This window comes from Podarcis muralis, chromosome 5 (genome assembly GCF_964188315.1).
Source record: "Podarcis muralis chromosome 5, rPodMur119.hap1.1, whole genome shotgun sequence".
Classification (NCBI taxonomy): Eukaryota; Metazoa; Chordata; class Lepidosauria; order Squamata; family Lacertidae; genus Podarcis; species Podarcis muralis.
The window spans coordinates 30,778,535-31,066,892 of NC_135659.1; the positions used below are offsets into that span (position 1 = coordinate 30,778,535).

General features: G+C 43.1%; 5 protein-coding genes and 1 long non-coding RNA gene across 19 annotated transcripts; 2 read left to right on the forward strand and 4 right to left on the reverse strand.

Annotated features, from left to right (window-relative positions):
- Positions 1-4,416: 4,416 nt before the first annotated feature.
- Positions 4,417-42,024, reverse strand: LRRC8C (leucine rich repeat containing 8 VRAC subunit C). 3 transcript variants are annotated; one of them, XM_028732850.2, is made up of 4 exons: positions 41,839-42,024; positions 17,001-17,092; positions 16,023-16,164; positions 4,417-11,350 (listed from the first exon to the last, which is right to left on the reverse strand). In XM_028732850.2, the coding sequence occupies exons 3-4, from the start codon at positions 16,158-16,160 to the stop codon at positions 9,080-9,082; spliced, it is 2,409 nt and encodes an 802-aa protein (XP_028588683.1). In that variant the 5' UTR covers positions 16,161-16,164; positions 17,001-17,092; positions 41,839-42,024; the 3' UTR covers positions 4,417-9,079. The 3 variants fall into 3 exon arrangements, with proteins under 3 accessions (XP_028588683.1, XP_028588682.1, XP_028588684.1); XM_028732849.2 differs by lacking the exon at positions 41,839-42,024 and adding an exon at positions 17,941-18,565; XM_028732851.2 differs by lacking the exon at positions 17,001-17,092.
- A 9,903-nt stretch (positions 42,025-51,927) lies between these two features.
- LRRC8B (leucine rich repeat containing 8 VRAC subunit B) lies at positions 51,928-76,841 on the reverse strand. 4 transcript variants are annotated; one of them, XM_028732852.2, is made up of 5 exons: positions 76,314-76,841; positions 65,798-65,844; positions 61,735-61,837; positions 57,672-59,831; positions 51,928-56,532 (listed from the first exon to the last, which is right to left on the reverse strand). In XM_028732852.2, the coding sequence occupies exons 4-5, from the start codon at positions 59,805-59,807 to the stop codon at positions 56,260-56,262; spliced, it is 2,409 nt and encodes an 802-aa protein (XP_028588685.1). In that variant the 5' UTR covers positions 59,808-59,831; positions 61,735-61,837; positions 65,798-65,844; positions 76,314-76,841; the 3' UTR covers positions 51,928-56,259. The 4 variants fall into 4 exon arrangements, with proteins under 4 accessions (XP_028588685.1, XP_028588687.1, XP_028588688.1 ...); XM_028732854.2 differs by lacking the exon at positions 76,314-76,841 and adding an exon at positions 76,093-76,180; XM_028732855.2 differs by lacking the exon at positions 65,798-65,844.
- Positions 76,842-77,327: 486 nt separating this feature from the next.
- Positions 77,328-100,037, forward strand: KYAT3 (kynurenine aminotransferase 3). 6 transcript variants are annotated; one of them, XM_028732858.2, is made up of 14 exons: positions 77,328-77,552; positions 85,056-85,156; positions 86,728-86,786; positions 87,685-87,829; positions 88,981-89,130; positions 90,155-90,241; positions 90,961-91,086; positions 91,186-91,306; positions 93,377-93,453; positions 94,453-94,542; positions 95,981-96,167; positions 97,085-97,158; positions 97,802-97,888; positions 98,763-100,037. In XM_028732858.2, the coding sequence occupies exons 1-14, from the start codon at positions 77,477-77,479 to the stop codon at positions 98,817-98,819; spliced, it is 1,437 nt and encodes a 478-aa protein (XP_028588691.2). In that variant the 5' UTR covers positions 77,328-77,476; the 3' UTR covers positions 98,820-100,037. The 6 variants fall into 6 exon arrangements, with proteins under 6 accessions (XP_028588691.2, XP_028588692.2, XP_028588694.2 ...); XM_028732859.2 differs by lacking the exon at positions 77,328-77,552 and adding an exon at positions 82,064-82,196; XM_028732860.2 differs by lacking the exon at positions 77,328-77,552 and adding an exon at positions 82,159-82,196 and having other exon boundaries at positions 86,602-86,786.
- LOC144327770 (uncharacterized) lies at positions 80,457-82,027 on the reverse strand. Its single transcript, XR_013392871.1, has 2 exons — positions 81,943-82,027; positions 80,457-81,695 (listed from the first exon to the last, which is right to left on the reverse strand). It is a non-coding gene; the product is annotated as an uncharacterized LOC144327770 (long non-coding RNA).
- A 2,026-nt stretch (positions 100,038-102,063) lies between the features above and the next one.
- GTF2B (general transcription factor IIB) lies at positions 102,064-129,520 on the forward strand. Its single transcript, XM_028732864.2, has 7 exons — positions 102,064-102,184; positions 107,765-107,871; positions 119,717-119,850; positions 124,685-124,831; positions 124,968-125,097; positions 126,621-126,902; positions 129,060-129,520. Exons 1-7 carry the CDS (start codon positions 102,168-102,170, stop codon positions 129,191-129,193), a joined length of 951 nt encoding a protein of 316 aa, XP_028588697.2. The 5' UTR covers positions 102,064-102,167; the 3' UTR covers positions 129,194-129,520.
- Positions 129,521-132,600: 3,080 nt separating this feature from the next.
- Positions 132,601-178,981, reverse strand: PKN2 (protein kinase N2). Of its 4 annotated transcripts, none has more exons than XM_028732865.2 (22): positions 178,576-178,981; positions 161,908-162,208; positions 157,163-157,314; positions 155,421-155,538; positions 153,582-153,727; positions 153,274-153,487; positions 151,122-151,307; positions 150,302-150,411; positions 147,043-147,186; positions 146,870-146,945; positions 146,385-146,556; positions 146,060-146,189; positions 144,617-144,774; positions 144,450-144,525; positions 144,122-144,213; positions 142,762-142,938; positions 141,465-141,527; positions 141,107-141,183; positions 136,853-136,995; positions 136,533-136,640; positions 135,180-135,260; positions 132,601-135,099 (listed from the first exon to the last, which is right to left on the reverse strand). In XM_028732865.2, the coding sequence occupies exons 1-22, from the start codon at positions 178,624-178,626 to the stop codon at positions 134,896-134,898; spliced, it is 2,979 nt and encodes a 992-aa protein (XP_028588698.2). In that variant the 5' UTR covers positions 178,627-178,981; the 3' UTR covers positions 132,601-134,895. The 4 variants fall into 4 exon arrangements, with proteins under 4 accessions (XP_028588698.2, XP_077784619.1, XP_077784618.1 ...); XM_077928493.1 differs by lacking the exon at positions 178,576-178,981 and adding an exon at positions 177,919-177,940; XM_077928492.1 differs by lacking the exon at positions 178,576-178,981 and having other exon boundaries at positions 144,617-144,695; positions 146,065-146,189.
- Between the last annotated feature and the right edge of the window lie 109,377 nt (positions 178,982-288,358).

Genomic DNA, 288,358 nt, shown 5'->3' on the forward strand with positions numbered 1-288,358 from the left:
GGACCCGTTGAAGTTTCTGAGTCGTCTCCAAGGGCCGTCTCATTTAGAACACAATAATCCAATCTGAAAACTACCAGATCATGGTGTAGGTCATCTCTGTCTAACATAGCTGGAAATAGCCAGTCATGGCCACCTGAACCTCCAGTGATAGTGTTAGATCCAGGAGGAGGAGGAGGAGGAGGAGGAGGAGGAGGAGAAGTAGTTTGGATTTGATATCCTGCTTTATCACTACCCTAAGGAGTCTCAAAGCGGCTAACATTCTCCTTTCCCTTCCTCCCCCACAACAAACACTCTGTGAGGTGAGTGGGGCTGAGAGACTTCAGAGAAGTGTGACTGGCCCAAGGTCACCCAGCAGCTGCATGTGGAGGAGCGGGGACGCGAACCCGGTTCACCAGATTACGAGTCCACCGCTCCTAACCACTGCACCACACTGGCTCTCCCAGGACCCCCAAGGTATGGATCTGCTCTTTCCAGGGGAGTAGAACATCTTCCAGGACAGGCTGCATGCCCACCCCTTGGGCCCCAAAACCGGGAACACATAACACTTCTCTTTTTTCAGGATTCAGCTTCAGTCTATTGGCCCATATCCAGCTCATCAGCACTTCAAGGCACCAGTCTAGCACCTGAACCATCTCTGTTGATTCAGTTGGAACAGAGAGAATGATTGGTCATCTACTATGCCAGAATGTAATTGCTGTTTTCTTTTTGTGTGTATTTAATTGTTGTATAATTCACTGCATTGTATTGTATGGTTTTATTCTTTGCAAATGGCTTTGTCGCTGATCAGGTTTATTGTTGTGCAAACAGCCCCGAGAGCCTCGGCTGAAGAGCAGGTAATAAATGCCCTGCATAAATAAATAAATGCTATTGCCAAGTTGCTTCAAAAGAGGTTGAACGATGGTATAATAAAAGTGGATTGCATTGCAAATTAATCTAGTTTCACTGGAAGCCTACCAAAATTGCGTCATTAAAGCAAATTGTCTAAAAATTCTACTGTAATAAGCTGTATTGGGCCCCTGTTGTGTAATCGGATTTATAAAAGAACATCTTGCAGGAATTATTAGGAATTCTGAATTGCCTGTAAAAGCAGGCTTGGCAAGCATTAGGAGTTAATATGTCAAGTATTCCATGTCAAGCACTGTCTCAAGGGGTCTTTTAGCAACTAAACAGCACCCAACAGTATAATAACAAGGCAGAGCGAGTATTACATGTTGTCTATGTTATTCTGACGGATGTTCCACAGAAACAACTTAATCTTATGCAAGCTATATATGGATGAAAGACACTAAATGATACAATTTTAAAGACAAACGTAGTGGAATGTATGGAAACTTGGCTTAGAAGAATGGACAAGAATCTAGCACTGGCTTTGTGAAGACCAAATAATACAGCCATTGTGAAGCTATAAAGTTAACTTCTGGGCTGATGTGTGCCTCAGACATTGTGCCTGGGCTAAACATCAGAAGCATTGACCTAGTGAACTATGCTCTGGAGCATGGGTAGGCAAACTAAGGCCTGGGGGCCGGATCTGGCCCAATTGCCTTCTAAATCCAGCCCGTGGGTGGTCCGGGGATCAGCGTGTTTTTACATGAGTAGAATGTAAATGCATCTCTAGGTTATTTGTGGGGCCTGCCTGGTGTTTTTACATGAGTAGAATGTAAATGCATCTCTAGGTTATTTGTGGGGCCTGCCTGGTGTTTTTACTTGAGTAGAATGTGTGCTTTTATTTAAAATGCATCTCTGGGTTATTTGTGGGGCATAGGAATTCGTTCACCCCCCCAAAAAAATATATAGATAGATGATGATAGATAGATAGATGATAGATAGTCTGGCCTCCCACAAGGTCTGAGGGACAGTGGACCGGCCCCCTGCTGAAAACGTTTGCTGACCCCTGCTCTGGAGTACAACTGGGCCAATGCGAGCTTGCTTGAAATGTGGCATGTTAAAATAAGAAGGGGGGAGTCTGTTGGAGGGTAGAAGATTGGGGAGAGGGCAACTGGGGTATGTTAAAGTATTCAGTGGGTCAGGGACCATAGACCATGGGGAGTGGTTGGGTCTCCTGTGTCAGGAACAGGTTTGGGAGGTGAGAGCTTCTTATGAAGGTTTCTGTGGTAAAAAACAAACAAACCTGCATATGGAATACACTCCCACAAGAAGTAGCGATGGCCACCAATTTTTATGCACACTTGTGCATAAGTTTCTCGTACACATTACTTGGCTGGAGGACTGCGGTGCAAAATTTGAGACAGTGCAACTCTTGAAGCTGTGATCCGGAACACCAGTCCTGAAAGATCTACATTGGATCAAGGTATGTTTCCCAGCACAATTCAAGGTGCTTTTGCTGACCTTTAAAGCGCTAAACGGCCTCAGTCCTTTATACCTGAAGGAGCATCTCCACCTCCATCATACAGCCCCGAAACTGAGATCCAGCACTGAGGGCCTTCTCACTGCGAGAAGTGAAGTTACAGGGAACCAGGCAGAGGGCCTACTCGGTAATGGCGCCCACCCTGTGGAATACCCTCCCATCAGATGTCAAGGGGATGAGTAACTATATATAACCTTTAGAAGACCTCTGAAGGCAGCCCTGTATAAAGAAGCTTTTGAATGTTTGTTTTATTATGATTTTATATATGTTAGAAGCTGCCCAGAGTGGCTGGGGCAACCCAGTCCAATGGGTGGTGTACAATTATTATTATTATTATTATTATTATTATTATTATGGTCTGCTTTGAATGCAAACTGGATTATTGCATTTGTCCCTCAATCCTATGACTAAACAGCTTTCCACTTCATTCCTTGCTCTACATTTTATGCATCCTCCCAGCATTGCAAAGCTTCTCCCCTTGCACGGAACAAGAAGTTGCTATTTTTGGCTGGAAGAATGAACTTACTGTCCTGAGTCAATTTCCCTAGCAAACGACAGCAGGCTAAGCAGCAGGGACCATTTCCTGGTATAATATACAGGGTGAGAGGAGGGACTGGAAAGGCGATCTCAAGATACAGCTCCCGTAGCTGCTTTGGAGGACTGGCAGCCACCACAGTCACTGGGAGGCTTCTTAATGCATGCTGCCTCGTTAAGAGGTAAACGAAGGAACTGGAGCTTATACTTTGGTCACAGTGAAAGGCCCAAACTGATAAATGGGCACATACCCTTTTGGAAGCCCATTTACCAAGCTGAGTAAGGGAGGATCACTGCAAAACGCAAGAAGCTTTTCACCCCAGTTGTTTTTTAAGGTCAGCGAGGGACAGGAATGCATGAACACGCAAGCTATCCAGGAAATCTGTCTAAATGCTTACTGCTATTCTTAGTGGAAGAACAACAGATTCGGCCTGGAAGCATCTCCATGATGTCAGAGCATTGTTTCATTACAATGCACTGTCAACCGGATGCAGGACTTGTTCAGAAGGTCAGAGGGACGCAACTTAAATCCTGGTAGAAAACAGCGTTCAATTACATTTGCCCCTCTCCATGAAAATCAGTAACCACATAACCCGCACTGTGTTTACTTGAATCTAATGCTCACCGTTTTGGGGCCAGATTATGTTGAGAAAACTAAGGTTGAAAGTGATGTTTCGGTTTGTGGGTTTTCCCCCATTCTTATTTTTATTATGTGTTTTGTGTTTTTATATTCTGAACTGCCCTGAGATCTACGGGTGGAGGGCCGTATACAAATCTAATAAATAAGTAACAATTAAAATGTTCAAATATTTACCGTACCTAGTTTTTGGAGGAGGAAAACAAGAAAAAAAATTCTGAATCTCAGAAGCCAGAACAGCAACAGGGATCGCTGCGCAGTGAAAGAAGCAATCCCTCTTGCTGTTCTCGCTTCTGTGATAGCTGTGCAGCCTGCATTTGCTCCATAAGATGCACACACATTTCCCTTTACTTTTTAGGAGGGAAAAAGTGAGTCTTATAGAGCAAAAAATACGGTAATATTTGTGCATGCCAACACACACACACAGGCCCTACTCCCGCTCAAGATCCACTGAAAGTGATGGGCAATTTGTCTCATTCATTAGAGCTTTTAGTAAGACTTTCATCCCCCCCCCATTTGATTTGGGAACACTTTGCATTAACAAAAAAGGAGGCTGCTTCTGTCGTGTCCATTTTCATCCTCTTGTCTCTCACCACTTGCTTTAGAAGATCCATGGTCAATGCATTTTAGTTCCCAGGCATTTGGCCATGGGGCTCTCCTTTTGGTTAAAGAACCAAAGCAAGAATGGGTAACTTTTTTCCCTACTGAGGGTCACCTGTCAGTGGGTGCCAGAGGCTAGAGGAGGATGGAGGCACCCTTTCCCTTTTGTGCCACACACACGAATTTAAACAAAGCTCTGCAGGAGACGCTACTCACTTTTGAAATAAAGGCATGCGGAAGAAACAGTTTGGTGAAATGAACACTGTTTGCCTCAAAATGCTACATTTGGAACAAACTTTATTTCATCTCCCTGCCCCACTGTGCCTTCTGTAGCATGACAGAACACAAGCTGATGGTATAATGACTCCGGTTCGGTTTTGAAAACAGCATCAAGATCAAATTCCAGACTGTTTCAATGCACTTATTTCAACACACTGTTTTCATTACGTTGCCCCAGTTTTTCAAAACCACTACATTTTGCATTCCCTCAGGACGAAACACCCCTTACAACAATTACACCACCACAAATTAAAAATTGATTCAGACTAGATGACCATGATTTGCTGTAATGTTTTATGTGGTTGACTATGGGCAGATATACGTTTGTAATATATGAAGCAAAATGACGGAATACATATGGCATTTCTCTGTTGACATAACTTCCTGACCTTGGAAAGAATTAGGAAAATGGCTTTTTCTTAGCAAGAACTTTTCAAATATATCCCGATAACATGATTTTGCACACGATTTGCACAAACACCAAAAGAGTAAATATAAATAAGAAGTCGAACATTCATTTACCTGAGCTTATTTCATGACATTACACGACAATGTATTTTTTATTTAAAAAAATCCCCAATAATTTTAAACAATTATAAAACATTAAAAACTAGCGCTAACAGGAGCACCTGCAACTTCTGTTTAGAAAAAGAATGTGCTGTAAAATACATGCAAGACACTCTTAACCATAATAAATGTTTTCAATACATGAGGAAGAGGCCTTTTAAAGAAAGCTCACTCCTTAAATCATTTGTTTTGAAGAAACTCCAGAGAAGTTAATGGAAGTTCTCCAAAGTCAGTGACTAGAGAACTGTAGTCTGGAATGAATGCTTTCACTGACTGCAGCAGTTTTGGGGACTGGTTCACACAACTGCAAGACCAAGATTCTGGGCTGTATCCAAAGCCAGCCCCACTCAGAGTTGGCCCATTGAAGTTAATGAAAATGCCTACTCTGAGCAGGACTAGTATTGGCTACAAACCACTCTCTGCACAATGAACTCATGCATTTACCTCCCAGCATGTGAAGAACATGGCAGGCCCAAATCTCAAAACAAAATACTAATGAAAACGTCGTAGAAATTGTGGTTATTCCAATGTCCCTCCATGTAGGGGTGCATGTGGGTGCAATTGAAATTATTCAACCCCCAACTGCAAATTGGGTTTATTATCAAGGTTTACAGACTTTGCAATAAGCAAATCAAACGAAAGCGGAAATAGCTCAACACAACGGATGCTTCAAGTGGTTCCCCCAAAGTCAGGTGAAAACGCAACTTATACTGGCTTCTCCAGTCTCACATCTGCAATGGGGGTTGAATAATTTCAATTGCAACTCTGTGTGTGTGTGTGTGTGTGTGTTTATCCAACTAAAGTTTGTGTGAACCAGCCCTTATTCACAGGTAGATACAGTGCACATTACCTACATCGCAAACACTGGTGCAACTTGTGTTTGTTCTGGTTAAGAAACAGGTCACATCTATGTCATACATTCAAATCACTCTTGTGTCACTTGCAGTGTTAGAAACTGAGATATGAAAGCTAGGAGCTAAATGGCACCTTAAACCAAGGTTGTGGGCACAACAACGGGATGTCCAGGTGCGCTTTTTTTGTAACAAGAATACAAAGCTGAAAATGAATGAACAGTGGCTAAAATATTATGTTCATTTCCCACACGGTCTAGTCCTTCCGCTGCCCACACCCCTAATATTCTTAAGAGGGTCTCTTCTCCGGTCGTCAGAGAGGGGCTGGAAGTGGGGAGGCAGAAAAGGGTCCTCCTTTCCTTCCACTCTGCAGTTTTAATCGGAAATCTTAGGAGCAGCACTGCGCCCAGAGCTCAGAAACTGCTGGCGCTAATGAAATTCCCGGTCTCATAATACGACTAGAACAATGGGAGTTTTCAACACTGGTCACTTGAACAGTCATGGCATCCCCCAAAGAATTCTGGGAATGATGGTTTGTTAAGGAGGGCTACAGTTCCCAGGATTCTTTGGGGGAAGCCATGACAGTTCAAGTGGTATAAGAGTGTTGTGTTTGTATGGTGCGGATGTGAATATAAGCAGCACCCTTCAGCTTTACCACTGTTAGATTTTATTGGCGATATGCAGCCATTGGAAGCCAGCCCTTGCGGTAGGAGCAAACCACAGTTTAGGGCCACAGCCTCTTCTCCCAATGCTCCCAGCCTTACCATAGTCTCAGATTTCTAATCTACAGCAGGTGACCACAGAAAGTCACTGGTGGAGCAGGCACATTAAAGGGGCTTACATTAATTAGTAATGACAGTGCTTTGGTTTACATTAGATTTGTACTTTTAGCAATGAATGCTTTCTTCCTCACAATCTGCCGAACCTCAGAACCGTAGAGCGTGCGGTGTTTCGCTTCAACCTCTGACTTGTTTACAGATAAGGATGAAATGAGTTGAATGAAAATCAAAGAGGAGGAGAATGTTGGCTGGATCAGAGCCTCATCCTGGATTGGGCAGCAGTGATTGTGTATTACGGATAATTGTTCTTATACTTATTTAAAAATAGGCCTCCAGTTTTATGATCTAATTGAGAGCTAACTTCAACAAAAAAACCACATTGAATCTTGCGTTCTCCACTCACCCACCCCTCTATAATGCCAATAAAGTTTAAGCAGAAATAATCAGACTTTCTCTGTAGCATGACATCTTCTGGTGAAAGTGAGTTCTACTGAGTTCAGTGGTTTCCTCCCAGGCAAACATGAATACAATCACAACCTTCATTTGGAGAGGTTACAACTTTTCTAATGAGGGCATTTCTAGCCAGACATTGTCTCACAGTTTGACGGGTAATGTCATAATAATCAATTTACGTATTTGCCTCCTTTCTATGGTAGGCAGTTCACAATAACACCATCATTCCCTCTCCTCAGGGACCCCCTAGATACTGTCGTTCCATGAAAGAAGCAAGGGAAATCCCTAATACAGTTCTCAACATCTCCACTAACAATAATTTGCAGGATTCTTTGAGGGGTAAGCCACGGCAATTAAGTGGGCATCAATTTGACATCTATATTCTACGTAGTACATCCGTCCTTAGAGAATTGCAAACAGCATTCACAATAGGAAATTCACAAGCGTTCTTCGGCTGATTCATTGGCTACATGATTGTGACTTGCAAAGATCTTCGGATGTACATTGGGGAGAACCAACACTTTTTTAAAAAAAAGTTAGGGTGGGAGAGAAAATTTACATAGTACAGTGGGACCTTGGTTGTCAAATGAAATCTTTTCTGGAAGACTGTTCGTCTTCCAAAAACATTCAACAGCAAAGGGCTATTGGCAACTTTCATTGAGAAAATTGAAAAACACGCCTCGGAATCCGTTCGACTTCTGAGACACATTCAAAAACGGAAGCAATTACTTCTGGGTTTTCGGTGTTCAGCTTCTGAAATGTTCGGCTTCCGAGATGCTTGAAAACCGAAGTTCCACTATACACAGTACAACCTTTCGTTGGAACACAACCTCTAGCAGAGGGTTCTGACCATGGCTGAAAATCCCAAAGATGTTAAAGGTGACTCAAAGATTTGGCACCACTACAGAGAGCAGAATCCTAGCCAAAAGCATTATTTTAATAAATTAGAATCTTCAAGGGAACAAGGCTCCTGTTTGCCAGCCACAGGTTCGATCCACAACCACAAAACAGGATTGACTTACTTTATTGTCAAAATGAAGCCTCTGGGACAGGGAATGACAGTTACCCACAACTAGGATAAAAAAGAAGAAGATAGAGGGTACTTGGTGCTTTAAGAGATGGGGAACCTGTGATCCTCTAGATGATGCTTGACTCCAAACTCCCATCAATCCCGGACAACATAGTCATCAGTCAGGGATGATGAGAGATGTCGTTCAGCAACACCTGGAGGGCAACAGGTTCCCCAACCTTGGATAAGCTGGTACACAAAACTGAATCAAATGGCTTAGAATTGCTATGGCAACTGTACATTCATCTACATTCATATAGGTAACCTTCATTCAATGCCTTGAAACATACTGACCGTATTTCTGGAGAGTGCCCCCCCCCCTTTTTTTAAGGCAGACAAGCAACTTGATTTCACTGATACAAAATAAGAACTACGCAGACCCATTCATATCAAGGCAAAATAAAAATTTGAACAGTTACAAACACCGTTGGGTGAGGAAAACCAAGTAAAATTTTTATATATAAAATATATATATATATACATATACAACCTAGTCCAAAAGTGTCCATACAAAGGGACCACTAAAATAATAAAAAATAGACTTTAAAGGCATATTCAGGCTAGCTCGTGATGTACAAGGCATTTGACAGAGACGAGTTTCTGTAAAACAGGGGTGAAAAACCTGTGGCCCTCCAGATGCTGCTGAACCACAAAATCCATCATTCCTGGCCTGGCCACTTGCCATGCTGACTGGGCATGATGGGAGTTGGAGTCCAAAGGGTCCAGAAGGCTGTTGTAGCCTGGGCATCATTTTGTAAAGCACATTCAAGTGGGGTTGGAGACCCCAGACTATGTGATTTTAAGGCCCTTCCAGACATGCTTTTTTGTGTATTCATAACGATTTGTGCCCATGCTGGCTAGGGCTGATGGGAGTTGGAATCCTGTAACACCTGGAGGGCCAAAGGTTTCCCCACCCCTGCTGTAAAAGATCTAAGAGGGTTGAGCTTATTCTGCCTTCATCTGCTCCCTGACATCTAAGGGCAAGGTTTCAAACAAGGTGTCTTCGACCACCAGGCCGCTCCTTTTCAGTGCTCTGCATTCACCGAGTTCATGGGGGAGAAATTCCAGGTGATTTCCTTTGATGTCCAAGTAGGTCAGCAATACCAGATTCCCAATCTTAGGCGAGAGAACGGACAAGTTGTTCTTCCCAATCTTCAGCGTCTTGAGTTTTTTGCAGAAGTAGAGCTCGTCTGGCACACTCTCCACCTTGTTGCAAGTGATTGAGAAATACTGTAAACTTTGCAGCACCCCAATTTCCGGGGGAATGAACCGGATGTCATTGTAAGACAAGTCTAAGTATCTAATTTTGTTGCAGAGGAAGAGGTGGGATGGGAGGACCTCTATCTTGTTGTGGCTGAAAGAAAGCCGTTCCAGACTGGAGAGCTTCTTTATGTGCTCAGGGATGTAGGTTATACTGTTGTGCCACAGCTTGAGGACGGTGAGTTTCCTAAGGTGTTGAAAGCTAACAATTTCCTCTATCGATTTGAGGTTGTTTTCCTTCAGGTCTAATTCCTGGAGGCTGGCAAGACTGAACACAGCATGGGGAATGCGCTCCAAGTCGCAGTGCACCAACTCTAGTTCCGTCAAGTTGGCCATTTTCTTCAAGTTGTTGAGCATCACCAGCTTAGTGCCGTCGTTGTGGATGCACATTTTCAGAAGGTGACTCGAAACATCAACCACAGACTGTGGGATTTTGGACATGTTGCTTTTAATGTACAGAACTTTCAGGTTCTTGAGTTCCCGAAAGGACTCCAAAGTTATATTTTTAGAAATGTCATGGCACAAAGAACCAATCAAGTTCAACTCTTCCAAATTTCTGAGCCCATACATCCAAGGTGGCAGCTCTCGGAAGTCATCAAATTTGACATTCAAGACTTTCAGATTTTCTTTCAGGAATGCCAAGGCTGCACTGTGGATCTTTGCCGAACATTGGTACAATGAGAGCTCCTGGAGATTATCCAACTGCACAATGGTGGCTGGTATCATGACATTGTTAATTATTTCAAATTTCAGTGCTTGAACCTCTGTTATTTCAAAAACCGTGTCGGGAAGTCCGGACAGCATAAAGAGCTGTAGTTCCAAACGGTTGTGGGCATTCATCTGCAGTCTTTGCCTCAACTTCTCCGGAGTCCACTCGTTGTTCAGATTAAGCTGTTTCAGTTTGTTTTCGCTGACCTCGGAAAGGAACACAGCAAACCTCTTGGAGTAAAGGGGGTCATATTGGTCTATCATGTGTAGCATAAACGCAAAGTCATTGCGGACATCTGGGATGTCGTCGATGCCAGTCTCTTGCCGGACATACTCAAAAGAATATTCTTTGAGCGAGCGGTAAAACAGCCAATACAAAGTGTAAAGGCATGTAAATCCATAGATGCTTACAAAGCACAAATAGCAGAAGGAAAGCTTAGAAAACAGATGCGCCATCGTATGGTTGCAAGAAAAGTTCTTATAACCGGTCATGTCCTGGATGTCAACATCACAGTCTACAGTGAACTGAACCTTTGAAACAAGGGCGCTGTTGTAGGCAATGATGATAAGAAATTTAATCACCTTCAGCACCGTTTGACGAACGTACATCGCGTAGAGCAGGTCCCCTTCTTCAACATGAAGCCGGAACTTCTTCACTTTCTCAAACAATGCTTTGGCCTGTTCTCCTTCCTTTTTATCCAGAGCTCCCGGGGTCCCTTTATCCACAATGAACTTCTCAGGTATGGATCTCAGAGACTGAGCCTGGACCAAAGTCCCCTCTGCGCTAGGTTGGACTGTGTTTGACCTGCTGATGTTGTTCTTCCTGTTGTCCTTCTCTTCCGAGTCTTCTCCAGAGACCTCCGACAAAGCCCTCGTGGTCCAAGGAGAGTCAAAGCACTTCCCCAGGATGGAGATGAAATGTTCGATTTTGGAGCTCGACCCGGGGAATTTGAACCAGAAGTTGCTACACAGCATGAACACCAGAGTGTGGATGAGGACGAGGTAAGGGAAGTATTTTGCGTACCAATGCAGGGCACGCTCGTAGCACATTTGGTTGATGAAGCTGTACTGCTGGAGGTCCAAGTCAGTCTTGAGGCCCTTCATTTCAACAGTAGCAGGAGGTGTGGATGGCTTGGGTGGAAGAAATGGAGTCGCGTCAGAGTCTAGATTTGACACATTGGGAAGGTGAGAATTGGTCTGCGGAGGCTGCACCCTTTTTGGAAGGCATATGATCTTATCCTGCATAACCTGCAATGCACACAAACAAACAAAAGTATTTTAAAAATTGTACCATTTTTCTTTAAAGTAAAAGCACTCAATCGGCTTGATCTCAAAGAATAACGGAATGGTCTACATCATACATTTATGGCCTGTAATGCTATCATAATATTTTGACCAGTGACATGTCCCTTACTTGTTGGTACTAGAATCAAGCTGCCATGGGAATGAACACAGAAACTCACAGTACTGTGCTTCTTTTAATTGCATATTTACAAATAATATATTTTCAGTCTACTCCACCTCAAGATTTTTGTAGTAGATTAGATGATCCCCACTTCTTTCAGGTTATATGAGAGCCAGTGTGGTGCTGTGGTCAAGAGTAGTGTTTCTCATGCATGGGTCCCCAGCTGTTGTTGGACTACAACTCCCATCATCCCCAGCTAGCAGGACCAGTGGTCAGGGATGATAGGAGTTGTAGTCCAACAACAGCCAGGGACCCACGCTTGAGAAACACTGGATTACAGTGTTGCACTAAGACCTGGGAGGTTGTGGTTCTGGCCCCCACTCAGCCATGAAGCTCACAGGGTGACCATGGACCAGTCACTGTCTCTCAGCCTAACCTACTTCACATGGTGGTTGTGAGGATAAAATGGGGAGGGGGAGGACCATGTACCTGAGCTGCTTGGAGGTCTGGTGGGAGATAAATGCATCAAATAAATAAATCAGCACCCAAAGCCACCTTGGCTGGCACTGATGGAATCACAAAACAGTAGAGTTGGAAGAGACCACAAGGATCATCTAGTTCAATCCCTGGCAACCCAGAAATCTTTTTGCCCAACATGGGGCTGGAACTCACAGCCCTGAGATTAAGAGTCTCATGCTCTACCAACTGAGCTATCTAGGAAGCCATAGTCCAAAACAAACAGAGGGCCCCAAGTTGGAGCAGGCTGCTCTAAGTCAAACAGCTATTAGGAACCGCTACAATCTACCACCTCTCAGTGGTGTAACACGGGAGACCCCACAGAGGTGATTGCCCCAGGTACAAAATTGTTAGGGGGTGCAAAATGTCAACACCTGGTGCTGCCTCAATACAGCTGCGCTCTTCCGTTGCTTGGCTCCACTGAAAATGCAAACCAGAAAGTGACAACAGAATGCCTCTTCTTTTCTTTTCTCTGCGGCTGTGATCTCCTGGGTGATGCCAACGCTGTTAGGCAGTTGAATGCACATGCATACTCTATCCATTTCCCTCCCATTGCCACACCCTCCGCACAGCCCCGGGAGCTGGCAACCCACGTTATGCCACTGCCACTACTGTGCTGCTGGTGGTAATTGTTCTGTCCGCTGCCACACAGAGTGGATGCTCGCAGCCCTTTCAAGGCGAATATGCGCAAGACAGATGAGAAGGCTTTGCCAAGGAAAAAGTCCACACATGTGGAGGAGCATCTACTTCCCTTCAGAACACAGTGGAGCGATGACTCACCGCATCAGTGCTTATATACGACCACAGTTCTGCGGATGACAAATTTCTTTTTCCATCCCCTGTACAATTAGTCTGGCGCTGTTTCCGAGGACGGCGCAACCCGAAAATGCGGCTGTAATGTACCATTACAAAGTGCTCAAGGCTCCTCGGGTGCTTTCAACTGTCATGTGTCTGACAGGGAACCAGACACCTTGCAGGATTCTACCCTCTAAATTAAATATTTAGCACTGTTATCAATAACAGTGACACCGCAGATGATGGATTGGTCTCGGCTACTGGCATTACTTGAGCGATCACAGATTCATGCCAGGAGGGGAAAATCCTCATTGGCTTCGGTTGAAGGCACAGCTTGCTATCTAGAAAGAGCATTTATAAAATAGCAATATGCAGGAATGCAAATATTTGCATTCTCACATGCCATTTCCCGGAGCTGCGCTCGCTTTGCACATTCTGAGTGTGCTTACTTCAGCAAAAAAGAACTGGCTGGTGGCTTCTATAGCCAAACCAGATCCATTTTCAGTATATTCATGCAATAGTTTAAGGATTTGGTAGTGCACAAAATACATTTAAAGCACATTCGGTCCACATTCACAGCACATAGCTTCCCCCAAAGAAACTGGGAACTGTAGTTTGTTAAGGTTGCTGGGAATTGCAGCGCTGTGAGGGTGAAACCACCATTCCCATTATTATTTTTTTGGGGGGAGTCATGTGCTAATATTTACAGGACCGCCTCTCCTGGTATGCCCCGCAGATGACCTTAAGGTCTATGAATAACCATAGTTTAGAGGTTCCGGGCCCTAAGGGAGTCAGACTATCCTCCACCAGGGCCAGGGCCTTTTCAGTGATGGGTCTGACCTGGTGGAATGCTCTGTCCCATGAGACTAGAGCCCTTCAGGATTTAACCTCCTTCCATCGGGCCTGTAAGACAGAGATATTCCGCCTGGCCTTTAATTCGAATTCAGCCTGATCTTTTATTTCCTTTCTCTTCCCTCCCCCTCCCTTTTTATGAAGATTACCCACTCTGAGACCCAACAGCTAATTCTCCGCTGGCCTCTTCGCTGGCCCAAGTAGGACCAATTCAGCCAGCTAGCCCTGGTGATTATCTAATGCTTATTTCCCCTAAACTGATTTCTGAATTTTGAAATTTATTGTTATTCGTGTTTTTATACTGTATTTTATGCTGCTTTTACAATTGTTTTAAATTTGTTGTTAGCCACCCTGAGCCCAGTTTTTGATACCGAGCGTGTGGTATAAATAATTTTGATACCAAGCGTGTGGTATAAATAATTTATTATTATTATTATTATTATTATTATTATTATTATTATTATGTGCTAATATTAAGCACAGTCTCTAATTTAATTAACTGTAAGATAACCACGGGCACTACAGGGCTGGATCCAGACTTAGTAATACTTACCGGTATATCAGATCAGACCCATTGAAATCACTGACTTTTGAGTCCCCTTCTGCACTACACATTTAAAGTAGCTTCATACCACTTTGAACATGGCTCCCCGCCCCACCCATTATCCTTTAACTGTAATTTGTTAAGGGTCAATGGCCATCTGCCATGGATGCTTTAGCTGAGATTCCTGCATTGCTGGGGATTGGACTAGATGACCATTGAGTCCCTTCCAACTCTAAGGTTCTAAGTTGCTAGGAGAGCCCTATTACCCTCACAGAGCTGCAATTACCAGAGTGGTTTAACAGCCAGTCACTCTTCCCAAGGAACCCTGGGAATTGTAGCTCCTTGAGGGGCAATAGGGGTCTAACAACTCTCAAGATCAATAAAAACTACAGTTCCCAAGATTCTTTGGAAGAAGCAATGACTGCTGAAGGTGGTATGATGGGCAGTGCAGATGGGACCTTGAAATCCCATTTAACTAGGATTAAGCCTTTTTGAATTCAATAGGACTTCTCTGAGCAGACATGGTTAGGATTGTGCTGTCCGTGTAGATCCAACCCAGAAAAGACCGAGAGATGCAAAAAGAAATATAAACCTCAAGCTGTTGCCCCAAGGGGAATGGATTGGTCTTGTAATGCCTAATATGGTTCAGAAGAACATCTCCCAACTCCCTGAGGTTCAGTTTTCCTGGTTCAAGGGGGGCTTCCTCATAATTCTAGTCCAACAGAATGTTACAAAACTTTTGACACTGTTGTAGTGACCACCCTAAACAAGTCCGGACAATCTGAGGTTGTTTAAACTTTCAGCTAAACCTTGTGGAATTAATATGAGTTATTAGTTAACAGGCAAGCCATTAAGACTTTCCATTATTTTGCCTTTCGGGAACATTTATTAATTAGGGGGCATGAAATAAAACAAACACTTCCATGTCATCTCTAAGCAGAACCAAAGGAGAAAAATAAGACCAGAGATTGCGAAACGGGGGAAAGAAGAGGGAGAGAGGCAGAAATGGGTGCTGCTTTTCCCTTCAAAGAATTCAAGCTATTTAAGAAAGTATCACACACAAAAGTGGAGGGAGGGGAGGAAAAACTTGGTTTCGCCAAGCAAGGAAATGGATCAGGCTCAAAGCTTCTTAATTGTTTGTGTTTTGACTTGATGGGGAAACGACAACTTCTGAGGTTTTGTTTTGCAACTTTCAGGTGCACTTTGAGAACTTTTAAGTGGAGTGAATTTTAGCAGCAGGGAGCCAAAAGAACTGTGGGCAGGTGTTTTTTTTAAAGAATGTTCATGTGGATTCTGTTCATTGATTAGATTCCAACCTATAAGCACTTAAAAAAAATATGGAAAGGGTTCCATTTAGTAGTTTCTCTCCTGTATTATTTAACCAAGGATTAGTAGTACAGTCGTACCTCGGAAGTTGAACGGAATCCATTCCGGAAGTCCGTTCGACTTTCAAAACATTCGGAAATCAAGGTGCTGCTTCTGATTGGCTGCAGGAAGCTCCTGCAGCCAATCGGAAGCCACAGAAGCCCTGTCAGATGTTCTGGTTCCAAATAACGTTCACAAACCAGAACACTCACTTTCGGGTTTGCGGCGTTCGGGAGCCAAAACATTCGAGTCGCAAGGTGTTCGTCAACCAAGGTACGACTGTAGTAGTAGGAGTAGTGGTAGTAGTAGTAGTAATAATAATAATAATAATAATAATAGAAATTGTGACTATCTGTCTTCCACTCTGACCAACTCTGCTAGCACTTGGGAACAGTTTTCCAGCCCTACCTTGGCAGCATCAGATTGCATTCCTGTTTGTTTACCTGCAGCGTGCAACCAAAGACGCCAATCATCAACATGGCAACGGAAAGGTAGTCTGTAAAGACATCCCACCACGGCTTCAGCACCCGGAAGGCTGGCTGCTGCTCAGAGAACTGGCGGAATTCAGTGATAGGAATCATCGTCCTGAAAGACAGCGAAGGGTGGCGGGGTGAAATGGTTATTTTGTTCCACGTAACTTAAAAAGTGAAAAGACCCGTTTTCCTCCTCTGTTCAAGGAGGTCACAGAAATTCGCACTGATGTGACGGGCTGGCCCATGAAACCTAGAAGCAGTTGTTGCTAAGTCATCAAATCAGGAGGTCCTTGGTAGCATCAGCTCTTCCGAAATCTCTCCACTGAACTTCCCAAGGCAGTGATTGGTTTCCAAGGCTGGCTCTCTGATTTGTTGGGAACCTCACAAGGCAACCCAGTGCCCTATATATTGCTGGAATACAACTCCCCTCATTCCTGACCGAGGCAGGCTGATGGGAGTTGAAGTTCAACACTGACCACTCTTGTTATAAGCGAGCACATCAAGTGTTCTTTCCAACCGTGGAAATTCTGTTGGGGACTTAAGAATTATCAGGCCAGGGCTTCCCAAGTCTGACCTGTCCTAATAGGAGAATTGCTCCTTAGAATTCAAAGCCTTGCTTTCCAGACCTGTCTGAATGGGACCTGCCTCATTCTAAAATGGGCTGGTTATGGACCCCAGCTACCCAACCTACCTGTCAGTCCCAACTGAGGAGACTCCTGTCTGTCTTTTCCAGCAGCTCTTGGGGGCCCAATTTATATTAGCTCCATGATGGAGTGGATGCTTTTCATACAAGAGTTCCCAGATTCCATATCTGCTATCTCCAGTTACAGCTGGGAAAATCTCCCATCAAAACCCCTGGAGAGCTTATGCCAGCCTGTGTAGACAACTTTGATCTAGATGAGCCAATTATCTGACTCAGATTAAGGCAACTTCACATCTACTGCTCACCTGTGGTTTCTTCCCAAGCCATTATGGTAGTGCCTCAATCCAGTAGCCCTGAGGAACGTACATATAAATTATCTCCAGTCTGGTACTATGCCCTAGAAAAGCAGAGAATTAGTCACTGCCCTTCCAAGGCCCCAACAGGTTTTTTTTTTGGGGGGGGGGGGTTGTTTGGACACCTTGTATCACATCATCAGTAGCATAAGGAGGATGCTAAATGAATATTACAGAGATCCGCACTCGGCTTACGTACGAAGCATTTTTTAAAGCTGCAGCATTGCATTCCTTTGCTCGTGGAATTCAACTGAGTTACGAATACCTCTTATGTTCATATTCACAATTTCAAAAGTCTGATACTCTGATGATTCCAGGACTAGTTTTTGAAATCCAAACTCCAAACACCATTAGCAGCAATGTGGATGATCCCCCCCCCTCTGTTTCACAAGCTCATTAGCAAATATGAATGGATGCCAATTGCAAATACAGTATTCGGCAAGAACAGCAGATTTGAGTTTCTAGCTTTGCTTGCTAAGCAAGGCTAAAGCGAACATTAGATCACTCTCTAGGAGGGCATCAGAAAAATTCCTGAAGCAAAGTGCTCAGATAAGCATAGGGGGGAACCCAGTTCGACATTTTCCTGAAAATCCCCATTGCAGAACATTAGCCGGTCAAGGACACCACTTGAAAAGGCAGATGCACCAGAAGCTATTATCATGTGCAAAAATCTGCGCTCGGTGCACATGTAAGCAAAGTGCTTGAATTGAAAGGTCACAACTGCCCACCTGCACTGCAATTCAATGGGAAACAAACTGCCAGACACAGCAGAAAGAGCCGTCTAACCTTTTTTCAAAGGGCAACAATCCTATTCCATGCTATCGTTCAAAAAACCGCGAAGTGAACTGCACAGAAAATGGAGGATGATTTATTTCTCCCCCTCCCCTCTTACTTTTGCTTTCCTCTTTGAAGAATGGTTTGGTAAAGCTCTGCCAAAAGTTACGGGAAAGCACGAGGTCTCTTGCTTCTGCAGTTCCTGTACTCCCCTGGGAGAACAGAATCAATTCATTAGAGGATTCAGCAGCACAGGCTACACAAACCTACCGGTAATTGTTCTCTGCACTTCTGTCTCTGTGAATCCACGGGTACCTTTGCTGCACTGTATCTGTTCTCAAAACTGTGGTCTGGGTCTGTGTGAACTGGGCCAGGGAATATGGGGGTGGATGGTCCAAGACTCTTGTTTTCAGATCTGTTCCAACCCTATGATTCCACGACATCCCATTTGGATTTCTGAAAATCTCTACTTGCTTTCAATTTCTTTTCTATAAACAAGTTATTCCTTGCTAAGGGTGGTGTTTCAAACCAAGCAAACAGGGTCTTTCAAAGCCCCTTTCAAATTGTTGTTTCCATATCCTGGTATCAATAATGTTGGGGGAAGCCTAAATCAACTTTCTGTTTGATACAGGAAGTCTAGAGCTAGGACTTCCCCCATCAGATACTACGAGAGCTTCAGCAAGTGTTGTTCTCCCCTGAATGAATCAGGGTCCTCAGATTCTCAGCTTTCTTTAAAAAGAGAGAGTACATTTCCAGCATTTGTAGGACTTGAGACATGAGGCAAAATGTACAAGAATTTGGCTTGTTAGAAGTTAGTTGTTTATTTATTTAAATATGTGCGTACAACTGTGTCACAACAACAGCAATTTATCAAAGCAGCTGTCAGCAATAAAACCATACAGTAAGGCCATAAAAGAGTTAAAAACAGGAAGGAAGGGTCCTTAATTGCCTGCACCTGCCCGAAAGAATGTGAAAGTTTCCAGCAGGCATTTAAAAGTTGGCACAGAAGTTGCCTGCTGAAACTCTGTTGGCAGAGTATTCTACAGGACTGAGCTGATGACACCAAAGACTGTGCTTCTCGTTGTTGTCAAACAAGCCTCACCAACTCAGGGAATGACCAGTGACACATCTGCAGATGATCTCAGTGATCGAGCTGGGATTTAAGGGTTCAGGACATCCCTGAGGTACCCTGGTCCTAAGTTGTGCAGGGACACATTGTTCAGGCCTGCAGGAAGACACAATCCAGCGATACAGACGTCAGAGACTTCTACATACGCAGGAACTTTGGAGATGCCTCCTTGCTGACTCCCCTGACTTCAGGAACTTACACAAAAAGAGATCAATGCTCTCCCCCACTGGCCAAACAGAAGCACCAGCAAACCTAACATTTCCTAAACAAATTAAGGGGGAAATAAGATAATGAGCTTGAGGCAGGGAATTGGGAGGGAAGCAATTTAGCTGCAGATTCTAAAATGGTCTCTTTGAATTCTGTGTTTTTCTAATTAGCTTTCATCAGTGGAAATAAAGAAAAGCTGTCCAGACAGCAAGGAAGTATTAAGTATTTTTGCCTTTGGAGATGCAAGTATACGTCAGACTTCAGGAGGTCCATATGGCCTGCGTTCCTGGATAAGAAGAAAATTAATTCATTCATCTTCTGCCCACTGGCATCCCAAGGGAATAGCACTTGGGTGAGTCTTCAGGATGAAAACAGCCTTGGTTGCAGAATTATTCTCAGAAGAGAGACAGGCAAGGGATGAGGATGGTAGCCAGATCAAAATGAAACAAAATTCTGGGGTTTTGAAGCTCGGGCTACAAGCTTATACACATCTAATTTGTTTGAAGAAGTAGCTGCAAGGTTAGCCATTTCTCCCAAAGTATTTTGGCACTGTGCTGATAAGCTGCAAATGATCTGCAAAGCCATCACCTCTTAAGGGTCTGGCCCAATGCCCAAAATGACATCAGGACGGCTCTTTGGGAACAGATCCTGGCTCGGTGAAGCAAGTGGAAATTTTTTGGTCTTGAACTAGATGGGCAGAGGATCAAGCACGACCCAAAATTATGACTCCACACAATATGGTACAAAGGAGGCACAATTAAAGTCTTTGTCTCACAAGTAGCAGATGAGGTGATAGGCCTTTCTAGACTGTACTCATTCAGACCAGAGGTGGAGGCTTCAATTATAGCAGGAATGGGAAGCATGCAGCCCCCTAGATTTTGTGGTACCCTCAGCCCTCATCATCCCTGACCATTGGCCATTCTGGCTAGGGCTAATGGGTGTTAGAGGTCCACAGATTCTCCATCCCTACATTATGGAAACCTTCTATAATAAACATTCCTATAGAAAATTAGCCCCCAAGGGAGAATGTTAGAGTAGAACTATTCTTTTCATCACCTATTTTTCTGTGTGGGGGGATCTTTTTATTTTTGATAAGGAGAAGCATTCAATAGTTTGAACCCCCACCTGCTGTCTCAGATGGTACAGTCCAGACACAGGTTTCCCTACTGTTTTGGAGAGCTGGGCCAAGGATTGTTTTTGTTCTGATCCATGGGGATGCCTACCACCACAAAGAGGTTATGACCCCCAAAAGGGGGAAAGGTCAGTATTCATATGGTTGCAAGCAGACAGGAAGGTGAGGTGAAGCAGGATCAGCCCCTTGGGAGAAGAGCCTAGATGTGGATTTCAGGACCACAGTTAGCAATCCTGCAGCTAAGGCTAAGCATACAAGTGTCTCATCAGTGTCCTGGAATAGTGGCAGGTCCTTATTGCCTGTGTTACGTATTCATTAACTAGAGACCCAGCCCCCTGAATCTGACTGGTTAAAAGTCCCACCGCCTTCCTCTGCAGCCATTGGCTTCTTCTAGGTCCCGAGTTTCAAGTTGTGGGGACATCTCGGGGTTCTCCTGCTCCTCTAAGTCATCTGTGGGTCAACCTCAGAGCCTGATGACAGAGGGGTCTCTTGAAGGTTTAGGGGAGGAGGTGTGGGCTCTGGTGACAGCAGCTCTGCATGACATGGACCAAGGAATGGATCCATCTCCTTGAGGCTCACATCATTGGAGGACTCTGCTTCCGTAGATTCCAGGTCTGGGGCCATGGCAACTCTGTGTTTTTGAAAGACAGCTGAAAAACGGCAGCCAACTGCTTCTAGGACAGCCTTTCTCAACCTGTGGGTCCCCAGATGTTGTTGAACTACAACTCCCATCACCCCTAGCTAGCAAGGCCAGAGCTCAGGGATGATGGGAGTTGTAGTCCAACAACATCTGGGGACCCACAGGTTGAGATCCGCTGTTCAAGGAGAACTGTACTGAATGTTTTTGTGCACCTAAAACTTAAAAGTATGCATGTGCAACAACACAGAGAAATTAAACTTGCTACACAGCCTGAACAAGAATAAAGTGCAACGGATGTTTCTGCTGATACTACATGCTTTAGTGCTGGTATTGACGGCCCTTTTCCTGCGTTCTCAACACTTCTGTCCATTATCTTATAGTTCTAAAGTTCCAACATAGGCTGAAATCCTATGCACATTTACCTGGAAATAAGCACCATAGAGGAAATACATCTGAGTAGACATCTGCTGAAGGGAACAGCTAGTTAACTTATTGTTTCTTAGAAATTTGTGTCTCATCATTTAGCAAAAGCCACATGGCTGAATTACAGTTTGAACACTGAGACTTCTTCTTGCGATGAAGCATTCTTTCTACTCTCACCTTGTGTATGTATATCCCTCTTTCGGCTTATTTCTAGCACAAGAAAGGATCACCTAAAAAGGAAGGCGAGGCATGAAAGAAATCACACACAGAACTTCAAATCCAAAACTCCCTTTAGCTAATCCTAGGGTCTATTTCTCAGAGGATACAGAACCACCACATCACACACCCAACTTTTTTGGTCGGATGCTTGCAGGTGACGCTGTCCTGCCAATTGCCAATGCTACACAGTGGCCCTGGACTACAAATTCCATCAACCCTGACTATTGGCTATGCTGGATGGAGCTGATGGGCACTGGAGTCCAGACCTGAAGAGCCATTGGTTCCCCACTTCCTGCTATGCAAAAGCATCTTGAACCAAACTGGTAACTCTGCAATAATCCATCCTGGCATAATTGTACTCTGATTTCACAGTACTACTTTTTGCTCAGTGCCAAAGCAGCTACCTCTGAGTATTAGATGCACATGGGTGTTTCTATGTGTGATTTATAGTGTCATCTGGAGAAGTCACTGAGAGCAGCACTCAGAGCTGATTCCCATATTAATCTCGAAAGCATTTAACTTCATTAAAGAATTAGAGAGCTTGCAATCTTAATTTATAGACCTGGCCTATAATAAACTTGATGCCTTATTGCCCAGGATTTAAACGCTCCAAATGCATTTCAGTTGCTTTCACTCAATGCCCAGTAGTTGAACAGTTAAGAAGGCTTTGTAGTGCTGTGGGCTCTTCAGAGGTTGCAATGCTTTTTATATAATGTTGTAGGATAATTTTCAATCACAGGTGCAGAAGGGGCACTTTTACCTTACCTATGCTAGGGTAAATGAAAGGGAAACAGACAAGGCATAAACATAGGGTAATAATCCTGACGTGCTAGAAATCTGCATCTAATAATATCTGCTTGCCAAGTTGATTTGAATGGGACTTTTGCAGAAATGAAAATGCTTAGGATTGTAATCTATATAACCTGCTGTCCATGAAACCTGATCCTTCCTGCAGATTTTGCAAAGCAAGCATTCTAGATCCTCTGATCAACGATTTGGCTCTTCGTTGACTGAATAACTGTCAGAACATAGGTGGGAGACATGCCATTTTCCGGTCCCCTGAAGGATACACCCTTAGTTGCACCAAGAGCTGTCTGAATCAGCTCCAGGCTCTTCTGATTTGATCATTTGCACTAATCCTGTAGCCACTTTTGAAACTTGCACAGAGGAGCAAGCAGATGATGGTGTTCCTTGTGTTACTGTACCACACCTTGAAATGTTAGCGGGGATTCATCCAGGGAAAAGCCTGCACTGCTGCAACATAGCTCCTGCTTCTCAAATATTGGGAGAAAGAAAATAGGCAGACCCAGGATTCCTACGTTCCATTTGCAGGGCCAGGTTAGAAGCATCAGAAGCTGAGTCAGACCACTGGTCCCTTTTGCTCAGTATTGTATCCACTGGCAATGGCTCTCCAGAGTGTCAGACGGGGAGGGAGGTCTTTCTCTAACTGGAGATCCTGGGGACAGAACCAAGCCATTTAAGAAACTCAGATAAATAAGCTAGGTGCCAAATGACTCCTTAAACCAAAATGGAACATCTAGTTGCCATTTGGGAGCAATACTGCTCCCAAGTCTGATTTTGGATTGATTATTTGGCTAGTTCAGATGACAACCTTGAGCTAGGTTAAGAACTCTGAGAACTTAAAGAAGAAAAGTCACTTGATCCAGGGACAGTCCACATATATATTGGCCTGTTCAGACCTGCCAACCTAGAGTTCGAAAGCATGCAGTGCAAGTAGATAAATAGGTACTGCTCTGGCGGGAAGGTAAACGGTGTTTCTGTGCGCTGCTCTGGTTCACCAGAAGCGGCCTAGTCATGCTGTACACCGGCTCCCTCGGCCAGTAAAGCGAGATGAGAGCCGCAACCCCAGAGCCGGTCACGACTGGACCTAATGGTCAGGGGTCCCTTTACCTTTATTCAGACCTCATTTTCTTAATGGCGACATGGACCATTCATAACGTAAGAATATTATTCACAACTGCGATCAGGGCAGTAGGGTAGGGCAAGCAAAGGCAAGAGCCAACAATTCGCTTTACTGTTGTTCGCTGCTCCTGCTTAGGCTGCGCAGAAAAAGCATTTTGCTTCCTGAAATTGATTCAGTTCGTGCAGATGAAATATACCGTATTTTTTGCTCTATAAGACTCACTTTTTCCCTCCTAAAAAGTAAGGGGAAATGTGTGTGCGTCTTATGGAGCGAATGCAGGCTGCACAGCTATCTCAGAAGCCACAACAGCAAGAGGGATTGCTGCTTTCACTGCACAGTGATCCCTCTTGCTGTTCTGGCTTCTGAGATTCAGAATATTTTTTTTCTTGTTTTCCTCCTCCAAAAACTAGGTGCGTCTTGTGGTCTGGTGCGTCTTATAGAGTGAAAAATACGGTAACTGATAGAATCTACAGGATGCCATATTAGTGCACAAAAACAGTCAAGATCCAATGATCCCCAGATGGTGGAGAGGTCAAGCACCATCCTGGCACCTGGGCATCTCCACCTGGTTGCAAGTGGCCCATAACCAGGTGCAAAACGCGCCTGGCACCTGGCTAATTTCAAACACTGGAACCAAGGACCTTTTACTTGCAAATCATCTACTCTCCCACTGAGCTGTGGCCTGAGGTTATTTTTTCCTTTTTGCTTCAGCACACTTTATACTGACAGCTAAAACCAATGTAGCACACCACAGCAAGCCACGGCGCTTTCTGTCTTCTTGCACCCATACAGCTACCACACTTAGCTTTCTGGAACTACCTAGCTTGGCAGAGACGTTACTGTTTCTTATCTCTTTGGGATTTTGAGTTCCTTCTATAGTAGCAACCAAGAGAACTTCCTACTGGAGCCGTTTGGAGTTCCTGCATGTAGGGAGATGGATGCAGGCCAGGACAAAACGCCCTTTGTCAAGTTCTGTGAGGACTTTCTGTTCGGAGTGGGATGGGAAACGCTGACTAATGCATCTCCTCTTTTGAAACTCCTGCACTTTTTGCCAACTCGACTCTTATCTTTGGTGAGCGACTTTTCGTTTTGTTGATCATAACTGAAAAATTTCACAGTTTCAAAAATATCAACATTCAGGGACATGGAATCTAAACTCTGAAATCATACAACGAGCTGGAAGGAACTGGAAACTTTTCAAGAATGTGTTTAAGGATCAGATTACTTGACCCATTTAAAGCCCAAATTCTCATTCTGTAGTGCCAAATAAGCACCGTTCCTAATCCCATTCTAACAACAGGATACTGCAGAACTGTACAATACCATCTCACTTTATCAACACAGCTTATCAAAGCATCACCAACCTGGTGCCCTCCACATGTTTAGGACTACCACTCCCATCATTCATGACCACTGGCCATGCTCATGGGAGTTGTAGTCTGAGATCCCGAGAGCTCCAGGTTGGGAAAGGTTTCAGTGATGCTGTGTGTTCTTTTCACATTCTCTGTCTTGAGTAACCTTTTAACCGGATTCAAATATTATTGTGATTTGCGGGTTAGGATGTTTTCCTCCATGCGTGATGCCCTGAGTTGCAATTATCTGTAATCTTGAACAGGAATTGAGTTAACAGGCCAGTAACAGTCACACAGCTGGCAATGCCTACTTTATAATGTGGGGTGATTATTTGCACAGCAGCAGAGGAACCTTAATTTTATCACCTCATACTATTGGTCCACGTAGTTTTCCATGAAGAGGGCTGCAGAACAAGTGGGTCTGTCAATTGCACACCCCCACACCACAGTGGCTCATGATGACTGAAATGAGCTCCACATAAGGATGGTGGGTAAAAGGATTAATTGTTGTTGTTCTAGAAAATCAGATAATTGTCTGCCTCTCTGAATCTTGGAAAGATGCCTAATTGGCTCTCCCTTCGTGGTCTGGAGACGCCCTCCCTTTCCTGTTGTTAGGGAGGGAAGGGACCAGGAATGCTTGCATGCATGCCTCTTAATTTGTTCAGTTTTTAGGGGTTTTTTAGATGCACACAGGAGACCACAAGCGAATCTTCCAAATGCCACAAGGCCTGTTTTCAAATACAGTGGTGCCCCGCAAGACGAATGCCCCGCAAGACGAATGCCCCGCTAGACGAAAGGGTTTTCCGTTTTTCGATGCGCTTCGCAAGACGATTTTCCCTATGGGCTTGCTTCGCAAGACGGAAACGTCTTGCGAGTCTTGCGATTTTTTCGCTCCCCCCCCCTTTTTATAAGCCAGCTAAGCCGCTAATAGCCTTTTAGCCACTAAGCCGCTAAGCCACTAATAGCCGCTAAGCCTTTAATAGCCACTAAGCCGCTAAACCGCTAATAGCGCTAATCCGCTAAGCCGCTAATAGGGTTGCTTCGCAAGACAAAAAAAACCGCTAGACGAAGAGACTCACGGAACGGATTATTTTCGTCTTGCAAGGCACCACTGTACTGGTTCAGCTGGGGAGCAGGGACCACGCCATCTTTCTCAAGGTCTACAAGCATATTCAAGCCACATTTAAGCAATACCATCGTTGCTGTCCTGTAACACAATGGCGTTGTTCTACTTCACCTGGTTCGAAGGGTTGTTGTGCGGATAAAATGGTTTGGGAGGAAACAACAGGTGGTACCTTGTTGCCTATGTATAGGTAAAATGAGAGAAAGAGAAAGAGAAAGCGCACAACCATACCAAGGGAAGAACAGGAGAGAGTACAGTGCTGACAAAACAAAAGTCAGGATCCCTCACAGGTATTGGCTGAACTTCTCTGACATCACAGAGTGTTCTGGGCAGAGTCTTATGACATAGCAGAGTATAGTGGACCCTCCAGATACAAACTTAATGCATTCCGGGGGTACGTACGTACCCTGAAAAGTCTGCAACATGGGGTGCCGCTTCTGCGCACGCACGCAGCATGATAGAGCGCTTCTGAGCACACGCGTGGTATTATTTGTGCCTGCAAAAGTTTCTGTTTTGTTTCCAGTCAGTGCAAAAACTTCCTGCTTTTTATACCGCAAACGTTTCTGGGGTGGAGGAGATGTCCTGCTTTTATTGTGCTATAGTGCAAGACTGCCTCTCCAGACAGCAATAATGCATTAATACTGGGGAAACATCATGGAACAACTAATAAAGCAGAATAGTGTATGGATAAAGGCTCCGAACCCCTAGTCCAGACTCAAGCTCAGGCAAACACAGACCCCTGAATACATAACCGATAACTTCACTACTCCTGTGTTAATGACATGCTGTAGAATACACCTACCACACCCCCCAAAAGAAGTCTGAATAGGCTACAAAATCGTCTAGTTCAGTGGTTTTCAACCAGTGGGCCATGGCACCCTGGGGTGCCTTGAATGAGGGTCAGGGGTGCCACAGGCAACATGGGCCTCTGTCCCTCTTTCCTTCCCTCCCTCCCTCTTCTGATGCCCTCTCGCATCTCTGCCACCCAAAGGCTTACACAGCAGTTTGTTGCAGCAGCCTTGGCTACAAGGTCCCCAGGTAAACTGGCCTGGGACTGGCCTGGGGTTGTTTCCCAGGCCCCTGTAGGGCAGTGTGAGGAGGCACCTCTCTTTGGGGTAGGGGCTCAGAGACCAGGGGCAGCAGCAGTGGCTGCCCGGAGGACTCCCAAGGAGAGGGGAGAAGAGAGGAGGGTGTTTGAAAAAGGGTGAGAGGCTGCCGGCTCTGCAGGCAAGGGGTGACACATCTGGGCTCCTGAGCCCCACAGAGGTGCCGCAAAAAGAATGGTCAAGGAAGCTGTGGACTCAGAAAGGTTGAGCACCTCTGATCTAGTTGCACCACTGCATGAAGCTTGTGCATATCCCAGTTTATTAAGTCAGGATTTGCATGTGCAAACCAGGTCAACATATTATCAGCCAATGGAACTAAACTTCTAAAGCCAGAGACTTGGGAGTAGTTCCGTTCAAAACTGAGTCAGCAATTACAAGCATTATTGCAACGATTTATTATTATTATTAGAAAGAGAGGACAGTTCTAAATTTCCTCATGACACTGGCTGCACCGGATCATATTGCTGTATCATTTTCAGACTGAATACACATTTTGTGCATGGGCAGTATCCAATTTTTGTATTTCAAGCTGCAGAAAAACCTATCATGGGAATGATGTCTGGTTGCATAACGCATGCAGGTATATCATAGTCCAAAGCAGGTAATTTCAAACTTCAGCAATGTCACTACTTGAAAGAGGATTTACAAAGGGCGCACACATTATTTCTTTTGTCTGACTGTCACCTCGAAACAAATGAAAAACCTACAAATCCTGTTCACTAAAGGCAAAAGGGGGAGGTGTACTCCCACCATAAGTCACAATCTCTTTCAAAGCACTTTCAGCTCTTTGAAGAACAAATTAAGATTTCTTTCTAGCATAAGTTAAATGGCCAGGAGAAAGGCTAGAAAGAAGGAAGAAGCACACACAGGATGGAGGAGGAGCCAGAGGGAGCGTATGGGAATTTCCAGACTGTCACTATTTCTGGATGAGAGTCAATCACATACTGGAAAATTAGAACTGCTGAGCTATAGGTTATTGGGAGGTGTTGTGCAACAAATGTGCTTCCCCAAAGATCTGACTTTTGCAGTATATAAAATAATGGGGAGACACACACTGGAAACACACCATATGTTTAAAGCAAGTGGATTGCCCCCAAAAGAATCCTGGGAACTGTAGCTCATTAAGGGTGCTGGGAATTGTAGCTCTGCAAAGGGTAAAACTGCAGCTGCCAGGGTTCTTTGGTGCTTTAATTGTATGGCATGGATGTGACTGTCACCTAAGCTCCCCACATACAAATCAGAATGAATACAGTGGTACCTCAGGTTACATATGCTTTAGGTTACATACGCTTCAGATTACAGACTCCGCTAACCCAGAAATATTACCTCAGGTTAAGAACTTTGCTTCAGGATGAGAACAGAAATCGTGTTCTGGAGGCCCGGCAGCAGCAGGAGGCCCCATTAGCTAAAGTGGTGCTTTAGGTTAAGAACAGTTTCAGGTTAAGAACGGACCTCTGGAACGAATTAAGTACTTAACCTGAGGTACCACTGTACTCATTAAATAGGCAACATCAACCTCACAATGCAGAAGTTCCTCCACAGTGCCTGGAGACAGTCAGGTCATGTATCCACAGCAGCGACTAGAGGAGGAATGACCGCTGGGAGGAGTGCAGAGAGAAGAAATGCCATGGTGCACCTGCAGCAACACAACCAGACGTCTTCACCTGCCCCAGCTGCAACAGAACATGTCCCTCCTGTATAGGTCTCTACAGCCACAGCAGACGCTGTAACCTTCCAACGGTTTGATTTCACCCACAAAGGTGCACTCTGCCATTGCCTCCCGAGACAGATGGATGCCAACCATTTCCCCTCCTATCCATGCCATCAACCAGAGTTCCCTTTCACAAGCTGGAGGCAAAGGGGAAATACCATAATTTTTTGGAAGGTCGATCTTTGCAACAAACAAGTGGCAACCTGTTTCAAAGCTTTTGCAAAACTAATCTACTTTCTACCCCAAACTTCCTCCAAGGAGACCAGGGTACACAGCTTTCCCCCACCCTTTTACCCTGACAGCAATCCTGCAAAGCAGGTTAGGCTGAGAGCCAAGGAATGGCTCAAGGTCACTCAATACGCCCAGTTTACGCCCACCAGGCTACCCATCACAGCTTGCAGGTTTGCATTAACTGACAGCTGAGTGTACAGTAATTGCTGACTTTCTCTAAACAGGAAATCAAGCAAGCTGCTCGTGTGTCTTGCTTCATACAGACTTTACCAAGGGCTGGTGCAGTTCCACATTTTGAGCAAACAGAAAGTAGCATACCTATAAAAGGGTTCCTTCTGAGCCTCGTCAGAAACGTCCGTTGAAGATCACACCATGGCGGAGCCAAAGAAAGTCAGAGGAGTGGCTGTTTCCTCATGATTTGTGGCTTCTTTATATAAAGGATTTATTCTACCTTACTTTTGAATGTCAAACAAGGAGGCTTTTAACAACTTGCAGCGTTTCCGAGCGAAAGCAGCCTCAGCACATCTGGATAAGCAGAGCGATACTTCTGGCCCCCAAATGCGTCTCAGGCACTGCTTTCCAGACAGAGTTAAGACAGATGGCAAAATAAATCCATAGGGTATAGGAAAGTATCACTTATCATGACCTCTATCATTTGGTTCTGCTAAGTTTTCAGTTTCACTTTATCAGGAAATTCACTACTGCTAATCGTACAAGGTTCCCCAGATCCCATGCTCAGTTACTCTGTAGTGCTCCTCCACTTCCTAAGGCAGGGATCTGTAGACCCTCCAGATGTGCTTGGACCTCAGCTCCCATGATCTCTGTCCTCTGGTGATGCTGGCTGGAGTTGGGAGTTCAACACAGCCTCCAGAGGATCCACAAGTTCCCCAGAAGTCTTATATCCTTCCTCTTCCTGGCTTTTCCTTCTGTCCACTGCACGGTTGGATCACGCATTGGGTCTGCCTCTGTGTTCAAAACGCCCATTGTTCTAGGTGCATTTTGCAACAAGGAATTTCATTAGGGCGAGCAGTTTCTGAGCTCTGGGCGCAGTACTGCACTTAAGATTTTCAATTAAAACTGCAGTGTGAAAGGTAAAGGTAAAGGTAAAGGGAGCCCTGACAGTTAAGTCCAGTCGCAAACAACTCTGAGGTTGTGGCGCTCATCTCGCTTTACAGGCCGAGGGAGCTGGCGTTTGTCCGCTTCCGCAGGCAGTTTTTCTGGGTCATGTGGCCAGCATGACTAAGCCGCTTCTGGTGAAACCAGAGCAGCACACGGAAACGACATTTACCTTCCCACTGGAGTGGTACCTATTTATCTACTTGCAGTGCGTGCTTTCGAACTGCTAGGTTGGCAGGAGCTTGGACCGAACAATGGGAGCTCACCCCATCGTGGGGCCTCAAACCGCCGACCTTCTGATTGGCAACTCCAAGTGGCACAGTGGTTTAAACCACAGCGCCACCCGCGTCCCTAGGAGGACCTTTTTCTGCCTCCCCAGTTCCAGCTACTCTCCAAAGACTGGAGAAGAGACCTTGTGGAAAATGAACACAATATTTTAGCTGCAGTTCATTCATTTCCAGCTTTGTATTCTTGTTATAAAAAAGCGTGCCTAGACATTCCATTGTTGCGCCCATAACCACGGTTTAAGGTGCCATTTAGCTCCTAGCTTTCATATCTCAGCTTCTAACACTGGTCTGTCTAGCCTACCTCAGCTATAAGGCCACATTACATTTCTGCGCAGAGTACCCTTCTGCAGCAGGTTGTTGTTTGAGAACCAAAGATCCAGCGAGTGAAAATCCCACTGGATGCACAGAGCTGGTTGCACAATTCTCTGAACTGCAGCCTCAGATATAGCAAAATCTCACAGCAAGCAAATGCACTGACATCAGTGTTTAGAATGTGGCACTAGAAAACCCTCACATCTTTTTTTTTTTTAAATAATTTTTATTAATTTTCCAAACATGTAATAAAAACAAACAATAAAACAAAACAAAACATACAAACAAATAAACAAATATAATTTCTTAAACTTATTTTCCTTCACCTTACTTCCCGGACTTCCCCATACCTCCCTTTTTCTGCATCCTTATATTTACCCTTTCTCAGCAACCCTTTATTTAATTAATTGACTCATTTTCGTTATGATTTCCTTAGACTTATGATTTACAGCTGCAATTCTCTGTTTCTTAACACCATAACATCTCAGCACTCCTCAATTTTACAACCAAAGATCCAGCGAGTGAAAATCCCACTGGATGCACAGAGCTGGTTGCACAATTCTCTGAACTGCAGCCTCAGATATAGCAAAATCTCACAGCAAGCAAATGCACTGACATCAGTGTTTAGAATGTGGCACTAGAAAACCCTCACATCTGTTCCCGCTTGGAATGCTTTAATCTTACCATTTTAATAGAACTCGGTGCATGCTATCTCAGAAAGATGACTTAAATAACCACCATCGTTTGTTTTGCACTTGTATTTATGTGTTGTTTACAATGGAGTTAGAGGCTGCCCCCTTTCTTTCTTTTGTTTTAGACATTTTAAAAAAGGAGAAATGAAGAAGAGAGAATAGAAAGAGAAGGGAAATAGAAAGAGACGTTTTGTTTGAGAAGAAATACAGTCGTACCTTGGTTCTTGAACAGAATGTGTTTCGGGAGTCCGTTCGACTCATGAAACCATTCAAAAATCAAGGTGTGGCTTCCAATTGGCTACAGGAATGTCCTACAGTCAATCAGAAGCTGCGGAAGCCGCACTGGATGTTTGGCTTCAAAAAATCGTTCGAAAACCAGAACACTCACTTCCGAGTTTTGATCGTTCGGGAGCCAAGGCGTTTGAGATTTAAGGTACGACTATAAATGGAAGTTTTAGAGGGTTTTCCATGGGCAACATAAAGTTCTGAAGCTGCTCTAGCTAAGGAACAAGCTAGGACTGAGCCTTTATATCAGTGTTTCCCAATACTGGGTCTCCAGCTGTTTCCAGACTACAATTCCCATCATCCCTGCTAGCTAGGGATGATGGGAGCTGTAGTCCCAAGTTTGGGAAACACTGCTTTATATAGCAGTCGCGACAGCATCAGCAGGTGCAGCCTAAATGTTAAGACCAGCTGTGCTTCAAGATGCTGTGCTTCTTAAAGGGCCCGACCTTCTTGAATAATCCCCTACTGTGACAGAGCAAGGGAACCTCTGCCCTTCCTGGGTCTTCTGCAGTGGAGTCCTCCATGTCTGAGGACAACAGTGCCATATCCTCAGTGCTTCCTCTGTGAACGCTTCTGTGGCTGGCCCTGGATGCCCTGCCTCTCCTGCCCACGTCCCTTGAAGATAAGGACTCCTACTTGGGGATGTGACGTATCTGATTCAGTTAAATCCTCAGGCCCTGCTGAACTTCCTCAAAATGTCACTTAGGCAGCTGAAGTTTTCATCCTCCTCACCCCATATGAGCAGAGTGCCTTGGGTGAGTTTAAATGCCTTTTGTGACCTCTGGTCAACTCAAGCATGTGTTCATTCCAGGCATCTCTTTGGATTCAAACTAATATAAAAACCCCCACAATCAAGATTATTCCTGCAAGGAGGAGGATGAAAACACTACCGGAAAAACAATTTAATTAAACAGATCTGTTTCTCCAGGAAGACAGTCCTAAGATTTATTCTTTATGCTCCTTAAAATGCCTTGACTGAGCAACAAGTACTGGAAATGGCAGTTGAGAAATTAACACAATACAGTAGCTCTGTCCATGCGCAATATATCATAGAATCATAGAGCTGGAAGAGCTGGAAGAGTCATCTACCTTGGTTCTCGAACAGAATTCATCCCGGGAGTCCATTCGACTCCCGTTCAATAACCAAGGTGTGGCTTCCGATTGGCTGCAGGAACATCCTAGCCCAGAAATAGTGCTTCAGGTTAAGATGTTTGGCTTCTGAAAATAGTTCGAAAACTGATTTGAAAAAAATCCGATTCGAAAAAATTTGATTTGAAAAAATTTGGGGGGAAAATCCGATTCGGGAAAAAACCATTCGAAAACACTCACTTCCAGGTTTTGATCGTTTGGGAGCTGATTTGTTTGGGAGCCAAGGTGTTTGAGGTCCAAGGTATGACTGTATTCCAACCCTCTGCAATGCAGTTCTGTGTTGCTCAAACCCACAACCCTGAGATTAAGAGTCTCATGCTCTTCAGAGAAGCATACGCAGCTGATTTCAAGTTAGGGCTACTTCCAGCTAAATATTCTTAGTAGCACCACAATCCTATACAGTGGTACCTCAGGTTACATACGCTTCAGGTTACAGACTCCACTAACCCAGAAATAGTGCTTCAGGTTAAGAACTTTGCTTCAGGATGAGAACAGAAATCGTGCTCGGGCGGCGTGGCGGCAGCAGGAGGCCCCATTAGCTAAAATGGTGCTTCAGGTTAAGAACAGTTTCAGGTTAAGTACGGACCTCCGGAACGAATTAAGTACTTAACCTGAGGTACCTCTGTACATGTCACGCTCAAAAAGGCTTACTCGAGCTGCAGCCTGTGTATGGTTTACTCAGAAGTCAGTCCCACCATGTTCTATAAGGCTTATTCCCAGGTAAAGATTGCAGCTACAATCCTCTGGGTATTACAGTCATACCTCGAGTTACAGATGCTTCAGGTTGCATTTTTTCGGGTTACGGACGCATCGAAACCCGGAAGTACCAGAATGGGTTACTTCCAGGTTTTGGCAGTCGCGCATGCGCAGAAGTGCTAAATCACACTTTGCGCATGTGCAGAAGCGCCGAATCGCAACCTGCGCATGTGCAGACGTGCTGCTGCGGGTTGCGAATGTGCCTCCTGCAGGGATCATGTTCGCAACCTGAGCGTCCACTGTACTTCCAAGTAACTATTTTTTAGGCTCAGCGCTGTAAGCGTGGAATAATTTAAGGATTATTCCCAGAAAGAAGATGGATCAATCCCTGTTTCCCCATCCTGGAACGAACGTTCCCTTTTGGCAGAACCTAATTACTGTCAGCACAACAAAGTATCCTCTCGCCTTCTCTCTCCCCCCCCCCCCCCCGTGGATTCTGGCAGTGATCCTGCCATGCAGCTTAAAACGTGACTTCGGCGAGATTTTAAGCCAGCTAACTATGTGCAGCAGCTCCCTGGAAGTCACAAAAAGCAGCGACATAATGCTCTTCCATAATATTGCGTTACGAGAAGCCGTGACACAAAAGCTAAAGATAAGCTGCGGAAAGAAGCATTTTGGTATATCATTTTTCATGGAAGCAGATAGCTTGTACTGATCTGCGGAAAGCCAATGTGATTCCCTGTCTGCTCAGCAAAACACCTCATGCTTGCCATTCAAGTGGAATAAATACTCTGAAGTATTAAACAACTGCTGGGGACTGGTTCAGGTTGTCCAAAGCACTTCCATGCCTTGTGGACTGATCAACTGGCCTGGCTTCAGCTGCATGTGTCTCTGCAGCCTAGTGGGTTAGTTTGGATGTAATGTTCATGATTCCACAAACAATGGAATGCTGGACTAGATAATCCTCATGGTCCCTTTCCCCTCTATGATTCTATTACTCTTATGTCTGCCATGAACTCACTAAGTGTCCTTAGTGTCTCAGCCTCAGTCCCTCACCTGCAGTATGATAATACAGTGGTACCTCGGAAGTCAAACGGAATCCATTCCGGAAGTCCGTTCGACTTCCAAAACATTCAGAAACCAAGGCATGGTTTCCGATTGGCTGCAGGAAACTCCTGCAGCCAACAGGAAGCTACATCAGACGTTTGGGTTCCAAGGAACATTCACAAACTAAAACACTCACTTCTGAGTTTGCGGCATTCAGGAGCCAAAAGGTTCGACTCACAAGGCGTTTGGGATCTGAGGTACGACTGTACTGATTTATCGGAAAGAGTTGCTGTAAGGATTATAGTTTGGATAATCTACATGAAGGACAAATACTTGAACACTTGCGAACACTATACAAATTACTTAAAGAGATCCTTTAAGTAAGCCTGCACTGTTTGCAAAAAAAAAATTTGCTAATCAGCCTGGGAGACATCAACATGCCACAGACTCCTACAACGATGCTTTTGTAAAATTGCGATGCTGTGAATGAACACACTGAGAAAATTTACAGAGGTTTTCCTCGCCACTCCCTTTTCCTTCTGGGACGTAATACTATGCACGATCCCACTCATATGAGATTTGTCAGAGCCAACCAAATCCAGCCTAACTTTCCCACAAATAAGCATGCATGGGATGACTCGAAAGGGTTGTTTCTGTATTTGTTTGATTATTTTTAGCCCACCCGCCCTGCAACATTAGATCCCACAAGAATTAAAAGAACAACAAGTCATAGCAGAAAGAGAAGATAAAAACAAAAACAAAACGTAATATAAAATAACAGCCATGGAGCCCAGGGAGACAGATCTTTACCAAAAGCATCCGTGTCTGGCATGCTCCCAGGGTGAGGGCATTCCACAGTCAGAGAAAGCCTGCAAAAGGCAGATATTACCCCAGAGTGAGATCCACACATCACTTTTCTGGCTGTTTCAAGAACGAAAAGGAGTATGTTGCTGAGACAGGTTGGTTATTATTTTTGTGTGCCTGTGTGGGTGAACACAAAAGGTGCTATTTTTTTTCTTTTGACAGGCGTGAGGACACTGAGGGCAGCACAGACATGAAATATGTACATTGTGTAGTACAGGCACCTTCAGGGAAGTGCTGTAGCTCTGCGGTAAAACGCATGCTTGGGATGCAAAGGGATGCATGTTCAGTTCCTGACATCCCTGGTGGGAGTCGTGGGACTGCAAAAGATCCCCGACTGAAAATGCAAAAAGTCATCACAAGTCACAGATAACCCTGGCCTGGGAGATCATACATGGACGGCCCCTAAAATCATTTTATGTAGCCCCTGAAATGGCCCCCTTCTTCTGTCCCATCAGACTTCTTCCCCTCCTGTTTATCTTTTTTGCGTCTCCAAGTTGCCTCTTCCACAGTATCAATCACTTCAACATTTGTGCATGTGAGTGAAAGACGCATGTTGGTCTTTATTCCAGATTACCGTATTTTTCACTCTATAAGACGCACTTTTCCCTCCTAAAAAGTGAGGGGAAATGTGTGCGCGTCTTATGGAGCGAATACAGGCTGCACGGCTAAGCCAGAACAGGGAGAGGGAGCGCTGTGCAGCACTCCATCTTGCTGTTCTAGCTTCGGGCTTAGCTGCGCACCCCGCTGCCCTGCAGAGACTTTGCGGACTGTCCCAGAAGCCTCCGCAGGACACAGGGATGAAGGCTCCCCGTGCCCTGCGGAGGTTTCGCACGAAGCTAGACCAGCTAGAGGGACCACTGCGCAGCACTCCCTCTAGCTATTCTGGCTTTTGGATAGCCCCCGCGAAGCCTCCGTAGGGCAGCAGGATGAAGGCTCCCCGCTGCCCTGGGAGGCTTTGCGCGGCTTTTGTGGGAAGTGTGTGGCTCTGTCCCTTCCCCCACCTCCCAGAAAAGCCCCCAAGAGCGCACAGTTCTTGCGGGAGATGGGGGAAGGTACAGAGGGCAGCTTATCCACATGCAGCCTCTTTCAGGCAGGGGGAGCCTTCTTCCCGCTGCCCGGGAGAGGCTTCAGCGGCTATCCCAGAAGCCAGAACAGCAAGAGGCTATCCCAGAAACCAGATCCCTCTTGCTGTTCTGGCTTCTGGGATTTAGATTTTTTTTTCTTGTTTCCAACCCCCCACCCCCCAAAAAACTAGGTGCGTCTTATCGTCTGGTGCGTCCTATAGAGCGAAAAAGATGGAAGTTAATCCAGAGCATTTGTGTTTCTGGGTCGCCTCCAACACATTATTATTACCCCTGTGAGAATGCGGCCCTTAGCCAAAATATTGTAGTCCACCCCCAATGTAGGTAACACGCAATTTGATGGACCAATGGTTCAATTACACAGCAGGCAGCTTTTTGTGTTCCACTTGGATTGGGAAAACAACACATTGGCATCTAGCACTGCCCAAGAGCCAGCTATGGGATGGCTGTAAATGGACAGACATGCAAGGAGTACCAGGAAGAATGGACGCAATTTAATGATTATTTAGTTAAATATGTTAAGTTAAATTAAATAGGAAAAGCTTGCAAATACCAGATAGGCTTAGGATTTAAATATGTAATGTGATGAATCAATATGTTTAATGAGGAATTGGAAAGAAAGAAAGATGTTAAGTGATTAAGTTAATTTTATAAGAATATTGACTTGGAAAACCGTTATAATGAGATGCACTGAAATCTAACCAGGGGGATACAAGGAAGTCACTTAACAATGTTATTTAGATTAGTTTTAATAAGGTTATGATTTATGTTTGTTTGACTATTTGTCTCTGTGTTTAAATTTTTGTGGAAAAAACCAATAATTTTTTTTGGGGGGGAGTAAATGGACAGACATGCAGGAAGTACTGTGCAGAATTAGAAGCATGCATCAGCAGCTTAAAAACAGAGGGAAAAGGAAATGACTCAAAAAAATAAAAATAAAATAAAAAATAAACCACAGGTGCTAAGCAAAAGGGTCTTTATGTCTGACTTCACTAGGAAACTAGTCATTTTTCCCAGTTCTACGTAAACTTAACAGGTTGTTCCTGGACAAAATACTGCACCATCCTCCAGAACTAGGTATTTTGGACATTGTTTTGAGACAGCCGGAATATAACCCCAGTCCACCTTCTGCTTTGTAGTGATCAGAGAAATGGAATGCCCGCCGTCACTTTCACTGAGCTCCAACCACTTGTATTCCTTTGTTGATCATTTAAAGGATTTCCCCATGAGTTCGCGGGGCACGTTACAGCAATATAATGTGCAAGAATCAAATGAGGCAGTTCTAAAGCAAAGTCCAAAGAAGGCAAGTCACAAACCACGCAAAAAAACAACCCCTTTAATTGTCAAAGGTGCATCTTCACATACGATGGAAGCTGTGCAACAGAGATGCTAGACTATAGGAAGGTACTTCCACAATTCAGGGGCTGCCACCATGGGCATCTGCAGGAAATTTATGGGAACGGGAGGACGGATAAATACATCAAATGAATAAAATATACATACAGAACTGAAAAGTGGGAGCAGGCAAGTTTCTCACTCAACAAATGACAAGAATTGTGCCTGCGCATTTTGCCTTGTATCTTGGGTTCCACACATGCTAGAAACTGACTCTTTAAAAAACAAAAGGATCTAGGGGTTAGGTGAAGGGGACAAATGCCCCCTCCCTTCATGGACAGCTGCCCCAGAGAATGCCCTCTCCTGGGTCACCAGGGCAGTGGAACGACCAAGAGGGTCCCTTTCTTTCACAAGAAGTACCTTTCAAATTGCATGACGCAAAGGCAGCCCAGCCCAGCACTGGCAGGTTCAACTGCACACAGCTAACTACTGCAAGACCCTGCTTACAAGTCAGCATTACTCTCAGGAAGTCAGCATTACTCTCAGGAAGAAACCACTAAAGCCCACTATGGGCAGGTCACATCTTCTAGGCTAGGGATGGAGAACCTTTTCCAGCCTGAGTGCTATATTTAATTATCCGCAACCTCCCAAGGGCTACATTCCAGCAGTGGACAGGAGCCGAAGGGAAAGTGGACAGAACAATTTATGCCAACTTTACTTTTGTACAGTCGTACCTCAGGTTACATACGCTTCAGATTACAGACTCTGCTAACCCAGAAATAGTACCTCGGGTTAAGAACTTTGCTTCAGGATGAGAACAGAAATCGCCCGCAGCGGCGGGAGGCCCCATTAGCTAAAGTGGTACCTCAGGATAAGAACAGTTTCAGGTTAAGAACGGACCTCCAGAACAAATTAAGTTCTTAACCCGAGGTACCACTGTACAATAAATGCCTCTCTCTTCCCTATCCAGACAAGCCAGGGTCATTATCAGAGTTGAAGGACACATTCCAGAAGAGCAAAAACACCTGAGGTGTAAGGCAAGTCAGAGTGTGGCTGAGGGAGTGTTCCAAGGGCCAGATAAGGAAGGCTTGAGGGCCGCATTCAGTCCCTGGGGCTGCAGATTGCCACTCCTGCACTAGGCAGTCCAATCCATCCTCTTATGTCTTTTGTCATCCCACTATGAGAAGGTCTTGTAGGCCACCTAGCCTAGTTTCTAGAAAGCTTTAGGATCCATTCAGGGGTTTAGGAAAGCCTTGAAGGCCTGCTTGTTTTTGACTTCTTTTCTTGAATTGCGCTCTGGCTGATGTTCTGTTCATACTCAGTGCAGGAAATCTGGAGTGGGAGCATCAGCAGCCCTGCTAGATCTCCAGAGGAGAGTCTACCACCCTCTAAAATAAGAAGATCCCGGCTGCATTGGACCAAAGTCCATCATCCTATTCTCAAATTCCCAAGCGAATGCCTATGGTAAGCCCACAGTCAAGGCACAAGCACAACAGCATTCTCTAGCTGACTGCTTCCATACAGAGAGGGAACAGCCAATTAGGTCCATAGGTAAATATCTCAAGAATGGACAAAGGCAGTTCTACACCCCCATCTTATGCCTTTTATTACAAGGAAGAAGCTTGGCTTCAGACAAAGACAAACCTTTAGCACTTATTTGGGATATTCTAAAGCTTCCTCCATTTCCTTCTTAATGGAATGAGATGTGATACAGCAAAATTGGCAGGCCAAAGTTTTTCATATTACCAAGAATGCAAAAACAGAAAGAAAGAAAAATAACATCCATTAGGCAGCACAGTAAAACTTTATTTTTTTGTTAAGAGAGACTAATTTTTAAATGTGGGTAAAAAGTAGAGCTATGTGCATCAAGGCTTTTGACTCAATCATGTTCCACTATTCATTACGGTTGCCTCTTCTCACTAATTGGGCAACCACATAAACAAAGCAGTCTCTTGAAAGATGAGGACGTCTTTCAGATATTGCAGTATGTAATCAAGATGGCTAAAATCAAGAGTTTCAGGACTGCAGAGGAAATCTGCCAGTACACTCTTGTAAACGACTACTCAGAAGTATGATCAAATAAGTCCAACAGGCCTTACTCCCAAGTATTCAAGTTTAGAACCACAGAGTGTGGGGTGTTTAAGCAGAATTTAGCTGCCAGGATGTGACCCTTGCAAATACGTCTGGAACAATTACAGGTCTACAAAACAAGAGGAACACACACACCCCAGACACATATAACTTACAACAGCTGGCTATGGCACATGAATAGCCAGACAGAGAAGAATCACCACTTTTGCAAAAGAAAAGAAGCTCTGGTCACCTGGAAGAGTTTCTTAGCCATTAAATTGCCTCTAGAGCAGTAGCGCTCCATACGTTCTCAGACTGCAACTTCCATCATCCATGACCACTGCTCATATTGGCTGGGGCTGATGGAACCAGTGTTAGAAACTGAGATATGAAAGCTAGGAGCTAAATGGCACCTTAAACTGAGGTTATGGGCGCAACAACGGAATGTCTGGGCACACTTTTTTATAGCAAGAATACAAAGCTAAAAATGAATGAACTGCAGCTAAAATCTTGTGTTCATTTTTCACAGGGTCCAGTCCTTCCTGTGCCCCTAATATTCTTAGAGGGTGTCTTCTCCAGTCTTCAGAGAGTAGCTGGAAGTGGGGAGGCAGAAAAATGTCCTCCTTTCCTTCCACTCTGCAGTTTTAATCTGAAATCTTAGGCGTGGTAATGTGCTCAGAGCTCAGAAACTGCTTGCATTAACGAAATTCCCTGTCGCAAAACATGCCTAGAACAATGGGAGTTTCGAACGCTGGATGGAAGTTGGAGTCCATCAATCTCTGGAGGACCACAACTTCTCCATCCCTTATTGGCAGTAACGCAAAACTGACTGCATATCACAACCTTGGTGAGTCCCCTCCACCTTCACTAAACTGTCTAAATTCTTCAGCCAGCCAGTCCTGAAACTGCCGCTGGTTTCCTTTGCGCGCTCCGCCTTCGCCCTCTAAGAGGCTGCCTAGGAAGAGGCAATGCGAAGCTGGCTCCCCAAACGACGGCAGGGTCCCGTCTGAGAAAGGGAGGGAGGCGCTTCCCGTTGTCAACTTTTCCACACGTCCTCAAGCCGTGCGGGAACAAACAAAGGGAGTCCGGCTCGAGTTGAGACGCGGCGGGGATTTGTTTTGGAGGAAGCCACAACTTTCCCCAGAGAGAGAAAGAGATGCAGGCGGTGGCTCCACGCAGGAAGCCGGCGAGGACAGAGTGCGGCGGGGAAGTCGACTAACGGCTCGCTCCTGGTCTCCTGCGGAGGCGCATAAGCACCAGGCTCCTGGCTTGGCGCGTCCGGAGCAGCCAGACGGAGCGGGAGGGCGAGCCCGCTTGGGGCCATATAGCAACTCTCCGGAGCCGCGTTTTTCCCTCCGTCTTCCTTCCTAGTCCGGTTCTGGCCCCAAAGGGGGCAGGAGCCTACTCTGGGGACGGAAAGACTAGGGTGTGGGCAGGAGGCGAGTACTGGACGGCGCCCCAAATCCACCCCGAGGTATGAAACCCTGATCCACCACCCTCCCATAGGTGCCAACTCCCTGGGGCCCTGGGTGCCCGGGCACCCACAAAATTCCCCATGAAGGGGCAGAGCACCCACAAATTTCGGTGCCACGCTGCATGGCCACACAGCAACTCCTCGGAGCCACGTTTCCTCCGCAGGATCCTACTCTGGGGAAGGAAAGAGCTCAAATCCACCCCGAGGTATTCCAGCGCGCGCTTGGACGGACCCCGATCCACACACCCCTCCCCACTGCTTGGAGAATCTCCCCGCTATTTCCCCATCGCCGCCTGGAGGCGGCTCTGCCCTCCATCCCCAAATCCCAATTTCATTTCCAAAGGCTGAAGGAAGAAGAGAGGGCGCTCCATGGGAAAGGGGCGCGCCGTAGCGGCTCCATCCTCGCTCACCTCGGTGGGGACAGAGATCGTGGCGGGGACGGATCACGGGCGGAGGGCGGTGGCGTCCTCTTCCTCCATTGCCGAGCGCGGCGGCGGCGGCGGTGGCGCTGCCGATGCTCCCCACCAGGATCCGCGCCGAGAGTGCCGAGGCCGCTGTCCCCGCGCGTCCCTCCTCCGTCTCCTCCTCCTCCTCCAACAGCCGCTCTCTCCGCCCACTGCTGCTGCTGCCGCGGGCCGCCACCTCCGGGCCGCGCCCTGCTCCGACGCCGGCGCGCGCACGTGGCTCCCCCCGGCCAGCGGGCTGGCGCGCAAGGAGGGAGAGGGGTAGGCAGCGAGGGTACGCCGAGACACCTCCTGGCTTAGCCCCATGTCTTCTGCTTTGGCGATCACTTGTACCTGAGTAAGATTGTCTTCCATGGACACGGTCTTAACAGTGAGTCCTAAGTGATTGTGGAGGCCAATTCTGGATCCTCACGTCCTTCCACAGTGGGGACATAGGTTTCTGGGCAGGAGTTGATCACGGTGTGGATTTGCCAAACGTGCCTTCCTCTTAGCACGTTTCTCCCTATCGTCCTGAGTTTGTGCTTCTTCAAAGTCCATGACACCTTTGGCTGTCCTCCAACTGGAGCATTCTCAGGCCAGTGTTTCCCAATTGTCCTGTTTATACTACTTTTTTTTTACATTTACCTTGAGAGAGTCTTTAAACCTCTTTTGTTGACCACCAGCATTACACTCTCCATTTTCGAGTTCGGAATAGAATAGTTGCTTTGGAAGACGATAATCAGGCATCCGCACAACATGACCAGTCCAACAAAGTTTATGTTGAAGAATCAGTGCTTTGACACTGGTGATCTTTGCTTCTTCCGGTACACTGGCATTAGTTCGCCTGCCTTCCGAAGTGATGTGTACATTTTTTCGGAGACACTGTTGATGGAATCTTTTGAGGAGTCAAAAACAGGACTGGAGTTGAAGTGCTGATTGGATCATTACTGCTAAGCCATGGTTTAGTGTGACATGGTTTTTGTTATATATATTTTTTAAAAAACCAAAACCCAGAATGCTACAATCTGAAAAAGTAGGACTAGGAGCATGGAAAGTACTCAATTAACTGAGGTTCTGGTGGGTATTTTTTACTCGTGGTTTTCCCAAAAAAGATCAACAACTTTAGGGGGCGATCTAAAAAAAGCTAAGCAATTTTTTGCCCCCCTCAAAGAAATCCTGGCTACGCCCATGACTAGGACAGACTCCCAGTGGCACAGAAGTGTTCTTGCCCTCTTCTTGCCTGTGATACTCACTTTTTTAATGGTTTCAATAGCACTTCAGATCATACCTCTCTTAAAATCTCCACCCACCCATACACAAACCAAAAGCTTAACTGGGACATATTTTAAAAAGGCCATTGACTTAAACATACTTCAGATTGGAGCCTATTTCTCCATATTATATAAAATGAATTTATGGAATAGTCCAAATGCCCACCAATGCTGGTTCTCTAGGTCTTGGTTGATTTCAAAATTGAATAAATAAAATCCAATTTTCCCCAAGGTTATCTGAGATTTCTTCCTCCCTATAAATGTTTATAGATGGTGATGTTATTCATTCAACCTAACATGCCACACTTTCCTTCTCCATAAACTAACAGATGGCAAGAACAGTTTTCCATGCTGTTAAGTAGTGAACATACATGTGATCGTCACAATTTGTTCTCTTTTTACTTGTCCTTTTCTTTCCACCCAAAGCATGGAGTCCACTTCATCAGATACATAAAGTGGCTATCCTTAGTTGGTGGGTATATATTCATTTGGGGTGGGTGGGGAGTATGAGCAGCCAGGCCAAATGGTGATGGAACTACAGAAATTACATTCTGTTACAAATCAGTTAAGTCACTCTTCACAGGAATAGCCTTAGCAGTCACCCTAATACTGCTAAGTAATTTAACACCTGCAGTGTGACAAGAAGCCTTAATATCTTTATTCATGCCCCAGAGACAAATATAATCCCTTGATACATTTTAACTCGGCAGTTTCACACTGGAATATCCTTTTGAAATTCCACAGTAAGAGAAGGGCAACTTTAGGTCAGCTCCAGAGTATCTTGGGAGAGGGAAATGTTCCAATGTCAATGTTCTGGGAAGAGGGGAAATCTGTGCATGCCTTTCCCGTGTTCTGAAAATATATATAATCTGTGTGAGTCTTTCATTTATAGCCCTTTCATCGCTGCTTCTGCAATTCATCAAGCAAAAGATTTTGTTTGTGCTTTGATAAATGGGGAGATTCGGCATTAAACTGAAAAAAGTTAATCCCCATAATCTTAAAAAGATCTTAAGCTTTGAAATAAGTAATCTCCTTTTAGAGAACAAATCCCGTATTTCAAAGTCACATGTAAATATTGCCTTAGGATTGCATATTTGCTACAACGCTCCATGTATTTCCACCATTTTCCAGTGTTTCTAGATCACGGCCAAATGAACAATATTATTTTGTTGTTCTTTATTATATGTATAATTTACCTGTGTTGCAAATCAATGCAAAGAAAACATATCCAGTTATTTGGACCTATAATTCATTGAATTATTTTGGTCATTTGCTGAGTCTTCGTAACACAGATATCTGGCAACAGGCCTGGTGCCTGAAGTCAGCTCCCTGTACAGCACGTCCTTGGGGATCCTGCCATCTTTCATTCTGTGGGCGTGAGCAAGCCAGTGTAGACATCGTTGAGACAGGAGTGCACACAAGCTGGGAATGTGGGCCTGGAAGAGCACATCTTTGTTTGAGACTGTCCTGTCATGTGATGCCCAAAATCTTCCTGATGCAGTTCATGTAGAAGGCATGGAGGCATTGCTCCTGGTGGTTGTAAGTTGCCCATGACTCACTTCCATAAAGCAGCATGCTCATCACCCAAGCCTGGTAGACCTTCATCTTGGTATTGGATGCTACCATCACATTCTCCCATACCCTTTCGAGAGGTGAGCCATTGCCCTGGCAGCCTTGCCAATACGCTTGGCCAGCTCAGTGTCAATGGAGAGGTTGCTGGTTATGGTGGAAACCAGGTAGACAAAATTGTCTGACATGAACACACTTCAGTGTCAATCACCTGCTGACAGTAAAGTCCAGCAGGTGCCAGTGGCCTGACCTTAGATGCCTCCAGGACAGTCGGTGTTTTGCCTTGATAGAGAAGAACGTGCTCATGATGCAAAGTCTGCAATACAAGCACAGGTCAAGCAGCCTTTGTGCATATGAGCATTCATAAAACCCAGACAAATTCTGAAAACTCAGGGAGAAACTGGATGTGATGTGGAAGATCTGGGATAGGCTTGCTTGATGCAGCTATTCTAGGCTGCATCAACAGAAGTATAGTATCCAGATGAATGGAAGTAATAGTACCACTCTATTCTGCCTTGGTCAGACCACACCTGGAATACTCTGTCCAATTCTGACCACCACAATTTAAGAAGGATGTTGACAAGCTGGAACATGTGCAGAGGGGGGCAACCAAGATGATCAAGGGGTCTGGAAACTAAGCCTTATGGGGAGCCCTTGAAGGAACTGGGTATGTTTAGCCTGGAAAAGAGGAGTCTGAGAGGAGATACGATAGCCATCTGTGGTGTAGTGGTTAAGAGCAGTTGACTCGTAACCTGGTGAACCGGGTTTGCGTCCCTGCTCCTTCACATGCAGCTGCTGGGTGACCTTGGGCTAGTCACACTTCTCTGAAGTCTCTCAGCCTCACTCACCTCACAGAGTGTTTGTTGTGGGGGAGGAAGGGAAAAGGAGATTGCTAGCCTCTTTGAGACTCCTTCGGGTAGTGATAAAGCGGGATATGAAATCCAAACTCTTCTTCTTCTTCTTAAGGGATGTCACATGGAAGAGGGAGCATGGTTGTTTTCTCCTGCTCTTGAGGGTAGGACTTGAGGCAGTGGCTTCAAGTTACAAGAAAGGAGATTCTGACTAAACATTTGGAAAAACTTTCTGACAGAACTGTTTGGCAGTGGAACAGATTCCCACGAGAAGTGGTGGACTGTCCTTCCTTGGAGGTTTTTAAGCAGAAGTTGGATGGTCATCTGTCGTGGATGCTTTAGCTGAGATTCCTGCATTGCAGGGGGGTAGGACTGGATGATTCTGTGATTCTATGATGCATATTTTGTGTGTTTTTAAAAGAATATTGGGGGGAGGGTGTAATTTGATTGTGGACATTGTGCTGAGGAGAGGATTAATCCTTCCCCTATTTCTCTGATCAAAACCACTCATCCCACCCCACCCCCCACTGCCATTAGCAGTGCTGGGGGGGGGGGAGATACCCACAGTGTACCAGTCTTTTGCCCTCCACTTCCCAATTATCCCTCTATATTTGCCTTACTTCCTCTCTTCTCACACATGCACACATATCCCTGTTCTCTGTGGCATGCATTTCACAGCATGGCTATTCCAAGTAGCCTTATGACGTGATATTCCTTCATCTCAACTCCATGCCCTCAAGAGACTGCTTTGATCAGTCCCTGTGCTGAAGAATGAAAGACACTGTATTTATTCAGCTGCTCAATTAAAGCAACAACACCACACAAAATTCTCAGGATAAACTGAGGAGCTTTAATGATCTCGTCTGGTACACAAGAAGGAACATGAGAAGACCAGTTCAGCCAAAGTTCAGGAGAATGGGAACTTCTTCCCCCAATCTTCCACACACAATAGTTCTTTCCTGTTGGGTAAGGGTATTTACAAATGCCATTGGGGCAATGCTCTTGTTTTTATGTGTGCCGAAGCAAACCAGGTCAGAGTCAGGGAGCATGTCAAGGGACTCAGCTATACAGCTGCAAATATAATATTTTAAGTGCATTATACAAATGGAGCTGGTGAGCTAATGGCAAATTCCATATATTTTTTAAAAGTTTTTTTTTATAAATATATGCACTTTCACAGCGTTTTTTTTATATATGTGTAGATTCAGCCAAGGATAGGGAACTGGTGAGCCTTCCAGATGTTCTTGGACTCTGAACGCCTATCAGCTCCAGCCAGCACTGCTAGTATTAGTGACAGACATGCTAAGACACTGGTTCTGAGACTGTTTGCAACATTTTGTATATGTATGCTTGACTGCAAAATTCTGTGGGGATACTCGTAGGATGCAAGTTCTTTTCTGAGGGCGGTTGGAGAATATAAACTTTAAAAGCCTTGTTTCCCCTCAACGTTCAGATAAACTTGCCTGCATCAATAATTCTGGAACATGGACAGTGTTTCAAATATAAACTTCTATCATTTAAAGTAAATTTCGGAAGTGCCATTCCTCCTCCCCGCTCTCATGCCATTTGAAATCAGTTAGATTTCCCATTAAACAAAACAATGTTTACAAATCATGCAGAGTTTTTTTTTTAGCTTGCTTACGAATATAGGGGAATGGCAGTTCATCAGACATCTGGTAGAATGGTTATCCGAGAAACTGAAGCAAGCTTTTAAAAACAGGAGTATGCCTTGAGATGGTGTGTTTTATTTCTAAAGCCCCAGAAGTATGCTTGGCAGGGTACATATAAGTACATTTGGATATGTTTTGCTACAGATGGAAAGTTAGTGTGCCAGCGATCCCATCATCCCTGACTTTTGGCCCTGTTGGCTGAAGTTGATGGAAGCTACATCCAAAAACATCCGGAGGGCAGCAGTTACCATGTGGAAAGTTTTTGGTGTAATAGTGCGTTCAGTAATGTAAAAGGTAAAGGATCACTGGACAGTTAAGCCCAGTCAAAGGAGACTATGGGGTTGCAGCACTCATCTCGCTTTCAGGCTGAGGGAGCCGACATTTATCCGCAGACAGCTTTCCAGGTCATGGGGCCAGCATGACTAAACCGCTTCTGGTACAACGGGACACTGTGACGGAAATCAGTGCGCACAGAAACACCATTTACCTTCCCGCCAGAGCGGTACCTATTTATCTACTTGCACTGGTGTACTTTCGAACTGCTAGGTTGGCAGGCGCTGGGATGGAACTGTACCCTGTTGCAGGGGTTCAAACTGCCAACCTTCTGATTGGCAAGCCCAAGAGGCTCAGTGGTTTAGACCACAGCAGCACTTGTAATCAGTAATGTAACCCCCTGGTTGCCACCTGTATTCCAAACTGGTCAGTCCAAAAGAATTGCACTACTGCAGGCTTTCCTTAAATGTAAACCCCACTGTTGGTACTTTGAAAGCAGACTTTGTGCTTCTGCTGTTGTATTTTGGTGTGATGGGGAAAAAAGGAAGAAAACATATGGTGATGTTTTTTATTTAGGCTGTGTCAATTTTATCAGGAATGTGAAATGAGAATTACTCCCCCCTCCCTCAGATTTGCAGAATCTCAGCTAGACCATAGACAAACAAGTCGTTTAATTTCTGATTCCTTTCTGACACCAGGGTGGAAGGATAGTTCAGTTTGACCTAACCAATTGCATTGAAGGCCCTTAGACAATCAACACAGATGTGAACTATGAAAACCAGGACCGATGGTGGATTAAATTAAAATTCGTATTTCAAACTACATTAAATGTGATGTAAATTTCAGGAAAAGACTGCATTTTGCAAAAGAAAGTTGGCAAGGAGGGGATCTTAACATTATTGCTAAGATGATCACACTGTACTAGTTAGTAAGAGTTTTCAAAAATTCTAAGCTACTATGTGTGTGTGTGTATATATATGTGTGTGTGTGTGAAAATGTGATTATATGTATATTCTTCTAGAAAAAAGGGTGCCGCTACTCACCATGAAGTTGCTATAGTAAGTGCCAAACTTTTAATCAGTGCTTTTATTCTAGAAAAAAAGGTGCCGGCACTGTATACTCCCAGAAAAAAGCACTGTATGTAACCTTAAGAGATAATCATAATCTGGAATGGTGCTGGACTTGGATGAAGTGTGGGAACTCAGTCCAACTGGATTGATTTCATATTCATCTAGAATTAGTCATATCTTGTAAAATTGTGTAGTGTTTTTAGCAGAAGGGACCTTGAAATGAGAAAGCTGTCGCCTCACACACGCCCAATACAAAAAAAAAAAGTCAAGTATTACAAAACAGAGTATGTTCATTTAGGTCTTTGAGCACAGCAGCATGACTTTACCATATTCTGCTAGTGTGTCAATAGATGGAACCAGAGAGCAATAGATGGAACCAGAAATTTTCCCTCAAGCCCTTGAATAAAAAACTATAGCTTGAAGCAAGTATTAGGAACTGAGCATCAGTAAAATTCATATTTTCAGTTCAGATTCAAAGTTCTCTTCATTTCAAAGACCCTGATTTACAGTGAAAACTTTTAGCAGAGCAATTTTGACAAAACCCTGCTGACTGAAACAAGTGAAGCTTTGGTATCCAGAAAAAAGAAGAAACAGAAGTATACCTTTCAAATGATTTAAACATGGTGCTGTTTGCATGTAATGCTAAGCTAAACCATGGTTTATACAAACTGGAGTCCTGGAGCAAAGATCATGGCCACGGTGCCTCTACCCCAGTGTTTCCCAACCTTTTTTGGGCAAAGGCACACTTGTTTCATGAAAAAAATCTCGAGGCACACCACCATGCCAGATGGGGAAAGGTCACTTTTTACTTATGTAAAAAAAAAAAAAAAAAATAGTAACAGCATAGAAGGTAATGGTTAGGCTAGCATCCCTCTTCCAAATATGCTAGGTTTTTATTTGCAGGGACTGTTCTACATGGGAAAGCATTCAGCACTGTCATTCTCCCATCTGCCATCTGAATTGGTACTATTCTGGGTCAACTTACTCTGCTGCATGTGTAGATGAAAATGGCACCAAGTGTGGGGGAGGGGGCAGAACAGGTTTCAGATACAGGATATTAAGCATACACGTACTTCAGATTGAACTGGTTGCTTGCTTTGCAAGTTTTCATTTCCCAAATGACTGCCTTGGCAAGCGCAATACCTACCAGGCTCAACGCCGGTCTCGCGCTGCCGCTTCCCGCGCTCTCAAGGACCCGGGAGGAGGAAGGCGTGAAGGGAATCCCGAAGGCGCGAAAACCTCGCGCATGCGCAGGCCTTCCGCCTGTGACAGCCCAGTAGGCCGGCCGAAGCGAGCGGCGATGGGATGTGGGAGGGAGCTCGCTCGCCGCCCCGCGTGTGCCTATGTGGGGCACGTTACAGCCCCGTGACGTCAGTGCCACGCAGGCAGCCAGGCAGGCAGACGGCGAGAGCCCCGCGCTGGGCGGCCTCTCCTCGCCGCCGCCGCCCCGCCTCTCGCTGCCCGACTCGCCCGCCTCCCTCCAGGCAACATCTCGCGGCACACCAGGCAACGTCTCGCGGCACACTAGTGTGCCGCGGAACACCGGTTGGGAAACACTGCTCTACCCTACTGCTCTCATGCTAGCCAGGGCCAAGCCATGGTTTAGCTTAGTGTTACGTCTTAACCAGAGCTTAATGTTAGTCTCACTCTAGACAAACTATGAGCTGTAGAAAAGGTTTTCTCTTCATTTTCTCTAGCACTATGTGCAAACAGAGCCTTAAGAATAAAAGTTATCTGTCAAGTTTTTAAACAAATTATAAGAATATCTAGAACGCTGCACATACCTTTGAAAGATTATCAGTTTGTGGGAAGGGGGAGGAGGAAAAAGAGAGATTAGCGGGCTGTTGTAAAAGTGCAAATAGGCTAAATTACAGAATAAGAGATCTACACCATTATTGGGAATTTAAGAAGTGTCTTTCTGGATGAGGCCGAAGGCCCGTCTAATCCAGCCTCCTGTTTCCCAGTGGCCAACCAGATTCCAATGGGATTCTTATCAACTGCCATTCTGAGGCATCCTGCCTCCGATTCTTAGATCTTGATGGTGTTTTTGATTGACATAAGCGTTCCTCAAGAAAAGATTGGTCTGTCCATGCTGGTGGCATCTTGCCTGGGCTTTCTTATCAAAAGCAACGAAGATCAGACTATGCTAAAGTAATCACCTCTAGTTATATTTTGTCAAATGCAAAAGCTCCAGTATCAAATCACAACTCAAGGTTTCTAGCCCACTGAAAAGCTTGGGGAAAGTAGCAGTTGTGGCTTCTAAAAATGGATAATATAGAACGTGTTAAAATTTGATATTTCTGCACAGGGAATCTGCCAAACACCGAGGGAGAAGAGTTTTAACGCATGCCTGCACCAGAGACCATTTTGTTCTCTGCACACACTCCCCTCCTCCTCAAGTAGGTTGTGGAAGTTTGGTCCCTATTTCTACACTTTTTTCAGAAAACATATGATAGCAAATACATGCTGAGCACTGATTTGTTTGGCTGTGAGTGGGGAATCGCTTCCCCTCAAATTTGGAAGTCATTCTCTGCCAGCCACTGGACATTATGTAATATTATTGTGGGAAAACTTTGTTAAGAGTTTATTCAAGAGTGCACTCTCAGTAGCTGCTGAAGATTATAATATGGCACAAGAGAGCTTATTATGCCCCAATCATTGAATGCTTTATGGTAGTCAAAGCCACCATGCAGAATTCACCTTAACATAAAGTTGGTCCAGACTGCTAACTTACGTTTTGATGCTGAAAATTTTAAGATCTTGCACAGAGCTGGATTTATTTATACATGCCTTTTTAAAAGCTTCTGCAGGACTGGTAAAATTTGTTTTTTTAAATGTAGTTTTCTATTGCACTGGTATACTTCCACATTCTGCATTAAGACAAGCCTTCCAAGGCATTAGAGCCCGAGGCCTGAGAGGACAGTTGCTATACCAAGTAACCAAATATTTTTTCCATGTTTTGGACAGCAGCTATAAAAAGCAGTTGGCAGTAGCTATATAGAATGTTTGGATTTTTTCCCATGGGAAAGTAAATAAAAATTAAAATCTAAGCATTTAATATTTTAAAAATGTGAGTATATATTTTAAAATTGTATCAGACTGGTGTTTAGCTATTAAAAGCTGCTAATATTTTAATTTCTTCATACTAGATAAGTAGCTTACTAAGTCAGCACTTACATCTTATAGGTGAGTTAATACATATGTATAATTTCCTTCCATTTAAATTAAAGGGAACAAAAGAAAAATGACTACCTTTGGGTTAAGTGGGGCTCAGTTTTTAATGCTAGCCAGGCGTCACTAAATCCTGACCCATTTTTAATGAAGAAAAAATTAAGATGACACAAATACAGGATTGAGCATAGACAACTTAATAGAATTTTATTCAAATATTTTTTTCAACAGAAATTGCCAGTATATGCAAGACCATATTTAAACATTCCCTCTACCCCCCAGCAGCATTACAGTGAAACAAACTGAAAAGCCATTGTGTATAAAATAAATGCTATATACAAATATGGGTTGTGGTTAACATAGCTTGTCCTATAATTAGGAAGGTGATTTAGCTTGCTAAAATTCTCTTCAATGCAATATATTAAGTATGAAGATGGGAAACAAAGCAGTTTTCAAAAATACTCACAGTTCAGCTCTGCCATCTGAAGTGTGAGGTCAGAATACAGAAAGGAAACAAAAGGCACACTGTGGCATGCAATAAGGCCAGAATTACCAGCCTTTAGATTTCTTGCTCTTTGTGAAAAATGCTTTGCAAAAAGATTAAAATAAGACATTAATCAAACGGACTTTTTAAATTCTTATGCTCGTGTTATTTAATTCTGAGTTAGTCCGTATTTAGGCAAATGATCATGCCCTCATACCTGTGTGTTACGGCCATAGCCTTTTTAAAGAGATCTTCACCTTTCCGAGTCAATGTTATCTATGCTTTCTTTAATAGTCCTTTCCTGGTCTCACTGGTTTTTTAGAAATACAGCACAGAAGACCTTTTTTGATGTTACTACTACGCATTTCAAAATGCCCCAAAATGGGGTGCCAACATGGTACCTTCCAGCCGCAGCCAGCTTAACTGTCAGTGATGATAGGAGTGGTAGTCACGAGCAGCTGGAGGGAACTATATCAGCTACCCCTGTGTTGAATGATAAAATAATCCGAGTGGAGGGAATGTTCAAGAAATCAAGGCCATTCTTAAGTCCATGCACTACTAAAAAGGTGGACCAACACATGATATAGTTAAAATGAAGAGTGTCAGTAATCTCTACAAGTGTGTTCTCAGCAATGCCCAGTTGGTTTTTTGTTTGATTTTTGTTGTTGTTCAAAAAGCAGGTCTTTAAAGTGGAAACAACCAACTTCCTTTTAAAAATAAACAAAGGTGTCCATCAATTTCTGAAACTTTAAAAGTTTTAATATTTTTGTGAATGTTTTATAACTCTTAACACAGTTATAACACATACACAACACATATACAACAATGTCAAGACTTTAAAAGTTTCAGAACAGAGTTCTGGCCACAGTGATTTAAACCATTCCGGTGCCACCGTACACCAACATTAATGACATCTATTTGTGAGATGACTGTTGGCAAGCACAAGTCAGAAGCTGAGTAGGACCAGAACAGAGCTGGAAAGAAGTAAAAGATGACAGAGGCAAAAATGAGTACACTGCAGCTGATTTTGAGATGGGTGAACAAGGTAACATGAAGGCCAAAAAGCTAATTATGTCCACAATTTTTTCCTAGTACAAATTCCTCAACAGCAGCCACTCTCTCATTGCCATGTTGTTCCAGGTTTGTATCTTTTACATGACAGGAAAGAGCCCCATCTGGGTAGATTCTGAAACATCTAGACTTTGTTGCCCAATGTAGTCCTATGCATTAAGCATATTTGTGTTCAGTTATGTAACAAAACTTAATTTGAATATTAGAAACTAAATGTGAAACATGTTTCTTGGCATGTAGATGTGAAAAATACCCCAAAATATTAATAAATCGCACCTTGGGGGGAAAACAATCCGGGAGAATTGGACCTGTATCAGACCTGTATCGGATCCATGAAAAACACAAAGCTTATTTTTTTTGTTCCCTGAGAGCTATTTAAAAAGGTCTTTGGAATGTAATTATTGTGATGGACTGATGTCAACATGGTAAGATTCTACTGGAGAGATTAACTTAGTTTTGTGGCATTAAGATAAAGTAAGCTATTTTTTAAAAGGAGCAAAGTGAAAAAAATAGTCAATATAAAATAGTTACACAAGCAATTTTCTGATATCATGCAACCTGATCTACAAAATCAGCATATGGAATGCTACATTATATGGCAGAATAAGATACATTTTCTCTGAATGCATGCTAACAAGTTCACACCATAAACAGGGGAGGCAAAAAAAGGTGAAGATGATGTCTCAGCAGCATTGAAGTAGATGCCATACCCAAATGCAGTTGGAGCCAGTCATGAAGGGTGTGGCCTGAGGAGGCCATTGCCCTGGGTCAGTTTTTTGGGAGGGCACATTTAGGCACTCTTCCACCTGGAGGGCAGCTGAGAAAGAGACAACATACCATACCATTTGGGTATGGTATCTACTTCAATGCTGCTGAGACATCATCATATTTTTCCCCCTCCCCTGTTTATGGTGTAAACTTGTTAGCATGCATTCAGAGAAAATGTACCTTATTCTGCCACATAATGTAGCGTTCCATATGCTGATTTTGTGAGATCAGGTTGAATGATATCAGAAAGCTCCACCACTGCAGTCATGCTTAGAATACTGAAATCAGTGAGATTTCAGTTAATCTGATTAATTTATCCCTTATTCATACACAAAGAATGGTATGTTACAGCAGTTTTCCAAAGCACATGACAGGCTGATTCCAACCTACGATAGTTGTACATCTTTCATCTTCTTTAGTGACTTACATAAATAATTATCTTACTCTCAGATTATCTGGGAGTGTTCATATTACTGTATTTTTTGCTCTATATGGCACACCTAGGTTTTTTTTTGGGGGGGGGGAATAAAGAAAAAAAAAATTATCCATCCCGCTCGCTGCCTTGGCTTCCTTTTTAGCCACAGGGCTGGGGCTGGGGAAGCCCGAGCTTGCCCCGACCCCAGCCTCCAGAACGGGTCTGGGAGTGAGGTTGCATGCAAGGCTTGTGGATAGCTGCCCAAAGCCCAGGCTGCGCAGCACTGCACTCCCCGGGATTCGGGCTGCTGCCTGCTATCCACAAGCCTTGGGAGCCCGGCGGGAACTCCTGCCAGGCTCCGAAGGCTTGCGGATAGCTTCCTGAAGCCTGGAGAGCGGGAGGGGTTGGTGCGCACCGACCCCTCGCTCTCCAGGCTTCAGCGAAAGCCTGCATTCGCTCCATAGGACGCACACACATTTCCCCTTCATTTTTGGAGGGGGAAAAGTGCGTCCTATAGAGCGAAAAATACGGTATACCTTTCTTTATGTAAGTCACTAAAGAAGATGAAAGATGTACAACTATACAATCAATAAGACTTAAATTAGTCATGTGCTTTGGAAAACTGCTGTAACATACCATCCTTTGTGTATAAGGGATAAATTGATGTTGCCCAAATATTTTTAAGGTTAGAGTTGAATTATTGTTTTTTTGTAAAAAAAACCCTCTACATTATCCATTAATACTTAAAAACAGTGGTGTTCTCCTTATTTGCTTGTAACTTGACATACATATTTGAAATCTCCTCCCAGTAGTGCATCAGAACTCCAATTGGGGAGATGCAAGAAAATACCAAAAGACAAAAGAAAAAAAAAGCCAGATATTGAAAATGACCTCCTACATCATATATTAAGGTTCTATTGCTGCCTCAGGATTAGAGACAAGCACTAGAAAACTGTACTTGTGTACGCAGTAATTTCTTACTTACTTATAAACAAAAATATCATCTCCTGTTGCAAAACACAACTTTGAAATCATTTCCCCAGTATAATAAAATGAGTGGTGCGGTGACAGAGGGAGGGTCTTTGTGAAAACTATCCTATAGTCTTCACAATGATCCTCCCACTGTCACCAACACCCAATCATGGCAAATGTGTGAAAAGCTATGGGTGAGATCCAGAGTTGTCTCCTGCTGCAGTGGATTACACTTCCCCCTCCCCTCCTCCTGCAGTCAACATCCAATCTGATGTAGAGGATCCCCCAACCCTCCAATGCAGATTATGAGGGCTGATGGGGAGCTGCAGAGTGGGAGAAATGGTACGTCCTGTTTGCAAATATAGAAGTCCAGTTTGCAAGAAGGATAAAACAATTGGATATCACCCTTTGTTTGTTGGTCTTTACAGTCATTTGTTGAAAACTACACAATAAAATGTTATGGGGAAACAACCCTTACTAGACTCGGACAAACTATATATTCACCTTTCCCAGTCATTCAAAACCACGATTACACTATCCACTTAACTTTCACTCTTTAATTCCAGTTTCAAATTATTCATGGTATATATGTATGCATATACTTGCCTAATATTTATTTTTGTTTGCTTAAGACTTAAATGTGTGTGGGGTTTTTTATCAGCAGAAACTTGGGTCAATGCACAGAGCTGCGGGAAAATCAACAACACCCTTGCATTTCCCTTCTTGCCAGCTATACTTTCCTTTAGAGCTATTATTTAAAGCTCTCAAGAGGAATTTGTTGCTCTGCACAGAGAATCTCAAGCTCAGACTTTGTCCAAGCACATTTGCATATGCTCTGTTACCCTAAGGGGGAGAGTTTTTAGCAAGTGTTCTTCTACAATTAAGCAGCTCCGTTTCAAAGAGTTACATTCCTCCAGTTCGGCAGGCAGCAACTCCAGGTAGTTTCCTGTAAGCTCTAGCTGAACAAGGTTGGAGAGTTCCCCAACTTTAGGGGACAAATGCATCAGGCTGTTATGTCCCAGTAGGAGATACTGTAGCTTTCTGCACTGAAATAATTCATTTGGAAGTGCCTCAATCTAAAGAGAAAAAAATAAAAAAGACATAATATTGTAAGGTCATTAATTTACACACACAAACACACAAAATCAGTTAATTTATGTATTCCTAAATCATGCTGATCTAGAGCCTAGGATACATGCATTCAGTGAGGGCTATCTCTCTGTATCCTTCCCCAGCCCTCTGCAATATTCTTTTTAAAATGTAGATGGTTGAGAAAATGCCTATTTCATTGTGGAAATCCCTGGCTGATTCACATGACCTGTTTTATGCCTAATGTTCAAATAAACAAAAGAACGATAAGCAAAGAATTAATAATCTGAGCAACTTGCTATAAGCCCTGTGAAACAATCCTTCATGGGGGCACATCAAAAGTTAGATGTTGAGCTCCCTGCTTAACACTTACATTTGAAGCAGGCTAATGGGGCAGGGGGAGGAGACAAATAGGTTTGAAACCAATGATGTATGAAGAGATTGAAGTAAGCTACCTTTGTGAATGCTGTATGTTACTGTTCTAGCTGAAATAAGTCAGGAAAATGGTTTTGACTAGATAGGATTTCCTATAGTCTACAGATACAACAAGAACTCATAATAAAGATAAAATACTTCCCCACTCAAGTACTGAAAATTGGATTTTCTTTCCAGAGCAAGAACACAGAACAGGTTTTTCGCTCACTGCCTGCAGCAGGACTACTGCTACTACATTGGAAAGCATTTTATTGCAGCGAATATAACTGGTTGAGGTGTGCGGTACCCACGTTTTCTGGTTGGCAAATATGCCCATGGGATTAAAAAAGCTTGGCAACCACTGCTGTGATATATTGCAGGACTGGGCTTCTACCACGCCTTCAATCTCAATAAACTTTTTTTCTTAGCTTTTATTTTTCATTCACTTTAAAGCAAAAGGGTGGGATTCACCTAACCAGTCCTGGTAGCAGAAGCCCTGCACAAGGACTTCTGCTTGTGCAATGAGGCTTCCTCCTACCAGCCATGCACTTCCCAAGATCAGCTTGGAGCAGGGGTGGGGAATGGGAATTCCCAGGACAGTGTAGGGGGACGGGAAGGGGTACTGTTCCATCTGGCAAGCTGGACTGCTTGCACAAACGGAATGATTGCAAGATGCAATGCTGAATTCCGCCAATAGTTTGCTTCTACTTACGTGATTCTTTGTCACGGCAAGGTACTGCAGATTTGTTAAATACTGGATTTCATGTGGAATGGATGTTAGCTTGTTATAACTGAGGTCCAAATAATGTAGCTTTAGGCAAAGAAAAAGTTGTGGTGGGATTTTTTTTATGTTGTTATGATTTAAATAGAGCTGCTCCAGGTTTGCTAAAGCTCCAATCTGCACTGGGATGTAGGAGATGGTGTTGTGCCACAATTTCAGGCAAGAAAGGTTCTCAAGGTGTTGAAAACTAATGATTTCTTCTACTGTTCGTATATTATTGTCTTTTAAGTCTATTTCATGCAAATAGTTCAGGCTAAAGATAGAATGTGGAATGCGCTCCAAGTCACAGCTGATCAATTCCAAAGTTCTCAGGTTAAGCAATTTCTTCAAGTTGGTCAACACTAGAAGTTTTTTCCCCTCATTGTCAATAGATAATTTTTGTAGTGAAGGCAACTGGTCTGTAACCACCTGAGGTATGCGGGAAAGGCTATTCTTTAAGTGAATTGTTTTCAGATTCATAAGATCCTGAAAGCCCTCATTGTAGAGACCATTCTGGTTTTCTAGCATATAACATCCAGTCAAATACAATTCCTGCAAGTTACTTAGATAGAAGATCCAGCGTGGAATCTTTCCCATATCAGCCAACTTTAGACGCAGGATTTTTAAATTCTCTTCCAAGAAGTGCAGTGCTGGAAATTCCACAGTTAATGATGAATGATAAATGTTCAGTTCCTTGAGATTGGGTAGCTGGTTTACAGATGCAGGAAGCTTAACCTCAGGAATAAGTTCTAGGGTTAGAACTTCTATCTCTGTGAGTTCAAAGATGTCATCTGGAAGACCACTAAGCATAAAAAGGTGAAGTTCCATCTTATCCTGGGAATTTCGTACCAGTTTGCTTTTCAATCTCTCTAAAGACCACTCGTTATTTAGACTGATCTGCTTCAACTTGTTTTCACTCACCTCAGAGAGGAATATTGAGAACCGTTTTGAATACAGAGGATCATACTGGTCTGCTAGGTGAAGAATGAAGGCAAAGTCATTTTTTACATCAGGAATATCACTGTAATTACTTTGCTCCCTCAGCTTCTCAAAAGAATATTGTTTGAGTGAACTTCTCAGCATCCATAACAAACTGTAAGTGCACGTCAGGCCATACAAGATCACCACGACAACATAAAACGAAGCTAGCACTTTAAAAATTTCTGCTAGTGAATAAACACACTGGTATCTCTTGTAACCAGTAAAGACTTGAATATCAGCCACACAGTCAATTTCTAGTGTAATAAAGGTTAAATAATAGGGAACATAAATCATTATTAATATAAATACAATGACCTTGATCACAATCTGTTTTAGGTATACACGATAGATGATATCCTTCTGTTCAACATGCAGCCTGAATCTTTTGACTTTTTCAAATATTGATTTTGCTTGCTCCCCTTCTTTTCTGTCTAGAACATTTGAAGAGCTCTCTCTTCCAGCTGTTTCCAGCCCAGTCTGCGAGTAGGAGACAGACTGCCGCTTGTTCTCCAATTCTGCTATGTTGCTTGGAGAGGAAAGAAAGGTCTTAGATTTGGAGAATGGCTGAGGCCTCACAGACTGTTCAGCAACTGTTTCCGACAGGGCACGTGTTGTCCAGGGAGAATCAAAACATTTGTGTAGTATGGCTACAAAGTGTTCCAGCCTTGAACTTGTGCTGGGATAGTAAAGCCAAAAATTACTGCAAGCAGCAAAAATGAAAGTATGAAGAAGCACTAAGTATGGGAAAAATTTGGCAAACCAGTGAAGCTCTCTCTCGTAACACACAGCATCAATGTAAGAATACTGCTGTCGATGAAGGTAATTCTGGATTCTAAGAGGGAGCACTATCGGCGCTGCAGAGCTGGAGGATACATTAAGGTTGTTTTTCACCAGATCCCAAGGCACTGCACAATGATTGTCAAACTCAAGCTTGCAAGGAAGACAACATAACAATCTAGTTTGAGTGAGTTGGAGAGCTCCAGCAAGGACAGCAACAAGCAGCATTATCATGGTGAGGTAATAGCAGAAGACATCCCACCATGGTTTCAGGATGTGGTACGATGATTGGGCATCTGCTAAACATCTGAGTTCAGTTAACGTAATCATGACTTGCTTATGGAACAGTGGCAACTGGAAATGAAAAACAAGTGATAAATTCTTAGCTGAGAATACAGATACAATTTTATTTAATTAATGAAAATATCAAAACATTTGTTAAGACTTCAAACCTAACAAATATTGTTCTTACAGTTGCTATTCTTCTAGTCATGCAGTGTGTACACTGCACAACAAACCAACAATAGCATTCAGCAGACACTAAATATTTTGATTCAAGTTAAGCTGAAGTCCATGCATTGGTAACCTGGATTACTGCAATTTGCTCTATGTGGGGCTGCCCTTGGGCCTGGTCTAGAAGCTGCAGCTGGTGCAGAAAGTGTCCACCATACTGTTGATGGGAGCACATGGCCAACATATGCCACTATTGCTAATGTATTTGCAATGGTTGCCCATCTATCGAGGTCCTTGTATACATTTACAAAGCCCTGAACAACTTAGGTCCGGGTTACCTTAGGGACTGCCTGAACCCTTATATCTCAGCTCTGTCACTGAGATCATCTGCAGAAGCATCGTTGGTCATCCTGAGTTAGTAAGGCCCATCTGACAGCAACAACAACAACAAAAAAAACCCAAGCCTTTAGTCCAATACTGTCAAATGTTGTGCCAATAGGGACTCAGCACACACCTTTTACTTTAAATGGCATCTGAACACTTTTGTATACCACCAAGCTTATGCAGGACATCAAGAAAGCTTCATTCTGTAACAGTTTGGTGGGTGATCTCAGATTTTAAATTTTTACATGGTTTTTAGTGCGTGTGTGTATATAAACCATTTTGATTTTAAAAATATACAGTTATGCAGATATAACAAAAATGTAAGCAATAGAAAAGCAAGTATGCAAATTCCACCCACACCTGTTGTGCTATTTATTCTAAACTGCATTGAAAGGGAACTTCCAAGACCCCAATTTGAATAGCACACCTATGCTTCTTGACAACACCACACTTTCCACTTAGATGGTCCTTCCAAACTTATCTCCACTGCAGAAATGAAGCAGCTACCTCCAAAGAGAAGTGAGAAGCCATGCAGCATAAGCCTATATTTCAGCATAGAAGAGCACTCAAATTATTGCCACCGTCCACTTCCTTGTTGAAACTTCTGGTGTTGGAGTTCTGAAGAACTGCTATTGTTTTTGTTTACTTATCATCTGTTATATATAGCTTAAACATTTATCTTTGCTAAGTACCATATTTTTCGCCCCATAGGACGCACTTTTTCCCCTCCAAAAATGAAGGGGAAATCTGGGTGCGTCCTATGGGGTGAATGTATGCTTTCGCTGAAGCTTGGAGAGCGAAAGAGGTCGGTGCGCACCGACCCCTCTCGCTCTCCAGGCTTCAGGAAGACATCCGCAGCCTAGGCAGCCCTGTGGGAGTTCCCGCAGGGCTGTCTAGGCTGCGGATAGCAGCCTGCTTCCCGGAGCGGCGGGCGCCCCGAAAACAGAGCGCCCGGCACTTCGGGAACACATCCGCAGCCTAGGCAGCCCTGCAGGAGTTCCCGCAGGGCTCCCCACGCTGCGGATAGCAGCCTGCCGCCCGGGGCGCCCTGAAGCAGAGCACCCCTCGCGCCGGGCAGACACCCGCAGCCTGCCGCCCAGCGCGCCCTGAAGCAGAGCACCCCTCGCGCCGGGCAGACATCGGCCAGCCCCACAAGCTCGGGGGACGGCGGGGAGGCGCAGCGCCGCCATCCCGCTGTTCCCCGACCTGGTTTTGGGGGAGAAATAAAGGAAAACACTTTTTCCTTTATTCCCCCCCCCAAAAAAAACTAGGTGCATCCTATGGGACGGAGCGTCCTATGGGACGAAAAATACGGTAAATCTGCTTACAATTATTTCTGAATCCCTTAAATTCTGGCTTTATTAGAAGATCTCTGCTGTAATCATGCAACTTAAATACTGGATATAATCATTCCACTTACTTTACTTATCAAATGGGATAAGACACAGAACCACCATCTTCAATCAGGTGGTCTGCACCTTTTAAAATTCCTTAGGCAAGCCATCTTCACAATCGTCTTCATCCTAGGACAAAAACAAAGATTCAAGTTGAGGCTGCATATATTACACAAAGTGGCTAAGTAATATCATCTATTAGAATTTCAATAATGTGGGGCAAAGAGTTTCTTAGTAAGCCATCCATTTCTAAAAATGCATGTTTTCATGAAATTCTTTAGTAGCACAATGAATAAATGCAGTACCATTCAAATTGGGCAGTTACAAGCAACTATCCTTAGGAAGCATATTATTAGCTTAACAATCATGCTCATCTTCCTGGTTTCCAAACTGACCTGTATTGTCAATTGTGCTATATTAAATGACTTTAAAATACCACAATTTCTTGTTTACTCCTTGCTTAGACGCCAGTCTCCGTTGCAAACAAAAACAAAAAAAATTGACTTGTGGGGCGGCTGGGACTCCCCCCCCCCCTTGTCTTCAAATAAAGAAAGATATTCCAAAACATACATAAATTCTGACAGATTTTAGTTAGGAGGCCGTGGATCAAAATGTATTTATTCTTAGGATTACTAGTAGTCTCACTTTTCCATACTACTGCTAGTTTCCTGAATGTTTCCTGAGGCTGTAAGTCCTATCCATGTGCTGGAATGAATCAAGGGAGAAGCTGGAGAGAAATTAGTATTATTAAACAACATCCATACTGTTGTATTATAGCCCAGAAACAGTCATGGAGCTATTGTTGGCGAAAAGCCTACATCTCCAGTCAGTCTCCATGTACCTTTACTTTTCCTAGAGAAACATCTTTGCTTCAAGATCAAACTTAGCTTATAAAATAATGTCCTCTTGAAGATTTTGGTCCAAAAATGTCAACCTTCTGGTTTTGTTCAGCTCCAGAGTTTTATCTTAACACACTGAATAATCAAATTTAATGTATTACGTTGCTCAGATCCTCCAAATAGGTTTTAGTTCATGAAAGCCATAAAAGCTTTTCAAAGTAGTCTAACTCAATTTTCAACATGTGCTAAAATTAGGCTTTACAGTAACCAAGATGATCCCAGCTTAGTTATACTGAGGTTTTTTAATGGAATCCTTAGGCTTCAAATCTACACCCCCTTGTCTAGTAGTATGCTCCATTGAACTCAATGGAACAAACCTCTGAGTAGAGACATGTATAGGATTGTACCGTTAGCCTCTAAGACCACTGAATTACTACCCACTGAAGTTATTAATTAAGAACTAGTGCCTACCAATCCCTTTTCCTTTTGTGCTCCGTCTCATATATTGTTAGCCTGAGGCAAGGACTGCAGCATTTCTGGTCATTGCAAGTAGCGCTGGCACCTTTTTCAGCTGAAGAGCAGGGTATAAATGCTTTTTAAGCAAGTGAATAAAATGTGCTCTTTTGTTATTTTTATTTTACTATTCTTACTGCATTGTGCATTTTATATTGCTGTAAGCCACGTTGGATGCTAACAAGGAAATGCAGCGTAGAAATTTCATAAGTAAATGTAATTGGATTCTTGGAAACATCAATAAGAATCTAGTTAAGTTCAAGCTTATATTTTTTTCTTCTATGAACACTTGGAATTCAAGTAAATTGAGCTCTCTGTATAAACTTCTGTTCAAGGTAGGTATCCCCCCCCCCCCGCCACTTTGAATAGCTCCTAGGCAGTTAAATAAAGCAGAAACTTCTTAATCTCTCAGCTGCCGCATCCTGTCTCTCGAAAGAGGCATATGCATTTTGTGACCAGAAGCCTTGGATTATCATTAGCCTATTGTTTTGTGAGAGGGAGAGGTGCTAAGCAACATGACTGGATGACGACAAAAAACAGAGCTGAATAGATAATCAGTGACCACGGTTCAATCACATCCAAAATAAGGTTATGCTGCAAGTCTAAATTTCCAGAAGTACTATAGACAGTGGTGTTTGCAAACACATTACAAGCATGCCCACAAAAAGTTCAAGTTACAATATACAGCTGAAAGGCAACTCCCCATTTTACGTGATTTCACCAACTCAAGTGGGGATTCGGAATGAACCCCCTTGTAAATGGGGAGTCACCTGTCCGTTCAACTGTTCCTCTGGCTCATGTTTGCAATCTGTTTAAATGGATTTTAACCAGTGCTCCATTATCAGGATGTTGATACATACAACAGGGTAACCATAACTTATACATGTACGGGTATTTTGTTTAAATGAGAATTTATATTCACTTTTATATGGAACTGGGATTTGTTAGTGGTTGAATTGTGTTTTGGGAACCCTCGTTGTGCTTAGAATTGCTTCCAATTAATAAAAAATTAGACCAGAGGTTGGCAAGGTTTACCTCGCCTGGGCCGGTTCACTCCAGTGGAGATCCCTCCGTGGGCTGGATTGCACCCACGCCCACGATTTCCAGTGTCTGCATCTGCGCAGATGCAATTTCCAGCGCCAGTTTAGTGCAGCACATGGGGACTCGCCGAGTGGGTGACTAAGTTCGGGGGCGGCTCCTGGGCCGGTTAAACGACCCCCGTGGGCTGCTTGTGGCCCATGGGCCTTAGGTTGCCAACCCCTGATTAGAATTTTCAAACATTTTCTCTAGTCTATTTACATCAGCAGCTTTGCAACCATGGTTCTTACCATCAAACCATTTCCTGACAGTGTAAAGTAAGGACCCACCTTCCTATTCATCCTTCCTTAAGCCCTGGTTTGAGGGCATCAGAGCATGAAACTACATTCTGTTAATGAAATAACCATAAAAGGTGCAATTATATATTTCAATGTCTTGAAATCCTTAAGGCAACTAAAAGGAGCAATTAATACTTCTGGGAATATTTGTTTTCCTAAATAGTGTAATTAAGATCTTACTTTCTAAGCTCTCTAAATTTGCAACTCTGCAGTTGAGATATGATGCTCATTCTCTTGAGTATTCAACAGCTTCACTTTTTTTTAGAAAGCAGCCAACATCTCACCCAGCCTTATTTAAAATGCTTTGGCAACCATTAGCTGATCTACGGCTGGATCTCCATCAATAACACATTTCACAAGGCCAGAACATCTTGGCCATATTTTTATACCCATTACAGAAATCAGTAGTGTTGCGCAAGTACATCTGGTTTTGATAGCATGAATACAGTGAACAGATACTGACATGTGGCTTTCTGTTCTAGGAAGATCAAATCAAAAATAACATGGATAATTGTTTCTGCCACACAGTACAGACTTTTCAGTCTAACAGTTTGCTTACCATCTTTAGGAAATTTGCCATAAGGTTGCTTGCAGCAAACTTTATAACAAATTGTATTTTAAACGGTTTATTATCTTTATTATTTACATATTAATTCTGATCCCTAATTTGCATTTTTCAATTAGACAACCAGTTAATCAGACTAGTATTTACCATTTGCCGCGTTAAAGTATCTTCATTCATTGTATAATGATTTTAGTTTTCATCCTAATGCAAGAACAGTCAGTTTTATCTCTGAATATATATTCCAGTCCCATTTTTAAGTTAGTCTTTAAAAACCAGCAGAGAAAAATAAGCTTTAGATTTTGCTAAAGCAGTGGTTCTCAAGTTTTTTCTCTGGGCCACACTTTCAGAATACAAATTTGTTTGCACCACATCAATTTTTTTACTGATAAGAAATACATTGGAAAACAAAACTAAACAACTCCTGGCAGAACACAACTACTTTATAATATGATCATGGGACATCCAGAAAGTATAAAACAATGCAGCTATATAAGAAAATGAATCATTCCCAAAATATAATTATAAACAAGTTTTATCCAGCACTCTGTTCTAAACGCGATTCTGGGTCTCACCTAGGATTGTCTACAGTATCCTATGGTGTTCTTGCTCTCATTTTGAAAATACATCTATCCATATTCTGCAATTAAAAATTACTATTTTGATGCTACCATACTGAAATAATTGATTGTCCTTGAATCTTCCCGCCACAGTTCACAGTTGCTATCCTCTCCTGCCACACCCTTTGAGAACCACTGTGCTAAGACAACAGAAGTTTTAAAAGCAGGTATATTCTTACCTTTTAAAGGCCAGTCAGTCGTAATCTCTTCTAGAACTTGACAGTTCCTGCAGAGACATTGCTGAATTAGCTACTGCAAATTTACAATACAGAGTCACAGAATGTACTCTAATAGTAGGCACATAACCCCAAATCTCCTAATTATACTATATCTAAAGTGTCAGTTCCTACATTTGCTGAAAAATAATTAAACCTAAGGCACCGCCTAGTGGCATCCTTTATGCATAACATTTATGCATTTATGGAGTGAAGGAATTGTCCTGCTTCAGAATAAGGCACAAAACACTAGCAAGTAGGTGTTTTTTTTACTGAAACTTAATGCAATTCTAATAAAGTTAACCTTGTAAATAATGGAAATATAGAGGGATGTTTTCTATTGGTGAGATTTCATGATACTGTACATCTAAAAACCATATACATTTGTTTCATATCTATACAAAATACAACAACCCTGTATCCAAGATATACCGTATTTTTCGCCCTATATGGCGCACTGGCCCATAGGGCGCACCTCGTTTTTTTGGGGGGGAAATGAATAAAAAAAAATTCTCCCCCCCCCCAGCCCGAGCTTCCCCCGACCCCAGCCCCCAGAACAGGCTGCTATCTGCAAGCCTTGCCGGGCTAGCAAGGCTTGCGGATAGCTTCCTGAAGCCTGGAGAGCGAGTGGGGTCGGTGCGCACCGACCCCTCTCGCTCTCCAGGCTTCAGTGAAAGCCTGCATTCGCCCCATAGGACGCACACACATTTCCTCTTCATTTTTGGAGGGGGAAAAGTGCGTCCTATAGGGCGAAAAATACGGTAGGTAAATCACTATGTACAGAAATAAGTTCATGGTGACTTTCTGGACAAAACTTGGCCCATCCGAAAACATCAGTAGACTAACTGCAGGGGTTGGATTAGGTATTTGTTGAGGACTTCCTCAAGCTCTAAGATAATGGCTACCCAACAGAGTTACAAAACACACAGTGTAGTGACTAAAAAGGGGGAAAGTGACACCAGAATGAATATGGGAACTGGAAGAATGTTAAGCCTCTTGCTATTAGCAGATATTCTATGGGAAATAATACTCTAAGACGAAATTGCTATCACTATGGATGGATTCAGACCGGGCCGGGAAAATTTAAGACTTGCAGAATCTACTTCCTTTCTTTTCATTTGAGTGTTGACATTCATTTGAACCCTGAGGGTTCACTAAACTCAGGTTCGCTAAATTTAGGTGCAAAGTAGTGGCCCAAAGAGGCCAGATGTCATGTGGTAAGTTAAAGGGTACAGCCAATTATTTATTGAACTCCATAAACTAAACACCAAGATAACTAACTTATATAAGTACAGATATATATATCTGTGTTGTCACAAATCAGAGATTCCAACACAAAACTTGCCTAATGATCCACACAAGGATCTGACCAAAGGCAACCAATATATACACAAATGTTTAACCATTAATTAGCATGAAGGTTCAGAGATGAGGACGGCCACAAAACAATATTTTTACATTTGCCATTTTAAATATCTTTACACTAGCTTATGTATTTTATTTTTATTTAGAAAAATGTATAGACTGATTCAACAGATGGTTGTCTAGGTAGTGTACATAATAAAATTATCCATAAAACATGGGTAAAATCAGCAAAACTGTTAAAGGCTATATAAAAAAGAATTATCAAAGAGCAGAAAAAGCCAGTAAAACATTTTAAAACAAATACAGATAACTAAAATATAGGTCTTAGTAGGCTTGCTGAAATAAAAAAAAGTGTTCAGCAGGAATATAAAACAAAATAGTGAGTGACTTAGACATCTATCAGTGACTCCAATCTACCTTCTGCTCTCAGCTGAGATTATTGTGCAGTGGTCATAATTCTATGATTGAACAAGCTTTCCTAGACTTTTGATTTTCTAAATTTCTAGGTGACTGCACAGGAACACCAATGCAAAATTTTAACATGGTTGGAGATTACAGTTGTCTGCCTCCCTAAATCATTACAGGTGCTAGACAAGTCATGCACATCCATCCAAAGGCTATAAGCTACCAATGCTGTAAAAGCCCCAAGGCTTCTGTATGCAGAAGCTTCATTGTTTAACCAGCATACTCACACACAAATAAACTTAAGATCACAGTTTTACATTCCCTTCAGACAGCCCATCTTTCACACTCTTTGTTATCTTGCCACAGAAAAATTGTAGTAGTGGTATTAGGAGGATAAGGAATAATAATTGGAAAGTGCCTGACATAGCAAATTCCATGTACAATAGAGCTTGCTTACTATACCCATCAGATAAAAATTGGTGATCAGTTGTGACAAATACTAAAAACATTTCACTTGGACCTCAATTCAAGCTGAATTAACTGATCCAGTATGAAACTTGAAATACCAGGTCAGTTACAAAAGGTAAGAACTTGATGACACCTGGATTTTATAGCATCAGATTACAACAACAAACAGTAAGTCCTGGAATCTGAATGTGTGCTAGGACTTATATTGCCTAATTCTTGTAACAGACATAAGAACACCTCCATTATTAGAAGCACATTGTTTTTAGTATGTAAGTATCAAATACAAGGCATTTGTATTTGATTGGCTTTTCCAACTTTGAGGCAAACATTGTGAAAGAGTTTTGGTGGGAATGACTAACTTAATTAAAATTAGATACCTTCTACATCTCCTATATTGTAAAGATACTTATTCTAGGAGCTGCTTATCCACCGTATTAGCAATGAATCTTTATGAGGAAAATGTGTCTTCCAGAATCGGCTTAATGGATAAAACAAACTGCTCACCTAAGAACATTTTTTCTCCGACCTGAAATTTGTATTCTACAAACAGAACAAGAAAAGCAAGAGATACAGCGTCCATAATACTTATAAATAATCTGAATGTTGCAACAAGATATAACCAGAAGAAAAAGAAACCCTGACACAACAGAGCCTTTCAACAACAGAATTTAGCAATCAATAAAGATTTGGATCTGAATATATAAGTAAAAATAGATTTCAACAGACCACTGGCTTCTTTCTCATTAATTACTTAAGATAAATTAGTAATGCCATAAGAGGGTGGTGGGGAACCCCTGGTGCCCATTTGGCCTGCAAGGTCATTTTGGCCAAACCACCCACACCTGCTGTAAAGGTAAAGAGAATGTTGAGCTGAAGGGGTGGGGTTGAAGGCTCCAATCAACTGATCAGATTTGTACAGTTAAATGCACATCAGTAGTCCATTGGGATTTTTATCAGAACAGTAGTCCATGCAACAAGGTTCAGTCTAGCCCTAATACACATCACAAAGTAAAGCTGTTTCAATATGATGTAGCAAATACTGTTCCAACATAAAATTACTACATTCAGAACTGATACTGAAGGCTGCAATTTCCCTTCAAGACAAATTTAACAGGTTCAATGAAGCTGAACTACTCCAAATAGCCCTTTAATTGGCCCTGTGCTTGGGATACAAATTATGTTGGGATGTAGGTAGAAGATTTATTTCAGATATAGAATATATATTGTTATATGGACAAGTATTCAGCAATGGAGAATAAGCTGGAATTCCTTCACTTTTATAAATACACTGTTATTTATATGTTGATTCTTCTGGCACTAATCTTTACCCATCTTAACAGGAAGAAAAGCAAGTTGCTTAGAATCCTTGTAATTTCCTTCACCTGTTTGAATTCCATCAAACTACTTTTCTATACAAATACCCAAAGCAGCATACAGCTCAACTCCACAGAGAGACGAATGCAGAAAGCAGCTTTCTATCAAATAATATCAACACCACTAACTGGTGGTGAGTATTGAACCTAGGCTTCCAGGGCTGAACAGAACCTCTTAACCTTGTTCTGAAACTAGTACCAGTGCTTACTCTTATTTTTAAAGTGGGGCTGAGAGCAGGTGGCGCTCAGTTTTGGAAACCTGGGTTCTACTGAAAAGCCTCAGTCATATAAAGCACATGCTTTACTATTGAACTGAATATACTGCAATTCAAGCTACAAATCAGAAACCTAATTGTTTACTTAACATACATTCACAGCTATGTTCCAGATATGTACGTACAGATTGTGTCAGAAGCACGCAGAACCGCTTCTAATCCTTACTGCAAGAACCATTTAAAACACAACAATAATCTGATTTTTTTCCGGATTTTTCTCCTTTCTCCATACAGGATCAATTGTTTAAATTCTTTTGGCAAATTCAAAGAGCAGCTGCTTAGCCAGAGTACTAACACGTCTTCTCATAGTTCATCCACTACCCAAATCAAACCAGTAACTATAAACACACAAATGTATGGTCTTTGTTAAGAAGTTTACAGCAGTCTGAAATAGAAAGCTATTCAACAGCTTTCACATCAGCATGTTGAATACTTTTGCAAAACTCCTGAAAAGTAGAAAGTGAAATGCACATTATTTTAATTATAAATAATATTTGAATACTAAATGTTTTTTGTTGAACTGTTGCACACTATGAACACTATTTCTCACCACTGGCAGTCGAGCTTTAAAGCCAAATTTTCTATTGTTTCTACACCTTCTCCAGTCTCTTCGGTACTGGTATAAGAGTTTATGAAGCACCCTGAACTCATGTTCTAAGTAGTTTTCTGAAAACAATCTTATATACCAACCCTTTCCAACCTGGTGCACATCTAAATTGTTTCTGGGCTTGCAGGACTTGCCCTGTACCTCTTCTTCAAACTTTTAGCCAAGGAATATTTTTAGAGAGAAAAGCAGCGAGTTTACTCTTTCAACTTTTATTTTTAGAAGTCTGGATTGTATGCCATGAAACATCAAAACTTGGGCCAAAATGTTCATAGTATCATGAAATTATACATTGGGCAAATGAAGGAGATATGCATGTGCTTGCTTATTCGACACAATTTATTCTACCTCTGCTAGTCAAGACAAGAGGCAAGGAGCTATCCAAGGTAATGAAATCCCACTCTGTGGGATTGCTGGAAACAACTGTGCAAATACAACCTCCAGCATTATTATAAGAAGGGCAACCAGATACATTAGTTGATTGAGCTCCCATCCTTCAATAAATACATAGAGGGGGAATTATTTAATACACTTACTAAAATTCCTTCTACATAAATACTAATGACACATCTTCCACTGAATGGTGAGGCTAGTCTAAATTAACAGTTGCCAAATTTGTTCATAATTATTGGCTGCTAGTTAAAATAAATTTCAGCTCAGCACGTGCCTGGGGAAATCTTGTTAATACAGACATACCCAGGAAGTAAACATTCTTGAGCTAGTTATTAATATTTCCATACCATAGCACAAATGAGTGTAAACACTCACTGCCCCGTCTCCATATGTCAGAGGACTTTGGGACAGGGAAGAAGTTGGTAGCAAGGACACGAAGAGGCTGACTAGTAAGCCAAGCCAACATTTGCAGAACACTGATTTATATGTTATCTTATTAAAGGACAGTTGCATAAAAAAAGCAAGTATACATTTTCATGAGTATTCCTTCAAGTTATAGTTTACCCTATATTAAAACTTCCATAAAACAATTTAAGAAGTGCTTATACATAAGACTGGTTATTGCTAAAGTTATTGCTAAAGAAGTTACTGCTAAAGAAAAAATTCCATACTATTTCATCAGTCTGCAGTGTTAACTCTTCCCCCATACAAGATTCTATCTTTTGTAAGACAGATAACATTAACAGCCCAATAAAGTTATTGTTCTGAGCTTGCAGGCACAGAACAGACACATTCTTAAGAGTTTTGCTCAACTCAAGTTAAGGTCACAGTAATATTTAAACAAGATGTTTAATGTTTACTCTGCTTCTTGAAGATCAGTTTCTCCCTGCCACTTAACTGTCACTTTTTCCATCAATATGACCACTGGACAAAGATCCCCAAATATGTCAGCTTAATTTAAACTTTGCACAGCCCTCCCTAGTAAGTTTCAGTTCAGATATAAATTATGAAATACATATTCCAGAGATTATTTATTTTTGGCTACACAAGACGAAAGTGTCAATCTAGGACTTGCTACACCAACAAAATAAGTGCTTTGACAATAATTGGGTTGGCATAATGTCACAAGAATGTATTTTGCAGACTTGAGATACTACACTGACATAATAGGAGGTATGTCATCAACATACAACACACAAGCCTTACTTTGCAAAACTAAAGCCCTGAAAACAGGAAAACACTGAGAAGGCAGTTCAGAGGGCCTATGTTCTACCCTTAAAGCATTACATGTTTTAGAATGTTAATCAACATTAAAATAAATACGGTCTTAAAAATGTTACATCACAACCATGTTTTAATATGACCAGAGGCTCAGTTTCAATTAAGTAGCACAGTGTCTTATAAGAAAAATAGTCACTCTTGAAACCTGAGTATTAACATGCTGGGTTTTTTAATGTTTTACTATGATACGTTAGAAGGAAATAAGATCAACAGATTTGTCACTGAAACGTAATGTAGCACAATGCTGTACATATTTACTCATAAATCATACTAAGTTCAGTGATGCTTACTATTATTGTTTAGTGTTAGCTGTATTTGTATATTTATACTGTATGATTTATGGCTGTGTTGCATGTTGCTCTGGATGCATTTAGTAGAAGAGCCAGATGATGATGGTGATGGTGATGATGTGATTCTTTCATGTTACATATTTGCAACCTTCACAGTAGAAGCAACTCTCTACCTGTGGCAGACATTTAGAAGTTTTTTTGATACAGATAACGAAAAGGGAGGATTCATGCTTAACCAACTCAGCAATTTAGCTTTTATATACATTAATTCCTTCTTAATACATATACGATGTGCATATCCTCATATTATATAACATGCCCAGAGACTTCTACTCAATTATTGGATGAGATGGTCAGTTTACTCCTTTTTACCTTCTGACAGATTTAAATAGACACTTTTGACTTGACTAGTGAGCTCTAGGATTAGCTGTAACAGCTGTGTTTTGCTTTGTAGATGCATATCAAGCATGATAAAATGCAGAAGAATTCAGCTTTTCGGAAACCAGATACATTACCCTGCAACTGTGTCAGATAGGAAAGACACTGAGATGGCACAAGTGTTTTTAGCATGGTTTTGTGAAACAGCATAGCAATTGCACTCTAATAACCCCTGTTCACTTTGAGAAAAGATCTTTCCAAATTAGCAATTAATGTCACATTATCTCAAGTTACAGGCTAGCCTTTTAAAACAGTGTTCTTTGTAAGCAAGCAGCTAACTGACTTGTGAATTTTACAATGCAAATATGCTTGTTTGGTTTGGAAACAATTTGGGATCTATTTTACACCAAAAAAATTAGAAGCACACAATAATGTTTTATTCTACAACTGAGAAGCATATTATGATATTTCATAATAAGGGCCAGGGCTGGGAATACAAGGGCACAAGCAATCTTTCATTTACTATCAGCTCAGTGATCTGAAAGTAGAGAGACATTAATTATCTTCAGTAAAATACTTTTATTTTCCTGAACTATTGTTACTTAATAACATAATTGTTTTGTTACTGCTACTGGTTCCTTTTTGTTTTGTTGATTTGAAATACATTAGTGTGATTGGTTAAAATGTTTCAATTGTAAGATGCTTGAGCACATTATATGGAAAGGCAGGATGAAGAACATTTTAAACATGCTTCTTTGGAAGAAAGCCCTAGCTGCCCAGCTCTATCAGCCTCGCTTCTTTAGCTAACAAGAGACATTTTATTCTACACATTAAATCAAGGGTCAGTTCATTTTGAATATCCGGTCACCAAACTTAGTTTTGGCCCTGGATTCAGATTCCTTTGCAGTTCATGGGTGCCTCATTTAGCAGTTTTATTCACATGCAATCTGGATTCATAACAGAAAAACAAGTAATCAAAGATTATGGTGTCTTTGGATACAAATACATAACTTAAGTGAAATTTCATTATTTTGTGAGTCCTAAACTGTACCCAAATGATAGATTCAGAATTTACAAAAAGGTTTCTTTCTGGGATTACATTTCAACTTTTGAAAATAATGTTTAAATAACCTGGCTGGCGTGCCTTCTACTTGGAGAGACAGCAACTAACTCTTGTCTGTACTTTCTGTTCCTGACACTTCCAACATAGCAGGAAGCATAAGTGTTGCTTAATACCTTGAAACCAGATAGTGTGGTGCAGGACACGCCAGTGCCCATACTGTGCCCACTGAGAAGCAGTGTCTGAGAACACCACCAGTTGGTCTGCTCCAACCCAAAGATTTCAAGAGCCAGTTATGTATCGGCACACATGTGCAGCTATTCAACACCAAGTCACAGACACCGCCTAAAGGCATATTTTAAAAGCAGGGAACACATGGTAAACTCTCTTTCCAACTACCTCCAGGAAAGTTCAAAGATTGGAGAGGAAAAGCAACTTAATGATGCCTTTGACCTTCAACCTATACAGGTAACCAAACCTATTGTCCCAAGAGCAACAGAGAATATTTCTTGCTTAAAGAACTTCACTGGAGATTGCAGAGTCCTGGCTGGGTCACAGTAAACTAGCTGGTAAAGTATAAGATGAACTACTATTTCAACTCAATTCAATAAATGAGCACAAATCACACAGCTAGAAAACAAAAGACACTGCATGCACCAGACAAACTACTATTTGTTATAAGCCTATTTGAAATATGCCAGTGCACAGTGCTTTTAAAGAAAATGGAAGTTTGCCACAATGGGCAATAGAGCTTGATCTGTAAAAGTGAAGACATTCTAAAGCGTTGTGTAAGTGGTTTCAACACACATTTTCCTATGTTCAAAGGTATTTGTTTTCAGGCACAGAAAACCACACTTCCCACACATGTCTGTCTTTACCGTAAGACCACCAGCCTCATGCCTATAAAGATAGCAGATACACATCAACTCTTTTCTCCTAGAAATCCCTCCTTATGGCTCCAGTAAGTGGAAAGTGTTTGTGGCCACTTAAGCAGCGAAGCTGAAACAACAAAGTGTTTGTGGCACCTTAAACACTAACAAACTCGCCTAAGCTTCCACATACTATATATATAATGTGAAATGAAATCTCAGAAGCACTGTTATAAAGCAGCCCCAATAAAACCTCCCACCATTATTTATTTTATTTATTAAATCTGTATACCGCCCTTCTTCTGAAGATCTCAGGACAGTTCACAGCGTAAAAATATAGGATAAAAACTCACAAAATACCTGCCCGCAGACTGTCTCGCCAGAGTGGTGCATGCTCTGGTTATCTCTCGCTTGGACTACTGTAATGCGCTCTATGTGGGGCTACCTTTAAGGTGACCCAGAAACTACAACTAATCCAGAATGCAGCAGCTAGACTGGTGACTGGGAGGGGCCACCGAGACCATATAACACTGAAAGACCTGCACTGGCTCCCAGTACGTTTCCAAGCACAATTCAAAGTGTTGGTGCTGACCTTTAAAGCCCTAAACGGCCTCGGTCCAGTATACCTGAAGGAGCGTCTCCACCTCCATCTTTCTGCCCGGACACTGAGGTCCAGCGCCGAGGGCCTTCTGGTGGTTCCCTCGCTGCGAGAAGCCAAGTTACAGGGAACCAGGCAGAGGGCCTTCTCGGTAGTAGCGCCTGCCCTGTGGAACGCCCTCCCACCAGATGTCAAAGAGAAAAATAACTACCAAACTTTTAGAAGACATCTAAAGGCAGCCCTGTTTAGGGAAGCTTTTAATGTTTAATAGGTTATTGTATTTTAGTGTTTTGTTGGAAGCCGCCCAGAGTGGCTGGGGAAACCCAGCCAGATGGGCGGGTATAAATAATAAATTATTAGAATTATCATTATTATTATTATTAAAACAAGAACAATGCAAACCAATACCCCACACATTTTTTTAAAAAAAGTTTCACTTTTCAGTAAGTTTTTCAGTCTTTATCACAAGACTTGGTGGGCCTCGGTTGCAACCGACTAACCCAGCCACCCTCTCCCCTGTGGCAGTGAAGGACAGCTGCTCAGCAGGTAGGAGCATATATACGTATATCTGAGGGGGGCATAGCTGTCAATGTTTTCCTTTTTTTAAGGGAAATTCCCTCATTCCGAATAGGATTCCTCGCAAGAAAAGGGAAAAGTTGACAGCTATGGGGGGCATTTTTAAAAGGGCAATTCCCATTCAAATGTGTCCACCATGTCATGTGATCGATTATGCGGAGCTGGGCTTAGCTGTCCTCCCTCCCACCCCAGTATTTTATTCAAGTTGGCCCCCGTGGCTCAGCACATGCCCAGAGGCACTCGTTTCCTCCGAGTTTCCACTGAAGAACAGCTTAGAAAAGATGAGGTGTGGGGGGGGGGGCAGAAAGGGAATAAACCGATCACCTGAACTGGAGTAAGCAGCCCACCAAATCCGCAAAGCCCTCAGGAGGTGGACGGAGGTGAGGGGCGCCCTCGGCCAACGTCCCACCTGAGGGGAACGTAGGTCCCAACCGCCCGCCGCAGGTTCCAACCGCCGCAGGATCCAACTGCCACACTCCGCCGCCCCCCCCCCCGCCAGGTAAGCTTTGACAGGTTCTCTCTCGCGCCCTCTCAGCCTCACTCACCTGAAGCTCGCCTCGCCGCCGCCTCCTGCTCCTCCTCCGCCAACCAGCCAGGCTGGGCGCCCGGTCGTCGTCGTCGTCCTCCTCCTTCTGCTTCTCTTCTTCCTCCACAGCACCTCCGAAGAAAGAGAAAGCAGCTCCTCGGGGAGGGAAGAGAAAGAAGAGGTTGATGTTTTTTAAAGCGAGGAGGAGAGAGAGGCGGCTCGCGCACCGGCTTCAACCGGCGCTTCTCCGGCTCGAGGCTCCGCCCCCCGCTCTTTTGTCGCGTCACGGGGAGCGTCCGCCAATGGCGGCGCGGCTGGCGGAACCGCTGACTGCTGCGCGAGGAGGGCAGCGCAGAAGGGGGGGGGGGGAGAGGGAGATGGAGGGAGGGGATAGAGGAGGAGGAGGCGAGGGTGGGGGTGTGGAACAATGGGAGGTGGCGGCTTGGAGGGGGGGTGACTGAGACAAAAGGAGCCTGCGAGCAGTTATCGCGCGTACACGCGCGCGAGAGACGCTCTTCGGCCCGCCTCGTTCCACCCTCAGGGAGACGTGCGCGCATGTGGGAGATGCGCCTCAGAGCACCCCGCGCCGGGGTTGCCACGCGCCCGGAATTTCCCGGGCGCGCGCGGGGTGTGTGTGGGAAATGGGGTGGGAAATGGGGTAAACGTCCGGGAAAGTATGGTAGCCGTTGTCGGCAGTGCTGTTTGCGCCGATTTGCCATAAAAGTAGCTCAGAAACCGCATGGGGTGCCGTGCTTTTTAACACGTGCCTGAAACACATGGGATGTTTGGGCTGCAGCGTCTGTTCCATCTAAAAATTCCAAGGGAGGGGAGGCTTTAGAAAGTGGCACTTAGTAGCAGTTTTTAGGGTGGGTGTGGGCAAACAAACTGACATTAAATCCAGGTAAGATGGAGGTGCTGTAGACTCTGCTGGATGGTGGCTGCCAGGAGATCAGATCACATAAACACCATTGTCACTGGTCGCTAGTGCATTTCCAGACTGAACCTAAAAGTGTTGGTTTCAACATTTAAAGCCCTAAATAATTTGGACCAAAGCCCAATGGAAGGACTGCCTGCCTGCTCCCATACTGATTTTCCTGCTTTACTCTTTAAGATCAAAAATGGACAGACAAGTCAGTTGGGAGAGGGCGGCTAAGCTCCCATTTCTGCAGCTGACCCAGCAGGATGCTTTCTTCTGCCTCCAGTTCCTGTTTCTCCCACTGCAAAAGAAAACAGGTGGCTAGGCAGAGTTGCACGAAAGGTAGGCATACAAACTACAGCCTTTCCTCAGCATGAATTGACTATATCTCAGTTGGAATCTCTTCAATTAGCACTGTTATGAAGCTCTTCCTTGACTGGAGAAGATGCAGGTATGTTTAAGTCTTGCCTGGCAACTATAGCAACTGACAGCCTGCTTTGCTCTTGCATAAAGTGTTCAGTCTGAAAGCAGTACCTCTCTCTCCGCCAAAAAAAATGTGGATTAACGGGCTCACTGATAGTTTACAGTCTGCCGAGATTCCTAACTACAACTCTCTTTAAAACACAAGCCTTAACTGGACTATAGGATATCACAAAACAAAAACCACACCTAGAGCTTTTTGCTCACATCTGCAGCTTTGCCACTTGCCACAGTGGAAAATTGTGGCGTTATTGTTTTGCATCATTTTTTTCCTGTCCTATCAGGTCCTTCTCTGAGAAGCAACCCAGTCTTGGATCCAGCCCTACTCTACCCCTAATGCCTTGTTTTGTAGCCTTACGATTGGCTACTGACGGTGGAAACCCCAATCAGTAGTAGCATGTGTTCTGCTCTGCTTTTGGAAGGCATAGTGAGAGCTTCCACTTGGCAAGCACAGAGGAAGCAATAAATAATTCCATAACAGCCAAAGGAGCTTCTCTGCTGGCAGAAGGATACCTTTGCCTCATCCTATCCCCTTTCAGCAGTGTGGCTCAGGGATTATGATTGTTTTGTAAAGCAAGTAGAAATATGCTCCTTGTTCCTTCAAATATAAACATCCAAGCTTTTCTATAACTGTGCTGTTGCACCCGAATTTCCTCTATGGAGTTCCCATTTGCCTTTTATAAGATTCCCCCTTCTCCCCACGTTTCATCCCCCCACTGTTCTCCCCCTAAATTCAAGAACTCCCAGTTGTGCCATATAAATCTTTGTTTCCCCCTTTCATTAAACTGAGTGCATTTGGGTTTTTTCCAATAAAAAGCTTAAAGAGCTCTCAGCTGTGATGTGCTTGAACTTGCTTTCTGCTAATATGTTGAGGGATGTGGTATAAAAGGGAATTTTTGGCCACACAGAATTGCCAGTACATGTTCCAGGGGCAACATTGCCCATCCTTGTTTGCCCCTGAGCAAAGCATGTAGCTACCTGCATGACGCCTTTCCACCAAATCCAGGTTGAAAGCAGCTATGTCCTTAAATATGTACTTGCATTTAGTTGTGGATGAGGGTGAATAACCTTAAGGTCAACCCAATAAGTCAGAGCTAATGATAGTGGGGGAATCAAAGGACCAATTGAATGGGGGAAAGTTATGTAAGGGCAGGGTTACACTTTCCTGTAAAGATCAGGTTTGCAGCTTCAGAGTACTGCTGGACTCAACATTACTTCTGGATTTCCAGGGGGTAGCTGCTGTCTGGAAGGCCTTTTATTAGCTGGGCCTGATATGCTAAGGATCCCTGCTGAGACACAGCAGACATGGCGACTGCCAGTTTTTGTTTCAATAATTTTTATTAAAGATTTATTGTCTGTGGTTGGCTGCAGTGAGGTTTGCTTGCATTTGTTGACTATCATAATGCTCTCTGCTGTATTAGGCAGCCTTTGAAGATGGTTAAAGAACTTCAGCTATTCAGATGGCTTATTTCTAATAGGCTTGGTTCAATATGATCACGTTTCACCTATTGTGTGATTACTGCACTGACATTTAAAATCAGAGTGCCGGTTTATTTTACAGAACATTGCTACTCTTGCTTTGAAAATATCAAAGCCAGCACACTTCATTTGGTAAGCCATATTTATCTCATGTCGGATTTAGTGCCAAGGAAACAGGAATAGAGCTGCAAAACTGTATTTAATACTAGCAATAAAGAGGAAGTAAGTAGTTCCCCTTCTCATGTAAATCTGGATCACCAGCCATGCTTCACAATGCTGGGATAAAAAGAGAAACGTCATTATGAAAGGATACTATCTTTCAGATCAGGAAGAGTACATCTGCTACTGCAGAAAATATTGGTTTTAGTTTTAGCACTCAAGTGTGGATGCTCAGAAATGCGTGATTAGTTGTTGCACTTAGCTGCAGAATCTGTTTGTCTTACAAGCATCATAGTGGTGCACGCTACCCACTTCCCTAAGTAACAAGGAATTCCAGAAACAGCAGATTTCCATCAAAATTCTGAGAAGGGTTTTTAGTTACAATGAACATACATCAGCAAGAATAAAATGTTTTAAAAATTGAGATTTCCTCCTAAAGCCCATATTCACAGAGCTTTATGGCACGCTGCCCTCTACTGGCCCATTTGTTGAGGTGATTTGAAGACCAAATAACTTTCTCAAAGGGTGCAAAATACTTTTATTCGATCAATGTATGAGGCTACCTATGAATGAGCCCAACTGATGGGCTGTCATCAAGCTCAGGATTGTAATGACTTATGATGGTTGCACCGGGTTTCTAATGGGAGTATTGTGCATTACAGGTGTTACGTTAGCTGTCCCAGGCTGTTGTGAATAGTAACATTTTGCACACGTTTAAGTTTTAATGTAATTGTCGCAGGGTGTACTTTTGCCTCCAATGCGCTTCCACCACTGGTTTGGGAAATGATGTATACACAAAGTAAGCCACAATCCACATCTATCCTGTTGTTGGTTATGAAATACTTTGTTTTGATCTATTTTCCCCAAAACTAGGTTCAAACTGAGAAAAATAACGACTTAGCTGAGTTTTAAGTTGGTAAGGTGCGTGCACACAGCCTATGAAGCAAAGCTGACTCGAGCAGCAGCTTCACAAGGAAGTGGCATTTCTCTCTTTCCATCTCTGTAGGACAACTGGGTTGTGGGGAGAAGAGCTCTAGTCCTGAGCAGGTGGTAGAGGCATCGTTTTGATTTTTCACTTTACAAGGTGAAAAGATCTATGTACGGTACAGAAAACAAATTACAGTGCAAGAAGGAACATAGCTTTTATTTGTAATTTTACAGGAAAGGCTTATGCTCGCAACTGTCCTCAAGCAAGGTCATTTTCTACCTAAGAATTGCCCCAGGGCCCTATTCGCACTTAACACGGTGCATGCCTCCCTTTGTTTATTCAAGATAAACAAGCTTTGGAAGAGGCAATAAAATGTGTGGCTCCATGATCTTCTGCACGCACTTCTGTGCATTGCTGTTTCACTCAGAAGGCAGAGTCCAGTTAGCCTCACTCCCAAGAAAGTGTACACAGGATTTTAGCCTTGTTCAAATACTAGTTAGCAGGCCCAGCTCCATCTCCTGCACTCCTTGGGAAAGTGTTGTGGGTAGGGACTAAAGGCCAGCTCATTATACAGTCAGAAGACTTGGCAAACTTTTCCTTGGACTGTGCTACTTCAACCTGCCAGTACCATATTGCATATTTTTTAGTGTTTCTCCACAGATAAAACTTCCCACATGAACACCATGCCAGGAAAAGACTAGGCCAGTGGTTCTGCAGATCCCCCGTTTTTCAAAAGCCAATCCATGGACCCCCTAATTTTGAAAATTTTGATAACTCTATTTTAGTTAATGATGCCACAGACTCCCTGGGGTCTGCGGACCACCAGTTGGGAACCAATGGACTAGACCAGAGCTTTCCAAGTTGTGTGTCACAACACATTGTGTCAGCTGCAGTGTGTAGTTGTGTCATGCAAACGCTCCCCACGCTCCTCCAGGGGCTGGAAAGGGGTTAGTTTAACCTCCAGTTTGCTAATAAAACCGAATTACTGTGTTGCGAAATGATGCATGTCTAAAAAGTGTGTTACCAACATGAAAAGTTTGGAAAGCTCTGGATCAGACTGATCCTTTCTCCCTGGCAGTTTTGTATGTACAATATTTTTTTCAGGGGGGGGGCACATGCCGCACTCTGACATTGTGAGTGTGGGTGTGTGGGGTACAGCGAGAGCTTCATTTAGCAAAAAAGAAAAAAGAAAGAAGGCAAAATAGATGCTAAACAGCAAAACAGCCATTGGTCATGGGCGTAGCTTGCCCCCTAAATCAAGTAAATAAAAATACTTAACGAAAAGTAGAAATTATAGAAAGGTTTTGACAGATTTTTTCCGAGCACTTGGGGGGAGGGGGGTCGAAAGTACCTTAAAACAACCGTGGCTGAGACATTTCATTCCAAATCTGCCAGACAGAGGATGATGACAGGTGGGTATCCTTCCCTCCTGCCCTAACCTAATGATGCAAATGGCATAGAAGGAGACAAAATCACATCTCATAAACAATAAAATGCTGTGAAAAACAAGATTTCGGACATATGCAAAATGCTGGAGCCGCAATGCTAAGGCAGAAATGCTTGGGCGGAGACAAAAGGTTTTCCTTCATACCCATGGTGGGAGCTTGGCCTGTTTCAAGAAGAAGCTTGATTGATAATAATATGTTATATTATTTATTATTCCCTAGCCACTCTCTGCTCCTTTACCTAGTGCCTGCTACATGTACAGAGATTAGCGAAGGTTGCAAACTGCCTGCGGGAGAGAAAATGCAGAACGGCGGCGAGACACCCCCGCTTTCCCCGAGGCCGCAGCCGAGCCCAGCCGCCACACGGCGCCAGGAAACAACCGAGCGGCTCCTGCTCTCGCCGCGGCCTAGTTAGCCCCTCCTCCCCTGCTCCTTCGTCTTCTCCGCCTTTCTCCTTAAAAAAACCCCACACGCCATATATCCGGGACAAGCGAGGTAAGCGAGTCGTCGCTTTCCTTCCCACCCCCCCGGACCCGCCGCCACGCGGCTGAGGGGAGATAGGAGGAGGAGGCCGCGCTCCGACCCGCCGCCGTCCTTTTCCTGAACTTTTTGCCCCGCCGGCTTCGGGTCGGCCGCCGCTAACGAGGCTTCTCGTCCCTTCACACGTTAAATATGAGGGGAGGGAAGGGGACAAAATGGCCTCGGGGGAGCCTCCTGGAAATAAGAGGATACCTGCACCTTCAGGAGGGAGGAGGCGAGAGACCCGGAGGCGGGCGAGGAAGGAGAAGCCCCATAACCTTGAGGGGGGCCAAAGGGCAGGGGAAGCCCGCGTGGTGGGAGCAGTAGTAAGGATAATAATTTTAATATTTTTCTCTCTGGAGGTGGAGGAAAGGAGTATTGGCAAGGCTTCGTTTGGGCGGCTGAATTCTTCCTCCCCCCGCCAAAAAACCCTCAGACTTGGGAGTTTGAATGAAGCAAATAATGCGATTTATTTAATAAATAATCTCAGAAGCGGGCGTTTAATTTTTAGGCAGGAGTGCTTGCCGAATGCACATGCCGACCCACTCTCTTCCAGAATGCTGGGAACTGTAGTTTAAGGGTGCTGGGAATTGTAGCTTAGCAAGAGGTACAGTGCTGGATTAAACCCCTAGGCAGTCGAAATCTCGGCTCCCACCCCCCGCCCGACAAATTATATCGCAATACTTCATTGTAATTTTATTTTACGATCAAATAGACATATTTTGATCTGTTGTTGCAGGGCCCCTAAAAGGCCCATAGGCCGGGGTTACACCTGCCAACCCACTCCCCCTGAATCCTGGGAAATGTAATTTAAGGTTGCTGGGAATTGTAGCGACATCGGTTGTCATACTTTTGGATTTTCCTGAATATTCCGCCCGGACACTGCTTTTGACTCCAGTGGAAATTCCAGACATATGGCAGCCCTATACTCTGCCTATTTGGTAACCCAGCACTGGAGGGGTAAACTTAAGCTCCCAAGGAAGGGTTTAAGAAATTGAGGGAACGTGGCCTGCCTCTAGGGTCTCTCTATTTTGTGCTGAGATTCAGTTTGCATATTGGCAGTTTCAGGTTATGCAAGGGAAGTGGGTTTGGTGCTCATGTGTGACAAAAAGAATCTTCCTAAAGAAATCGGACGGCTTGTAGTAAGGAAAAGGTGTGGAGAAATGCACTTGAAGGTGTAGGATAACAATGGCTTGATGAGACATTGTATACCCTCTCTTGCAAACAAATTGGAATGAATGTTCAGTAAACAGTGGGCATCGTATAACTGCTCAGCAAGTCAGGATGAATACTCAGTAGATAGGTCATATGAAAGTGACCTAGATTATTGGACCCTAATGGTACTAAGTGTTTTTATTTTGGGTAACAGTCTCATAACAGTCTCAGTTTCCGGGGTGATGAATTTTACAGCTGGCTGTATTGCATAATGCATATAGTTTCTCAAAGAAGTAGTTTAAAATATATTTTGATTCCAAAGCCAGCATAGCCAGTAGTTGGGGTTGAGGGAGCTTTAGACCAGTGGTCCCCCCCTTTTTCACGCATGTAACACTTGAAAATTGCTGAGGGTCTTGGCAGACAACTTAATTCTTTTTCTGCCTGTTACAGCAATTGTAACATGCTGTGCTAGATGCTGAATAATTTTAAGTTGTATATTTATTTTGTTTCATATATATTGTATGAAGTACAGTATCAGAATTAAAAGAAGCAAGAAAAATACAATTAACCAATATACGATGGATGTGCCATCTCCTGTCTTCAGCCACAAATCCACAGACATGCCACAGAATGAATGGCGCTCACAGATGGTTGTTGGTTCACAGACCACAGTTTGGCAATCCTTGCTGTAGACCCACAACTTTCAGAAGGTCATAGTTCTCCCACTGGCAGTAGGCTGTGGAAGACCTTGTGGGACACCAGTGGCTTTGTATTACCTGGATCCAAAGTCCCCCAGGTCCCCCCAAGAGACTTGATTCTTAGGCTGTTGGCCGTATCAGCAAAAAATTTGACACTTTTCAACTTCCACCCAGTCTGGTGCAAGCAGGATGGCTTCAGATGTGGATCTGCTGCTCCGCCTTGCTGATCCTGGCTAGGGATTAGGCTTGTTCTGAATGAACATGCATACTGACTGGTTTCTGTAGTCTTAGAAACATAGTGATTTATACTTAAGAGTACTGACTGACCCAGTTGCAAGGATCAGGTAGTTACTAAGCCTAAAATAGGAGTGAAAGCTTACCTAGATGGATGAGTATATGACATGTGTGATGACTTTCAAGTCCTGTGCTCCTCCTATCTATCCTTCATATAAGCACATGTAAGGCTTATATCAACAGAAAGGGAGTAGGTGGTGCTGTGGTCTAAACCACTGAGCCTCTTGGGCTTTCCGATCAGAAGGTTGGTGGTTCAAGTCAGCGCGACAGAGTGAGCTCCCATTGCTCTGTTCCAGCTTCTGCCAACCTAGCAGTTCGAAAGCACACCTGTGCAAGTAGATAAATAAGTAGTGCTGCGGTGGGAAGGTAAACGGCATTTCTGTGCGCTCTGGCACTCTTTACGGTGTCCTGTTGCACCAGAAGCGGTTTAGTCATGCTGGCCACATGACCTGGAAAGCTGTCTTTGGACAAACGCCGGCTCCCTCAGCCTGAAAGTGAGATGAGCACCGCACCACATAGTCAAGTTTGACTGGTCTTAACTGTCTGGCAGTCCTTTACCTATATCAACAGACATGCCACATAGGGATTTAAGTTACACTGAAGAATAGTTGTACAATTATGGTCTGGTATTTGGCACTATTGTTTGTGTGTAGTTGTTTCATGCACTTATAAACTTATTGTTATGCAGGCATGTTCTTTGCTCAGCAATGCTTCAGCTACCTTGGCACTAGAACATCACTACTGAAGATTACTTACCCTTTGAGATACTTCAGGGTTTCATCCTCTCCTGTATGTATTCCGTATCTTCATAGCTTATGTGATTGTATGTGCATATTGTTATATTATTTATGATTCACTCATGTCCACGATCCTGAATTTGGAGATCTTGTTTTGTTTAATGTCTTTGTTATGCTTTGTTTTATAAGTGTTGCCAGACACTTGTAAACCAATTCACCTTTTGCAGTGAGCAAGTTTGTGCAAGACAGTATTTTCTTCTGCTTTCTTCTATTCTTATTGCAGAAGGTATCAATTGGAACACTGTTGGTATTGACCATAAGTTAAAATAACAATAATTTTAGTAGTAGACCAGTATGACTATATAGATGTGTCATTCTCTAAGGTGCTGCAAAACTCTTGGTTAATTTAACTCTGAGAGATATGTTTAAAAAGAACCTTGGTAAAGGCAGCTTTTTTCTTCCTTTTGTTTCCCTTACCACCTGTAACAGCTTAAGCTACATCATCTATCTATTTTATTCATTACATTTCATCAAATTCTATGTAGAGGTCCGGAATGTGGAGTCACTAGGTTGGCTTGGATGTTAAAAAAAATATCCTTGCCTTTCAGACATTCATGAAGCAGTTCAAGATTTGGATTGAAAAATAGTGTTCTGGAGTATACATATACTGTATAGCCAGCATGATAGAATGAAGGTCACCCAATAGTGCTTTCTTTTATCTGGACTGCGGTTATGTCACTTGGTGTGTGTTGAACATACATATTCTTTACATATATGTTCCATTTGTTGAACAGCTTTGATGTTACTTTGTGGAATTTCTCTCAATGATTTTTTTTTTTTAAAACCCTTTAATACTATGATATTGTCTGTTACACTCTTTAAATATGTTGCTGGTACTTGAGTTTTGTGTTGGACAACCTTAGCTTTTAAAATAGTGGTTAAAAAAACTAGTTTTTAATAGATCCACAAAAATTCTAGGAAAACAAAGGAAGTGGGTTATTTTTTCTTTGGGAAAGTGGAAAAACAGTTTTCCAGCTATTGTTTGTTCAGGACGGACAGAGTGGCACAACCAGTGGGGTGTATTCTGTATGTAGCAGATTCTTTCTCATAAGATGGAGAGAACATAGAGCCAGGCACAATAATCTTGTGAAGACAGATCCTGTTACCTACACACAGGTTTTTATTAATCTGTCTTATGCACATAGCCTAGCCTTTGCAATTCTGCTCTGTCCGTTACTTTGACTTCACCACTGTCTTTGAAAAACAACAAGATATATGAATCACTTTTCCTATTACCCCTTTGTTCTCAAGTAAGTGCTAAAAGATTGTGCTCTGACATACATCTATGATATACTCTGTCTTTCTTATACTGGGTTAGAACAGAACTTATATTTAATCTTAACCATTCTATTTAGTATCCTTGCATAGATTGGCATTTTGTCAAACATGTATTGTAAGAGAATATTGGTTAATTGTTACATTGAACTGTGTTTGCAGCGCCTGTCAGTTTCATCAGCTTTAGAATGAACTACAAGGAGAAATGTCATGGATTACCATAGTGTCCAACAATACAGTACTTTGTAGTTCTAACAAGAATTATCCGTCTTTGATTCTTGTATGTAGACCATGACCTTCAAGCACAAAAATGCAAAACGAATAGAAGGGCTGGATAGCAATGTGTGGTAAGTAATTATTAATGAAAATGAATGAATGAATGAACGAACAAATGAATAATGAAAATGTCTGTACGCCTTGTAGTTCATTTGTATGCTTTTCACCTACATTGTCAGCTGACCAGGTGCAGGGCCAGGGTGGGGGGCTGGGAGAGAAACCTCTTGGTCAGTGAAGCCACTGGGAGTGGGCTCCAGGCTTTTGTGTGCTCCTCCCCTCTATTCACCTCTTCCCTACAAATTAATCTCTTTGTTCCTTTTATGGTTAAAAGATCTTGGATGAATCACAGTGATAATTACTGGTTGTGCACCCTCTGAGTCTGCAGAACAACTCTGCTAGGACTACAATATTTAAATAATGGGGGCAGGGTCAATTTTAGCCAACAGACTGAGATAAGGTGATTCTGGCTTTGTTTATGAGGCTATTTTGGTTCTAATTTGCTACATTTATAAAGAAGGAAAAATGAAATAATAATCCTCTGTCAACTGTGGGGAGGGTCAAATGTACTCTCAGCAGCATTGGGGGGGAAACATTGGTCTTCCATAATTCAGTGTTCTAGTTGGTCCTCAACCAAGATGATTTTTGAATTGCCCTTTGGTGCTTCAGAAGTGGTTATGTCACATCACGTGTTTCGGCTTAATAGATGTTACTGGAAGTGGAGGATGAGGCACAGAAGCTGTGTAATGCTTATGGCACCTAGTTCTAGCCTGAAAGCCTGACTTAAAACTAGACTGATGGCAATGAGGCCTCCAGGATCTCTGATTAACTAATATCTGATTGAATGCTCTCTGGGTGGTTTCCTACAGACCCATGTGTTCTATACTGTGTTTTTGATTTACCATGGATCCGAAATATTCTTCCCTGTAAATGTGTATGAAATACATTTGTAATAATTTCTTCCTTTCTTAGGGTGGAATTTACAAAAGTTGCTGCAGATCCCTCAATCGTTAATTTGGGACAAGGACTTCCAGATATATCTCCTCCTAACTATGTTAAAGAAGCATTAGCCAAAGCATCCTCTGTGGATATGCTGAACCAGTACACCCGGGGTTTTGTGAGTACATCTTAACGCTCTCTGAGAGGTTGCTTTAAATTAGTTGCATATCCAAACATTTTCTCTTGGTTTCCACATGCGCCTTCTTCAATTTGGAATCTTGGGCTGAATAGAAACACGGTAACCATAAATCTCCAAACAGTGGCCAATGTAAATATGGTCCAAAGAGGACTATATGTAGGGCCAGGAGAACTGACTATGTAATTGAATCAAACTTCCCAATGTAACATTATTAATCTATATAGTACTATACAGCATACAGGGCACTACACTTTGGCTTTCTTGCACATAATGCTTAACCATGGTTTGGCATTATGAAGATGAGCCTCAAGGAGTAGTTCAAAAGATTCGACTTCTGTTTTTGATTAACCGCAGCTTCTTGTGATGTTCAACCCCCACACACTGTGGTTAATCATTTGTTGAAACAAGCCAGCTTCAAATCATGGGTTATGAACTGGTCTTGTTTCAATAGACTGTAGTTAAAATGAAGCCGTTTGCCTGGACATAATGCTAAACTGCAATTAACTTAAAGCTTCCAATCTTCTCCTTGCAGCTGCACGGAGAAGGGAGCGGGGGCGGGGGGAGGGAGGAGAAGGACAGGAGCCTGAGGCTTGCTTTGGTTCATCCTTGTAACATTAAACCATGGTATATATGCAAATACAGCCAATTCCTTTCTTGTTCTTCACCATGGTGCAATATGAGCATTCATCAGTGGGTAGTTACTCCTTTTTCAGTGACCCATGAATGGCAGTATAACTGTTTCTAGAAATTTGTGTTACGAACATTTTTGTTCCACATTATTTTTTCTTCAAAGGGTCACGGTCATAGATCCTTACTGATAGTACACACAATTCCCAGCTTGTGATCTTGCACAAAGACTCCTATTCAGTGAAACGCTGGCTGTGCAGAAGAGATTCCATGTGAACTGTGCCTTATATTGTTTTTCTTGTTCAGCTCAGTATAGTAGGTTTTCTCCTAGACGTGATGACAGTTTCTAATTGTTTAAATCTTTAGAATGGTATGTCTAATTGGGTAACTCTGTTTTGTGCATCAGCCATGCTAGATTTGGCTAACAGACGATACTGTATTATTTGTCGGTTGTTTGTTATTAACTGGCATATGAGTCTATGTATTTTCTCTTGCGTTCATAGGGACATCCTTCGTTGGTGAAAGTCTTGTCTCAAGTGTATGAAAAAGTTTGTGGAAGAAAGATTGATCCATACACTGATATCCTGGTGACAATAGGGGGATATGGATCTCTGTTCAGTGCAGTGCAGGGACTCGTTGAAGTAGAAGATGAAGTAAGTTTTGTGATGCATCCCAGAATAAAAACAACTCTCTTCTATGAAAACATATGTATGTACACATACTCCTTGGAACATGGGTAGCATTCCAATAGTAAGTGATCAAGCCTACTCAGAAATCCCTTTCCTTGGCAGTTTGATGGTTTATTGAAGGGTAGAGAGCTGACTTTCGTTAGTTTTGGTTGAATAAGAAATCAACTTTGAAGCAGGGCTTTTTTTTACCTGCCAGATTCCTATGCCTTTAAGAGTATGTTGATGCGCCTTAATTTAGCAGATGAAGGATTTCTTGGCATTGGGCTAAAGTTATAGAAAAAGCCTCAGCTGCTTAACTATTGTGCATTAGGTTGCTGTTGAAGGCAGGATAAAGGGACTAGTGTTGTTCTTTAAGCAACTCTATGTCTGAGATGAATTGTCCATCAATCTACCACTTAATTATCAACCTGTTGTAAATTAGCTTCCTTGGCTACTCCCCGGTACAGCTGAAAAAAATCCTAGGTGCTTGTCCTTTTAGATGCCTAGAACATTGGTCCTGAACTCTTCAAAACTTGAAATATTTCCCAACTTCAAACCCTGTTCTTTTTTTCTTGAGTTGTATAAGTTTGTCAATAATGGGGATCTATAAGCACTTAGGGTAGGGTGGGTTTTAAATCAAATAGCCTGCCTCATTTGGGGTAAAACTGGCAATGAAGCGATAGCTAGCTACCTTTTGATATTTTGTCTTTTCACTTTTGCTTTATGTCTCTCCCTCGTCCCTTCAGTTCTGCTGCCATTATTATAAATCTTCACTTATTTCCTATTATCCCCAGCACACAAAAGCAGCCACTGTGAAGTAGCAGTGGCTGTGGCATTTACAGATATACTTATACTACCCCGTGTTTGTTGACAAGAAGTACTTTTAATGCAATGTGCTTTCCTAAATATATAGAATTAGCATTGTGTCAGATCAAAAGCGAGTTCTGTCTTTAAAGAAAGGTATAATATCATTTCTTACTCACATAACTTTCCTATATGTTTACTTTAGGTGATAATAATAGAACCCTTCTTTGACTGTTATGAGCCAATGGTGAGGATGGCAGGAGCCAAGCCTGTTTTTATACCCTTGAGATATGTGAGTGTGTTTAGAATATTATTATAATCAGAGTTTATTTAGACAGGCGAATGAAGAGAAGTGTTGCACCTTGCAGTTTTTCATAATGAAGGTTATTTCTTTCCTATGTTACTCTGCTTTGTGTGCTCAGTGAGAAACAGAATGGATCCAGTAAACAGATTAATAACAAGAAAGCAATGCCTCCCAAAAGTCTAGAAGTAAATGATAGAAGCCCAAATAGGAGATGGGTTTCAATAATTTAACTTAAGATTGCTCAGTGGCCTTGCTTTAAATGTCAAAGCCACATTAACTTTCAAAAACTGAGGGGTGTGAGCAGGCCAGCTAATTAATTTATTCAGTTTCAAGCATCCTTAAGTGCTTTTGTCTGTAACAGTATTTAAAGTGGTACTTAAGACCACAGTGGTAGATGGTAATTCTGGTCCCCCCTGGTTTTTTATACTAGTAGTTTTGGATTCTTAGAAATGCATTGCTGCTATATGGAACACTTAATCTTTTAATCGATTTTGATGGCTAGATCTAGTGGGTCAGAGGAATCGTCATTGGAAAGTCCCAAATGATATGAATGACCTTTTTTTTGTTAGTGATCAGAATTTGAGATTTCTATGCAGTTTACTCATGTATTTTGTATAGTTGAATGATTCTTAGGATAAGATCACTAGTGGAACGTTTAAAGAAAGTTTATTTCAGCCTAATAAAACATCTTTTTCCCTATAACACAGAGACCTGCAGCCAGAGAGACTGCCTCTAGTGCGGACTGGGTCTTGGATCCTGCAGAACTTGCAAGTAAATTTAATTGCAAGACGAAAGCTATTATATTGAATAACCCTCACAATCCTATAGGAAAGGTGAGGTTCCTGTTTTTAAATCTGCCTGCTAAATGTTATAAAATGTTGGCTCTGACGATATTGATTAAATACATTGTTTTCTTTCCCTTTCTATTTTAGGTCTATACGAAAGAAGAGCTCCAGATAATTGCTGATCTCTGTATTAAATACGACACCCTGTGCATCAGTGATGAAGTATATGAATGGCTGGTATACACTGGCAATAAACACATTAAGATAGGTACTGAATTGTATGGTAGTCAATGGGAAACGTATGTGTACATTTCATTCAAGTTGTTCCTTCTTTCATATGTATAAAAATAGTTCCTATTCCTTGTTGAGTTTAAAGTTACAACTAACCTGAGAGAGCTACATGCATTGTTTTGATTATCACCCAGTCCTCTTAAAGTATTTTCTGCCCCTTCAGTTTGGTATAATCTATATCCTTGATAAGTATAATGGCCATTACTTCCTCAAAATTTTGAGGATGTTGATCTGCAATGGACCCATCGCTGAGCCTTTGAAAATTAAGCAGCATGCATTCTTCCAGTTCAGAAACCACCAGCATTTTGAGATGTGTTAGTTTGTAGACTGGAAATGGGCAATAAAGTATTTTTGCCGGATTAAAATTAGGTATTTTATAAAAGCTCATTAATAGTATTTTGTAAACTAGCTATAATTCTGAAGTATAGGACTATATTACCTTTTTAAAGTGAATTACTTTCATATTTATCAGTTTATTATTTCAGTTGCATACTCAACTTATCATATGGGAGAAGTGCATTCCTGATGGACACAGGCATTTTTATCACCCAGCAGATAATATGTACAAAACGCTCTGCTAAACGATTCAAAATATAGCATTTGGCCACCAGTGCCTTTTCATTTGCTTACTTTTAAGCAGATCCCCAAAACAGTTTTCCAATCTACTGTTGAAACCTACAAACCATTAAACTTATATGCAAGTGACAGTTACTTTATAAACTAAGCAGAACTCTTTTCTCCCAAGAAACCTTATTTTCTCTAGCTTGTATAACATGCACATAAAGATTGTGCAAAGAGGAGAACACAAATCCTCCCCCCAGAGGCAGAGATGTTCTTGTATTAAGCGTCACGTATTCCATCAGCTGAAATGACACATCGCTCGTGAAAAATGTGAAATGAATATTGCATCAATTTACAGCATCTGGTGGTGGCTCTCTAATATTTATCTAATAGAGGTTGCCAGTGATAGATCATAAAATCAGCATAGTATTTGTGCTGTCATCTAGGCAGTTTCCTCTGGTATAGAACACTTCGTCATTTCTCTTATCTAGCTTGGGCAAAACAGGAGCTTCGTGTGACTAATGATTAGAGTTCCACTGGCAGATTTAAAGATTGCATATTGTAAGCAAAGATTCTTCTGGCGCCTCAACAGGCATAGTGCTTATTTGCGTAATATGTATGTATGTAGCCTTACTAATAGTTCTTGGTGCTTGCTCAGATACGAAAATGCATTCTGTTCTTCTGTAGCTTAATACAATGAAGGTTCTTGTCCTTTGTTCACAAAATATTTATTCTAAAAGTCACCTGATGGATTGTGTGACTCCCCAGCAGTCTTCTGAAAATGAGTTGGCTAGCTGTTTGCTCCACAAATTGATAATCTCTTGTTTTAGATTTGCTAAATGTAATTGCAGCCCATGGTGATGGCTGGAATTCATCACAGAACTACGCATTACAGAATGTGTTCCCTTCTCCTTGTCTGCAGCACATAGCATCACTGCAGCACATAGCATTACTTGTCGTTTTCCTCCATTGGTACCCAGTGATGTCAAGTGAGGGCTGGACAACCTGATGATGCCACAGCATGAGTTAATGCTGCGTCACCTATAACTTATACCTCCACCCTAACATGGGTTGCAGGAAAATACTCTTACGTTTTTTAAAGAAAAATTATTTTGGATGTGTGTGTATTTTGTGTGCTACACCGTTATATGGGATTTAGGGACAATTTTACTCTTTCAGTTCAATACCAACAACAAAGAGCTCATCTGAATGACCTGATAAAATGATTGAGACCTCTCTCTGGTGTGGACATACCCTCATGTGCCACAAGATGCCTGAATGAGGGTGTGAGTAAAGGAACAATAGGCTTTCAGTACATACCCATTTAGTTTGAACATAATGAAGTCAGCTTCATACTTATCCATATATGTTCCTTGGTAGGATGCATGATTAAAACATACCTATTTATTGTTAAAGAGGTAAAGGTTGTTAGCTCCGTTCGTATGTAATTAATGCTTGATCCTTTTCTTTCTTTCTTTTTTCACAGCTACTTTGCCTGGAATGTGGGAAAGAACAGTAACTGTAGGAAGTGCTGGAAAAACATACAGTGTAACTGGCTGGAAGGTAAGTGAACAGAATAAGACATAATGCAAATGAAGAATCATATATGTTGAAGTACCACTGGGTTGACGTACCATGGAGATCATTTGCTAGCGTGCACAAGCTATACGAAACACGTGCAGAATCTGTATTAAAAACTAACCCCTGACATTATAGAAATTCTAGATGCCGTCCATACAGGATATTCCACTCAGAACTTAGAAATCCTACTGTTTACATTTTGAACAGGCGATCAGTATGTACGTTGTAAACAGTAAGCCTTTCCAGTTTGCACATTTTTTGAAGACCTTGTGCCTGCTGTGCCAGTTCCAATGTTAGATGCAGAAGGTGGTGGTTGCTGGAGGCACGTTTCGCATGAGAAAATCAGGCCAGGGTCCGACAAACTACAAGGAGACTTCTGCAGGTGCACTAAGCTCTTTTGGGCTTCTTATCCCCACTGCCTGACTGAAAAGGTATCATAAAATGTTGGGGGCTTCCCCAACACAGGAAAATACACGTGGGGTTTCATCCAAAAACAGAACCATGCAAAGTCCCATGTGTGTATGCAAACATAGTACCTTAGGCATGCTCTCTCTTGGAAGCAGAGTTAGGCAAGTGCATGCTGTAACTTCAGTATTGTGCGTCTTTTGGTAATTTTTATTTTGTGAAAACTATAAATACAATATGTATACACAAACAGGCTCATGAACAGATAAATAAATGCACCCATGCTTAATTTTTGTGACATTTTTGGAGAACATAATTTTCATTTTTCTTGGCAGGGATTTATTTTAATTGCAGAGCAGCCTTTTAAATAGGGACACACCTCGCTGCCCCTGGGGAGTAATTATCTAAGCCAGGCAAGAAATCTTTTATAAACTGGAAGACATGGGTCCTGTCCCTCTCTTTAAGTTTGTCAATAGTCCACCAGTTTAAAATGTGATTATTTCCATGTTTCTCAACTTTTATAAATGTTAAGTAAACAGTCAGATATTTGTTACAATTTATTTCTTTTTGTTGAAGCTTGGCTGGTCTGTTGGTCCCCAACATCTGATAAAGCATTTGCAGGTGGTTCAACAAAATACACTTTATACATGCCCAACTCCATTACAGGTAAGTACCAAGCAATGCAAAAGGTATTGTAAAGAGTGTGATACAGTGTAGGAGGTTTGAGCCACTAAACGTAATTAGAAATTGACTAATAAGGAATCTATTTGTGGGAATTGCAGATGAAATTAACACTTGAGCATGTAAATCCAATGTAGATTAGGATTTGAATGTCAATAATTCGGACATTCCGTTATTAGCAGGAAAACAACAGACACAAGTGATGGGAGTTGGGATGAGTGATTACTATTGTATATAATACATACTGCCATGCATCTGATGTGTAGTGAAATTCTCATTACTGCTTCGCAGGATAATACAGACAACTGCCTTATACAGTGGTTACTTGGACCTTGTGGAAAGTTACTGTTTGGCAAATGTTTGTCTCTGTGCATCCTTTGGCTAGATTGTTTTCAGATCAAGGTGTATGCTTCCTAAATGTTTGGGGTTTTCTATACTATGTGGTAAGAAAGGAAGATCTGTAGACTTCATTCTTGTTTGTGTTTGTTGTTGTTTTATTATTATTATTATTATTATTATTATTATTATTATTATTATTAAATTAATTACATTTGTATACTGCCCTTCATCTGAAGATCTCAGGGTGGTCCACAGCATAAAAACAAGAATAAAACCACAAAGTACATAATAATAATAATAATAAGTACAACCCCCCCCCCCCACAATACCCCTCAACACATTTAAAAGGACCTAGACTGTTATTCAGCCAAAGGCCTGGTTGAAGAGGAACGTTTTCGCCTGGCGCCTAGAGATGTATAATGAAGGCACCAGATGAATTTCTCCAGGGACAGCATTCCACAAGCAGGGAGCCACTTAGAAAAGGCCCGTTCTTGTGTTGCCATCCTCCGGACCTCTCATGGAGGAGGCACATGAAAAAAGTCCTCAAAAAGACCTCAGATGATGATCGCAGAGTCTTGTCAGTTTATATGGGGAGAGGCAGTCCTTGAGGTATAGCAGCCCTGAGCCATTTAGGAAAAGGAATGATAAATTCTTTATAATTTATATGTCATTATTAAAGCATTAAACATTAAAAAATCAGATACACATTACTGAATTAATAACTGAAAATGAAGGTATTTGACTTTTTAAAATCTCACACTTGAAAGGAAATATATCTATTTTAGTGATAGATGTGTATCCAGCAATTTTAGAAGCATTTCCACCTGCCTTCTCCCCGCTCCTTGACTGCTAAACCCAATTGACAATCTTATTTTTACTCTTCACTGACTTTCTATTTTACTAGAATGATCTGTTTTATTAAGGAAAAACTGATAATTAGATTCTAGAGATCTGAGCATTTCTTTGAATACAGCATTTCTTATTAAAAGTGAATCTTCACAAGGTCTGTTTTGTGCCTGCTGCTTTTTGATAATGTGCTTAAATGTGTGGTCCCCCCCCCCCCTTTCCTGATTTGAATTTCCAGGAAGCTGTGGCACAAGCCTTTTTGATAGACTTGAAGCGCATGGATGACCCAGAGTGCTACTTCTATTCTTTGCCTAGAGAGCTGGAAGACAAACGAAACCGAATGGCTCACATGCTCCTGGGAGTTGGGCTGAAACCTGTTGTTCCAGAGGGAGGATACTTTATGATTGTTGACGTGTCTACCTTAAGTAAGTGAAGATTTTATTCCATGGCTGGAATGGGGGTGATGACCCAGTACTGAAGCTGGGAGAAATATACTATGAGCGAAGGGTGGGCTACAGTGTGTGTGTGTTTTCTCTTCTGAGTAACAAATATTTTCACAAACATGGTAGTTGTCATACTGCACTTACAGCAGAACTAGGCAGCAATTACAGCTTGTTGTTGTGTTGCCCTTTAATCTGTAAGAACCCCACCACCACAAGCAGTCAGTGATATGGAACAGGGTGGAAAAATACACAGGCTAACGACTTCATGATGTGAATTTTTCATTACAGAGAAAATGGTTGTGTGCCCATTGGCAGCAGACCCTTGTTATCGTAATGTCTAGCTCTCCCCTTAGAATGCAGCTTAAGAGCAAAATCCTGGTACTCTGGGGAGCAGTCCTGGGGAAAAAGAAGTGAAATAGCAGATCTCGCACTTTAGATCTTACCCTGGGCTCCAGATCCTTTCCATCTTGTTGTTGTTTAGTCGTTTAGTCGTGTCTTGACTCTTCGTGACCCCATGGACCAGAGCATGCCAGGCACTCCTGTCTTCCACTGCCTCCCGCAGTTTGGTCAAACTCATGCTGGTTATGCCTGTTGCCTTTGTCCATGGAGTTTTCTTGGCAGGGATATTGGAGTGGCTTGCCGGTTCCTGCTCCAGGTGGATCACGTTTGGTCACAACTCTCCACTATGACCTGTCCATCTTGGGTGGCCCTGCACGGCATAGCTCATAGCTTCTCTGAGTTATTCAAGCCCCTTCGCCACGGCAAGGCAGTGATCCATGAAGGGGCCTTTCCATCTACTGTTCTGTACAAAAATCTCTGCTGAAGTGCCCATACTGGGTAATGCCTTTCTTTTGAAAAATTGCAGCTCTTAAGGTGTTTTTCACCTTTTTGTTTTAAAGATGTAGATCTGTCTGACATGGAAAAAGATAAACCTTACGATTATAAATTTGTGAAATGGATGATAAAATCTAAGGTAAGGATTGGTTTTATTTCTCCCTCCTACTCTTTTTGCTCAAATAACTGTGTCTTTAATTCTAACATCTAAGTGAGACTGTAAAACAGGTGGCCCTGATGTAGGGGGTTGTGTGCTCATTGGAAGGCTGCATACCCATTGCTAGGCTTGCAGATCTCTTCCCTGCTTCAGCAGAGATATAAGCCCTTTACTGACATCTGCTCTGTGGGATTTGCCTCTGCTAGGCTAGTCTGTGGCCTAGACACAACCACTACTTAAAGATCAGCTCCTTTGCTAGGAAGATGAGGGCAAACTGCTAGCCCAGGGTGCTTCCAGAATGCAACATTGCAGAATTCCTATATGGAAAGCACTTCTGTGCTTGAAGCAGTGAAGGAAATACTGCAGCAATCTGTTTGTAGCTTAATTCTGCTTCCCAGACTGTGCACATAAAAATTCCCACGTCTGAAATGTTCATCTGTGATAGTACAGTGTTGTATTTTGCACATGGGAATTTTGTTAATGTGTGACGTGACCTTAATTAAGCTCTTGGGCTGCAGCCTTTAAACTCTCACAAAGATACAGTTACTAGAGCTTCCAAGAGCTAAGGTTTAAGCTGTTTTAACGTACCTGCTGAGCATGCAATTGTGCTTTCTTCTTTTTAAAGAAACTGTCAGCTATTCCTCTCACCTCCTTTTGCGGCCCTGAGACCAAAGAACAGTTTGAAAAGTACATACGGTTTTGCTTCATCAAAGTAAGTTCTGTAGCATGTGCTCAAATAAAGCTTAATTGCTTAAGTCTTAGCAGGGCTGTTTGTTTCTATTAGTACCAAAACTTAGATCTTCTCCTTCCACTTTTAAGGAGTTTAAATAACTTTTTGATATTGCTCCTAATAATAATTTCTTAGGGTATGATCATATTTTACATCAAGGTGGACAACCTCTTCTTCATCAAGGAGTAATCTGGAAACCAATTTGGGTATCATTAAAATTAATTTCATTTACTCCCGTCATCCTCTTCCCTCCCCATTTTCTTCCTCCTGCCACCCACATGAAATTAGGCCAAGAGACACAAGTTGCCCACTCCTGATATACATAGTGCTTTTTCTAAATAGTCACAGCCCAGGATTCCTAATAGTCCTGAAACCTAGGCCAGTGAGGGTAGCAGTTTGTGAGCTAGCTGAGTTTTTAACTAGGAAGCCTCTACTTCATGCTGTGAGCCATGATATGCTGGCTTCCCTTTATTTTTTCAGGGATGTGATGATAATTAAAACAAACTTTTCCTCTGCTCCGCAAATTGACAACTAGATTGGCTGGGTGCCAAATGCTGTATTGTCATAGGAGTGGGGGACCAGGTGTCTCTGAGTGCATCTCAACCTCACCAAACCATAGATAGAGTTTATTGCTGGGGGAATGGGGCACATTGTAGATGTTAGCCACTGGGTAGACATACCCAGGTATTTGCTCCGAACTCATGTGAGCATGCATGCCACAAAAAGTACCTAATGAAGTTGTTAGAAGTGGGCTTCTGTGGATTTGCAATCTTCTAGCAGTAAAATGTCTTATGCACATGAAGAATATTTCAGTTTCAGTTTTTAACTTTTACTGTATTGTGTTTGTTGTTGACAGAAAGACAGCACCTTGGATGCAGCAGAAGTGATCCTGAAGAACTGGAAGAAAGATTGACCTAGAACTTAACCTCTTCTGCCATTTCTAAAAATATATGCTCAGTCATACATTTATAACTAGACCGAGAATGTCACATTTCAGGTTACCCTTTCTAAATTACACTGTGCTGCCATCTGCTGGATATTTAATATTAATAATGTGAGCCAATATACTGGTTTTGACATTGTAAAAATTATAGTCTGTTTCCAAAATATTCAGTGGAAACCTTTTCCAGCAATCTTCTTTTCTTCTTTTCTAAACACACTGAAGTAAAATTTGTGCAGGCTACATCCACCAGAGCCCTGTTCTGTGACCTACTTTATACTTGTACAAATTATTAATGCATTTATTGCACCGCTTTGGGTTTATTTTTGTCAAACGGCAGCCTTTCTGCAATCCAGACAAAATTCTGTATGAGGACATTGAGTGTGGATTTGTGGGCAGGGTCCTTGCTTTACATGGCTTGGCCAGCCAAGGGCATAGCATAGTAGCAGAGGAAAGGCAGCACAGATGGGCATGGGAGCTAGGCGTTGGAACAGGCAGTCTTTTCATTCAGTTCTATTGCTCATGATTAAGTGTGTGTGTGCCAACACACACACACACACAGACAGACAGATGCACATAATTCACAAAAACGAATAATGCCCTGCAATCGGAATGAATAAGAAATGAGATCTGTACAGTATATTTTCGTGAATTCTATTGATTGTAGAGGGGAATGGCTATGGAGATGAGAGGTCAGATTGCTCTAGAGTCTGCGTTTGCCATTTCCCCTTCTTGCGTAAATAAGGCAAGCAATTTTATTTTTTTTGCCAGCTATGCAAATGACACACGCTACCTCGCATAAACTGGATATAATTTTATCCCCTTAAATTTCACCATTTTATTTTACAATTAACAATCCTGGGGGATCTGCTAGATAATTATATGTTACTTAGAATCACAGAATCGTAGAGTTGGAAGGGACCCCAAGGATCCTCTAGTCCAACCTGCTGCAATCAGGGATCTCAGCTAAAGCATCCGTGACAGATGGCCATCCAACCTCTGCTTAAAAACCTCCAAGGAAGGAGACTCCACAATCTTTCGAAGGAGTCCTTTCCACTGTCAAACAGCTCTTACCACCACGAGGTTATTCCTGATGTTTAGTCGGAATTTCCTTTTTTGTAACTTGAAGCCTTTGGCTCAGGTCCTATGATTTGATTTAACAAATAAATAAAAGTGAAAATTTGGCATAAACCTTGACTGCTTTCTTCCACTGATGTTGTTAACAAGTAAAATAGTGTATTCCTTAAACTTGCCAGAGAAACAGGTTTACAGAAACAGATTCTGCTCCCCTCCCCCTGCTCAATTTAAGAAGAACTAATAATTTGGAAATGGCTTCATAGGACTAATCTTAAAACAGGTTTATAGCCGGATTGTGTGCATATTTGCTTGGAAGGATTTCAGTTGACCTTCCTTCAAAGTAACTTCATAGGATTGTAGACCTTATGGAGTGAGGCTATGCCTGTTTACTCAGAAGTAAGTCTCACTGTATTCTTTACCTGTTTACTCCCAGGTAAGTACATCCTGCAGGTTTCTTTTAAATCTATACTTACCTGAGACTTATCTCATAAGTGTGCATAAGATTCTAGCCTCAGGGTAGTATTGTGGTCTGGAGAATATGAACATATGTCACATACCTGTGGACACAAAGTTAAATCCCACACAAACCACTGGACAGTAAATCCCATTGCAATTGCATTTGCATTGGGTGAGCCTTGCATATAATTTCAACTAAGCACAGAACTGCCAGCCATCCCTTATTTCAGAATTTGAGAGTTTTATTTCTAAAACTTTGGATTATCAAAACAAACTGAAATGGATAGAAATGGTTTTGTAAGCTTGCCATGTAATATTTACTTTTTCTAGCTTTACTGATTTTTTAAAAAGTTGCTTTATTTTATTCTGCAATGCTGCTCAGAAATTGTTACAGGACGGTTAATATTGTATGCAATACAGTATAAAATAAAATTAGATATCATTTAACAATAGTGCTCTTCTAGCCCTGTCACACACTGTGATATTTGATTTCAGGAAAGGATTTTTTTGTTTCATTTCATTTTTTACAAATTGACAATTTGTAACTTCAACTGATGAGTGGAAAAGGTCAACAGGAGCTTGTTTTTGACAACTTCTGTTGGCAGGGGATTTGACGAGAGTCGGAACAGACGCGTTTTGTCATTCATCTGATTTTGCTAATGCAGCTTACGAAACACCCAGAAATAATAGTTACGGGACTAAGAAGGCAACATCATGGTCAGATTATAGTTCAATATGTGCTAGGGCTTGTTTCGGGTTGTTTGTTTTTATTACGTATTTTGTGTTTTTATATTGTGATTTCATGTTGCAACCAAGTGTTGCATGAGCTCAGGTCTAACCAGATTGCCGAGAGATGGTGAAGTCCCCAGGTGAAAGAATGCCTTGCACCACTTCAGACTGGGGAAGTTGGTCACACTTCTGAGTTAGCCCTACTCCACCACCTCTGTTAAGAACGGAGCTGCCCTATGCTCTCCAAATTTCACCTGTGTTTGTTTCCAACCCAGGTGCTGGTCAGTGGCGTAGCGTGGGGGGTGCAGGGGGGGCCGGCCGCACCGGGCGCAACATCTGGGGGTTAGGGTTAGGGGGCGCAAATCCACGGGTTAGGGGGCGCAAATTACTTGCCTTGCCCCGGGTGCTGACAACCCACGCTACGCCACTGGTGCTGGTTATAAAGTAAAAAATTCTTCCTAAGTAGTACCTGCACCAGCTTTTCCCTCCTGCCCTACCCCTTTCTCCTTATGTGTCACAGATAGCAAGCCTAAGGGTGAGTGTTTTTTTTAAATTTAAATTTTAGGGAGCAGTTTTGGCATGGGCGTACTCGTGGGGGGCAGCTGCCCCATCAATAAAAATCTACAAATCAGAGGTTCTGCCCCCCCCCCCCCCCGCAAATATCCTGGCTACGCCCATGCTAGAGTGAGGATAAAACTGCGGTTTGGGGTGTTTTGTTTTTTTAAGGAATTTATTAATGAGGAACATTTAGGAAAAAATAGGACACATTTGCCACCTACTTTTAACTGGATCGCTATGACGACTCTACCCATGGAAAAGAGGAGGCGTCCTGGGAAAAGAGGACCTATGGCAACCCGATCACCGCCTCCTATCCTAACCAGGACCCACCCACGTACTCTGCCCCGCCTTTGAGCGTCGCCGCGAAGGCAAATCCTTCTTGTCCCGCTAGGCTCCCCGTAGCCGCGGCCTCGGCGAAGCCCCGCCTACCGAGGCGTCGAAAGCATAAAAGCCCGTCGGCCCGCCCCGGCCGCCCAGCCGCGCGCAAGGGGAGGAAGGAAGATGGCGTCCACCAGCCGGTCAGTAGCACAAGTTGCCGGGCGCTTCTTTAGATATAGGAAAGCAGGGGAAAGGGTAGAGGGGTGCGTCTGGGCTCGGGGTGGCGGCGGGGGAAGGAGAGCGGCCTGGGAAGGCGCAACCTCGCCGCGGCTTGGGCTCCTCTGAGGGGGAAGGTAGGCCCGCCGCCTCCAGTTGCCCTATCCGGTCTCCCTTTACCTCGCTCGCCGCTCTCCCCCGCCGCCTCAGCTTGGGCGGCGGCCTTTTCCGCGGGACCTTGGTTTTTTCTCCTCAGCCCACTCCCGCCGCCGCCGCCAAGGATACTCTGCTCGCTTTCCAGGCGCCCCGGTGGCCTCAGGTGGTGGTGGAGGACGCGGCTTGGGACGCCTTAGGCCACCTGCGCTTCTTCGCCGACCCCGTTTAAACGGACGGTGCCTTGAAAGCATCTCCCCGCCCCCCCAGAAAGGATTCTGGGAACTGTAGTTCGCCCACCGCAGAGCTACAGTTCCCAGCACTCTGAACACCCCCCATATGGCGTGTAGGCAGCTTTTGACTTCTCCAAAACAAAGGATTCTGGGAACTGTAGTTCGCCCACCGCAGAGCTACAGTTCCCAGCACTCTGAACACCCCCATATGGCTTGTAGGCAACTTTTGACTCCCCCACCAAAGCCATGTGACTCGCTATACCATGAATTCTTTTCTCTCTCCCCACCCCCCATCCAAATTAATTTTTATTGGTTTTCCAAATCATTGCCACGCTGAATTAAGTTTTAGACAATTTCGTTTTCTCCCCAAAACTGGTTTCGTAGCAATGCCGCATTTCAAGCGGCGGGTGATTCTTTGCCTAGGAGACAACTCCTAGGGGCTGAGGTCCCTTTGGCCCCTCCAGTAAAATATTGGGGGGGGGGGCTTCCCCTTCCCCCAAAGTTGATGGGCATTCCCATTCAAATGGTGGGCATGTGCGGTGTCATGCTTAGAATAGTTTATTCTTTTGTTAATTGTGTGTTTTATATTTGACTTAACTTAAATGTTTTCTTTTGAAATATTTAATATTTTGTTTTGTTAACTTTGTTAAATATGTATTCTGTAGTTGACCTCCTTTGTAACATTTTATTTTGAACTCTTTAAGATAATAGTTTAGTTTCCTATTCATTATGTTGCTTTTGCTGTATACATTATCTTTCTTCAGTAATGCTTAATTCTGGATTGCTTTATTGATGTTTTAATGTGCTGTAAACTACTTTGAGATTTTTCTTAAAAATATGTTGGCACCCATGGGCATAGCCAAGAGGGGTCAGGGAGGGGCAGCTGCCCCCCATCAATAAAATACAAAACAAACTGAGGTTCTGCCCCTGCCCTAACAAAAGGCCCAACAAAAATCCTGGCTACGCTTATGTTGGCACCCCGATTCTTTGCCAGTACTGGGAAGGATGCAGTAAAGCTGCAGGGCCGGGCAGGCACATCTCAGTAGGGTTAGGGTGAAATCTGATGGGCGTGCTGGGAGCAAGGCTGCTGTTCAGTCCTCCAGGTGTTGCTGAGCTACAGCTCACATCTGGAAGGCCATAGGTTAGCCATTCCTGCTGAGGGGAGTTCCCAGGATAGCCAGCTGACTTCGGGATGGGGCTTCCTTAGCTTGCAGCTTGTTGAGCAGGAACTGGGAGATAAACCTGCTAATGTTTTTAATATGGAGCTCAATTCATAGGAACAGTAGCTGGCATCTCCAAAGAGTCCTTGCTTTACCTGGAGCCGTGCTCTGGGTGGCTGCACCTGATTTCTAGGCCTCATGTTTCTGTGTTGAGGAAATCACTTGTTTGGATGACGTCTCTTTGGCAGAGCTGGAAATTCACCCTCAAGATATTTCTAAATGCAGAGTATATGCAAATGTTTGTTGTAACATTAGGGTCTAAAGTTGCTTTCGTAATACATTTTTGGGGAAGCAATTGTGTGAGCAGAGCTGTTTTGGGTCCTGTCTGTATGCTGTCTGTTGGGGTCTCCCTCTCTTGCAACATCCTACTGTTCTTATTTTTTCTAATGTTTTGTCAGAAGAGATGTTTATATTGTACATGTTGTAATCCTTAATTGTAATGCTTTGTTTTGAAGTTGGATAAGGTTTGGAGGGATGAGGAGAGGAAGTTTGGGATTGCTTTATTAATTTTGTTCAGGTTGACATTTTAAAATCCAGTGTATTTGGAGTGAAGGCTGGCCTCATCAGATATACTTAGAAGGATCTTTATGACTCTTTGCAATCCTCTTCTGTGAGACAGGGGACATACTGTTAAGTTGCACACCCATGAAAGTTCTTTGTTGGGCAACATTCTGACTACTTAGACTTGCTTTCCAGATTTGCAGTTAGCCTAGATTAGTAATGTGATTTGCAATTGGCCTAGACTAGTAACATGAAACAGATCATTTTGTACATGGAATTCACTTACTAATTTACTCACGTTGACACTATCTGCGCCAACTAGTGCTAAATGGTGTGGCCAAATGTTATTTTTCCCTCTAGCAGTTTGGGTTGACTCTTTTCCTGTGCCTGCTCTACCAGTTTGTTGTCTGGTGTATATACAACTTGTGATTATGAGCTTAGAAACACGAAGGCTGTTAAATTTTTGTGTGTGCTAATTCCAAAGCATTGTGGATGATGCAGGTCAGCGCAGGAAATCCAAAACTAGAGCAGGGCCCCTCACAGGGCTCCCCAATGATAATATAAGGCCCTTGGGCTGAAACACTTTAACCAGCAGGTGGCAACTTTATTGGAACAGTGGGCAAATTTTGATTTCAGAGGAAGTGGTACCATGGGGTTGTGGCATAACACAAAATTTGAAGATATCCCCTCCGCCCTACCTCCCCAGCCAATATTGCTTCTGGGCTTTTCTTTTTTCAAGATGAAACCCTGAACAAGGTGAAGAAAGTATAGATGAGAGTGCATGGGTATATCCCCCAGCCTTTCCAACAGGCGTTTTTAAAACACACACACACACACACACACACACACACACACACACACGATGGCTCTGAACAGGATGAATAAAATGTTCACTGCCAGTTCCACCTGGCTGCAGGGATATGCTCACTGCTTCTCTCCCCCCATCAGACTTATTTTTTTAACCCAAGACCCTGAGCAGGGTCCTCCTGCTAAATCCAGCTGCCCGCTGGCAACAAAGGCCTGAGTGTGCTGAGATATTCTTGCCACTCCTTCCTTTTCTCCACAACCCACTTCCAGACTTAAAAATGAAGGGAAAAAGTCCATGAGAAGTGCCTTCTGTCATTTCCAGCTGACTGGCGGGCAACAGGTCCGAGCAAACATTTTGACAGTGTCCTGGTTACTTTGGGGATACCAAGGAAGGCTCCTGACTGAATTGTTTTCTCCCTTTAACAAGCCAATTACTTCAAGTCTTCCTTGGGCCATACAATTCTGTTTATTGACTTTCCGTAAGACTGCTTTCTTCCCTTTTCACTTCCTAAAGAGCATCTTGTTTAGATAATTTTTGAGCTTATTATAGACTACCGCAAAGGAAGATAAATGCTGTGTTTACGTTAGTTAAACAATTTAGATGATAGCAGCTGTAAGTTTGAGGCAGTCTGACCTTGAGGAAAGTAGGCTACTGTTTAAAGATGTTTGAATGAAACATTTCCTAAATTGACACTCTGTAGCATAAATATTGTACTATGCTTAAGCACTGTATTGCAACAAGAGTTTGCCTGGGAGCCATTGAGATGACAAATTTGTTATGGACTATCTGAAAGCTTGGCCCATTTTTAAACTATGTAGAAAAGAAAACCTCTTGAGTTGGAATCTATTTTGGAAGGGAATTAAAATGCAACCAGCAGCCATACCTTCCACAAAACATATCTTTGGTTATAATACAATATTTGTATTGTTTAGCCGTAGGCCATCACAAGGCAATATTCAGAACAAATATATAGCATAAAGCCAACCACAGGCATGACAAGAATGCCCAGTTATCCCTTATTGAACTTAAAACAGCAACAACAAAAGCACCACCATAGTACTGTATACATGCATTTAGGTAAAATAGCTCTTATATTAACATTAACCAGTCTAATTTACACCCTGCTAATGTGCTTTTAAGTTCATAAATACAGAGGATTGGATACTCAACGTGTTTTGACATCTGTGACTCACTCACGTGCTAAGTGGGAGTGTATTTAGCATATTTGTTTTAAATAATAGTTCTGCTTCCTGCTTCGTGCTCATCTACTTCATGATAGCCATTTTAAGAATAGAGAATGTGGTTCTGTGTGGAGGAGCTTCTGTTTAAAGTTTAGAAATCCCACTGGGCATGTTGTAGCAATCTCGATTTCTTGTGTGGTGAACTTGCATTTTTTGATGGTATGACCATTATAGGGAGGTATCCCTGGGCTTTTTTTCAGCCGGAATTCACCGGAACTGAGTTTCGGCATCTCTTTGGTGTGTTCCGGCACCTCTGTAGTGTTGTGTCACGGCAGCATGGCAGTTGAGGCTTTGCGACAGAGGTTGCGGACAGCACAGCATTCCGTGTTGTGTGTCGGAGGCTCAACAACTTTGGCTGGGTGCTCCCCCCTAAAAAAGGACAGGTTCTGGCACCTCTTTTTCTAGAAAAACAGCCCTGAGGTATCCTGATACTTATACAGTGGTATCTCGGGTTACATACGCTTCAGGTTACATACGCTTCAGGTTACAGACTCCGCTAACCCAGAAATAGTGCTTCAGGTTAAGAACTTTGCTTCAGGATAAGAACAGAAATCGGGCTCCGGTGGCGAGGCGGCAGCAGGAGGCCCCATTAGCTAGAGTGGTGCTTCAGGTTAATAACAGTTTCAGGTTAAGAACGGACCTCCGGAACGAATTAAGTACTTAACCTGAGGTACCACTGTATTTAAGTTTTGGTCTGCTGCTTTTGTTACAAGTTGACCACAGTGGTATGTGGCCACTTAACAGATTTGTCAAGGTGAATGGCTAGCTGCAATAGTTGGTATTACGAAGCACAGTTGAGATATCAATTTCAGGGCTATTTCTGTCTTTGAGGCAAACAGATTTGTCACCAATTTCATGCCATGTTTATCAGCTTCTTTCAAATCACCAAGGAAGTAATTGCATATATAACATACAGCAAATTATATCCTGTCATGTCACATTTTGAGTTTCATTTAAAACTCCGAAAGCATTCTAATGCATTTTACAAGATCACTAGAAATTAGTAAAACTTCAAATATTTTGCATGATCAAGATGAATTAGGATAACGTTTTCCTCTTGAAATAAATGCTGCTTATCAGTTATTTTGTAATCATCCAGATTTGTTAAAATGAGGTCTTATAGGGTTTTCATAATATGCCTGTTTTCTCTTTAGCATTTTCCCCTTATATAACTCATTTTCTAAATTGCATAAAATATAATGGCAAGTGGTCTACACCTATTCAAATGTATTTTTATTTCTTTGAACGATATTTGTTTAAAATAAAGGACTCATTGGAGGTAGTGACTTAGTTGGAACCTTTTCTCCCATATGCTTTGAACGGCTTACACTTATTCACAAACTTTTCATAAACATGGTTTTTAATGTGAGTTGTCACACAAAGCTAAAATATTGCATTTGTTTTTAAGGGTGGATGTGCTGCCAAGAGTGACATGTCCGAACCATCCAGATTCCATTTTGGTGGAAGATTACAGAGCTGGAGATATGATCTGTCCAGAATGTGGACTAGTCGTAGGTGAGCAATTTTACAGTAGTTTTATATCTTACTCTAAATATTATATGTTATTATATTATTTTTATAATAATATTTATTATGTTATCTTAAATGCCAAAATATTGCATTAAGAGCTTCAGTCAACACATTTACTTCTGTAACAAATCTTTGAGAAGTCTTTGCCACGTAGAATCCAACAGCTTGGTAACCTACAGATGTTTATGCAGATAAGGTAAAGGTACCCCTGCCTGTACGGGCCAGTCTTGACAGACTCTAGGGTTGTGCGCCCATCTCACTCAAGAGACCGGGGGCCAGCGCTGTCCGGAGACACTTCTGGGTCACGTGGCCAGCGTGACAAGCTGCATCTGGCGAGCCAGCGCAGCACACGGAACGCCGTTTACCTTCCCACCAGTAAGCGGTCCCTATTTATCTACTTGCACCCAGGGATGCTTTCGAACTGCTAGGTTGGCAGGTGCTGGGACCGAGCAACGGGAGCGCACCTCGCCGCGGGGATTCGAACCGCCGACCTTTCGATCGGCAAGCCCTAGGCGCTGAGGCTTTTACCCACAGCGCCACCCGCGTCCCATGTTTATGCAGATACTTGCTGTTAATTTAGTCACTGTAGATAACTGCCCTGTCACATTTTTTTCTGGTTTACCAAAAACATGGCAGACATTCTGAACTTCACTGTATTTTACCCATGTGTCACCTCTTGCACACTGACCCAAAAAAAGACTAGCCACAAAAGTTTCCGACCTGTTACGAGCATAAAGTCTCAGACTCTGCACAGTTTTGGAAACAGTCGGGTGTTAACTGATTTCTCAGTTGTGCGGGGTGTGGTTCCTCACAGGCCATTCTTTGTGGTGCCTTCAGAAGCTCCCTCTTGAGTTTTCAGGTATGGGTATCATATTTTAAGAAACAAACAGGTGTTGTTCAGCTCCAACTCCCACCATCTCTGACCTCTCGCGTTGCTGACTGGGGGTGATAGGAATTACAGTCCAATAACATCTGGAGGACATAATATTTGGTTACTTCTGCTCTAGGTGGTGCAGAATCAGGTTGCTGTGAACCAATCAGACATAATGAAATGATAACTACATCTTCATAACTTTTAAAGACTTGAGCCATCATGAAATCAGTGGAGTACAACATCCTGGCCAAATTTCAAAAACAGTGCTCGGCATTCTGACACAGCTTAACGTGTGAAGGGGCAGATTTGCCAGTTAGAATGAATTTTATCAATTTGCATAGATTTGGGGTTTCCACAGACATCAGACCTCTTGGAAATAAGGTGGTGAACGCGGCTAGAGAATATGAGTTAATGTATTTATTCTATTCTCTAAAGTGTTGCTTTAAGATAGAAATGGTGATCTGCGGCCCCTGAAAGTCTTTTCTCGTTTCTTTAATACTGACTGTGTGCTGTTCTTCAAGGTTTCCACTTAAAGAAGGAAACTGATAAAAGGTTGATAAGTTAAACTTCATGAGAAAAAAATAAATTCCTTGCTACTAGTGAGTAGTAATAGATGTAGATAAGTATTACTTTATTTAAATTTATGTCTGGCCCATCCTCCCAAAATTGCTCTGGGTCACAAACACAAAAAAGACAATTGAAAATTAAAAAAGATTATTTACCACATCTAAAAAGAATTACAGTGGTACCTCGGGTTAAGTACTTAATTCGTTCCAGAGGTCCGTACTTAACCTGAAACTGAAGCACTACTTTAGCTAATGGGGCCTCCTGCTGCTGCTGTGCCGCCGGAGCACGATTTCTGTTCTCATCCTGAAGCAAAGTTCTTAACCCGAGGTACTATTTTTGGGTTAGCAGAGTCTGTAACCTGAAGCATATGTAACCTGAAGCGTATGTAACCCGAGGTACCACTGTACATACCTTCACACCTAATAATTCCAAGGTTGCCAGGAACAGTATCTTTCAACCATCAAATCCTGGATCAGCAGGGATGTTTCTAAATTCCTCCTGAACATACATAATGAAGGGGAGAGGCGAAGCTCACCAGGGAGGGCACTCCATAAATGAGGAACTGCCACTGGTAAGGCCCTGTTGAGGGACAATGCCACCTGGGCAGCAGCCTGTTGTGCTCCACTAATAGGGCCTTCACTGCCTACCATAGGGCTTGAGGCGTATGGAGGAAGATACTCTTTTACGTGCTTCCAAGCTGTTTAGGGCTTTGTATGTAGTACTAACCACATGAATTGGGCCCGGTAGGTAACTATCAGCCAGTGCAGAACTTGGTATCCACATGGTCCCATTATAGCAGCAACATTCTGCACTAGCTGCAGCCTCCAGACCTTCAAGGGCAGCCCCATATAACAGTAATCCAGCTGGTAGCTCACCAGTGCTGAGTGTCAGGCTACCCCAGGCCAGGAGCAGCTGTAGATACCAATCTTGTGCAGTGTGTGCTACTTAGAAACAATTTTAACTGTTGCTATACTAAATTTGCTTGGCTGTGCCTCCGCCTACCCTGCACTTTTAGGAGATGACATCACGATCATTTTTGCTGACTGATACTGCCTCATGGGCATTCCACGTTGTAGTTGTTTACTTCAGTATATAAGCAAGGAGTTGACGTGGTAACTCTTGGGGTGATAATGGGAGCATGGTTTGCTGTGCTAGTAGAGCTCTGATTGGTTGTTGCATTTAATAACCACCTGTGTGCTCATCTGTAAATACAGGTTGCTGAACCAAATCTGCATGTGGAATTATGAGACCTACACAGACCTAGCCATGGCATCCAGTTCTGGTAAAGTGTAGTGCAGGTATGGCTAACCTGTGGCCCTTCAGATGATGATGTTGGCCAGTGGTCAGGGAATTGTCCCAGTGACACCTGGTTAGCCACCCATGATGGTTGAGTCTGAACAGGCAAATCCCTGGATCAAATCCCATATTCATCACTTAGTAGGTGGCTATAAGCAAGCACTGTTCTTCCTGCAGTAAAGGGATAGCACTGGCATGTCATACAGGACTTCTGAGAAAGTACCGTATTTTTCGCTCTATAGGACGCACCCGACCATAGGATGCACCTTGTTTCAGAGGGGGAGAACAAGAAAAAAAATTCTCTCCCTCTCTGCGCAGTGCCCCTTCAGCGAAGTGGCAGGAGAAACGGAACCCCTTCCATTTCTCCTCCTGCTTCGCTGAAGGGGCGCTGCGCAGAGAGGGAAAGCTGCACAGCGCCTCTTCAGTGAAGCAAAGCCAGGAGAGCAAGAGGGATTGGTGCGCACCGACCCCTCTCGCTCTCCAGGCTTCAGCGAAAGGAACCCGAAGCCTCCGGAGCGCAGCGGGAGCGCTCCCACTGCGCTTCGGAGGCTTCGTGTTGCTATCGCAGAAGCCATGGAGCCTGCATTCGCACACACATTTCCCCTTAATTTTTGGAGGGGGAAAAGTGCATCTTATAGAGCGAAAAATACGGTATGTGAAGTGCTGTCAAGACTCTCAAGCAGGAGAATGCCAAAGGCAGATTTGAATCTACTGGTAGAACTGTGTGCTTTGCAGCACTTTCTGACTATTATTTAATAGCAGCAGTAATTGATGTCCCCCTTCTACCAGAGAACATCTGCTGGATGCTCTTTTCTACAGATGAGCCACTGCTTGCACCTGAGTGTGATTGGTAAACCTTGGGATTTTAATAGAAAGCAAAGTAAATCTTGAAAGCCTCAATTCATTCCACCCACTACTCTAAAGAACTATATTAATATGCATCAGAAGTGTGTTGATTTTATAAGTATGCATAACTAAGTATTCTTTGGTAAGGGCATTCTTTAAACAATTATCTGTTTGTACGACTTGGTTTTTCTAGGACTCTCTCCATGCTTCTCCTATTTAAATGTCACTTTCATTTTCAACATCCGTTCAGTTTATTATAAAAAATGAGAAAACTGACACTGCCAAACAGAACTTCCTCTTCTAATCCTGGCACAAAATTAATGACTGATGACATACGTAGGTTTCATCCAGGCCTCCGTTGGCTTTTTAAAATTATTTTTTTATTTCACTATTTCAGAGAAATACTGTATCCCAAAGTGGTGGTAGTCAACGTGGCAGGCCCTTCCCTGAGGCTTACCAAAACACACCTACACATGCAACACTAAACAGAAGTCAAGGGAAAAGGTAGAGGAGGGAGGTCAGAACAATGCCAGAACAAGCTGTAATTCAATAAGCATTTATATCTAGTGAGGACCAGGGGTGGTGTTCTGTTGCTTGTATATATAAGGGACCCAGCAGCCCTTTTACCTCTGGCTGTTGTGCGTATAACAAGCTTCCTGCTGCTTCTCTTCCCTAGGTCAATGGATAGTGCCAGTCTAGTTTTCCCTCTTGCCATTATGTTCTTTCTTAGAGGAGTTGCTAGTGCCTTTAGTCCCTTGACAGTTGGCAGAGTTTGGCGTGCTATTCCCCTCACATCTTGTGTATTTGAACACAATTTCTTAGATGCTTAAAGCATTAGTAACATAGCAACTTACTTAAGGAAAGGCCACCCTGTAATGGTAGAGTACTTTTTTTTTATCTGGTCCAGGGTTAAGTCTCTGGCATCTGCAGTTAAGGTCTACCATCTAAATTTTATTTATCACCTTCAGTTGTATTACTCAGTTCTGGCCTAGATACCGACATTGGATTTGTGTGGGTGCACTTCTGGGAAGTTAGAAACTCAAAAGGAACTGCTGCCTCTTCTGGTTGAGAATTCCATTTTTGTAGTTGGTTGGTGTGTGAGAGAAAATGATGCATTATGTTCTGTTCTTTTTCTAATCCCAGTGTTGAATTCATACTCCAGACTGCATATCCTCTGGTGCAGCAACAAGCTGTCTGCAATTGTTCATGTGCTCACTTATGAAACAGATTATTGCTTTGGGTTGTGATGGGTGGCTGGGGACAAAAGCTAAGGAAGGCTGAAAAGAGGAGCCAACGTTCAAACTGGGAAACTCTTAAAAGAAACCTTTGAGGTGTGAAACTGAACTCTAGACAGTTACATTACTTTGCAGAAAACTCCAATGAAACAAAAGAGAGAGAACATTTTATAGTTTACCATATGTAACTTTACCATTTATGGTTTGTATAATTGTTACTAGCAATTTTAAATGAAATATTATAAAACCCTAGTAACAAACCAAAATGTAAAGTTGATGTCTTAGAACTTTTACTTTTGAAGAGGAGGTCTGGTCATTTCACCAGTCACTAGATGGCAGCACATTACCTAATTAACAATTTGGACAAGTTCCATTGGATTGTGTGCTCCTGTTTAAATGTTCTTAGAACCTTGTGCACTGTTTATGTAGCAAAAAGTTAGACAAAATGCCAACACATCAATCCACGATACAGAATTCTAACTTGCTGTCTTAATGCTGTCCTCTAATTGGTATCTGTTTCACTAAACTTCACAATTGCAGAAGTAACTGACCATTCAACTCTTTCTGTTCTGGGTAACAGTTTTGTTCAGAGCTAAATTCCTCTTCAGTGATCACCTAGATTCATGGAAATGTGATTTGATTTTTCTTTTCTGCCATGCATTTTAAAATGTCTTTTTTCCCTGTGTTTCCAGGTTTCAGGTTTAGGATTTCAGATTTCTGTTCTAAATATTGTTAACGTATTCATTTGCAGTTCATGTGAAGTTTTCTTACTCACTTAAGTTTTGGCCTCTTGGTATACAAAAGCCTTCTACAGATAAAATAAAATTCTTGCTAACTTACTAGTAGGTTAAGAAAACTGGAATACGCAGAAACTGGAAAAAAAGGTGGAGTTGTGTCCTGGCCCATGATGACAGTTGTTTCTAAATCTAACTTCATTTAACAATCTGTTTAAGATCGTATTTTTTTAATAAGCAACTCTAGCAGCATCTCGGAAGTTATGGTTCCTTTTGTGTTATATGATGAGTGGCTGGGTGCTGTAGGTGTATATATGTTTTTTATTTTAATATTAGCAAGGCTAACTTTCCTTCGAAAATGCCAGGATGTTTTTAATAGATAGAAGTGTGTTTTATTCATTTAAAGCACTTACTGGTGTGAATAAACTTTCAAGACTGAGAAGATCATATACTCCTCTAAATAAAGAATCCTAAAGTAGTGATAAAAGTAGTACATGGAGGAATATGTCTTCACCTTATAGCAAGAGAACACCAGTAGCTAAGGACTAAGCAGCAGTAGCTGCAGAATAGTATAAAGCCAATCGTGACTTTTTGTACTGCTGCACTTCAAGCGCAGATCTAAAAACAGGCACTCTTCTCCACATTTGCCACTTTGTATGTTGCCCCATATGCATCTTGTGTGTGTTGAAGACACAGGGATGCTCATTGTATTTGTACTTAATCCAAATATATTTCTGTATTACTACTTGAGCAGTATAAGGAAATGAGTAAAAGGGCAACTCCGTGAAAGCAGTTTCTTTCCCTTCTGGAAGAGTGCCATCCTCTTTTATAAAGTAAATTAAAATCTCGATTTGAAATTGCCCCTGACTCTTCAACCTGGATGACTCACTGACATTTCAAGATCAACATGCTCAAAATAGAATGTCTTGGCTATCTTCCAAAACTCCCCCCCCCCCCACCATTCCTATCAATACTATCCAGCCTCTTTGCCCAGGCACTTAGCCTTGTGTTCTTTTTTTTCTTCTTTCCTGCAGAATTCATTTATTGCCAAACCCTAACTCCTCTCTCTTAACAGCATTGCCAATATCTGTCCTTTCAATCTCTACTTCTAATGCTCTGTTTCGTGTTGTTTTCTTCTTGGCTATTGCTACTTCCTATTCTCTGGCACCTTTAATCACACTTTGATTTCCTTCCCCCTCTCGGAGGCTCCTGCCTTGCTGACTGCATCAATGTTCTGACACCTCCATTAGTTCTCTCCAGCAAGGTCCCTTCTCCTTTGAACCATTACAACCTTTTTTGTTTTCCATGCCTCTTCATAGCTTTGCTCTTCTGCTCTTCTCTCTCGTTATGTCTAGGTTTGAAACATAAAACATACAACCATTTCTGTCTCTCTACTGCTTGGGGTACTATGCAGTTTATGTGGCACCTATGTGGCCTTTAGTCTCTTCAATCATAGTTTCTTTTTTAAAGAAATATCATCAGTAAAAAATAATGATTAACAATATTTGAAAAATCCCTGAAGAATACCTACTAGCAGCAATAGTTGGGACATCTTCAATGAACTGATGGGCTTTGTAGTTAGTTTTGTAGGTTATACCCTTTTTTAGATAGAATGCACACCTTCTGTTGTAACTGTGTTTTCATTTCTTTCCAGAATCACACAGATAATTTTCTCTACCACGATAAAAAAAATTGAACCAATAGTGTGCTGCTTAAATATATTTGGTATATGACACTGAATAGTTTTCTGTTTAACTTCCGTTGCCATCTCAGGGATACACCCCCCCTTTTTTTGCCAAAGTTGGCAGCGACAAAACAGTCTTGTCATTAAAGCAGGAATGGTGCATAATTCACAAGAGGGCAGATCCCTTTTGTGAGTCATATAGGTCATTCCCACTTGTGTGGAAAAATATTACATCATTGCTGTGCTCACTGTTCTATTTATACAACACCAGAATTTCAAGTACATTTGCTTTTTTTAGATGCAGTAAACAGTAACCAGACTGCTAGGCCTTAGAAGGAACAATGCTTAATCAAATATTTACATAGAGGCCAAAAGAGGAAAATGCTTTCTCCTATTTTAAACTTATATGGGGGAATAATGGCTCCCTGCCTTCATTGCCATACATGCTGTGTTCACTTTTTAAAAAGATAATCTTACTCCTGATTGATCCTTTAAAAAAATCAAAAAAATCCTCTGCAGACACGTAAGAGCAAAGAATAACATCTCAAATATGGTTCAAGAGTTTCACTATTTCCCTCCTCCCCATTCCTATCCCATTGATCCTTTTTTACAGCTCTCTCTATGTCATTATGTTTCTGCTCCAGGTTCAGAACAATACCCTCTTGACAATCAATAGTTATTTAATTTGTGTTCTCAAATATTTGCAGCTGTTATCCTTTGGAAACTTTGTGCTGAAGTTTTAAGCATTAAGTTGAGCACCTCTGTACTAGATTTTATACACTTTGTGGGATCAAAAAAATAACAGTATTCTCTTTATTCTAATTGCCCATAAACATTCTCAGCTGTGTGGCTCTAATGTGCAGCTTCTGTAACATAAGGGTGGGTATATTTCTAAGATTTGCCATCTCAAACCATTAACAGGAGAAACTGCTTGGCTACCTTCATATTGCTCTGTGTAGTCAATCTGCTATCACAGTATTCAGGCCTCCCTTGGACAGAGATAATAAAGCAGTAGTATACATCTCCTTAATGACACTGTAAGCAACCAGTATGATCAGTTTTAGTTGTTAATTGTTCCTCTAAAGTCTCATCTTCTAGGGGAAGCCCTTTCTGAGTCATAATTTGGAAAATAGCTGCTACTCCATGAAGCTTGTTGCTTTGGCATACTTACGACTTATGAAATCACGACTATATCTGGATTCTTTTCTAATGACTGATTATTTCCCTTTGCTACAGTCTTGATAACAAGCCAGCAGCTGAATATCTGAGTACACTTCATTAGCAGCAAATCAGTCTTCACAGTTTATGCTAAGCAGATTTTTAAAAAATACATTGGGAATTTGTGGTGCAGCCAGAATGTTCTCTCCATTTGCATATATAACGTCTTTATTTAAATACTTTGTAGGAAAGATATTGTTGTAAAAGTTTACTTTGAAGCTCATCTTGACTTGAAAGCTTCTTAATCTTTTCTTCTGAAATCTCAAAATCTGTATAGGATCAAAATGGAGCATAACTCTAGCTATACCAGAAACAGTATAATATAAAAGTACTTTCAAATGGAGTCTTGGCTCAGATTATTTTTGATTAGTGAAAAATTGCATCTGAAAGGTTCTAATATTTTAAAACCATATTCAGTACTTATAAAACAACAACAACCTGCCTACTGGTGTTAGTTGACGCTCTGTTAAAAGGCAAGCTTAGTTTAAATCTATTTCTTGATTGCCAAACCCCTATAATTCCTTTTTTAAATACCGAAGGATACATAGGCTAAGGTAACACTTCAATAAACAAAGCTACTGCTAGTTGATTAATAAAACAAATTAATTTATTTTCATATTACAGTCATTGTATTCTCAAAAAATAAGCAATGCATTCTTAGGGTGGAATTCATCTAACCAGCTCAGCCAGGGCTTTCCCACCTCGGCTCCCCCCACTAAGGCTAAGAGATACATCATATATCATTCAAAACCATATCGTAATATCAGTTTAATTTTTTTTGACTTGGCAGTATATTGTGAATCATTACATGTGTGCGCGCTATACAAAAATCACAATGTGGGAAAAACCGTGAAGCCAGCCAATCCTCCTCTCGATTCCTGCAGCCCCTGTTAACTCTGCCAGCTCAGCTCTCTCCTGCCTCCTGCAGGGACAGCGAATCACAAGAGCAGGTGCCAGCAAAAATCACAATGTGGGGGAAATGGTGAAGCCAGCCAGTGTCTCTACATAGCTCCATCCTTATTTCAGGCATCGTGATATGTCAGTATATCACAATGTTAGCTGGTGATATTAACATGACGTTGAAAACCAGATATTGCCCAGCCCTACCCCTTGCCTTGTCCCCAAATTGGTTCTGAGGGTTTTTGGAGAATCCCTAGAACAGTGTGCGGGGAGAAGAGGGGAATCGTTCTGTCTGGAATGCTTGTGCAGATGGAACAATGAGGGAAGTGTTGAATTCCACCCTTAATTTGGGCAACTTTTGGAGGTTGTCTCAACCACACAGCTCTTTCTGTTTGCCTCAGTCTGCTCAATCAACCAATCACACCTCTTAATTATATATATTATTTATTGGATTTATGTACTGCCCTATACCCGCAGGTCTTAGGGCGGTTCACAAAATATAATCAGAATATAAAACCACAAAATACATAATCAGAATAAAAACGACAACCCAATAACCCTCCCCAACACATTTTAAAAGGGCATAGGATGTCAATCAAATCAACCAAAGCCCTGGTTAAAAAGGAATGTTTATTGTTATGTATCTAAAGGGAAACTTTGGTTACTAGCTTTGGAATCATCCAGGATTAACCAGCTTGAAGTTAGTTTAACACCCTGGTTTGTTCCACAGCTTGTAACCATAGTTTCACATGAAATGGGAAACTGTAATTAATTAGAGGCTTCCTGGTTTATCTGTGGCTTGGACAAAGAGAGGGAGGATCAAAGGGGTTCTAGCAGTAGGCAAAAGGCAGATAAATATCTTGGTTTAATAAATGAAGACACAATTGCAAATATTATCAAGTTTGTTGTCTGTGACGGCAGAGGAGGACTTGAAGATGTGGAGGCAGAAAAGTTGTATAAACAAAAAGGGGTCAAAATTCATTATTTTTCAAGGTTCTCATTTTGAGCCACGCTGTCAAGTGTTTTGTTTTCCAAGATCTGTCCCAAGTTTGGGGTATCACTTTTAGAATAAGAATATTGTTGCAATATGTAGAGGTGTACGTTAACAGCTTGTAACTGGGCATCTGCTGGTTTCGTAAAGACAGCAGCCAGCTTTATTGGTTCTGTGAACTCAAAATAGGCAAGTTAGCTATAGCATTACTGTTCATGTTATCGTTGAAGTGTCTCTAAATGCTGAATTAGGTTTCTTCCTGCCTTCCCTCATTTTATTTGTATACAACCTTCTCACACACAAAAATATGCTCAAAGCAGCTAGCAAAAAAAGAAACAGGGATGCATTTCAAACAAACGCTACAAAACAATTTCATAATAACCCAACATAGCAAAACAGTAACACAGTAACATTTTCATAACATAGCAAAGCGAAAATACAATATACAAAAAACCACATTTCAGTACTGTAAATATAATATTAGCAACATGTTGCATACAATAGCAAAAAAACCAAGGGAGCTTCACAGTTTCTCTTTAGTCCCAGAAACACCCCCCTGTGATGTTGCTCAGTCCTTCTCCTGCAGAAGCTTCTTATAAGGCTTCCAAGGAGAAGGGTGGGGTAGCTAGAAACACTCTTCCCATTATGAAGTTGCCCTCATTGATGATAAGCTTCCAAACACAACATTCTACTTTGGTGCTGGAAAGCTGGAGTTGCATATCAACCTTAATTTGCAGGTTACCATTGGTAAAAGTTTCATGTGTATATGCGGTTATATGACACCTGACCTCTCCATTCATTGTGTTGCCTTCAGCCTGCTGAATCCAGTAACAGATAGTAGCATGGAATAAGCAGGCGTTAATGTAGGTCTGACCATAGGCTGTTTGGCAGACCTATAGAGAGCCTTGTTAATGTTGCCTGGAAGTGCAACAGAGCTTTCTTTGGACCAGCTGAGGTGCCTGTGCTCTGCAGGTTCCCATGTTCTAGCCCAGACACTTATGTAGCCAACATAAGTGTCCTTCAGATGTTGTTGGATGTCAACTTGCATTGGTCCATGGTAGCATGGCCTCTGGGCAGGGATGATGGGAGTTGTAAGCAAACATTATTTGGAGAGTACCACATTGGATGCACTTGTTCTAACCACTCAGATGCAGTCACTACTTGAGAGCATCCTTGAGTGAGAGCTGGTTCCCCTGTGAACTCTTGGAAGTGTTTCTGTTAACTTCATTACTTACTTGTCATCTGCAAAGTGTCACTAGGGTTGCTAGACCAGAGATTGTCTGAGACAGGTTCTGCCTCACACTTCCTAATTTGTGTAAAAAAACCACACCCAAAACTATCGACTATTGACTTAAAACGATTGCCTGAATGTTGTCTAAATGGTTGCTGCGGTTGTAAACGAAATGATTCTGAATGCATATTTGTGAACCTCTTGAGACTTTTCAAAAACAAAAGAATGATGATAAATGCTTTTTGCATACTCAGGTGACAGAGTCATAGATGTAGGGTCAGAATGGCGAACGTTCAGCAATGACAAAGCAACCAAAGACCCGTCTCGAGTTGGAGATACCCAGAATCCTCTTCTGAGTGACGGTGATCTGACTACAATGATTGGCAAGGTAATATAAATCACGAAATGCATTAATGCACAAGATCTGTACAGCAGCAGGGAGATTTTGGCAGAAACTTGGATATTGTTGCTCTTAAAGTGGCAGTGCAGAGTTGGGGATAAGCAAGCTGTGCACAGTGTTAGAAACTGGGGTAGAAAAGCTATTCACCACATGGCTCTTGGGACCTGGATTGTGGTCACCAAAACAGAATGTCTAGTTGCCTTTCCCCCCCTCCCCAATTCAGCAACTCTTTCTGTTTACTTTTTCGTAGATAATTTGTTTGCGTCCCCCTCCCCCTCCCCAGTTTGTGGTAATGGGAGAGTTGTATAGCAAAGCAGGTTGTTCAGCGAACACAGAAGGACTTACATTTAGGCATGTATAGGACAGTGACACCCAGTGAACTTCATGGCTGAGTGGGGATTCGAGTCTTGGTCTCCCGGGTCCTAGTCCTACAGACACTCTAACCACTTCACCACACTGGCTCTCACTAGGGAAAACCTTTTTTTGGAAAAGTCACAGCCTCTGTGATAGGTGGAGCTGCCGTTTTCTTTGCTGAGTTCTATAAGGGCAGCACTGTTTTAGACTCAGGAGGAGGAAGCTGACAGGCAATGCCACCCCCTGGGCTGTTTGTCAGACGAAAGGTAGGTGGGGCTTGATGAAGGCATTGAGGTTGGTGGGGCACTTGCTCAATTCACCCTAATGGACCAACTTCCACCACAGGTCTTGAAGAGATACTGGAGTACTATCCCACTGGAGTTACCACTGCTGGATTCGACCTAGCTCACGAGGCAGTGGCACTCCTGTATTTGGTCTTGAGCTTTTGTTGCATTTGCAGGCTTTAGCCAAGTTATCTATCTCTATAAACCAGTCTGTAAACCAACTGATGCCCAGCAAATAGCATCCAAGTAACCCCTCAGGCTTATTTAATTAACTTCTCAGGAACGTAAAACACACACATACAAACAAACAAGAAACAGAGCATATACATTGTGTTAATACCACTGCAACACAAAGTTAACAGATTATTAAACTGGGGAAGGGAGAAAGATGGCCACACTGTAATTAAAAGCTTATGCAACGATGGCAATAGCTATGCCATTCCCAAAGAAACCTATTTAAGAGTGGAGAAAATGTTTAGGGGTGGGGCACTTATGAAGGGGTTGGGGGAAAGAAACGAGCCATAACTGAAGCCCTTTGATAGGGAAATGTGCAGAAAACTGTACTCATAAACTGATGAACGTGATGTTTCTGGATGCAAGAGAGATGCTGCACCTGGAGAAAAGGAAATGGGGAGGGGGCAGGGGGCAGGGGGCAGGGGAGGTGGTCAAGAGAGATTAAGAAAGGCTAGGGTTGACTTACATCTGCCTACTAACATTAGAGAGAGGAAGCTGGGAGCCTACAGTGCTCCAGAAAAGCAAGAAGTGCCATGGCAATTTAGGAGGCCAGCAGAAACTGCAATACTTAAGGAGAAAACTTCGGAGAGGTGGGGGAGGGGATTGTGAGAGCAAAGGGGAGCGGGAGAGTGTTGGTGTTTGGGTGCTAATACTGCACCCCTCATGGTAGGCAGGTGGGCAGGCAGGCCAGAGAGCCGTCCTTGAGCGTTCTAGAACAAGCCGGGCTCCATTCTCCTCCCACAGATGGAAAGCTGCAACAGAGGAAGAGAGTGAGAGATGAAGGAGGTGCTGTGCAAAGAGCCGATGCCTGAAGCAGGAGGAAGTAAAGTTTGCAGCCGCAGCAGAAGCATCAGGCACTGCAATGAGAGCCTCTGGGCTCAGGAAGCACAAAACACTGATAGACCCCAAAGCTGGCTTGAAGCTTCCCCAAAGAGAAAGGAGGTGTTGCCTGCCCAGTCGCATGTTGGCCTCCACCCTGAGGGAAGGAAAGTGTTCTGGCTAGCCGGACATAGTCCCAGCCAGAGAAATGCTGTCTGCTTGCTTGTTCAAAATTCCCCAGGTACCGGGCACATTTTGTGACTGGTGTGGGTCGAATTGCCACCAAGTGAAGATGTCTTGTCGGCAGGTTTGGTGACTGACATCTCCACCATCTGGCTGGTGTGCAACAACGTTTTCTTATGAGCAAGCCCCAGCATCAAAAGACGCTGCTGCGTGTCAGCCAACCAGCCAGTCTGTGGAGCTATCTTCCCACTATTTTTTTCTGGATTGTTTTATTTGATGTTAATATGTTGTAAACTTTGAGATTTTTTTCTTTAAAATATAAAGCAGCATAGAAATGAATGACAATGACAGTAACAGTAATAATAAGCCCCACCAAAAAAGAAAAATGGTGAGTAGACAGTCCGTTGTGGCGACCGCAACCTAGGTTTAAGGCGCCGTTTGGTGATTAGCTGATATAGCTGAGTTTCTAACACTGCTTTCTTGACATCCATGTTCACACAACTACCAGGGACTGGTGTTCCCTGCATATCCATAAGGCGTGCTGTGTAGACTCCAGGGCTCATCAACTTTATCTTGTTTGAACATAGAGTTGTACCAGCTGTGCGGTGAAAGAAAAAGGAACTGAAGCATGCTCTGTATCACTGAGATGTTTGTCACTGCTATTTTGGGGGTTGCTGACTAGTTTTCCTTTCCGGATCACAAGCAGTTTCCATAGCTGGAAGAACTAGCAGTATCAGGAGATGGTATATAAAAATAGCATAACTTATTATATATTATTCTGTGTAAAGTGTGTGTATCATCTTATGTTCGTTTTTATTTCTCCCATGATCTCCCCAGTCTTTTCAAACAAGGATTGAGCTCTGACCAGGATGCTATAAGGTTAACTAGTACTAATAGAGGCCAGGGTTTTACAGGATGCCATGTTGTGCAATGATAGACTTCAGCGTTTCTGTGAGAATCCATGTTCATGTTAGAGAAAATGTGGACTCCTTTGCCCTCACGATTGTAATGCAGACTGGTCAGGCAGTCATTAGTGGACTGCCTACATGGCTGTGTTCAAATATTCCATGAAGCCCCCACTTTTTGAACCTTCTCATAGTATTGCCCAAAAGTGAAGATGAAAGTGCAGGTTATACCCAGATTTCATTCTTGTCTGGTGAAGAAAAGTAGTCGGGAAAGGGCTAACTCCTGCTTTGTCCAGGGCTCAAACATTCTGGTACAGTGGTGCCCCGCAAGACGAATGCCTCGCAAGTTGGAAAACCCGCTAGACGAAAGGGTTTTCCGTTTCGGAGGTGCTTCGCAAGACGAATTTTCCTATGGGCTTGCTTTGCGGAACGGATTCTTTTCGTCTTGCGAGGCACCACTGTATCAGTAGGTGATGAGTGGACCTCAAAGAAGCAAGATTCCTGCAGAGTTGTAAGCTGTGTTACTCTCTTTTGTTGTATTGGGAAGGTACCGTAGAGGCTCTACCTCAAGAGCAGCCAGCTTGGTAATATGGGCTGTGAAAGACATATTGAAGAATCACTCTTTGCAGGACAGCTTCTGGCTGCTGAATTCTTCTGAGCTGGCCAAGCAGGTGGCACAGGAAGCCTGGCAACCAGTCACCTGCTTAGCTGACTAGCCCTGCAGACAGAAGAGATCCCAGACAACAAAGGAGTGTCAAGGTCACGACTTTGGCAAGGGGTCAGACCCCCCTGCAGCAGGAGGAAAAAGCCTAACCCCAGGGGCAGTGGAATTAGAAGCCACCTTGCTAAGGGTTGCCCCCTCCCTGTATTTAACTATTTCAATATGAAAATGGAAGATATGTGTTTGGTGTCCAGATGCACAAAATCTGGGAATGTTTGGGAAAGGGACCAGGTTGGTTAGGGCAGTATTTTTTCCTCTGCTTCCAGACATTGTCTTCTGTCGCTACATGCACCTCTGGTGGGCTTCTTGCTTGCTGTGTTGTTTGCCCAGGAAGAAGCAGTGGATTTGTTAGGACTCTCATTTCCTCTTTCTGCACCCTATCCCTGCTGTTTGCTGTCTACAAAATGTAGTGTTTGCTTCTGAAATTGGAATAAAGTGAGTCCACTGTAGTCACAGTTGAAAACCTATGTTGAGCCATTCTTGGAAAATGTAGAGATGACCAGAATTTTGCTAGGTTGTGCAGTGTATATTACATGTGTTTTTCATAGAGAGCAACAGCTGGACTCATGAGCAATACAGTTTTTGCATTTACGTAATAGAGCAGGGGTTGTCAACCTTTATTTGGACCAGTGGAAACATTTTGAATTTTGAAATAAATTTATATTAATTGTTGAACTAAATGGACATGACTAACTTGGTCGCATCAATTTCAGGGGGTAAAACATAGTTCAATACAACTGCAAGTTGTTGCTTTTTTGAGTGGGTAGGGGTCCTGTGGTGAAAGTATTGCTGGACCTCCCTGGACCTGATGTGGGACTTCCCATGTAAGCAACCGGGACTTCCTTTCGCCATGAGACTACATGAAGTTGGAGTGGTGTTGGCCTTTGAAGAACGACTGAAATAAGGATGGCAAAACACACTAAAAGTGTGCTTTTCATCTAGAGCAGAAATTCCCAAACTTGGGTCTCCAACTGTTGTTGGACTACAACTCCCATCATCCCTAGCTAGTAGGACCAGTGATCAGGGATGACAGGATTGTAGTCTAAAAAATGTCTGGAGACCCAAGTTTGGGAAAACCTGATCTAGAGAATGAAAGAGGGTCATTATGACCACCGTGTCTGTAGTCTACTTGGAAATAGTGACAGCCCCCTGAAGGTTGCTGCATTGTGATCTGTTTCTAATGACTTCATTACTAGGAGGTTGTAATAGGTGTTGCTTATTGCAGCCACTGAATCCTCACGTAAGTGCAAAAGTGGTCTTACTGTGTTTAACTGGTACAAATTCCAGCAATCTCTGACACATTGTAAACCCTTCTTCTGCAGGGCACGGGCGCAGCCAGTTTTGACGAATTTGGGAATTCAAAGTATCAAAACCGGAGGACCATGAGCAGTTCCGACCGCGCGATGATGAACGCGTTCAAAGAAATCGCTAGCATGGCAGACAGAATCAACCTCCCCCGAAATATAGTTGTAAGTTCATGCCTCCCTCTCTCAAATTGTTCTGGCGTTTACTTAGTTAGCATAATATAATGAGCGCATGAATTTTTGATATTATTGCTAATTAAATGGCCTGGAGTTAATTAAATTTTGTCTGCTTGCTTTGAAGGATCGAACCAATAATTTATTCAAGCAAGTCTATGAGCAGAAGAGCCTGAAGGGGAGAAGTAACGATGCCATTGCCTCCGCTTGCCTCTACATCGCCTGCAGGCAAGAGGGCGTTCCCAGAACGTTCAAAGGTAAGCGGGCAGCGTAGTGTCGGCTTCATCCGGGATCATCCAAAGTATCTTCAGCTAGCACAAGTTGCCACCTCGTTCTTCAGTATCCGAGAGCAGCGAAGCAAAACCTGCGATTCCCAGGAGTGGGCTTCGTGTTTTGTATCTTACTTGCCTTTTAATCACTTGTGCAAATTACCTGCAAACTGTTTGGGAAGGGGGCAGTCGGGCGATTATTGTTATTATCAACAAGTTACTGTGTGACACGGCTTAAGAGTGCTGAGATGCTCATGTCGTATCGGGACTGTTCAGTACAAGACAGTTCTACAGCGAAGGAAAACCAATAATTTGTAGAATAAATGATGAAAACTACTTTTTCTGGCATGTGCCCTACTGATTAGAAGACACTTCGCAGAATGTTTTTGAGCATTTGGCTGTGCGGTTTGGGGGCGCATGCCAGACACTTAGGTATAGAAATGGAGCACCCTCTTTTCCCTGAGCCCAGTCCAAAGGTAGGAGTTACGTAGAGACTGCCGCCTAAGAGCCACGCAGCTGTATGGCTGATTGTATGGTAGCATTGAGTCACTGAGTATAACATCTGTGCTTCATGGGAGCCTATAGTTATCATACACCTCTTTCCTTGATTTGATTATTATCATTTTTTGAATAGCTGTATGTTGGACAGCGCTTGGCATGTGTCCATGTCTTTACAGGACTGCCTCACCAAGTCATTTCCATCTGCCCTGCAGAATGTTGATGCATGGTTCCCATAATTTCCACCCAAGATCAAACTGGCCCACAAATTTTAAAGTGAGAAAGGCAAGCAGGTTTAGGATCGTGGAGAATATGATTAGCATTGCATCCTAATATACGTTAATGATGTAATTTAAATAATTAAACACATGCAGCAAAGCAAATTGTCTTTAATGTGCATACTATTCCAGTGAAACTTGTTTTGTGGGCTTCTCCTTTTTTTGTCTTGTGGGAAGAGAAATACTAGCTAACAGTGTGAATGGACTGGAAGATTCATGAAAGGGCAGATGTATGCAAATAAAGAGTTTTATTTCCATGCTGCTCAGAACCTGCTCAGTTATTCCCTGCATTGGAAAACTATTGGTAAACATTGCTCTTTTCTCTCGCTCCTCCTCCCCGCAGGCGAGGATTGTGGCTTGCTCTTAAAATGCTGCTAATTTCTGCATTCCCTACATATTGTGCCTGAGTCCTAACGAAATCATTCTATTAAATTAAAACCTGTGCTGTGGTTCTGAGACCCAACAACTGAATCAATAGCTCTTGAACTGATGCTCACTCCTCAGTGTAATTCCTTGGTGACTTTGAATGGAATGTTTCTCTTAAAAGTGGGTGCCGGTTTTGTTGACTACATAGATTGAGTTACATATTTGTGCTGCGAAGACTTAAACAGAGGGTTAAGCTTTAATTGGTAGCAGGGAGAAGGGACTGAGAGCGTTATTATCCTTAACTTACTGCAATTCTGTTCCAGCATTAATGTTGCGGGTGGTTTTTGTGTTGTTGTTTTCTCGTTTCAGAAATATGTGCTGTCTCCAGAATTTCCAAAAAAGAAATAGGCCGGTGTTTTAAGCTCATCTTGAAAGCTTTGGAAACGAGTGTGGATTTGATCACGACTGGAGATTTCATGTCCAGATTTTGTTCAAACCTGGGTCTTCCTAAGCAAGTCCAGATGGCAGCAACGCACATTGCCCGTAAAGCTGTGGAATTAGACTTGGTCCCTGGGAGGAGTCCCATCTCAGTTGCAGCTGCAGCTATTTATATGGCTTCACAAGCCTCCGCAGAGAAGAGAACCCAGAAAGGTAACATTTCCATTTCCCCCTCCCCTTAGCTCTGTTAAGTCATTTGTTCAGAAGGAAAGAGTAATCACTGATGCAGAAAGCACTATAAGGATCCTCCTTTTGCCATGATTTGAGGTGTATAAGTAGCTCAGTAATAAGCCATGTGAGTAATTGCAAGGCTAAGGAGCCAGTCTGGTTAGTGTTGAATGAGGACTGGAGAGAGCCAGGTTCAAATCTCTACCTAGCCATAAAGCTTGCTGGGTAATGCTGGGCTGAGATACTCAAATATCTCTTGGCCTAATCTGCCTTACAGGATAGCGGGGCAGATCTGTGTTGTCTTGAGACCTCTGGAAGAAAGGCAGGATACAAATGTAATAAATAGCTAGGCACACTTAGTGAGCTTTTACTTATTATTATGCTGGCACCTGCATTGTACAGCTGTAGGCATTAGGCAAAAACGTTCCTCTTTAACCAGGACTTTGGCTGAAAATAGGGAGGGGGTGGATTGTTGGGTGGTTTGAATTTTTATTAGGTATTTTGTGTTTTTATATTGTGATTTTGTGTTGTAACCGCCCTGAGACCTGCAGGTATAGGGCGGTATACAAAGTAATAATTCATTTCCTTCTGAACCATGGTCTTAAGGCAATTTACACATAAAATAATAAAAAACATAAAACAACCAGTACATTTAAAACAAAATTAAAACTCCTAACAAGTGTCCCCCCCCCAAAAAAACACACATTCAGAACATGTGTGTTGTCATGCAGCGTTAGGAACATACCTTATTAAGTGGTCTAAATTAAATGTAATCCTCTCTAAACTCTGGCATTGCCTCTTTTAGTAAGATGTTCAATTCTGTCTAGCAAGGTTGCCATTGGTACATCCCTTAAATGGGGAAAGGATGGAAATGTTCCTATGTGGACTGATCCAGTTCTAACCACATGGAAAGCCAAAGCTCTCTGCAAATCCTGGGAGTAAAGGTTCCTCTCATCTGGGCATGAAACACTGTAAGAGCTGAATTCATGCCTTGGCAATCAGTCAAGGGCTTTTGAAACAGCTATCAATAATCGAAGTGCTAAAAAATACAAAATCAGTTGATGACAGGCTTCAGGTAATACAGACAGATGGGGGGTGTGGGGGGTGCTGTGGTCTAAACCACTGAGCCTCTTGGGCTTGCCGATTGGACGGTCGGCAGTTCGAATCAGAGTGACAGTGAGCTCCCATTGCTCTGTCCCAGCTTCTGAAAACCTAGCAGTTTGATAGCACACCAGTGCAAGTAGATAAATAGGTACCGCTGTGGCAGGGAGGTAAACAGCATTTCTGTGCGCTCTGGTTTCCGTCATGGTGTTCCGTTGCACCAGAAGCAGTTTAGTCATGCTGGCCACATGACCCGGAAAGCTTCCTCGGCCTGAAAAGCGAGATGAGCGCCACACAGTCCATAGTCGCCTTTGACTGGACTTAACTGTCCAGGGGTCCTTTATCTAATACAAACAGAACAGCAGGTCTAGTCAACCAGACAAAGCCAGGGATGTTTTGCTCTGCTAACCTAAATTGCTACATGAACCTCTATTGAAAGCAAGTTGTACACACACACACACACACACCACTGAAGGCAATGGCACCTGGAGTAGAATCCCATTTGATGAAGTCCAGTCCAATGAGAGGGTTATGGGGGATGGAAGGTGCATCTTCAGGTATTCAGGATGTGGCTTGCTTAAGACAGGAGTGGAGGATCTGTGTCCCTTTGGATAGTGTAAAGACTCCAAACCCTATTCAGCCCCAGCCTGCCTGACGCAGAATTGGGCATTAGGGTCCAGTGACATCTGGTTACCCATACCTGACTTAAGGCCTTAAGAGATGAACACCTGCACTTTGAATTGGACCCAGGTCTGATTGGTAATAAAAGACCATATCCAAGTGTAAGTGCAGTGTGATCTCCGATTGGCTGCCCCGACAAAATCATATTCTCCCGTCTTTCTATTGTAGTACTACATTGCTCTTGAGAAGCTTTGAGATTTTTACTGAAAGCAGCCTTTTAAAGGTTGTTTGTTTGTTTTACACTGTCTGAAGCTGAGCACCAGGAAGAATTGGGGAAACTACAGGTTGTTTTTTTGGAAACGCTCCAGCCTTGTAACTCTACTTGTCATTTTAACTTGTCTGCCTTGGGTTTCATTTCAGAAATTGGAGACATTGCCGGAGTAGCTGATGTTACAATCAGACAGTCATATAGGTTGATTTATCCACGGGCTCCTGATCTTTTCCCAGTTGATTTCAAATTTGATACCCCAGTGGACAAACTGCCACAGCTGTGAATTTCCGAGGGTACGTCTATAGCCCACAGAGGTTTTGATTTTGACTTAAAAGCGATATGTATAAAAACGGTACTGTTGAGCCTTCAAGTTGCGGAACTGGTAAAACTATGTGAAAAAGCCTAACTGAGGAGTCAGAGCACACATTCCAGGTGTAAACAAAATAATTTTGTGGCATTTTTTATGTATATATTAGTGAAAGCAATTATTTAACAGCCATCAATTTCCTATTGTATGTACTTAGATTTCTTTCATAGAGATCTTGGTTGTTGTTTTTTTGGAAAATATTTCAGATTCTAATTCCTGAATAAACTGTTTTCCAAAAACCTACACTGTTCTGCAAGTTTCACTGTGTGTGTCTGTCTTAAATAAACATCAACTTGGAGCATACATCATCTTTTGAAATTCTTCGGTTCCTTTTCAAGCATTTTTATATTGTTGCCCAAGAACTATTATTTGGGTTAAATGCAAGGTATATTTTGGGAAGTTTCAATCCAGAGTGAACATATGATATGCGTAACATTTCTGCAAGCATTTGAGCTTTGACTCACCCGATTTGATTTCTGCTGCTCCTGCTTGTGGTGGTCTGGATGCTGTTTAGTCTCTGATAGGAGGAAGATTTCTGAAGACTGGTCTTGTATGAGAACAGGAGACTCTGCCATCCTTGTTCCCAGGTATGTTGTCCTGTTAATAACTAATTGAACTCTAGTACTTAAAACAGGACTAGCCCAGTAACCCTACCAACAAGCCACTTCAAAAGTGACCCTTGCCAGTCTGGAAACTAGGGAACAGCCAGCTGAATCCAAATTGATTCACCCTCCTTGTTTCCTTTGCTGTGGCCTAAATTTCCAGGCTTACTAATGCACTATTACAGAATATAGAAAGGGCAGTCTGGCCACACGAGGCTACTATTCCTATCTTGACATCTGTAGATGCAATGGTATCGATCTTGTAATGCATGTAAAACATAACCAAGGAATGACTTAATTCAAGCCTTTTTTCAATTAGTATTACCAAGGTAGGGCACAATGTAATCAGCTGAGAAACATGGTAAAATATGTTAAATAGGGGTGTGCCTTGGCACTGCATATAGTAAGCCCACAGTTTGTGGGCATTTGACTTACGTGCATTCAGATTTATGGGCAAAAATTTAAAGGGGCATAAAGTGGGTGGGGTTCTGGGAAACATTATTTTGGCACTCCCACCTGCCCTTGAACCCAATGGGTTTTGACTATACACTATTTTGGCTTTAGGTGTGGTGGATTCCCCAGAACATAAGCCCTGTGTAAGTGGCAGGATTAAGTTGTATGAATTACAGGGTGACGTGGGGGAAATTCTCACAGCTGTGGCTCAGCTCCAGCCAAGAGTCAGGGATTATGGAAATTGTAGTACAATACCTGGAGGCCCACGGGTTCCCCAGCCCTGCTTGTAAATAGGTAAGCAGTGAAGTCTACTTAAAAGTTTCAAGTTAACCTGGTTATGAGTAAATGTTTGTGTGAAGTACAGAACCGACCACTCAAGGCGATGAGGAACAGAACTTTTAGCAGTTCTGCCCTTTCCAGACCTAAACATAGACTGAAGCAAATTAAAAATAGGGCCTTTTTGTCCCTTGAAACCATCAGTCTGATTTTGCAGGCTGCTAGGTCAGGGCTATTTTTGTTCCCTCGCTGCTCCAGCAGCATTCTTAAGCCATAATAGTATGAGGGGAGGAGCCAATGATAAGTACAAGTTTATGTAGATCTTGGGTCAGCTCAACATCAAGCCGTGCCTCTGTACATTGAAAAAAACAAAACAAACATCTCAAATCTTAATCTTGGTGTGCAGCCTTAACAGGATTCTTAGAACCAGGTTCTGATGTTGAGTGCGGTAAGGCTGGAGTCTTGACTGTCATCTTAGGGACATCACATAGCTTTCCCTGCCTCTGCTGTGAAATGGGCAGGGAAATTCAATCCACAACAACCATCTGCTCTGTGAGAAATGTTAATATAATCTGCTCCATCACAACATCTGTCAGAAAGATATTCCTAAGTCCTCTTGCCTAGCATGGGTTTTTCATAGGTGAAATCTTCCAGGAAGCCCTTCTACAATACAGTGGTACCTCGAGTTACATACGCTTCAGGTTACAGACTTTGCTAACCCAGAAATATTACCTCGGGTTAAGAACTTTGCTTCAGGATGAGAACAGAAATCGTGCTCTGGCAGTGCGGCAGCAGTGGGAGGTCCCATTAGCTAAAGTGGTGCTTCAGGTTAAGAACAGTTTCAGGTTAAGAACAGACCTCCGGAACAAATTAGGTACTTAACCCGGGGTACCACTGTATCAGTTACATCCTGCTTGAGTACTAGAATAGTATTTGCCTTGTAGCAGGCATAGGCAAACTCGGCCCTCCAGCTGTTTTGGAACTACAACTCCCATCATCCCTGACCACTGGTCCTGTTAGCTAGGGATGATGGGAGTTGTAGTCCCAAAACATCTGGAGGGCCGAGTTTGCCTATGCCTGCTTGTAGGCTCTAAGGTGCTGTACTTTGAACTGACTGTCGATTCTTACAGATACAGAAAAAGTTGTTACTCCTCTTCCTATCACCATGAATAGCAGTCTCTCTGTCTTGGACATGACTGATCAGTTGAGGTCCATAAAAACTTCTGTAGAGCCCCTTGCTTTTTACGTTGAGGGATAAGGGAGATTTTGGGATTGGGGCACATTGGTGCATAATAGCTGCAACGTATTTAAAGGGGTTGCCTTGCAGCAGTCCATGAATACATGCCATGGTTTTTTAAAGAACCATGCAGACAAACTGGGCAGTGTGGGTCTGTCGTACCACACTATCAAGAGTGGGCTTCTGTTAGAACTTTTGGACGCTTAGATTACTTCAGCTTCTGCATTAACCTTCGTAGGCAAGTAAAACTGGATTGAACAACTGAATTTGAGCTCCAATGCTTGAATGAAATCCTTTTAAGGAACTATAATTCAGATAGCCTATTGCCTTCCCCCCCATTTCTCACTTAAAAGTGTGTGTGTGTGTGTGTGTGTGTGTGTGTAAGAAACCAGGTCAACATTTAAAGCAAAAAAAACACCCTCTAACTACCAGTACAGTGGTAACCTCGGGTTACATACACCTCAGGTTACAGGCCAGAAATAGTACCTCGGGTTAAGAACTTTGCTTCAGGATGAGAACAGAAATCGTGTAGCAGCGGCAGCGGGAGGCCCCATCAGCTGGTGCTTCAGGTTAAGAACGGACCTCCAGAACGAATTAAGATCTTAACCCGAGGTACCACTGTACAACCTTTACATGATTATATATGCAGTTGTGTGGGTTGCTTTGACGCTATGGTACCACAAGGTTACTGACAAGAGGAACAGAAAATGAGACTTTTTACGCACCCCTGAAAGAAAAGGGTAATTCAAACCAAGTTCTAAAAACAATTTTTATCTAAAGACCAAAAAGCAAGATTATAGGATTCAAATCAGTAAATCATGTTTTCATATACAAATTTCACTATTTAAACTTTAATTTGATAGTTAACTGCAAGACAGTTTGTAGTATGACATTGTTAAAGGCACATTTCATTTTAATGCATAGTGTACCATTCTAAAATAACCTAATTTCTTTACAAAGTGCTTCAGCAGCCACATACAAGTATAGCAAAATATATTTACAATCTAGAGTTTAAAATCTTAATTTGCCTAAATATTTTAAAAAACTAGATAAAATTAGTGCTTTCTTTCAGCTTAACTGTGTGAACATACCCTGCCTCTAAAATTTTTTAAAGTGATTTACTTAGATTACAAAACATTTCTGTACAAGATGTACTTACAAAAAAAGAGAAAAGGGTTATTTCTGTAGGACTTTAAATTTGAATCACCCTTTTGGGCTCAGCTGTCTGTAGCTCTAATTTTGGAGTATAAATGAATAGCCGACTGTACCTCAGGTGTGTAGTGTTTTGTATTTAATTGTGATACAGCTATTTGAAATGGAAGGGAAATAGCATTTTTTCCCAAGATGCTAATTTGCTATTTGTTTTTTTTTTTTTTTAAAAGAATTACAGGTTAGACATTTCATGATTTGATTTTTTGTTTAGTCTTTTACCATTGTTCTTTGTGGACACACTTACATGTACATTATTCTAATGAACCCGTTACATACGCTTCAAAGTTTAGGCAATGAAGGCAACACCTGGGGGCAGCACTGTCTTCACATGGGTTATGTGGTTGCCATTTATCTTTCATGAAACCAGATTCCAGAGCAATAAGTCTGTGTGGATTTAAACATCACACAACACATTTTTGATCTTGGGCATGCTGAGTATGAGCCTGATGACAAACCAATTTTAATAAGCTAGGGAAAGCAGAGCGTTGTTTTCCACAGACAGACTCAACCTTTTAGAAAACTACGTAAGTCTGAAAGGAGCACACACAGTATCTGGTCAAAGACATTTTAACTTTTCAAGGTACAGCATAGTGTTAAGAGGCTTAAAATATACAAGTTTTATCAAAAATATTTATACATTCTCTCAAAACATATTGCTTTAACCCTTATTCTCAATAATTGCCAATGAAGAGTCTGGAATTCAGTGGCCTTGAAATGTATACAAGCATGTTCCCCCCCCCCCCATTAAATCTGAATTTAGCAATACATTCACCTAGCCACTGGATAATGCTAAAGGAAGTGGTAAAGTTAATTTATATGCTTGAAACAAAAATATACTATAACTTCCAAATATACATGAACACGGCATGTATACACTGAAGATCCTCATTCTTTAAAGATGATATGGCAACACCAAATCAGCAAATGTAAGATGAACGAGATAGCTGGACACACAGATTAGCTAAAATAACGTATCAATGGAGTTAGTGTGGAAAAGACGTGACTTCCAAGAGTACAAAACAGTGATTGCATCTGGGGGAATGCACACATTAGAAATGTTCCTGATTTAAGACTGGAGAGACATTCTTACTCATTACATTCTTCATATCTGCTGGTTATAGAAGTTGAAAGGCAAAAATTGTTTGGCAAATGCTTTGGTAAACTTCTTAGGACCGATCTTCTCTTTTTAAGAATGGAAGCACTTATACTGTTCTCCTATAGGTAAGGCTTTTAAACATTTCCCCCAATAAATACCATAGAAAGTTTACAAAACAAGGCATCAGTTCTTAATCCTCATTCCCCCCCCTAAAAAAATCAAGACAACAGTGTGATTAACAGTCATCAGGTCTATGTTTTTTTGGAGATTACTGTATCTTTTTTTTAAGGACAGACATTTTGCCTTCCTTCTTCCCTCTAATCGCTGAGTAGATGGTTATCAGTCTAGCTCAGTATCTGGTTGCTAATCCTGCTTAAGGCAGGTCTTTTTTGCAATGTTTTCTGCTGCAGAACAGTAAAGATACAGTACAAGTGTGCCCATGTGAGAGTGGAACACAGCCTATACCTGCCAGGTCAAGCTTAAAGAGCTGCACAGAATCGCTTTCCAGTGCTCAATATTTTTTTTTTCTTTAAAAAAAAAAGATATACAAAAACGAGGTCACACCTCACGTGTAATAAAAACGGTCCTTTTTCCAAAATCTTCATGTGATTCAAAAAAGTCAGAAGCTACAGGCAGCACAGAGAACAATCCAACAGCTGGTATTCTCAAAAGGAGGGAAGGAGTGGGGCGAACGCTGTTCTGATGAGCCAGTCTGCTAGGATTTCACAGTGTCTCAAAAGAATTAACACCAATCAGCAATGTAGTCAAAGTCTCTGAACATTTCCTGCTGGTCTTCTGAAAGTATCCTAGGCTCCCGGGGTGGAGTGAGAATAGGTGCTTCTGAGGTAAATTCGTCATCAAAATTGCTGACGTCTTCTCTTCCTCGTATGATGGGGACAAAAGGAGGCTTCATTTTCTTGGCAAGCAACGCGTTCCAATCGATCAACTGCAAAACGAAAACACCGAGTTAAGTCCCTGCTTCTGGCTGCTCCCAGATTGCACCCAGGCGTTTCACTTTGCACTCACCCGGAAAAAGTGATGCCTCTTGACATCTTCAGCATCTTTCTCACCAGCGCCGAGACGCCGCTCTGGGTTTCTCCTCAGAAGCTGAAACGATATCAAGAACTTTTTGTCAGTAGCCTGCTGGAGCAAAGCGTTCCTGTTAACAATTTCCTGAGCCATGTGAGTTCTTTGAAAAAAGCATGATATAAATATGAAGGATAGTGATTTTTTTTAAAAAAGCACATCAGGTTCCCCAGTTAGTACAGCAAGTAGCACTGGGAACTTTAGAAAAGAAAGCGAAATGATTGCCTTTGCTTTTATTACTTCATAAATTTAAAATTCTCGTTGGTTTGCTGAGGCCCAAACAGTGGTTCTGACCAAGTTGTATTTCAAGCAAAACTACTGACATCGGTGTCATGACAGAATGACATAATTGGTTTCCGCCTGTTATTAACAGCATAAAAGAGTCCCAAGGCAGTTTACAGAAAAACAAATTAAATAACAAAAATAATCTGAATAAAACAAAAAAAAGCACAATGGCAAACCCAAGAAAAACCCCAACTTGCTGTCTTTAAAAAGACAAGGCATGAAACCACGCACTATTTTCAGTTTCCCTTACAAGAGATGGCTAGTAATCCAACCACTCACAGCAGCAGACTAATGACATCATATCCCATGCAATCAATCCCCTTTCCCACAGAGAGAAGACCCAATACACAGAAAGAGTCTCCAATTGTTGTTTTGTCAAAGGAGAGAAAAGAGCTCAAGTTCTAGGGCTTCCAAGATCTAGAATGTAGGGTCTCTACTGAGTCCCAACTACCACTCTCTGCTGCTACAAAATGGAAAGAATCCTCGCTGCTGCTTTGCTTATCTCCAGGGATATCATAAGCCGGTGTGTTAACTTTTTATACAGCTGTGGTTGCTTTCTCAGGTGCTCCAGTAAAAAAACACCAAAGTTCTCCTGACTCACAAGTAGTACTGATCCTACCAGTGAGTAAATCGGGGGTGGCTCACTGGTGACCCTTCAAGATAGATGTTGCTGGACTACAAAACCCATCATCCCTGACCACTAGCCCTGCTGGCGGACAGGTGGATGGAAGCTGCAAGCAGAGAAACTTGGAAGGACCACAGTTAGTCGCCCATGGAAGTAAAGGTCATACCCACAGTATTTCTACCCAACAGGCATGGGCCATACTTCTGGGGAGGCTAGGAGATTACTAGTATCAGCAAGCCACACTTGCCTTGGACGTAAAGTGAACTTGAGAAACGTATGTAGCAAATAAAAACGTGGACCTTAAAACACTTTGCTTTCCCTTACACACGTGGCTAAACAAATTAAGAAGGAATGAAACAAGCACGCAAAAAGTACCACCTTACCCTTCTCATTATTGAGATGGCTTCTGTAGAGAGGAACCGAGGATATCTTACTTCATCATTTACAATACTGTCAAAAACCTCTTCTTCATCATCTCCTGGGAAGGGAGACTGGAGGGTGGGGGAGAAATAGCGATAAGAATAATTTCCAGAAACTGAATTTTCATCGATATATTCTCTTCATAAATATGCTCAAATCTAACCAAATGAGAAGTGAAAAGAGTGAGGGATTCAACAGAAACCTACACCCAACAGCTCTTTTCAAATTTATTTGCTCTTCGCAGATGAATAAAGGAAACAGTTTTACATTTTGTGAAGCTTACCTCACCAACCAGCATTTCATAGATGAGCACACCAAGACCCCACCAGTCTACAGCTCTTGTATAGGAAGTTTCTGTCAACACTTCTGGAGCAAGAAATTCTGGAGTGCCACAGAATGTACTTGTCCTGTCACCAAAACCCATTCCTGAAACAATTACACATGTTTAGTTTTTTGTTCTATGAGCCTTTCACCTTTCCAGTTTTAAACTCGTGGGATTCTTACACAACAAGAACTGTGTATGACATGAACAACATTGCATATTTTTGCCTGTTCTGCCAACTCCATCCAAATTCTGAAAGCTAAATAAGGATACTTTTTATTGCAAAATAGAGTTGATGGTTTTGAACTCCAAATGTTCAGCCAATTATTTACAACTGGTAACATTGTAGTGGTTTAAAAAACAACAAGAACAATGGTCTTGCAGAATGACAGAGAAGATACAGATTCATTAAGACTGGAATCCTAGGCTCACTTACTTGAGATTAAGTCCTATAGAACAGAAGGCCTACTTCCAAGTAGGCTTCTATAAGTTTGCACTCTAAAGCATTTACAGAAAATGTTTATTTTCTTATCCAATGCTATAAAATGCTAGGCATCTCGTTTTGCCTCTAAAATAAGCAAACTATGAAATATGACTTTTCTTTTAAAGATTTCCTTCTTAAGCACAGTGAAGCCAAAGTACGTATTCAACAACCCTTAAAAAATAAAGGCAACAGCTTAATGTCATTTACATACGCTAGACAGAATTTTTGCCAGTGGCAACAACTCATTTAAGAAGGGTGTGATGTAAATTCTGTGCCAAATTTTACAAAAGGGCAAGAGCAAGCAGGTATTCAAGAACTTCTTGATTGTGTACTGTCAAAATACTTCCTTATTAACAAAGGGCATGCATAATTTTCCCCCTTGCATTTTTCATTGGTGAAACTATGTTGTCTGTAGGTAGGACAAATTTGAATTTCCAAGTGGTAAGAAACAAACCTTGGCTCTATAATTAGTTGTAAAACTCTCTCTCTCTCTCTCTCTCTCTCTCTCTCTCTGAGCAGCAGCACACATTACATTTTGTACACTAGTACTAGCACTTGAAACATACGCACTATCAAGTGTGAGGAACCTGCATTTGCCTTTAAATAAATAAGGATTCTTGATGCAGTTTTCCTACGACAAAAGTCCCATTTAATTGCTCCATCTTGCCACCTGTGCAGTGTTAGAAACTCAGATATGAAAGCTAGGAGCTAAATGGCACCTTATGGGCACAACAACAGAATGCCTAGGCCAGCTTTTTTATATAAAAATATACAAAGCTGAAAATGAATGAACTGCAGCTAAAATCTTATGTTCATTTTTCACACGGTCTAATCCTTCCCTTGCCCACCTCCCTAATATTCTTAGAGGGTCTCTTCTCCAGTCTTCAGAGAGTAGCTGGAAGTGGGGAGGCAGAAAAAGGCCCTCCTTTCCTTCCACTGCAGCTTTAATCTGAAATCTTACTGCGCCCAGAGCTCAGAAACTGCTGATTGGCTCAATGAGACCCTACCTGTATAAAAACTAGTCTTTGACCTGGGTCTAATGGCATTTGAGGGTCATGTATGGCAACAATAATGTGTTCCTAGACGCAACTTGCTCGTGGGGTCAATGACTCGAATGGTTATTTTGTTCTGTGTTCAAATTCCCTGAAGTGTCTTCACACGGTTAGCCTTTCTTAACTGCGTTTTAGTGGTAAAGGGTTCTTATTCTCTGCTTATAAACTCCCTAATAAAGTATAGATAGCACTTATTCCTTGTGTGGCTTCCTGATGTAAGCATGGCTTTGAATCTGGTACCTGGCTGCTTGGTTATATGCTACTGAGTAATTTGTGGGCTTGCAGCTCTAAAGGTCTGTTTGGTCCTTTGCAAATCTTGGAGACTGCAAATCTCAAGGACTTCCAGAAACAAACTCAGTTTCCCCTGGCTCAGGATTGGATGACTACAGGGGTGGGGCAACCCGTGGGTTATCTCACTTAAAAGGCAGCTTAAGCAAAATTCTTTATATACCGGCAGGAATGGGATGATAAAATAACCCTGAACTCTTTACATGGTTTGCAGCCATGGGAAAACCAGCATAAGGAAAATCATTTACATGTTGGCAGCGTGGACAAACAGATTCTTCATGCTGTCAACTTGGGATATAACTGGAACTATTCTTTTACAGTTCCTTTCTATAGTGGAATACCACTTATAATTGAGAACCAAATGTTGCTTATGCAGATGAAACCACCTGAGAAGCCATTATTTTCCTCCTACCAATCTATAAAAGCAGGACACTATGGCAACTCCTCCTCGCTGCTCTGGCAATTGTTTCTTCCTGACTCGAATGAATTGATAAAATGAAAGGTCCAGGCAGATCTTAAGCTGGTTTGGGTGGTGAATTCGAAACTGTGGAGATGTAGGGTTGTAGTCAATATTTTCACTTGCGAATTTGTTATGGCTGGAGTTTGGATCCTAGAATAATAGGCAGGGTGGGTTTTAGAACGTAGCGTGTGATTGGCTGCTGGAGCCATGCAATCCGGCTCCAGAAGGGAAGTTTGAACTAGCCTATCAGGTGTGACCACAGGATATCTAGCCTGGGTCTGGGAGGGGCCTGCAGGCTGGGCACACACGATGACTGACTGTTTTATCTGTGAACAATGAAATAAACTACATGAAACCAACAGCTTTTCTCTGAGTATATTTCAGAATGGAACTTCCATTAACTCAGTCCTTCATGTGCACTCATGGAAGGAGTCCTTTCATAAGCACAGCTCTGCTCCTCAATAGAAGTAGCAGTTCATGGAGGGACAACATTAGATACAGCCCAAAGGAAGTTGAGCAAATAACTCTTCTTTGGTGATGGGACATACTATATTATCTTTGTTACTCAGAGCAAGCAGGGATCCAGACTAACAACAAAGTGGAAGGGGGTGGGCACACAGCCTAAATTATATTTCCTTCCTGCTTTTTATCACACAGAAATAATTCCAATTCATTTTTTGAACGAAGCCCAACCAAATACCAAAAAATAAACAGATATAAATAAGAAAGTGCAGAAAACAGAATCCAACAAAGCAGAGCTATATACTGTTTTCCCCACTTTCTCTGATGGCGTTCCTAGGACAAACCAGCAGTTTCTAACTTTAGCAAACAAGTGCAAGCATTTCGAAATGCTAACAGCTCTTCTTAAGATCATGTGTCTTGTCATTAAAAATGCAAAGATTGCATTGCAGCCAGCAGGTCAGCCTCTGTGAAGCAAATTCTCCATGTATTTTGCAGCCTGACCCTAAGTTGGGCCCCATGGAGTTCAGTAGAGCTTACTCCCATGTAAGTGTGCTGTAGTCTTAGTTTACAGAACAGTTGGAAATAATGTAATTGGTATACAGCAGATTTCCCTCCTTGCCCACCCTATGCTTTGTGACAAAAATGTTGTATTTTTCTCAATAAGACTTTCTGGATCGTTCTGAGGGTCCTATGATGATTTGCTGGGGCCTTTGGGTGAAGGGCAGGTGATATTCAAAAAATAAACCCACCAAAAATAAAGAAAAAGGAATATACAATAAAAACATAAAGCAAACCACTGAGTATAGCTGTTCTAAATGCTTTGGACGGAACGTTTTATTGATCTAGCTGGAAAGTTGTTTATGAGAGTAACTTCAGCCAATGAAAACTGATGCCACAAAAAAGTGTTAGTTTTTAAAACTGTGTTTTGAAAGACATGTCATCTTTCATTTCTTTTGCCATAAATTCTTTTGAAATTACAATAGGCTTTTTAACCATGCAATCCTATACATGCCTACTGACATATAAGTTCCACTGTGTTTAATGGGACTTACTCTGAGGTTAGTGTGCGTAGGACTGCACCCTTACTGGCGAAAACCCACATTTTGGAGTTTTTACCAGAAGGTTCCAAATGTTGCTCAGCACAGAACTCTTTTTTCGGGGACTGCCCAGAGGCCATGGCAAAGAGCTACTCTAAATCTGTGATTTGTTTAATTGATTAAAAGAGGAAAAAATTCACATGTTCATTAACAATGCCTCCCCCAACACCATATGGAAGAGAGCAGAGATGTCTCTAATCCACAATCTGTGCAGCACTCAGAATGAGACAGGGTGGGGGAAGGGAGGGGAGAGGTGGAAAGGGGAAGTAGAGGGGCTACCACTTTTAATCTGAGGCAGTAATTGATAAAAGTGGGTTGCAAATTCCCGACTGCTATTATAAGCCACTGAGAAATACTGTTGAAAAAGCTTACCCTCTTTGCAGAGGCCAAAGTCCGCTATTTTCACAAAACCTTCTGTATCCAGCAACAAGTTGTCTAGCTTTAAATCTCTGCAGAAAAGAAATAAAAAACAACTCATTCTGACCATGAATGGAGACAAACTATACGGAGAAAGTATTAGCTGCAAATACTCAAAATTGTTATCCTTTTTGAATTTAAGGTGTTTGGAAGTGGCATGCAGGTTTGTGCAAACACCCAATGCAAGTGTCCTCCTCTTTGCCACGTGAAAAAGGAGGTAACATTGTTAATGTATCCGAGCAAGCATGGTATATAAGGCAAACGTGTAAGAATGTGAAATGAAACAAAAAATCTAAATCTTATGCAAACTTACCGATAAACTATCTTGTGCTCATGTAAATATTGCAGTCCGAGAACCACACATGCAGCATAAAACCTGTTTGCAAAGAAATATAAAAGAGGCGAGAACTGACATGTTGCATTTTTTTATACTCCTACAAAGGATAACTTTTGAAAAACAGGCGACCAGAAAACCTTCAGAGCAACGTTCAGTACCACCAGAGGAGTCTTTTCAGGCTACTTTACTTTGAATATGGGATTCTAAGTTTTTAATTAAAAAGAGCACCACACCTCAGTAGCAGAGGACATGTTTGCATGCAGCAGGTCACAGGCACAGTCTGTGGTTCTCCAGTTCACAAGGAACAGGTAGACAGCAGGCAGTGGGAAAGGCCTGGGACCCAGTGGACCATACTGGGTTAAACAGGACAGTCTGACCCACTATAAAGCTTTCTGCCTGTACTCCTCAAAAAGCATGATACCGGCATCTGTGTCATGAACCTCTACCTGGCAGGTATCAGCAAGCGAAAGCAGCATCTGCTGATACAACTAGAACAGCTCCCTTGATGAAGCAGGTGTGCGTGTTAGGATAAAGGTAAAGGGGCCCCTGACCATTAGGTCCAGTCGTGGATGACTCTAGGGTTGCAGTGCTCATCTTGCTTTATTGGCCGAGGGAGCTGGTGTACAACTTCCGGGTCATGTGGCCAGCATGACTAAGTCACTTCTGGTGAACCAGAGCAGCACACAGGTTTGCTACGGGCGCTCACCCCGTCACAGGGATTCGAACTGCCGACCTTCTGATCAGCAAGCCCTAGGCTCTGTGGTTTAACTCACAGCGCCACCCATGACTCCGCGTGTTAGGATACTGCCTGTCAATTGAAAGTCCTGTTGTAGCCAATTATGCCCCCTGCAGTCAGACAGGAATTGCCTAAATCCATCAGGATGCCGTACAAGCCCAACCTAAGCTCTGCCGGCTTCCATTAGCTCTACACAGATTTCACTAGCATAAGTCAACTGGGTACAGGAGCTACATGCCATGTATCTAAGGGACGTATGATACAACATTTATAAGCTGGTGTGGCTATATGCAGGCACATCTTCTCAGCAGCAAAATTTCCTCTCCCTTGCAGTTAGGGTGCATGAGATTAACCACAGTTAAGACTAACTAGGGTTTCCTTTAAACCAAGTTCTGAAACATGAGGTGGCTCCCAACCATTTAGCAGAGGAACAGTGTTACTATGTCTTATTGGTCCTGCAGAGTATTCTCTCACATGGCAAGCACCAAACCCAACTTACTTACGCCACAGCCTGAAAATATCCCTTTTGTTACTTACACTGCTCTTGGTTCGGAAAAGACATCCGTGTGTATATGCATCATGAGGTCTCCTCCAGCTGCGTACTCCATTATGAAGCACACGTGATCGTTGGTTTGGAAACAAGCAAAGAGGTTCACCAGAAAGGGATGCCTTACGCTGTTCACAGTTTCAAAAATTCGCTTTTCACACATGAGGCTGAAAGCAGAAATGTTTTATGAGGTTGGAAGAGTTGGAAGGGGTCCCATGGGTCATCTAGTCTAACCCCCCTGCCATGAAGGAATACGCACCCAAACGGGGATCAAACCCAAGTCCTTGTCATTATCAGCACCATGCTCTAACCCGCAAGGCGAAAGCCTAACTGCAATGAGGCCACTGTAACCGCAGGCTTCCAGCAGAAATACTGAACTTACTGCAATTAATACAGTGGACCCTCGGGTTACGTACCACTCTGGATACGTAATCTTCAGGTTGCAAAAGCGACAAACCCGGAAGTGTATTCTTCTGGGTTTCGCCACTCGCGCATGCACAGAAGTGCTCTATAGCACCGCATGTGTGCGCAGAAGTGGCGCCTCTGGTTACAGATTTTTCGGGATGCGCACTGACCCCCGAATACAAATTAAATTTGTAACCAGAGGGCCCACTGTAATGACAGTGACCCACAGGTAGCAAGAGCACACAAGGCCATCAGGACTTTTTTGGTAATATGTGGTAAATGACAACAGTGCTGAGTTCTTGCAAGGGGTATGATACTAATGTGATAAAAAAATTTTTTTTTTAAAAAAAGCACAACAGCTTAACAATGAATGATGAACAACTACACAATATGTGCATGCCCTCGTGTAGAGAGAAAGATAGAGAAGGTTGACAGGCATAAAACCCAAGGGCAGGCTGGACACTATTTCTTATTGACCCAAGCGCTCACTATCACCCTACATTTACTTGTAATTATGTTCTATCGGAGATGCTTCCAAGTGTGTGTGTGTGTGTGTGTGTGTGTGTGTGTGTGTGTGTAAGGGTCAGGTTTCAAAATCTGGCAATTACAGCAGCCCATGATCAAGATCTAAAGAGCTGCACAACTAGTCTTATACATCAACGGGGCTTTGAGTTTGAGTTCTGAACAGTGGCACCATCTTCTAAGACACGAAACATGGAAAACTGCTTTTGGGTTATATGGCAGGATCATAACATGCCCTGTTATAAAAACTCTTAACGAGTATTTTCTTTTTTTTTATGAAATGAAATTAGTTTCTGCAGACCTGAAATAAATTATGTTAAAAAATGTTAAAAATACAAGCCCTTGGCCCCACTCAAAGTAGTAGTCTTGGTCCGTGGGTTTAGGGCACATTCAGATTTAACGACACCTGTCCTTCACACTGACCTGTCTACTTCATCACGAGCAACAATGTCTCCTTTCTTTAAGGCTTTAATGGCAAACATTTCGTTTGTATTCTTATATTCAGCCAACAGGACCTGAAACACAAAATAATACTCAATTTGCATGCTTTCAATTATATTTTATGTTCCAAACTCGCAACTGTTGTGTATACGTTTAAAAAGCTTCAAAGCTGTGATAAATCAACAAGCATATTACTGAGCACATAGTGAAATGCAACAGGCAGCTGCAAAGGGAAGTGGGCTAAGAGGAAGGAAGGGGGAAAACCAGATGTGGAAAGAGACAATATTGTAATTTTAGCTGTCATACATACCTTTCCAAAGTGTCCTCTACCCAGTACAGCACAACACCGGAAGTCTTGCAAACTGAATTGAAATCTCTGTTGTATTCTGAAATACAGCAATTTTAAAAAAGTAAGTGACAATTTCTACTCAGTGTTGGGTAGAGTTATACATCAAGTTAACATAAAAGAGGACTTACCTTCTATCTTCGGGCTCTCGTATATTATATTCTATATCAGAATTTGAATTTTGAGTCTCGCAAATAATTTCCGGCTGAAGTTTGGGGACAAAATTATTTCTGTCATTCTCAAAATCAAATGTTTCTGCATCCTGTGAAATGTGTAGAAGAAAAAAAATCTGAAGATTTAAAAAAACAAAAGTTGCTAGAAATTGGAGAAGAGTAATGTTACAGCAGTAGGTCTTAAATTTAGAATTGTGGAATTCAGAATCTCAAGGTTGATTCAAATGCCTTCTAAAAGAGCCCTCGAGAAACTATATCTATTTGCTAAACCTCTTGCACTGTTTGTGATAGGACCTGCAAAGACAGCACAGAGGAACCCGGTCTAAGAACTGGTTTAAGAATGCTGTCATACAAGCTACCCTACACATATTCATGTTTCCCACATAAATGAAGTTGAAGAAAAATAAACAAACCCTCTTCCATGTATTACTGGGACACCTGCAATCAATTCTTCCTAGCCAAAGGCAACCTGGCATTTGGGTATTTCTAAACCTGGTTTAAGAACACATTTTGATTTTGATTGTTTAATTTATATACCGCTTAGTATGTTACAAGTATGTCTAAGCGGTATACAAAAAAACTGAAGAAACAACTTAAACAAAATATTACAAAAACACAGAGTTACATATAAAATGTTACAATAACACCAAGTTGCTAAGATATACAAATCAATATCCATTCATTTTCCTTTCGATACTCAACCTCCGGGTTTTCACCCAGGGTCCAAGCAAACTCTCCGCTCACCCACAAAAGTCTCACAACATTGATCTTCAAGTGCTTGAAAAGGACTGTAAGATTCTTTATTAAGAGACAAGACTACTTCTTTCTGTAATTGAACAATCCCAAGCAATGTGCCAGGGACTTAGGGGAACCCTGTTTAGAATGCCATCTTTAGAGGGAGGGAAGAAACACAAGGAGTGAGGCCTTGTCAGTGAAACATGTCAGTGTCCATCCCTGCTTCTTTTAAGAAGTCTTAACAAATGTTTATTGGTTTGGCAGGGATTTCCGAACCTGTGAGACTTGTTGATCATTAAATGCTTGTTGACAGTTCTCTGGTTAAGTTCTAACTTCAAATACTTCTTTGGTCAAGTATCTACTACCTCAAATGCTAGTACGGTGCAAACGAGTTTTTTGCAGTTCAGCAGTTATTTAAAAGGAGAGGTCATGAATGACCTGATTATAAGAACGCTTTAAGCTATTACACAACTCGGTTGAGAAAATTGCACACAGAAAGATCAGCTGCAGAACGCTTTGCATAGCAACCAGTTATTAAAAAGTAAAGACGTCGATAAAACAACAACTAATCAAGAATACAACCTGTGCTATTTGGAGGTCACATTTCTCACAAACCTAGACACAACAATTTGTGCTATTGTTTTAAATCTATATTAGAAGTCTTGCCTGAGTGGGTGTAGGTGGAGCCTTTGGCTCAGGCGAAGGTTCGCTAATTTCTCCAAGAGAAGACGCACGTGGAGGAGTATGTGGGGGTTCGGGTTCAAGTTCAAACACCAGTTTGGCTACAGGGGAGTCACTTAAAAGAAAGCAATTCACTTGGTGAGCATGGCGACAATTTAGGAAAATTTAAAAAATAACTTCATGCTAATTGATACTTTTCTCTTTTTAAAACCGGAAGAAGGAAATTCAAGAGGAGAAAATAAGCTTGTGTTTCCTTCTACATCACAGGAGTTTTGCCATATAAGCCTGCTTAAGCATCTCAGCCACTTACCTAGTTGGTGATCTTAATTCAGGAATGTGCGCATCACCTCCTGCAACTGCGGCAGGCACAGCTTGAGGGCTGAAGGTGCCGGTATGATTTACTGTAGGAATAGCTCTTCTCACAAGTCTTCCCCAAGTGGCAATATTAATATTCATTTGAGGAGCTCTGAGAAATGTTTTGCCTGTGGTTAAAGAAAACAGAGAGCACAAGTAATCTTTTTACTTATCACCAAAAGCTACAATTAAAAGAGAATTCATATTCATTAGTTTATTATTTGCGATGAATAAACTGAACATGTCACATATTCCACATTTTCCTGCCCCCCTTTTTTTTACAAACAGATTTCACTATTGAAAGCCCTATCTACAATTTCTAAACAAATATTTTTACATGAAATTCTGACGTTTAGCGTCAGCATCCTTTTCAGTTAACTTTTGAGAATATAAACCTGTATTAAGATTAAGATACAACACCGATTTGATGAAATCTGTTACCTTGCTGCTTGGAGAAAATTTTCTTTTGCCTTTGAAGTTTTGGTCTTCTTTCAATAACTGGATTAAAAAATGTAACCTGCAATTCAGACAAGATGTGTTAGATCACAAAACAATGGATCTTGGAAAGCATTCGCAGCCTTTAATAATTTTCTTTTAAAAACATTGGCACTTACCTCTGCAAATAGAGTACCCTGGGGTTCAAGATAGAGACACATTCCATGTCGCTGGTTGTCTAAGAAATCTTCTAACCTCAGAAACTTCACCGCACAGAGAGATCTCCAATCGCGCCAATAAACAGAAATTTCTAATTCACGTGACTGAAGGGATTTGAGGAGGAGACAATGTTAATTTGTGCAGCTGCTACAGTTCTAAAGATTGTATCCAATACACTCACTCCATAAGTGCAAGTGTTTATGCTTGGGCAATGGAACTTCCCCTGTAACCCTCACCATTTCCTTCCCAAATCTGCTCTGGAGGATTGGGCAAAACCCCAGAAAAGATTGCGGGTGGGTGGGGGCATGGAGGAAAAAGAAAAGGGGGGTTCCGCTGCCCAAGTGTAAATCCTTGCACTAACCAGATTAGGTGCTACATTCCATGCAAGTGTACACATTCCCTCCCCAGCACCACCTCATTATGGGAGCTGGTGACTCTGGCATGGGAGGGGAAGCACACTGCTGACCCTGTATACATGTTTCACTTACTTCATATGAACGGGCCAGGAAGACATGCCTATAAAAGAATGGGCATTAACAAGTGACCAGAAGCATTCCATAGGAACACAGAAAGCTACCTTATACCATGTCAGACCAGGGGTCGGCAAAGTTTTTTGTGGCTTGGGCCGGTTCATGGTTCTGCAGACGCCACGGTGGGCCGGGGCGTGTGTGCGCACGCACACACTATTTTAGACGCTCCTTCTGGCGCAGAGGTGTGCGCAGCTTCCCTTTGGCTGCAGGGGTTTCCTGCAGCCAATGGGAAGCTGGCCAGCATCGCGGAAGGCGGTACCCGCTGTGCTCTGCGCCAGTTTAGCGCAGCGCACGGGAGCCGACCGAGCGGGTGGCAGCGGTCCATGGGCCGGTTAAACAAGCAGCCTATGGGCCTTAGGTTGCTGATCCCTCTGTCAGACCATTAATATATCCAAATCAGTTTTCTCTACACTTGACTGGCCGTGGACCTACAGGGTTTCAGGCAGGAATCAATCCAAGTCCCTCCTCAAGATACTGGAAACCAAACCTGTGTTCTACCACTGCTGCACCATGCCCTCCCCCCCAACTGCAACAGTGCTCAGGGTGAACCTAGGGTTTTACAAGGCCCTTTGTAAAGTGTGTTCCAATTTAAAATGGCAACTATCAAAACACCTGCATACAGAGTCAACAACGTTTATTCTAATGCAGTCCATGTTATGAAAGACGAGCCGTGAAAATATATATTTTTACAAGGCGAAATTCTTGCCTTGCATAACCACTTGAAACAATACCCATACATGCAGAACAAACACTACAGGTAGCTTAATTCGGTGTGGCACTAGGTAGGCTGAAAGGGAACGATTTACTACTGGCAGTCACAGGCGCGGATAAAAGGAAACTCCTTCAACTTCTGTAATATATAGCCTGGATGACAGTGCTGAAGGGAAGAACACTCTGGCCTCTGCTGTCGGTCAGGGGACCAAGGGTCACTGAGAGGTTGTACCTCCTGCCTCCCAGGAAGAGCAGCATGCAGAGGGGGAGTTGAGCCTGTCCCCATCCATCAGTCAGAGAAGGAACAGCTGAAGGGAGCTAGATTCCCTCCTCCCTGCCAGAATGAGCACTTGGCTCCACAAGTCAATTGCTCTGGGACCACAAAGCTCAAGGGAAGCTTTGGGCTACTGGAGGCTGCACCTCTTGCACCCCAAGAGCATGCTAAAGACCAACATGGCCCCATCCATCAGCCATGCTTTTCCCTTTTGCGAAAGGGAACACCTAGGCTTTTATTTTAAATAATTGTACACCACTTAGAAATTTTTAGGCATTTCCGTCAGTGTTTATTGACAACAACAACCACCAACGAAGGAGAATCAGACACAGGTAATTCTTCTGTTTCAATTCACAAATATAAATGGGCTCTCCCAATCTCCACAAAATCCCCTGTTATCATTGGATCCTATTAAATGAAACAATTTTCCGTTATCACAGTGCTTCAAGCCATCTCCATTTACTAACTTGCATTGTTTCTGCCTAAGGAAACAAATAGTCTGGATGTGTGAATTTACCCCCAACACTCAAGACCACCTTCACTGCACGTATTCATTCCAGAAAGTTAAAAAATATTAACAAGCCTTCAGTTCAAGTGCTTAAACTGCACTGATTTCAAAGGAATTTAAAATGCACTTCTGTTGCCCAGAATTGAACCCTGCACATTTTAGCTTAAATCTCCTTCCCGAAGAAAGAATTAGTTGGGATATTAACTTCAAAATCAGTTCAATTGATTAAATTTTTTTTATATAATTAATGGGTTGTATTTTTCAAAATAATATTCTGGAAGAATATGGTATATATTTAACTTTGGAAGAAATCTTATTCATTGGCCAAATATCAGTTTCCTTTCACCCTCTCACATTAAAGCAACTGGCAGACTGTGAAAATAGCAAATGAAGAATTTTGTTGTTGTTGTTATTTTAAGAATAACTGTTTGACTTAACTGTTTGACTTGTTATAAAACTTTATTGGCTAGATCTTAGAGCTTTGTTGTTTTCCAGTCTACAGTGGAAGCTTGGGTTGCAAACGTGATCCGATGCACGTTCGCAACCCGCAGCGTTCGCAACCCGCAGCAGCACATCTGTGCACTCATGGGTTGCAATTCGGTGCTTCTGCACAAAGCACAATTTAGCGCTTCTGCGCATGCGCAACCCCCAAAACCCAGAAGTAAACTGTTCTGGTAATTCCGGGTTTCGGCAGGTCCGTAACCTGAAAAAAATGCAACCTGAAGCATCTGTAACCCGAAGTATGACTGTATCTACTTTCAGGTCTATTGAAATAATTTATTTAACCGGAGGAAATATTGTTTATCACTCATTGAAGTCTACATTCACTCTTAACTTCATCCTCAAGAAACTGACAGATAAGAGCCATAAATCACCAATAGTGGGGGATTTATTACAAAATACAGAGACTTAGAATCCTATAGGATGGGATGCACTTCTGCTTATACAAGTGCCCTCTCAAATTTTTGCTTACTCCTCCAGTCCCCTTGCTGCAGATTTCAGTGCCTCATAACACCCTGTTTCAAGTAATACCCCAGAACTCGGAAGTGGATTTTGAAGGACCAGAAGGAGCAGGGCAGCAAAAAACAAACAAAACTTCAGATCCCAGCTAGGACCTCTCCGTGTATATATACAGACAAATAAACATAAAATTACCAAGTTGGTAATCACTGTTAACACAATAAAGAGGTCCTTACTCGGTCTAGCTCCAGTGTAAATTTCTGATCCCATGACTGATTGGAAATAGGCTTCCAGCTAGTTTGATCAACCACCGTATTGTCCAACTTCAAAACAGCACAGATTTCGTCTGTAAGAAAATTACACAAACTCAGCTTAGAACTTTAAGAGGATTTTCAAGAAGTAAAACAAGCAAAACATGCAAGGACTGCTTATATGTCTGGAATGGAAAAACAAATAGCACAAACATTACGAGCTGCAAGAATCTATGGCTACTGCTAAGTTTACGATTATTTTAAACGTCTTATGTTTAATGTCTTTGCTTCTTTTACCCTTGCTAAATAATGGTGAATGTTGACACACTCTCCCAGTTGAAACTCCCATCAGTTGAAGTTTCCCAATCCATTGTGAGTGGGGTTCAACCCTTCGCTGATAAAGGACTTGACACTGGTGACAGTATTCCCTGCTGCTGCTGCTGCAGCCTCCCTCCATCTTTCCTCACCAATGTGCCTGGCAGTGGTGATGGAAGCTGGCACCAGGGCTCCTGCTATGCTCTGGAATGCTTTAGCAATGTCTTACGTGGCAGCACCCCTGAGAAATAAGTTCTCAGGATTCCCAAGGCAGTGTACTTTTCAACCTACTTAATATTTTTTAGCATTCACGGTCCTATTCCAAAACAGGAAACTTGTTCAAGACCTCAGCCTGAATGATCTGATGTGCTTGAGTATACCCCTGTTAAGATGTACTACTAATAACCCAATTTTACATGTATCTACTCTTACTAAAAGGCTTCATGAAAGTGTTTTCTGAAGATAAAAGCAAAGGTAAAATGTACTGAACTGGACAAATCATCTGTTTTCAGGAGGTTCCGACTACTCCCACTTTTACTTTTGCTTGTTCGGCTCATGAAAGATGATCTGGCTTCACTTGGACTCCATCCAGGTAGAGTAAGGGATGTTGCTTTTGATCGACCGGGGACATTCTCCAAAATATCTTGGCAGCCCATGAGCCTAACTTCCAAAGTACCTAGAATGAGATCAGATTGCCTTGGCTCATATTCCTAGCAAAACACCAGCTTCAGCAAATACAAATAGCTCATGAATGGTAGCAGGACAGGTAACTCACAAACTTTCAGTCTTGTGGAGACGATCTAAAAGCACAAACCTTTTTTTTTTTAGCTAGCCACAATGTAAGAGCTGCTTCACGCAATGTCTATGAAAAATAAGCATACATATGTATGGGTGGCAGGATACCCTGATCAAGTGTTTCCCTGGCACACCTTCACAAGTTTCACAGCACTATCCATGCCTTTCGAAACATACATTTGTTTTCATATATCACCTTTCTCAATGTGAGGCCTTCTAGATGTTGCTGGATATAACTCCCATAAATCCTTGGCCAACGGGTTGATGGGAATTTCAGTCCAAAATTTCTAGAGGGCAACAGTTTGGGAAATGCTACCTTACACACTGGGGGATAGTCAACCAAGTATTACTCAGAGTAGACCCACTGAAATAAATTAACAAGATTACGCTAAACCCATTAATTTCAATAGGCCTACACTGAGTAAAAATTAGCTGAATACCACCCATCATACTTTTAACACATATACAGTAAAAAGGAACATTAATTTTGTAAGTAAAATGCAAATCAACTTTTACCATTTCAACTTTGACTTACATGTGAACTTTCAATGTGAATTTATTTGGGAAGGGACAGATTGTGTGCGCAGGACTACGTATGTAACGAGCTAGTTCTGCTACAAGTTCAGTTTAAAAACTAAAGTCATTTTGGGAAACACAAGCTAACAGCTGTGCTCGTGCTTCTAATTTGGTTGTTTATTAAATAATTTAGTAAACAACATATTAGGAACAGAGTTTTTATTCAACACCTGCTTCAAGTTAGCAAATAAAATCTGCAGGGATGTATTTAAGATCTTCATTAAGCATACGAAATATCTTGGAATTTATTTTCTTTATGAAGTGCTGCAATTACAGACACGCACACAGGCTGTCAAGAGGAACTGTTGGACTATATAGTCTCAACTTCCATAACCCCTGTGCAGACGTTTATTCTTGTGGAATACTAACTCTTAAATTTCTTATATTTAATTACTTTAATCTAGAAAACCCATTAGCACAAGTAAATGGGAGATGCATTTTTATACATTGCTGCTATTTGCAATTCTCTCTTCACGTTATTAGCAAAGTCTTAATGCTTTGTAGAAATCTCCCTTTAGGAAAAACTTAATTTCCATCACAACTCAGTTGCATGTGATTATGACCATACTTCATCTCTACTGCCATGTCTGATGGTTGACCGGTGAGAGCCCACAACCCCCCACGTCACCTAAAAGTGTAACGCGAGGAATAATGGAGCAGATGTTCTCAAAGCATTTGGGGGTATTAAAAGCATCATATCAGGGGCTTCTAAATTCTGTGTTAGACTCTGCTAGTGGATAGTAGGACTTTTGTGGGTCCCAGGAATTGGCTTGGGGGGTGGGGGGCTAAAATCCTTCGCCTGATCAGATGTTGGGACAAGGGGTTGGATCCAATGCTTGGCGATCCTCAAGTCTCATGCAACATATTTCTGCTTGGACAACACAACTCCCCTCCCCCTCTCCTGTGCCCCACTGTGCCCCACCCCCATACCCTCAAAATATGTCCCAGAGGAGAAGATTTTGGGGTTCCTGGGGAGAAGGAAGCAGACCACTGCGCACACAGAGCTGGACACAACTCTAAAAGTCTCCAATATTAATTAATTTGCCAATTCCGATTACAAAAATTCTTTGGGTTTTGCTGTGCTAGAATAGCAAGACCCACCTCTTAAAAGACCAACCGCAAGAATCTTCTTAACCAACATAAATGCAAGCCACTACTCAGAAGTTTGAGGTTAGTCAGCAACTGAAATACTCACAATTATGCAATTAGCGCAAACAGAAACAAAAACAAACAACATTTCCAGAAAAAAAGAACACCACAGCACAACAAACCTGTTAAAGCGGCTGGCTTGCATAGTGTACTATATTGATTCTGTGTAGAGATCATACTTTGACGTGGACTTAGTGTTGGTGACGAAACAAGTGAAAGTTCTTCTATAATAATACTGCTTTTGGGGTGGTTTTTAGGGAGTTCATTAAGTCTCTGTTCTAGTGAATACTTTAAGAGGTCCAACTTCTGGCTTGATTCATTAAATCTTGCTTGAGCCTTGTTTGTGAAAAAATAAGAAAAGAAATCCGCTAAGAAAATGGTTGAAATAGAACTGTTTAAATTCAGATTTTATTTACTCTGTTAAAATTACCTCTGAGAGTGCTTTTCTGTCAGTAACTTTTCCAGATCCGAGCAACTTCATAACATTTTTTGCCCCTTCTGCTACTGCATATTCTATCCTAAAATGATGCCGCAGTTCCTCCATTCGGAGCTCAAGGGGGCTTATAACAGGCTTTGCTGCAGGTAAAAACACACACACAGATATTTAGTATGCATTCAACTAGCTTTTTAATATGGTTATCTTAATGCAAACAACTGCTAAACGTTTTGACCACAACAACCAGAAATAATTAAAAGTCCTAGCCTAGTTGGTGAAAGAAGTGAGATGTTAAGTTTAGGTTACAATTTTCAAAAACACATCATTTGCCAATGTGAAGACCTCAGGAATACCTGTGGTCCTGAGACCAAGTGGTCCTTTTGCATACAACAACTGATAGCACTGCAGCATATTTTTTAGGGTAGCTGCATGGTGTCATGGGATTCCAACTTCTCATAAAGGCTGTTGAGACAATATCCACCTTGCTGGGTAATCTCCAAATCGGCACGTGGTTGGTGTTGGTTAAACAATGCGGCTTCGTAGACCGTGCTTTGAAATTGGCTTGTTTTGAAAATGGCCAGAATTTGTGATAAACTCAAAATCCCTAGCTTGCACGGAAAGACAAGTCAAGATTAGGGGAATCTGAAACAAAACACTGGCAAGGTCTTCTCCTGCCCACACTGGAAGAGAGGAGAGCATGCAAGCCAGAGACTTCAGTCAGCCTCTTTCCAGCCTGTGAATGTAAGGCAAAACCATGGCTGAGTGTTATGTGCTAATGCAGCCATGTAAGTTCTTATAGTTTATTTCCTGCTCAAACCTTTAGCTCACGCTCACAATTTTCTCAGCAAAAAGGGCAGGAGTTGCAACATTTCTATTGGTGCTACTGAACTGGAGTGCACAACTCATTTCACTCTGAGGGTCTTTTACATTTTTATTAAGTGAAGTGGGCCAAATTGCTATTTTACTCGAATTGTTACAATCAACCCGGTTTGCTCCGCAGCCTATTCCATGAGCCTCCTTTCTATTTTCTATGCATGGTATCACCTTTCTCAACCACCATAGGTTTGCTTACTATCTCAACAGTTGTTCGCTCTCATGGTATCTCTCCACTACTTCTCTCTGCACTCCTTAGCACTCTTCTGTCTGTGGCCCAGCATGGATTTCTCTTGACTCCCATCCACCCTCCTTTTCTTCTTTGAATTGTATCCTCTGCATTTCTTCATTAAGAAAACACAAGACCCACTCTCCCAGCAATTCACACACTGAGGGAGTCTTCAATTCTGTCTGGCTGCAGATGATGGGAAATCTGGTGCCCATATTCCATTACAAGCTTCTAACACAAGATTTATAAAGGACACGGGCCATTCAGAAAGCCTTTACTAGTGCACCATGCACGCCTGGTCAAATTTTAAATTAATTTACCATGTGCAATGACCCATTGTACAGCAGGCCAAAGGCACCACTCAGCCAGGCTATTAATGGCAGGCTTTCTAACCTTACATGTGAATGAGCCAGTACATCCGGGAAGGGCACTTAAAATGCGACTAGGCATTTGTGGAAAGCTTACAATTTGGAGCTTTCCATGTGGCAAGAGTCCTGTATAGATCAGGTCTTCTTCTGGGGAGAGATGAAACAATACAGATGTAGAGCAGCATGTACTATCCCACACCCACTTTTGATAGAGTTGGGCAAGCCAGAGAAGTTCCCACAAAGTGGGGCTGGATTGCCAACCATGGGGATTTAGAATTTTCCCCAGGGTTGAGGGGGAAGGCAAGATCCTATCCAAGATTCTATCAACCAGTTTAGAGAATGTTCTTCTCTTGAATGCTTCACCATTATCAAAAGCCAATTCGTTAGTCTGGACTGCCTGAAGTATCTGCATCCTTATAACTTCAATTTTTGTCTTGCTGTCCTGAAGCATCTGTTGAGCTGTCGCAAGAAGCTTTCTATCCTAAAAAGAAAATAAAGATGCTCTTAAAATATGAATTATGGAGGGACATCCAAGTATCAGCAGCTTGTGTTGTCTTTTTTTGACAAATTCAAGGCGATTCAGAAATCGTATAGTTTTGCGACTATTGTGTGATACATTTTGCTGTTTCCTTCCTCCATTGTATTTCCCCCTCAATTTATGTTTTATCCACTTGTCAGAACTTTGCATCAAATACTCTATTACTGCCTCTTTAAATTTCTTTCTTCCTGCTATATATTTTAACCTATCACAGACACTTTCAGAAGATGGCAGAGTATTAAAAATAAAGTTTTAATAGGAAAGTAGATCCCAGCAACCCAAGAGACTTGAGTGGAAGCTTTCAACATGCAGAACTGCTGTACTACAGAACAATTCAAAGTTCACACAGAAAGCAAAACTAAAATGTTGCACTACTGTACTCTGCAACACACTGCTTATCATCAAAAGGCTCCTGTACCGATTGTAATGTCATGTGGACTGTATAAACTCACGACTGGAATTTCTGCAAGCCCTTGAAATTGTTATCGGCAGTCACTGATCTCCAAAGTTAAGGACTTGCACCATAATGTCATTTGCATTTGTTTGCCAGTAGAGAATGTGGAAGATGTTTCTTCAAATAAAATATATGACAAAACTATCCACACACATACTGGTAGAGCTTGCAAGGGAAAACAAGGCTTTTAAATATTTGAAGTAATGGAAAGGAGCTTGGAAGAAACAGCTTCCCTCCATGTTAGAAGTGCTGTAGTAAGATTAACAGCTTAATTTAACATGTATAACTGAAACAGTGCTTGGAAAGCTACAAATTGAGTTTCAAAAAGGTCAGGGAGCCATCAGGAAGCAATTCAAACTGCCAACTCTCAGTCTCTGCAATCCATTCAGATCACTTATAGTAATCTGCATTTCTTTTGTTCTTTCCCCACATGCCAACATCCTGGTTCCAAGTTAGGGTTGCTGATGAGCACTATTCCTGGGCTTGGGACAGATGTAGCACTTCCAAAGTGTAAGAATGGGAAGGGCGAAGGCTATTTTTTAAAAATAAAAAGCTACAGCATAATCTGAGAAGATGTTCAGTTGGCACATCTTCTCAAAAGAAGCAGGTACTCAACCAGCGAACAAAAGATTCCTGCCTTGCTTGGAAACAAAATGCATTTAGAAACTTTGTTTTAATGCAGCATACGATGAATTTTCCTACGAGGCATTTTGTCACACTACCCATATCAGGTAGTGATATAATATCAGGTTTTCAGAATGTGGCAAACTCCCCAACATTTTTTTGTTTTTCAACTAATGTGATGCATGTATGATAGCCTAACATGAATTACTTCTAAATGGCCACACCACTCTTTATGGAAGTATGCATTTCTTTAACACTGTCTGGTTTACCCAAGATTATTAATAATAATAATAATAATAATAATAATAATAATAATAATAATAATAATAATAATAATAATAATAATTTATTATTTCTTTCTTCCTGCTTATCTGGCTGAGTTTCCCCAGCCACTCTGGGCGGCTTCCTCAAACTGAAAAAATAAATAAATTGCCATTTGCACGCAAACTGGAAATATGGTAAATTTATCTGGCTTTTCTTAAGTCTTACCTTTGATGAACCATTTGAATACATGTGGATCATATTCTCTGCACCTTGTTTTACTTTCAATTCTATATCCAACTGTTTTTTTAAGGCCATCAGCCTGTTGTTAGTTGGAAAACGAGGGTCACTGTTTGGTGTATCTGGAGTTCTGGGGCAATCTGTGCAAAATGTCAAAGTATTAAGGTTAATATAAAATTATTTCAGTTAGCCAAATTATTTTAGTAAGCATACAGTACTTCTACTAAGAAATCTTTTATATCTTTGCCCAAGATTACACCTGATATCTACCATGCTTTCTACTGAAGTAACTTTTCAGTATTTTGCACAAACTGGTGTCCATGTCAAAGTGAGGTGATGGTTTCTCACTGAGGCACAGACTATCATGTTTCCTATCTTGTCTTAGGTAACTAGTATATAGCTTTTCCACTCCAACTGAGATCTGATAATCTAAGAAAACAGTTCTTGGACAAAATTAAATCATTCACTAATAATAGTTCTAAGAGATCTTATCAAATATAGTATTTCACAAATATATTTCAAATATAATGGAAAAGCATTTCCAGTAAAAGCTGAGAATAAGGTCAACTGCAATAAATAATGGCTCAGTTCCAGAGTTCTGCTCATGAAACTCTCCCATCAAAAATCCCTTGTGCTTTGGGGGGCTGTGGGAATCTGTAGAACCACTACTGTAGAACCACTGGCATAGTGACTACCCTTCCCCTCCTGCCCTGCCAGACTTCTAGCCATGGAAGCATCTGCTGAATCCAAAACACTGCCATTAACAAAAATATCCCTTCTATTTGTGTATCCAATCCTCTCCCCCTCTCTCTTTACAGGATGTTGATTCAGTTAATCTCCTTTATGTTCTACATACATACAATGGGTAAGCACAAGTTACTATTTGTTGTAGGTTACAGTGCCTAAGGCTTAAGTAATTCATTTCTTATGCCAAGAACACTAGAACTAGCATAAGAAAAAAAGTAGTGCCTGTATTGTTTAAGTGACTGTTGGTGAAAAGGAACGAATGGTTGACATGAGCGAGCCTGAATGTCTAATTAAAAAACTTTTTTTTTGGTTAGTCGTAACTACCACAGAGATTACTATAAAGTAATCAAAAATCAGAACTAGTTGTGGCTTTTATAGTTATAAAACCATCCATGGATTGCATCAACAAACTGTCTAGTTGCTTTACAATAATTTTGGTGTCAGTGACAATTTGCTTAATCTTACGTTTACTGATTATGTATTTACTGAACATTAATTAGTTTCCCATTCCAACAAAAACTGGGTCCATCATTATGTCCACTACAGGGAACACCTTGAAAAAGCTTCCACACATCTAGAGATACTATTAACATAAAAGGAATGCTGTGGCCAGGGAAAAAGTGTTTTGAAATTATTCTCTTGGCTCAACTTTACCACTTTAAATTCAGAGTGAAACAGAGAACTATTTCCCAAACATTGATGTCTCAAAGTCCCACTGAAATGAATGGACTTAGTCATTAACATACATCCATTTATTTCAGTGAGATACACAGAGTATGACTTAGATACAATCCATTAGCCCATGTTGTTTTGATCTCACATTTGCTATACTGTATCTCCTTTTACCATTCCTTCCAAAAAATTTTGTTCATCAACATTCTCTCCGGTTATTCCTTTCCGTTTCTCACTGTACGCATACACGTGTACACAGACATGTATCAAGCAAATATCCAGAGAGATAAATAAAGCACAAAATATGAGGTAGGTGACAAAAAATGAAGCACCTTTTTCTCTCAGACGCACACTACTGCTATATTTTCTCCACTGATTCTCAGAAGCATGAAAGAAATACAAATATTTCTTGGAAAACATTTCTGCATGTGCTTGATATTGGACATAGAACTAAACAACAACAACATAGGTTCCAACAAATAATGGCCAGATATCTGGTTACAACCACACTATTTATTGTACTTTGTGTTCTTTCCAGAAATATACACTTACAATATATGAAAAACACTTTACTGTCCAACTGAATAATCCAAATTTACATAAAACAGAGAGCTGACTAAAGTCTTGGGCAATGCTAACATGGAAAGAACATTTATTTCATGTTGTTGAATTTCAATCTCCACAGAAAACTTGTTGAACCTAATGGCCGATTCAACACTGCCACTTTTGAGCAAACTACCTCATGACTGAGACTTAAATGCCAATCCTTCCTCTAATCTTCCTCTTCAAATAGCTGCAGAAATAGGTTCCTAGAAAATTAGGACAGGATTGTAACCAAGGTAAAACTCTTCAAACATGACTATATGCTTTGACAAGCATTTCCAATATGGATTATATTCAGACACTTACTAACAAAATGAATTAGTTACAGCAAATATTACATTCTCTATAGCATTCTAACAGGAGTGCTCATTTAAAGGCGGAAGCCTAATGCTATGATTCAGAGTGCTACAAAGTTAGCAAATGATAAAAACATTAGTTTTTCAAATTGTTATTGTTACAGTTGAGTAACCAAAATATAACAGGTTTTTAGATTTCCTCATCTACTAGCACTCTAGACAATAGTTTCCTAACATCCTTATCAATGCACTTCAGTAATTACCAACATAAAGATATATATTTTAGTAATCTGTATGGCTTGAAGGGGACACTTGGTTGCAATCCTAACCAGGTCTACTGAATGGCAAACTTGATAGTAGACTTCATATGCGTACCAACCAAGAAAAAACCCTCAAATGGTCCAAGACCTGCCACTGGGTTGATTGTGAGTTCACGAACTAAACATAAGAACCGCCACTAGCTGATGCAGTGCTTGTATGCGAAAAAAACAGCAGCATTCTTAAAAGGTGATGGCAGAACCGTCCCTAGATCATTATGTTGTGAACAAAGAGCTGGCTCTGACACAAAGGAAACAGAGCCTACAGAGGTGGATGGGGTGAAGTGGGATGACCTGGTTGCCTGGGAAACAGACAGCGATTCTCTCATCTCTGCTGATACAAGAAGGAATGGAGAGGTTCCATGCCCAGGACACCCAGCTCACAACACAGCTGCTGGGATTGAGGAAGCAGCAAGTAGCCTCACTGCCATTGTGCTGGGGATACCTTCTCACGCTCCCAAGAGAGCAGAGCTGCTTGCAGGTCCTAGAACAAAAATGGGGAGCACGTACAAGCCAGAAGCCTGGAAGAGCAAGACCTAGGTATCGCTACCTGCTCTGCCCAAGTACAATGGAGAACCAGGGATGATAAAGAGTAAGACAATGAAAGCAGGGAGTAAGAACTAACCCCAACATGGTCATGAGGATGATGATGAGGAGGAGGAGGAGGAGAAGGAGAAGGAGAAGAAATTTATTTATACCCCGCCTTTTTCCCTGCTGCATCTGCACAAAATAGGAACACTACAAAGCCGAGCTTTCAGTCTATGCAAAACCACGTTGTTCTTTACTGAGACTTTATGTCCCTGAGTGACACTGTACTTAGACCCATAGTTAATCTCTGCTGATTTTGCTCAAAACACCTGTAAAATGAGTGACTCGTAGGAGCATGAGCAGTCTCTTCCCGTGAAAATTAAGCTGCAGGATGCTATCTGTATTACTTTAGCAGTAATATATTTTCTCAGATTTTTTAAAAGTTTATTTTTAATATAAGATGCTTGTTTGAACTTTAGCATTTTCAGCCCACTAAGAAGATTTATTTTTCTTTCTATGCAGCCAAAGGGCTACACATGCAAGACTAAGATTTCATTTCTATGAAAAATTGCTAGGGAGTGAAAGATTTACTTATTACATTTATATACCACCTCTTATCTTCCAAGGATCTCAAGGTGGTGTACATGGTTCTCCTTCTCCACATTTCATTCTCACAACAACCCTGTGAAGTAGGATAGGCTAAGAGACGGTAACTGGCCCAAGGTCACCCAGTGAGCTTCATGGCTGAGTGGGGATTTGAACCCTGCTCTCTCAGGTCCTAATCCAATACTCTAACCATTAAGACACAATGGCTCTCTGAAGTTCAATCCAAGCACTCCTTTTCACCTACTAAGCTGTAGAAGAAAACTGGAATTAGCACAAGAGGAATTTTCCTTACTTGTTTCACCTAATGTTTCACTGGAATTCCACAGTCTGAGCAGTGTCATACGAAGCATATTTTCTATTACAGTGGTGCCTCGCCAGACGAAATTAATCCGTTCCGCGAGTCTCTTCGTCTTGCGTTTTTTTCGTCTTGCGAAGCACGGCTATTAGCGGCTTAGCGGCTATTAACGGCTTTAAGAAAAAGGAAACAAACTCGCAAGAACTCGCAAGATGTTTCGTCTTGTGAAGCAAGCCCATAGGGAAATTCGTCTTGCGGAACGACTCAAAAAACGGAAAACCCTTTCGTCTAGCGAGTTTTTCGTCTTGCGAGGCATTCGTCTTGCGGGGCACCACTGTATTTGCGGCTACAAATTACATCATTTCCATATTACTATGCAACATCTTAGAGGAATAAGATGCAGAAGCAATATAATTATGTGCAATGGACTAAGTGAGATTCCTAATGCCGCTTTCCTATGTTAAACGAAAGTGGAGATGGCTGCTCTTTACGCGCATGTATCTGCAGGTAGAACTTTGTGAATTCTGATATAACTCTCACTATTTAAAAAGCAGACCAAAAGTATGTGAAGGATGGCATCACAAAATTAACTGCTAACTCTTCTAGGTTAAATGTTGAGGATGATTTTAAGTACCTCCATTAAAAAAAACAAAACCACCTCTCACTTACCTGTAACATCTTCAGGTTCTGTTACAACAATATGAGCATTTAATTCCTGTAATTTATGATGCAATTCTTCTAGTTTCTTGTTTGATTTTTTCAAAATATTGTCTACATAAGCCAGGTTTTTTTTATCTGTAGTGACCTTCCTGAGGTTTTCTGCTCCTTCTTTGATTTTAAGTTCCTTCCTTATTTCCCGTTTTATTTGGTCCTTTACTTCATCCAACTTCTGCTGTACCATCGTGTCCGAATAGTCCACTTTTTGTCCAATGCTCACGCTCTCAGAGACAAGAATATTTCGCACATCTCCCTACAGGAAGAATAAAAAGCACAAGAGTTAATTAATGGCTTTGCCCACAATACTCTGTAAAACTAATACTCATTTTAAGAGGCCTTTTACTAACCACTTGTTTGAAAATGTACTACAGGGGCAATGATAGTGTTATATGCTAACTGACAACACTTAAGAGTAACAGGTTTAAGTTTCACAACACCTTTCATGTGCCTATTTTTAACAGAAGTCATTTAAGTTACATTGGATTTGCAAAACATTCAGACTCTGTTCAGATATGCTTGAAAACTAATAGTCTAACACAGCAATCCTAGGCGTGTCTCAGAAGTCTCACTGAGTTCAAAGAGACATCCTCCCAGATAAGTACGCACAAGATTGCCACCTTATACTTGTAGATTTCACTGTTTCAAAGGTGAATTTAGACAATTATTAATCCAAGTAACAATGATGTACTTATGCATATTTAGCAGATATGTCCCATGATGAAACAAAGATTTAAAAGAATTATTTTCACAGAATTGAATCTGGAATACAGAGGCAAGTATGTATGAGGTTTGTCTCTGGTTATCCCATCAAAACCACAAGGTATTTTAGTCACCATGCTATAATATAATCATATGCCTTCACCACCCTGAGATGTTTAACTATTAATTGGGTTTTTTTGCAGGCACCCCATATATGTATATCAGAAATGGCATAATCACATTATCACTAGGATGACAGAAAATGAGAAAGAGTCCCCTATTTTTCCAAAGACTCCTTCCTTCTTTCAACTTGCTTCAACCGCTCTCTGAACACAGAGCACAAATTAGGTTTGAGAAGTGCTGAGGTGTTAGTCCAGTATTACTAAATGTGTAAACAAGTCCTTAGATTAATGCTGCCATCTTTTCAGATGCTACATGCACAGAACCTAGGCATTTAATAAGTGCTTTCCTGCAGAAATGCTTCATACATACACAATCAGCTACTAAACAAAAGGCTAGAGTCCAAATCCCAGTTAAGTAAATATAAAGTTATACTGTTAGTGAATACGAGAGTCTTGTTAGATAAAGATGATCACATGCAATCTTGTACTATTCTAGGTCTTACACTGCAGAACCTACAATGCAACTGCTTCCATCAGTTACTAGCAAAGTGTTGATGCACATTTCATTTGGAGAGGTGTAGCCAATCCAATCTTTGAATGCTTGTCACATTCTGAATGCTGGCTATCATAAATTAGTAATACACATTTCATCACGACAGGAGGGTTAAAAGAGATCTCATATTTCCAAAGATTTGGGCACAGGGGAGTGTGGGCAATTAAATGTTTAGGAGCCCAGTCAATAGTGGAATTTTAAAAATGTTCTTAATATGTCAATTACTCACACAGCAACTGTCTTCTATATCATTTTGAAAAAAATCTAAATTTAAAAAATGTTTGTTAGAGTAAAAATGTTTTTCTTAATATAAAATCCAAGATGAACGAACTTGGGGAGGGGGGACCTTGAATATATTCAGGCAAGTTAATGTAATATTTCAAAGATGCTAACTGTATGTCTTGCACAACAATCACAATGTTAACTAGCACAGTGTTACCAAATGAATGAGTGGTTCAGCAGCAAATCATACAAGTATATGTAGTATTCAGAATGCTTATTCTAAATGCCCTTGTTTGGTGAAAAATTACGCAAATTAAACTATGTTTGCGAGAAATTTCTCCTCTTCATCAAATAACCATCCAATTACACCCACAGATGTTCCCTCCTTCCCTCAGTATAATTTATAGATAATGCAGGAAGCCACAAACAGTCAATTTTGGTGATATATTTTGGCAACATAATATATTGGCTCATTTACTTTAAAAAAAGTTATCTGTCTCCACAGGTTTCAGGTATCCAACAATGTTCTCAAATAATATCAACTATTATTTTTCTTTCTGCACAAAAAAATGCTAAAAGTCTGATATAATGAAAGATGAGAGCGCAAAATATGGTCTGAAGCTCAACATCAAAAAAACGAAGATCATGGCCACTGCTCCCATCACCTCCTGGAAAATAGAAGGGGAAGAAATGGAGGCAGTGAGAGATTTTACTTTCTTGGGCTCCATGATCACTGCAGATGGTGACAGCAGTCATGAAATTAAAAGACACCTGCTTCTTGGGAGAAAAGCACTGACAAACCTAGACAGCATCCTAAAAAGCAGAGACATCACCTTGCCAACAAAGGTCTGTATAGTTAAAGCTATGGTTTTCCCAGTAGTGCTGTATGGAAGTGAGAGCTGGACCATAAAGAAGGCTGATCGCCGAAGAATTGATGCTTTTGAATTATGGTGCTGGAGGCGATTGCATGAAGATCAAACCTGTCCATTCTTAAGGAAATCAGCCCTGAATGCTCACTAGAAGGACAGATCGTGAAGCTGAGGCTCCAATACTTTGGCTACCTCATGAGAAGAGAAGACTCCCTGGAAAAGACCCTGATGTTGGGAAAGATTGAGGGCACAAGGAGAAGGGGATGACAGAGGACAAGATGGTAGGACAGTGTTCTCGAAGCTACCAGCATGACTTTGACCAAACTGCGGGAGGCAGTGGAAGACAGGAGTGCCTGGCGTGCTCTGGTCCATGGGGTCACGAAGAGTTGGACACGACTAAACGACTAAACAACAACAACAACAACAAGACTTACGCAATCTATTACAGCCTAGAGTTCTCATGGTCAACTACCCTGGAGAAAGTTGCAAGAATGCAACATTATATTTATTCCCCACGTCTCTTCTAAAGCAACACAGTTAGTTAACATACAGAACATGAATGTTTGGTGCAGTACTATATATAGCAAGAGCCATAAAATTCTCAAGGATCAAAAGGCAACTGTAAGTAAATATAGTAAAGATTACTCTAGCAGTAATCTCACATCCATTATTCTGACCACAGAACCCAAACAGTGACTTGAACTTCCAAATGTAAAAGCAAACTGGTTTATAACTGTTTCTGAATGTTATGTGTTCACTCTAGTGACTTATCTTGACCGCAGTGGCACTCTAAACTCTGCTTTCTGCAGGGAGGTGGACATCACATTCGTTCATGCACTGCTACAGTGACATGAGAGCAAGATAGACTAGCCTCTTGGCTGGGCATCCTCTTTCTCTTTTCCCTCCTGCCCCCAAACTCGAGCAGCAAAATGCTCCATCATTTGCAAAGTACAGTGGCCTCAAGATATAGAGTAATGGCCATAATTGTGATTTGGCAGTTAGATGGCATGTGCCATCATATTTTACCTATCACTTTACAGTGGTACCTCGAGTTACAGATGCTTCATGTTACAGACTCCACTACCCCAGAAATAGTACCTCAGGTTAAGAACTTTGCTTCAGGATGAGAACAGAAATCGTGCAGTGGTGGCAGCAGCAGGCCCCATTAGCTAAAGTGGTACCTCAGGTTAAGAACAGTTTGAGGTTAAGAACGGACATCCAGAATGAATTAAGTTCTTAACCCAAGGTACCACTGTATTTATCTTTGTTCAGGTAGGATTTTATACTATTGTCTGAAATGGCTATTAAATTCAGAAGAAACCATGCTGCATACATTCAGAAAGTAAAGCTAAACATTTAGCAATTTGCTAGAGATCTAGTATTCTGTAGCCCTTCCAAATATTTTATACCTCTCTTATAAGAAGTGTTGGAAGATATCTGCAAACTCAAGATCCTCTATCAGTTCCCCCCACCCCCGCCCCCTGAACCACATACATGAGTCATTTACCAGCAGAATGTGTTAGCTTATATAGAGTGCAAAATGAACAGGAGCAGGGAGATCAAAGTCTGTTGTACTTCCTAGGATGAAGACAGACTACCATGGAATTGAAAGCATCAGGATTCCAAAACTGCAGCACTAAATTGAACCAACCTTCATTTAAAATGAGAATCTCAAATTTCCACCTGCTAGCAAGACTACATAAACCCTGCAGTCCTAAATTGATCCTACAGAATGCAGCAGAGTGACTGCTTTGATAACTATTCTATCTGCACTGTTTATCTAATTTATTCATTGCAGGGAACACTCTAGCAGAGAAACGATATGCTTTATGACATCCACTGTGCAAAATGGGAACCGTGAAAATTTCAAATTCAGACAAATACTGTAAGTTATAAAAGCTATCCACATATGCTTAGATCTGCAGAATTCTGACTGCGTAAGCAGTTACCTTACTACAGAACCTAGAGCTTTAGGGATAAGAGCACTACATGACTAAGTCCATACATTCAGATGGGCTTTAGATTTACTTTTCTTGAAGAGGTGTTATCCCTTTGCCGACCACATTGAAAACTACTTTCAAAACTGACAAAAGTTGATAGAAGAGAGCCTCTTGTTGGAAAACAAGTCAAAATTTCAGTACACTCAGGCAATCACATTGAATTTCCATAAGCATCTCTTTTGTGGAAGGTAGCCACATTATTTTCAGTGGAGTCTTTCTTTAGATGCTTTCTTGCAATGTTCATTTTTAAATGCTTAAAATGTTATTATTATGAAATTGCAAGCATATAAACATCATAACATAAAATCATATTTATATCCAAACTTACTTCAGGACTTTCACCACTTCTTTTTCCCTTGAAACTCCCTCTCTGCACTACAGTTTTCTGTAGATCCTTACTGAAAGGATTCTACATTGGTTTCTATTTACCCAATACTGTCAGAATCCTCAATCTGGGATTCACTTCTGAATTGCTCTTGTTCAGGAAGCTTTGCAAAATGGGAAACTGAACAATTTCAACCCAACCATTTGGTCGCCTTTAGATTTCATCATGCCTACAAAGTAGACCCAATGGGTCCAGTCCAAATATGACTGGATCATAGTTGCAACTGAAATATTTATCAGTGCTTAAATTTCTAATTCACAGTGATGCCCCTGTCTAATTTCCAAAAATGACCAGACAAAGATAAGGCAAATAATTTTGTAGTAAGGGTAAATGCCTATGCAGCTCTCTTCTTATCTTGTATGTTATATACAGAAATCATCTTGTAACAGGAAAATCCCAGTGCACAAGTGAATCAGCAAATGTATATATGGGGCAAGTATTATTTACAATAGTGGTATGGCTAGTTAAGCAAGTTTGCATGACTCAGACTGATATTTATACCACTATATACAGGTACCAGATAAAAGTCGAAATAAAGAGAGCTCCAGCAGTTCAGCACTTGAGCTTAGTATCAGGATTGTAAAAGATGGCAAACATTATGGGGGAGTGTTAGCAGACCAGACCAGGTATATGTGCCCACACTTTGTGCAAGTCAAAGAAGGGATAGGGTGCCTCCAAATGAATACGATTTTTAAAAATTGTTTGCAGCTAATACACATTAGAATATAACACACAAAGACAAGACACCTCAAGAGTAAGTTAAACATTTTCAGGAATACAAATTGCCAGCATTTAATATTGTTCCTCATATCATTTTAAAATCCGCATGGCAGCCTAGCTTCAACCCTCTTTAGGGTCAAAAAAATAGGTGTGTAACTTTCTTGCTGTAGATAGCAAACTTGTCTTAGCCAGCAACAATCTAATGTTGAAATCATCTGACTGATCTTCCAGAAAATTATGAAATAAAAATGAACAACACCGATCAATCCTTGGGCAAGCACCATATTCCTGCTTGCAAGAAGTTCCGTATTTGGAAGGTAATCTTTTCATACCTACTTGGGAAAAGGAAATGAGCCACGCCACCTGTGTAAGAAGAGCTGGAATTTCTTGATTACCAATTGTGGGGGTGGGTAGGTATGGAGAAAATAACTCCTGAACTGCATCCTTTATGTACAACGGGTGGGGAATCTCTAGCTCTGTGACATCAGCTGGGAGGGCAGGGTTCAATTCTGCCTTGGCTGAGCACACCTGTTCCCAGCAGGAAACAGGTGATCACAGCTAAAACAAGATTTAAACCCCTGCTTGTCAACTGGGAACAGGGGCACAGAGCCCAAGTTTTTATTTGCTTTTGTTTCTGCAGGCATTGCCTGAAAGAGACCTGTCCGGTGCAACTTAAAATCTAGGCTTCTTTCTCTCCTTCCCATTACTTGATGAGTATTTCTTTGTTTGTTACTATGTTCTGTATTTTTATTGTAAACTGTCTTGTGATCCTCAAATAAAGGACAATATAAATATTTAATAAATAAACAAAATACAGTGGTACCTTGGAAGTTGAACCGAATCTGTTCCGGAAGTCTGTTCGACTTCCAAAATGTTTGGAAATCAAGGTGTGGCTTCTGATTGGCTGCAGGAAGCTCCTGTAGCCAATCAGAAGCCGTGGAAGCCCCGTTGGATGTTCGGGTTCCAAAGAACGTTTGCAAACCAGAACACACACTCCTGGGTTTGCAGCATTCTGGAGGCAAAACGTTCGACTCGTAAGGCATTCACAAACCAAAGTACAACTGTATTACATAGTGAAGTCAAACCTTGTTGTGCACCCTTAGGTGTAAATACTGAATCTAAGAGTCCATGAGTCCAGTTTGAATAGTTACTTCTTAGTAAGGCATTTCATTTCTGCTTTGTTAACAAGTGGTCAGTTTGGTAGTATCTCAGCAGTTGTCCTACTTACTTTATGAATCAAAACTGGTGCTGTTTGGGCCTCTTGTAGATTGTCATTACTTTAAAAAATGTGAGATGTATTTCAACACTGGACAACCCATAACTGGTTTCATTTGCCTAAGTCGATGCATCACAAGATCTCAAAAGCATTTTTTCTTTTTATTAACAGCAACCTGCCCAAAACCTTAGCAGAATTTCCTTTCCCCCCATTCTTAAATGGTTCACACACTCACTTCACTAGACCAAACATTTCTTATTTTGCTTATCTGATTTATTTCACTTTAAAGTTCTAGTTGGTTTTACTAGGGACTACTTACATCTCCTATCCTCTATAACCTGCGGCCTGCAGGCCATACTTGGCCTGTCAGATTTGGCTTGGAAAGGTAGTTTTTCCTAAACCACACCCACTAGCCTCACAACTGACATGACATGGGGTGTCAGGTGTGGGGCAGATATCTAGTGTGCCTTTGCCCACTTAGGAGCCTGATTGCATGTTGGCAATGGAAAGCAGTCTTTTACTCTATCACCCAACTACCATAGAACTGCATTAACAATTCTGCTGTAGATTAAACACAAATTGTGTTTTAAAGGATAACAGATCTTCATGGGAGTAATTAAAAGATGCAAAATAATCAATACATATAAAAACCATGGGTTTAATTTTTGTATAAAGCAAGGGTGGGGAACTTTTGGCCAATGTCTGTGGGCTCTCTACCAACCCTAAGGATGTTCCTCAAAGGCCCTCACTAGTCCTAATTGATTGCTTTTGCCTGACTGGAATGTGTCCTTCTTCCGCGGTACTGCCACTTGCTTGCCTGAATGGGGAAAGGATGAGATCTGCTGTTCTACTCACTTTTTCCTCTGCCTGCCTGATAGGTTGACAAGAAAGTTGACCATATGCAAATGTGGACTCCCCTTTGCCTGAAAAATGTTTCCAACCCCTGGTATATAAGATTGCAGCCTAAGAGTTCTATTACAGATAGCTGTATAGAGTGCTTTTCAATTCAGAGATCCAATTAATGAGAGCTATTAAAAGGTGGTAACCTAATTTGGCTTTCAGAAGATTGACAGTACCTGCCAGACAGTACTGACCAATCATAGGTAATTATTTATTTACTTCCCTAATGAGGCCTTCCGGAATCCACACAGTAAATGCTTCCTGAGAAACTTTCCCTATTAGTGCTTATTCACAATCTTTGGGCTTAAAATAGCTCAGCAACTTATTCTTGACTTAAAATACTCAGCATCAGAAATGAATTCAGTAGATTAAATACTAGCATTAAGATCAGAAGATGAGTAAAGCTAATACAATTTTTCCAACTGCCTCAAATTTCCAAAATAATAAAATTGGAAAGAATCACCATCTGAAGGCTAAAACTCACTCCACCAAACAAACAAACAAACTTTGCTATCAAAGAAAACACGTCTCCATTAAAGGAGATTACAGAGCTCTACATGGGCAGCAGTTCAAGAATGCTGCAGCAGTAGTCAGGCATATTTGACTTACACTTCTCTTACTTTTCCAGGGATGCTTCTAACTTTAGAACATATCCACAGTCAATGCAAGTTTTTAAAATATCAGTTTATTCTATAAATTGCTTCACATGAAATAAAATTAGTTGTGCAAGGGACTAAATCAAATATGTGTGCATTGTGCTCTCTCCAGCCCTTCTATAATGTGCCTTATGTTCATTTTTGCTTTTCAGTTTGACTCACATTCATCTTGCTGTGTTTATGATAACTGCCAGAAGCAATTCATTTAAAAAATAAATAAAACTTCAACGTTTAACTTCCTTTCAGGTGGGGTGACCTATCATCTCTCTCATGATCTGTTGCCTTTTTTAAGAAATAAAAGAGTACTCTCCATTGTTTCCACTGTGATATGTGTTAGATCAGCAGTCTTCAATATTTTCAGACCTATGAGCCACTTATAATCAAACATGAAATATTAAATCCAGTTTCAGGGCTAGCTCAAACATAATGATCTCAGGCACTCTCTTCTCCCCAGTCTTTCATTTTGCAATTCAATATTTTCAAGGTTTATTAAACCAGAATTTCCATCTTCATCTGAACTGGGAAACTATGGTTTAATCTCAGACTTTAAGCCATCAAACCACAGTTTAGCAGTTTGGATGCAACAGGAAAGCTTAGTTTAATAAACCCCAAGAGTATTTTGGCATGATGGAGAAAGTAGAAGGGGAGGTGGGGAAGCTGTCTTTGGGTCAACAACCATTGTTGGACCAAGTGTGTGCAGAGCAACTGCAACTGCATGTTCTCTCAAAACTGTAATACACTCTAATGCAGGGCTGGGGCATCTTTTCAGTAGAAAGGCTACATTCCATTATGGAAAACCTTTCAGAGACTGCATTCCCAATGTGTGGAAGGTGGTGCCAGGGGAAACAGCGGATGGAACAGTGGATGGAACTCTTTCTTTTGTACAGTAGGCCACATTCTAGCCACACAAATGCCCAAGGTTTCTACACCTACACCTATATCGCCATCAAGCAAGAACATTATCACAGTTCAAGGATATATTCCATCTAGCAAAAGCTCTTCAGAGGCCACAGAACAGGCCTGGTAAGAGGTGTGACCCAGTGAAGAGGCATGAGCTGGGAGAATCCCAAGGAGCAGTGAGATAGGCCTGTACCCCTGCATTTGATTCAGGCTTGAGGCTCCCAAACCGTGCTCTAAAGTAGTACTTTTATTCTTGAACTGAATACTGTCCCAATTCAAAAATGCGTGAGACAACTTGGTATGTGTAGAACTTCTGAATCACATTCGTAAGAAAAAAAGCCATGCCGCAACACCAAACAAAGTATCCACCCAAACTCAGGGAAACTTCAGAAATGACACTGAATGCAGAACAAGAAACTAATTTTGGAAGAAGAACAAATTGTGTTAGACAAAGTAGAAACAGGTAACCTACAGCTGCTGCCACTATCTAAATCTTGTCCAACGTTCTAAGGGCTTTACTGTATTTTCAGTCTCAAACTGCTTGACATCAACATCATGTTTAAACAGTCCAAGGAAGATCATGCACCTGAGATTTGTTGACCCATTTTACACTCCTACATGTAGCAAATATCATGATTATGCAAATCCTGTTCATCTCAGCTGACCAGGGTATAGTTGCCACATAGTCATTACTACCAAATACTCAAGTGTTGGTATTAAGAGATCAAAGTATTTTACTGGCTCAATGCATAGGCCTCTACAAAGTTTTCATTCTATTTAATATAATGAAACCAGCACACAAACATAACATTATTTGCCCCTCACAGGGAATGCCATATGAAGTAACAGTAATTATATTTTTCTTATGTATTTCCTGATATCAAGACTGTCAGCCGTAGCCAGTCATAGGTGAAGGTCTAAGTTCAAACGTCCAACTCTTCTTCCTCTATATTGAGCTTTCCTTTCAACTGGGGCAGATCCACTCAGATTGGCCTTTTATGCCGGTTATGCAGCTATGAATGTTTCCTCTAACCAGGATAAAGTCTCTGAGACTTCCTGCTCTTAGGTTTGTAAGCCAGGTGCTCAGGAAAGAAGATTAAAATTATATGGCCTGGCTCAAGTGGTCCACAAATTTTGGCATTCTTTGGCCAACCCAAACATTTGTGGTTGCAAGAACCATGCTCCTCCAGTAATGGGTGGGGTCTTGCCCAGACCTCACACAATATAGCTTAAGTCAAAGATAAACCCAATCTCCTCTCTGGAGCTCCAAGCTTGGAGCTGCGACTGGAGGTGAATGGGAGACAGCAAACTTCCACCCTGCTCCAGTTCTGAATGGACACAGGGAAGAGGTTGGAAGCTTGTTTTGACTCTATGCTAGCCAGGTGCCCAGAGGCATACAGCCAGCACACAGCGAATACACCTTGGTTTCTCCACTCCACCTTAGGAGCTGGATATTTAGAACCGTGGGTGCAAATTGTGGTTGGCACCAACTTTGGTTAGCAAAATGCTGGCATAGTCATAATCACAGCTATCTCTGAAATGGCTAGAGAATGATGAATGTCTGCACAAGTAGGTAAATTAATGAGGGAGAAACATTTAAGTCCACAGGGTGCTCCCAATCTCCTATCTGTAGTTAAGGAATACAGGTTGCATTACATATTCCCACTATTGTAAATATGCTTTCTGAATAATACCCACTTTCAAAAGATAACAAACATTTGTGACTTAATCAAATGCTGGGATTAAACAAAAGACATAAAATCACTACATCAGGACCCGTACAATGTGGACTTCCATCCTATTTTGACAAATTTGTATTAGTATTAAACTGAAGCGTACAATCAGTGACCTGTGCTCACAATTATAAAACTGTCATGATAGTGTGGGTCTTCCAAAGGAATAATAGATCCATTTTCTTGTCCACCAGCTCTCAGCTGAGCATGAATAGTGCTAGTTCTCCCTAAACCTTTTACCACTTGTAAAGAGGTATACAACTTTTCTTATCTTCACGATTGGTGCTAAATTTTTAAAGAGCAAAGTTCCTTTTAAAAACAGAGTCAATTCAGGGAAAAATTCAGAAATCTTGTCAACATAAAAAAGTCTTCAAGAGACTCCTGAAAGCCCAAAGTGAGGATGCTTGCTGAATTTCAGCTGGAAAAGTGTTCTTCAGACATCAAGTTTTGAGGTTAGCAATGCGTGGACTACAGTGCCCACATTATCCTGGTCCAGGTACAGATGTAACTGCTGTACCAGACAAAGCAGGTAAAAAGCACTTCTAGCCACCAAGGTCATTTTGGCCTAATGACAAAGACATTTCCAGGAATACCTTCCCAAGCTACATTTCCCCAAGCAACCTCATCCAGAACAGAAACTGGTCCGTAGGTTGCACAGCCTCTCCTAATTCAGATGCTATGTAGAGGTACAGCTGTGTGTCATCAGCAAACCGATGGCACCTTGCTCCAAAACTCCTAATGACCACTCCCAGTGGCTTCATAAAGATCAGACATAGGCAAACTCCGGACCTCCAGATGTTTGGGACTACAATTCCCATCATCCCTGTCCACTGGCCCTGTTAGCTAGGGATGATGGGAATTGTTGTCCCAAACATCTGGCGGGCCAGAGTTTGCCTATGCCTGATATAGATGTTAAATAGCACTGGAAACAAAACAATACCCTGCAGAACCACATTGGACAGGTGCCAGGAAGTCAAAGAGAACTCCCCCGATGCTACTTTGGGACTCCAATACCCACCCCGCACAGTTGATCTAGGAAGATACCATGGTCAGTGGTATCAAAATTTGCTGAGAAAGTAATTGTAACAGGGATGCACTCCTCCTGCCCTGATATAGGTCATCCATTAGGGCAATGAAAGACGATTCAGCACTGAAACCAGGCCTAACCCCAGATTAAAGTGGAGGCAGATAATCAATGTCATACAGGAACACTTGCAGTTGCTCTGCCACCACGTTCTCCTAGAATGGGACATTGGTAACTGGCTGGTAGTTTTTACACACCATTGGGCACAGGGTGGGTTTTTAAAGGTGCAGTCACATCACCAACTCTTTAAGAGCAGCTAGCACTTCCTCATCCACCCAGTAACACCGGCTGGCTTTAACCAGCCAAGAAGGGCAGGGGTCCAGAGGGCATGTGGTCAGATGCCTTGGGGCAAGTATCTTGTGAACATCATAAATTCTCATCATATGGAAATAACAAACGTCACACTGGATGCCTCAACTGGATTTGCTTTAACAGCAGCATCCATGTCACTACAAAGTCACGTCTCTCTCAATCAATTATGGAAAACTATTTTAAAATCCTGGGAGCCGCTATCATATTTTTAGGAGCCTGTGTGACCATATGTATGAAGTTTTTTTCAATCCTGATCTTGGCTTTTTGCTGCTTCCTTTCTCTTTCTACCTTCTGTACACTAGCAAATTCTGGAAACAGAATGTGTAAAATACACAGTATGCTTCTTTTTGCAACACCATGTGTTATCAAGAAAATTGGCAGAAAATATTTTGACTTTTTCCATAGGAAAAACAAAAAAAGACAAAACTATGAAAGCAATACAAAAAGTCTGTCATGAGGCTGGCATCAACATGCACTTTAACTCTTGGAATTAATAGCCAATGGCATTGCTTTGGAGGGGGGGGGATTTAATATTATCAAGTACTAATGTACCCTCATCTGTGGTGGTCAGGAATTCATGGCCTCCATGACAACTATGGGCCTATCTACATGCACACACTGCTGGACTGGACACACCGCTGGTGGATGGCTTTAAGATAACTGTCCATAACAAAGGAGTTTACTACCTCTTGTAGATTCACAGGGTTTCATACCCTCTGTAAAACTATCAGGATGGTCTGCTCATGGAGACTGATGGATCCAAATTAATTTCTGACTGCTCTTGGGTAGTTTCTAGCTAACATGACTGGCTATCATGTCAGAGGTATGGAATGGGGAAATGACCTGAGCAATTGACATGATCACTCACAAAATTTTCTTTTCCACTGCAACTCATCAGTACAGTGTCATCCAGCAGAGCTGCTCCAAGTGGTGAAGAGCATGTCAAATCCAAGTCCTCAAAGAAGAACCCTTGGTAGCCCCTCAGTGGCCTACTGTGACAAATTTGCACAACACTTTGCAGATGAAATCATTCACACCTGCTCTTTACAACTGCACATCTTCAGAAACAGAAACTATGGATGTATCCACAGTATCTGCTTTCCAGTTGATGAATATGTTTGAGTTGCTTCTGCCTGAGCATGTGGACAGGTTGCTTGGAGGTTTGAGACTGACTACATGCCCTCTTGACCAAAAGGAACCATCTAAATGTCTGGCAGAGGTAGTGAATGCTTCTTTAAGGGAGAGAGAGATGCCATCAGTTCTGCCACTGCTGAAAAAAACATTTCTTTGATCCTACATCTTGGGATAATTACCAGCCTACCTACCATTCTTGGGCAAGGTGTACAAGTGTTACAAATCTATAGACATTTTTGGAAAAGACTGGTTCCCACAATTCTTTTCAATCTGCCTCGGCAGTTTTGCTGGATGATCTATGTCAGAAGCTAAATGGGGGCAGTGCATCTCTCTTGGATCTGCTGGACCTCTCAATGGCTTTTGAGACTACCAACGATTATATCCTTTGGGTCAGGATAGGGCTTGGAAGCAGTTTCGCAAAGATTCAAGGTCTTATTGGTAGGGCAGGTCCTTGGCCTTTGGCTTCCAGAATGCCCCAGCATTATATTTTGTCCTCATGCTGTTCAACATTTACATGAAAATGAAATGGTTGGAGAGAATTTAGGGATTTGGACTAGATGTTGCCAATATACAGATGAACCTTAGCACTATCTCTCCTTTTCATCAAATGCCAGGGAGGCTGCAGAAGGCGTTAAACATTGCTTGAGCAGTTATGGATCAGATGTGAGTACAGTGGTGCCTCGCAAGACGAAAAGAATCCGTTCCGCGATTCTCTTCGTCTAGCGGTTTTTTCGTCTTGCGAAGCAACCCCATTAGCGGCTAAGAGGATTAGCGCTATTAGCGATTTAGCGGCTATTAAAGGATTAGCGGCTAAGCTGCTAAAAGGCTATTAGTGGCTTAGCGGCTTTGAAAAAGGGGGGGAAAGCGGGGGGGGGGAATGGCAAGACTCGCAAGACGTTTTCGTCTTGCGAAGCAAGCCCATAGGGAAATTCGTCTTGCGAAGCGCATCGCAAACGGAAAACCCTTTCGTCTAGCGGGTTTTCCGTCTTGCGAGGCATTCGTCTTGCGGGGCACCACTGTACATAAATTGAAGCTAAGCCTGGCAAAGACAGGGTGCTGCTAATTAACAGAGAAGCTATTCCAAGCCTCGGGGTACCACATAGTGAGTAGAGAACCTCTACTCCAGGTTCGTATCCTGGGGGTTCTCCTTGACCTAAATTTGCTCTAGGATACTTAGGTTACTATTGTGACCAGGAATGCTGTTGCAAAGCTTGGGTAAATGCATCAGCCATGCCTTTTCCTGGAAAAAAGCAGGTCTGGCCACTGTTGCACATGCTTTGGTTACTTCTATGTTGAATTTATTGTAACATGCTCTACGCTGGGTTTCATTTAAAAAGTGTTGGGAAACTTCAGCTAGTGCAAAATCCAGCAGCCAGAATGCTGGCTGAAACCTGCTTCATGGAAGATATAACCCTGGTGTTAACAGTTGCAACTGGCTTACAACTGCAAACCTTTACAATTTCAGGTGCTGGTGATTATCTATAAAGGCCTAAATGGTCAGAATAGTTGAGGATTGCATCCTTCCTCATGCATCCTTTCATCTTTCATAATGTTAAATAGAGGACTAGCTTCATATTCCTTTGCCTTCAGAGGCATGGTTGGTAAGGACACAGGCAGGGCCTTCTCAATAGAAGTATCAAGTATCTTCTATGATTGCAGAATGCCCTTTTAACTGTGCAGTCTGCTGCTACAGTTGGTTTACTGGTGCTCAACTCTCAGTTACTGTGATATTACTGCTGTTTTATCAGAGGTGTTTTTTCAATTATATTGTAAGCTACTGTGAAGCCTCTTGGAGCCAAGAGGCAAGTTATAAATCTTCTAAAATAAATATAGGTGATGCTGCTACGGTATCAACAGTATTCCACGCTAGTTTAAAATAGTCCACAATGTTTCTTTCACAGCCTGTGGCAGTGATTACACTATACTTTTCAGGCTAGGCCTTGCCCTCCAGTCACTTTCACACTCTACAGTATATTTAGGAACGGAAGAACACTTGACATCCACCCATTGTACATTCAGTTTGACAGTTAGTGGCAAATATTTGGATTCATCTACAACTATATCAATTATGTTACAGCACTATTTCATATAAACACTTAGGCAGTAACAGAATTTCTGGTCGGGTGTTCATTTCCCAATTGACCATGGATGTGAAATATTGGATTCATGCTGCTAGTTTATGGAACTTGTAAGTAATATAACTCCAACATACAAGGAGTGTACAACGTACTGCAATTTACCGTTAAATGGATAATGTATGCTAAGGTCCTATAAATGTGGGAGAGCTGTCATCTTGTATTCAAGCGAGATATCAGAAGAAACTAATTTTGTGGAGAATAAAGGTCGAGAGGTTCACTGTGATGAACAAGCCAGTTCTATACAAAATCAGGAAATGCACCCCATAGAGATACAGGATTAGTCAGGAAGCTATGAAAGGTACATAAGGAAGCAAACAAACCTGCTCATATCTTCTCCTGCTACCCAGTTACTAGATGGTGGTTCCCCACTCTCTACCAGTATGCCCAAAGTGGGAGAGTGTGTGTGTCAGAAAGAGAAAGAAACACAACTGTGGGCACCAGTTCCCAGTGCAGTTAACTCGCAATTCCTGTTGGAAGATTCCTTCACACACACCCCTTCAGCTAAAAAGCAGAGGAAGGAAAAAAGAAGAGGAAGAGGAGGAGGAGGAGGTTTGTGTGCTTTACACACGACAAGTTTTACTTTCAGTTAAAGAAACCGGGAAGAGGTAGGCGTGTGTGCGGGGGATGGAGAAAAGGGGAAAGGAAAACTCCTGGGGTCCACCCACCTCAAGGTGGCCTGAGCCGAGAGAGAGAGAGAGAGAGAGAGAGAGAGAGAGAGAGAGAGAGAGAAGCGGCTCCAGCAGCAAAGGAGATTATGACACTGGGAGGCAGAGTGTGCCTCGCCGAGGAAGGGGGCCTGGAGGGGGGCGGCTCCACCTCCGCGGCCAGGAGGCCCCAGGCTGGAAGGGATGGGGGGGGGGGGGAGAGAGGAAAGGGCGGCAAGGAAGGAAGAAGAGCTTTTCCGGGCCGTGAGGAGAGAAGGGAGGAAGGTACGGAGGAAAGAGCCTCGGCCGCCGCCACCACTTTTTCTCTTTTACCTGCTGCAGGTCTGTGAGGAAAATCTCCCTCTCGGCCGCGTTGGACGCCATTGCTGCGCGCTGGCTCTGGACTCCGCACCTGGGCGCCGCCGCCGGTGGGAAGAAGGCGGGTCTGGGCCGAGGGGGGCGCTCGCTCGCTCCTCAGGCGGCGGCGGCGGCAGGGGCGGAGGCGAGGGCTGAGGGGGGGGCGTCAACCCCCTCTCCTCACATTCCCATGAGGGGACGGGGAGGGACGGGGACAGGGGGTGGGTGCCGTTTCGCGTCGGGACGGGCGTCTCGCGCTCGCTCCCGCCCGTGCGCGCGCCGCCCTCCCGTTCCCGACCCTCCCACACACCCCTCCAGTGGGTGGTGGTGGTGGTTTCTCCTCCCTCCTCCTCCTTCCTCCCTCCTCCTGCGCCTCCGCCGCCGCCGCTCCTCCTCGACGTCGTCGTCGTCGCACCCTTTGGCTGTCACCCTGTCGTAAAAAGCGGCGCTGCTTGGCGGCCGTTCGGAGCACGTGACTAAGCCCGGGAGTAGGGGCGGGGCGCGTTCTGAGAGAGGAGCGGAAGAGGAGTTCTCTCCTGGAAGGGGGAGGGGGACACGGCGCTCGCGCTCTCTCGCTCTGTTTTCCCACGCAAGGGAGTCAGTCGCACGCTTCTCCCTCCCTGCCCTCGGGGAGCCGGTGTCACATAGCGGGGTTTCCACCCCGGCACGGCAAACTCCCCTCTGACCTCACTGCACATGCTCTCCGAACGAGTTCAAAAAAAGCGCACGCCCCCAAACGGACTTGCAACAGTGCCCGATTTACGTATAAGCTAAACAAGCTGTATCATAGGGCCCCACTCACTTGGGGGCCCCCAAGAAATTTAAAGGAGAAAAACCAAACACAGTGTACACTTCCAAAATATAAGATAAAAAACAAATAAAACCTACATACAGCGATTGTTTTGTATTGTGTAGGCTCCTATGATGTGAGTAGTGGGGCTGGCCTGCTAGCCCGTTCCCGAAAATATCACTGGTTTGCTCATTTCTATATACAGTGGATGCTCGGGTTGCGAACGTGATTCCTTCAGGGGGCGTGGGTTGCGATTTGGCACTTTTGCATATGCGCAAAGTGTGATTTAGCACTTATGCGCAAAGCGCCGAAACCCGGAAGTAACCCATTCTGCTACTTCTGGGTTTCGGCACTTCTGTACCCGAAAACGCGCAACCTGAAGCATCTGTAACCCGTGGTATGGCTGTATAGGGTGCCTACATTCTGCATGGACTGGTTGCATGGCAACACGTGCAAATGGCTTTAGATACCTCTTAGGTCCCTAAATTACCATATAGCATATATTCAACAAAAAACAGCAACAGTTTGTTGTTGACAAAGGACAGCTGGACATATAAAGGGCGCCATTACCTTCAGTAGCTTAGGGCCTCATCAAACCTAAATCCAGCTCTGCTCTTATCCCATGACTCGGGGGGGGGGGGGGGGAGAAGCTTTTGGAAATTATACGGTGTCTACATCGCCATTATCCACATGCTAAGTCTTTATCCACGTGCTAAACTCTAGAATAGACAGAACCTACCTTTGCACAAGCCATACTTATTGTTCTTGTTCATCTATAGTGATAATATAATGAGGTTATCTTGGTTGACTTTAATTATTCAACTATATATATATATATATATATGCGGGACGAAAGCATATATATATATATATATATATATATATATATATATATTCAGGAAACAGGTAATAGCACAATTCATTAAAAAAAAATTAATCAGAAAAAATTGTAACCTAACTTTAAGTTTAAAAACTTTACAATGCTCAGAAATTTTAAAAAATGTACTGTCTCTGCTCTTCCAGTAAAGGATAAATTTAGCATAAAATTTATCAAAACATTTCCTCTTCAAGGTAATAGGTCAGTTTCATCATTTTGGCAATATCCCAGTTCTTAGGAAACCATTATCCTGTGTTTGGCTGCTGATATGCTTTCAGTGTCGAGCAATTATAAATTTAGTCACAATCCATACATAACAACCAGTTCATGATTCTCTTTTTGGCACAAAATTCCAGCTTATGAAATGACAAAACTTTTTCCCAGAAGAACAAAGCAATGACTAAATCCACCACAATTTTCAACTTGCTATTTTGCTGTTGCTGCTCACCCTTGTGAATTGAAAGGCACTATTACAGCCATAGCAATGTTGTTCACATAAAACTTATCTTCGCTTTCCCCCTGTTTGCCAATGCCCTGGATGATGATACAGTTTTGTAATTGCTTGGCCTCAGTGGCTCATTGAAAAAGGTGAAAAGGGTTACCTTTTCACATCTGTTGACATCAGACATATATACCTTAATATTTGGATAACTGTTAAATAATAACTGGTTTTTTAAAAAGCAAAACCTTCACACCCTGTCAACTGGTTTCTCAGGCTGAATAAATTATATATATTACAGGGCGGGGAATATACGCTTGTCCAGATGTTGTTGTACTCTCAATTCCCATCAGACTTGGCCAGCATGGCCAATGGTCAGAGCTGATATTAGTCCTGCAATGTCTGGGAGCCACAAATTCTCCACCCTTGCTTAATCAAAATTAATTCATTATTATTTCAACAGCATTGATTAGTTTACAGCACAGAATAAACCCAAACTGAGCTTAGGCTATAAGCCAGGAGCAACCAAATGTGTCCTCCAGATGTTGTTGAACTACAGTTCCCATGTAGTTACATATTAAAGTCAACCAAGATAACCTCATTATATTATCACTATATTACTGTTATGCACTTACCCCATATTTAAATTTAAGGCTGAGATCTGCATTTAGCAACCTAGTGTTTGTTGAACTTCTTCAGTAATACGAATATTAAGATAGCAAAGAACCCATCTGAATAATTAGGAGGAAGCCTCTGACTCAAGTAAACGATAAATAAGTTATATTTAAAGGTATTAGAATCCACATTTAAAAGAAACAAATCATCAGGTCTAGATGGCATCCACTTGAACAAATGGCAAATCCACCCACTATTAAAGAACTCAGATGGGAAACTACTGATCTCCGAACAAAAAATGTGGAACACCCCTATCATTGGCCTTTCTGCCCAACGACAGGAAAGTGACTGATGTAGTACCACTTAAATAAAAATAAGGATCCAGGGACTTGAAATGCTGGCTATGGGAGTTGAAATCCAACAATCAACATCTGAATGCCCTACTGAACTCAGTTTCTAGTAAAGCTGCATTGGATGTGGCTGGACAATAAAATATTTTTTAATGCAAATAATAGTTTTAGTCTGTTTCCAGAGATGATGGATACCAAAATTCTGGGTTGTGTGCAATGGTTGTGTGAGCAAAAGGCAACCAATCTTTATCTGCTGGCACATGACCCCTCTTCTATTATTATTATTATTATTATTATTATTATTATTATTATTATTATTATTACTGTAACTTCACCAGTTTCAGACTGATGTCAATGAAGGACCTGAGGATGAGGCCCCTTGAGGATTTCAAGCCACCAAGCGCTTCACTCCAGAAATATGCTGCTGTATATTTTTCTACCTGCTACCACAGCCAACAAGAGACAGGCCAGCAGTATTTTTTTCACCTGGCTGGGCAGAGCTGGGGCCTCCACCATGGGGCAGCATGCCCCCAACCCCTGTGCTCCTCTCCTAACCTTTTCCAGCCTTTAATATCCTTCAGATAGGATTCTCCAAGGCCTTGGAGATTTCAGGAACATAGGAAGGTTCCATACACCATTGGTCTATCTTGCTCTCCAGCGTTTGAGACAAAGATCTCTCCCAGCCCTACGTCCAGACGCCAGGGATTGAACCTAGAACTTTCTGCATACAAACCAGATGCCCTGCTATCACAGCTCTTTACATTTCATTTCATTTCATTTCATTTATTAGACTTATTAGTCGCTTGTCACCTGAAGCTCTTTTCCTATCACACAGTTTCTGATAGTTTCAGTGGGCTTCTCTTGGCCATTTGGCCTGATGCTACTGAATCCTTTTCAAGCATGGGGCTAACATGTTAGAGGGACGTGGGTGGCGCTGTGGGTTAAATCACAGAGCCTAGGGCTTGCTGATCAGAAGGTCAGCGGTTCGCATCCCCGCGATGGGGTGAGCTCCCGTTGCTCAATCCCTGACTCCTGCCAACCTAGCAGTTCGAAAGCACGGCAAAGTGCGAGTAGATAAATAGGTACCGCTCCGGCGGGAAGGTAAACGGCATTTCCGTGCGCTGCTCTGGTTCGCTAGAAGTGGCTTAGTCCTGCTGGCCACATGACCCGGAAGCTGTACGCTGGCTCCCTCGGCCAATAAAGCGAGATGAGCGTTGCAACCCCAGAGTCGGTCACGACTGGACCTAATGGCCAGGGGTCCCTTTACCTTTTTAACATGTTAGAAATCCTAACTGCTGGCAAAAAGATTCACTGCCCTCCCACACTGGATATTTGCTAGAATGGTTTTCCATAACACCGAGAAAAGAAGTGTTATTTCAACAGAATAATTCTTAAAAAGAAGGGAAAACAACATGTTATCTAGTGAAGAAGAACATTGAACTTTACCTTTAGATAAATTAAGTGTTTATTCCTTCTTGAGGTACCTTGATTCCAGAGGTTCCATTCTGCAGCCTTCACTCCCATGGTTGTGTTTAGAAGCTGACGGTGCTGTAGAAATTGAGTCGAAAACCAGTCAGCTGGAGCATGCTCACTAAGTATGGAAAACAGGGTGGAGGATGTTGACTCAACACCATATTCCCCCCCCCAATCTTTTTTTTTTTTTTTAAAAAATCTTCTTAATTTAACTTCATTGAAGGATAGTCTGAGGCAAAGGTTGATATGGAAAGATTTTAAAAGAAGGCCATTTTCTGCAAAGATCTGAGTTTTTACTAACTTTCCACAAGCAACGTGGTCGTGGCATTCAAACTCCTAACGCATTTTGGAAGTGGTTATATTTAGGTGGGAAACATGGAAAAGGCATAGCTAAATGCTTTTGAAAAGATGGAAAAATTAGGTGCTGTCATGTATAAACACACACACACAAACACACTCAGTTCCTGAAGAAGCAGGTTTTAATAAGGGATTTGAAATCAACGTCTTCAGCTCTCCTGGGAGCTCTTTCAAAATCAAGAGAGCTATTCTGTGTCGAAAGTGTTTTCAGACGAAGGCAGTGGGCAAATTTCTGGCAGGGCTGAGCCAGTGGAAATTTGGCACTCTGATCAGTTCGACCAGGAAGCTCTGATAGGTTTGGAACGCAAGAGGGAAACTTGTTTTGGTGAGGCAGAGGCAGAAGGGGATGGCACAGCAACTGCAGAAACCTAAGCACTCTGCTTGCAAAAGAAAGTGTGTTTTGAGTTATGGCAATAAACACAGCATTGGCTTCAGATTTTGTGCTAAGCACTTTTAGCTTATTGGTTTTATTTTGGGACATAATTTCTTCTGTTGCACTATGTTGTTTAGACAAGAGGTAACCTATAATCCCCGCAGCGGGGTGAGCTCCCGTTGTTCAGTCCCAGCTCCTGCCCACCTAGCAGTTCGAAAGCACCCCCGGGTGCAAGTAGATAAATAGGTACCGCTTTATAGCGGGAAGGTAACGGCCTTTCCGTGCGCTGCGCTGGTGCTGGCTCGCCAGAGCAGCTTCGTCACGCTGGCCACGTGACCCGGAAGTGTCTTCGGACAGCGCTGGCTCCCGGCCTCTTAAGCGAGATGAGCACGCAACCCCAGAGTCGGACACGACTAGCCCGTATGGGCAGGGGTACCTTTACCTTTACCTTTACCCTATAATAAGGGACGCGGGTGGCACTGTGAGTAAAAGCCTCAGCGCCTAGGGCTTGCCGATCGAAAGGTCGGCGGTTCGAATCCCCGCGGCGGGATGCGCTCCCATTGTTCGGTCCCAGCGCCTGCCAACCTAGCAGTTCGAAAGCACCCCTGGGTGCAAGTAGATAAATAGGGACCGCTTACTAGCGGGAAGGTAAAGGCGTTTCCGTGTGCGGCTCTGGCTCGCCAGATGCAGCTTGTCACGCTGGCCACGTGACCCGGAAGTGTCTCCGGACAGCGCTGGCCCCCGGCCTCTTGAGTGAGATGGGTGCACAACCCTAGAGTCTGTCAAGACTGGCCCGTACGGGCAGGGGTACCTTTACCTTTACCTTTAACCTATAATAATAATAAAAAGCAGTGGGCAATAAGAAGGGGGGTGCCACCCCCCCCCAATTGTCTCAGTGGCAGGCAAATTCTACTCAGCCTCCTTCAATATACCACATCATCACAGGACTAGGTTCAGACCAAGCAACTCCAAGGGGTGTGCTGTGTTCAAGTTCACCCACACTATTGTTTTGGCCAGAGAAGGACTGATGCTGCTCTGTTCTGCTCTGTGCTCAAAGATGATCACAGTGGGTGCAAGGGATATTTTTTTTCCTTGAGCGAAGGTAAAGATAAAGGGACCCCTGACCATTAGGTCCAGTCGTGACCGACTCTGGGGTTGCGGTGCTCATCTCGCTTTATTGGCCGAGGGAGCCGGCGTACAGCTTCCGGGTCATGTGGCCAGCATGACTAAGCCGCTTCTGGCGAACCAGAGCAGCGCACGGAAACGCCGTTTACCTTTCCGCCGGAGCGGTTCCTATTTATCTACTTGCACTTTGATGTGCTTTCGAACTGCTAGTTTGGTAGGTGCATGGACTGAGCAACGGGCGCTCACCCCGTCGCGGGGATTTGAACTGCCGACCTTCTGATCGGCAGAACCTCCAGAACGAATTAAGTTCTTAACCCGAGGTACCACTGTAATGTACCCAAGCCAGAACAGAGTTAGCTAAAACAGTAAACATATATTTGTGGGAAATAATAGTCGCTTTAAACAGAATTTTTAAAATTGTCTGCAGGATGTGAACTGGCTGCTAATCTGTTACGGGGCCAAACTCAAGGATTGGTATGAATGTATTAGGCTTTACTTGAGGGGCTGCCTTATCTGTTATATACCCAGTGGGTCACTAAGTTCTGCAGAAGTCTCTAAAATAGCTGAAGCCTGCTGCACAGTAATTCAGAGCAGGACTTTCAGTGAGGCTGCCACTTTTCTGTGGAGCAGAATTCCTAGCGGTGCCCGCTATTTGTACTCTCTGAAAACAACGGAAGACATTTTCGTTTCGACAAGCTTTTCCAGCTGGGTGGAAAGGTTTATGCTTTAGAAGCTTACTGTATGTTGTTTTTAAATATGTATTTAGTTGTTGTTTTTCTGGTATTTTTTTATCTTAGTTATGTTTAGTTGTTTTTATGCATATGTTTGGAAGCTGCCTTAAGTCTTCTGTGGCAGGTGATTCATTAAATTAAAATGAGTTTCTAATAACCTAATCTAACCTGGATGACTATCCTCCTTAAGAGTTCTCCATTAAGCTATTTCCTTGTTCTTCGATTTCCCCTCCCATTTCTCATTCCCTCTCTCTGATTCTTCATCTCCTCTCCATTTTTCATCTCTCCAACTTTCATTCCCAACAGACATGGTCGCCTGTCTGTCAATCATGTGCAAGACGCTATCACACTCCTCTAGTCCCCAACATCCTTCCACTGAGTCTTCTTTTAATACTTTGATACTTTTCTGGATCAGAGAGCAAAGGCCCGTCTACCTCAGTGAGCCAATCAGATGCACACCATGCAGGAAGTTAGTAGTCCACTCTTGTTATGTGCCTTCTAGCAGTTGGAATTCAGTGGTAGAAGAACCGGAAAAACCACTTCTGGAAAAACCGGAAGAAACCACTTCCGGAATCTGCTAGTGATTGAGGCAGACAAGGATTTTGGACTTCTGCAACTGTACATGGTTTTTGCACTCAATAAAACCTGTAAAAGACAGGTCGGAGTCCTGGCTATTATCTTCGTGAGCAACCACACACATTCCTCACACCCATAAACCTAGCGTGATGTGCCCAGACTGGATAACACCTTGTGGGTTGTGTCCACTGTTGGCTCTTCCTTACTTTAAAGTGCATCCACTCACAAATGTTGGGGTACCTGATTTTCACCTATCTACCCCATCCCGCCCCCAGCTCCTGGGGATTGGGAGATGCTCTCCAGTAGAATGAGATATGACATGGAGGGCTGCAGTAGGCAGGGGAGGAGCTGCAAAAACTTGACTGCCTCTGAAGCTGGAGCTTCTGAGCAACCGGAGAACCAGCAAACTCTCATTCTTCTAGCTGGGGAGGCTCTTTTGGGGATTATGGGACTAGAGTTACCTAAACAATATGAAATGTTATTTATGTATACAGCCACAGCTGCTCATACAACATTTGCCCAAAGATGGAAAGAAGACCATGTCCCGACCAAAGAAGAGTGGCAACAAAAACTATTGGAGAATGCAGAAATGGTGAAACTTACTGGAAGAATAAGAGGCCAAGACAGTAAAGTTTTTAAATACGGAGTGGAAAACGTTTATTGAATATTCACAAAATTATAAATCATTAGCAGGATTAACGTAAAAACATGCAGTGGAATAAAACATATACCGATTATATGGGATGAATAATAATTTGGTTTAATTTTGAAATGCAGTAAAGCATTATACTATAAGGAACTGCAGAAAGAAGGGGAGGGAAGTTGAAACATGATATATATAATAATTTGTTCCTTTTTTGTTTTGGTTTGTTTTTTGTAAAATGAAAATCATTTTTTTTAAAAAAAATAGATGGGGTGGGTGGGGGCTCAGCATTTCTGATACCCAGACCTCTGCGATTATCAGCTGTGAATCCATGTTGCAAATTTCAGGTAGCATGCCACCATTCATGTGAGCATCGTGTTCCTATTCAAAGGAGGGAGCAGTTCACCCTGAGATCAGCTCAGGAGCTGTCACCAGAGAAGGGAGTTTAAAGGTAAAGGGACCCCTGACCATCAGGTCCAGTCGTGTCCGACTCTGGGGTTGTGGCGCTCATCTGACTTTATTGGCCGAGGGAGCTGGCGTACAGCTTCCGGGTCATGTGGCCAGCATGAGTAAACCGCTTCTGGCGAACCAGAGGAGCGCACGGAAACGCCGTTTACCTTCCCGCTGCAGCGGTACCTATTTATCTACTTGCACTTTGACGTGCTTTCGAACTGCTAGGTTGGCAGGAGCAGGGACCGAGCAATGGGAGCTCACCCCGTTGCGGGGATTCGAACCAGCAACCTTCTGATTGGCAAGCCCTAGGCTCTGTGGTTTAACCCACAGCGCCACCCGCGTTAGGTTCTAAAAAAAGAAGAAGAAAAAAAGAGAGGTATGCTTTATCAGTGGTGGCAACTGAAGACCAAAAAGGCTAGAACCAAAGAGTCTTCCAGACCTTCCGGGATGGTTGCTATGAATCTTCTGACCCAAATTGGCTCAGATGAGCTACAAATGACATGTTATATCTACAGAAATATTGTAAAGAAATGGACTCACTAGCAGGGTTTGAGAAAACGCTTACAACTAAGAAAACAAGAGTAAAGGTTAAGAGATAACAATCTGGAAATTAATTAAATGTAAGATGTAATTGGAAGGAAATTTGGTATAAAAATGATAATAATATAAGAGCATTCAGTTAAAAGATGAAAAATAAGATAAAATTAAGCAGAAGTAGCAAATAGTTAAAGAACCAGAAGGGGAAGTTGAGGAAAGTCATGGGATGGGCTGTGTGTTTTGTTTTGTTGTATTTCCTTTCATATGATTAATATGTTGAATATAAAATGTGAAATTTAATAAAAACTTATTAATTATTATTTTTTTTTAAAAAAAGAGCCACAAATGGCAACGGTAGACGTTTTGAGTCCTCCGCATACTGGTGGAAATAGAGAAGGGGAAGGTATTGTGTGAAAAGCAGGGTAGAAATGTGAATACAATTTTAAATAAGAAGTAGAAATCTCTGAAGCAAGATATTTAGCAGAAATAAGACAATATGTGGGGGTTAGTAGGAATGAAGTGGTTGTGACTTAAAAGGAAGTTGGATAATCTGATATCAGCGTGTATGTAACAACTTTGAAAACGCTGGATTTGGTCTTGTTAAATTTATGAAGCATGTACAGTACACAAGCCCATCTGAAGCTAAATCAAATGGGGAAATCACTTAATTTTTTTAAAAATGAGAGTACTGTACTTTTAAATCTATCTTTTCTTGCAGTTCCTGTTGCTGTGTTGACAGTGACAAACGGACAAACAACCACCTCAGCATTATATAATGTAGTTTGTTTATGTTAACTTCTTAGTTCCTTGTACTGTAAGGACAGACATTTCACAATGTCCTGTGGTTTAAATGGGAAAAATTAGTACTGGGAGGGTGTTCAGTTTTGAAGCGCTGAAGATTTTACTTATTACATGAAATTGCTCCATCTAGTGGTCAGCTGGTAAATGTGTGACTTTTACTCCAGTTATGTAATAATCCTAAAGACACAGAACTACTAGTATGACTGTCACACTCATTCATAATTGCTATGGTATGTTTGTATCTCGCTAAGAAAAAGCCTATCCAGATATGCAGACTGTTGGCAGGTGTTTTAATCTGGGTTTGGTTTTTTTAGCATGTTGTTGATTTTATTTTTTTATTTTCAAAAGTTTTTTAAAGTTGCTTTTAATTGCTTGTACTGATGATTTAATTGTTTTTATTCTTCTCATTAGCAGCTTTGAGGTTTGTTTTTGTTATAAGTCAGTGGGGTGTGTGTGTGTGTGTGTGTGTGTGTGTGTGTTTGGGATACCAGACCAAAATAAGTAGAAAACTTATTTCTAGTCTACTTAATTAGTAGAAAGCCTGTTATAGATGTCATTCATTCATTTTTCTTGTGAGTGCAGAATTGTTTATCTGTACAAAACCCATCAACCTCATATTTACTGTTTAAAAAATGTAATGTCCATCATGCCTAAAACCCCCATCAAAACAAAGGTTGTGTACCCACCATAAAATATATTACATTTAAAGTACCTCCCCTAGAATCATGGGAATGGTAGCTTAAACTTATAGAGCTACAATTCCCAGCACCCTTTACAAAGCACAGTTCCCAGGATCCTTTGCAGGGAGGATGTGCTTTAAGTGTATGGTGTGCAGTCAGTCAGAGATAAGCACTTATTTCAGAAGGAGGCATAACCATGTGCTGGAACGGATTTCATTCAACTTCCGAGGTACGACTGTATTTTATTTCAGTGGTATCATATCCGCAACTGTTATGTACTAAGCTTGGATCCTAGAACAATAGGCAAGTAGGATCCTAGAATGCAACAACTGATTGGCCTGCAGGAAAAGACCAATCAGGCTCCAGGAGGAAGTTAATCAGCCTATTAGGCTGGTAGGATCATAGAATGCAACAACTGATTGGCCTGCAGGAAAAGACCAGTCAGGATCCAGGAGGGAAGCAGAATCAGCCAATCAGATGGGACTCATTGTGTAAATAATGTATATAAAAGCCTGAGGTTTGGGGGGCAATTCAATCACTGTTTTACAAGCTGCAATAAAGAGCATGAAATCACTACAGGACTCTGAGTATATTTCAGCAACGTTTAAGATCTTTACAGTAAAGCATTCTATGTTGTTGTTGTTAAAAACCACAGTGTGCTTCTTCAGGGATGTTTCTAGTTCTACAGTTAGGGAAGACTTGCAATGCAGAGGCAGGACAGTTATTTAGTTCCAGGTTCAACCCCTGTCATCTACAGGTAGGACTGGGAATGTCCCTGTCTGGAACCCTGAAAAACTGCTGCTGGTCAATGTATACAATACTGAGCTACATGGACCAACGGTCTGATTTGGCAAAAGGCAGCTTCCTTTGTTCCAACATAAGCCAGAGAAATTGTTTCCTTGGCGTGTGTGATGCCTCGGAAGAGAATTTGTGGCCCAGAAGGAAGAACCTCATGAGCTGCACCAATGTATGTCCCTGGCCACACCCACTATTGGCCTACAGTTCTTAGAAGATTGCCCTCCAGGGACTGCAGCCGTTGGGCTGCAGTAAGGGGAGCAAATAGGAAGGCACAACAGAGAAGGCTCCATTCAATGTCACCACCAAATGAGCCTCTCCTAAGTGCATTCCCCTTCCACTGATCTTAAAGCACTGATCTAGCGAGAATCATAGAGTCATAAGCTTGTAGAGTTGGAAGGGACCACAGGGGTCATCTAGTCCAACCCCTTGCAATGCAGAAATCTTTTGCCCAACATGGGGTTTGAACCCACAGCCCTGAGATTAAGAGTCTCCTGCTTTTATCAACTGAACTATCCCAGCAGTATAATATAAAGAGAGATGCACCTTCAGGCTTGCAAACTATTTAGGGCTTTGGGCTTTGCTTGGAAATGAACAGCCAGTGAAGATTTATTTTTTGGGGTGGGAACCTGATAAATAATAATAATAATAATAATAATAATAATAATAATTTATTTGTACCCTGCCCATCTGGCTGGGCTTTCCCAGCCACTCTGGGCAGCTTCCAACAAAGATAAAAAATACATTAAAATGTCACACATTAAAAACTTCCCTACAATGTAGTTTGAGTGAGCAGAGGCAGTCAAAACTCTGCCCTCTTCATTGTGCACTAATCAAAGTTTTCAAACAGTTTTTAAAGGCAGCCCCATGCAGAACCCCTTTATTGAAAGCAAGTCCGTCTATGTTCGACGGTGCTTTCCCACTAAGAAAAGCATTCGAGTTTGCAGCCTGAGGTCACTATTATCTACACGCACAATTCAGTGGATCTTACTTCTGAGTAGACATGCATAGGATCACGCTGTTCACTGCCTCTTGTCCAGTTCTGTGGGCACCTGAGGCTCAACAGAGGAAGCAGGCAATGTCCAGTCACAAGCCAAAATCAGGACCTTGGAGAGCTCCAAGGAGCCCTACTAAGGCAGCAGGAAAGTTGTCTCTGCGGGGTGCTAGGCTTGTCTGAAGCCTTTTGTTGGTCAACAAGGCTTGAGTTGCGGTAGGCTCTGCCTCTCTGCAAGAGTTGGCCGGCTGATTAAAGGGACCTTCCCTTATTTTGCAAGGTTTATCTTTGATAAGACTTTGGGGCCAGAGGTCTTTTGAGACAGAGGATGGTGACAGGACTGTGTCCTGCTGGGAGGGTCCTGGTGGTTATTCTCCCTCAGGAAGTAGTCTCAAGTTGTTCTCATCTGAGTCCTCAGCTGCAAGGTCCTGGGTCTTGGCATCTGTGGCTTTTGATAAATGTGCATGAGAAAGCTGTGGAACAGCACTACTAAGTTTAGACCAGGGTTTCTCAAATGTGGATCTCCAGGTGTTGTACTACAACTCCCACCATCCCTAGCTAGCAGGACCAGTGGTCAGGGATGATGGGAATTGTAGCCGAAAAACAGCTGGAGACCCAAGTTTAGGAAACCTGGTTTAGATAGTGGTGTTGGGGATATTGCGATCATGGGGAGAGCTTTCTGCATTGTTTTGTTTAAATTAATTTAGCAGATACATTTATTTCACAACAGAAAAGGTTTGAGAATGTGCCTACACTCTTCACAGAATACTGTTGTCGATGCCCATTAGTAATAACAATCACTGGAAGACAAAATTGTTTTAGAGGGCGGGGGGGGGGGGAGATGCTTCTCCACCCTGCAAGGGATTTAAACGAAGAGCAGGTTTCATACATAAAACTTAGGAGCACCACTAAATTATCATCAAATCAGTTCAACTTCAATTCCAAGCATAGCACTCAGGCCACCTAATTAGAAAGCCAGTTGCTGTCCGCTAGCAAAGAACTGTGTGATAAGTAACACTGTCTGTTCATTCAATCATTCATGTCAAGCTGACAATCAATTCCTTCAAACTAATGACACTTTCTGATAAGATAGCCAACTGCTTAGCTATGGAGAGGAAGGGAGATATAGCTTTGATTTCAGATAAGGCACATAATTCTTGGTTAGATGTACTGACCGGAGTAGGAAAACTAGAGAACTTTTCCAAGTGTTCCCCTTTGAGGCACACGACTCATATAGAGTAAACTTCAGAGATGGGAATGGAGTTGGTGGATGGAGAATTTTGGTAATGCAGAACTACCCCTCTCTCAAATTTCTGGCTATTTGCTATCTCCCCCATGGGGCCTATTTCATAAAAGATCAAGCTGAAGTGAGATTTGAACCTCTGGCTTACTTGCTGCCCGGCTAGATGCTCCAATGATAAAATACTCGTATGTTAAAAGCTGGGCACCATGGCAGGAAAGGCTAGTTCCAACACATTGCTAATCTGTTGTAGGCAAGGTTACGGCTTTCCATGCTTTGGACACATCTCATGACTACCACATTGAATCCCTCCGCTTAAAAAAAAATCTATACTGTCTTTTAATACTAATAAATTTTCCAATTAAAAACAACAACAATTGACAGCAACATTTAAAACTATCTAAAAGCATTGCGAAACAACAGAGCAGCCAAGGACTCGATAAATTAAAGCTGTCAACTTCCACAGAGGCTAGAATGTCTCTTCGTAGCCCTGATTGCGCGCATTTATCTCAGGCCAATTGTGTGCTGGGAAAATAACCAAGGATGGCAAAGGAGCTGGGGTGTCATGTCATCTGGTGTCCTGTAAATATAACTGATTGTTCTTTCTACCTTCTGCCAAATGAAGTCACTACCAGACAGTTCCCAAACATGCTATTAAACTGGCTTCAGTGACCTTACACCACTGGCAGTTTGTATGTCTGAATACTTCAATTTTAATAAATTTAATAATAATAATAATAATAATAATAATAATAATAATAATAATAATAATAATAATAATTCATTATTTATACTCCATCCATCTGGCTGGGTTTCCCCAGCCACTCTGGGTGGCTCCCAACAGAATACTAAAAACACAATAAAAGATCAAACATTTAAAACTTCCCTAAACAGGGCTGCCTTCAGATGTCTTCTAAAAGTCAGATAGTTGTTTATTTCCTTGACAGTACATTCCTTTATGGGAGGGCATTCCACAGGGTGGGTGCCACTACTGAAAAGGCCCTCTGCCTGGTTTAGGAAAAACACCCCCAAATTATACGAGATTACTTCATTACTTCCTATGGAGTCAGTTCGCACATCCAGCAGAAAGCTGTTAGGCCCCAGGTTCACAAATGAATCTCCAGGACTTTGACTGCAGCATCTAGGGGTGATGTTTTGTATGTGTGAATGAGCTAACCCACTTCAAATAGCAGCAAGAGAATTTCCACCATACGCACAATGGTAATTAATCAATGGTGTGTTGCATTTGTGTGTAGTGGCCCTGACATGCAGATGGGAAACCGTGGCCCTAAATACCCCCCCCCCCATTATCCCATGGGGCTGGTGATGGGAACTGGAGTTCAACAACTCCTGGACATGTCCCCTATTCCTCCAGTAAAGGAATGTACTACCTTGGTGACTGAATGAAGTTGAGGCTTTCTTACGGCAGTCCCCAACGCACGATATTTCTTTCAGGCAAACCTCGCCGCATCCGAGTGAGGACTGCACGATCAGCACTTAGTATTTGCCTCGAGTTGGCAATTGTTTTCTTTGATGCAGTTCCTTGCAGCATTTTGACAAACAAGGAATGAACAGCTTATCTTATAAAGATTTATAGCCCATAGCTTCTGTAGTCTTGTGAAAGAAGACATCTGCTGTGCAAATGGCAAGGTTAAAGTGATTGTGTATGAAGTAAATATAAACTTCAGCTAGTATTTCATTCTGAAAACCAGTTTAGGCAATACTCAGATAACTTTAAATGGAAGCTCTTTCATAAACCTGACCCTTCCGTGAAGTTTTGTCACATTCAAGGTCATATATATATATGCTTTCTGTGAGTTTTACCTCACAACCAATTCAAATTTGTAGACACTTCCCCCTCCTTTCTTACAAGAAAATACTAGCTTAAAAAAAATTCCAACACTCCTTTTAATATAGCAGTTGTGATATTTGATTCATCATTACGGGACGGCCTCTGTTGTCGATTTGTTTAGAGTGTGTCATATAACCCATTACACCCCAAGTCAAAAGCTGTTCATTCTACATTGATTAATGTACTGTACATATCTGAAATTGCTTAGTCTGCTAACTTTGTTTACTTTTTCATCTCTCTAAACAATCAAATGAAGCATCTCTGAAGACACCTGATTGATGCCGTCAGCGCTGTACTGATATTAGAGTTTTCCAGCAGATGTTCAGAGCACAGCAACCACATCAAGTGTATTTTCAAATCTGTTAACTTTAAAGGGCTTGGTTGGAGTATTTCCTCTCTCTTAAGCAGAGAGGTGCAGCCGGGTTCTGTGTCTTTCCCCATCCTGTGTAGCTTCATATTCACAGACAGAAGAACAAAATGGTAGAGTCTTGATGTAAAATGGGTTATACCACTTTTGACTGCTGAGGGTTTCATTTTTGTGTGTGTACATCCTGGGCATTTTTAGTTGGAGCCATTACACAGTATTTTCTTTCTCTTTGGTGATCACTTGTAGCCAAGCAAGATTGTCTTCCATGAACTTGGTCTTAACAGTGAGTCTGTAAGTGACTGTGCAGGCGAATTCTGGATCCACACGTCCTTCCACAGTAGGGACATAGGTTTCCTGGCAGGAGTTGATCACAGTGAGGGTTTGCCAAATGTGCCTTCCTCTTAGCTCATTTCTCCTTATTGCCCTGAGTTCGTGCTCCTTCAAAGTCCACGACACCTTTGGTAAAGGCTGTTCTCCAACTGGAGAGCTTGCTCCAATTGGAGCCATTTTATGATAAATCCAGAGGTTTTATACTTAGAAGCCCTGACAATTGATTCCTTTAGGAATATAGGAAGCAGCCTTATTCAGAATCAGTATTGTTCACCCTGACATGTGGTTCTCCAGGATTTCAAAGAGGGGACCTCCCAACCTGATCTGCTGATAGCAGATATTAAACCTGACTCCTGTGTGCATGGCAGATGCTCTACTACTGAGTTATGGCCCTTCTCCACTTCAGATGCTCACAGAGATACATGGCTGTCCATCACATCTGCCTTCAATCAGTTCATGCAAGTCTCATTTTTTCTTCTACCCACGATTATATCAGGGCCCAACTTGAGGTGATGTCAAGCAGATAACAGCTGCAGCAGGCTGTGAGGAAAGACTGAAGAAAATGGGTAGGTTCAGCATAGAGAAGAGAAAACAGAGGGAAAATCATGATGGCACTAAGGATGCCACATAGAAGAAGGCAAAGTTTGCTGCCTCAGAGGGCAGGACTAGATTTAATGGGTGTAAATTACAGGAGGGTAGACCACCATTTAACTTTAGTAGACACTCCTTTGTGGTAAGAGCAGAGTTCACACTAGTACCAATGTTTGTGCTTTGGGCTGTCCCTCACTGGAAGTCTTCAAACAGAGGTTGGACATCTATCCATTGGAGATGCTGTAACTCTGGGATTCCTGAATGAGCAGAAGGTTGGGCTCTATGGTCCCGTGCCCCCATGATTCCAACTCTGTTTGCCCCCCCCAGCTCTATGATTCTATGAGGCTCTAATATATTACTGTTCTCATATAACATTTCTCTCATACTTGCAGATGTTGTTGGAAAGATCGTTAAATGGAATTTTATAGAACACACTTGTATTTCATTGGTTCATTATTTCCCCCATATATCTCTTGCTATTACTTTACTGTTTTGCTCTGATTTCTTCCATTACATATCCAAAACTTTAATCTATGGCTCATCTAATTTGCATGTTCTTGGTATATTGGTTGATTCAGAACCATCACAAATCATTATGAAGTGGATAATATCCACTTTCATGCTTGATGGATGATTAAAACTACCAAGCAAATGTCTCTTTAATATTGTGGTTTGAGAGATATAATGAAGGTGCAAAATGGTCTCCTTCACTCTTTGAGGCATTTTAGAATACTGATAGCTTCCCCCCCATAAAATTAAGTGCCATTTGAAATAAGCTTTCATGAAATAATATACCATATTCCCTTTGCCCAAAGGTGCCAGCCCAGGTTAGAATTTGTGTTGTGTATAGTCTGCCAAGCACAAGGCAAGATGGTAATTGAGTTCTGTGGTGGAAAGGTGATGGTGTACTTCAGTCACCCATCTGGGATAGCTGGGTGAGTAGAGCATGGGACTCTTAATCCCAGGGTTGTGGTGTTTGAGCCCCATGTTGGGCAAAATATTCCTGCATTGCAGGTTGTTATTGTAGCCTGAAGGGAACCCTTGAGGAACACAGTCCATGTTGCAGAGCTTGTGAAATACAGTACACACAACCCTGGTCTTGCAAGGCCTAAGGTGCTAGAGCAGGGATGGGGAACGATTGGTTCCCAGTGCTGGATTTATGTATAGGCTAAGTAGGCTGAAGCCTAGGGCCTCTAAATGTAGGGGGCCTCTCCAGCCACCCCTCCCGCTCCCCAGCGGGCAGTCTCCCCTCTCCCAAAATTGCAAACCCAAGACTTCATGCCAGGGCAGGGCAACTCAGGCCTCTAATTCTAGGGGGCCTTGCCAGCCTGCCCTCTCCCCAGTGCTGCAGTCTCCCCTCTCCCAAAATTGCAAGGGCCTAGTTACTGCTGATTTTACTGCTGGGTTGTTTAAGAGGGCATGTAATTGGTGGTGTGCTAACCAGGACATTGGGTGTCCTCTAGTTTGTCCTGTATTTCTTGTGTTGACAAAGGTTTGTTATTTTTATAGAAGTCTATTAGGCGATAAAAACCTGGCAAACCAAAGGCTTATATCTGGAGGTTTTGTCCTGCCTGGTTGAATAATGGGTGGTACCCCAGGGGAATTAGTAGGGAACACTGTGTTTTATGAATGGACTCTGTATTTTGTGAATTACCTAAGAGCCACCAATAGGAAGCTCTAGAATCTGATAGCTAACCAATTGGGTACTACCAAACAGCGACCCCTATTGCTGAAAGCAGGTAACCAGCAGGGAATGCTTCAGCTCAGCCTTTGCACTGTTTACTGAACACCCCCTGCTGTGCAGATAATGGAAAAAGCTCATAAATTGTATCCTTTCTGGCATCCTGGCCAACTCTATTATGCTGGTGTAAACCCTAGTGCACCAGAAGCCCAGAAGAGCAGCAAATAAAATCCGCTCATACGTCAGCGACTGATAAGACTTATCAACCAGTTCTTCCAAAGTCTTCCTAAATTATAAAGCTCCAAAATACAGGCCAAAAGAGAACAGGTCTGGGAAGAGCAAGGCATACAATGGGCACCACCAGTGAAAAGGCCCTGCTCCTTGTAGCTCCTGCCCTGTCGTTTAAAAGGGTGCCCACTTGCCCTCCTTCTTGACATGGAATGCTCTCTATTGGAGTCTCCAGGTCCAATATAAAGACCATAAGAAGGGAGAGCAGCGACCTTGAAGTTCCCAACAGCTGTTAAGCAAGCAAGTACACAGGTCACCTTTGTCACAGTCAGGATGCCTATGTCCTGGCCAGTCCTGCGCCCAATCTTGTTTGTTCTCACTAACCAAAATTATATTATCCACACATACAAGCGGAAAAGTTGTTTTCCTTCATTTACAAGGAATCGTACAAAACAAAGTGACACTAATAAAGAAAAGTCGCAGGGTGGCAACAGGAAGCAGACTAAAAATGCTTTTGCAGTTCATTAAAACTATCCAGCAATATCAAGTTATAGGAAAACTGGTGCTATTAACAGTAATCCTTCTAGATGGTTAATTGGTTCGACAACTTCCATGCACATGACGTGTGATGCTAATTATTTCCCCAAAGAGTTAAATGATAACTAATCAAAGGCAGCTACAGTTGCAAATGGCAACAAAATATCTGTGAGAGGAAGAGGAGCAGGTTCGCTCAAGCGTGTTGCAGGTAGAAATACTGTTTGTAATTAAGTGAGAGCAGTAGTTTACTTGCTCGAACAAACAAATAAGAAAGTTTTGAGAATTTAAATTCTAGATTAAAATTGATTACTTAATTTAGAAGGGGATTGTAACAGAAACACTGGGCCTAATTTGAATAGTAGAGTGGCTGGTATCTGGTGGGCAATCTCATCCTTTATTTCCACACTGTGGCTGCAGACGAAATCACCTCTCAGGAGAGTTGTGAGGGTCAGATGCCTTGTCAATCCCAGCAGGTATATAAGAGGCCTTCGCCCTGGTCAGGTATTCGGCCTGGCCTATCCTCCAACATTTCAAAAATCACCACCACCACCACCATCATTTTACTATTTATAGTCCACCCATCTGACTGGGTTACCCCAGTCACTCTGGGTGGCTTCCAACATATATAAAAACATTATTGTCATGGTCCGGGTTACAGGCAGTCGGAGTCCTGGCTTGGTACGTCGGGACCGGGGTAGAGGACGGGAAGCAGGAATCAGCGGTCCAGGGTCAGGAAGCCAAGAGTCAGGAAACCAGGAGTCAGGAAACCAAGAGTCCACGAATCAGGAAACCAGGAGTCAGGAAACCAAGGGTCCAAGATTCAGGATACCAGGAGTCAGGAACCCGAAGCACAGCTAGGTGGGTAGCGTGTTGCTGTGGCAAAGAGCCAGAGGGAAATGCTGGTCTTATATACCCCTCCCGGCCCTTGCCACCAGGTGCTATGAGTCTTCTGTCAAGCCTCACCTGTCTGTCCACGCTTTGCCCTTCTAGGCCAAACTCAGGAAGGCCCCAGTCCTGCGAGGCCCTACCAGTCACAGGGCCTGGATTCTGCATGCACTCTTGACAATTACAAAACATTAAACATAAAAACTTTCCCATACAGGGCTATCTGCAGATGGCTTGGGAGTCAGGTAACTGACTCCCCAACATTTCTCCAGTGGAAATAGAGACATCCTACCGAAAAGCGAGGCATTCTGGGATCAAATCAGAAACTGGGGTGGCATCTGTAAATCTGGGGCTGTCCCTGGAAAAAAGGGTCACTTGTGTGAGTGTGAGTGGAGGGTGGCCAAAAGGATTGCCACTGCAGTGCTGTTAAAACACAAAGTGATATATTTGGTTTGGGAGTAGGGACCCCTGCTTCACACTCAGGGTTTAGGCCCGCTTGATCCAAGTAGCCACAGCAAGCTGCCCTCAGTTTTTGCTCCCTTCCGAAACCTGCCAGTGTTTGTCTCGAGCGCGTGGTCTGGGAACCCCTCTGTGCATTGAAATGAAATGTCAGCATGGTGTCATTCCGATATGTCAAGTGCTAAACTAGCGCTGGGATACTGTTTCCTAAGATACGGCATGAGAACAACATCATTTCATTACAGGTGTATAGGGACTCCTTAACCATGACATTATGTCTCCGCTACACTATAAGCTGACAGCAGCAATGCAGCTTGTTGCAAACCTGCAGAGACACCACAGACGCATTCAGAGCTGCTGTTGGAATGCAAATTTACAGCGGCTGTAACTACAATAGGAGGAGGAAAGAGGGTTGCTATCCCATTCCCAGCTTCCCAAATCCACACCATTCGTTCACTTCTGTGATTCCTCTTAGGTAGTACAGTGGTACCTTGAATGCTTGAAGGGCAAAGACTTGATCTCTGCTGACTCAGAAGTCAGGGCTGGATCTCATGGGCTAATGTTGCAGGAGGGTAGATTTTGGTCAAACATCAAGACAAATGCCTTAATGGTAACAGGAGTTCAATGACAGAAGCAACTACCTGCGTGTTTGTAGGGGAAGGTTATTGCCTGGGACGGACCAATTGCATGGTGAATTGAGTCAATTTCACCACATCAGACAGTGAGGCAAACATACATATGTTTTGGAGGAAGACGAACTGCAGCAGAAGGAAAACAGTGCTGCAGGGGATTAATACAGGGCAGAACAGAAAACGACACCTGCTTCCATTCCTAGCTGTAGCCAAGATTTGTCCTTGGTTTAACACTCATGGTTTGTTTGGGGAGAAAACCACCAACCTGGGTTTACACATCACATGAAACCAAACCATGTTTTAGATACGAGGAGCACAGCAGCAGCTTCTGGTCTTTTCCTTCAAGGACGTTTGCTTTCTGCAAACTGGGAGAGATGTATGCTGGATTTGCCTTATCCTAAAACTAGGGTTGCCATATTTCAAACAGTGAAAATCCAGACAGAAAAGTTGTTGAGCTTTTTATGGAAAATCGGCACTGCCACAAGTGGACATTTTCCTGGATATTGGTCCGATTTTCACCCGGACACTGCTGCTGTCTGCCGTTTTCCAGATACGCCCAGGAAAATCTGGGCATATGGCAACCCTACTTAAAACCCCACATAGGCTTGCATTCAAATTCATTACTTTTGTTTGATGCTTAAAGTTATTGTGGACGATAGAGAAACAAAACAAAACATATGCTGTGATTGCCTGTCACCAATTGCTTCTCTTAGTGCTCCTTCGGAAACAACTTCAGATATGACACCGTATTAATGCTTCTTATTGAAATTGCTTGGAGCCTGTTTTCAAATCCAATTGTCGTGTAATTCAGCTCACATCATTTGGCAGCGGTTGCCATTAAACCTTCCTGAGAAGGGTGCCCTTGTGGATTATTCCAAATTCCCAGTGCCCTCCCCCAGTTTATTTACAAAAGACAACCCCCCCCCCCCACCTCGGCAAGGTGAACCCACAGCAAAGTTGAACGTTTTTGGTGGTCAGTATTGACTCTCCACAGTCTTTGTTGAGTACCGTGAAGGGTACTTAGGAATGCCTAGTGCTTTGCTCGCAAGATTCCACTTAATGAGCTAGCCAAGTTAATAATTCTTGCTGGGGTTTTTTATTTGTCAAGAGTTCAATATTTTCCTGATATGAGGTTTGCTGTTTCATCGTGCCTTAAATGGCAGTTTCTAATTAATGGCACTTGAATGTGTTCTTCCCCCCTCGCCCCCCGGCCCCAAATTCATACAACAGGCTTGGTTACAATTTATAAATGATTTTAAAAGTATAATTAACATTCATCGTTACAAGATATATGCAAACAGATATGCAAATATGGAAATAAATATGCACACATATAAAATGCTGTTGGATTAAGTAGTCCTTAACATTTTTAATGAAATCAATATTTTATGCATATCTTTTCTCGCAACTTTAAGTACTTTTGACTCATCAGGTATCAGATTTAGGATCACATTGGAAAATTACAGCACTGTTTGCCAACCCACATGTCAGTTAGTGAAGTTGCTTGTGTAGGGGGAGGGAGAGATGTAATTGAAAATGCCGAGACAATGGTTCACTTTTGGCATAATGCTAAACCATAGTTTAGAATTAGGGAAACAAACTTGTTCAAGCTTGGACATGAGCACTCCCACCTCTTCCTCTGATGCCACAACAACAAACTATAGTTTGCTATTATATTTGAGCCAGGAACTGTGTTTAGTTTAAACTGTGGTTTACTGAAGGAAGCCAGCATCAGAAACCATGGTCTGAACCTGGCTTGTTTCAATAAGCTATTTTTCAAAACTAAGCATGGTTTGGCCTACTTAGGATGCAAGAACAAACTTCTTATCTTTCTCTCATGGTCATGGTCATGTTGGAGGATAAGGAGAGAAGCACAAGCAGGCTCATTTCTGTGACACTAAACTATGGCTTACCAACATGCCTTAGCTGAGTCTGCATGTTCAGGTATTGTTGTTTAAGTCTGCTAGTTTCCCCCCTGTGGCAACTTCTCCTTTTATAGAGTTAAGCACTTATTTCTTTTGAATTTCACCTCGCCACGTTAAACCATTCTCTACTTTACCCTTCAAATCATTCTGTTATTGGATTCTTCCTGTGTGGTTCCTGTTCTTCCAATTCAGTAGTCGTCCATAAAAATGTGATCTCTGCTGGGGAAATTGGATAAACCATAGGAACAAATATAAGGGAAAAAAAGTATGGGGTAAAAACAATTATTATCTGGAAAGCAGCTTGGATTTCAAGTGTCTTCAGTTATTCTGGGAGAAATGCCCCCTGAAAATCTCAGCCTGTGTTACTGCAGTGAGTGTGATGAATATTTTGCTGTCATAATTATATTTCTCCCTTGGCAGATGCAGGAGGACTCAATGGCATCTCCATGGTCAATTGATTCTTAACGTGACTGAAAGTCAATAGCATTTAGATTTTATATGGGTACCTGAAGGGATGTCTGTGCCCACATATCCTATCCTGAATTTTCTTTAACTTTACAGGATTTGGTACTGTTGCTTTACCTTCTCATGTAAAACTTCATTACTCTCAGCACAGATAGCCTTCTGATCATTCTGTGAAATGGCATATGCTTGATGGTTGGCATCTGTCTGTCTTGGGAGACAATGGAGGAGTGAGGCTTTGTGGGTGAAGTCAAACAGCTCGTGCTGTGGCTGTAGAGACCGAAACAGAAGAGACATGTTTTGTTGCAGGTTGGGCAGATGAAGGTGTCCGGTTGTGCTGCTGCAGGTGCACCATGGCGTTTCTTCTCTCTGTGCTCCTCCCACATGACCCGGAAGCTGTATGCCGGCTCCCTCGGTCAGTAAAGCGAGATGAGTGCTGCAACCCCAGAGTCGTCCGCGACTGGACCTAATGGTCAGGGGTCCCTTTACCTTTACCTTAAGTGACATGTAGTCATACCCTCCAACATTTCTCCAATAGAAATAGGGACATCCTATTCCATACCGTCCAATATTTCTCCAATGGAAACAGGGACGTCCTAAGGGAAAGCGCGATATTCTGGGATCAGATCAGAAACCAGGACAGCTTCTGTAAATCCGGAACTGTCCCTGGAAAATGAGGACACTTGGAGGGTCTGAGCTGGGGTCCCTGCTGTAAGGGGGGACCCACCACAGGGCATTCTGCCAAGGGACCTGGCTCTGATGCAGGAATGGCTACTGTATGTGGCATCTTCCTGATGTTGTAGACTACAACATACCCTTGATCGTTGCTCATGCTGGCTCGAGCTAATGAGAGATGTAGTTTGATGACACTTGGAGGATCTGTGTAGTTTCTATTCTGTCCTGCAGGCACCGGGAAACTGAAAACGATGCACATTGCGATGTATTAATAGTCCGTTTTTATTCTTATTTATTCAATTTATATCCCACCCTTCCTCCCAAAGGAGGCCAGAGGCTGTATCCTTATGTTAATTCTGTGAGAAAACTGTGTTGAACTCTGGCTCCAGTTAAGTACCAAGATTCCTGAGGTGTTCATTGAGCGTTGAGACCATAAATAAGACTGTTCTCCAATGGGATACAGATGAAGACCATAAGGATCTGATTCTGTGCACATTTACTTGGCAGTAGGCTCCACTGAACTCGGTGGGACTTAGTTCGGAGGAAACATGCTTAAGAATGTGCTGTGTGTTTATAAATGCTAGCCTGGTAACCCTCCCTTGTTATGCGAATTAAACCCCAGAAATAACTGTTATTATCAGTCTAACACTTCCACATGCGCACAAAGGTTTTCCGGAATCAACTTGTTTCCACCAAAATTGCTGATTGTCTCAGCGGTTTGCGTAAGCCACACTTGATTTAACAACGGCTGCATTTGGAACCAGAAATTGGCCTATTGTCGCTAATTTATTCCTTCGTCCAAAAAGCTTGCTATCCTTCTGAAATAAATGCAAGTGCAATATGCTCGGATTCCTGGAAGCTGCTGAAATATTGTACACCAAATTGCAATGTGAATTATACAGATTTATTTGTCCTTGCAGGTGCAGAGCGACTCCAACCCTGTTTCAAAGCAGACAGCCCAATAATTAAAACGCAGAGATTTCGCTTATTTGCTGCTATGCTACAGGTATAGTTGGCAAAACAATACAGCTGTTCTCCCAGAGCATCTGGGTAGGTTTCCCCATTTACCCTATAATTGGATGCAAAAAGGACCTATTGCACTTAGCCAAATGTCACTCAGAGCTAGGCAAATCCCTCTACTTTCCTGCCAAATAACCTTTATTATTAAAAGACCGCGACTTCACAATCAATCTGTTCCATATGCCTTTTATTCTCCCAACATATTTCAGGGGTGTTTTCTCTCCCCCCCCCCCTCCCAGTGTTTTATTTCAGTGAGCTGGGTTTCATTTCAGCAGATTGGGCAATCTCCACTTTTCATTCTATCATAATTGTTTTGTGAATTGTCTCAAATTCTCCAATGGATTTATGACAATCTTAAAATTGACAATGGCCTCTTAATTGCACAGGGCCGTGTGAGTCACAAAACCCTTGCTTGACCGATTTTCGTTCCCCTCACTTGAGTTTGAGCAGCCTTTAAAAAGGGAAAAAGAGAAAGGTTGGCAGTGCTGAAATGCATATACATTAAGCCATTTTCTTCTTGTTTCCTCTCCCCTCTGCCCCACGATTCTCATTTGGAAAGCAATCAGAAGCTTTTCGACAGACTGACGTGCTACTAGTCACAATTAAAAAACAAAAAACCCCCCACAAAAATCAGCAAACCCGGGAAAAATATGATTTTTCATTGTGCAAAAGTAGGGGGTTGTTGCTTTCAGACAGCAGGAGGAACAGCCAGCTGGACCATATATTAGGATTCCAAATTATAATTAGCTCACTTCTATGGAAATATGTTATCCGCAAGTATATTGCTTTTTGCCAAATCCCGGTCAGTTCCTGGATGGTGTGAATTTAATTTCCATTGCAAAGGGAGTCCATTAGATACTGGATATCACACAAACGACTTTTCTGGGCTTCAAAATGTTGTGGATTTTGGAACGGAGTGGCATCAGTTCCTCCTTTGCATTACAAGGTGTTTCCATATCTATGAAGAAAAGGGTAGTATAGAAAGGATTAATGGCAAAAAATAGCCAGCGAGAAAGAGGGTTTCTTCTTTCTTAGGAGCAAAAGTTAGCAGACTCTCTCTCTCTCTCTCTCTCTCTCTCTCTCTCTCCAGATTTCTGTGCTTCATTTGTTCTAAACCACAGCTTCCCATTTCTTCTGAACTCAGGAAACAGAGGTTTAGAAGAGACAAGGAACAGAAGCTTTAAATCTCTTCCCTTTGTGTGGAAGGAGAAAAGGAATCTCATGAGCCCAAAACTCCTTCCAGCTTGCTCTAATAACAATGGTTTTTGTGGTATCTGAATGAGACCAGAGAAAACAGGCCTCAGTATCACCACATGAAACTCTGTAGTACCTGCTGGGACCCTCACATGTGCTGACCATGACCTGGGCCCCCCTGCGCTAGGGAGCTGTGTCTGTGAGACGCTTTCTTTAATTTTCCACCCCACCTCTGACTTGGTGTTGCTCTGAGGCACTGTGGCAAATCGGGTCCTCCCTTAAAGAGGGCATGTGTTACGGTGAGACCTGGACAACCAACACCCTGTGTTGTGGGTGGGTACTACTGGTCAGCCACAACATCCGATTGGTAGGTCTCTCAAAGCTGGGTACGGTCTGGCCAATGGGACGCAGTTCAAATGGTTCGAGGGACCTATTTATGCACGTGACCCAGAGCTTCCTCTTTCGGCGCGTGCATTCGGAACACCCACCCATCTCTCCCTACTTTTAGGGCTTGTTGCACTTGACCTTGCTATGCCATCGTGTGTCGTCTGTTGTTGGGACAGGGGCACGGCAGCAATTTCCCCCACTTGGCTGATTGGCTTTTGCCATTTGGGTTTCGCCTGCCGCGTAGCAAATCGTCACAACTTGTAAGGTTGCGGATAGGCTCTGGTTCAGGTGATAGGGATGGGAGAACGCTTTCGCCATCCCTATGTGAAGGGTATTCCGTTAACGGAATCCATGGACTCGATGGTTTGGTCAACCCCTGTGAGGGGGTTGTGCCCGTGCTTGAGTCCAGGGGGACATTTGGGTGGCAGAGTTAGCCCATTCCTGGCTTTCCGCTTATCCACGTGTTTACCCTTGGCTGGCCTATGCTGGAACCCTGGGTCAGCGCTACCTGCATGGCAGGGAGCTAGTCGAACCAGAGCCTATGCAACCAGTCACTTTCTGTAATCAATAAAGTTGTGGCCTAAATTCTGCCAAAAACCAAACCAAAAATTTGAGTGAAGTGTGCATTTACTTAGGGGGGGGGGGAGGTTTCTGGGTCTGAACAGGCAAATTAAAATGGCTGCTTGAAGTTGTCAGCCCAGAACCTCCAAGTGTCCCTATTTTCCAGGGACGTCCCTGATTTAGAGAAGCCACCCCGGTTTCTGATTTGATCCCGGAATGTCCTGCTTTTTCTTAAGACGTCCCTATTTCCATCGGATATATGTTGGAGGGTATAGAGTTATCCAACCCCTGAGCTGACTGAAAGCAACCCTGTATAGGGAAGTGGTGGTTTTTAAAAAAATGTTTAATTTTTTATATATGTTGGATGCTGTTCAGAGTGGCTGGAGCAACCCAATAAGATGTGTGGGATATAAATAGTAAAATTATCATTATGGAATAGGAATTCCCTATTTTCATCGGAGAAATGTTGGAGAGCATGCCAGCCATTGCCGCTAAGTAAGCCCATGGCTGAGAGGGGTGGTCCTGGACATAGGTAGGGGTTCACCAGAGAACACTTTGCTGAGTGCCCCCTCAGTGCTCTTGTTAGCCCCAAGAAAAAGCAACAACAGTCTTTATATTATAGACAAAGTGCTCTGAGGTCTCACTGAAGAACCGAACGCTATCTTAACGGTCAGGAAGAACTTTGGAGAAAGAAGGAATTATAATTTCGTGGATGAGCAGGTATGAACAAATGAAATTGCAGCTGGAGTGAGTTAATACATGATTACCAGGGCTGGCCAAAGGCATTTTTCTGCCTGAGGCGGAGAACAAGATTCCCCCACCTCCACCAATTTCACATACAGAAGTGAATTGGAATATCAGTTGAATTCAGTGCTGGTAATGAAACAGCAACCTCCCTGCAGGTACAACATTGTCCTCAGGCGCCTCACCACCACTCCCCGCCCCCAAGCGCCTGCCTCTTAAGACAGTTGCCTCACTTTGCCTAATTGTAGGGCCGGCCCCGATGATTATTCTCTAATTACTAGCAAAATACCCATGCTAGTGGGTAGGCTGGAGGTGGCGACGACGCAGGGTTTCTTCTCACTGTGTCCTGTAGCACTATAATTGTCAGTACTAAATAAACTAGGGTTGCCATATTTCTGGAATTTTCCAGACATAGCTGGGATTCGGCCATTGGTAACTGTGTCTGGGTGGCAAGCACAGAAAGGTCTGGGAAAATCCGGATGTATGGGAAGCTTCTACAAAGACTCAATAACATTTTTGTGTCGCCCCCCCCCCCCGATTTTTTGAAATCTGGCAACCCTAAACAGTGGCGGAGGAATGGGGGTGCGGTAAGGGTGGGAAGCCCCAGGTGTCACCACTGTATGGAAAAAATAAGTATTTTAAAAATAAACTTATTGAAGCTCCTCTCCGAGAGGCGGACGGGACTTCCTGGGTCCCAGATGCCACCCTCCTTGCCTTGGGACCTTCACACCACCCCTAACCCAGCTGGCCAATAGGCTGTGGGCTGTGGGTGGGGCGAAGGCAAGGCAAGGGCTGATGCTGTTGAGGCTTGCTTCCTTAGCCCGTTGCCAGCAGTGGTTGGGTTTTTGGGGCCACAGCGGTGGCCTGCGGAGGCCGCCTGTGGAGACCGTGGGGGCTGAGGCGGCCTGCGGAGGCCAAGGCGGCTGTCAACAGCAGTTGGGCTCCAGGGTGTGTGGGCACCACAAACGATCTCCTGGGCCACTAAGCCAAAGCCGCTTATGCTCACAATGTTCAGTAAATAAACCAGAAAATAACACTTGCGACTGTATCTTATTTCCCCCTCTTTTAATAATTTCAATGTGGGGGGAAGTGACAAGAAATTTTCCACATCGGGTACCACCTGACCTTGCTACACCTCTGACCCTGAAAGTAACACATGGAATAAACTGAAGGAGTTCCCTCAGGACTCCTACTGGGGCCTAGTTCTCAGTCAATCCTAGATCTGGACTGCACCAAATCAGGTTGCAAGTGGGATGCTCACATGCTAGAATGCTTCTCCATACAAAACATTCTTTCCACATAGCGTACTAGATACTGGGGAGAAGGTTTATTGCCTAAGCACATTCCCTGACATGTAGGTTTTCTACGCGTAAATATTAGATCAGGGGATGCCAACATGGTACCCTTCCTAGGTCATTGGACTACATCTCTCATTAGCCCCAGCCATCATGAGCAACAATCAAGGGTTTGTTGTAGTCTATAACATCAGGAAGATGCCCCATACAGTAGGCCATTCCTGCATCAGAGCCAGGTTTGAGGGTCCTTCAGCAGAATGCCCTCTGGTGGGTTTCCCCTTACCACAGGGACCCCCAGCTCAGACCCTCCAAGTGTCCTCATTTTCCAGGGACAGTTCTGGATTTACAGAAGCTGTCCTGGTTTCTGATTTGATCCCAGAATGTCCCGCTTTCCCTTAGGACGTCCCTATTTCCATTGGAGAAATGTTGGAAGGTATGGAATAGGATGTCCCTATTTTCTTTGGAGAAATGTTGGAGGCTTTTAATGTTTGATGCATTACTGTATTTTAATATTTTGTTGGAAGCCACCCAGAGTGGCTGGGGAGGCCCGGCCCTATGGGCGGGGTATAAATAAAAAATTCTTCTTCTTCTTCTTCTTCTTCTTCTTCTTCTTCTTCTTCTTCTTCTTCTTCTTCTTCTTCTTCTTCTTCTTCCATGCGACACTTGGACCCAGCTGCCCAACACAGGAAATCCAGCTAGTTGGGAGCACAGAGGAAGGCCCTGTGGGAACTCCAAGTATTTCACACCCTGATGTTATGCCTGTTAGGGTATAGTCCGTTTCTTGAGTGATTAAAAATGAACTGAGGAAAAGGCAGGGAGGGAGAAGTTTTCCTACAGTGGTGTCTTGGCCCTCCTGCCTCGCCATACCAGGAAGTACCTGAGTCAGCTCACTCGTACTTTCAGTTCCACTTTCCTATTGAAAGCAGAAGTTGGCTGCTTGGCTTTCCCCTCCAGAAACCTGAAGTACATCACCCACACAGCCTCCTCTTTCACCTGATGGATGGACCTGATTGGTGGGCACTAGGGAAAGGGTCTTTTTGGTGGTGGTACTGGTTACTGAATTATCTCCCCAGAGAAATCCAACAACCCCCTTTTCTCCCTGTTTTTTAAACACAGTGTTTGGAAACATTTTTTATCCTGAAATTTATCTCATGACTGACTCTACTGTTTTATTGGGGGACTGTTGGGGGTGGGGTGTGTTAATGGTGCTGTGTGGTTTTAACTGCTGTTGTTTGTCTGTAGCGCCACTGGAAAATTTGTTAGAAAGGTGGCGTAATAGTCATTTTAATAGATACTTTTGGGGGGGACAGGCTGAGATAATGGATGCAAACCCCTGTATCGTGCAATCAAAACCAAATTCTGTTGAGTTCAGTGTAGGTGACCCCTAGGAAAGTAGGATTGCAGCATCTTTCACTGGCAAATCAATATATAAATGCTAAGTATTATTACTGTTAAGGATTATTCCATAGCTTATTCTTGTTCTGCAAAGTCCCATGTGGGATCTGAATTTTCAGACAATACACTTATGGGTTGGCACAGCTGTGGATTTGGGGGCCTGCAACATGTGGTCAGTGATCAACATTTGGCATAAGTGTCTGTCCCCCCACCCCCATCTCTTGCACGCTAATAAGTCATTTCCTTGATGCAGGGCTTTTAATTTATGATTTATTTTTTTTAATTTGCTTTGATTATCTGCTTAATTTCATTGCATCAAGACTATTAAAAAACGTACTGGGCCAACTTTTGTGAACTCCGTGGATGGCAATGAAATGGCACGGATGAATCTGTCACCTCAATTTTAAATTTAGCAATTGGTTAGAACCACTCTGCTTAAATCCTGTGTTGTTTTATCCTTGTGTCAGCATTTAATTCCATTTGCATATAAGCCTATTTCCCTTCTCTAAATTTAATTTGTTAGAGTTTGGCCCTCAGCAACAACAACTACAAAAAGTAATTGCATCTCAGTGTTGGGCATCGGTGCCAACACAGCATGTGCTATAAAAGATGCTTCACACACATTTAAAAAATGTAGTCATTAGTGTCATCCTGCCTGGTAACAGGAACGTGATGGCATTAAAATGTGTGATGGGTTTTCTGTACCGAGATGTGCTATACCTTATCACAGAGCGAAACCACTCCTAAGGGACACATTAAATTATTTAGGGTAGATCCTATATATATATATACGTTTGTATCGAAAGCAGGGCAAAACCGCTGGGTAAAGCCAAGAGTATAGTCAATCAATTGTCCCACAATGATGAATCGAGACCACAATTAGGTTGGGGCAATGTATTGATCCATCATCCAAAATCAGTTTGACGTTCACATCGTGATAACAGTTTCATAATATTTGACATCAGGGGTGCCAGCTTGAACAAAATATGGGGGTAGGGGTGGAGGTCAGCCCCACCTGCCTAATTGGTCATATGATGCAGCTCACATATCATTTGAATGGAAAATAATAATAATAATAATAATAATAATAATAATAATAATAATAATAATAATAATATATTTATACCCCGCCCATCTGGCTGGGTTTCCCCAGCCACTCTGAGCGGCTCCCAACAAAATATTATTATTATTAATAATAATAACAAAGTGATAAAACATCAAACATTTAAAACTTCCCTAAACAGGGCTGCCTTCAGATGTCTTTTAAAAGTCAGAGAGTTGTTTATTTTCTTGACATCTGATGGGAGGGCATTCCACAGGGCGGGTGCCACTACCGAGAAGGCCCTCTGCCTGGTTCCCTGTAGCTTAATTTCTTGTGGTGAAGGAACTGCCAGAAGGCCCTCGGAGCTGGATCTCAGTGTCCGGGCTGAACGATGAGGGGTGGAGTTGCTCCATCAACTTGGGCTTGGCCCCCTCAAATATTTTATTATGGGAGGGGACTGATGAGACCTCAGCCCCTTGGAGGTGGCTCCTATGTTTGACATAGCGATATATCGCAAATCACAATGGGTGTGTGTGCTTTGTAAGAAAACATGATATGAGAAAAACTGAAGCTGGTAATCCCTTCTCTCATGATTCCTGCTGCCTCTGTTGCCCTGCACTATAAAATAAGAGTTTTAACAATATGTTAAAAGTAAGTAAAAATGCATCAGTTTTAGACCCCTAAGTAGTAGCAGTTGCCTGGATGTTACCCCGTTCACCTCTACGTAGTTCCATCCTTATTTCAGACATCATGATATATTGTTTTATTGTGATGTTTAGCTGGAAGCCAAATATGGCCCAGCCCTAAGCATAATTGACATGGCAACTGCAGTTGTCATGACCCCAGTTGTGATTTCGATACAGAGGATGAGTCCATGCTGCTCATGCCGTTAGCACAGACCTCTTGGAGAGAGGCCTTGGTTTATTAAAAGAATATATGCTTTGGATGCAGAAGGTCCCAAGGTCAATATCCTAGCATCTCCAGGCAGAGCTGAGAGAGTCTGAAAACATGAAGAACAGCTACCAATCAGCACAGGCAATGCTTAGCTAGGTGTACCAATGGTCTGACTTACTATTAGCCTGTTTCCTGTGTTCCTAAGACCCAGTACTTTATATTATGCCCAATACTGGAGCTCCCAGACTCCAATAACCAAGTGAACCAGAACCATAGACCCACTTTCTTGAGATGCCAAGTCCTACAGCTCCAGACACCTCTGACCCATCAGTGTGTGCTGGGCCCGGGGATAACCCATGAAATGCGGTCCAGGACTGGTCCAGAATCCAAAGGTTCCGCTAGGAGTCAGTCCAACAGGGCCAAGGGAGGAAACGAGGCAGGATACCAGGCAAGGACAGGTACAGGATCTCAGGCAGGATCTAACATACAGCAATGTTGCTCCCGCAACCTGGGGCAGAGTCCGACAGCCTTTTATCTTTGTTGGGGTAGCAGCCAGTCCTGATCCCACTGCAACTCACCTCCCTGTTTCGCCCAAAGGCGAGCACTCCTCCTGCGAGTGCTCAGGTCTCTCCTTCTCTCAGACTTTACTCTCTGCAGCTCGGGAGACGTCGGTGGGTTACTAGACCCAGGAGACACCTCAGCCTCCCCTGACCAAGCCGGTAGTGGAGCATCTGTAAGTGATGGCCCAGCTGAAGGCAACGAGGTAATCCCCGCATCTGGAGCCAGGCCAGGCTCAGGCCCCTGACTCGGCCCAGCTGGTGTTTGTTGCAGGGGAACCAGTGCTGACTGGGACTCTTCAGGATCAGGCCCCAGACTTGGTTCAGATGATGCTTGAGGCAAAGGATCCGGTGCAGACTGAGACTCCTCTGGTTCCGAGTCTGAGCCTGAGCCCGAGTTCCAGGCCATCACACAGTGCTACAAGGAATGAATCAGGTGGGAAGTTATGGAGAGGTGACTGAGGGCCTGGCTCCTGGTTTGTGGGCTGACCCTTTGAGGACCTCAACTTCTTGCGCAAAGGGGTGTAGCCTGGGAGAGGTAGTAAGGACCTGGAGGAGAGAAAACAGTTCAGTTGGAACGGAAACTCTAAAACTGGAAATTGAGGACTGCTCTGGGTTTTTTTGTTTTACTCTTTTATCTCTTTTACTCTTTTATCTCCTTCTTTCTTTCTGAGCTACGTCCCTTGATTTTGCCCTCCTTCCGGCACTTCCTCCTACGCCTCACCCTACTTACAATGGGGGGTGCGCTGTGCTGTGCTATGTAGCTGAGCAAGCAGTCTTTGTTTTGCATTTGGCAGTGTTCAAACTTTTGTCTTTATTCAGGGAAATCTCACTAGACCAAAGTCTCAGCAAGTATTATTATTTTTAGTCCAAAACCTAGAAAGTCCTTTTGGAAGAAAATGCTTATGTTGTGTTGATCCCTCATATGCTCACAGTCTATAGGAACATTTTGTGTTTGCTTTGAGCATGTGCCAGGATCAGGAGAAAGCGCTGCTGAGTGCGTCTTTGACTAGAGAAGTAACTTAAATAGTCTTTTATAATAGTCTAGTTAGGTATGGAAGTCAAATTAGAGTCCTCCAATGGGTTTCATGCACACTCAGTGCAGACCCTCCAAGTGTCCCTATTTTGAAGGGACGTCCCTGATTTAGAGAAGCTGTGCCATTTCTGATTTGATCCTGGAATGTCCCACTTTTCCTTAGGGTGCCTTTATTTCCATTGAAGAAATGTGGGAAGGTATGGAGTTATCTGACCCCTGAGCCAATCCTGTATAGGGAAGGTTTCTTTTATTTTTTTAATGTTTTATTATGTTTTTATATATGTTGGCTGTGGCAACCCAGTAAGATGTGTTGGGTATAACTAATAAAATTATCATTATGGAATGGGATGTTCCTATTTTCATTGGAGAAATGTTGGAGGTTATGTGAGTGTATGGCATGTTTATAAAGGTTCCATTCCTGTAATGGCTAATTTCTGTAGCCTTGTTTGAATGCAGGGATAGTGAACTTATTTTTGCCTGAGAGCCACGTTTGCTTCTGAGCAGCTTTCTGAGGGCCACATGTCAATGATGTGCAGGCCTAGAGGCAAAAGTGGGCTGGGCTACTAATGCAAATTTTATCCTTTATCTACAATAGTACCCACTCACACCCACCCCTTTGCCCTCCAGTTTCAGACTTCAAGCAGGGCTAGCGAGGGGCGTGGCTGGGTGTGGGTGTGGCCTGAGGAGATAGGACCAGATAGAGAGGACTGTATTTGCCTCCTGCATTTGAGGTCCTCCACCTCTGTTTTGGTGACAGCAGTCACGAAATTAACAGACATCTGCTTCTTGGGAGAAAAGCGATGATAAACCTAGGCAACATCTCAAAAAGCAGAGACATAGTTAAAGCAACGATCAAGGGTATGTTGTAGTCTACAACACCAGGAAGATGCCACATAGGCCAAAGTTAAAGCTATGGTTTTCCCAGTAGAGATGTATGGAAGTGAGAGCTGGACCACAAAGAAGGCTGATCGCCGGAGAATTGATGCTTTTGAATTGTGGTGCTGGAGGAGACTCTTGAGAGTCCCATGGACTGCAAAAAGATGGAATGTATTTATTCTGAAGGAAATCAACTCTGAGAGCTCACTGGAAGGACAGACCCTGAAGCTGAGGCTCCAATACTTTGGCCACCTCATGAGAAGAGAAGACTGTCTGGAAAAAACTCTGATGTTGGGAAAGATTGAGGGCACAAGGAGAAGGTACGACAGAGGACGAGATGGTTGGACAGTGTTATAGAAGCGGCCAACATGAATTTGACGAAACTCCGGGAGGCAGTGGAAGACAGGAGTGGCTGGCGTGCTCTGGTCCATGGGGTCACGAAGAGTCGGACATGACTTATCTACTAAACAACAACAACCTCTGTTTTACTGCTTCTGTCCCATTTTTAATTGGACTGGCAATGATGGCTATCCAAAAAATTAGGGGAAATCCCAGTGGGCTCCACACCAGATGGTTAAGTCCTTTTGGGAAGGCAGGCAGGCACCTGTCTCTCCACTTTTTACCTGCTATCCTGGAAAATGATCTGTTTCCCGGCTTAGAATCCTGCATAACTTACCAAATTCTACTACATACCAGACAGCTAATAATCTTTGTCCACAAGACTGTAGCCTAGAATTCTGCTGCCAGTTTGGTTTTCTAAATGAGTTCCTGGGAGATTATTCTGCAAATAAGGGTTGGACATGCATGGGAACTTCATGACATATCTGGGATGAGCTGTAGCTCAGAGGTGAGACATCTGCTTTTCCTGCAGCAGGTACCCATCATCTCCAGGGAGAATTTAGAAGAACCTTAAGTCTGAAATCACAGAGATCTGCTACCAGTTAGTGTAGACAACACTGTGCCAGATGGACCAGTGATCTTATTTATGCTATAAGGAAGCTTCCTATATTCCTGCATCATGCCTTGGGGTTGATTCCTGGAGCCAACTCTAGCCCACGACTCTGGGGCTTGCCTCAAAGCCTTCTCCCGACAACAATTCTCCATCATTTGGAGCTATTTTGCACTCTTCCACTTGACTCTCTCTCCCCCTCCTCTTGCATGTATTCATTTAAAATGTCAGATGAGGCTAATCCTTATGTGACATTACTACAGATGGGCACATGGTGGTCTTTACTTAAAACAGATGCTCTTTGTCTGGCTAATCTGGCTGAAAGCGGGTTATCTAAGCGAAATCAATTTTATGTGTTTTTTGAGGGTCACAGGTAGACTTCATGGTGTTTCTTTTTTTAAATGGACTGTTGTTAATGGACTCCCCTTGGTCCTCTGTCCCTGACGCCCTGCAGCACACCTGTTGTTGATCTGAACACAGATCAGTGTGCAAACATGTTAGGTGCCTCAAGCACGATGGAGGAGAAATTATTCTCCGACAGATATTTTCATTTTTTAATTTAGTGCAAAGTGTCGTGAGCCAGATGTTTGGTGACTGTTCAGAATATTCATGGGTTCAGTTTTTATCAGGGGGTCCTCAGGCAGGCTACTCGGAATTAATTGGCAGTGTACACTCACAAATTTGGGCGCTGTTTAGTGGCAGGAGGACAGTGTGACGCCCCTGAAAATTGTAACACCCAGGGACTGTGTGCATTTCATCAATGCAAAGCAATCAGTCAGAAAAGTTTGGGCAGTAGTTCAAATACATTTTAATTTCACAGTTAACCTGCATGTCTGCATTAGGCCATCTGGGTGGTATTTGAGTTTAAATTATGCACATGTTTATGGATTGAAAGGAATCAACTCTATCTTGGCTGAACTGATATAAAGGCGTGATCTTCCGCTGGTATAGACAGGTCAAGCCTTGCCCCTAGGTGGCCGCCTAAGGCAGCAGATTGGCAGGCCTCTCTCTTCCCAGAGATTGGGCTGTGTTTCTCCCCCTGCATCTCAATAACAGCAAATAACTGAAGGTATGAAGGAAGCACAGAAATTTACCAGGTGTGCCAGGGAGCCAAGGAGCAGAGACTGAGGACTCAGCTATAGAGCTGCAAATGAAACATTTTAAATGTGTTGTAAAGTGCAATATACAAATGTGACACTAGATGGCGAGAGTGAGCTTTGTCAAATTCAATGTATTTTTCAAAACGTTTTGTAAAAAAATAATTTTCAGAGCGTTTTTAATATGTGTGTAGATTCCACTTGAGGGTGCTTCCAGGCTGTTGAGCCATTGAAATCAATGAGTTGGATATCACCCATAGTGACTTTTGAAAAAACACATAGTTTCACTTTGAGAAATTCATCTTCTTGGGCACTGGGAAATTCCTAGCTGGTGGTTTCACTGCATTGAGGTAATACCCCACATTTTGTGGTTCAGGACCATGCTGCCTCAGAGTTAGCACAGGCCTCCCCCCCTTCCACACACATGCGCCTTGAGCCACTTGGAGACCAATTCCTTGTGATGATTTCCTACATGGCTACAATTTTTATGTGAATATAACAACCATGTGAGTGAGAGAGGCTGCACAGCTCCCAGTGTGACACGTACCAGCTGGATGGAAAAGACCTCTTTGATCAGCCCTAGCAGCGCTGTTGCAGAATTCAGTCATCATGTGTCGCAGCCATGCGAGTTACTATGCATAAGAAAGTGCAGGGTTTCTTCTCCACAGCTATAAAAAACGCTCTGAAAATGCGCTGGGGGGAAAACACATTTTAAAGCTCACAATGGAAAATTTCATAGAGTTCCGATTTCAGCTCTACAGCACCATCTGGCGTCACAGTGTTATAATGCATTTTACACACACACACACACACACACACACACACACACACACACACTAATGAAGCTGAGTCCCAGGTGTGCTTTTCGTGTGTGTAGCAGTGTCACGTGACATTGAAAATTCCACCATCGGGATGCTGTCTGCTTCTTCCTGAGAGCTTTTCTGGGCCCAAATTGTTGGGATACTGCCAGGGAGATAACGTCCATCTGGCCCCAAGCCAGCTGCCGGACATCCATCTGCCTCCCGTAGTCACGCAGTCACGCAGTATCATTTAGCGACACGAAGCCTTTGGATTCCACATTCCTAGGCTGGTGCACACTCTTTCAGCAGACTCCACACAGCAAAAGATGCACAGCAGGAGAGTATATTTACAGTTTATTTAGCGTTGAACAGAACAAAGGGAAAACATGACCGTTCTGAGTCAGTGACTCCGACCGACTGAAATCGAAAGGAAACAGCAAACATAAACATCCTCAACAGGAAATACGCAGACTCTGTGACTCACAAGCCTGCTCTCTCTTAAGGTGGAACGGAAATATCCTAACATCCTCCCCCTTTCCGTGTAACCTGTAGTACCTGTGGTTCACCCAATTGCAACCTCTGTGTGTAAACCTTAAGTTGTTCTTTGTTAACAACCTTAGACAACAGATCAGCAGGAATTTCATTTCCTGCCATGTAGGACACCCGAATCAGTCCTTTCTGAATACACTCTCTTGCACGATGTAGCTTAATCTGCAAGTACTTGGTTCTTTGCTTGCAACTCTCGGAGTTCAGCAAAGCCAAACACGATCTATTGTCTTGATACACTTGTATAGGACATTTCACAGAAACCCCGATGTCCTTAAACAGTTGCATCAACCATTCACAATCCATGAGTGAAAATGACAGAGCATTGAATTCTGCTTCACAGGAACTTAGGCTCACTGTTGTTTGCTTCTTGCACAACCAGTCAAACAGGCAGTGGTTGTACATGTAGCATACTCCAGAAGTGCTTGTACCATCTGTGGTGTCACTTCCAAAACTTGCATCTGCAAAGATTTCAAGACCTCCAGTCTTCTGACTGGTGAACCTCAGCCTGTAGTGCATAGTCCCTTTCAAATAGCGGGCTATGCGCTTCAGAGCTTTCCAATCCTGAACCGTAGGATTGTTGGCATGTCTGCTAAGCAGATTACAGCTTACAGCTATGTCAGGTCTTGAACATCTGGCAATGAAATTCAGCTTGCCTAGAACGCATCTGTATAGCGTTGTGTCAGAAAACGCTTCAGCAGTACTGTCTACCTGGTAACCTGTCACCATCGGTGTGTCTGCTGGGTTTGCATCAACCAAATTCAACCTGGTTAATACATCAGCAATTTTCTGTGTTTGGTGTACCAGAAAATTACCTGCTTGGTCCTTCTCCACCTGCAGAGAAAGATAGTTGGATACCTCACCAAGATCCTTCATGTCAAAGTGCTCCTTCAGCTGAGCTAGGGTGCTTTGATAGAAAGCCTGATTCTTCCAAAACATCAGAAGATCATCAACAAAACATAAACAATACAGTTTGTTTTGCCCCTCCTCCTTGACAAACACACATGGATCAGCTTTGCCCTGGTGAAAACCTAGAGAAAGCAACGTTTCAGTGAGTTTTGTGTTCCAACACCTGGCACTCTGCTTAAGACCATACAAGGATTTCCGCAATTTACAGACCATTCCCTTCTGTATCTGCATCCCGTCAGGTGGAAGCATGAACAGCTCTTCGTTCACAATCCCGTACAAAAAAGCTGTATTAATGTCGTGGTGGGAAACATGCAGTTTCTCCTCCGCAGCGACCTTGAGCATCAGCCGAATGCTCTCATATTTGACGGTGGGTGAGTAGGTCTCGTGGTAATCCTGTCCTGGTACCTGTGAAAAACCTCTGGCAACCAATCTGGCTTTGTGTCTGACAACCTTGCCATTTTGGTCTGTCTTGGCCTTGAAGACCCATTTGCTGCCAACCAGTCTCATACCTGGGACTACCGGTACCAGCTCCCAAGTTTGGTTCCTGTTCAAGGAATCAACTTCAGCCTTCATGGCATTAAGCCAAGGCTCAGCATCTTTAGAGGTTAACTCCTGAACCTCTTTGAAGCTTGAAGGTTCCCACACCTTCTCTGAGCTACTAAGAACAGCAGTTGCAGTCTTAGCAAACTCATCAGCAAATCTTTTTGGAGGTCTGCCTTTGGTCGCCCTTTCAGACCTACGTACTAGACGCAAGTCTTCTGGACTCATCTCCTCTTTCTTAGGAGAAAAATGACCAATGGTGAACAGTGGTTCTTCCAGTTCATTGTCAGACGCATCAGATGGTCTGACTGAGGCCTTTGCGCTCTGGTAGTCTGCTGTGTCATCACTGTCACTGACACCAGCAGCCGCGCCGCCCACTGAACTGGAATCCGAACTCTGATCATCATCATCATCATCATCCTCATCATCATCATCCTCAGCAGCTTCCTCAGCTTTATCTGCTTGCTTGACATCACCTTCATCCTCCTCTGGGTAACTCTGGAAAATTCCCACATTTTCCCCCCACTTAGGATTGTACTCAACACTCCTTGTGAACTTTATGGATTTAGAGTCAGTCATCCATACCCTGTATGCACCTTTTTCGTACCCCATGAACAAACCATGTGCCCCACGCTTCCCAAGCTTGTTGGTTTGTGGGGTGCGTACCCACATGTCAGAACCAAATATTCTCATGTGTTTGGTGTTGGGTTTCTTGCCAAACATCTTCTCATAGGGGGTACAACCAATGGGTGATGACAATCTGCGATTAACGGAGTAAACCAGATTCCCTAAAGCCTCCCCCCAAAACTTATCAGGGAGATTGGCATCATGCAACAAGGTTTTCATTCCTTGCAGCAATGTCTGATTTGCTCTCTCCGCAAGCCCATTCATCCATGGCGATCTGGGGGTTGACATGTCATGCTGGATTCCCTTCTCAGTCAGGAAAGCTTCAAACTGCTGAGAAGTGAATTCCCCGCCCCGATCGGTAAAAAGACAGGAAATACGTTTACCGTGAGCATTCTCCAACCAAGCACAGAATGCCTTAAACTTCGGAAACGCTTGCGATTTCTGTTCGAGCAAAAACACATGAATGTACCTAGAAAAAGAATCAATTAGAACCATGAAGAACCTTGCTCCTCCTAAAGAGGGCGTAAGTGGCCCAACCAGGTCTGCGTGCACTAGCTGGTAGGGCTTGGAAGCCTGCCTGCTAGACTCTTTGCCTTTTGGAGCAACCTTCACCTTGTTCTCAGCACAAGATACACATTTCATGTGATATTTACAGGGTTTGATGTTCAAACCCTCAACCACCTCTGGCATCTTGGCCAGTGCCTTCCAAGAGAGGTGACCAAACCTTCGATGCGCTTCATGAATGCAACCTGCATGAAGAACTTTGTTAGTTTGTGCAACACAACAAGAATCAGCATTAGATACAACAGCAGTGTCCTCATAAGTTATATGGAACAAACCATCCATAAACTTTGCATGTAAATAGTCCTCTTTGCCTTTACTGATGACACAGACGCTCCTCTTGAAGGAAATCTGAAAACCACGTCCAGTAAGCTGCGGGACGCTCAACAAATTGCTTGCAGCTCCAGGAACATACAGAACATTACTGATGGTTGTATGCAAACTTGCAAGTTTCACAGTCCCTTCTCCTGCAATTTGCAACGTCCTTCCATCAGCCAGGTGGATCTCACCTTCCTGAGGCTTGAAGGAGATAAACAGGTGGCGATCCTTCGAAATATGGCGGCTGGCACCTGAATCGATAATAAACCTGCCTTTGGCTGTTGGAGCAGTCTTTACAGCAAGCAAACCCTTGTTTTCCACTGGCTTGGGCTTTTGCAGCTTGCCCCCCTGCCGCTCCTGGCCAGCAGACGTGCCTTTAGCCTTTGGTGAAGCTGTGCCAGCAGACATAGCCTTGTCTTCCACTGGCGTGGGCTTTTGCAGCTTGCCCCCCTGCTTCTGGTCAGCAGACGTGCCTTTAGCCTTTGGTGAAGCAGTGCCAGCTAACAAAGCCTTGTTTTCCACTGGCGTGGGCTCTTCACCCCCCTTCTGCTTCGGGCCATCTGCAGACGCCTGTTTACCTTTGCCTTTCCGGCCTCTGCAAAGGCGATGACCTTGGTTATCACGAGAACCAGAGCTCTCAGCTGCCGACTCCTTGGCTCCCCCTGGAGGCTGGAATGCTGCCTGGGATGACATCACAGTCTGCTCCCCCTGCAGCTTGCAACCGGTGCCCTCAGCATCCCTGCATACACTCGCATTCTGGGAAACAGCTTGGACCTCCGATGCAGTCAAACTCTGGGCTGGGACGACTGAGTTGTGAGCTTTCATCAAAGCATACCACATTCCACGTGCAGTGGTGTTGCCAGCCAGCGTCTTAATTTCCTCAAGAGATACGGATAAGACTATTACGTCAATCGCCTTCGAATCATCGGCTTTCCATCTCTCTGTCAGAGGAACTGGGGGGGCCTCACTCACGGTATGCCACACCCTAAACTGACGCAGCAAACTCTCACACCATTTTGCCCAGGTTTCATAATTCTGCCCATGTAACTTAAGGCATTCAGCATTTGCCTCAGAAGCTTGGAAAAACTCCATTTCCAGCTTTCTGCTTTAGCCGTGAGTCGTTTTTAACTGCAGAGACTCCTTATCTTGGCAGCCATTAATCACGATGCCTTTTGGCTCGGCTCCCAGGCCAATTAAGCCTTGCCGGAGTTCAAAGGCTCCTTGTTGAGGTAAACAGAAAAGCCTCCGCTCTCGCTGCTTTCGCTTTTCACATACCTCTCAAACGCAGTCTGTTGCAGCTTTACTCTCCTGTAGGTGCTGTGAATCTGGGCCCGAAACCTTGTTGTTGGGATACTGCCAGGGAGATAACGTCCATCTGGCCCCAAGCCAGCTGCCGGACATCCATCTGCCTCCCGTAGTCACGCAGTCACGCAGTATCATTTAGCGACACGAAGCCTTTGGATTCCACATTCCTAGGCTGGTGCACACTCTTTCAGCAGACTCCACACAGCAAAAGATGCACAGCAGGAGAGTATATTTACAGTTTATTTAGCGTTGAACAGAACAAAGGGAAAACATGACCGTTCTGAGTCAGTGACTCCGACCGACTGAAATCGAAAGGAAACAGCAAACATAAACATCCTCAACAGGAAATACGCAGACTCTGTGACTCACAAGCCTGCTCTCTCTTAAGGTGGAACGGAAATATCCTAACACAAATGTCATATGTCTGTGGCCAGGAAGATAGATATGATGGTACTGTGCCCTGTTCTCTCTGGAACTAATAGTCAACCCATATTATTGGAGGAGGGTATCGGTGCCTATGAGCCATGACAGCTAAATTGAGCCTTCATGCTCGGGGGCAGTATATCTTAAGAGTATTGCATGCTGGGGACAAACCATAGGCAATGGCTGTCTCCTTTGTAGCTGATTCATAGGAGTCACTTACTAGGGGCTGGGGTTCCTTCAGCCCTACCAGTAAAATATTTGAGGGGGCCTGGCCCTCCCAAAGTTAATGGGCATTGCCATTCAAATGGTGCATTTGTAACCTCGCCCCCCTCCTGGCAGTATTTTATTCAAGCTGGCACCCTTGACCCGATTGGTGAGCTTCCCAGAAGCATGGGAAAGACCACTGTTGGAAGTAGAACGCTGGACTAGACAGATCTTTGATTTGATCCAGGAAGGCATTTCTTATGTTTTCCTCCCAAAGGACCATTTGTTTTGGCTGTAGCAGATTTGGGAATGACATCTCTGTACTGGAAAAGGCTGATAAGCAGTGGCTGAAACATCGCTTCCAGATGTACTGTTTAGTGAAGCATGTGGGCATGAAAATGATCTTGTATTGTGACGTTGGCGCGGTACGGGGTGGGGTGAGGGAAGAGATGCTGAACTGTAAGCATTTGACGATGTGCTGGTTCTCTGATTTGGCTTCTGCATTTGAAACCAAAACCTTGTTCCAGTTACATTGATACATGCGCTTGCTTATTACAGTTAATGGATTATTCATCCTCTTTTGTCCTTGGGATAATCCGAAGGATGTGCCTAAAGCTCCGATCGTGTTGCCCATAAAAACCGGCTCGGCCACAGTTCTCCACTAAGGTGTCGAACGTTTCGGCCGGTGCAGATGGTAAAGATATGTTTAATAAAGAGAGAGGGGATTAGCTGGAACGGGAAACAAGCAAAGGGAAAAGGATAATTTCATTTTGCACGAAGCTCCCTGACATTTCGGGGGCCAGAGGACTGATTAAAATTGTATCAAAAGCTGCTCCTGTCGGGCAGATTGTCCTAACGCTGAACCTGCTTATCTTGTCCAGTATTTGATCCACATGTATTATTTCGCAACTGAATAACTCAAAAGCAGCCTCTTTCATTTGAGCTGATAATTAAAAAACAAAACAAAACCGGATCTGTAAATGAAGGCGTACACGGGAAGGCCACAGGATTCTTCTCAATATATTTCAAATTGAATAATTGATTGCTGTCATTTAGGTTTAAAAAGTAGATTTGCATAGGTCACCCAAAAAAAGAAATACATTTTTAAAAAGGCAACTGTCACAATGTTTACTTCTGGAGTTTAAGGTTTCTCTTAATATGCAGAAGCAGAGTAATGATAATAAAGACCTCGCCATAATGTATAAACAACGTTGTATTCTGGTTTTTAAGGAAATTGCCTGTTTTATTATGACTCAGAGATAAAAAGGAAAAAAAAAGGGGGGGGGGATATTTCAGACAACTTGCACGCTTTTATAACGTCTGCTATGCAGATTGAATCATCCCCTTCCAAGGTTTTATCAAGGAGACTGGGGGAATTAAATCTAACAGTGGGCGATCGTTTATGGTTCCTTATTTATTTTCAGCAACTCTTTAGGCTGCAGCTTTGCTATTGATCTCAGTGCAGTTTGCTGCTGTAACAAGGACCATACATTGTGTGGGGAGTGCCCCTGTTTTTGAAGTCGGGCTTCCAGGCAACCCACAATCTACCTGTGGTAGTTCTATCTACCAAGAGAAGAAGGTTCAGAGCCCAGGGACTGGTGGTGGGACGACCATGAGTGGTCAGTGGGAGAAGAGGGAGCAGACTGGGAGGAGGAGGTGTTGGAATCTGAAGAGGTAACAGGGTTTAGTGATCAGGAAGAGTCTGTGGCAGAGAGCAGTCCAGAATCAGAGGCAGAAGTGGAGGCTGGAGGCGAGGGAGGTCCAGAGGCAGAGATGAGTCAGGCTAGTGAAGAAGTCAGGGTGTTTCCCCCTCCAGCTGCAACCAGTTTCCTTCCCCCTGGTCTCCCAGAACCAGAAGTGGTATGAAGATGAAGGAGCAAAGGCAGTCACATCAGCGTAGTCTCAGATTGCTTGATGTAGGACCCAGGGGAGAAGGAGACGTAGGCAGCTGTGGGAAGGCAGGGAATTTGTCCAGCTGGAGGCTGCCTGGAGGGAGAAAAAAGAAAGAAAGAAAATGTGAGTAGGAAACAGAGGCGGATGAAGGAAGCCAAAGAGTGTGAAAAGGCAGAGTGCATGCAGATAGTGTCCCTAGCAGCTTTCGGAGAAGCACTGGTGAGATTTGGAGCTGAGCGTCTTGGAGGAATTGGCATATGTGGTACCCGTATCATCCAGCATTGCCAGAGGTCCAGCAGGGGTGCATTATGCGGGAGTGGGGAGATCTGAATGAGAAATTCTGCATATGGTGGGGAAGCAGTGCTGGAGCACACATTTTGCATGCGAAAGGTTCAGTTCTTGGTTTTCTAGGTGGGAAGGAGGATGCAGAGCAAGACCATTGAGATGCATAGCCTGGGGTGGGGGGCCATGGGGTGGGGTGGAGTTTAGGAGAGTACCACTTAGAGAGGCCTGGAGAGCTTGGACTGAGGTTCTCTGTTCCTCAGGAATACAAAGCCAACCATGAACGCATCTGAAAAGCAGATTTTCCGAGAAGCTAAGGAAGCAACTGACATCCCCAACAACTTCTTGGATGATCCATCTCTTCCAGCATTTGAGATGAAGTTATAACAAAGAGACAAATGAAATAATAATGTAGAATATCACAGGCTGCATGAGAAGTTGGACATAAATATCTTCTGCTCGGCAAATGCGGAAGAAGGTCTATATTACAAAACACCCTGCTGGGCCACAAACACAGATCTGTAATGGTTTGTTTTCTACACAAGAAAAATTGCCATTGTCATATTCCAAACTGTGTTTAAATTGTTTTATTATAAACTCTCTGTTGGTCCCTGCATAACTGGGAAATCATTCACTCTAAATTTATCTTCTCTCTGCATGGCATTGACATTTTCTGGCGTTGTCAGCTCTGTCTCTGTCTCTAGGTATCACCCTAGGAGGAAAAAAAGAAGAAAAAGAGATGATGCTCAGCTGATTTCACAATCTCCAGTCACATTAATTCTTCCTGTGGCCTGTATAATGTTGATGCTTCATTTTAAGAGGAGTTCATTTGAGGCTTTGAGTTTTAACGAGAGAAAGCAGAACCTACGAAAAATGTGCGTTGCTATAAAGTTTTTAAACTGGGGGGGAAAGAAAGCATGGGCAAAAATTTACTTAGGTCTGTAATCACCGCTCATGCTCTACTCCTTGCTAAGCAGCCATTAGGGGCCTGCACACTATGCGCCTGTGCCCACAGGCGCACAGACCTCGGTCTCATGGCCAAGACCTTCTAGCTATGCCCTCTGGAGCTGCAGTTAATATCTGGCACTGGTGGTTATACATAAAACATGAGACAAGGAGAGGCAGGAGTCCGGAGAGATCCATGCCTTCTGCATACCCATTGGGGGTGCACATTGCTGATTGACTTTCCCAGCAGCATCACCTTGTGTCTCATGTAATGCCGCCCTGCTGGCTCCCCCAGCTTCCAAAAGCGGCTTTTTAGGGGATATGGAGAGCTGCATGAGTGCATTAGTAGGACGGCAGGAGTGAAAGGCTCCCAGACGCACATGGCATTTTGCATCCTGGCTTGCCTCTCCAACGCATCAAGATTTAGGGGCTCATTCATAGGCCCAGGGTGGACTTTTCTGGCCACCTGTTTGCTATCCAAGCTCACTATTTCATCAGAATATGGTGTGCCTAAGGCTTGCAGTGGTGTCCCCAAGTAACCCTCTCAAGTAACTCTGAGTAGCTGGCAGCTAAGCTGGTAAGAAAACTTGAAGAAGACACTGTTTGGTGGATGGTGTTAGAATTCCATATGACGGTATATGTTCTGACTCCACAAAGTGGGAAGTGACGGAGACAGGATGTTTGTGTTACTGTGTTCTGTGAAGTGGGACTATTGTCCTTTGTTCTTTTTCTCTTTGCTGTCTGATGCTAGAGAGAGAGGGAGCCATGTTGCAGTGCTCTGTGTGTGTTTATATGTAAGTAAAGTAGATTAGCCAAAATGCTGAGTTGCTGAGGTCTGTCATGCAAGTTGCGCAAACTCTGCAGATCCCTAAGTGTGCCGGTGTCGGTTGGCATCGGTCGCTGTGATGCTTGGGCTGAAGAAAGCTTTTGAAGCTCCCGAACGATCGACCAGGAGGAAGAGAACATGCCAGTCGGGCATGTGTCTCTGCCAAGGTCCTACTCGAGTGTAGGCTGAGCTCCTGACAGATGGAATCTACTGTCTCCATGTTGCCCCATCATGCTGAGCTTACCTTTCATGATCCTAAGAGCTATCACTTTGGAGATTTCAGGCTGGTTCCCATTTGAAGACTACCTTCTAACAATTCTGGAAGCCACCATTCATTGGGTAATTTGAGGCCAAGTGGCAACTTATTGCTGGTTCTTATTTCATCATACCCTGTTAAATGGTTTTGTGTATGTGTGTGTGTATGTCAGGGGACACACACACACACACACACACACACATCCATACCTTCTAATTTAGGATGTAACATTCTAAACTGAGGTTAGGGCTGAAGGCAGCTGGAATGTCTCACAAGCGCTATTCTGGTGAGCGTGAAATGTGAGCTGGATTCCCCCCCCCCATGAGTTCCTATAAAATAAAAGACATTCAAAGCAGAGAAAGTAACCCTTTCATAGACTACCTGACTGCATATGGTTCTATGTCTTGTCCTCTCTCCCCCCCCCTTCCCCAGCAATTTTGGGGGTGAGGCTCTAAATATCTTTTCACTTGTAGGAGCACAAAAGGCAAGGAGTGACAAAGAGCACGATCCAGCGACTCCCAAATTAGCAACGTTATTAGCCGGCTGATGAAAACCATTGTATAATGGAAGTTGTGGGGAGGAGGAGGGAAGCAGAGAACAATGCAATGAAGCGGAAGTGGAAGCAGGAAGAAAAAGAGCAAAGGATGGCTAATTGGAAGCCAGTGTACTCAGGTAACTAAGTATAGTCGTGTTTGATAAAACAGGTGATGGCAGCAGCTATGGAGAGAGCTTAGAATAATAGAACGGTAAAATTGTAGAGCTGGAAGGGACCTTGAGGGTCATCTAGTCCAACCCCCTGCAATGCAGGAATATGCAGCTGTCCCATATGGGGACCGAACCTGCAACCTTGGCGTTATCAGCACCACACTCTAGCCAACTGAGCTATGCGATCTAAAATGGGATAATGAGCATCTTGGCCTAAGAAAACTGAATTCTGCAACCTGCCTATATTATGCACATTAAACAGCTGCGCATTACTTCTCTTGCTTTACATACTTTATTACGCCTTTCCCCGCTTTTGTTCACCTCCCCCCACTTATAATTTGTTTGACTTTCGATAACCTTCTGGGCAACAAAGTAATCCAGTAACCCCAGACCCCTGGAAACCTAATTCAGGCTGCAGCTCAGAACCCAAAGAGAACCAACATTATACTCTCCAGGTGTTGCTGGACCACAGCACCAGCTGTCCCCGAATCATTGGCCAGGCTGGCTGGGGCCGATGGGAATTGTTATCCAAGAACCCCTGGAGGCACCATGTTGGCCATGCCTGTTTTACCAGCCATTAGACAGTAAACCTCTACAAACACAGCAGCACTCACTTCTGAGTGGACATATGTGTGATTGCACTATCGGCAACTCATTTCTTCTGATTTTCAAGTTTTGCTCCGCCTTTCCTCCTGCAGCTTTTGAGGATGGAACTAAAAGTCATGAGAGACACTGAACCAATCCATTGTTATGTCTCCTACAAACCGTGTGTGATGTCATAATGCTGGGCGTCTCCCCCCCCCCATCCCTAGCCAATCACATGAGTCGTGGCATTTGTGCCTGGGGCGGTACAAAACTGAGTTCTACCTGCTGCTGAATTTGTTTTGTAATAAGTTCCACTCAAATGGCTTGACTCGGGGAGACTGAGTATCGTGCACACGTGAAAATCCCTGGCACGGAGCCTCCATATCTTTGAATGCAGCTGCCCGTGAATGCGCCTCTTTTATTGCCATGCTCAGATTTGCAGTGCTTTTAAGAATATTTTTTCCAGATTCTTTTTTTAAATCATAACCACCAAGAAGAGAGACTTCAGTTGGCATTTTAATACGCTTGCTCCAATTGCAACCCAGATTAATTTGTCGTACTTGGGAGCTCCAGCTCAGTCAAAGTTATAAAGAAAGGAATCTTTGCTGTCGTGCATGTACATAGGCTTTGCCTCTTCTCTTCTTGAGCCTCCGTAATGCTCCTTGGCTTATGACGCCCGTAATGTTCCTTGGCTTATGCACAGCATTCGCTGTTTCCCCGTGGCTGCGGCTGTGCTCAGCTCTTGAGGCCTGGCAGCCAAGAGGTCTCAGCTAGTCCAGCTGTGGCTAATTTAAGAAGTCACAGGTGCAGCAATAACCAGCCAGCAGGAAGAATGGAAGCAACGTGGATACCCTTCTATGCAAAAGACGTGAAGCTATTCCTGTGGTTCGCACCAGGGGTGGAGGACAGATGATTGGGGGCAGCTATCCAAGCAAAGCCTCAGGTGCTGATGCCAGAGTCCGGCCGTACTGTGGATTTTGGGCAACCAGGATGCATTTTAATGCCTTCCGATGGGCATTCAAGCTGCTTACATCTCTTCTGGCACATTGCTTTGCAAGCACAAGACTCTGGTTGCGGAAACAATGCAATATATATTGAAAGGAATGCTACATTCTAACTTAGCATTGTTGGACTTGTAGGCAGCTTGGGTTTTGAACCTTGTTCCCTATTCCCATCAGCTGATCAGAACTGCAGGATATATATATATATATATATATATATATATATATATATATATAATTGTTTCCGAAACCTGGGCCTCCGGCTGTTTTTGGACTACAACTCCCATCATCCCTAGCTAGCAAGACCAGTGGTCAGGGATGATGGGAACCGTAGTCCAAAAACAGCTGGAGACCCAAGTTTGGGAAACACTGATATAAATTGATGAGACAGAATCATCATCATGAGAGTGAGACTAATCAACTGAGTCAAGAAGCAAGGTGACCTAAAGGTGACCTAACATGCACTCTCTCCTATATAACTTGTTGGATGTTCTTGGCTTTCTAGACTGGGCAGGTGTTAGACAAGGACATAACTCAAAACAGCTGTTTTCAAACTACATTCTTAGCACTTCTGACAAATCCTAAGGTTTCCATTCAGGCCCCCTCAATATTACAAGTTGTCCAGCACTATTGAGCTTCCCACTATAATGCATAGTTTCAAGGGAGTGATTTCTAGGTAAAGCACACAACTTCTCAAGAGGTCATGGAAAGGGCTCACAGGATTGGTTCCTGCCCTACATTAATAGAATGTGCAGTGTAGAAAACTTCACGAGGCAGAAATGTCCCTGCGGAAATGTAGATAGTTTGAAGGTCACTGATAGAACCATTCTGCTGTTGTCTAGGGCCTGTTGCAAGGTCTTTTTCTACTTAGAAGGTTCCACCTTCCATCTATGGCATTTCTAGATAGGGCAAGAAAAAAACCTGCTGCTGGTCACTGTAGACAGTAGATGGACCTATGTTCAGCTTGGACCACTTCTGCCCCACAAGCTTTGTGACACTTTGATGCAGAAGCCACTGTGAACTCCAGATTGCTAAGAGTGGAACATCATTGGCTTCTTCTCCTGTGTTCTTCTCAGGCAAGTATGCCCCAATTTAGTTTGATGTGCTAAGGAAGTCTACAGCTATCTCCATGTAGGAGGATCCCAGCAGACCTAAAACCTGGTAGGTAAAAAGCAGATAACTTATGTTGCCTTAAGTTATGTTTCCTGGAAGGGTTAAGCCTAGTATATTTAAACCTCTGTCATTCCAAGTGCCATTAGCAGGGTATGAATGGTATACTTAGAAAATGCATCCCTATGTCAAGAAGGACCAGGGCTCCCCCCCCCTCCCGCCAGAGCTCACTGGAACTTGGTTCCAGCACACCTCTCAAGTGGGCACCATTGCCGTTCTAAGAGAACAAGGGAGAAGTTCATGGTGAGCTCCGACATTTCTTTTTGTAGAAAAATAGCACTGAGAAGGAACAAACCTTTCTGTGGGACATGGGACTCTTGGGCCATTGGCGCGAGAGGCCTGGATGCCAGCGGTGATTCATCAAGCATGGGCTGCTAACTCCTAGCACATATGTAGGCATTGGTATCCAGAACAGGGAGCAGGTCAGTTTGCAGTCTGTGGAGTGACAGGCAGCCCAGACGAAGGCAGAAGCAGGTTCTGTAGGACATGGGGCAGTAGGCAAGTTCTTCCATATGTTGCAGAGCTCAGCTGCTGTAACTTGGTGCAGGAGAGCAAAAGGCATTGGATATTTGGTATGCAAACTTCCTGCCCATTTCAGACTGTCTATCGGGAGCCAATGGCTTTGGCTGTAGGGCCCACCACTGGGTATTCTTGCCCACAGGACTCTGCCTACTTTCACCCTCGAACTGAATGAGGGGCATATGATACCCCTGGTTCTGGATGTTACGATATGAGTACTACGCAGCTGCAAACCAGCTCGGTGTTTACATCACATGATGTGGCTAGTCCTGGGAAAGGATATTCCAGGCAGTTCACAGGATTTACAGAGCTTTGTTCTGTGTGTAATATGAGACCTTAATGTTGTGCATGTGAAGGAAGTCTGAGTCACTTGCTTGGAGAAGGCTGAACTGAACGGTCATGTTTTTGTACAGCTGTAAAGTCAGAAATAGGGACGCGGGTGGCGCTGTGGGTAAAAGCCTCAGTGCCTAGGGCTTGCTGATCGAAAGGTCGGCGGTTCAAATCCCCGTGGCGGGGTGCGCTCCCATTGCTCGGTCCCAGCGCCTGCCAACCTAGCAGTTCGAAAGCACCCCCGGGTGCAAGTAGATAAATAGGGACCGCTTACTGGTGGGAAGGTAAACGGCGTTTCCATGTGCTGTGCCGGCTCGCCAGAGCAGCTTCGTCACGCTGGCCACGTGACCCGGAAGTGTCTGCGGACAGCGCTGGCTCCCGGCCTCTTAAGTGAGATGGGCGCACAACCCTAGAGTCTGTCAAGACTGGCCCGTACGGGCAGGGGTACCTTTACCTTCACTAAAGTCAGAAATAAACTGTAGAGATGTAGACTTTCTGACTATCTTCTTTTCTCCTGCTGGTATGCAAGGGGAGAAGGGGGTGTGCATCTTCCACGCTAGGAGATGTTGCCTATAAAGTTCTCCCTGGACTTGCGGGGATGCCAGCCAGGGCAGAACAAGCCCCGGGAGCCTGGGAGAGTTGCCAACCTCTCCCGAGGGGGCAAGTTTTCCAACACTGTATGTCACTGTGGCCTTGTGAATTACAGCTGAACACGTTTTAGAAAACAGCCAGGTAGCGTACCTAAAATGGAGACAAAGTGCATCCATGATATTTGAACTACATGAGTCCTTCCTTGCCCAAGAAAATGATACTTTGCATTCATAATGCCTGAAAATATATGACACACAGTTAATCCCCAGCTGTTTATTTCTAGTTGTGGTTTGGAAAAAGCAACAACAACCACTTTTATGTATAGGCTCTAAGAGAAAACCTAGCTTAATGGGTTCATGTAATTCAACACTTTGTGGGCCACACTTCCTATTTTCTTCACGTACTACACCTTGATCTTGCACCTTCCAATTTAACCCTGTAGTTCCAACACCCCGCACTGACGTATCTCGCGGTTGGAAAGCCTATCTCTTTCAAGGTTAAGCCAGGTTGAAGCTGTAAGTTGCTTGAGATGAGATGTGGATAAGTCAATCGAACTAAACAGCATAATGGGACCCACCTGTTCGCCCAAGAGTGGTATCTGATTCTGATAATGCATATCAGCTGACAGGTGTCTTGTTGAGCTTTGTTCTTGCCATTATGCTTTCGAAAAGGTGCCTGCAATGAAGTGCAGATGACTATCTAAGGAGGCTAAGAAGTTTGCTTAATCAGATTGCCTGACGGTGTCTAGCGGCATTTACAAACCAGTACAGACAGCAGTGGTGGAAGCGAAGAGTCCAAGGACATCTGCTACTCAGAAGAATAGCAAGCATATACGTTTGTGCCATTCATATTCAAGTGTGTTGTTATTGTTAGGAAAACTTTTAAAATGTTGGACCCACTTCTATAGTACTACATACCTAGGTGGAAGTTTGTGACATTTCATGAAGTTTTCTATGCCTCTGGGGTGGAGAAAGGAGACACTTACTTTCTCTACTGATCAAACATGTAGGTACTCCAGGAATTATTATTGGAAATATAGCACCACATTAAGTGTCTTGTAGAAACACCATTTCACTTTCTGTGGCTTTCAGAGGAGCGATGCCTTTGTACAATATTTGCTTCGTTACTTTAAAAGATTTTTAAGTCACCTTCCACCAGTACCGATGCCAGGGTGGGGAACAACATAAAATCAATTTTAAATTAATACTACTAAATATCGCAGACCCTCCAAGTGCCCCTATTTTCCAGGGACAGTCCCGGATTTGCAGAAGACATCCTGGTTTCTGATTTGATCCTGGAATGTCCCGCTTTTCCTTAGGACGTCCCTATTTTCATCAGAGAAATGTTGGAGGGTATGGAGCCCCCCCCCAAGCCAAGGACATAAGTAACTATACAACTTTTAGAAGACATTTGAAAGCAGCCCTGTATGGGGAAGGGTCCCCCCCCCCCAATGTTTAATGTTTTATTATGTTTTTATATATGTTGGAAACTGCTCAGCGTAGCTGGGGCAACCCGGTCAGATGGGCGACGTATAAATAATAAAATTATTATTCTGGAATAGGATGTCCCTGTTTTCACTGGAGAAATGTTGGAGAAAGCCACTTCCACCTTCAGAGGAGGTGGGATTGTGGGCTGCACGCCCCCACCACACACACAGTGGCTGGCTCTCAGCCTCCGTGTGATTGAGGGAATCCCCTGGATAGCCAATTGGCCTGCCCGATTTAACGCAGGGGTGGCCGGGGATCTCCCTCTTTTGCTGCCTCAAGCTCCCCCTACTGGTGGTTAACCCTTCCCAGATTTCAAGCAGATGAGCTGAAGCCGGATAGTCAGTTAGGACCAATGTCTAAGCCAATACCGCTCATCATCTGTAACCAATAAAGTTGTGGCCATATTTAGCCCATTAACCTTAAATAATTGTGTCACGTGTCTTTATTTCCACTGGGGAGGGGGTGCGGGAACTTGCCTCGCAATATGAATATCATCTTAAGAACACGAGCAAACAAAGGTTGCTAGAAACAGCTAAGCAGAGGAGAAGAGTAAAACATTGCCCAGTGCAACAGAAGCAGTCGCACGCCCCTAATCTGCATCTGACAATATCAGGGCCTTTCAAAAATGGACTCTGTTCCGCTTTGCCACCCGATGAGATTCCCCCAACAGTGAAATGTGAAGAAGAACCATCTCTGGGACTCTTAAGGCAAAGGCTGACAGAGGAAGAGGCAGTGGGGTTCCAGGCCATTTAGAACTTCAAATAACACCAGCAGCTTGAACTGGGATTGAATGCGTATAGGGAGCCAACACAGTTCTTTAAGGATTTATGTTATATGATCCTTCATAGTCAAACTCTAGAATGTGCAAGCAACCTTTTGAAAGCATGCAATGGTTGATAATTGAAAGGGGAAAACAGGAGAAAGGTTTCATGGTTCCGAAGGTATTTTGCAGAAGTGTTTTCTTAAGCATCATATGTGAAAGCAATCCTAAGCGTAGCCAGATCTGTCCTTTTGCGTCTAATCTTCTCCTTCCATCCACTGGTTTAATTATTGGAAGGCGTGGGGTAGAGAGAGACAGAGAGAGAGAGAGAGAGAGAAATGCAAGGGAAAGAGAGAGCAATCATGTCACAATTATTTGGCAAAGTCTGTTGCTTTCCAGTAGAGGGCAATAATATATACTTTTATCTCAAAAGTTAAGTATTTTAACTTGGTTAAGGGAGCCTGGATACTAAAACAATAAGCCCAGGTACCAACATTTCTGCGTCAAAAGCAAAATCTCATGGCGCCCAAATTTTGAGCCGGAGGCAGACCAAACACAATTAATTTAGGATGCTGTTAACCACTCTTTCTCTTCCCTTTATCTTAAATAGTCATTCTGCAATTTTTTCGTCCAGAAATTATACTCCTTGTGGCCCCTGGATTTATTAAAAGCAAAAAACAAAAAGCAAGGAAAGATGAAGAAAAAAAAGACCACAACAAAGATGCAAAGATCAGAGGCCTTTAACAGTCTTAATAACAAACTTTATTTTCTTATATTTGTAACTGTATTGTAACATTAAGTCGTATTATTTTGAATCTTCAACAAAAAAGAACAACAGAAAGATGTGAAAAGGTATGTGAACTTGGAACTGGCTTTTTAAAAGCACACAGATTATTATTATTTTTAAAAAGATTATTACCCAAGCAAAATTGAAAGGTAACATCACATGCATTTTCACACACAGACCCCCCAAGTGCTCCTATTTCCCAGGGTCAGCCCTGGATTTACAGAAGCTGTCTGGTTTGATCCTGGAATGTCCTATTTTCATCCCCATTTTCATCAGAGAAATGTTGGAAGATATGATAGGATGTCCCTATTTTCATCGGAGGGTATGGAGCCCTTAATCAAGGAGATAAATATCTATACAGTCTTTAGGACATCTGAAGGCAGCCCTGTATAGGAAAGTTTTTTTTAATGTTTAATGTTTTATGATGTTTTTATAAATGTTGGAAGCTGCCCAGAGTGGTTGGGGCAACCCAGTCAGATGGGTGGGGTATAAATAATAATAATGTCCCTATTTTCATTGGAGAAATGTTGGAGGGTATATGCAGACAAATATAGAGGAAATCCTCATTGTTTGTAGCTAATTTTTCTCCATGCATTCTGAAGGCAGCTCCGTCGCGGACAGTGTGGTGGTCAGAAGAAATGACTTTCTAATAGTCAGCTTATATGTTGCTGAGAACAGGAGGTACTTAGCAACAGGGAAGTGTAATCACAGATGCATTGAAAAGCTTTTGTAGAATGCTAGAGTGGACATTTGTGATCTTAAGGAAGAGTCAAGTGAGGAACATTCATAATAGTTTGGATATTCAACTCTAGCAGGAACCAATATTCAAAGGAAGAAGAATCCTGCGCTGTCAACTCTGCCAAGATGTTCCTCAGAAACGATACACTTGCCAATCTCGGAGCACATTAATAAGTATTTTAAAAGACAAGTGTTCGCTTTTACGACCTTAAGTAACAGCTTTTTTTTTTTGAATTTTTAATAACATTAAACTACAGTGCATATTTCTTGATGCTAATGGGTGCGTTAATTTTCATACGGCATTTTCTTACGCCATTTTTAATTCAGCTCCCTTTCCTGTTTTTAGTATAATAATTGCTTACAGTATTCTGACTTGATTTTATATGACTAATTAGAGCCATGCTGGTAAAGGAGGAAAAAAAAAATCAGGTTTGCAGGTAATATTGAAATTAAATATGTTAATTTGTAGTACAGAGCGCAGATTTTATATGAGTTTTAATTTGGTATAGAATCTATAGTTCTGTGTTTATAAAGTGCCCTTGAACGACTGCCCTGTTTTTCAAAAGTTAATACCACAGGGAAACTAATACACAAAGCATTTAGCTAAAGGCTGTTCCAGGATGAATTATATGGGGAGATATGACACAGATATTCTATAAATTCAATAAATAAATAAAAATAAAAATCTTCCATTCCTTTACTTGTGAAGTTGATGTTGTTTATACAGAGTTGGATCCAGACTTTTCTCCAGTGGAACTCCATTCCTAGGGTATGTCTGAAGGCCAGTGAGACCACCGCCTTGCAGAAGTTTGGATCTGCGCACTAGGAACCATGTTCAGACCCCCTTGGGTTCCATTATATTCCAATATTCCAAATGCAAGAAAATAATTTAATGATTTGGATGCCCTGGCAGGCAGAAGGGGAGGACGTGATTTTGGGTGGCTTCCCCTCAGACCTGCACCAGAGACCTGGGGTAACAGCATGGGAGGAGATGGTTAAGGGAATTGCAGGGGAAGAAGAGGGGAGTACTGGAAATCATCTTCACCCTGTTTTGCCTGTGAGTCTCTAGTTCATAAAGCAGGAGCCTTCACTAGATTGGAATCCCATCTATGCATGGAAGGAACCCTTATGTTCTGTCTGGAACCAACCCATAATTATGGCTTCTGTATGCTGAAAGAAGTCACTGTCAAAGATTTAACTCTAGCAGTGGGCAAAACACTTCTCCATCAAATCCAGACGTCCATCCTAATATGCAGTAGGGCGGTGCACATGCAGAACATCTATTGAATATGTGAAATACCCTCCTCTCCTCAGAATGACCACTCCCCGCTTAAAAACGGGGGGCGCCCTTTGCGTGGACGCGTGCAGCCCCTGGATCTGGAGCGGCTCCATCAGCATAGGCTTGGCTTTGCCTTCCCTCAGGTGGGATACCTGGAGGTCTCTGCCTACCTCAGTCAGCTATCCAATCCCACCTGGGGGAAGCGTTGCCAAGGAGACCAGGCCAGGTAGGGGAGGGACTACTTGCCCACACAATAGAGGGAGGATCTTACCTGGGAATCCTCACTTGGCTCCAGAGCTTCTCCCACCCTACCCACCCTCAGTTAATGTCTTTTTTTGCAGGTTAACTTTTCTTCACTCTGCAGGTTAACTTTTCTTCACAGGTATGCGGGCGCTGCTACGTCAAGGTCGCTGTTAAAGGGCCAGAAAGGAATTTCCCTGCATTGGCAGGTTTCGCCTTTCCCGTAGCAAAACGTCGCAACTTTGGCGGTATCAGGCCTTGGGTGGAATCCTTTAGTCCATCTTCCTCTTTGCAGCGGCGATACCAGGGTTCCCCGTTAAAGGGGTTTCTGAAGGGAGGCTTTGACCGTACGCCGAAAGGTTGCCATTGCTCTCCTCTGCAGCGGCAGCGTAACAGGGGCGGCTATCTCTGCTTGAACATATGTTCTCCAGAGCCAGCCCATCCCCCCCACACACACACTGGATAACCCTGATGCTCCCTAGGACCCCGGCTGGAGACTGGGGAGGGAGAACGCCCAATGCCTGAGCCAAGGTCTACCCACATTTGAAATTTAATAAAGTTGTGGACATCTGATGGGGGGTAACACAGTTGTCAAACGGCTTGGGTGCATCAGATCTGTTCAACAGCGGCCATGGCTAGAGATGACCTTTCGCAAGTCTCTCAAATTCACAAGGTTAACTCACATAGCTGAAGAGAAGCCACACATTTTCTGGGAAGTGGGATTTTAATGTTTTACACTGGGCATGGAGATGCCTTAGGGCATTTTATACAGCTTGCATGGCTGCAAAAATCTGCTTCTCCCATCGTAATTGTTTTAAGATTAATTAACAATGCTGAGGTAGTGTTTACTAAATTTGTCTCGTTCCATAAGGGACAAATCCAGTTCTCAATGTTCTGGTGAAAGCTGATGTCATAAAGCATATGTCCTTGAAGAACAGCAAATGCTACTTGGGTTATATATCTTAAGATTTGGGATTTGGCTTTGGTTGGTTCTCTTTCTAAACGGCTGAACTTTTGTAGATGGATAAATGATAAAAGTGGACTAATTGTTTGCTTTTGCATTTAAAAAGAAATGTATACGACGTAAATAATCAGGGAGGGGGATAATATTCCCAACAGTATGTTTATCTCTTTGGGACAGAAGTAAAATAAACAGGAAAACCATCAGTGGACAAATAAAAGAGCCAGCCAATTTGGAGTTAAATTAACCTTTGTGCTGACAAAAGCTTTCTACACTACTTTACCAATGAGGTTATTTCATGGCCAAGATCTTCAATATTTTTATTCATTTTTTTCATGCAAGGTAGAGAGCATGTCAGTTACCGTATTTTTCGCCCTATAGGACGCACATTTCCAAAAATGAAGGGGAAATGTGTGTGCATCCTATGGGGCTCTCGCTCTCCAGGCTTCAGGAAGCTGTCCGCTAGCTGTGGGAGACGCAGCTCTCCCACGGCTAGCGGAGAGCTTGCCTGCACCCAGAAGCTTGGGGTGCGCTGAGCTCAGCACGCCCCAAGCTTCGGGCTTCGCGCAGCGCTCCGCTAGCTGCGGGAGAGCCGCGCAAAGTGGCTCAGTTCATCCGTACTGAGCTCAGTTCATCCGTACTGTTCATCCGTACTGGCGGAGGAAGAGGGGCGGGAGGAGTGCACCTCCCCTGGCCCCACGATCCTGGTGGGGTGCCATTGTGGCTGCCCCCCTGCGCTGTGGCCATCACGCCACGCCCCTGCGGTTGGCATGACACGCCCTCGGGACGCATGCCACGCCCCCTAGGATGTGCGCCAGCCACATCCCCTCTCTCCTTCGTCTTTCTTCTTATTTGGCAATCACTCGTAGCTGAGTAAGATTGTCTTCCATAAGCACGGTCTTAACAGTGAGTCCGTAAGTGACTGTGGAGGCCAATACTGGATCCACACGTCCTTCCACAGTGGGGACATTGGTTTCCGGGCAGGAGCTGATCACGGTGTAGATTCGCCAAGCGTGCCTTCCTCCTAGCACATTTCTCCCTTGCGTCCTGAGTTCGAGTGTCTTCAAAACCCATGACACCTTTGGTAAAGACTGCTCTCCAACTGGAGCACCTGCAGGCCAGTGTTTCCCAATTGTTGGTGTTTATACTACTTTTTTTAGATTTGCCTTGAGACAGTCTTTAAACCTCTTTTGTTGACCACCAGCACTGCACTTTCCATTTTTAAGTTTGGAATAGAGTAGTTGCTTTGGAAGACGATCATCAGGCATCCACACAACATGTCCAGTCCAATGAAGTTGATGGTGAAGAATTATTGCTTCAACACTGGTGATCTTTGCTTCTTCCAAGTACACTGCTCTCCACCCCGGTGCCGGAGCATGAAGCTCCGCCACTGAGTTCTGGAACCTCTTTTTCTATAAAATTGTACTCTGGACACAAACCTCGAGAGCCTGGACTCTGCCTAGAAAGGTGGCACAAAAGGAAGTTTGGATGCAGCAGCGTAGCATGGGTTGCTGGTGCCCGGGGCAGACAAGCAGCTGATGCCACCAGAGTGCCCCCCACTGAAACCAAGTGGTGCTGTGCTGTACCGCCTGTCTGCCCACACAGCGGGGGAGCTCAACCAGCCGATGTGGCTCTTGGCGGGTGAATCCCCCCAGTGTACCACTGGTCTGGACTGCTGGGGTCACCGCTTGCCTGCCTCCCTCCCTCCATACCTGTTCAGTGTGGGCCTGAGCTGCTCTGCCACCTTTGACAGGGCAGGATGGGGATCCTTGTGGAAGCCGGTGTCTGCATGAGTGCGACTGATTATGCGCTCTAAGAATTTTGCAACTGGGGCCATGCCCCCCCAGGCCCCCTTGCCTATTATGGAATAGGGAAGTCCTATTTTTTTTTTTTTAAAAAAACATCTCTATACAGGTCTTCCAAAGGCTGTATATTTGCTTCCACAAAGACCAAAAATAAACTAATATGTCATACATTAAAAACTTCCCTGAACAGGGCTGCCTTAAGATGTCTTCTGAATGTCAGGTAGTTGTTTATCTCTTTGACATCTGATGGGAGGGCGTTCCACAGGGCGGGCGCCACTACCGAGAAGGCCATCTGCCTGGTTCCCTGTAGCTTTGCTTCTCGCAATGAGGGAACCGCCAGAAGGCCCTTGGCGCTGGACCTCAGCATCCGGGCAGAACGATGGGGGTGGAGACCCTCATTCAGGGACATCCTAAGGAAAAGCAGAACATTCCAGGATCAAATCAGAAACTGGGATGGCTTCTGTAAATGGGACCGTCCCTGGAAAACAGGGACTCTTGGAAGGTCTGTGCTGTGGTGTTACATATTAGGGCGTCCAGAAACTCTTCTAGCTGCAGGGATGTGCAGGCCAGAGGGCAAAAGGCAACTGGGCTTTCCTCCCTTGTGGAATTTCCCCAAAATGCCCAGAACAGCGACTTTCCCTACAACCTTTTATCTCGGGCTGCCGCCCCGTGCTCTACATAACAGAGCACAAACTTCAAATAAATATGCTGCATAGCCACGTTTTTACAGGGTTGTTTTCAGTGGCATCGTGAAGTATATGATACAATCCCAGTATCTCTGGGAGCAGACGCCACAGCAAGGCTATCTTGCACGATATGAAGTTGCTGCGAACCCAAGAGGTTGGAACGGTCACAAAAAAAGCAAGCCTGCTTCCTAGCAATTAAAGTGATAAGTTGCCTATGATTACAGCACAGAACTTGGCAGCTGGGTGATAAGACGACAGCAGGGTGCGAAAGAACGGATACGACTTCACTAGTTTGGACACTGCCCATATCTGTTTGTGAAAGGCTTTGGCTGCATTTGCTGAGCAGCTCCTAAAATACCAGCTTTTACTTTGAGAGGCCTTAACAAACGTTTGCATTGCTCAGATCACCTCAAATCCAAATTCCCAACTCCGATATGTGCTTTTTTGAGCCACTGGAGGCACCCCGGTGGCTGCTTTCTATGTAGTTTGCAGCCTGTCGTCACCACCTTGTGATTCCCGCTGCCAGCTTCTGCAGAAGAGAGGCAACAGAAACATAGGAAGATGCTTTAGTCAGACCATCTACCTCAGTATTGCCTATTTTGAGTGGGTGGCGCTGGTGGCGCTGTGGTCTAAACCACTGAGCCTCTTGGGCTTGCTGAAGGTCAGTGGTTCGAATCCCTGTGACGGGGTGAGCTCAGCCTAGCAGTTCGAAAGCACAGCAGTGCAAGTAGATAAATAGGTGCTGCTGTGGTGGGAAGATAAATGGCATTTCCGTGAGCTCTGGTTTCCGTCATGGTGTCCCGTTGCTCCAGAAGCAGTTAAGTCATGCTGGCCACATGACCCAGAAAGCTGTCTGTGGACAAACGCCAGCTCCCTAGGCCTGAAAAACAAGATAAGCACCCCATAGCAGCCTTTGACTGGACTTGACCATCCAGGGGTCCTTTACCTTTACCTTTTACTCTGAGTGACAGCAGCTCTGCAAGGTTTTGGGCAGGAGTGTTTCCTAGTCCTCCCCGATTGTGGAATGCGCTCCCCAAAGAAGCTCACCTGGCACCATCATTACATGTCTTTAGGTTCCAGGCCAAAACATTCCTCTTTACCCAGGCCTATGGCTATTAAATAATCTGTGGCCTGTCAAAGTGTGGGGGAGGGGACTGTTATCAGGATGACTATTTTATTATTAGGCTGTCTGCCAGTACAGTGGTACCTCAGGTTAAGAACTTAATTCGTTCTGGAGGTCCGTTCTTAACTTGAAACTGTTCTTAACCTGAGGTACCACTTTAGCTAATGGGGCCTCCCACCACCGCCACCACACAATTTCTGTTCTTATCCTGAAGCAAAGTTCTTAACCCGAGGTACTATTTGTGGGTTAGCGGAGTCTGTAACCTGAAGCATCTGTAACCTGAAGCGTATGTAACCTAAGGTACCACTGTATGCTTTTTATTATATTTTTATCACTGACGTTCTGGAATGTTGTACACCGCCCTGGGATCTTTTGATAAAGGGAAGCATATAAATTTAGTAGTAGTAATAGTAATAGAAATAATAATAATACCTGGAGACACTCAGGATTGAACCTGTATGATAGGGTTGCGATATTTTGAAGAGTAAAAAAGAGGACACATTTGCCAACATCTACATTTAACTAAGGATTGCTATGACGACTCTACCCATGAAAAAGAGGACATGTCCTGGAAAAAGAGGACATATGGCAAGGCAGATGATCTGCTGCAGAGCTACAATCCCTACCCCTAATACCTAATCATGCCTCCCCACAATACCTAATAATTTTCACAGGAAAGTTTTCTGGGACTCCATGACGATTCTTTCCATGAAAAAGAGGACGTGTCCTGGAAAAAGAGGACATATGGCAGCTTCTGCTGCAGAGCTACTATCCCTACCCATAATACCTAATAATGCCTCCCCCCAACACCTAATAATTCCCACAGAAAGGTTTTCTGAGACTTGATGGCAGGGAACTTGGGGCTGTGAAAGGACACTGGCAGTAGGACTGAATTGGCTCTGAAGATATGTTTGCATAGGGCTGGCCTCTCTGCCACCCTGCTCCCCCCGCAACACAACAGAACAGAGGTCAGGTGAACAGTGATTCCCACAACCCCTTTTCTGCTGGCATGGGGGAAGAATAGCAGGATGGGGATGATTTGTTGGGAATGTGGTATGAGGGAATGGGTTAATCCTCTGTGTGTGGCTCAGGCCATGGCTGCTATTTTCCAAAGATATAAACAACAACAAAAAACCCAAACACACAGAATGCGTTTTGGCCCTAAAAGGAACAGAAAAATTAAAGTGAGCGAGAGAATTATACTCCCACAATGAATCAATATTGAGCATAGCTCAATCAAAAAATGAAACAAAATCTTGCACACATTTCATAATAAATACCATTCACAGTTGTCTTTCTGGATTCTCAAGTTAGTGAAGTTTTCAAGCGTTCTCCCTTTCTCAGCTAAGGATAACTTTATTGCTCACTCTGAGTACTGCTCTTCTCAGAAAGGTATTATTCAAGGCTGTCACCATGGCTCTCAAATGTCTCTCATTCTAAAGGATATCACTTATTCTTGAACAAATAAAGAGCCATGAAATCAAAGGGGACAGAAAGTGTGACTCTGTGAAAGAATGGCTCTGGCAATCTTTCTGCATGTATAATATTATTAATATGCTCACAATTTAAGGCCTTTGGGTAAAATTGAAAGTGCTTAAGTAATTTAATTACATTTTGATGGAGGCTTAGGCTGGCAGAGTCGATGGAAGAATCGGCTGCATCTTCTTTCTAACACAATGATAAATGTTCAGGCAAGCTTAGGTTACAATTGAACATATAAAGCTGTCTGATACTATTGGTCCATCTCGCTGATGGTTATCCTATTCTGACAGGTAATGGCTCACCAGGGTCTTAGGCTAGCTCCTTCCCAGCACTTGAGATCTTTCTTGTTGGAGATGTTGGGGGCCCAATGGAGAACATTATCCATGCAAAGCATGGGCTCTATCACTGAATGTGTTTGCTGCAGGAAAACATTTCCATCAATGCCAAGCCAGCTCTTAGGAAATTGGTTATGGCAGCTGGACCTGGCTAATCTATCTGCCTATCATATTTGAGTGTTCTGTATTACCTAGAAGTTGGCCAACCTCATGTCACTACAAAATGAACTCTCCTTCCTCAAGGGTTTCCAAACCATCTGTGATGGCCTGGGATTCAGACTCGGAGGCTGAACCTGAGGAATCCCAGCCTGCACAGGATTCTCTGCCTCCAGAACCAGCTGAGCCAGGGCTGGGGCCTGAGCTTGAAGGGTCCTCACCTGTGCTGGATCCTCAGGTGCAGGCACCAGCTGAGTCTGCCCTGGCTCCTGGGGTGATGGAGGACCCATTGTCTGCAGGTGCTCCACTCTCAGCCCCGTCAGGGGAAGCTGAGGTTGCCTCTGGGTCTGGTAACCCTCCAGCCTCTCCTGAGCTGCAGAGGCTCAGGGCAGAGAGGCGGAGGGAACTAAGTTCCCGCAGGAGGAGTGCTCATCTCCAGGCCAGGAGAGGCGAGTCACCTGAGGACCGGGACTGCCCTATGCCTCGGGGCAGATAAAAGCCAGCCAGCCCCAGTCCCAGGTAGTGGGAGCAACATTGTTGGTAGCCTGTTCCTGCCTGCACTCTGTCCTGCTCTTCTGCCAGAGTTCCTGACCTCACCCAACTCCCTGCCTTGGACCCCGCTTCAGCTTTGATGGACAGTCTCCATACCGCACCCTTGACCTTGGACTGGACTCGGACCTTGCCGCACAGTTAACCCTCAGAACCAGCACACCATCTAACTGACCAAGAAAGGGAACGTGATAAGCTTTGCAAGAACGACCAGCTCTTCTGCAGGTAAGCAAAGTTGAGTGATTCCCATCATTTCGAGGGTCCACAAGGCAATTATGACTGGACAAGGGAACAGAGAACAAAATACTACCTGATCCTATGCATGTTGACTTAGAGGTGGATCACACTGAATTCAACAGGACTTCCTTCTAGATAAATGTGCATAGGGTTGCAGCCCTCAGGATTTTAGATCAACTGCTTTTCTGACACCCAACTTCTCTGAAGTGGAGGGGCAGGGGAGATGTAAAACTCATCCTCACTTATGTGCAAGGCTGGCTCCCCAAAATTTACGGCAAGAGACAAAGGGCAAGAAGGCACTGCACTCCCATTTCATGTGCAGAAGCCAACTAGATTGACAGTTCAGTCCTATTTCAACACTGGCAGCAGGATAGCATCCTTCACCACATCAGAGGCAACAGGCCATGTGGCAACAAATCAGAATGGCTGGGGAACTTGGGAAGAGCAGTAGAGGTCTGCTGCTGCCCTCCATGCTCAGCATCTGCCGCCTGAGGTGGTTGCCTCACTTTGTCTAATGACAGGGCCGGTTCTGCTAACATACCTGCTACAACTGGAAAAGCCAGAACAAACCCTTGCTATCTGTTGTTAATGCTAGCAAAGTGCTAAGATAGGAGCCAAGGAAGAGTCCTGTGAGTGAGACACTGAGTTATGGGTTTTTGGGTCGAACTTGTTGAGCCAAATTCTAGACTTCTGCCAAGGATTTTCCTGGATATTTCAGCAATTTTTGACCAGATACTGCTTTCAATTCCAGCTATGTCTGGACATATGGCAACCCTTCCCCGAGTGTAAGTTCTAAAGAGAATAAACTTGGCAGAACTTCACAGTGATGATGATACTCTTCTCTCAGTTTCTGTGGGGAAACCTGCAAAGCGATCCACCATCTTCATATGCAGGCCCAGTTCTTTATTTGGAGAACCACCACATGAAATGATGGGAATGGTTACCATGGCTACAAACCTTCAAGCATGGCTGCTGCACACACACCCCTGGCCCCGCGCTATTAAAAGGGACTTGTGTAAGAACCTCTTTGTATACAACCGTATATTTGGGTCAACCTCATAGGGCGTTCGGAGCTAAATGCTTCCTTGTTTAATATAGCTCTGTTATATAAGCAGAGGAATACACAGTGACTTCCTTTCAGTTCTCTGTATATCATTAAAACATTATTGGACTATTATTTTCCTCCCAAATTAATCAAAATAATTAAGTCCCAGGCTGAGACCTTACTTGCCACATTACTGCCTGAAGCTAATTTGTATTGCTGAGTTATAAAGCTCTGGAACAAAATGGAGTTATATGGGACACATGTTAATATATATCCCTGGTTCCTGCAGAATGAATGATGTCATTCTAATTTAGAAATAACTACACAATGTTATTATGCAATATGCTGGCCGTTTATTTTTACAATTCAGCTGTCAGCTTACAACATCATTAAACAACTAAACAGTCTGATAGCCTAAACTGCCCCCAAAATTGTCAAATGACGAATATTTTCTTGAGTCATGAATTGTTATCCACCTCTCCCTGATGCTAATGGCAAGGAAGCATCTGAAGATCATGTTAGAAGCTACATTAGCATGACTTGGTCTTGCACAGGTTAGTCCTACAACCCAATCTTATCCATGTGCCCTTGCAGTTTTAATGCACCTTGTTCTCCTCCACTAGTTTTAATGCAACATGCTTTCATCCTTGCTCCCAAACGTCCCAACCAATCTGTCAGGATTCCAGCCTTAGAGAACCAGCTGGTCATTCGGTCCAGTTCGAGAACGAGACCTAGATTATGACTTTGACCTCATCACTTCCTCAAATCTTTGCTCACACTTAGGGAAGTCCATCTGAATCCTACTACACTGAGAACCAGTGTGGTGTAGTGGTTAGAAACAGTAGACTCGTAATCTGGGGAACCGGGTTCGCGTCTCCGCTCCTCCACATGCAACTGCTGGGTGACCTTGAGCCAGTCACACTTCTTTGAAGTCTCTCAGTCCCACTCACCTCACAGAGTGTTTGTTGTGGGGGAGGAAGTGAAAGGAGAATGTTAGCCGCTTTGAGACTCCTTCGGGTAGTGATAAAGTGGGATATCAAATCCAAACTCTTCTTCTCTTCTACATGTTGAACGAATACGTGGGGAGGGGGCTGTGTGGCTGCATGGACTAATCCCACCCACCACCATGGCTGTTTACTCCTGTCATATTCCCCGACTTTGTGCATACAGATGTACCAGGGGGAGCTCATACATGCACAGAGCAGAGCAGCCTTTGCACACATTCATTCAGTGTGTGGAGTTATAGCTTTCCTCAGTGGGAAGCCTGCAAGCAAGGCTTTTTCCACTTGTGAGTCCAGGCATCGCTGCTCTTCAGAGGTACACTGCCTCTGACAGAGGTGGGAGAACATGGCCACTGTGGCTTGTTCTAAGAACACAGGAAGCCAAGTTCGCCCATTGGTCCATCTGACTCCCTATTGCCTATAGCATCTCTTTAAGATTTCAGCCAGGGTTCTCTCCCATCCCTGCCTGGAGATGCATTGAACCTGGGACCTTCTGCCTGCAAAACAGATGCTCTACTCTTCCCCCACTCCATCTGGTCCCATCCACACCCTCTTCTTCATTCTGGCCCTTCCCCCTGCTGACAGCCAGCAGCAATAGTAGCTCAGTGGTAAGGTAAAGGACCCCTGGACGGTTAAGTCCAGTGAAAGGCGACTATGGGCTACGGCGCTCATCTTGCTTTCAGGCCGAGGGAGCTGGCGTTTGTCCACAGACAGCTTTCCGGGTCATGTGGCCAGCATGACTAAATCACTTCTGCCCCAATGGGACACCGTGATGGAAACCAGAGTGCATGGAAATGCTGTTTACCTTCCCGTTGCAGTGGTACCTATTTATCTACTTGCACTGGTGTGCTTTCGAACTGCTAGGTTGGCAGGAGCTGGGACCGAGCAACGGGAGCTCACCCTTTTGCAGGGATTCGAACTGCCAACCTTCTGATCGGCAAGTAGTTTAGACTACGGCGCCACCTTTAGCTCAGTAGTGCATCTCCTGCTTGGCAGTGGTGTGCGGTGAAATTTTTCTTAGGGGAACAGTTAGGGCCAGAGAAGCCAGCTTGTGAGGGCGATGGACATGCGTGTGATTTTGTGCACATGGGCATCGTGTCTCCCCCTCTAAGCTGGGCAGAAACTTCTCAGGCTTTGGGAAGGAGGTGCCAGGCCTCCGAAAGGATGCTACAGCCCTCGTGCTTTGGGAAGGTGAGAAGGGCTCTTGGACCTTGCCAGAGCATCACACCTCCCTCCCTGTGCCAGGCAGAAGCTTCTCAGGCATTGGGAAGGAGGCCCCAGGCTTTGATACTTTAATACCGGGATATTTTAGCAGACTAACCTGGTCCCCCTAGTCCACTGACTGCACGTCACTGCTGTTTGGCATGCCAAAGGTTTTAGGCTCAATCTCTCGCATCTCTGGTTAGGTCTAGGAAAGACACCCTCCCACCTGAAATCCTGGAGAACAGCGGTCAGTCAATGTTGACAGTGCTGAGTTAGAGGGATCAACGTACGGACTCGATTATAAGGCAGTTTCCTGCGATAAGGGGGGAAACGCCATTTTCTTTGCCTGGGCAGGGCCAATCTGGAAGACAGCAGCAACACGGTTACTGAGTATAAGGCAATGCCTCCTGGAATGGGAGCTGGCTTTGTGGCGGTGGTGTTTGTGTGTGTGTGTGTGTGTGTGCTCAGGCTGTGCCTGTTCCTTCACTGGCAACAGCATCACGCAGGCAGGCAGAGCAGGGGAGAGGGTTGAGCCGCGGTACCCAGAGACACACAGAGAAAGGGCAGCTTGCCGCCTGCCGCAGTCCTCAGCGCGGTTAATCACGCGTTCCCCTTTCGCGGCTGATTTGCAAGAGCAGATTAATCAGAGAGCGCGGCTTGATGAAATTTTGCTGTTATTGTGCCCATTTTTAGCAACATCTTTTATTATCTTCATTATTCATTTACAGGGGACCGGCATCAATTATGCAAATGAGTTCACAGACTTTGCAGATTACTTCATTTGCCGCTATTGTTTGTGGAAATTTAATTATTAAATATTATTAAGCTTGCGTTTTCTTCAATTTTCCAAGGCTTAGTTTCATTTGATTTTCCCTCCAGCTGCTCTCGTTTCCTTTTCACTGCCAAAACAGCTCCTCATCAAAGCGGCCCTGGCATGTGAAGACCAAATAAAATCTCCTCAATTTAATAATTTTGATGTTAGCCCCTTGTTCTCAGCTGCTTGCTCAAAGCAATGCAGAGAGAAAACGCAGAGCACATTCAATTTAATGAGCAGAAATTGAATTCAAGTTTGTTCAGAATTGACTTCAATTAGGCAGAGTCTTAATGATAAATTAATCTCTTTTCTTTCGTCCCTAGAATTTGTTTTTCAAAGTAGGGAAATTGGACTACATTGAAAGACCAAATAAAGAATACCAATTTTAACTAGATTATGGAACCGATAGCAAAATTTAATTCTTTATAGTAACGTACTTGGACAAATAGCATTCACTTGGTGGCATGTATTATAATTTATATTCATTGTTACCACTCACACTTTCATGGCATGGATAAAATGGCAGTTGAATTAAATATGGGCTCGTAATAGACTTCAGAGTTTTAATCTTTATTAAGAAACTCTAATTGAATGCATAATTAGCTTTTCAGGGTCTAGGAAACTAGGTTTAATTTCCATGTGGGCTGAAAACATAGATCAGGGCTCTTTTTAAATTGTGTGTGTGTGTATGTGTGTGTGTGTGTGTGTGTACACACACACACACACACACACACACACACTATATATATATATATAGTTAAAGAGAAATTACAGGATGAGATGAGCCCATATATTTCCCCTATGGTGCAAATAGCGAAAATCAGAAGCAAGATTTCTCAGTACGCTTCAGTGCTTGAAGGCTGTCATCCTTGTCTGAATCCACCTCTGTTTTGCAAAAATGTTGGGGTGTTGGCTACTATACCAGGCAACCCTATTCAGATGCACCTGGGGCTGCTTACTTCCCATACTGTAATCACCTTTAGGCATTGCTTTCCCACTGCTAGCTGGAAGTGTTGTTGTTGTTGTTTAGTCATTTAGTCGTGTCCGACTCTTCGTGACCCCATGGACCAGAGCACGCCAGGCACTCCTGTCTTCCACTGCCTCCCGCAGTTTGGTCAAACTCATGCTGGTAGCTTTGAGAACACTGTCCAACCATCTCGTCCTCTGCCGTCCCCTTCTCCTTGTGCCACATAGCCAGTTGCTGCTGACCTTTAAAGCCCTAAATGGCCTCAGTCCAGCATACCTGAAGGAGCATCTCCACCCCCATCATTCTGCCCGGACACTGAGGTCCAGTGCTGAGGGCCTTCTGGTGGTTCCCTCACTGTGAGAAGACAAGTTACAGGGAACCAGGCAGAGGGCCTTCTTGGTAGTGGCACCCGCCCTACAAAAATTAGTTCCAGGACTCACCACGAACATCTCCCTCATTCTCTTAGAATGGCAATGGCGCCCACCTGAGAGGTACTGGAACTGAGTTCCAGAGTGTTCTGGCTGAAAAAAAGCCTTGCACATGGCACTCAACGCAGGCGCATTAAAGTGCAATGTGAACGTAGGTGGTCTGCATTCCGTCTTTCTCTCTGTGTAAAACTTCACTGCTGTAAGAAGGTCATATTTACATTCATTTCTCTGTCCACGTTTGCCTCTGGCTGTTCCTTCCACCGACACGTGGCCTCTGTAAGGTTAACCAGAAGGGAATGTGGCCCCTGGACTGTAATCTGTTCCCCGCCCCTGAACTAAACATATGACTTCTCCAAGGAATATTCATTCCTTGTGGGATAGCAAGTTCTAAACATGCCTACTGGCTCTTAAATTGGTTTATGCAGTAGGCTCCATTTATATAATTCAACAGGCAAATTTGTGTTCTGCATGGAGAATAAACACAGCATTTGCAGCACTGAGTGCTCAAAGGACTTCACATACATGATTATCTTGGTAACCCTTACCACAGCCCTGCAAAGAAGGTCTGTAACCGCAACAGTGTTCTGAATAAAGCCCTGAGAAATAGGCTCCTAAGCGATCACCCCTTCCAATAGCCCAGTAAAGACGGAGCATGCTCAGTAGCTGTGGAATGTTCAGGGCCAGCTGAGAAAAAAACAATGTGGAATAGAGTATCTTGGCAGAGGGCATGGTCACCTGTCTGGCTGGAACCCTGATCAGGAGCACCACAGTTGGGAAGTGAAGTTACGCTGCAACATTTTGTTGCAAATTCTGCTTGTGCATTCTAAAGTGCTGCCCATCTGACTGGCTTGCCAAAGCCACTCTGGTCAGCTTCCAACAAAAGAAAACATTAGGCACGGTAAAACATCAAACATTAAAAACTTCCCTATACAGGGCTGCCTTCAGATGTCTTCTAAAAGTCAGATAGTTGTTTATTTCCTTGACATCTGATGGGAGGGTGTTCCACAGGGCAGGGGCCACTACTGAGAAGGCCCTCTGCCTGGTTCCCAGTAACCTCAATTCTTGCAATGAGGGAAGCACCAAAAGGCCCTAGGAGCTGGACCTCAGTGTCCGGGCTGGATGATGGGGGTGGAGACGCTCCTTCAGGTATACAGGACCGAGGCCGTTTAGGCCTTTAAAGGTCAGCACCAACACTTTGAATTGTGCTCGGAAATGTTCTGGGAGCCAATGTAGTACCAGTGTTATATGGTCCCGGCTGCCATTCCCAGTCACCAGTCAGGCAGCCGCATTCTGGATTAGTTGTAGTTTCCGAGTCACCTTCAAAGGTAGCCCCACATAGAGCACATTGCAGTAGTTCATGTGGGAGACAACCAGAGCATGTACCACCCTGGTGAGAAAATGCTCAGGCAGACAGGGCCTCAGCCGGTGTACCAATTGAAGCTGGTAGACAGCTGCCCTGGCCACAGAAACCAAATTTTAATTGTCCCGTGCAGAAAACGTTCACATCCATACCGTTTTCATCACGTTCAAGCCACCTTCCCCTCTTAACGTTTCATGCCCATTGCTACCTAGTGGCTGAAAGGCAGATACATTTGTTGAAAGAAGTAAGGCTGAGCGTGTTCCTAAATAGCGGGCTCTTTCGTGAGATGAATGGCAGGCTGAGCCCTGTGTGAACTTAGAGAGTGAAAAGAAAACTCAGCTGTTACTCGGTATCCGTAGTGTGGCCTCCGTATATTACACTGCCAATGAGGACGAACTGGAAGAAGCAATAATCTTCACACTGTGTAAGTAGAAGTACAACTGTTTATTGAAAAGAGAATGGCCACCTATGGAATAATGAAGGCGTCTGATGCAGATCACAAAGCCTGCCTCCGATATGGAGAGAGGGGCTCGCTCCGTATTTCACTGCTAACAATGCTGGGGATGCGAGCAAGGAGTTGTACTGTGAAGCAAAAACATATGACTTTAATTAGATGTTTGGCCATACCTCAACAGCTCAGTGATGAAACCTTCGATGATTAGGATTGTTTAAAGACAGCGTCGCCCAATGGCAGAAGGAATTGTGCAACACTTCAGTGGCTCCCCCCCCCCCAAAAAAAAACTGGAATACTGTGGCACAATTGAATTGTTGGTTGAGGTTCTGTGACTGGCTTGCTTCAGGATTGGCTGGTTACTTAGGGAATGTAAAAAGCGACCTTATAACTAATTAGATCGTTGGTCCATCTAGAGTGGTCCTTCATGTGTCATGAAAAATGAATGGGCTATGTTGCACCCCTCCTCCAATAATAATAATAATAATAATAATAATAATAATAATAATAATAATAATAATAATTTATTATTTATACCCCGCCCAACTGGCTGGGCTTCCCCAGCCACTCTGGGCGGCTTCCAACAAAATATTAAAATACCGTAATACATCAAACATTAAAAGCTTCCCTAAACGTTATGGTTCTTTATCCTTAAACTGGACTAGACTACTATCCTGCCCCCCCCCCCTATTACTTGAGGGACATTATGGCAGCCCAACAAATACAAACCACCAAGATGTGTCTGTAGTGCAAAGGCACTGATACGTCTTTAATTTCCGTGGAGATCCATAGCAGAAGGTGCCTTTGCCATTCTCACCCATGCAGCAGAAAATTCAAAAACGCAAATGCTGGTACGTCACAATTGTGGGTCTTTTCTGGAACAGAAAGATTAATAGCATTGCTTAGGGCTAGGCAAAATCTTGAATTGTATAGATCTCCAAAGATCTGGACTCTTCCACTTGACCTAAATATTCTGTAACCTGCTTTGTGTATACGTATGCTTGGGCCAGAATTTAATGTGGGGGCAACCCAACTATTTGTTAACCTGTCATATTATTCAACTGTTACAATGGTGCCTTCTGGTTTGTATGTGATTGATCTGCATAGCGATTCAGTCAAACAGGATGCTTTAAAACCTTGCTCGCAGTCACAACATTTCTCCAAGTTTTGCAGTGCTGTTCTCCGACCAAAAAATTGTGTACAAAATGCATCGGTTTGGGAAGGTGCCCATAAAATGCATAAGGAGAACTAACATACAATGGTGTGTTGTATCAGGGACAATTGCTCACAAAAACGTGTATACTAGAGGAAAGGTGTGGTTGGTTGTAAACCAGGCGTAATGAGGAAGAGTTGAAGGAGTTGGGTATGCTTAGCCTGGAAAAGAGGAGACTGAGAGGAGCTATGGCCGGCATCTTCAAATATCTCAAGGGCTGTCACACGGAAGAGGAAACGAACTCGTTTTCTCCTGCTCCGGAGGGCACAACTCAAACCAATGGCTTCAAGTCACAAGAAAGGAGATTCCAAATAAACATTAACATAAACAAGAGCTGTTCAACAGTAGGACAGTCTCCCTCTGGAGGTTGTGGAGTCTCCTTCCTTGGAGGTTTTTAAGCAGAGGCTGGATGGCCATCGGTCATGGATGCTTTAGCTGAGATTCCTGCATTGCAGGGGGTTGGACTAGATGACCCTTGGGGTCCCTTCCAACTCTACCATTCTATGATTCTATGGGGCATTCCAAGGGCGGGGAGCAGAAGGGGTAGAGCTGGCCTGGGATCTCTTGGATCCTGAGGCAGCTGTGCTGCCATTTCATGACTGTATTGGGCCCAATAGGAAGCTTGCATAACCATAAGTTTGTCCCTACCTTATGCCCTGGGTGCTGGGTGTGGCAGGACTGCAGCCCTGCTAGGGTGTGTGTGTGAGAGTGAGTGATATGGGGGCTTCACCTGAAGGAGCGTCTTCACCCCCATTGTTCTACCCGGACACTGAGGTCCAGCGCCGAGGGCCTTCTGGCAGTTCCCTCACTGCGAAAAGCCAAGTTACAGGGAACCAGGCAGAGGGCCTTCTCGGTAGTGGCACCCGCCCTGTGAAACACCCTCCCACCAGATGTCAAAGAGAAAAACAACTACCAGGCTTTTAGAAGACATCTGAAGGCAGCCCTGTTTAGGGAAGCTTTTAATGTTTGATGCATTACTGTATTTTAATATTTTGTTGGAAGCCACCCAGAGTGGCCGGGGAAGCCCAACCAGATGGGCGGGGTATAAATAATAATAATTATATTATTATTATTGCCCTTTTGACCAGGGTGGCGCAAACTGGTTTAACTAGGACTGGAGAGACCCAGGCTTGGAGCTCTATTCACACACAAAACAGAAAGCATCCGGTAGCGCAAACAAAATAAGGGAGAAATGTATCTCAGAGATGTTGGAAAGGATGAGTGTTTCATAATGTATTCATAAGTTGAATACGTAAGCCAAACGTATTCATAAGTTGCTCAAAGACCATCTATTCTGAGGGACCTTGCAGGACTAAGCTCCCTCTCATAGCCCTTCTGAGCCATGGAATTCACTGGTTATCTTTGGACTTGTCTCTGTCTCTTAGCCTAACCCTGCAGGGTTGATGTGAGGACAGAATGGGATGGGGTGGGGGGAAGAACCAAGTGTTTGTGTTGCCTTGAGTTCCTTGCAAGAAAGGCAGGATATAAAAAGCATTGTCTAATAAAGGAATTATACATGTACTATTGCATTTAGACTGCCCCCGTTATTATTATAACTATATTAATAGAATCAGGCTACATACATGTGTTTCTCGATTTGAGTTCATCTTTCTTAAAAATTATTATTTTAACAAAACTTATATACTGATTGATTGTATTAAGACCTCCCTGTGGTTTACAAGAAGTATTAAAATAATTGATTTAACCCCCCCGCCCCGAAACAAATAATTATTGGGGACTTGTAAAGCTCCTCAGTTTTCTGAAAGTGGTCGGCATTGACACCCTGGGGTCAATGGGACTGTGAAGGGGGTGAATGAAGACCTGGGGGGGGGGTCAAAGGGAGGTCAAAAAGAACCTGGGGTCTATTTTGCATTATATATTTTTCCATCTCCTTCTGGAGATGCCTGATATAAATTCCTATAAAAATTTCTAAATTTTTCATATTTCCTTAGGTTCATCTATTGCTTTTCCTCCATCTAGCATTTTTTCTACCATCTTTTTCTTTTGTTTTTCCTTTAATTGCCAGGCAAGCATTCTGCCCAGTTTATTGTCAAATTCATTTTTTCCCCTTTTAACATCTTTTTCATAATTTAAGATAATGGAGAGTTGATTCTGTAGCATTTTAATATTTTGTTTTGGTATCTCATTCTTTGGATTTTTTTGCTAGTTCTTTTTCATTTTTGCTTATCTCTTTCCTTATTTGTTCCACCCCCCCCCCAATTGCGTTTTGCTGAATGAAGAAGCCTTGCATCACTGCTTTGCTGGCGTCCCATATGACATTAATATTGGTTCCTTGATTTAGATTATTTTTGAAATATTCTCTTAATGTCTCCCGTGCCTTTCCCAAAATTTCCTCATCATTCAATATGTTTTCATTAATTCTCCATTTTTGTTGTTTTCCTTCCTTCTCTCATTTCCAATGTGATTGGGTTATGATCAGATATCGTTCTTGATTGAATTTCTGCTTTCTTTATCTTCAATAATAAATTCTTTGAGACCCAAATCACAATATATTTTTCCTGCTTAATTTTTTTGCTTCTGCGTCGTGTGTAAATTCTTTCTCACTCGGATGTTTAACTCTCCAAACATCTTGAAGGTTAAAATTTTTCACTCGCTGGAAGAAGGTTAGCGGTAATCTCATAGAATCATAGAATCATAGAGTTGGAATAGACCACAAGGGCCATCGAGTCCAACCCCCTGCCAAGCAGGAAACACCATCAGAGCACTCCTGACATATGGTTGCCAAGCCTCTGCTTAAAGACCTCCAAAGAAGGAGACTCCACCACACTCCTTGGCAGCAAATTCCACTGTCGAACAGCTCTTACTGTCAGGAAGTTCTTCCTAATGTTTAGGTGGAATCTTCTTTCTTGTAGTTTGGATCCATTGCTCCGTGTCCGCTTCTCTGGAGCAGCAGAAAACAACCTTTCTCCCTCCTCTATATGACATCCTTTTATATATTTGAACATGGCTATCATATCACCCCTTAACCTCCTCTTCTCCAGGCTAAACATGCCCAGCTCCCTTAGCCGTTCCTCATAAGGCATCGTTTCCAGGCCTTTGACCATTTTGGTTGCCCTCCTCTCCCTTCTTTACTTTCTTTTTCTCGTACTGTTCTATACATATCAAGTGATGTTACTCCATTTAAATCTCCTAATAATATGATCCTTTTTGTCATTGTACACTCAACAGATTATCTCCTCACTTTCCTCTTGTCATTTGGTTCCTCCCTCTTGTTCCTATTTAACACTTGCTGAATCTTTTCTTTCCCTTTTGTCTTGCACATTTCCCCCTCCTAACATTTTCCAATATTTCCTCCAGAATTTCTCTACCGCTACCTGCATTGTGAATCTTTTTTTTTACTTTGTTTGAAAGTAAAGGATATCCTATCAGGAAATTCCCATCTGAACGGAATAGAATTCTTTTTTAGCGCATCTGCTAAATATTTGCATTTTGATCTCTTTTTCAGCAATCTCGCTGGAATCTCTCTCAATATTTTAACATTCCTGTCATCTACTCTCAATTTACTTTGACTATTTGTTTGCATGATTTTATCTTTTAGAATTCTTGAGTTCAAAAACACAAGGCAGTCCCCTGGTCACTTATTGGACCTCGCATACTTTGATTTGACCTTAAATGCTTTGTCCAGGCAGGTAGTGATGTCTTCTTAAATTCCCAGCCATTTTGCCAGTTCTTTTATTATCAGCTCTATATTCTCACCTGGTCGTTCTTGTATCTCTCAAAAGTGAAGATTCAATTCTCTCTGCTGCATCTCCTGCGTAACAACTGCATCTAATGTTGCCTCTTGTACCTTTTTAAATTTCACAAGTTCTTCTTTAATTTTTACTCTACTTTTCCTCATTTCTCTGTAGTCACTCTTATTTACCCCACAATAATTCTTGTTTTCTTGTTTGGCGGTTTTGTTTTTCAACCCCTGCATGTCTGTGTCTAATTCCTTACTTTTGTCTGATAAATTTTTAATCTGTGCTGAGAGGTCCATAATTACTTTAGAATTTTGTTCTATCTTGTTCCCCATTAAATCTATTTTTTCATCTAACGCTTTTATGTTATCATTTATATCTCTTCTCATTCCCAAAATTAATTCTTTGAGGTCTGCGTTTGGGTCAAACTCTGTTGCTGATGCTTCTTGATTGTGTTCCAGAAAGGTTGCTCCAGTTGTCGCCTGTAATTTCTTTGTTGTCATTTTGCTATGTATATTAATATTAATTTAGTATTGCTTTTCAAATCTTTGTGTTTCCCCTACATATAGATTCTATAATTTACCTTAGTATTTTCAAAGTAGTTTCCAGTTGAGGAGGAAATGTGAGGGTCTTAAATCCTCAGAATTTCATTTTATTTCTAACATTTTCCCCTTTTCTTTCTATTGTTTGTTGGTTTTTCCTTTTCTTTCCTCCTTATTCCTGTCTCCCTTCCTTTCCTATTCCATCCTTTTCCCTTTTCTCTCTTTATCAAAGTTTCCCAACTCTGTAAAATGTTAAACTACTTTCCTTATCAAACATGTAAGATACAAGTTGCACAAGTTGTACTATTCTGCTTTTCTTACTGCACTGGGTAGCGGAGATGAATCCATTTATCTTTAAACTCAAACGTGGAACCACCAGACAGTTACCGATGAAAAGAACCATACAAGTGCGTATATATTTCATATTTCTGTGTCCTGTGGAACTATTTCAAACATGGCTCATCTGATGGTATCAGAAGTCTTCAAGATGTCCTTGGAGGCCTGCAAACATCTTATGAGAGAAAGTTATTTCACCATCTTCCCTAGTTTTCATAGAGGAAGGGTCTTGGCACACTGGTAAACCACAAGCCTTGCACTTCAGGAGGCCCCGGGTTTGATGTCTGGCATCTGCAGGTAGGGCTGGAAATGTCCCTGTTTGAAACACTATAGACCATACTGAGATAGATGGAGCAAATGTCTGATTCAGTAGAAGGCAACTTCCTATATTCCTGCTTCTGTCTTGTCCTTGCTCTGTGTGGTTGCAGTCTTACAGCTTCATCCTAAAATGTGTTTGCTCAAAGTAAGGGAAGGCTGAAGGCTGCAATGAGGCTTCCCACTAAATGTGTTTGAAATTCCTCTTCCCGACCCTGCTTTGAATTATTGTGTGTGCTATAGGGTAATTCAGGTCAGGTGTCCCATGCTTGAGCAGTAGTTCTTTGCCATGTGTGCTTCAATTACTTACTTCCTGGAGTGATCAAACCATAGTTTCCTGTTCCATCTAAACCAGCAAACTTTGACTTACATTCGCCCATCCATAGAAACTTTATTTTAGGGCCGTCCGGAATGGATGTTTGGGGGGAATTTCCAAAAGGCGATGCTTTGTCCTGGATCTCAGACAAGTCAATTGAAAAACAAGCTCAACAACTTCGGGATTTTCCTCAACAATTCTGGGGGTTTCATTAAAAAAAATTCATGGTGTCCTGGTTTTTACTTTTTGAAATATGGCAACCCTACTTTATTTGCATTAGCCACTTGCCATAGCAATAAAACTTTGGCTTGTGCTTACTCTCCAGACTACAAACCAAGTTCATGACATGGTTTGTAAACCTAGTTTGAGGACAAATGCAAGCCTAGTTTCTTGTGCAGATATAATGGCAAATTTGTGGTTTGGTCATCCCAGGAAGTGGCTGATAGAAAAGGACTGTGCAAAGGGACGAGGGAAGACACAAACACAGCTCTTTTTCCTGCAGCATCAAAGCAGTGAGGTGTGCCTGGGTGTACATGTGAATCAGTTCACTGTCCCCACATTTGCAGATCTACACTCACACAACAAATGCTGATGTAATTCAGGATTTCCATTGATCCATCAAAATAAATAACAACAACAGCAACAAAACAACAACAGAGTACTCAGGCCCAGTTCAGATACTGACTTCAGATCCATATCTGGATAAGTCTTTTCCTTTTTCAGACACAGCTCCCTATCTGTTCTCTACCCTTGGTAGTGCGTAACACTAGACAGGTGGGATATAAATGTTCATATAAATAAATAAATACATAAAATGAATGAACGGAACAAAAGATTCTTTTGAGGACAAAAGAGACAGATTGTAGAGCATTTTACATGCTAAAATGCTATCTAAATGATTAATAATAATAACGCCATGTACTTGAGTTCTCAGATGCTAGCAGACAGAGGAGTGATGCAGTTGCATTGCCCTGGAGACAGAGGAATGAAGTACCAAAGGAATAAATTAGCCATGCTGTCACATTAAAATAAATTTTCAAATGTAATTTGGGTAACTAGATTAATGTGAGCCCATTTAGGAATGCTTAAATGTAACACAATTACATCTAAAATAATGCACAATATAAACAACCCTCATGCTGGGGAAATATCAAATTCATCTAAAAAGGAAGTCTAGGTTTTGAGAAAAAGCAAAACTAACACCCAGTGGGGAAAACAAAATGTTGACAGAGCGCTAGAAGTTCTTTCTGATGGGTTTTTTTTTTTAAAAGTATCAGTTAAAAAAAAAATCTGCAGTAGATCCCCTATTGGCAATAATGATATTTTTATTTCCTTTGTTTATTAGAGCACTTTTAGTTCTCTCTTCATTAAAAATCCCAAAGCAGGTGGCAACATTAGAAGCAACTTACAAAATGAAACAAAGGCAGAAACAAAAACAAGACATCAAAATCCTATAGCCACTAACAGACAGCAATACGGAACCATTGTTAATAACGCTCTTTAGGCAGGCAGATTCACTTGTTTTTAATGTTAGACATTCCAGGATCAAATCAGAAACCAGGATGGCTTCTTTAAATCTGGAACTGCCCTTGGAAAACTTGGAGCAGCCTTTCTCAACCTGTGGGTCCCCAGATGTTGTTGAACTACAACTCCCATCACCCCTAGCTAGCAAGACCAGAGCTCAAAGGTGATGGGAGTTGTAGTCCAAGATCTGGGGACCCACAGGTTGAGAACCGCTGACTTGGAGGGTCTGTAAGGACCTGATCAGGAGAACCCCTTTCTACATAGACATAGAGTTGCCGCAAGACTTTCACTTTTCTCTTTTGAACTCAGCAGCCTGTGATGAAGCATAGCGTGGATTTGCTCTTTTTCTCCCCTTCTTCTGGATATTGCTATATTCTGACTGACCCTTGTTGGCAGTCGGGGATGGCCTGCCCAGTGCCGGTGTGTTTGTTTCTTTTCCTTTGTTTACTTCCAGACAACCTCTTTACTGAACATTCAGCCTGATTGTTTTGCAGGGCTTGCAAGGCAGTTATAGAGCCTTGCATTCAACAAGTATCATGCCACACATTCCAGTGCCTTTCCCCTATTGCTTTCCTTATCTTTGCACAGGGACTTTTGTAGTCACGGCATTCCCATGGACATGGTTAGAATGTCGGGATGCAACATGTGGCAGAAGCTAGGCTTTATTTCACCTGGGTTGAAGACCCAGATTAGCACCTCCCATGAGCGTTTTTGTACATGCACACACAGGCTGGGAGCCTCAATGGGGCCCCTCTGGAAGATTCAACCAGGGCAAAAAAAGCCTGGCTAGCCCTCCCCCCACTGTAGCTACGGCTCTGTGCACTGGACTCCATTGCTCCATTGTATGTCCATTGTTGTGTCTGGACACACAACAATTATCTAACTTGTTGGATGCATCCCATGGAAACTAAACCTTTAGGTTCTGCAACAATATCCCTGAGTTAAAAGTCTGATTTCCTGGCTTCTCTGTTCAACCTAATTCTGTAATTTTAAGGGCATGCAAGACACTGATACATAGGAAGAAGGGCTAGGGTACCAACTCCCTCTTCTATCCTCACAACAACCCTATGAAGTAAGTTGGCCTGCGTCTGGCCCAAGGTTACCCAATAACTTCCATATGGGAAGGAAAGAGGCAGAGAAGAGGATTATCACTATACGATGCTGGAAGGAGAAAGGGGCAGAGATTAATTCAGAGCTTTCCAAACTGTTGTGTCGTGACATGTTAGTGCGTCGCTTGCTGTGTGTAGCTGTGTCACGCGAATCTCCCTGCGCAACCTTCCGGGGCTAGAAAGGGGTTAGTTTAACCTCTGGTTTGCTAGTAAAACTGAATTACTCTGTCGCGAAATGATGCTTATCTAACAAGTGTCACCAACATGAAAAGTTTGGAAAGCTCTGGTTTGATTGGTGTCGTGATAACAGCAGCGGCAGCCCTGAATCTGAACTCCTAGGAACTTTTCACCAAATAAATTTTCCGCAAACGTTTTGTTTTTCTCTCGGCATCAAGGGGATCGACGTGTTCCACAGGTGTGCCTATATTGTTCCAGCCGTCTGCCTGCTGCAAAGGGGAGAAAGATTATTCTGTCTAAATGAACACTCGCAGCTATTTGTAACTGCCTTTCTCATTAATTCATTCACAGATTAATCTGTGCCTGCATGGCCCTTCAGTTATGGATACGCCATGCAATCCTTTCTGGATTGGAATGGCTTTACATGATCTCTGTATGATCTCGAAACTCCCCAAGCCGTGGAGCTTCTATAAGAATTCATGGCTGGTGAAGCACTGTTAGAATCCTGCTGGTTAACCAACTGTTGAATTATTCCCAGAGCAAATAGAAACCAGGGTCTATCCGAATATGCATGAAACTAGAAGATGGTGAAATCAGACTTGGCCTGGATCAGCCTTCGCCATCCTGGTGCTCTCAATATGTTTTGGATTATAGCTCCCTGGTGTGCCAACTCTTAGGGGCCGAAACAGTTTCGCCCCCCCCATATTTTTTTGAGGGGGCCAGGCCCCCTCAATCTTCAGAGGGCATTTAGCTCCACCCCCTGGCTCCTCATGACATCACGCACATGATGTCAGGACGTCACATTGGGCCCCCTCAATCGTCTTGAGAAGGTAGAACCTCTGACAGCTCCTATATGCTGGCTGAGGCATATGAGAATTGTAGTCTGAACCATCTGGAGGGCACCAGGTTGGCAAAGTCTGACTGAAATGCTCCCTCTCGGTGCCATAAATCGTGAAACAGCTATTTTCAAACTGGGTATTTCTCAAAGGAAGCATTCAGCTGTAAAATCCTACAGCACTCAGTCCCGTTACAAGCTAACCATCCAGATTCCAATGTCAAATATGGGCCAAAGTAATGTCCACTTTGATTGTGCTGCATATATTTAGCCAGGTTAGAACATGCTGATAACCAGCACGATGTGTATAATGGTTCAAAATGTTCCAGGAAGAAAGGGAGAAAATATTCAATTAAGGTTTGGTCTTTTCGGAAAAAAAGAAAAAAGAAATCGACCAAGTCAGCCACGGTGATTCATGTTTATTTAGAAAACAATATTGAATAACTTATTTTACAGATAGCAGCCAAGGAAGGATGAGATAAAACCCTGGTACTATATTTATATTTTATTTTGCAGACGTATCTAATCTGCGGTGGCATGAGAAATGTTGTAAAACGTGTGTCGTCGAAAATTGCCGCGGCATCATACTTAACAACTTGTCCTTTAGAAACCAGGTCAACTTTTGCAGTAGTCTGTAGTAATATATATGTATGCTGAGGAGGTTTTTTATGTCTTATAATAGAGATGGTTTAGATAATAGGCTTTCATCTATTACATTTATCAGGTTGTCTTATCTCTGCAGAGCCATCAAAAGGCTGTATTGAGAAAATATTAAGATAGGGATGCCTGCTTCATTTGATACGCACACAAGGGGCCCAATCCTGTTGCCATTGAACTCACTGGTGGTTTTGTCTTTGACTTTAATGGAAGCAGCATCGGGGCTATGAATAGATTCCATTAATGTTAATTAGGCTACAGTGAAATTCCAATTATCTCCATCAAACGTAGGGTATCAAAAGCTTTTACTTATGAAAGTTAACTAAGTTGTCCCACTTGCAACCTCAAGTCGTTGTAGCCCAATAAATTAGGGCTCCGATTTAAACAAACATAGGATTATCCGAATGGCTGTTGACTGCGCTGCATCTTTATGGGAGGCTTGTTGCCATTTGGCATTGGGAGACCTAAGAGAGAAGACAAAAGGCACGGATGCTGCTGCTGAAGATATTCTGTTTGCCGGGGCAACAGAGAAGTAGAACAACAAATTTGGGCTCCCTCACCCTTTTGTCATCTTCTGCCCACCCAAAATGTGCTCTGGAGGGTTGGGGGAACCCCTGGGACAGTTTTAGAGGGCACATGAGGAAGGTGGAGAAGGGAGGAAGTTTTGTTGATCAAGTGTAAATTGGAATGAATTGAAGCCTTACCCATTATTTTGTAGCTACTTTCCCTGTGGAACAGTGCTTTTCAGGCTGCTTTCTGAAGGACCCTGGTCATGTTTTCCTCCAAAGGCTCCTGGGAATTAGTTTGTTAAAACCTTCCCAAAACCTTCCCAGTTTGCTTGGTAATCACAGATACAAGCAATGTTGAGACTTCTGATGTTTAAGCTTGGATATAGAATTTCATATCAGAGGACGAACTAGTATCGTCTCAGAACTGGGGAATGGTGTGCATGTGTATAAAATAATAACAACAACAACAACAACAACAACAACAACAACAACAACAACAACAATAATAATAATTATTATTTATTATTTATACCCCGTCCATCTGGCTGAGTTTCCCCAGCCACTCTGGGCGGCTCCCAATCAAGTGTTAAAAACAGTACAGTGTTACATATTAAAAACTTCCCTGAACAGGGCTGCCTTAAGATGTCTTCTGAATGTCAGGTAGTTGTTTATCTCTTTGACATCTGATGGGAGGGTGTTCCACAGGGCGGGTGCCACTACCGAGAAGGCCCTCTGTCTGGTTCCCTGTAGCCTCACTTCTCGCAATGAGGGAACCGCTAGAAGGCCCTCGGTGCTGGATCTCAGTGTCTGGGCTGAATGATGGGGGTGGAGACGTTCCTTCAGGTATACAGAACCAAGGCCGTTTAGGGCTTTAAAGGTCAGCACCAACACTTTGAATCGTGCTCGGAAATATCTGGATTTTGTTTAGTTTACTAAATTAGGCTTCCTCCAATTGACCTGCTTATTGAGCATTCATTTTGATGTGCTTGGACAAAGTTTATGTGGAAGTTGCTTTATGTCTGGGCTTTAGTGAGCATTTGTTCTGATTTCTTTGCAGGCTGTCTCCCCATTAATCATTTGTTCAACCCACACTTTTCTTGCATTTCCCATCACTTCCCGAACTGTACAAAGTTCCTTAAAAGTGGATTTGTTGCCCTAGCACCACAGAGCACTTTAAACCACTTTAGTTGTGCAAACCTAAATTTCTGGTGCATGCTTCGTGCAAAATAGTGACAAGTCTGGGAAGCATTCTTATCCTTTGGAGTGTATCAGCAGCAATTATGAACTGTTTGCACTCTTTTAATTTTTGGATATCCTCCTCCTCCTGCCCCCTGCTCAGTTTTTTCAAAAGTTTCTGTGTCCCTGTAATGGAGTGCAATAATTTAATACAAGTCCCTCGTTAGAGCTAAGTTTTGTACAGCGAGTTCAATTAGCATTGAGATACAGGGTCAGCGCTTTGATCTATGGCAGCCTTTTGTGACAGCATTCCACGCCTTTTTTACTGCTAGAGAAAGGAGGAGGAAAATATATATTCTCCACATTTCCTGTTGCTCTAGGAGGCTGAAGGATTTTCTGTGATGATTCACGAGGGAGTTAAGGACTGTAATAAGTTACAGAATGGTGTTTCAACCGAGGATTTAGAAGTAACTACTGAATCTGTGGAGGCAAACCAGGAAAACGTCTCAATCCATTTATCAGAGCGCACAATAGTTCCCATTCTGAAGCCAGCGAAACAATAAATATTGAGCCCCAGAAAATTAATCTGCATCCTGAGTATTTTAATTAAAAATAGTAATCTGTATAGCTCTCCACCCACGACTCTTGCAAACTTCTGCCTCTTTGCAGAGTCACTTAGTTTCAGTGTAGCTGCTCGCTCGCTACAGATGGATGCTGTCAGCTTCCCAGCATTACTTTACTAAAGGTGGATTTGCATTCTGTTCCACAATATAAATATAGATGAGGATACCAATTTTGTGACTAGGTCTAGGATGTATTCAGTTACCTTGTCCTACAAACCCAATAAATGTGAAATGTGTTCTTTGTTTACCTTGGCGTTTGCAGACAGATTCACGAAACACTGGCTAAATTCTTAAGACTGGGTGTGAAAGCTTTTACAATCTGAGGGCTACATTCCCCTCTGAACAATCTTCCAGCGGCGACCTGGGAGTGGTGTGTTATGTATTCAGTGGTCGGTGTTTGCCTGAGCTTGAGTCTGGACTAAGGAGTCTGATACATGATGTCCAATCACAGAACAGTTCAGGATTTGGGCCTCTGCCATTGACCCTTGAACTCTCAGTCGTGATTCGCAGCTTGGAAGTTTAGACAGCCAATCACGTTAGGAGTGGGAGTGGTGCAGGCTCACAGGAATATATAGAAGCAGTTGCTTTGCCCCTTGTTTCCCAGTTTTGTAGTTCAATAAAGGTTCTTGCTGTGTCTTGCCTTGTGGGAACCCACCTACACTTCATAGTGGCTGGAGCCAGAGGGAAAAGTGGGCAGAGAAATGGATGTAGAGTTTACCTTTGTACAAATACAAAGGGCGAGGGAAGAGATACTTTCCGGTGGTCACCAGGCAATGGCTTTTCCCCACCTTGCCCCACCTTCCAGCCCTAGGAGCTTTCCTCAGGCCATGACTTTGAAAACAGCAGAAGCAGCTGGGAAGAGAAGAGTTCAAGAATATTTTAAGAAATACAATTTTATAAGTTGCGGGTCCTTGTTTCTCAATTTCAATAATCTTTTGCATGGCTTTGAATTCTTTGGATTTTTTGTATGTGGGGGGTGGGGGTGGGATGGATGTGTGGTTGGGTTTGGGGAATTATTTTTTTATTATTATTTTGATGTTTTTGTAATTTTTACATTTTTTTGTTTGTATTGTTTTATTGATTTTGTTTGTTTGTTTAAGGTGTTATTTTGTTCTTAGGGGGAGGGGTCAGGGCTGCCGGGGAGTGGGCCCCAGCCCACAAAATGGCTGGGGCATGTTCCACAGGGGGGGATGCACTGGGACAACTGATCTCAGTGATCACGGGTAGGAGGAGGAGTTACGCTAAGACTAGATCATGTCATTACAGAGGGGGCAGGTTTAGTCGTTGTCTGAGGACTATTCCTGCCTCCGGGTCTGGTCCTGACCGGATGGATACTAGAATCAGCAAGGGATACCCACATGACCTGAAAGTGTTGCTGTGCAATGCCAGGTCAATGATTCATAAGACCACTGCCATCCATGACGTGATCATGGATGGAGGACTTGACCTGGCATGTGTGACAGAGACTTGGCTGGATGAAGCAGATGGGCCTGTCCTTGCTGCTGCTTGTCCACCAGGTTTCTCTTACGCACAGCAACCCAGGTCATGTGGGCGGGGAGGGGGGGTTGCAGTGATTTTTAGGAAGTCATTAGTTTGCACCAGGCGTCCTATTGGGAAGACCCAGTTTTCTGAGTGCATGTTCTGGAAGTTGGGCAATAGGGGCAGTACAGGATTCCTTTTGGTGTACCGACCTCCCTGCTGCACCAAGGATTCCCTGTCCGAGCTGCTTCAGGTCGTGGCGGATGTTCTCCTGGAGACACCTAGCTTGGTCGTCCTAGGGGATTTTAACATCCATGCCGACACGACCTTACAAGGGGCCGCTCGGGACTTCGTGGAAAGCATGGCCTCCATGGGGCTGTCCCTGAATAAGTCTGGCCCTACCCATAGCTGTGGACATGCCTTGGACCTGGTGTTTACCTCTATGGATGTTGGTGATCTGACACTAAGTAAAAGCGAAACGAAAGAAGTGCCATGGTCAGATCACTTCCTGGTGCAACTGGACTTCTCTGCGACCCATCCCCTCTGCAGGGAGGTGGGACCAATTCGGATGGTCCGCCCCCGCCACCTAATGGATCCAAATGGTTTCCAGAGAGTGGTAGGGGATGCTTTATCCCATGTTGATGGCCTTTCAGCCGATTCCCTGGTGGCCCGCTGGAATGTGGAGTTAACCAGGGCTATTGACTGTTTGGCTCCGAAGCGCCCTCTCCGATTGCATGGAGCCCGGACAGCCCCGTGGTTTTCCACGGATCTGAGGGCAATGAAACAATCGTTGAGACGGCTAGAGCGCCGGTGGCGGATAACTCATTCCGAATCTGACCGGACACAGGTTAGAGCTCAACGTCGAGCCTACCAAGTGGCGATAGCGACGGCGAAGAAGAATTTCTTCACCGCCTCTATTGCATCTGCAGAAAACAGCAGCAGGAGACTTTTTCAGGTGGTTCACAATTTAGCGGAACCACCTGCAACATCGGGGCCCAGTACGGGCCACATGTTCTCCTGCAATGATTTTGCAAAGTTTTTTGCAGATAAAATCGCTCAGATTCGGGAAGAAGTAGACTCCACCGTGGGAGCAGGGCCGGGGCGGGAGAGTGCTAGAGTTCTGTCTAGTCAAGTTGAGTGGGATCAATTCCAATCTGTTACCTCCGAGGATGTGGACAGGCTGCTTGGACGAGTGAAACCAACCACCTGTCTCCTGGATCCTTGCCCATCCTGGCTTATAAAAGCTAGCCGGGAAGGACTGGGCGATGGGCTTCGTGGGGTGGTGAATGCTTCCCTCCGTGAGGGAGCCTTCCCAGACCCGCTGAAAGAGGCGGTTATTAAACCGCTTCTTAAAAAACCATCTTTAGATGCGGCCACGATGGCCAATTATCGCCCAGTCTCAAATCTTCCATTCCTGGGCAAGGTGATTGAGCGAGCGGTTGCCGAACAACTCCAGGCACGCCTGGAAGAAGCGGACCATTTGGATCCCTTCCAGTCGGGATTCAGGCCTCATCATGGGACTGAAACTGCCTTGGTCGCACTGGTTGATGATCTCCGGCGGGCTAGGGACAAAGGTGAGAGCTGTTTCCTAGTTCTGCTGGATCTCTCAGCGGCGTTTGCTACCATCGACCATAGCATCCTTCTGGACCGTCTTGAGGGGCTGGGAGCTGGGGGCACTGTCATACAGTGGTTCTGCTCCTTCCTCCTGGGCCGTGTTCAGAAAGTGGTGGTGGGGGATGAGTGTTCAGACCCCTGGGCTCTCACTTGTCGGGTGCCTCAGGGTTCTGTCCTCTCCCCCATGCTTTTCAACATTTACATGCAGCTGCTGGGAGAGATCATCAGGAGGTTTGGGCTGGGTGTTCATCAGTATGCCGATGATACCCAGCTCTACCTCTCTTTTAAATCAGAACCAGTGAAGGCGGTGAAGGTCCTGCGTGAGTGTCTGGAGGCAGTTGGAGGATGGATGGCGGCTAACAGATTGAGATTGAATCCTGACAAGACAGAAGTACTGTTTTTGGGGGACAGGAGGCGGGCAGGTGTGGAGGATTCCCTGGTCCTGAATGGGGTAACTGTGCCCCTGAAGGACCAGGTGCGCAGCCTGGGAGTCATTTTGGACTCACAGCTGTCCATGGAGGCACAGGTTAAATCTGTGTCCAGGGCAGCTGTTTACCAGCTCCATCTGGTACGTAGGCTGAGACCCTATATGCCTGCGGACTGTCTCGCCAGAGTGGTGCATGCTCTGGTTATCTCCCGCTTGGACTACTGCAATGCACTCTACGTGGGGCTACCTTTGAAGGTGACTCGGAAACTACAATTAATCCAGAATGCGGCAGCTAGACTGGTGACTGGGGGCGGCCGCCGAGACCATATAACACCGGTCTTGAAAGACCTGCATTGGCTCCCAGTACGTTTCCGAGCACAATTCAAAGTGTTGGTGCTGACCTTTAAAGCCCTAAACGGCCTCGGTCCAGTATACCTGAAGGAGCGTCTCCACCCCCATCATTCTGCCCGGACACTGAGGTCCAGCGCCGAGGGCCTTCTGGCGGTTCCCTCATTGCGAGAAGCAAAGCTACAGGGAACCAGGCAGAGGGCCTTCTCGGTAGTGGCGCCCGCCCTGTGGAACGCCCTTCCAGCAGATGTCAAAGCGATAAACAACTACCTAACATTCAGAAGACATCTTAAGGCAGCCCTGTTCAGGGAAGTTTTTAACATGTGATTTTACTGTATTTTTGGTTTTTATGGAAGCCGCCCAGAGTGGCTGGGGAGGCCCAGCCAGATGGGCGGGGTATAAATAATAAATTATTATTATTATTATTATTATTGTATGTTTTATTGTATTTTATGCATTGCGACTTGCTTTTTAAATTGATTATAGTTTAGCAATTCTTTATTGTAATTGATTAGTGTAAACTGTTTAAATATTATTTGCTGATGTTTAATTTTACTGCTTCTTATTAGATTCTAGTGGATTATTGAATATTCCTTTATTTGATGTACGTTGTTTATTTCAAAGCTATTGTGACCTTTTTTTTTGTATTGAATCAGATGGTTCTTGTTAATGTTTGACATTTTATGATGTCTTTAAATGTGTTGGAAGCTGCCCAGAGTGGTTGGGCCAACCCAGCCAGATGGGCTGCATATAAATAAAAGACTCATTAGTCGTATTAGTATTATTAGTATTAGTTGTGAAGGGTGTGGCCTGGGGAGAGTTCTGAGGGGCAGATAGAGAAGCCTCTCCAGGGCTTCATGTTTTCTGTAATAAGACCAGGTGCCTCATGGATCTCTAGTACAAATGACTACATCACTGCCTGAGTCCCCTGCCTTGCGCCTTCAAATGTTTTGGACTACCACTCCCATCAACCCCACCAGCATGGCCAACCAGGAGGGCACCAGGCTGGGGAACATTAGTCTTCTCCCTTTTATAGGCCCAAATGAGCCAGTGCGATATAATGGTTAGAGTGTTGGACTTGGACATGGGGGAGCAAGGTTCAAATCCCCACTCAGTCATGAAGTTCACTGGGTGACCTTGGAGTCAGTTGCTATCTTTTAGCCTAACCTACCTCACAGGGTTTTTGTGAGGATGAAATCGGGAGGAGGAGAACTATGTACATCACCTTGAGAAACTTGGAAGAGAAAGGTGGCATATAAATGTAAATAATAATAATAATAATAATCGAGGAGTTAATCTCTCCAGTCTTTTCTTCTTCTGAAATATACCGCTTCGGAGGTCTACAAATGTTGTCAGAGCAGCAATGCTGGATGAAAGCGGTGCTTAAACTTCCTCATGTGGGGCACTTTTGCAATCAAAATGGACTCCTTTCCCCTGAGCTGCTTTCCCCACCCACGGGGGGGAAAGTTAATTGATTAATTAATGAAAAACTGCAGGGCCCATTTCCAACGGCAGCTGCTCCTTCTGAGCAGTTGTAAATGAGGATTTCAGAGTGAGGGCTCTTCTGCCCTAGCTCTTCAGAGCACGATTCGCCATTTGAAAAGATGTATCTTTTGTTTAAATTCTGCTTTTGCACAAGGCCTCTGTTTTCCTTCTTCCAAAAAGACTCACCTGGTTCAGCAGTGCCGCAGTACATCCTCTGCATTTAAATGAATTTTCCTACTATTCTCTAAATTTTCAATGGCACACACACACACACACACACAGCGAGAGAGCGAGAGAGAGCGCGAGAGCGAGAGCGCAAGCAATCCCTTTATCTATCTTTTAGCTTAGACCAGGGATTGGGAACCTCTGGCCTTCCAGGTACCTCTGGACTTGTATTCTCATCAGCGCATCCAGTGTAAATGGCCACTAGGGCTGATGGGGTTGTAGTTCTGCAGTGTCCGGAGGCCTATAACTCTGGCTTAGAAAAATGGCTGGCTCTGACTTCCACTTCCACTACTCACCTACCTTCCCCATGGACTGGAGCCTGGATGGAGATAGGAGCCAAGAAAATGTTGCTCATTACTGATGAACTGATTGTGAGACCCCTGGTAAACTGTGGGCTCCCCAGATCACATCTGAAAACTTCTACTCTGGAAAAGTAAGTTGTGTGTGTACTGCAAATGGTGCACCTAAATGTCTTGGCTGTTATCCTGCTGTAGACTCACAGTTTTGAGTGACACAAAGCTTTCAGAACTTAAAAAAAGAACTTAAAAAAATTAATGTCAAACTGTCTCTGCCAGGAAGCCTCAAAGATGCCTCACTACAGAGATTAGGAAGACAAGAAATTATGAAACTGACAGGGGTCATTATCTGAGTGAGAGCCATTAGAGAAGGGCTGATGGTTAAATTGTCAAAGCCTTAAAAAAGCAGACTTTTTTTTTAAAGCAAGCAAACAACTGTTGATTTAACCCCCCGTACAAATAATTCATTGTGCTCTCATGGGAAATGCTGTAAGCTATTCAAATAAAATAATACGGATCCAAAACAGAAGCATGAGACATTCCCCTGTAGATGCACTTTGTATCTAACGTTCCTTTTTTTGGAAGTACAGATGTTCTCTTAAGTTGCACAGATTTCTCGATGGAAAGGTTTAGCTGCAGTAGTCTAAGCTGAAAAGCATTTGGATGTCACCATGCCTAAAAAGCATCTGTTACCTTCAATTTCTTCATCTTAGTGTGAATTTCTTGTAATTGACACACATTTGTATGTGTTTTTGCCTGTTTGCAGGTAGGAAAGTGACAGGGGAAACTGAAATGGGCGTGAGGAAAGAATGATGAATGGGAAGATGTGTAAGCGCCATGCAAGCAAAATGATGAATGCTCATACATCCTCCCTACAAGCAAATCAGAACGAATGCTCCATATTGATGGGACATAGTCTAACCTCTGCATAAGTTTTGTGCAAGCCAATCAGGATGAATGTACAATAAACTAGTCATCAGGAGGAGCCCTTGGTTGTAGCTGCTGGCAACAAAGGTGGTGATGGGTTGCCTTTACTTTATTCTGAAAGATAGATGAGCATTTCCCTATCTATGTGGAAAAATGCCACATCTCTCTGTAAACGCTGCTTCTTAATTCTAAGTGAACATTGAAGGGAGACAGTGCAGTTATTTAGTGATAAGCTCCCTGTTCCTTAATCTAAATGTGAAGGGAAGACTTAAGTTGGTGAGAGGGAAGAATACTCTAAAAATGCTCAGAAGCATGCATTGCTTTCCTGTTAATTTTGCATAAGAATTCTTCACCATTGAGTCCGTGGCGGATCGTGGGCTGTTTACTTGTTGCTGTTCCTCTGTGTTCCTCATATGTGAAATGGGAGAAATATCTTCTAAATGGTAGACATGAACTAGAGGGCATGGGTGTGTATTATGTAAGGTAAAAGACCCCTGGACGGTTAAGTCCAGCCAAAGGCAACTATGGGATACGGCGCTCAACTCGCTTTTCAGGCTGAGAGAGCCAGTGTTTGTCCACAGACAGCTTTCCGGGTCATTTGGTCAGCATGAATAAACTGCTTCTGGTTCAACAGGACACCGTGATGAGGGCAAGAGCTCACAGAAACACTGTTTACCTTCCTGCCACAGCAGTAACTATTTATCTACTTGCATTGGTGTGCTTTCGAACTGCTAGGTTGGCAGGAGCTGGGATAGAGCAACAGGCACTCACCGCCAACCTTCAGGATTCAGACCGCCAACCTTCTGATCAGCAAGCCCAAGAGGCTCAGTGGTTTAGACCACAGTGTCACCTGTTATATTATGAACACTTGACTTGCCATGTAGTATATGAGATTTGTCATCCCGAGCTAATTGCTTTCATGCAAATTTAATCCCTGTTTCTCCTGTGGTATATTTCTGTCTGGGTTGTGTTGGTCCTGACAGCACTGCCATTGCCCCACCCACTGATTTAGTAGGAGTGTTCCACTGCCATATGCGAAATATTGGAGAGAATTCTAATTTACTGTGCCGACAGTGGCATCCCTGCTTGAGGTTTTACCAACCTAGGGTCTTAGAAACAGTGAACTGACAAATATTTTGGAGGAGACCTTCCTGGAAGACATTGAGGCTAGAGGTGGAAAATTTGCTGGCAGCGGTAGTTGTGATGGCAGAGATAGTGTTAAAAATGGCTGGTCTAGGCCTGCTCATATCAAGTGGAGTTCCAGCACAAACTTAGTCTGCATCTAACCCAGTATTACTAAGTTAGCTGAACATTGGTCCTATTGCAGTGATGGGGAACATCTTCAGATGTTGTTGGACTCCAACTTCCTACAATCCCAGCCAGCCAGAAAAGATCAGGATCGGGGATGATGGGCATTGTAACCCAGCAATATCTAAAGCTCTTCTGTTATAATCAATGGAACCATGAGCAATGACACGAGTCTCATTGATTTCAATGGAAATCTAAGGTCCTATCCATACTTCTGCTTCTGTGCCTAGAAAGCTCAGGTCTGAGCAGCTTTCGCTTGTCCCATGCTCTCCAAGTGGTTTTCCATTTGCCCCACCACTTTCTGCAGGAAAACCCACTCTTTACTGCTGAATCGGAGCAAATGTCAATCCATTGAACAACCGACTGATGTTACTTTGCTCCGATTCAGCAGTAAAGAGGAAGTTTCCCCATCGGAAATGTGGTAGGACAAGCAGAAATGTAGACAAGCTAGAAGTGCAATGAACTTAGTCTGGATCCAGCCTGTTACATCTGAGCTGGAAAGCTCTATGGTCGGTTCCAGTGGCAGAGCTTCATGCTCTGGCACTGGGGGGTGGAGAGCAGGCAGGGCCGGGCTGGCGCACATCCAGGGGGCGTGGTGCCCAGCAAGGGGGGGGCAGCCACGATGGCACCCCACCGGGATCGTGCTGCCGGGGGCAGTGTGCTCCCTTCACTCCTCTTCTTCCACCGGTGGTTGGTTCTGATCTAAATCAAAATCTTCTGGAAACTGTTGACTAAAGTTAAAAAGTGTGATACAATCAATAGATTGTCACAGATTCTTTCAATATTATAATAACTTGTAACTGCCTGTTAATAAATACAATGTGGCTCTTAAAAAAGGCACTGATAATTATTAAGAGCAGCAAGGGGACTTGAGTTCATGTTGATTTTTATAGAATTGCAGGCTCTTAATCTGTTATCAGTGAATCTGAAGCATACCTGTTGCAGAGCAGTAAATTACTTATCAATCCCTTGGGGAGTATATTTTAATATCAGTATTATATAGTGGATGATATAAATCTTGTGTACAGTGTTATTGGCTTAAGCAGCTGCTGACTTAAAAAGGCCAGTTTAACAAGTCACCACTGTATTATGTTTAATTAGGTACAGTTTATATAATGAGGTGTTCAGTTCTAATGGAAAGGCATGCTGTGAGCAGCACATCTGCAGGAATAACTATTACAATCAGCATTGCAGAGACCCATGGAACTGCAAATTAGACTTACTTATCTAGAAATAAATTACATCCCAATGCCTTCATAAAGCTCATTAATTAATTCCACTGGCATAAAGGTCTTTTTCTTAATTTCATGTTCCATTAGCATAATAAACACAATTTGAGTTACAACAGTATGATCAGTTTAATGGATGCTATTTATTTTGGGATTTTTTATTTAAAGTCCCGGTATCGTAAAATTAACATCAATATGCTATTTGGTCCTTTATTAAAATTCCCATGGGATAACCAACACAGATGTTCAATACAGCATCATATATTTGCTGCATTTTTATGGTGCTCCTAATTGGCCATATGGAAAGGTGTTGCTTTTGGTTTATTTTTATTTTTTTTAAAAATCCTGAAATTATAGAGATCGTAAATAAATCACAGTTGGATGGTATTTAAACTTAGGTGCATTAATCTATGCAGAATGCTGATCTACAACGTATTTTGCCATGTAACAGGCTGCACTGGTGATCTCCAGTGTTAGCCAAACTGCGAGTCGATTGGTTGAAATCAATGGACTTAAATGCATTGATTGAAATGGGTCTAATCCCAGTATGACTGAATTGGACATCACTCATTTCTTTTCTGATTTCATGGCAAATGGCCTTGGAATGCCGGGAGTTGTAGCCCAATAGCATCTGAAAGATCATAGGTTCTCCCACTGCTGCCATGGCAAATGCAATTGAACAGGGACATGGGCAAATGAGGCCAGGGACTGGAAGGGCAAAGCAGGAGAAGGGAAACACCATTCAGAAGAATGGCACGCCAGCAGTACAAATGTGTTTGCAAGGACCCCAAAAACCCTGCTGAAATTGACAGATGCTTTTTGATCTTCTGGAAAAGAATGGGACAGGTAGGTTTGTCTCAGCCATATGGTATACCTAAGATAGGTTTTGAGAACAGGCTTCTCTCCTGACATTCTTAAAAAGAATTATAATTTATGCAGACATGGTGTAATCAGGAGAAACGTTTCCCAGCTACAAGTTTAGTCACAGATTGGTTACAATCAGCTCTCTTTGTTGTTTCTCTGAGCATTTTATGCTTGCTCCGTTTCATATGAGATATAACATTTGTTCGCAGCATTTGGGAGATGATCTACGTTTAATAGAGCATAAGGTTCTAGTTTTTGGCTAACAGGGCTTCCTATGGATAGTATTACATGTAATGTCCTATCAGCTTTTTATATTGCATTTTACTGTAACGGCAGGATGTCGGCAAAAATTCCAGCTCTGCCATATACAGTTGCACATATATTGCAGTTACAGATATTCTTTTCATACAGTAGATCCAATTCCTAGCTAATTCTTTATTATTCCACACTAGATATACGGCCTTCTCCATGCTTGCCTTTACTCTCTTTTTGTTTGCATTCTCCACTTTGCAGCAGTAAATCTCATATTACCCAGATCTCTTAATGTTAACCAACATTAAGGTTAACTGAGCCATTTTAATGATTTGATGTATTTCTGACATATATTTTTTTTTGTTGGGTGTGTGTAATTCATCTTGCAAATTTGCCTTTTAACCCGAATATGACCCATTCTGGCTATGAACTCTCTCTTTCCGGTGGCGATTTCCCTTAACGTGATCCTCCTCCACCTCATTATCATAACTCAAAACAAAAGTCTCAGCAGATAAAAACTTGGTATCATTGGAAGATGCCCACTCTCTTTTCTATGCCCTTTGGTTGAAGCCATTTGTGGCACCTTATAAGGGAGAACCATAAGACATCTGAGGAATAACAAGCAAGGAATGGTAATAAAAATTAAGCTTTCATGCAGATGGCAGTGGTTTTATCTTTGTCAAATCCATTATCTTACACTGCAGAATTTGTGAAAGTGAAGTAGGAGTTTGGATCGTTATCAGCACATAAAGAGAACCATAGGACTGAATAAGAAAGAGGATGCAGAAAATGTGAACCTCAAGTCAGTTTTGAGTGCATCAAATCACCATCAATGAGACTTAAGTTAGGTTAACACTTTAAATGGGATGTTCTGCCCCATCCTATGTGTGTTCAAGATTCCATCAATGGTGTCTTCAAAATTGTTTACATATCACTTGGCAAGACAGGCAAACTAACTTCAGTGTACTGGAAGAAGCAAAGATCACCACTGTCAAAGCAATGATTCTTCAACATCAACTTCGCTGGACTGGTCATGTTGTTTGGATGCCTGATCATCATCTTCCAAAGCACATACTCTATTCCCAACTTAAGAATGGAAAGTGAAATACTGGTGGACAACAAAAGAGGCTTAAAGACACTCTCAAGGGCAAATCTTTAAAAAAATGCAATATAAGAACCAGTAATTGGGAAACACTGGCCAGCAAGTGCTCCAATTGGAGAGTAGCCTCTACCAAAGGTGTAAGGGATTTTGAAGAAGCACAAATTCTGGACGAAAGGAAGAAACGTGCTAAGAGGAAGGCATGTTTGGCAAATCCTCACCTTGATCAACTCCCACCCGGAAACCTATGTCCCCCCTGTGGAAGGATATGTGGATCCAGAACTGGCCTCCACACATCGCTTAGACTGCGTTCATGGAAGACAATCTTACTCAACCACGAGTGATCGCCAATGGATGTGTGTCCACTTTGAAGTGGGTTCTAGTGCGAATAATGGGAGTCATTCTTGAGTCAGCATACATGGGATTACAACCTCTTCTTACAACCATAATCCGTTCTAGAGGTCCGGTCATAACTAGAAACGTACATAAGTGGAGGCACACTTTCCCATAGAAAGTAATGGAAAAGTGAATTGATCCGTTCTAGACAATGAAAAACACCCCCTAAAACAGTAATTTAACACGGATTTTACTGTCTAACGAGACCATAGATCCATAAAATGAAGGCAATAATCAATGTACTGTACTATAAAATAAGACAGTATTGTAGGTGAAAAAAAATAAAATTTATTTTTTTTCTTATGTGCACTGAGGGTGGGTGAGCTTACCTGGCTACAAGCTGGGGGTGGGGCAAGGGTCAGTAAAGAGCTGATTCTCTTCGGCCAGGGTCACTTTTTTTTCTTGCCAGGCCAGGTTCTTCTCTGGACTTCCTCAGGTTAGTTCCTCTGCAGGGTTTGGGGCTGCAGTGCGCCCTGCTGTGCCTCTTGCAGGTGGCACCTCTTCCACAGCTTCAGGGGTGGGCTGGGGGCCCTCTCCCCAGCAGCAGAGGCCTCAGCACTGCTCCGCAGCCAGCCAGGCGAGCTCTGGGCTGCCGGCAAGGCCTCTGTTCATATCTAGAGGAAAGTTCATAAGTCGAAGCACCTAATGAAGGTCGTAACTGGAATTGTACATAAGTAGAGCCGTACGTAAGTCGAGGTTCGACTGTACAAGTCTACTCAAAAATAGCAAGTCCCATTGACTTCAGCGGACCTTAGTCGTAGGAAACTCGGTAGCTGATTTCTGCCTTCGTCATGATGTTTCATTTCTGCTGGATCAGGGTCAAAGTCTTTAAGAATTCATGGGAAGCTATTTCAATAAAATATCAGATTCTTTCTACAGAGGTAGGTTTTCTTTTTTTAAGGACTTATGCCAACATACCTTTGAACCATAAATCTAGATGTTCAAGGAACGTATCAAAGCAGGACCTGCGCCTATCTTTTTTGAGTAGGCTATCTGCTTTATGAAGGATCACTAAGGGAAGAATTCAACTTCTTATTCGAAATTATTCCAGATCATATCTGAAAACTGGATAAATGGTGAAAGATGGGGATGAGCGTCTTTGAGAATAAAAAGAATGGCAGAATAAAATGAAATACTGTGCAGGAGCTGACAGAGAATGGCAACCTTACCGTTGCATCAAACTATATTGTTCTGCTAGTAGAATAACCTGGATCATTGGCTGGTTTAATGATACTATCCTCCTTCACTCCCACTGTGGAGGAATATAGAGGAAGCATATAGTAAAACCCTCTTTACAAAGCATTTCTATAGCTGGAAAAGTAGAGGAGACAATTGAAACATGAGATAACTTTTTTTTATATTCTTTCACCCCTTTAAGATACAAAATCTTGCAAGGAGCTGGAACATTGCCAATCACATTAGTAGTGTCACTTTAAGAAAGGCTTACTGACATTGATAACTGGGAACAACATAAAATATGAAGATATGTAGATCTAGTTAAAAAATAATTGGAGTATTTACTGATGTAGAAAGGCATTGTAAGAAAAATGATGGTAGATTCATCCCCACCAGTATTTTCACATTTAAGGCATTTTTTTGTACATTACTTCTAAAAATGTAAAGAAATAGAATTCTGATCTGTGCTTTTTTTAAGAGTAGCAACTAATGACAAGGGTTAGGAGTCTAGAATCTGTAAATTACAACCAGCTTGGTTGCCCTGTCTCCTGGGTCTCTGAACCTGTCAGGCAACGCCTGCCCCCCAAATCACTTCATATTCAGGATTAAATGAAAGAGCACCTTACAAAATGAGACCAATGTGATGGAATGGGGTGGAGAAACAGGGACATCTGTGGCATAGCAGAATTTCATTCGCAGCCAACTATTTGTCATTTTATTTGTTTATTTTAAAAGCTTTCAGACCACATTTCAGGCAGAGTTGCCCCTCAAAGTGGTTTTCAACCAAGTACAAATATAAATTCATAAAACCCAACAGCAAAACTAGTAAAAACAATGAGAACATCCAGAAGCAGCTCGCTCAGTGGGGCAGAGCTGCAATGTGAGTTTTTCAGCAGCAGGGTCACCCAACTTGCTTCATTTCAGAAGTGTACTTTTTTTCGAGGACAGGGGGCTGCCAGGAATCATTTTGTTGCCACCGTGGTTAAGAAACTGGGAATTGGAAAACCTTAAGGTAAAGGTAAAGGGACCCCTGACCATTAGGTCCAGTCGTGGCCAACTCTGGGGTTGCGGCGCTCATCTCGCTTTACTGGCTGAGAGAGCCGGCGTACAGCTTCCGGGTCATGTGGCCAGCATGACTAAGCCGCTTCTGGCGAACCAGAGCAGTGCACAGAAATGCTGTTTACCTTCCCGCCGGAGTGGTACCTATTTATCTACTTGCACCTTGACGTGCTTTCGAACTGCTAGGTTGGCAGGAGCAGGAACCGAGCAACGGGAGCTCACTCCGTTGCAGGGATTCGAACCGCTGACCTTCTGATCGGCAAGTCCTAGGCTCTGTGGTTTAACCCACAGCGCCACCCGTGTCCCTTGCTGACCTGCAAATCACCTGGATATCTAGCAGTAGCTACTGATCTATGGCCCACCCCAATACAGAATATTTGCAGAAATGCAGGAAGGGAATGACCTCTGCTTTCCCCTAATCATTATGACTTAAGCTTTCTGCATGCATGTCCTCCAAGATCTACATAAGCAGAGGGTGATGTGCAGGGGCTTGCCATGGTCTGAATAGTTGTCATTGTGATTCAGGAAGGTGTGGCAATGTTCTGTGTCCTCCTACTTCCAAGGCCTGTGGTGCAAATCCCCTCAGTTGCTTGGGGTTGAAAGAACTGGAGGGGCCACAGACAATAGCTTTCCATTTTCCTCTTTGGCTGCTCAGTTGTGGCTGGGGAAAGGAAGTAGCTGGCCAATGAAGGATGGCAATCAGGTTACCTGCCTGTACAGAAGCATCTTTCAACCATTGGCTGCTTCTTTCTCCCAACCTAGCCCCAACAGAAGAGATAAAGCCAGAAGGTGTGGGAAGAACGTGGGGAGAAAAGATACATATGGAAGTATTTCCTACTAACTGCTACAAGACTCTAATTTCCATTGCACTCAGTCTCAGCATCTCAGCACCAAGGGGTGGTTGGTTGCCTCCTCTGTTCCAGGTACCTCCTGTCTTGAGTTGGGAGCTGAGCCTTGCCAACATTCTTATATGCCAGGGTTGTGCCACTGTTAGTGAAGGGTGAACTTCCCTTAGCTTCACTCAGGATTGGCTTGGTATGACTGTTTATGAGTTTTGTTGGCAAGAGTTCAGAACAAGCTCACCCGTTCCCCAAGTGTTCTTTCCCAGCTTGTAATGTTGGCACTTGTGTGCAGGTGTTGTTGTGCACCTGTGTGGTCTTGCATCGGTTTGTTGCTGTGGCAAGAAACCATCAAGAGACGTGATTGACACAGGAAGAGAGGGGACTTGCCAAGCAACTTTGGTGGGTAGGGCTGGGTCACACAGCTATACAGAAATCCATGAACGTTTCATCAAGGATAAAGGAATCACATCAAAGAGCTATGCATGTTTCCACATAGCAGTTGACTTCGGGCAAATGATTTGCAGATTCTAGGGGTGTGAACCAACCACAAGAGATAGTTCAAAGACCACTTTGGTGCTTTGATTTTTTTAAATATTTTTTTTTTGCTTGGATGAATTCAAAGACTGCCCAATTCAACTTGAATGTCTGAGGCAATTTGCTTTCTTGCCCCACATTCACTATTGGGAAATTTTAAAAAAAATGGCTATCACCTTTCCCCACTTTTGACCAAAGTACATGAAATTTACAGGCATTTACCCCTCCAGAGTGGATAAAAGTCGTCAAATTTCAGGCAAACAGGTCCAGGGGATTTTGTGGTGGACACCTCTAAAATATGACCCACCCAACCTGCAAAGAATAATCTCAAAACATAATAATTTTTGGTTAGCATCAGATGAAATTTGCAGGCAAGCTCATCTCTTCTGAGAGCCTGAATCCTGCCAAATTTCAGGATAGCTTTGGTGGTTTTCTTGCATGAGAAGCTGTTGTTGTTGTAGTAAGGTCAGTGCAACAGGGATAATTTAATCTCTGCTAGTGTTTTGTGGACAATTCCTTGACAGCCATATTCTCTACTAAATTTCCATCTTCAATGGTAGGCCCACATGCCATGCAATGCATTACAGTATCCAGTTAAGAGGATACTGGAGCAAAGATTACTGCAACGTTATCTTTGTCCAGGCACAGCCATAGAAGGAAAATGAGTTGAAGGTAGTATAAATAATGAGGCCACCTGGGGCTCCAGTGACAATGCTGGATGCTAAGTCCCAGATATGGAGCCACTCACCCACTGTGCTTGTCAGAATTTAGCCTCCTTGGCCCGTACCCAGCCCATTACTGAATCCAGGCATGTGCACAGCTTCACCTGACTCTGATGGTATGAAGGACTAGAGCTGGGTGTCTTCAGCAAACAGATGACACTTCATTCCAAACTCTGTGATGATGACCTCATCCCACAGATTCGCGTAGATATTAAGGAGCATGAGGTACTGGAAGGAGCCTTGCAGGATACCACAGCACAATCACCAGGGATATAAGCAGATACCTCCAACCCAGTGCTTCTCCCTGACCCTAACACTGCAGGTAGAAGTGGAACCCCTATATCATTGTGCCCCCAATGCCCATCCTACAGAGCTGATCCAGTCTGAACCCACACAGGACTGGATCTAGCTAATTTGCTTTATCCTGAATTTAATTACCCTCTCTCTTAATCACCTTGACCCCATAGGGTATATTAGTGACTGGGTGACAGTTATTACAATCTTCTGCTCCAAAGAGAGCTTCTTAAGGAGTGGCCACACAACCGACTTTCTTAAGACGGTTGACATCACACCCTCTTGCAAAGCAGCACCCAGCACCTATTGGACCCACCAAATCAATCCCCTCTGGCTCTTTCTTAATAACCAAGATGTGCAAAGTCAAGCATACAAGTAGTTGTCCAAGCTCCTTCCGGAACTGGTGCTTGATCCAGAAAATAGCTGAGCGTTACAAACCAGGAAATTAGGAATTTTGGTGACATCAGCAGCCAAGTTCAATAATTAAACTAGATTTTTAGACACAAATATTGTTCCTTGCATAAATATTTTGTGTGTGTGTGTTTGAGGTGCTATATACATCAATGAAATGTATTCTTAAAAAAAATCAATAAGCAACACAAATGGTTGAATATGATTTTGAAAGTTAGAGTTTATAGAACTTCACATATGACAAAGTGCTGCAGTTTTCCAGTGTCTGGATTCTGTGATGTAAATGTTTGTGGAAAAAAATGGTTTCACATTGAAGGGCAAAGCTACCACTGCTGCATTCTGGTGGAATCGTATAAAAGGGTGATCATTCCATTTTTCAAGAAAGTCTTGGTACGTGGTTTTGCTACCTTAAAAATATATAACTATTGTACAGTACAAAATAAATAAGAACCTTAAGGGAAAACAATGTAGAAGCATGTGGCTGTTTTTGTTTATGTCAAAACCACTATCTTACTACAGTGGTACCTCTGGTTACGTACTTAATTCGTTCCAGAGGTCTGTTCTTAACCTGAAACTGTTCTTAACCTGAGGTACCACTTTAGCAAATGGGGCCACCTGCTGCGCTGCTGCTGCATGATTTCTGTTCTCATCCTGAAGCAAAGTTCTTAACGCAAGGTGATATTTCTGGGTTAGCGGAGTCTGTAACCTGAAGCATCTGTAGGTACCACTGTATTTAATAAAAATGTAAGAGTGTCATCACATATCAGTAGTTTGTGTAGTTGCCAAAAGATGCCACTGCATAATGCAGTGTGAAAAAACAATTCTGAGAGCTGCTCACCTGCTGTTGGCCCATCACAGCAATGAGTGAGAAGGACAGAGATGGATAGAGAAAGACAGGCATCCAGGCAACACAATGGCCCATGAGAGCAGGTAAGCAAACAGGCCAGCAGCCCAGGCAGGTGAGCAAGTGGTTGACCTGGGAGGGTGGGTGGGGCAGATAGCCCAGGCAGGCAGGTGAGCAAGTCAGCAGGTAGCCCAGGTGAGCAGTGTGGGTGGGTGGCTGACCCAAGTGAGCCACAGAGGAAAAGCAAGGGTAGTCCAGGACAGTCCCCCATCAATCATTATGCTCTGCTGCCACTACCCACTGCTTTCCTCCTCCTTGCCCTCCACCACTGAGACTGAAACAGTGACACAGATGTGAGGTGGGCAGTATGAATAGCAGACAGGAGGAGGTCTAAGGTGATTGGTTTGGGGGCAAGCTGTAGGAGCAGAGGTGGTGGTGATCTGGGTGAGCTGTAAGGTTTGGGTGAGAGGTAAGTAGTGGTTTGGGCAAGGTGTAAGGGAAGGGGGTGGTTTGGGTGAGCTCAAAGTGGGGTTGGCAAGGTCTAAAGGTTGGGTGTGCAGCCCCTAGGATATACATATTTGATTGGAAATGACAGAAGTGACTGAAATGACAGGGGAAAAGGAGAACTATTAATCCAAAGGTCAGTGCAATTATACCCAGATCTCTTGAGTAGATTCTTTCTTTCTTTCTTTCTTTCTTTCTTTCTTTCTTTCTTTCTTTCTTTCTTTCTTTCTTTCTTGGTGGGAGGAGATAAATTTCTATTCTATGGAAGCTCCCTTGCTCTTTAATGGGAAATATTTATCCAGTATAATACAGCCATGTTTAAAGATCATCCAGAACGACAGGTGTCCCCTTTTACCTAATGGAAAATGCATTCCTCCTGTTGTTTATGCCTTGATCGCCAAACCTCAAGGTAAATGAACAAATTACTTCTCCACTTCCGTGTGAAGTGTGGGGAGTTATGGAAACAACATACAGAGCCTTATTGTTGCTTTGGGCTTCATACCACCTATTGAGTTGCTCAAGTCTGCTGATTTTCCACACTTGTTACTTAGATAAATAGATGATTTGAAGAAAAACAACAAACCATCAGGCAGCAATACCCAAAGAAACTCTGACAGTAAAACAAGTCTGTTGATCTACAGGCCCATGTGACCTTTTGTATTTGCTGAAACAGCCTGTTTTAATTACTAATGGATACGGTTGCACTCCGATAAACATTACTGACGATTGAAAACAGCACCTTTATAAGCAAAGGATTTGTAGAAATTTAATCTCTGCAGCTTGAACTCAACTCGGAGTATTATAGCAAGAACAAAGTAACCCCTTGAAGAAGTTAATGGACAACTAAGTGGAATGGCTACATGTGTCATACACTGAGTAAAGAGGGACTGACAAAAACCCATTAGTGCCTGAAGGGGAAAAGCAAAGGCAGAAATTCTATCACTTCCAGATGAGCCCTCCTTGCATCTCCCCAAACTCTCTATTAGAATGACAGGGAAGAGGGAGGGCTATTAATCCAAAGGTCAGTGCAATTATACCCAGATTTCTTTTATTGAAAAGGCGCTGGAAATTATCTACAATGTGAGTGTTCCGAAAGGAAGAATTGATACTTTTAAAAATCCCATTTCAGTGGCTTGGTACTGAAAGTAACAATTCTACCTGTCATATGAAAGATGGGGAGGGGAGAGGGCAAGAAGTAACTTTCCAGTCTAGACTCTGGTTGAACCGCAACGTAAAAAGGAAAAGCACTTGATTTTCTGTCCATCGGCACACTTTGGGAAAACGTTTCACTTATATTGCCCTCCATATGAATTGCTCTTCCTTATCTTGAGTGATGACGTCATTAGCTAGCCAAATTGGGATTGGCTGTGTGGGATTGTGACATCATCCCCTTCAGTGCATGGTCTCTGGTTGTTTTTGAGAATCCCACCTAACTAATGCAGGAAGTGGCAGCCAGTTACCAAGATTGGTAACGAGACACCAACTGTTGTTGTTGTTGTTGTTAATTTCATTTCCATACCGCTTTATATTTTTAAAAGGGAGGAATCTCAAAGCGGTTTACAACCTACATTAAAACATCAACGAAAACAATCCAGAACAAAACATTACTCAAGAAAGTCAAATATAAAGCATACATTCAAAGCGACATAATTAACAGTTAGGGTTAAGTGATGATGCTCAAAGGGTGGTTCTTTGTGTGAGCATTTCAACCTACCAAAATGAGAAGCTGCTAACCCAAAATTGAGCTTGGAGACTATTCAGTACAGCTCTAGACTGAATCTGGACCGTTCAGACAATGAGATAGATCACGTCATTGTATGAATGGTGAGAAAACCAGGAGTTCCCGATTGAAGACCCATAGGATCAGAGCCATCTCAGCAACACAATTAGATTCAAGAGCGTTCATATGGTTTGTTCTCCTTCTGTCTCCTGCTTCATCTCTCTTAGTCTTTTAATCTTGTGGGAAGGTTTCTCTTTGCTTGATCTGAGAACACTGCCGCTTTGGGACCTATTCCCAGTGCATGAAAGCACCATAGCTTCTCCCACCCACCACTCACCGCAAGAGGAGTAGCCAATGTGATATCTTCCCATAGTTGCTGGACCACGTCCCATCAGCACCAATCAACATGGCCAATGGTCAGAGATAATGGAAGCTGTAGTCCATGGGTAGACAAACTAAGGCCCGGGGGCCGGATCTGGCCCAATTGCCTTCTAAATCCAGCCCGCGGGCGGTCCGGGAATCAGTGTGTTTTACATGAGTAGAATGTGTGCTTTTATTTAAAATGCATCTCTGGGTTATTTGTGGGGCATAGGAATTCGTTCTTTCCCCCCAGCAAAATATAGTCCGGCCCCCCACAAGATCTGAGGGACAGTGGACTGGCCCCCTGCTGAAAAAGTTTGCTGACCCCTGTTGTAGTTCAACAACTTCCGGAGGGCACCACAATGGTTCCCCCTGTATGACAATCTTCTCTTTAGGGGAAGATATTGATGTTGGTAGCTGGGATCTTCCCAGGGGCTGCCAGTGAGGCTTTAGACCCAGTCATGGCACTGAGGCTCTCCTTGGGGTTTTGGTAAACAATCATTGCACGGAAATCAGGGCTTAATTTGAGATGATGTTGATGTGATGCCATCTAAACGGCCTCAGCCCAGTATACCCCAATCGTTCAACCCAAACACTGAGGTCCAGCTCTGACCTGGTGGTTCCCTCACTGTGAGGTTACAGGGAACCAGGTAGAGGGCCTTCTCGGTAGTGGCGCCCACCCTGTGGAATGCCCTGCCATCAGAGGTCAAGGAAATAAACAACTATCTGACTTTTAGAGGGCATCTGAAGGCAGCCCTGCATGGGGAAGTTTTTAATGTTTGATCTTTTATTGTGTTTTTAATATTCTGTTGGAAGCCACCCAGAGTGGCTGGGGAAACCCAGCCAGATGGGTGGGGTATAAATAAAATTATTATTATTATTATTATTATTATTATTATTATTATTATTATTATTTATTATTTCTTACAGAACTCACTGACTTTCAGTGCAGTGTATCCCCATGCAGCTGAGCAAGCTTAGAAAACCTAACCTTCCCGAAAGAAGCGAACCTCTTGTATTCCCTTGTGATGCCAATAGATCTGCATTCCATTTCATACAATACAGTGGTTTTGAGAAGAAAGGATCCTAATAGATGTTTTCAATTTTAAAAAGGCCCTCATGATTTTGCTTTTAAAGTTCCATGTTCTGAAAACAGGATTTGGTTTTCAATATGAAGACTTCCCCTCCACTTCCCCCATCCTTTTGGCAGGAATCATGAAAAGACAATTTTGTATAGATAGAGCATATTTTCCTCAAATGGCACCGTTGTTGCTTTATGTGGCCTCTGGCAGCTTCTGACCTGGCACTAAGCCTTTTCCCCGCACAAATCAGTGGAGCATAATGTTTCCTCCAACTTATTATGGGACAACAGAATTAGCTGCAATCGGGACACTTATCTCGAATTCCGAGGACAACAGGATCATTTCAGGGCAAGGGCACAACCCATTACTCAGTAATTTTCCTGATTGCAACCATACCAAATAAATAAATACATCTTCGAAACTCCGTTCATTATTAACACACAGTTGCTGCTACTGAGCCCCACTCCTTGTATATTCTGGGCCCTGGTCTGCCGTCACATTTGTTGAGTAGCGTGAGAACCACTATGGCCCAGTGTTCATGCTGAGGTTGGATAGCCATCCGTCATGGATGGTTTAGTTGAGATTCCTGCATTGCAGGGAATTGGACTAGATGACGCTCAGGATCCCTTCCAATGCTACAATTCTATGATTCTATAAAATACACAATAAAAAAACAACTAATTCAAAAACGAAAGGCAAAATGTTAGCTAGTTTACAACTGATGGCTATCAGTGAGGGGTCTAGATGAACCTCTCTTGTTCCAGAGTCTGGGCACAGTTACAGAGAAGGCCTGTTCTATCACAATTAAAAGTATTTTTTTTTTGTTCTGTGTTAAAAATACTATAAATGCAATCTTTCCCCCTTTTTTTGGAGAGGGGCGTGCTGTAAAATATGCAAATCTGTTCTAGGAAATGAGTGATTGCTTACTGTGCGTAATAGATACCTAATTGCCGAGTGCTCTAGCTCAGTGGTTCTCAAACTTTATCTTCGTGAGCTTTCCACAATAAACTTGTTGAAGATTCCCCAGGGATAATAAGAGGGCCGATGAACCATTATGCTAAGTACTCAACAGGACAGTGCTCTTCTCCACCTGATATTCCTGCTACGCTGTCATTATCTGCGAACTTTTCAGTGTGAAAAGCGTGCCTGTTTTGTTCCCTGCACTTTTCTCTACAACAAAGGCTCCTTCCGCCTGCGGACTTTCACTTTGATGACCAGGAACTCTCTCTTAGGCCTGTGAATTCCTGCATGCCCAATGAACAGATTGTGTTGGACCAATGTTAGACCACTTTTAAATAGCTGGCTTCCCATACTTGTCAAAAACTGAGAGAAAGGGCAATATAAGAGTGCAGCGGAAGGCAGCGTCACTGCCATTTACCAACACGGAAACATATAGGGATCTGTTTATTTATATATCCTTCCTGTTTTCATAGGAACCTGATATTCTATAGGTCTACTTCAGCTTTCCCCAACCTGGTGAAATCCAGAGATTTTGAAATTCTAGTTCCATCTGTTAGAATTCCTGATCTATGACTGCTGTCATAGGATTGTTGTCTTTCACATGACGGTATATGTTTTGACTCTACAGAGTGGGAAGTGACGGAGACAGGATGTTTGTGTTACTGTGTTCCATGAAGTGGGACTATTGTCCTTTGTTCTTTTTCTCTTTGCTGTCTGATGCTAGAGAGATGGGGAGCCATGTTGCAGTGCTCCATGTGTGTTTATATGTAAATAAAGTAGATTAGCCAAAATGCTGAGTTGCTGAGGTCTGTTGCGCAACTGTGAAGACTCTGCAGATCCCTAAGTGTGCCAGTGTCGGTCGCTGTGATGTTTGGGCAGAAGAAAGCTTTTGAAGCTCCCGAACGATTAACCAGGAGGGAGGGAGCATGCCAGTTGGGCATGTATCTCTGCCAGGGTCTTACTCGAGTGTAGGCTGAGCTCCTGACACCATCATCCCTGACAATTAGCCATGTAATCTGGGGCTGATGGGAATTGCAGTCCAGAACACCTGAAAGGCACCAGGTTGGGGAGGCTGGTCTATGTTGTCCGGGGCTGCTGGGATCTGCGGACAGCTGTTCCAGGTGTTAAACCACTGAACTGAAGGTGGCAGCTTCTTGGTAAGGTGTCCTCAGGCCCTACCACCCTAACTGGCCACGAGAGGAAAGTTTAGAATACAGCTTCCTCTCCCAGTGAAGTCTTGCTTGAGCAAGGTTGTCCTCCAGTTCTGATCCCAACTCCCAGCTTTGTTCCATGTCTCCTGGTTTTTGGCTCACCTCAGACTGCTACCTGCAGCCTCTCATACACTGTCACTTCTACAACCTGTACCCAACTACAGTTTAGCCTAGGTGCTAAGCATCCTTTAGTAAAATTCTCTACCCCTCCCTGCTGCAGTTGCTAACTGCCCCAGACACCAGTGGTATGCGGTGAAATTTTTCGCAGGGGAACAGTCCAGAGGCGCCAGCTTGCGAGAGTGATGGAAAGG

Bases quoted from the DNA above. Each gene is read 5' to 3' on its own strand.
- LRRC8B (XM_028732855.2), bottom strand. From the start codon at position 59,807: ATGATTACGTTAACTGAACTCAGATGTTTAGCAGATGCCCAATCATCG. The intron at 56,533-57,671 runs GTAAGTAGAAGC...TTTTCTCTTTAG, and splicing joins TTGCCGTGACAAAGAATCAC to ATTGAGGCACTTCCAAATGA.
- PKN2 (XM_028732865.2), bottom strand. From the start codon at position 178,626: ATGGCGTCCAACGCGGCCGAGAGGGAGATTTTCCTCACAGACCTGCAG. The intron at 157,315-161,907 runs GTAAGTGAGAGG...CATTTTGCACAG, and splicing joins AGAACCTGAAGATGTTACAG to ATTGCCCCAGAACTCCAGAT. The intron at 146,190-146,384 runs GTAAGTGGCTGA...CTTTCTTTTAAG, and splicing joins GAATTAAGATCACCAACTAG to TGACTCCCCTGTAGCCAAAC.
- KYAT3 (XM_028732858.2), top strand. From the start codon at position 77,477: ATGCTTTCTTCTGCCTCCAGTTCCTGTTTCTCCCACTGCAAAAGAAAA. The intron at 91,307-93,376 runs GTACTGAATTGT...CTTTTTTCACAG, and splicing joins CAATAAACACATTAAGATAG to CTACTTTGCCTGGAATGTGG. The intron at 96,168-97,084 runs GTAAGTGAAGAT...TTTGTTTTAAAG, and splicing joins TGTTGACGTGTCTACCTTAA to ATGTAGATCTGTCTGACATG.
- GTF2B (XM_028732864.2), top strand. The intron at 124,832-124,967 runs GTAAGTTCATGC...CTTGCTTTGAAG, and splicing joins ACCTCCCCCGAAATATAGTT to GATCGAACCAATAATTTATT. The intron at 125,098-126,620 runs GTAAGCGGGCAG...TTCTCGTTTCAG, and splicing joins CGTTCCCAGAACGTTCAAAG to AAATATGTGCTGTCTCCAGA.
- LRRC8C (XM_028732851.2), bottom strand. From the start codon at position 16,160: ATGATTCCTATCACTGAATTCCGCCAGTTCTCTGAGCAGCAGCCAGCC. The intron at 11,351-16,022 runs GTAAACAAACAG...TGTGCATTGCAG, and splicing joins TCTTTGGTTGCACGCTGCAG to GTTATGCAGGATAAGATCAT.